Source organism: Marmota monax, unplaced genomic scaffold, assembly GCF_021218885.2.
Source record: "Marmota monax isolate L192 unplaced genomic scaffold, Marmota_monax_Labrador192_F-V1.1 WCK01_AAM20220418_F8-fsc00044, whole genome shotgun sequence".
Lineage (NCBI taxonomy): Eukaryota > Metazoa > Chordata > Mammalia > Rodentia > Sciuridae > Marmota > Marmota monax.
In genome coordinates this window covers 12,554,766-12,843,123 of record NW_026695198.1, presented here as the reverse complement: position 1 = coordinate 12,843,123, position 288,358 = coordinate 12,554,766, and the positions used below count along the sequence as shown (strand labels likewise).

The 288,358-nt window shown below is 40.9% G+C and overlaps 1 protein-coding gene across 1 annotated transcript; it reads left to right on the top strand.

The window, feature by feature from the left end:
* The first annotated feature begins 44,987 nt into the window (after positions 1–44,987).
* Sulf1 (sulfatase 1) lies at positions 44,988–222,573 on the top strand. The gene is given in 25 exon segments (XM_058573980.1): positions 44,988–45,323; positions 84,281–84,383; positions 145,689–145,761; positions 146,079–146,310; positions 159,161–159,400; positions 170,171–170,322; positions 172,755–172,924; positions 184,291–184,441; positions 185,587–185,762; positions 187,437–187,565; positions 187,846–187,902; positions 188,650–188,779; positions 199,689–199,905; positions 202,349–202,601; positions 203,953–204,049; positions 204,947–205,041; positions 205,356–205,421; positions 206,555–206,727; positions 212,325–212,467; positions 212,561–212,684; positions 220,225–220,389; positions 220,392–220,576; positions 220,578–220,733; positions 220,735–220,888; positions 220,891–222,573. Coding segments are annotated over 22 exon segments (3,354 nt in total). The 5' UTR covers positions 44,988–45,323; positions 84,281–84,383; positions 145,689–145,761; positions 146,079–146,138; the 3' UTR covers positions 221,040–222,573.
* The last annotated feature ends 65,785 nt before the right edge of the window (positions 222,574–288,358 follow it).

The window sequence follows — 288,358 nt, the reverse complement described above, 5'->3', positions numbered from 1 at the left end:
AAATAAAAATGATATATACTCAACACAACAAAAATTTTAAAAATGACGTATATAAACAGTATAGTTTATGAACAGGCGCTTACAAAGAGCATGCTCATATATTAATCTTTTTTGAAAGTTGTTTTAACTTTATAAAAATTGTAAAATTAAAACTTTTATAAACATTTATAATTCAAGATTTTTAAGTGTGTACAAATAAATCAATTGACCTTTTGAAGTGTATCATAGGAATATCAAATATTTCATAAGAACAGTTTTTATCTTTTCTTATGCTTAAATATATCAATTATATATCAAATATATATCAAATGGAGGACAAATCATTCTTTGTCCTCCATATTTAAATCAATTAGCATGAGTTATTTGATAAATAGGAAGCATTTGAAATTTACTTTTATCTTTTGAATTATTCCACAAAATGGTGGCAGATAACAAAATTTCATAAAGGAGGTCTGTGTATTATGTATTCACTGTGAAAGGAATTCATGAATCAAAAAAGTTGGGAAACTATTCCAATCTATTTTAATTCTTTCCCCCGAAAGTTTAATCCACACAGTGAATATAACATTGAAAGAACACCACACCTGCTGGGAATCTAATTCTTCTTGTTTCTTATCAAAATTTGTTTTGATCTTCTATAATATTTATAATTACATGCACACACACCTGTTCTTGGATAATCAGTGAAAATGAAGTGTATTATAGGTCTCCCCAACAAAATGCATCTGCACCTGAATAAATAAAAATTAACCTCCTAGAATTTTTTTTAAGCAAAAGGGAATCCAGAAAATCTTTTAAAACTTGAAACAATAGCCATAAAATTAATTTATGCTCCAGGTTTTAAGCCTATGAGGTCAAAGTCATCCTTCACTGGCAGTTGGAATTTCATGTATTCCACAATGTGGATAATTTCAATTAAGTCCTAAATCACTTTATATTAAAGTATGCAAAGAAAATTATTTTCTTCCTGGAGAATAGCAGGGTCTTAGCTTAGCTCCCTGAGGTCTATACAAATCACCTAATCCCTTTCCTCAGATTCTGGTTGGAAATCACATCCCTACCAGATAGAGACAGCATGGCAAAGACTCTCACATCTATAACATGCTTTGAAGTTTAGTAACGTAGACGTACTGGTCGGGAAGCAGCACAGCTCTTCATTGTGTTCCTTACTTTCCTGACCCCAGGTTTGCTCTGATCAAAACCCACAACAAAGCGTTCACAGTATGTGTGTGTGTTTCCAACTGCCACATTAGTGACTGTGTGCACACAAAGCATCCATTTATCCATTGATAAATCCGTATGGGCTATTATTATTTGATAGCTTTAAACTCTTGCATTCATTTAACTTTCCTTTGGAGTTACCAGGATTATTTCATTAATATAGGTAAGAAGTGCCCTGAAAGTAAGCACCCTGTGTTGGATTACAACAATTATTCCACCAACATAATTTTAAACCCCCCCCAAAATGGGGTTTTATGGCTACCAGATAAGTAACTCATCAAGATAGGCTGATATTTAAAATATATATATATATATATATATATATATATATATATATATATATATATATACACACAGTAAGGACAAAGATTGCCAAGTCAATGTGACTTCCTGAAATTCTAATAAAAAACAAGATCAGAAAGACTGTTTCATTGACATCCATTAGAATTACCTTGATAAAATAAGATATTTTTTTTTTCTCTTCTCTTTTCTTTGTCAATTTCTGTTATAGAGGGATGTAAAGGTTTATGCTCTGAACTGGAGCCAGGTCATACTTCTTTATTACTGTTGAGATTTAGAGAATTTTGTTCAGTCTTTAGCAGGCGACATAGAGTTCTTATCTGTAAAAAATAAGATATTGGGACTGGGGAATGTAGCTCAGTGGTGGGGTACCTTGCCTAACAAATGTGAAGCCCTGTGTTTAATCCACAACAAAGAAAAAAAGAAGATATTAATTTCAAAGAAATTAATTTGTCACACATATCAGGATTTATTTTTAAATATTTATCTACTTTAAATGATACTTTTTATTCTGAAAAATTTTAACTAAGAACTGAAATTTGGTTGATTTTAAAATTTAAACTTTACACTAAATTTAGTTAAAATGACATCCATTTGTAAAAATATGATAATAAAATACTATGAATGATATTGAATGCATTTTATACATCACATGAATCTAGTCTCATCAAAGTAATCTGATTACGAAGCTGCACATGTATTCAAATGGTCCATTTTGAAGTAGTTTTGTAGCTATTTCTTTACGCATATTAGGAGTTTCTTACTTTCTAAATGCTAAAACATGAATAAATTAATAACTGAATAAATACATGAATGGATTGCCTTCAGAGAGCATGTAATATTTTTTAATATTAAAAACTGAGATAACTACCGATTCTTTAAGAGCAGTTTCTGAAAAGAAACAGAAACTCACACTGGTGAATAATAAAGTTAATCAGAGTTTGGTGAACAGTAGAAAAAAGAAGTACCTATTATGTACCTATAACACAGTAAAACTGCTGGCTTCTAACCATTTTTCTCTGCCTAAAACTTTCAATTTTGTTTTTCTCCCTTTCCTCTACTAAATAAAGCCAAGTCAACACCATTCCTAGGTCCCAGAGGAGATTCCTATGAACCTAAGGCAGTTGATGCACATGCAATTATCCTGGAAACTATTATTTGGTGAAAAGCAGGCGTGTATCATTTTGGTCCAATTAGACTAACAAGAATTCCTATCCTCTGATCAGTTAAGTTTTTTTTTTTTCTTCCTCCTTTTGACTGTGAAGAAAAATAAAGCTTGTTTTTGTCCTTGCTCCCAATATGACTTCAAGGAGGTCAAAGTAATAAAGCACCTCATGGTGGAGCCAAGAGAGTATCAGAGGCAGAGATGCAGCCCTGACCTACCAAGATGACTGCCAAGCTAGGGATGGAACCCAGGGTGTCACATGTGCTAGGCAAGCACTCTGCAACTGAGCTACCTCCCGAACCCACCTCTGGACCTGTAGAGGGGAAGATAATATATTCCCTATTCGTGAACCAGTTTGAACAGGATATTTCTTTCCCTTGAAGCAAAAAAGCATCCTAACTGGGAGGTCCAAGATGGCGGGCCAGAGGGAGGCAGCATTCTGTATCACACTGCTCCATGACCTGGAACACAAGTAGTGAGAATATTGCTTCTCTGAGAGTGATACTGCAGCTCCCACACAGGAAGCACAGCCACCATGCCCATCCAGGGCTCCAGGCCACAGCATCAGAGTAGGTCTCCCAACTACTCACCCAGGCAGGACTACTGTGTACCAGAGTGGGCACCACACACCCACGCAGAACTTTCGGCCACCCACCTGAGCAGAAATCACCAATGCTACTCCCACATGGAACACCTGGCAGCTTCTCATATGCTGGAACTCTGGCTGCCACTCCTATGTGGACTCCTATTTACCAACATGGGGCTCCCCCTTCGCTACCATCTTGGGACTCAGCAGCAGGGGAGATAGTCCCCTACGAGCTTTGGCCTGCCTACATCCAGGAACCTCACACAGGCTCTGAAATCAGCCAATAGCCACACACTGCACACCACAGAGTTCATCTCTGAACTCATCATCTAATGCCATTGCTCTGCTCTCCCCACCCTACCCGATAGCCCATGGCTAAAAGCAGGTGCCTCCATCTTGGGTCACTTTCCTCACCATCTTCAGTGGGGGCAACTCCTAGTGTGGAACTCTGGCTGGCCAGGTACCCAGTTTCTAACTCCACCCTCTCCCCAGCAGCCACTAGCCCAGCACAGTGACACCCTGGTTACCTTCACCATCCTGAGGGATGCACACAACAGATGACCCCACCTGTTGGATGAGAAGGAAAGCAGGAAAGATACTGGTCTCCAACCAAAACAATCCTGCTTCTTCCTTCAAGATTTTTTTCCCCCTCCCTCTCTATTCTTCTGCCTTCACATCCCCAATATATATGAATGAAACCAAGTACTTTGCAGGAATTAGGATTTTGAGGACTGGGATGTCTGAATAGTATATTACAATTGTATTGTATATTCTTTTTTTTCCCTTTTATCCCACCAATTTCTACTATTTTAACATTTTTATTTTTTTCTGAATATATATGTGAGTTTGTTTTATGTGCTCTACTATCTTCCTGCTTACTTGTCTACCCAAAATTACTTCCTCTCCCTTCTCCTGTTACCAATCTTCCTCTTTATTTGTTTATACTTCCTAAGATATAACAACTCTATATCCTCACCTCCTACCTCTCCTCAGCATATCATCCTACCTCCACCCCCAGTTCTTTGTCCACCATCAGAAACTGTAAACCCTTTTACAAACCTATTGAGTATATTGTAGATAATAATTGAATTCACCATTTCTGTACATTGTGACCAAACTATAAATGTCTTGCTAGCAAACATTTGTTCTTAGGGTGTATACTGTTTATATTGAGATCTGATAACATTATCCTTCACCTCAAAAAAGAGATATTGGATTCCTACAAGGGCACTATAAAGATAAAAATGATAATGCCTCAGATCCACAATGCTAGAAGAGAAGACACACAAGCAATATAAAAAGACAAGGGAAGAAAATACCACATTATTAGAACCCATGACCAGCATAGCAGAAGAAATGAAACACAAGGAGTTTAGGATGTGCATGATTAAAATGTTCTGCGAATTAAAGGATGATATAAGTGAGCAAATACAGGCAGCAAAAGATCATTTCAACACAGAGCTACATAAGCAAATACAGGAAGCAAAAGACTACTTCAATAGGGAGATAGAGGTTCTAAAGAAAAACCAAACAGAAATCCTTCAAATGAAAGAAACAATAAACCAAATTAAAATGAATATTGAAATTGAAAGCATCACCAACAGATAGACCACTTGGAAGACAGGACCTCAGACAATGAAGACAAAATGTATAATCTTGAAAAGAATGTAGACCACACAGTGAAAATGGAAAGAAACCATGAGCAGAACATTCAAGAAATATGGGATAGCATAAAAAGACCAAATTTAAGAGTTATTGGGTTAGAGGAAGAAATAGAGTCCCATATCAAAGGAATAAGTAATCTAGTCAATGAAAGAATATCAGAAAATTTTCCAAATATGAAGAACAAATTGGAAAACCCAATTCAAGAGGCTTACACAATGCCAAATGTACAAAATTACAACAGATCCACACCAACTCACATTATAATGAAAATAACTAACACAGAGAATAAGGAGAAATATTAAAAGCCATGAGAGAAAGAAATCAGATTACATGTAGGAGAAATTAGATTATGTACAGATTTTTCAACCTAGACCCTGAAAGCTAGAAAATCCTGGAAAAACATATATCAAGCTCTAAAAGAAAATGGATGACAACCAAGAATTTTGTATCCAGCAAAATTAAGCTTTAGAGTTGATGATGAAATAAAAACCTTCCATAATAAACAAAAGTTAAAAGAATTTACAACTAGAAAGCCTGCACTACAGAACATCCTCAGCAAAATATTCAATGAAGAGGAATTGAAAAATAACAATGAAATTCAGCAATTTTTTACCACTTGCACATCAGATAGAGCACTAATATCTAGGGTATATAAAGAACTCAACAAGCTAAACACCAAAAAAACAAAAAAAAAAACCCAATCAATAAATGGGCCAAGGAACTGAACAGATACTTCTCAGAAGGTGATATACAATCAATCAGAAAATATATGAAAGAATGTTCATCATTGCTAGTAATTAGAGAAATGCAAATCAAAACTACTCTAAGATTTCATCTCACTCCAGTCAGAATGGCAGCTATTAAGAATACAAACAACAATAATGTTGGTAAGGATATGGGGGAAAAGGCACACTCATACATTGCTGGTGGGTCTTCAAAATGGTGCAGCCAATATGGAAACCAGCATTGGATACCTTGGAAAAGTGGGAATGGAACTATCTTTTGACCCAGTTATCCCACTCCTTAGTTTATACCCAATTGACTTAAAAACAGCATACTACAGAGACACAGCCACCTTAATGTTTATAGCAGCACAATTCACAATAATGAAATTAAATGTGGAACTAAACTATGGAACTAAACTGTGGAACCAACCTAGATGCCCTTCAGTAGATGAATGGATAAAGAAAATGTGGCATATATACACAATGGACTATTTATCAGCAATAAAAGAGAATAAAATCATGGCATTAGCAGGTAAATGGATGGAGTTGGAGAATATAGAGCTAAATGAAGTTAGCCAATCCCAAATAACCAAATGCTGAATGTTTTCTTTGATATAGAAGGCTGATTCATAGTGGGGTTGGGAGGGGGAGCATGGGAAGATTAGACAAACTCTTGATAAGGCAGAGGGGAGGAAGGGGAAGGTGGGAGGCAAGGGGGTAAAAAAGATGGAATGAGATGGACATCATTACCCTAAGTACATGTATGAAGACATGAATGGTGTGATATACTTTGTATACAACCAGAGATGTGAAAAACTGTGCTCTATATGTGTAATAAGAATTGTAATGCATTCTGCTGTCATATATAACAAATTAGAATAAAAAATTTAAAAATTAAAAAAAGCATTCTTACCAGCCAGGTGCAATGGTGCACAGCTGTAATCCCAGCAACTTGGCAGGCTATGGCAGAAGGATCACAAGCTTAAGATCAGCCTCACCAACTTAGTGAGACCCTGTCTCAAAATAAATAAAGTGGACTGGAGATAAGTTGAATGAGTTACTTTTTTCACTCTATGGGGAAATGAATTGTTGTCTAAGAAAAAATACACTAAAGCTGAATATTAAAAATAAATCCTTCAAATCTCTACTCATTTCCACTTTGATGTAGTTACACTATTCCACCTCACTATCTGTTTGTTCTACTTACCAAATAAACAACCTCATATCAATACATACAAAATAAACAGGAATGATAAAGAAAACACATGTCCATATGAGTGTGTATGCATGTGTGGATGGATGCCAAACCAACAAAGAAAAGGTATTAATGCACCTTCCTAGACTACCTCACCTCCTAGGTTCATTGTGTGAATTACAATCAGGTATACAAAATACATTGTAAAAGTTAAAATACTGCTTTCCACAATCTGGAGCTGCCACTCAGTTAGCTGAAGTGCTAAAATAAAATCAATATTTTATGTCATTATATCTCATTGATAGTTTAATTTTCATTTCCCTGATAACATATAATGTTGAGCATCTTTTTTAAGTGTCACCTTTGTATTTTCTTTGTTGAGATGTCTGTTCAAATTTTTTGTCCATTTCTAATCAGGTTCTTGATTTTCTTATTGCTGAGTTTCAAGAGCTCTTTGTATATTTTGGATGCAAATCCTTTATCATACATGTGTTATGCAAATACAAGTGTAACATTTATAATCCAAAAGTCTCAGATCCAAAGTTCTTCAAAATCTAAAACTTGAAAAGTTTTCAGAGCATTTTGAAGTTCAGATTTTTAAATTAAGGATTTCTTAAATGGTGAAACCTTTACAAATATTCCAAAATCCAAAAACTCAGAAATCTGAGCACATCTGTTCCTAAACTTTCCAATAAGGGATTCTCCACCTGTACTTTCTCTCCATCTGTGACTTATCTTTTCATTCTATTAAGTGTGCTTATTTTTAAAGCAACTATTCTGAATCAGACTCTGTATTAGACTCCAGTTACTACCATAATAAACAAGACACAGCATGTGCTTTCAGGGAATCCATAATCAAGATGGGGAGGAAATATTACTAATTTGATATCTGTTATTAGTTTGGATCACGAAATCTCTCCCAAAGGCTTATGTGTTTGAGGTGTTGTCCTCAGCTAGTGGCACTATTACGAGGTGGGGGAACCCTTGAGAGGTGGGGCCCACTTAGAATAGCTGAGCTCTGGGGACATACCTTTGAAAGGTGTATTTTGTCCCAGTGTTAACTGACGTGCCCTGCCCCCATTCTCAGCTGCCATGAATTGAGAAGTCCCACTCCACCATCCACTCTCCACCATTGATGTTCTGCCAGTGATCTGAAGCAATGAGGCCAAGTGAAAATTAACTGAATCCTCTGAAAACATGGGCCAAAGTAAATCTATTCTACTTGAGGTTGTTTTTCTCAGGTATTTTGTCACAATAACAGGAAGCTGACTAATGTAATTTCATCACAATTGCAATGACCTAGCATTCTGAAAATGTGTATGCAAAGTATTTTGGAGTGGAAAACAAATGACCATTTGATAATTTTTTACAGAGTAAGTAAAATATAGAGTGAGGTTTAAATAATGAGTCAAAATACATTAAGCAGAGAAGGAAAAATAGTGATTCGCCAAGGAAAAGACTATGTTCTAAGGTACTGAAACATGAAAGAGAATGGTATGTTCAGAGTTGTAAATCCTAGAAGGTTAGGATAAACCCTATCATGAAGGTCTTGGGAGGATTAAGAAAGATTTCATACTTATTTTGTAGGGGACCAAGGGTCATGGAAACATGTTATAGAGGAGGAGAAACATGGTTAGAGTTACAGTCGCCAGGACAATAGGACACTCACAGTTGAATTACCAGAAGTGCCATTTAGACATTACAAACAGAGAAGGGGAGTCTGTTTTCTAAATCATTGAGATAAAATGGACCCTATTTGATAGCAAATAGAATGTGACAGAAAAGGAGAATGAACATTTGAGGATGTTGTCAGAGTTTGAAGCTTGAATAACTAATGGATAGTAGTTCACCCAATGAAGGGGGAAAAAACTCTAGGAATGAACTGAGATTATAAACTCAATTTTTCAAACACTAAATTTGGTATGTCTTTGATATCCAGGGCAGGATTACCCATATTGCATAAGAAATTTTAGGGACCAAACACGAAAATATACAAGTCTTTAAAAAAAAAAAGGAAAAAGTTCTTGAATGAACTTTAAGCAACAAATAGCAAAATCATGTTGTTGAAACATGAAAGAGAATGGTATGTTCAGAGTTGCAAATTGATGTTCTGCCAGTGATCTGAAGCAGTGGGGCCAAGTGAACATGAACCGAAGCCTCTGAAAACACGAGCCAAAGTAAATCTATTTTCATTCTATTAAGTGTGCACCTTCCTAGACTCCCTCACCTCCTAGGTTCATTGTGTGAATGACAAATCAGGTATACAAAATGCATTGTAAAAGATAAAATACTGCTTTCCACAATCTGGAGCTGCCAGAATTAAAGGAAATGAATGAAAGAGAGTGATGCACCCCAAGTCTAGTAATCAGAGGTAAGCCTCCACTACTGCCAGACTTGAAGGGATGGAGAGGAAGCAGTGAAGGAGTGACCAGCCCAGGCGGTCATGATACAGGAACACAACCACTAGCAGTCCACTGGCCTGGAGGAAGAAGCCAAGGAATGAATGTCTCACCTCTCTTTCTCCATCACCATAATCCCTTGCCATTGCTTTTTATTGACCAAGCATAAACGAAAGCCAGAGGGCAAGGGAGCCTGCAGGTGTGTTAATAAAGGCAGGCCTCCTGGGGCCCACAGCAAGTTAGGAGAGGGACAAGGGAGATCTGGTGAGCCAGCGATCCAGAGAAAAATCTTCCAGATATATTCTAGAATATTCTAAAATATCTTAGAGGAAGATGGAGTATAGAGAGTTGGTTGAGGATTTATTACCATGTTGATTGTAACTAAATCATTGAAACAGAGTTGAGATTCATTCAGCATACTAGAAAACAGGTTTTCATGACAATTCCAAACCTTAAACTATACTACAGAGCCTTAGTAACAAAAATGGCAGGGTATTGGTCCCCAGACATGGAGACCAATGGCGCAGAATAGAAGACACAAGAGAAACCCACATAAGTACAGTTATCTCATAGTAGACAGAAGCACTATAACCACACATTGGAGAAAAGATAGCCTTTTCAACAAATGATGCTGGGAAAACTGGAAATCCATATGTGGTGAAATGAAATGAAACCCCTATCTCTCAACTCAAAGTGGATCAAAGACTTAGGCACTAGAATAAAGACCCTGTGCCTAATAGAATGAAAAGCAGGCCCAAGTTTTCACCATGTCAGCTTAGGATCTGACTTCCTTAACGAGACTCCTAAAGCACAAGAAGTAAAATCAAGAGTCAATAAATGAAATGGGTTCAAACTAAAAAGCTTATTCTCAGCAAAGGAAACAATCATGTGAAGATTGAGCCTACAGAATGGAAGAAAATCTTCACCACACACATTTCAGATAGAGCATTACTCTCCAGGATATAAAAAACACAAAAAACTTAACACCAAAAATACAAATAACCCAATCAATAAATGGGCCAAGGAACTGAATGGAGACTTCTCAGAAGGTGATATACAGTCAATCAACAAATATATGAAAAAATGTTTAACATCTCTAGCAATTAGAGAAATGCAAATCAAAACTACTCTAAGATTTTATCTCACTCCAATCAGAATGGCAGCTATTATAAAGACAAATAACAATAAGTGTTGGCAAGGATGTGGGGGAAAAGGTACACTAATACATTGCTGGTGGGACTGCAAATTGGTGCAACCATTATGGAAAGCAATATGGAGATTCCTCAGAAAACTTGAAATAGAACCACTGTTTGACCCAGCTATCCCACTCCTTTAAGTCCCAAAGGACTTAAAATCAGCATATTACAGTGGCCCAGATACATCATTGTTCATAGCAGCTCAATTCACAATAGCAAAACTATGAAACCAAACTAGGTGCCCTTCAACAAATGAATGGATAAAGAAAATGAATATTACTCAGCCTTAAAGAAGAATAAACTTATGGTATTCGCTGGTACACCAATGAAACTGGAGAATATCATGCTAAGCAAAGTAAGCCAATCCCAAAGAACCAAAAGCTGAATGTTTTCTCTAATATGTGAATGCTAATTCACAATAAGTGGGTAGTAAAGGAAGAACAGAGTTACTTTTGGTTAGATAGAGGGAAGTGAAGAGGAGGAGGAGATCTGGAGGTAGGAATGGTAGTAGAATGAATCAGACATCATTACCCTATGTGCATATATGAGTACATGGCCAGTGTAACTCTACATCATGTACAACCAGAAGAATGAGAAGTTATATTCCATTTATGTATGATGTGTCATGCTTTCTACTGTAGTGTGTAGCTAATTAAAACAAAAAGAAAGAAAGAAAACAGGTTTTAAAAGTTATTTGCCACCCAGGAGAAGTAGCACACAACTGTAATGTCAGCAACTCAGAAGGCTGAGGCAGGAGGATCAGAAGTTCAAGGCCACCCTGAGAAACTATTAAGATCCTGTCTCAAAATAAAAAAAAATAAATAAAATAAAACTTTCTGGGGATGTAACTACTCAGTAAAATGCATTCCTGGGTTCAATCCCCAACACCTAAAAGAAAAAAAATGCTATTTGTCTAAAGATTACTAGCTAATAAATAAAGATTCTGTATATTTTGTTTGTTTTTTTGTCATTATTTTTGTTTTTTAAACTAGTAATCTTGATGAATCATAACTTATAGTGACTATCAAATTCATTGATGCCATCTTTTTCATAATCATTAAATTATTTTTAAATTTATTTTCTCTCTATTCTGTCTTTATCTTTATGGATCAGGTGAGAGCCAAACCTACATCCCAGCTTCAGAGATAGCAAGAATTGGGCAGTTAAAATTTTGCATTCTTCTAAACCAGTCACAGTAGCACATGCCTGTAATCCCAGTGACTTGAAAGGCTGAGGCAGGAAGCAGGATCACAAGTTCAAAACCAACCTCAAGAACTTAATGAGGCCCTAAACAACTTATCGAGATCCTATCTTAAAATAAAAAATAAAAAGAGTTGGGGATGTGGCTCAGTGGTTAAGAGCCCCTGGGTTCAATCCCTGGAAGAAGGAGGAGGAGGAGGAGAAGGAGGAAAAGGAGGAGGAGGAGGAGGAGGAGAAGAAGAAGGAGGAGATGGAGGAGGAGGAGGAGGAGGAGGGGAAAGAGAAGGAGAGGAGAAAGAGGAGAAAGGGAAGAGAAGAAATAATTTTTTATACGTCTAGAAGAATTATCTGATTCAGGAATGGTTATATGTCCCAAACCAAGTCAATCACAATAAATTGCTGGAAATATTAGCAATCAGCCTTTCTCCTGAGTTTGCTACAATTGGAAGAAATGAACCCAGAATTTTTGTACCACTGTTGGGCACAGTCTGTGTTAAGATTAAAACTAATACATATATAAAAAAGGTTTTTAAAAAAAAAGGTTGGGATATAGCTCAGTGGCAGAGCACTCATACATGATGCCCTAGGTTCAAACCCATTGTGCAAAAGAAAAAAAAAAAAAGAAGAAGAAGAAAAGCAGTATGTGAAGTCAGTTGAATTTCCAGACTTCCTAGTTATGAGAAGAAAAAAGAAATGTCTTTCTAACACTAATGTCAGTTTGAGTTTGTCACCTTCAAAGGAAAGAATTCTGGCAAATATATTTATGTTGACTTTCATTAATATATAAAATTGATTTCAAAATTTCATTTGAACTTGACCATTGAAGAACTTCAGTCCATTCAAGGATATGTAGCTTGTTCTTTCTTTTAAAACTGCCATTTATCAGCAAACCTTTTATTTATCACGCACAAAGAGAACTACACAAAAATCTGAGTCTAAGTAATATCATAACCTTCTGGGTATTTTATTCAGGCAAACTTAGTAACCAAAAAGAAGACAGAAAAAAAAATATGGCTTTATAAGATAGTTACATTTAAAATATTTGGAAAAATCTCTCCATTTTAATTTCACAGTTTTGCTGTTTTGGTAAATTATAACAACGAACCTCAACACCTAAAACCCATTAAGCAAAAAAAAAAATGGTCATGAAAATTTCATAACATTACCTATAGAATATTTAAAAACTCAAACTAAGGGCTCTCAGTTTTTCATTTGTTTTTATGTTTACTAAAATGCCCATGGAAGTAAGTTCTTGATATTTCTTTTTTGTATTAATTAATCTAAAGAAATAATTAGTGATAGTCCAAACTGAAATATAATCACAGTGCTCACATCAGCAAAATCACTCCAGGTTACAAAAATGTCTTCAATTTACAATGCCAGGTCCTTCCAACATTATAAAAATAGAATTGAGTTGAGTTTGGGTATTATTATTTTCAACATATGTATGCGATGAATTCAAGATTTAGGGGTTGGGGGAAGGCACTAAAACAAATGTTTTCTTCAAAGATGTTTTCCTTCCAGGCTTAGCAGTGACAACATTAAACCTGCCCTCTGCTCATTGTGCCACCTGGTCCTCACCAGAAACGACCCCTTCCTATGTGGCTTTCATTGGTTCAAGGTAGGGCTGCCTTTCTCCCCTTCACGCTGATTTTCTGGTTGGAGCACACGCTCTCAGGCGTATAAACGTCTTTAGTCCCCTTATTGAGATGTTGACATAAATATCCCTGCAGTAGTAAAGAAAGCCTTCAAAACTGCTCTTGGGGTTTAATACTCTTGTCATGTTCTTTTCTTTCTTCTTTTCTTTTTTCATTTTCTTTTCTTTTTTAAATAAAGACTATAAACAGCAGGGGATATAGAGACCTTGAAGTCACCAGAAAATGAAATGTTTCCGCAGCACTGAGATGCATTTAGTGCTAAGACAGAAATTTAGGTTCTTCTACTCACCTTTTGTAAGGAGGAGGCTTTTTGAAACAAACAAACAAAAAAAAAAAAGTGAAATATAAATAGTTTCAGAGTGATGGGACAGCCCAGTCCTTCAGGACCCGGGACTCTCTTATCACTTTCAGGCTGTTTGGTGATGAAAGAAAAGGAAGAAAAAGGGAGAATTTCCTTATCAGACTTCCATCAACTGAGTGGCTAAACAAGAGAAAATGGTCACTTTCGTGTTCCTGAAAATTACTTTTCAAAGAAGAGTGATTTCAGAATCAGTGACATTAAGTGCTTATTGCTAAATTCAGGATTGACTATTACTTGAAATTTGGGGGGTGTTTTTGTTTTGTTTTCTTCTGTGCTGTAGCCACATTATCTCACATATATGAATATGTATACAGGTATACATATGTATATGTACATGTATACACATATCTATTACATACACATATGTGTGAGATAATGTGTATATACATTTATACGTATATTTACAGATTATATCACGTATATATGTATATATATATACACACATCTCTTACAACTATAATAATATAAGTATGTATTACATAATTACACAATTATAATTAATTATTATAGAATCATTGTGTTTTTTCTATAGATATCTATTGTTATGGTTTGTATGTGAGACACCCATCACCCCAAAAGCTCACGTGTGAGACAATGCAAGAGGGTTCAGAGGAAAAATGATTGGGTTGTGAGTCTTAACCCAATCTGTGATTTAATCCCCTGGTAGGGATTAACTGAGTGATAACTGAAGTGGTGGGATGTGGCTGGAGGAGGTGGGAATTAGGGTGTGGCTTTGGCATATATATTTGTATCTGGAAAGTAGAGTTCTCTTTATGTGCCTCCTGGTCATCATGATGTGAGCTACTTTCCTCTGCCACCATCTACCACCATCATGTTCAGCCTCACCGGGAGCCTGAAGAATGGAGCCGGCCTTGTATGGACTAAGACCTCTGAAACCATGAGCCTGCAAATAAATTTTCCTCTTCTACAGTTGTGCTGGTCAGGTCCTTTAGTCACAGCAGTGAAAAAGCTGACTAATACATCTATAAATGTATGTATATAGATTTCTATATACTCTTTCTATATATCTCTATATAGTTGAATTCTCTATATATTGTATTCAACTATATAGAGATATGTAGTATCTCTATGTAGTATTCAACTATATATATTTGGTATATAGATATCTATATAGATATCTCTATATAATATTCAACTACATAGATATATAGAGATAGATATAAGTTTATCTACATATATTTTCAATATGTAGATATACATAGATATATAGATAGATAGAGATTCAACTATATATGTAGTTGGCTCTTAAATTTACTCTCAAAATTCAAAATTCAGTTTGCTGATGTTTCATTGTTCTGAGAAATTATATTCAAAAGAAAGTAACATTTTTCTTTGTAATTCAAACATGTAATAAGTAGTTCAATAAATTCATACTTTTTAATTTTTTTTTTTTGGTTTTTTTTAGTTGTTGATAGACCTTTATTTTATATATATATGAAGTGCTGAGAATCAGACCCAATGCCTGACACAAGCCAGGCAAGCCCCAGCCCCTACCTTTTTTATTTAAAAATAAAAAGAGCTCATGCAAAATACATGTATATTTTTTATTCTTAGAAAGTTCTTTATTTGAGCCAGGCATGGTGGCACACACCTGCAATCTCAACATCTGAGAAGCTGAGGCAGAAGGATTGCAAGTTCAAGGCCAGCCTCACCAACTTAGTGAGATCCTGTCTCTAAATAAAAAATAAAAAGGGCTGGGGATACATCTCAGCCCCTAGGTTCAATCCCAAATGCAGAAAAACAAAAAATCTTTGATATTTTTCAGATGACAATATTCTATTTGACTGTTGTAAATAATTAAAATAACATAAAGGGACAGAAATGCAAAAATAGTAATCTCTTACTCACTTTCCACCCTACCCCATCTATCTACCACATCTTACCCCACTGACTTAACTAGTGTGGATGTCCTTGGGTATATCATTTTGTGCTGCCATGTTCATATATCCTATATGGGCACCTGTTCTGAGATCTGGGAGTGATTGTTTTCAGTGAAAAGTAATCACATTTTATTGCAAGTTGATCTTTTTGTTTTGAAAATATGTCATAGAAATTCATGTAAGATTTTAGTTATAATTTTTAGGGTATTTGTGTGTGTGTGTGTGTGTGTGTGTTGCAAACACTTTATCACTGAGTTGTATCTCCAGTCCTTTTATTTTATTTTGACACAAGTTTAGAACACATTGCAGAGACTGACTTTGAACTTGTGATCCTCCTGCCTCAGCCTCCAAGTAAGTGGAATTACAGGCGTGAGCCACCATGCCCAGCAATATTATAATTTTTATTATAGATAATTTCAAAAATATACAACATAGAGACTTATAAAATGCACCTTTGTATATCCATGAATCAGCTTTAAAAATAATCAATTAAAAGCATTTTTTTTATATCTTCTGGGTATTTTTCCCCAAAAAAACTTAAATCCAGGATCTTGAAAAGATACTTGTATTCCCATGCTCATTGTAGCATAGCCAAGACATGGAAACAACATAAATTTCCATTGATGGACAGTGGATAAGGAAAATATGGTATGTACATATGATAAAATACCATTCTATCTTTAAAAAGAAGGAAATCCTGCTATTTGTGACATTGTAATAAATCCTAGAGGACATCACGCTAAATGAAATAAGCCAGGCACAAGAAGACAGAACTGTACAATCTCATTTATATCTGGAATCTACAATGGTCAAATTCATAGGAATGAAGAGTGGGATAGTGCTTACCCAGGAGGGAGGAAATAGAGAAATGGGGAGGTAATGGCCAAAGGGATCAAGTTGTAGTTATACAAGGAAATTTCTGGAAATCTGCTCCCATTTCTCGCATGCTGGAGATGTTATTGTCAACAACACTAAACTATTTTCTCATTTGCTTTATGTTTCATTTGATAATTATGTAGAGTATCTGTCATGACTCTGAAATAAAACCAGGTACAGTCAGAGAATGCTCACGTCAGGTTTTTCTGAGATAGTTTACATCTAACATTAATTATAAACTACTAATAGTAGGTCTCCACTCTTTGAGAAATCTTTACTTATTGTGGTAGCAGACATTGTTTGTCTGCTCAACAACCAAGCTCTCTTCCATGCCAAATGGCTCCTGATTTGGTTTAGATGTCTACTTCTACCCCATGGGGCTCACAATCAAATCCCTCATTTTCTTCATTTAAAAATTGGGAAAAATAATAGCACTTCACAGAGTTTTGTGAGGATTACATAAATTAACAAGTGTAGAATGCTTATAAGAGTATTAGTAGTCTGGGCACAGTGGACACATTTCTGTGATCGAAGATACTTGGGAGGCTGAAGCAGGAGGATCACAAGTTCCAGGCCAGCCTCAACAATGTAATAGACCCTCAGCAACTTAGAGAGACCCTGTTTCAAAATAAAAAGTAAAAAGGACTGAGGCTGTAACTCACTGGTGAGTCACCCCGGGGTCTAATCCTAAATACAAAAAAAAATCAGTGGTACATAAGAAACATTAAGTGTGTTAACTAGTATTATTAACTTAAATGTGCCCTTGATGCATTCTTATTATTGTGCTTTTCCTCCAGCATTAGAATTCTTAACTCTGCCAGTTTTTATTTTCAATCACATCTACCTCAATACTTTGTAGCCAACCTTGCATTTATACATATTGGTGCAAGAATTTTTCTTATAGAATTGTATTGGGAACTTTATAGAATATACAACAACCACATCATAGGAAAAAAAAAAAAAAGGAGTTGAACATTTGTGTCTACCTTAATCCCTCCTGAAACATCTCTTAAATAAGAATAAAGAAGTTGTCTTTAATACCCAAACCAACAAAACTATAGCGAATAGGAAAGAAAATAAGAATAATGAAATGTCGGAAGCTGTAAATAGATGAGTGAGTAGCAAAAGGTTTCTCGGACCCAAACAGTTGAATCCCGAGCCAATAGAGGGGAAAGCAGAAGAGAAACCTCTTTTACACAACCCCCCCCCCAAAAAAAAAAAAGTTCAGGAACTGGTGACACTGGGGACCTGTGAAAGTGGATGGATGGAAAAAGAGATATAGCAAAGGACAGTTGAAGGTCTGGAAAGAAATGCATCCCCAGATCCAGTCCCTACATCACACAATAGAACTTGATCAAGTGGGGAATGGGATCTGGAGCCTGGGAACAGTCATCTTTTACTCATCTCAGTCCCAAACACAGCAGAAGATGGAAATTTATCTCTTGATTTCCGAGTAGGATAAGAGTAAAGACCTAGAGCTATCCACCAAGATTGCAGCTATCCACCAAGGAAAGGGTCTGGCAAGACCACCCCAGAATAAACACCACACTTTATAAAGGAAAATCAAAACCACTTTTGTGAAATTAGGATTACCAAACTCCATTTTAAAAAATCTGAATTTCCCAAATGAGATTTTAAAAGTCACTTCTTCAAAGTTTACTTCCATAAGAAATGCAGGAGTGTGAATGGAATAGTTGTTCCAGATAAGAATCTGGAGTTGGGGAAATCCAGCTCAGGTAGTGGGATCTGCTTCCATTGACTTCCAACAGCCAAACACAGGCTTGATCTATTTACTTGTCATTCCTTCATTCATTCAGCTGACATTTATTGAGTACCTACTGTGTTGGTCAGGTTTGTGTCACTGTGACCAAAATACCTGACAAGGAATAGCATGAGGAGAAAAAGTTTATTTTGGCTCAGGGTTCAGAGGTTTAGTCCATGTGGGCCAACCCCATAGCTCTGGGTGCCGCAGTCTGGCTGGGCACAAATCACGAGCCACTCAAGCAGGAACAAACTTTATTTCCAAACTCCACCAGCACACTCCACACACGCTCCCCGGGAACCTCTCTCTCATGTCACCCACGCGGCTCCTCTAGGAACACACCACACACCAACCGGAACTCCCACCACTGGAACTTCACCAACCAACGCGAACTCTTCAGGAATCCCCACGAGAGCTCAACCGAACTCAATGGGAACTCCTAGAGAACTCAAAAGTCATCATCTTAATGGCTTGCTGGCGTCACCTCTCAACCACTACTTCTGGCAAAAATGCCATGCGTCATCTCGACTGGCTGTGGCCCTCAACATCTGGGCCCAAGGTGAGGGAAGACATCATGGTGGAGGTTTGGTGGAGGAGTGAGGCTCCATTCATGGAGGTCAGGAAGCAGAGAGAGCAAGGGGAAAGGAACTACAGGGAAGATGAACCCTTCCAGGACATGCCTCCTGTGACCCACCTTCTCTAGCCTTGCCCCACCTGCCTATAGTTACCACTCAGTCCATTCAAACAAGGATGGACTGATTAGGTCACAGCTCTGCTAATCTGATCATTTTGCCTCCAAAAAATTCTGATAATTTCACCTCCAAACACTTCTGCTGTGAGGAGGAGCTTTGAGGGGACCCCTCATATCCAAACCATAGGACCTACTATAGATCACACATTGGGCTATGCACCAAGTATTCAAAGTGCACTTGAACTGAGAAAACAGAAGAGATCATGAAGCAAGTTCAAAGGAAGCAGTAGAGACTGGCCAGGTTGGTAGAGGAGTGGATGCAGTGGGGCTGACAGGAAGAGAGGACAGGAGACGTGGCAAGGGCGGAGGACTCATGCAGTCCAGAAGGTAGAGTGATAGCTCTACCTTTCCTTCCTTCCTTCCTTCCTTCCTTCCTTCCTTCCTTCCTTCCTTCCTTCCTCCTTCCCCCAATACTGGGGATTGAAACTACAGGTGCTCTACAGCCTCAACCCTTTTTATTTTTATTTTTTCTTTAATTCTTAGACAAGTCTCACTATGTTGCCTAGGCTGACCTTAAAATTGACATCCTCCTACCTCAGTCGTCCAAGTACCTGGGATTGCAAACATGTTCCATCATGCCCAGCCGATAGCTCTACTCCTTGTGATTTTAATTATCCCCATGTCCTCTATCTTAAATTACTGCCTGATTTTAGGAAACTTTAAGGCATTTTGAGAAAAGGGTTCAAATCCTTAAATCTATGAAGAAGCAGAGTTGCTTCTCTCAATTTTACAATTCCAATATCTGTCACTCTGAATGATGTGAAACTATCTCATTGGCATCGAAGAATAGAGAAGAAAACTTTCCCAATGACCAGGCCTGAGAACCCTTGTGTGGTATTCACTGTTCCCTACTGATGACTTCACTCTTCCTAAGAACAGAAATGGAATAGTTCAATGTTTCAAGTTTCTTGGTGTTACAGCATGTGTCCACATTTCACTTTTTATGACACAGTAATATTCTATTGCACAGTGCCACATTTGAACATATATATGTATATATATTTTATATATAGTTTGTATATATATATATATATATATATATATATATATATATATATATATAAAATTTTATTTATACATCCACAGCCCTGGTCTGTACAATTTATTTGTTGGTGGACATTTGGGTTGATACTGTTTTTTGGCTATTGTGAATAATGCTACTATAAACATTCAGATACAAGTTACCTTACAGAAAGAAAAACTAGTGGTTGCCAACAGACTGGAAGTAGTCAGCAGGGAGTAACTACTTATTAAGTTCAAGATCTCCTGGGATGATGAAAATTTTCTGAACCTGGACAATGGGATTATGCAACCCAGTATGAAAGAAAGAGAGGAAGGAAGGAAGGAAGGAAGGAAGGAAGGAAGGAAGGAAGGAAGGAAGACAGTTAAAGTAGAAAATGTCACGTTTCATGTATTTTGCCATAATAAAAAGAAGGAAGGAGCTCCTTCTAGCTTTTTCATCTGTCAGAAGTCTCATTTCCCTCGCCCCCCACCCCACCCCAGTCTCTCTCTTACCCAGGCAACTTCTTGCTCTGGGCAGCACTGGGTTTCAGCTTGAAACAGTGGGGATGAAGTTCCCCATACAGCTGACTCTACAGCAGAGCTGGATACTTACCTGAGCTGATACTTAGCACACAACACCTGGAGAACAACCGTCCAATTCCCATGCCCACCTCTGTTCTTGTTCTCCAACTTAACTGCTGAAATCTTTCACAGTTTCTATTAAAATTACTCGTGAAATACAAACACCCGAAATCTCATTCAAATTCATCCCCTAATCTTGGTTTCTGCTTCCTTTACACACACACACACACACACACCTCTTTGCTCTCTTTTATCTTGCTTTTGGAAGAAGAAGTGACCCACAGGTGCTGTGCTGCATGACGTGCTAGTTGGTCTCCCTCAGGATGTGCTATTAGGCTGAAATGGAACAGAAATGGAATAGGCAGCAGTCCTCAGGATGAGTGGTTTCTTCTATGTCACCTGCAGAAGGGGAAGAAAGAGATCCAGCTTCCTTAGATCAATAAAAGTTGATTAGCCAGAGGTAGTAGTGCATGCCTGTAATCCCAACAACTTGGGAGACTGAGGCAGGAGGATTGCAAGTTTGAGGCCAGCCTCAGAGATTTAGGGAGATCCTGTCTCAAAATTAAAAAAAAAAAAAACATAATAAAATAAAAAGGGTTGGGGATGTAGCTCAGGGGCAAACTACCCTTGGGTTCAAACCCTAGTACTCCCAAAAAAAAGAGCTGACATACAGGCATGGAATTCCTCCCCACTCCACCTCCACCTTAGTTCTTCTTCTTGTTGTTGTTTTTCTTTGTTTGTTTAGAAAATTGACAATAAAGCTCAGCTGTTACCTTCACATTTCTCTGTTTGCCTTTGACCTCTGATTTGGTGGAACTTCCATTTCTGAGAAGGTTCTGGATGGTGTTTTTTCTCACCCACTGAGGGTAAGCCTTTACCTCACTGTGCCTAATAAGTAGAACAAAGTTAGTGTTAAGAATTGCAGAAGGCTCTTTAGGAACTTAAGGAAGAGGAAGATGTTTCTTAACCACCTGCTAGACCCACATAGATAACAATTACCTTGCAGGGCTGCAAGCCAAAATAAATTCTAAAATGGATGCCTGTGGTACCAGCCTTTGGTGCTCACAGGTATCTGCAAGAGAGGAAGAAGGTCACCAGCCACCACCTCACAAGTTCACAGGCTGTTAAAGTTAGCCTTGATAGTGGAGAATTTTATTTTTAGGATTTATAATAAAAGGTTTTGAAGAATTAAATTTAGTGACAGGCAAATGTAAAAGGTCCTAAAATCAAAGCACGTTGATTTTCATCTATCCCTAGGAAAAGTCTAAGAATACTTGATATAGATTTGCTTGCTATTTTACCTTAATTTTTACCCTAAAAGTTTTGATTTATCACCTATCCTATCATAAAATTCAGGGCTGGAGGACTGGGAGTGTAGCTCAGTGGTAGAGCACAAGCCTAGAGTGTATGAAGCACTGTGTTCAATCACCAACACAACACACACACACATACACATACACACACACATAATCTATTATAGCCAAGCATGGTGGTGCATACCTGTAATGCCAGTGGCTAAGGAGGTTAAGGCAGGAGGATCACAAGTTCAAAGCCAGCCTCAGCAAATGCAACTCAGTGAGACCGTCTCTAAATACAATACAAAATAGGTCTGGGGATGTGGCTCAGTGGTCGAGTGCCCCTGAGTTGAATCCCTGGCACCCCCCCCAAAAAAAAAGTCTATTACAAAATTCAGTTGCTTATACTCTTTTGTTTCCATTCCCCTGAAATAATTCTTTTGCCCTTAACAGAACATGCCGAAGACACATTCCCTGACTCAGGGCTGACTTATAGACATTTTTAGATGAGCTTGTTTTGCATGACAAATTCTTTAGAGACTCACCTAGAAGCAGAGTAAGCCACATTTTGTTCTCTGCATCTCTCAAAATAGAATTATTTTACATAACAGCTATATTGACATATATCCCACATGCCATACAATTTGCCTACACTTTAATAGCATTTAGTATATTCACAGAGTTGTGCAACCATTATTACAATTAATTTTAGGAGATTTTCATCAATCCCCAAAGAAACCCCATACCCATTAGCAGTAATTCCCCCCCCCCAGTTCCTGGCAACTACTACTAATCTACTTTTTGTCTGATGGATTTGCTTATTCGGATATTTTATATAAATGGAATCATACAATATTCATGTTTTTGTGTCTGGTTTCTTTCATTTAGCATAGTGTCTCCAAGTTCATCCATGTCATAACATGTCTTGGTACTCCATTCCTTTTAGTGACCTATTAATATTGCATTGTGTAGATACACCACATTTTATGTACCCATTCATCAGTTAATGGACATTTGGGTCATTTTCATCTTTTTGATATTGTGTTAGTCAGCTTTCCATTACTGTGACATAATACCTGAGATAAATAATTTATAAGGATGTTTTGCCCTGGCTCATAGTTTCAGAGGTTTAGTCTGTTGGCTCCATTGTTTTGGGTTTTTGGTAAGTTTATACATCATGGTGGAAGCATCCCTTTCAAAGCCACGCCCCCAGTGACCTAATCTCCACTAGCTCCACTACCAGCTCTTAAAAGCTCCACCCCCTCCCAATAGTGCCATGCTGGGGATCAAGACTTTAACACATGGGCCTTTGGGAACATTCCAGATGATCTAAATCATAGGAGCAATAAAGTTGTTATGAACACTTGTGTACAAGGTTTTGCAGGAACATGTTTTAATTTTAGGGGGGTTCACCTATAAATTTCAACTTAATACAGATCAGATTTTAATCTGAATGTCTTGGGCAGACACAGAGCATGTGAGTGGGTGGGTGTGCAAATACCTGGAAAGGGAATCAAAGGAGGGCATAAAACAGTATGGGGATGGAACTTACTTCACTGATTTTTCAGTTTCTAAATCCCTCTGGTATAACACTGCCTCATATGAGAACATCTTAGTATCACAGCTATATATGTGAGCAACTGAGAATCCAGAAAAGTTAAGTAAGTTGCTCAACAATTCGCTGAAAACCAGGAAGATCTTAGAGCCCAGGCTTTCTCGTTCTTCGTCTACTTTCTGTACCATCTGCACATTCTGTGATACTTAGGTGGTGTCTAATTAGAAAAGTTAAAGTTGCTAAGAACCTATTTTTTTTTTAAGTTTAGAATTGACTAAGATTTTTTTTTTATTTTTATTTTACCAGGAACCCAAATAAATCTCTCTATTGATCAAAACTAACACCCATGGCGATCACACCACATATTAAGCAGCGTTTTGCCTAGGCGATCATGTTTAATTTTGAAAAAGTAAAACACATTTGACAAAATGAAAGAATTAAGGATTTAAAAAAAGAAGAAGTTATATAGCTTAATACATGATGAAGAAGGAAGTCGAAGCCAGAAATATCTCACTCTACACAATTTGGTTCCTAAGTGTTTTGCTCTGCTGATGGAAATAGTTGAAATGCATTCTGCCTACTTTTCCTTGTCCTCCTACTCCCAACTGTTGTTTTCATAGGTTATGAGTTTTAAGCAACCTACAAATGCAATATTTGTAAACTGGGAATGTCTTGTGTATAAATTTGTAATTCCACTAAGCAAAAAATATGAAATCATTCCATTTCTAAATAAAATTGCATATATCCTTCTCCAAAGTTATCAACAGAAATGAAATGTTCTTCATCTAAAACCAGATGGCAGATGCTTTTGAACTCAACACCAGTCAGTCATTGGTAGCTCCTGGAGCCTTGTGTTGAGAAGGATTCCAAAGCCTGAACCAGGCTCAGAAGATTGCAGACTTCTGTTTGTGAACTTCATTAGTGTGGGGATAGGGGCACATGAGATTTGCATTTGTCTTCTCTGAGTGTTGGTTTTTTTTTTTTTTTTTTTTTAATTCTCACATTAAGTTGAGGGCAATACAATTTAGATATGCATGCTTTCCTTCTTCTTATTTTTTTCTATACATATGATCACTGTGGACTTTTTTTTTTTAAATAAGACTTGGAAGCCAGGCACTAACTATAGTGCAGGCCTTTAAAACCCAGCTATTTAGGAGGCTAAGGCAGGAGGACCACAAGTTTAAGGCCAGCATGGGCAATTTAGCGAGGTCCCTATATTCAAACAGAGTTTTTAAAAGGGGGCTGGAAATGTTGCTCAGTGGTGGATCACTTGCCTAGCATGCACTAAGTCCTGGATTCAATCACTAGTACAGCAAAAATTAAAATAAAATTTGGGGCTGGGGTTTAGCTCAGTGGCTAAGCACGTTTGCCATACCCAAGGCCATAGTTTTAATCCTTAGTACTACAAGAAAATGAAATATTAAAAATAAGATTCTATATGTTTCACTGGGGACATATTGCAGTTAAATAAGGAGAAACAACAGAAAATCAAGGGTTAGAAATTTTAAATACTATATTAGATAAGAATGACTTCAATAGAACAGTTGAGTAACTTCAATGGAATTTAAAATAACAAACATAGGAGATTTTGTTGGGCATCGCTGTCTACCAAAGAAAATTCATGAACTAACTCAGTGACCATATTTTCCAAACTAAAATTAGAACGTATAATCCCACAGTAATTTTTTAAATCAGTGACTAAATATATTGGTAGATATTTTGCAAAGACATTTAAATTAAACAGCACTCAAGGAATTCCTTAATAAATCACCTTTATAAAGAAGACATACGACTATATTATATTTGGGAATGATCCCAGAAAATGCAGGCCAGTTGATTTAAATAGCAGAAAAAGAATTTTGGAGTTGCTACTCTCTGATTTCTCCAAAGTCCCAATAACTTTGTCAGATCCATAACCTCCCTAGAATTCAGTCACTTCCTTTATCTTCTAGCTGAAATGCATAGACAGAACTGTTGTCGCCAGCAAGATACTCATTCGGCTCCAGAATGAGCTAACAGCCAACTGTCAATCAAGTTCTAAGATCTCAGTTTCCAGAGGTATAAGGAAGTGACTTCCTGTATTAGCTGTGATTTCAAAGTCATTCACAAGGAGATTGGAGGTTCTCACCCATTCATTCTCCTGAAATAGCTCCTTCTCATCATTTGCTTCCTCTCCAGTGGCAGCTTAGTTTTATTTTTAGTAGTATTCTCTGGTGAGTAGAAATCTGCTATTTTCAGGAGTAGAGTATGAACTTCTTGAAATTCCAGGTCTGTTGTCCTTGCTTATGAACTTCAGCCCCAGTTTAAGACTTTATCATAGTCTTACTCATTTAGTTTAAGTACCCTCAAGCCAAACCCTAGGATACACTCTTAATAATCTCTTCATTTTACTTTTTTTTTTTTTTTTGCTTCTTCCTATCCTGTTCGATATCTCTATTGAAAGTTTAAATGAAGCATCTCTACCTCTCAACATTTTCCTCCTGTTCTTTTGATCCTACATGGAAATCATAATGCTGGGTTTGTGACGTCACTCTCAATTGTTCCCAGATGGGTTTCTCAGATTGATCAAAAAGAAGGTGAAGCCGATATATGTTAGTAAAAAATGTCCATCTTCAAAAAGGGAGATGGTCCAGCAAACATGGAAAAAAAATAAAATAAAGTAAGAGAGAGTACAAACAATCATGTTGAGAACACCAAACAACTATAGGTAAAGTAAATTGCCTTTTCTGTCTTAAAATAAAGTCTTTGATCAATTGTGCCAATGTATGAAAATTCGAACTCTAAAGAAGCCAGGCAGCTTTCTAAACCCAAACATCAAAAGCTCTGCTTCCATTAGAAAAAAAAAAAATTTAAACCCATGATACTTTGAATGGATTTAAAATTCTCTCAAATGAGCTCTAATAATAACCTTCGAAAACAGAAAGGAAAAAGAACAGTAGGTTACGTGGCTTCGTGCTACCATTTTCTCTGGTACATTAGTTTTCCAAAGATGGCATTTTGGCTTGTACCAAATAAAAGGGCAAAGGTTACCAAATGCAAGCCTGGGGAAGCCAGAAGACAGAACAGCTACTACAATGGAGGGGAAAATCCAAGCTGTCAGCTCTGAATGGAGAGAAATTGCATGTGTGAAATTGACAACCAGCAGCAGCCGAGGCACCTTCAGGGGGGCCAGGAAATTAACTCTACCGGGTTCCTATTTACTGTATTAGAGCTGCAGTTCTGTAGAGGTTCATTCAAGATTCACAGAAATCTCCAGGTGTTTGATAACTTGGGCCATGTTCAGTTTTTGTCTGGAAAGCAATCCAAATAAATAAAATATCAGAGTAAAAATGGAAAGGAAATGATACAAAGCAAAGCCCTTGGCTTAGGTTCTAATACCACCAACCCACAACTAAAAAAAAAAAAAAAAAAAAAAAGATAGTGGAAATGAAGACAAAAATCACCCGTCATTCCACCTCTTAAGTTCAATGTAGCAAATGAGTGCATTCGTCTAATACATATTGTTTTGCAAAATTGAAACCAATTTGCATATACAATGTTGATTTCTGATATTTTATATTTAGCATTATGTCAAAAACACTGTTTCATGCCAGGAAAATGTCTTTGAAGTCATTATTGTTAATTTCTTGTAGAACCTTCCATCATATGAATATGCAGGCTTTAATTTACTGAACCATGATTAATCCCACCACTCACTCTTTTCCTCCTTTTTTTTTTTTTTTAACCTGTTTCAATATATTTTCCACTGAACAACTACAGGGATCTTTTTAAAACTCAAAGTCAATCTCATCACTCTGATTTTGAAGCCAGTTAATTACTTTTTTTGCTCTTAGAAGACATCACTATCCTTAGCAGGCTCTTTTGCGGCCTGATGGTTTGGTTGTATTGCTATCCCCTGGAAATTTTTCAGAAATGCAGACTCTCAGCCCCTTTCCAGATCTACTAAGTAAGAATTTGCATTTTTACAAGATCTCGGTGAATCCTTTCCAACACCTGGGATGGAAAAGTGTTGGTCTTCATCCTCTGGTTCCTGTGCTGCCTCCCCACCCCCAGCCTCCCCAGAACTGGCCCCCTCTGTGATCCCTGGGATCCAGCAGCAGGGATCTGGCCTCAGGGCCTCATTCATCTTGTCTGTTTTCCCCACAGAGCCTTCCCAGGTGTGTCTGCTCAGATGCAATGTTGAAGTCTTAACCCTTATTGTGAAGGTATTTGGTGATGGGCCTTTGAGAGGGAATTAGGTTTAGATGTGGGTGGGGCCCTCATGATGGGGATTAGTGTTCCTTGCTAGCCCCTCCCCCATTTGGGGATACAGGGAGTGAGCAGTTCTCCACTAACGGGGAAGACAGCCCTCATCAGAACCCACCCATGGCACTCCCCCTGATGCTGGACTCCAAGACTGTTACAAAATCAATTTCTATCACCCAGTCTATAGTAGTTTATTATGGCAACCTAAAAAAAAAAAAAACTCTAGAGCATTTATACACTGTGTTCTCTGCCTAGAAATGTCTTCTCAAGGGCTCTTCACCAGGTTCACTTCCACTTTTCCTTCACAGCCCAATAAAAGGAGCTGCGAAGCATCTAGTATCCACAATGCCCAGAATAAGTCAATCCATACAGACAGTAACACCTAGCATCCACACTGTGTAAAGAATTCTTAGGAGCTGGGGATGTGGCTCAAGTGGTAGCGCGCTTGCCTGGCATGTGCGAGGCACTGGGTTCGATCCTCAGCACCACATACAAATAAAGATATTGTGTCCACCTAAAACTAAAATATATATATATATATATATATATATATATATATATATATATAAGAATTCTTACAACTTGGCAACAACTGTGCAAAGGAAATGGATAGACATTTCTCCAAAACTGTACAAATTGCCAACAAGCACTTGAAAAGATGTTCAATGTCATTAGCTATTAAGCAAATGAAAATCAATTCTAACATGATATACCCCATCACAGCCATTAGGATGGCTAGAATTTTAAAACTGATATCAACCTCCAGCCCTGCAAATAATAATAAAAATGGGTAATGATGTGGAAAAACTAAAACCCTCCTATTTTGCTGATGGAAATGTTAGAGGGTTCAGCACGTATAGAAAACAGTTTGAAGAGTCTTCAATAAGGATAAAATGACCCTATGGCCCAACAATTCTCTTCTAGGTATATAGGAATGAAAATAAATATCCACACAAAACCTTTTACACAAATCTTTATAGTAACATTATTTCTTATAGTCAAAAGGTGGGAAAAGTCCAAATGAGCATAACAGATGGATAAACAAAATGTGGTATGTACATACAATGAAATATTATTCAACCATAAACCATGATGTACCACTACTTGCTGCAGTGTGGGTGGACTTTGAAACTCTATGCCAAGTGAAGGAAGTTGAGCACAAAAGGCCACAATTTTTTGTAATTTTGTTTATTAAAAATGTCCAGAATAAGTCAATCCGTACAGACAATAAGTAGATTTGAGTTTGTCAGGGGCCATGGGGAGCAAGAATTGGAGAGTGGAATGGCTTTTATGAGTGTAGGGTTATCCCTATCTGGGTGAGGTTACCTTTTGAGTTGATGAAAATGACCTGGAACTAGATGGTGATCATAGTTACACAGCATTGTGAATATACTAAATGGCACTCAATAGTACAATTACATATGGTAAGTTTTGTTTGCTATAGTTTATATTTGGAATGTCCCCCAAAGGCCTCCATGCTAAAGTCACTTGATGTCCCTGTGTTAGAGGCACTAGAGTACTTGCCTAGATGCACGAAGCCCTGGGTTTGAGTCCCAGTTCCCCAAAATAAAAAGTGGGAGTCAGGAACACTGGTCCTTTCCATGTCTTCTCTTTTGCTTCCTGACTATGAAGGGAGAAATTTGGCTTCAGCCATGATGTGCTGCCTTGCCACAGCCCAAAGCAATGGGACCAACCAGTCACAAACTGGAACTTCCAAAACTAATCCAAAATGAACCTTTACTCTTTATAAACTGATTATTTCAGGTTTTTTGTTATAGTAACAGAAAGCTGACTAGCACACGATTATATTACAATAAGAAGGAAGAGATTAAGAGAAGCAGAAGTAAAAGGAAAGAGGCAAAGATACAAACAGAGCCAAATAGATAATGACAAGGAGACCAAGATAAATGCTAAGAAAATTACTAATTTACTGTTAAACTCAACTCTCTGCATTTTTAAAATAACTCCTAATATTTGATTCAACTGGCAATCAGGTCTTCTAAAATTTTCCTGGATTCTCCCATGCCAAAAAGAAGTGCTTTTTTCCAGACTCAGTCCTCAGGCACAGTTCTGCTGTTTATATCCCCAAACCACTTTCCACATGCAATCTCCCAACGTGTATTTTTAGCCTGCACTTTGTTCCTGGGTTCATAGACGGGCATTTCTAACTCTCCCATATGATTCTACTTAATTGTCTCACCTTCGTCTCTTAAAGTATTCACAGTTCTCCCTGAAAACAGCCCCCATCCACTGCGTTTCTCTTGTACTCTTCTGATCAGTCATCTTAATTTACCAAATCTGAAATCCAGGGTGTATGAGTGCATTTTCAAAGCCACGTAGCTGGGTAGTAGCAGTTCCAACTCTGAAAGGTCACAGTCGTCTTTCATTCATTCCTTTCCTTCATCCAGGATCTCCTGCTAGTCACTAAATTGTGTTGATCTTTCCTTCAAATGGTCTTTGTGTCCATCTGCACCCTTCCATTCCCACTGCCAACCCCCCGATTCAGGTTTTCAACACCTCGAGCCTCAATGCCAGTGTCAGCCTCCCTGGCAGGTCTCTCGAAATCCATTCTGCACACTGTGGCCTCAGTAGCTTGCCTGAAACCACAGTATGAGTATGTTTGCATACGAAGGATTTGGGAGATCATGGAATCTGTTGCACTAAACAGAGAGGCTGTGAGAGCCAACACAAGCCTCTCTCCCTGCTCCCTAGATTCATGCCAACTCTCTAGCTATCAAGAGATGGGTAGAAAGGGAAGAATTTGAAGATAATCTTGACTCCCCATAGCAGGGCCAGTCTCATGCCTTAAAGGCCAAAAAGTAATACAGTTCCATACAACCACACAACAGGAAGCTCAAATATAACTCAGAGTTGCAGAATTTTGTTTTGTTCTGATTTGGGAGTAGAAGGGGCTCTGAACCCAGGAGTGCTTTATTACTGAGCCACATCCCCAGACCTTTTTTTTTTTTTTTTTTGAGACAGGGTCTTACCAAGTTGTTCAGGACCTTACCAAATTGCTCAGGGCCTCAATAAGTTGCTAAGGCTGGCCTCAAACTTGCCATCCTCTTGTCTCGGCCTCTCAAATTGCTGAGATTATGGGCATGTGCCACCACGCCCCACCAGAGTTGGAGTTTTTAAGAGCTCCACAATCCAGGCATTGTCTGCCCTCCTTTCACACTCAATCTGAGACATCGGAACAAGGGGAACATGAGATTTGCCCCCAAAGTGAAGGCTCCCAGGGATTATTTCCGGGAAATCTGGAAGCCCCGTTTTGATAGTGTGTAACTGCCTAGTGGAGGTTCCCTGAGAGCCACGGGAGTAAGCGCAGAGTTTTAAATGGGTTTTGAAGCATCCTAACATCTTCAACCTATAGATGGGAAACCGAACCCCAGACCTGCTCAGTGACTCATCCAGGATCAAACAGCTGAGAGCAGAACAGAACTAGAACCAAGATGAACCTCTTCCTGAATGAGTGCTCTTTCCCCTTCCTCTTACGCCTCCCATCAATCTCTTATAAATAGAGTAGTTCTTCTAATAGAGTAATAATTGAAAAATACCCAAACAGTAATATTCTATGCAACCTTTTGCCTTTCTTCAAACTCCATTCTTGCCAACTCCAGGGGGTGGAGACCTATCAGGCACTGCCAAGCCTCTGACTTCATGATCCTCAGAGAATCCCTGGAGGTGGATATCATGGATAAGCATTGCTGTATACACCGAGGAACCCCAAAGTGTAAGCTCCACCCTGGCCCTCAGCAACTCGCTCTGTCAGTAGACAGCGGTATCCACAGATGATGAGAATTCTGCCTCATTAAGGACAAGGATGGATAAAATAGGTAAGTAGTCAATAGAAAGGCATCATTGTCTAAAGGGTGGGAATCGTTCTCAGAGGTGACAGCTGAGCAGGATTTCCCAGGATAAAGCAGCAGCTCTACTGGTACAATAGGCAACAGGCAAGCATTTGTGTCTGGATATGGACCACCACTCCAACACTGGACCTCACTCCCAGATTCTGTAATGGTGCTTCCTAGAGAAGAGCACTTGTTGCTCTCAACACAAGCTCCTGCCCCAGAGCATGGCTTCTTTCCCTCTGTACAAGAGTTCCTGGTCTTCTTGGTCCTAATTGCTATTTACAGGAAAGTGTTTCGAATAAGGGCAGAGAAAAGAAAGCACCCGGCTTGACAACTGTCTTACGTTAGTCAGTGAACACATGTACCTCTCGCGGATGCTGCAGCGGTTTTGTTATCCTGACATAAAATTATTTTTCTCTCCAATAATCATGAACCCCCAAATCTAATCCAAGTCTGTGTACCAAGATTACTTCGTTGACTGTCTAGATCATGATAATACCTCACCTCTTGCCAGTCCTCTTGAAATCTGAGCTTTATTCAGTTGATGGGACCTCAAACTCTCTTTTCCTCCTTCTCTCCGTTTCCCCTGCCTACTTCTACCTCATGAACTTAATCCCAAAGATTCCTGCATATGACCTCGTTGTCCATCAGACCCAGGCTTTACATTCACAAAGAGACCCAAATTCGAACTTTTTAAAATTAATTTTATTTATTTTTTGTAGATGTAGGTGGACAGCTTGCCTTTATTTTATTTGTTCATTTTCTGTATGCGGTACTAATGATTGAACGCTGTGCCTCACACATGCTAGGCAAGTGCTCTGCCACTGAGCCACAGCCCCAGTCCCCCAAATTAGAACTTTGCCTAGTAGAATAGTCCCTCCATATCCAGGAGTTCCACCTCAGTAGACTCAAATAACCACAGATTGCTAACATTACAAAGAAAAATCTTTACCCAAAGGACTTAAAAATCAGCATACGATAGTGACACAGCCACATCAATGTTCATAGCAGCTCAATTCACAATAGCTAAGCTATGGAACCAACCTAGGTGTCTTTCAACAGATGAATGGACAAAGAAAATTTAGTACATTTACACAATGAACTATTACTCAGCCATAAAAAAGAATGATCCTATGACTTTTGCCAGTAAATGGATGGATCTGTAGACTATCATGCTAAGTGAAAAAGTGTTAGGGTAAAAAAGGTCAATCCCCCCTAAAAAAAGGTTTGAATGCCCCCTGGTATGCAGATACCAACACACAATAATGGGGAGGGACAGGGAGGGAAGAAGTTTGGTGGATTAGACAAAGTGGGGGAGAAGCAAAGAGGGGATGGGAATAAGAAAGACAGTGGAATGAACGTGACATAACTTTCCTATGTTCATATATGAATACACAACCAGTGAAACCCCACATCATGTTCCACCACAAGAATGGGATCCTAATTAGAATAAGCTATACTCCGCATAGGTATGATATGTCAAAATACACTCTACTGTCATGTATATCTATAAAGAACAAATAAAAGAATTTTAAAAAAGAAAAAAGTTGCATCTTTACCAAATATGTAGACTTTTTTATCATTATTCCCTAAACAATATATTAAAAGTATTTACATAGCAGTCACTATGTATTAGGCATTATAAGTAATCTAGAGATGATTTAAAGTACTCATGAGGATGTGTGCTGGCTGTATACAAATTCTGTGTCATTTTCTCTATGGGACTTCAGCATCCACAGATTTTGGTCCACACAAATCCAGGGACGAATTCCGTGCAGATACTCAGTGACCACTGTATCTCCAATGTCTATGCATTTACTGACCTGCATTTACTCCAGAAGAATTGAATAAAGATATTCATTCAACTTAAGCACATGTCTTATTTCTAGCCCATGGTCTGTATTGTGCACCAGGAATTTCTGTTTTTGAAAAGTCTTATAATTCTAGTGTAAGAAGCACAATTACATAGCATTATATATGTATGGGTTGTAAGCCTAAATTTTCAAATATAAACACAACATATATGACAAGGATGTAGTCAGTTATGGCAATCTATCTTTTTTATTTTTAATATGCCAGAGACTTTCCTCCAACTCTGCTTTCTTCCCACAGTATTATCAGTGGCAGTGGTCGCCAGAATTTGGTCCCCAAGGGCTGGGGCGGTGGCTCAAGCAGTAGCGCGCTTGCCTAGCATGCGCGGCGCGCTGGGTTTGATCCTCAGCACCACATAAAATAAAATAAAGATGTTGTGTCCACCAAAAACTAAAAAATAAATATTGAAAAAAACTCTCTCTCTCTCTTAAAAAAAAAAAAGACATCAGGACAGCTGAATTTTTACAAATTAAAGGTATTGCTAATATTAGCTTTAAGTTCATTTAAAACTTTTCTATAAATAATATAGAAAACACACTGGGCCCAATTTGCTACAATTCTCTTTGGATTGCTGGTGCCTGGGAACTAAGAAAACATTTTTCCAATGGTACTATGTTTTAAATGTGATTATCTTTGAGACAAGTGTCAGAAGGTTAATTGATCTATGCAATAACTAGATTATGCAGTACTAAATAGGTTGCAAGAAATCTCAGAGGTTGTTCCCTTCCTTGGTGATAAGGTCAATTCTAGCTTTGAAACAACTAAAAAATTTATCAATGTCTTCCCACTCCTCTTTCACTTTCCCTGTCCTTCTCACCCCACCTCACCATGGCACCCCTCCCAAGCAAATGCCTCTGTCCTTGGCATGAATTAGTAAATGTCTTCCCTGAGGTAAAAAAGGGCAGGCATTTTGTTTTGTTTAGTTTTTAAAACTCTACCTATAAATCCAGATAAATTTCCATCAGAGTAATTTCAATAATATGTGAGAAGATCGACAGGGTTAAGACTTCTGTTAGAATTAGTTCCCCTAAATTTCCACCTTAAAACTCTCAGATTATATATGATTTCAAGGTTTTCTCAAAGATGTTCAAATTAGAAGACTTGTACAAATAAGGGGAAGCCTCAGATCAGTTTGAGATACCAAATATTCCTAAGTTAAAGGCCCTCTAAGCAACATTCTTCCCTTCCCATATATATATATATATATATATATATTTTTTTTTTTTTTTTTTTTCTTTTTCCTTGCAGTTCTTAGGATTCAACCTAGGGCCTTGCCATGCTAAGCAAACACTCTACGCCAGTCTCTGAACTTCTATTTTGATTTTGATATTGTATTGAATTCATTTTAATGAGGTTCAAACAGCATAGATAGAGCCTGATAATTTTGTTCTACTTAATTATATATATACACATATATTTTTTTTTTTCCTCTCTCTAGATTACCTGCCTGGCAGCCATGGTTAACCAGGAGAAAAGTACCTTATTATTTAGGCTAAGTATCTGAAAACCTATAATTATAAAATACTATAAATATCAGCTAACAGTGGCATTTGATCCAATATTAAAATACCTTAAATTGTCCCTTTAAAAGATTTTGCTTTCCAGAATAACAAGATACAAATGCTTGATTTCTATCATAAAAGATGGGGCTGGAATGTGGTTCAGTGTTAGAACATTTGCCAAACATCACCAGAAAAAATATCAACCCTTTATTTCAAAGTAGTCGACTTTAAGTTACTTTCTACCAAAAAATATCCTAAATTTATCCAAGTGACTCTTTCCAAGTCATTACTGTCTTATTAATTACTTCATGGACCTCATGATCAAATGCTAATATACACTTTCCTACCCATTGAGATACTTTGAAAATCCTATCCCAGGAATATTTTGCCTTGGGGAAAAAATTTAAATTTAGTTAATAAAGGAGTCTGTGATAAATGAAGTATTTTCCTTTGGAGATCATTATAAGCACTAAGTAAGTTTAATCCGTTTCCTAGGCAACTTAGACAGCAGAGTAATAAAAGTAGTAGATACAGCACAGTATCAAATTTTATTTAACTTATTTTGGCAAACCATTTTTAAAATATTTCTGGAAAAAAATAAACCATAGACAGTTTTTTTTTTTCACCTAAACACAAAAATCCTTTAAATTCACCCTTTGGCTTCTTTTAAATCTAATTTCTAATTGCATAATTAAGTTCACAGTGGTTTGAACTGTTATCAGACGTCTTTTGGGTATTAAAATTCACTTCTGCTTCAAATGAAGCATCACAGAATCATGTATGGCATTGTCCTGAGAAAGTAAGGAATGCCAATTTAAATTCCCTGAGTCTAATGAAAGGAGTTGGAAATAATTGATTAAGAATGGTATTCAATGACTGCCATAGGGATATTTACCTTATTTTAAAAAAATCGAACACATGTGGCTATTAGGTCCTTTTAAAAGCATATAACCTAAGAGAAATGAAAGGCAAGCCAAGCCTCCATGTTGAGAACTTAGGTATAAAATAGGTGAATGCACCTGCTTCATTGCTAAAACCCTTTTGCACTACTATTCCAGATGTGAAACACCTACAAAAGCCAACTGAGGCCAGGTGTGTTGACAGTCACCTATAATCCCAGTGACTCAGGAGACAGGAGGATCACAAGTTTGAGGCCACCCCAGGGAACTTAGAGAGACACTGTCTTAAAATAAAAAAAATAAATAAAAAGGGCTGGGGGTGTAGCTCTGAGAAAAAAAAAAACTAAAATTGAGCAATAAACATATTACTTCTGTTAACTCTGAAATAATTATTATGTTTTTAGAAGTCTAGTCTTTTGAGAAAAGAAATAGGTGAATGAATAATCACAGTGTTTGAAATATGTGCCAGTATGTTTCTATATGTATATGAAAATAGATAAAGGATATTTAGGCTTTAGATTATGCTTTCTATCTTATTCGAATGCACCCGTGTCAAATTAAGGAATCACAGAATCAGAAACTTGGGATTTAATGGGTTTTAATGTTCCCTGAGTGGCAGCTGCGGCCAAGTACTGGAGTGACAAGGTTGGTTTGGTGAGAGAATGAGATCCCTCCCGTGAATGCTGGAATCCAAGAGACACTATGTTGTAGGACAGTATCTCTCTCTCCAATGCATAAATGGGAAGTTATTTCTAAATTTACAGAAAACTTTCATATATACTTGAGGGCGGTTAAGCCATAGGAAAGTAACAAGAGACTTCAATGATGAATGATCGTCGTGCCACCTTAAAATTCTCATAAAAAAGTTGAAAGACAAATTCATTAGTGATAAAACCTCTGACAGTAAGAGTTCACATTCAGACTCTGCTTCTTACAGAGTGTTTGACCTTGACTAAAGCACATTTTATGTCTGTAAATGTCAACTCTCTTGTCTGTAAACTAGGCATAAAATTAGGACCTTCCTGCCAGGCTTGGTGGCACCTTTCTATGATCCCAGCAATTTGGGAGGCTGAGGTAGGAGGATCAAAAATTCAAGGACAGGGCTGGGTATATAGCTCAGTTGGTAGAGTGCGTGCCTCACATGTACAAGGCCCTGGGTTCAATTCCCAGCACCACAAAAAACTAACTAATTACTTACTTACTTAATTAATTCAAGGCCAGCCTCAGCAACTTAAGAAGACCCTATCTGAAAATAAAAAATAAAAAGGACTGGGGGTTTTAGCTCAGTGACAAAGTGTCCCTGGGTTCAGATTGGAGAGTGGGAATTAGGACCTCCCACTTATTTTGAAATTAATTAGTTGTTTTTAAATTAACCTGGATAAATACATTGAAAGGCCTTAAATGGATTGAGGATCCCCCTCAGTGGTAAAATGCTTTTCCAGATATGTGACAAAAAAATAAAAATTAAAAATAAAGCCTAGCTCATAGTGAGAGTTCCACTATTATTATCTATTATCTTTTTCGCTGTGGTAAGAAATTGGAAAAAGAAACAGTCCCTTTTCTGGGATACAGCAGTGGGAAAAATGGCCAAGATGAAAGAACAATATCTTTATAGACCAATAAAAGATGTCAATATTTGCGAGGTTTTTCTTTAGCAGGAGGAAATTAACAAATTTTTAAAAATAAAGCCCCAAAGAGTACTTTCAAGAAAATAGATTCTTTTCATTAATTCTGTTTGTTTTCAAAATAAATAAGAACCATGGTAATGAACCACGAAAGTGTATTGTCTTACAGCTTCTGACTTTAATATTGTAATTGATGACATTGGAGGCAATTAAAACAGTAATTAGAAATCTCCATTGATGCAAAGCAGAGAGGAAATAAACTACTTCAATTTTAGCTTCTGACATATATACACTTGAAATCAAAGCTTTTGTTAAGTTAAACCAGAAGGAGCTATTTAGCATAAGAAAGAGTTAACACTGGCTTAGGGGGTGTCTGGTTTTTTCTTTCTTTCTTTCTTTTTTTAAAGAGGTTTGTTGGAAAATACTTAACAAATCTGTCTTTAAGAGCACATGCAAAAATATTGTGACTGCCCTTTCTACAGTTTTCCTAGGAAATTCAGCCCTTGGGAAAGAAATCATGGTTGTCAAAATAATAAGCAAACTACATTTTATAACTATCAAGAGAAAAAGAACCAGGTTTTTTTTTTTTAATTTTATAGAGTTGGGTTTTTGCATATTCTAGTTGTGATGACTAAGAATGACCAGCGTATGGATAGGTTAATAATGTTCATCTATAGGCTATCTTTCCAAAAGAATCTAACAAAATCCAAGCTTTTATGTAGTTTGCAGAAGTTACATGGGCCTATGTAAGAAACCAAACATTGCTTTTCATTTAAAGAGCACTATAAAGAAGGGGGGTAAGAAAAGAATAAATAAAGAACAACTAAATATTCATGGACATGAACTTTTTTTAAACATCTGTAAGCTCTAGTTTCTTGGTAAAGACTGTAATAGTAATAAGTTTGAGTGGGCAGCTGTTTTCCATCTGTTACTCAGAAACTTACACAAATACTTAACTTCCCAATAGTGCTAAGTGTCTACTACAGGCATGTTACCTTTCTTAAAATGAAAATGTATTTCAAGGAACCTTATTCTGCTTTTGCATAGCTATGTACACAGCAGGTCGGTTACTCAGAAGTGAGGGCCTACAGCAAACTGATATCAAAAACTACTTTATCTTTCTCAGACAAGATGAGATGTGTCGTTCCAGACACGGCATGAGCAAATTCTGTGAAGACAAGCAAGGCACGAATATCAGAAGCTTTATTGAAGCCCTATTATGTAAATGCACTGTGCTGCACTTGGAAAGAAGCATGCAAAATGGAAAAAGCACAGTATCTGCTCCCAAAGACTTGATGATTTTGAAATGAATTGGGGTTGGGGGGTCTACCTCAGTAGTAGAGTATGTGCTCAGCCTGCACAAGGCTTGGGTTAAGTCTCCAGTATGGAAGGAAGGCAGGAAGGAAGGGAGGGAGGGAATGAGGAAAAAGGATTGTTTGGGGGCCCACGAGAAGGAAATTCAACCTCTCCACATATTTAATTTTTTCACTTGCAGTATTTTTTACATATTACTTTTGCCCTGTATATCCATTTCTCTATTAATCTGTTGTGTAGTATTAATGATGATTGTTTTGCCACTTTGTTTTTTTAATTCATTTGAGGCTCAGTTTTACACTTTACATTTTTTAAATAAATGTCAGGCGCCATTTAAACATTTTTAAAATAAATGTCAGACGCCGTAAACCTGTAGACGCCACTTTTCAAAAACTCGATCCTGGATGAGGAGTCATACATCTTTGTTAATTTCTTAGACATTAATTAAGTAACTGGGATATATTCCTGCCCTATATTCTAATCGTCTATGGCCCTAATAAGGAAAAATTGCAGCTCAGGATTGATGTCCATTTTTTTCCCAAAATCTCCATAGCGGTTATCTCATCAAGATATCCTCAAATCTCTAATCTACATATTGAAAAAAAATATATATGAAAGTAAGACACAGAGGTGAGGTGTATCCCTTGGGACCTATCCCACTTTTTACAATGAAGCATGGCCATAATAAAAAAAAAAAATCACTTTATCCAAGAATTAATAAGCAGAGCTCTGTTACATTTTTACAATTATATCAAACTAACAATTCTCATGGTTTTTCATCACTCTGATGGCTTAAAAAATATTTGCCTAACTAAAAGTACTTTGTGCCTCTAAAATCACACTGGCTTCTCAAATTATGTAATGTGTCACCAGTAAAACATAATTACTCCCATTTAACAGAATGTTTGCAATTCTGATTTCTGTTTCTAAAAAAAAAAAAAAGTGCATGTTGTTACTGAGAGACAAATATGTGCACTATCAGATTAAATCTTGGAGTGTATTCCCAGATTCACCGATGACTCAGATGTTACCTTTATACCTTCCTGGGCCTTGCTTTTTCTCTTTTCTAAAATAAGGAGAGTACATTTTGTCTATTATTCTTTTCAAAAGAAAAATTCTGCTGTATTCTCTGGACTTGAGAGATGCCCATCACGGCACCCAGTTTTCTAGTTTCATTTAACTACTCACCTTAATTAGATAATGTATCTATTACAAAGGAAAGACAATTACTTAATTTAATAGATTTAGGATGTGCTCCATCTCAAAATATCCCCAACCTTACCTCTACACAGATTTAACAAAACCTCAAGTTCCTATTGCTGAAATTCACAATTTTCTATTACTTGCTCTTCATACGTTGTTATTATGTCTCAGAAATTTAATTATCTGCTCAAAGGAAGACTAAAGCCCAATGCTCCCAACACTGATTTCCACAAATATGGATTTAGAATTGATTTCTAAAACTTTCGCTCTCGTATTTCCATAATTCTGTCAAATGCAGTTTATTTTATTAGATTATCCCACGTGTGGGATAATAATAAGAATCCCAAGTCATTCACCACCCTATCTTGTCCTCCCAAAATTACTTAAAGTGCAGCTCTGTGTGTTTTCAGCATTCTTCAGGCTTGTGCTTGCTGGGGGGAACCTTACTGCAGTTGATAAAACCACTCTTTGGCCCGAAGGTACCCACGGGCTCCAGTACCAGGCTCCAAAAAGCTACATAGTCATGGCAAACATGAACCAGTCTAGCGCTCGCTGCCTCGCATGTGAGTTCATTTAACAGGCAATATTTTTTCCCCTCTTTCTGAGAGTGACTCAGTTCAATGTAAATGAAGTCAGTAATGTTTAGCTGAAGGAGAATTAAGAGAATGTTCGAAGCTGTGTGGCCTTGGGTAATTGAGATGTGCAGGATGCTCCAAGTTACAAGATTTATTGGATATCTACAGACACTTTATGATATGAATGGCAATGGGCTAATCATTATGCATGTTTCTAGCCATGGTATGGTAGATGACATTTGTCATTTGCATAAAAGAAAAAAAATCTAAGGAATGTTACCGTCAAAGAAAAAAAATGAATCCATATAAAAAGATTCACAGATTCCCATATCCTAGAAGATGTAACATTAGAGATTGAAAAAAAAAATTTTTGTAGTTGTAGAGGAACAGTATGTCTTTATTTTATTCATTTATTTTTATGTGGTGCTGAGGATTGAATCCAGTGCCTCATATTCGTAAGGTAAGTGCTCTGCCACTGAGCCCCAGCCCAGCCCCCCAATTTTTCTATTTCTAATAGACTATGAGGGGTGGGGTGCAGAGAAAGGAGGATTGCAAGTTTGAAGCCACTCTGAGAAACATAGCAAGACTCAAAATAAAAAGTAAAAAGGGCTGATAGATGGAGCTCAGTGCTGAAGCACCCCTGGGTTGGATTCCAAGATGCCCCCCCCACCATACACTCCTCAGAAAAAGAATAAAGTATTCCATCAGAATTAGGGAAATATTACCCACTGTGATCATGTCAATACTGGTGTCCGAAAAATGGCAGCAATGATATTACAAAAAAGGAGAAATGTACCACCATTTGACATTTTATCCAAAAGACTGACTTCTAAGGTGTTGGCATCTCCTCATCTCCCCTTATAATGAAGGGGATAGTTTACCTCAGATTAATACTGAGTTATAATTTTGTTGTTGTTGTTGTTTCTGTAGGGTGTTTTTTGCAAGTGCTGAGGGTAGAATCCAAGGTCTCATGCTTGCTAGGCAAGCTCTCTACCACTGAGCTACATCCCCAGCACTCCAAAACAAGTTGTGTCCCAAGAAGTAAAGCCAACACAGGTTAGGAAACTGGTGGCTTACTTCCCCGAGTTCTTGATATTTCAGATATTTGCAGAAGTCCTATCCCTACTGCGTGTCTGATTCTTCCCTGGTCACACTACCCAATTTCCAGAACCCCAGCAGCATCACCTGCCTGTAGCAGGACCCTGGCACAGCCCTAAGATGCTGCAGACCGTGGGACCTCCCTCTCCACCAAAGCCAGCTCTCATCTTCCCTGATCTTTGTTTACTGCGTTCAAGTTGGGGTTCTTGGCAGCACAAGGGGCAAAGAACCCCAATGTCTTAAGTGCATTAGATCTTCGTATTAGCCCCCTGGCTTGATAAACCTTGATGTTGGCTTTGTTCTCTCTCTCTCTGTCTCTCTCTCTCTCTCTCTTTTTTTTTTCCCCCAAGCATGACAAACAAGTGGTTTTTCTTTTTTTCACTTTAATGATTCTTTCAACAAAAAGGGATAGTTTAGGGCTTTCTCTGAAGCTGATAGGTGTTTCTGTTTAATGAGGTTTTTATTATACTGTATTGGCTTCCCTGAAAAGAAATTACGAGAGCGGCAAACAGCTGATAATAGAACAAGACTGGAAGAAACAATAACCAAAAGGGGGAAAAAATTAGTGTGGCAGCAGATGCACTCGCTGTAGCTGGGGGATTAAATGCCACTTCCATTCTCCCTTGGCCACCATTGTGCTAGCAAAAAAAAAAAAAAGTGAACATGGGCACTTATGTGCCAGTTATGTATGTGCAAAAGATATGGATATAGATACAGACTCGGCTCAACTACCATCTGTGGAGGGAGAAGGGTGGTGAGCTCAGTCTAGACAAAGATCAGGGAAGCTCAGAGTGCGGGGTTTATAAGGGCTGGTCGGTTACCATGGAAACTAATTGGAGCTAATAAGTAAAGGGACATTTTAACTGTAGGAACAGAATAGGAGGGGCTATTCTTCAATAACACCGTTACCTACAATTAATCTTTCATTTTAGGAGTGTCCTTACTTAATTCCTATGATGAAGCTATTCACTCTGCACACAACCTTCCCGCCCCACCCCATTCATCCTGACTTTAAAATGCTGGATATCATCTTTTAGAATGTGCTGTATTTTGGGTTTAGATTTTTTCAAGACAGAATCAATTTCACTTTTTTTTTTCTTAAAAAATAAACTGTTTGCAGATGGCAAGGAGAAAGGAAGGAAAGTAATGGAAAATTCTTAACTTCTAAACTGACACTCTGCTGAGCATGAAAGCTGGCTACAGGGAGAAAGGTGTGGGGGGGAACTTATCCTGCAGCACCAGCTTCAGGTTTGGGTTTGAGTTGATTTTTCCCTAACAAAAGCATTTCAGAACAACAACAACAACAAAAAATGTGTCTGTGGACTCATTCTACAACACTTTTGAAAGGTGGCATGTACAGCCACTGCCCAGAGCAAGCCTTGCAATCAGAGCAAATGGCCAGGATCTCTTGTAGACTTGTATTTTGTATTTTAAAGAAAGTGATTAGCAGGGTCAGTAGCTGAAGATATCAATAAAAGAGAAGTAGTAACTTAGATTTAATGAAAAGGTTTACAATGAAGACTAGGATACAATGTTGTTAAACAAATTTAAAAAGAAAAAAAAAACATTTTAAACAATAACTGTAGGTCAGTGCCAGGCCCATTTGGGAAATGTCTTTTAGAAGGTGAGTTACAAGCTCCGGGTTGATAAAACATATTGATTTAACACCTTCACAATTTCTTAGGTTTTACTTTTGTAACTCAATTTAGAGTTTAAGAGAATGCAAACTACCTTAATAATGTCTCCGGGGTCTTCAAAATCTATGCAGTTGAGGTGATCCAGGTTTCCAGACACAGGTCTGGTTGGATTAGCCACTGCCTGCCCCTGCCCCCACCCCCCAAAAAGGGGGGGGGAAGCTTTACAATAATTGGCACTATTAAAAGTTTATGGTGCCCCAGGGAAGTTTTAGCCCTGCCCTGCCACTTGCCATTGTTGAAAATGTTTGTGTTGATTATGTATCTGGATTTAGGTGATTAGGAGTAGTGGTTTAGTGAATACACTATTTATTGTGAAACAGACACCTCATAATCACTTCTGGGTAAAAACTGAGCAAAAGAATCAGGACTCCAACCTCTGATTCCCTTTTTCCCCCTCCTTTACAACGAAGTTATAAGAAAACTTTGCTATATGAAAATAATAGTTCTGTAATCCTGTGCTTCAAAAAAAATTGCACTGGGAATCATTTTTAAGTTTCTTAATATAATTTTATTCAAAAAAATCCCTGAAAAAAATCCAAGTTAATCAAGTTAATGCTCCTAGATACTGAAATAATTCTCTTTGACATACTGATACTGCAAATATTGGATACCTATTTATAGTCTAGATTTTGATGCTCTAGACAAGTTTAATGTGTTCCTTTTTTTCCCCAAGCAATCCTCCTTCCAGTTCAAAAAAATTTTTAAAGGTGTAATATTTAAAATATTGTCTTCCCACAGATATTGTCGGGGAGTTGTTCGTATTTAAAAATCTCATTTTCTCTTTAAGATTATCAAAATCCCTTAGATGTCTGATGGAATTTTTGAAACGATAAGATTTGTAAGTAATTTATTTCCAGACTTCTTCTCAAGGCACTGTAACAAAGCCATGTTCTGATTCAGACTGCTATCAAAGTAATTAGTTCTTTTAAAACAGTCCAGAGGACTTTAAAAAAAAAATGCATGTAAGAAGGAGGTATTGAAATGACTAAAAATTGAAAACATTTCAAAGCAAAATTCTTAATGAGCTGCTTGAGCTATATGGACATTATAAGTGCAATTAACTAGAAGCCAATAAAAATAATCAATGACAGAGTGCAACCCTCGGGTACCAAGTGCTTTTACAAAGAGATGTCTGTAAAGCAGCAAGTGATTAAAAAAAAAAAAAAGCCACCTTTATCTATGGGAGAGCGTGCGATTTTACATGAGCAGAAATGAAAATGATTTTCATTGACTATTTCTGAACTTGAGCCTGTAGCACACAGTGCAGAGCTGTTATGTGGCAATAGAGAAGTTTCGGCTCTCATCGGCAGCGGCGCACGCCCCCCTCCCCCTACACGCGCACCCTCCCAGGAATGCTGGAGGCAGCCACGATCTAATCAAAGGAAGGTAGGAGTTTAGATTTCAAAATGTAGATGTCACATTTCAGTGCAAACTACTCCCACATTTAACACTTTATCAGCATGTCAAGAAGAATCTTTTATCTCCGGTTGGTAGGGGAAAGTGGCTTGCTGAGAAGATTGCCCTCAATAGATTGGCTGTAAAAGATTTTTAGTGTTTCTGGGCATCCTACCGAGGGTCCCCGTTGTCCCTGGAGGAGCACAAGGAGTTGTGAAAAGTAACGCACAACTGGCCACCAGAATAATTCATTCCCTCTACCTTCCCTTTAGCACCTCCCACTCCTCCTCTTTTTATAGCAATCCTTTCTCTCCGAAAATCTCAGGTTACTTGACTGGGAGTTCTCAGACCTCCAGTTTCAGCCCTGCCCTCAGCCTCCAATCCGTAGGAGACATCCAGCCCCAGCAATTGGATTGGGCAGCCTGTCTTGACACACCACTGTGCTGAGTGCTTGAGGACGTGTTTCAACAGATGGTTGGGGTTAGTGTGTGTCATCACATTCGAGTGGGGATTAAGAGAAGGAAGGCTGCCTTGCCGGAGCTGTGTGGTCTTCTCCAAGTGAGAGTTGCAGGCAATACAACTACTTTGCTTTTGGAAGAAAGAGGAGGAATTTATTTTCAGCAGCCACAAGAAAAGCCGTTTTTTTTTTCAGGTAAAGTAAAAGATGTTGAATGCTTGTGTCTCTTTCTCTTTTGCCATAGTTTTGAATGGAATGCTAGCACAGCACACTTGTCAAAGCCAGTTGGTGCTGTCCTATCAATGCTGCTATTGTACGGCTGACAGATAACAGTGCACATAGCTTGATGCTTGGCTGTCTTTACAGAACTAACACTTCTCATGCCTTGCTCTGGAAGGTGTAGCTAAGAAAATGTCTTTTGGAGCCGTGTTTGTGCCCTTTAAGATCCCCTTTAAGATCCCCGCTCTACACTCAAAGCAGTGACTGTAAATTGCTCGTCAGGGATGATCAAGGCCAAGAGAGCATTGATCTGAGCTTTCAAAATCAGAATGCAGTTTCAAACTGTTGCATTTTACTACCCAATTCATAAAGAGTCTTGCAAAGGTCTAGTTACGGAGTTGCTGGCAGAGATGGAAATGCTTTGTTCACCGGTTGGTACAAGGTAGATCGTGTCTGATTTATGAGGGAGCAAAGTGGTTTTTAAATTTTTTTTGGAGATTGACTGTAAAGTTTGGAAACTCTTTAGGAGAAGGGGCTCCCCTCTGAGCAGCGGATAGGTCGACTTTAAAACAAAAATGCAGGGAGCTGAAAGAGAAGCAGAAGAGGAGGAAGGAGGAAAATGCTCTTTAACACAGCCCTCTTGCAGCTGCAAGGGGGAGCAGATGGAGGTAATTCATTTGCAGATCTGTTTGTGAAAGTTTTACAAGTCATGGAAAACTAAGTAGCATATCTGTAATGGATCATTAAAGTCACTAGGTTTATAGGTTTTAAACAGGCTATCTGAAGTGCTAATTAAATGTAAATAGATATTCAGACTTGGTTATAAACAAACAAAACGGGTTTAATTATAAATTAGTCATTGGAAATTAATGGTCATGGAGGGCTTGAGCCGCATAAAGTGAGTTGTCATCCTATGTGCAAGTGACCACTCTCCCAAAAACACCCACCAAGTTTAAATTGTCAGTGATATAACAAGGGGGGTTTATGTCCTATGCATAATTTGTGGTTAAAAAAAAAAGCCTTTCAGGTGGATGCTCTATTTTTGCAGTGATCAAAACATGAAATTTTCACTTTTCAAATGTTTGAGCAAATGAGGGGAGTCCATGAGGATTTGTCACCCAAACCTTGGCCTTCCATACATGTTCATAATATACCTGTGACGTGCAAGAATTCTTGTTCTTACTGGACTTGCACATTTGGTAACGAAACCCAACACCGTCCTTACTCTTTGCAGGTGAGGGAGTGTGAATCATGCTGTATATAAGCTATTCTGAAATAGGAGCTGTTTAGTAGGCTGAATAACAGGATTGAAGGCTAGTGATTTTTAGAATTGAACTGTATAAAGATACCTGAAAAATGATGTTTCAGGTTGCACTATATATATATATTTTTTTGCTTTTCTTTCTTTTCTTTTTTTTTTTTAGCCAGATAGTTGATTTTTTAAAATCCTCTTTTTAAGAAAGTTAATATTTGGGCTGGGCGTGTAGTTCTGTAGTAGAGTGCTTGCCTAACATGCACAAAGTCCTGGGTTCGATTCCAAGTTTTGTAAAAAAAATAATAATAATAAAGTAAATAAATAAATAGATAAATGTAAAAGTTAAGATTAAAACAGTATTTTAGTTTAGGGCCTAGTTATTATTCAGAATGTCCTCTGGTTAGGGTTTGAAGAATCTTCAGTGAGAAAAGATATTTATAACAGTAATTCCAGCTGAGTATTATCTGATTTCCAATATTACATAACCAAAATAGGACTTAGTTCGCAAGCTGAAGTCTTTTGGAATTCCTGTCATTCCATTTTGGCTTTACAATGGAACTGGGGTTTAAAACAATTTTTAAAAAACGGAAAGGCAGACTGATGTGGTATCAGGATCAGAACTATTTGTACAGCAGGAGGCAGGTATGGTGCTAGCTATCCAGGCCACTTTCCACCACTGCAGAGATAATTCTGGAAAAAAGTAAAGTTCCTGCACACAGGCTGGATTCACCCCCTGAGACATGAAGTGATAGCATTCTGACAAAGGCAAGGTGCCATTTAGAACAGCCCTATGTCCCTGGTGCTCTAGACTGATCACACAGCTGACCACACAGGATTGACAGTATGGGAGAACCCTTCCCCCAAAAATCAATCGTACAAAGGAAAGAAACAAGAAAGTGTGGTGAAATAATCGATTCACACCTGAAGAGGTAAAGCTGTGTTTTTGACCCCCTAACAAGGTAATATGAAGTTATCTGGTGAACTGGAGGACTTGCTTAAGATAGTGCCCACAGGGCAATCAGTTTCTAGTCAAAATCTAAATCTACTGTTCCAGATGGTGAACATTCAGAGACTTATTTATGGTGACTTCCACATACTTGGGTTTGACATTTGCTTTCTCCCTGACAGCGCTGGTGCTGGTAACACACATGAAGTTCCCATCAGTATTCTAACAGCTGTAAAAGTGTTTGAACACAGAAGATACCACCCTTCCCAGGCACAGCTGGGGGTAGGGCCATCTCAGTGTGCACTGTTGCTCTAGCCTTCTCTCTAGGTGTGTCCTAAGGTGACAAATCTTAGAGGGGTTCTGAAAAAAAAATAAAAGTTATTATAGAGGGGAGTGTTGATCTCCATTCAGCCAGGTATTGACAGAGCACCTGGTAGATTGAGTGGGGACCTTCATCGGGGAACTGAAAGGGGCTCTTTCCTTCTAAGGAAATCTATATGATGATGTCAGACAGATTGTTGTGGCCATTTCCATCGTCATTGTCAAGACAAGTGGCAAACGGGACACTTTCCATTTCCTCTCCTAATTACATAGCCACATAGGGATGAATAGGGGTTTGGTTCTTCTGTTGTTTTAGATTTAAAACACGTTTATTCATTAAATGCATAAAGCAGGATTTCTGATACTGAGCCACACATAGTATTAAGATTTTCCCAACCATTATGTGGATGAGGCCAACCAATGGGTCAGCTTGGGACATCTGGTTCTTTTTTCAGTATGCAATACTTTTGTGTGCAGAGCATGGAGTAAATTTAAGGGGATTAAGATTTTAAAAAGCTGACTCTAAATAGATTATTATTTTTAATCATCATTATTGACTTTGGGGGAAAGGGCCTGGCTCATGTATAAAATTAAGACTATGGTCATATGGTAAATTCACCTTTTCGTTAGATTAGACCCATGAAAAAAAAGTTGAAAGAAGATATTTTATGGAAAAAGTTCAACCTGAAATATGTTTCCTATTTAAAATATTTTCAATTTGATCTCAATTGGGGAGGAGGGGAATTGGCCTGTTAGCATTTATTTTTCCCCCTAATATTTCCCTCTCCTCCACAGCCAATCTGTCATCGAATTCTGAGTCCTTCTTTAAAATGCCTTCCACATCTGGCCCATAGCTACTGTCCCAGTGCAGTGATGCTCTCACACATGGGTCATTGAAACAGCCTCCTTAACTAGTTCTCTTTATTCTCTCCTCCTCCTCCTCCTCCTCCTCCTTTTCCTCCCCCTTTTTTTTTAAACTGATGATTGAACCAGAGCCTCAGGCACCCTAAATTCACACTCTACCACCGAGCTACAGTCTAATGTGCTGACCTTCTGGTACTTGACCCCAACTTTCCAACCAGATCCCCACCACAACCTGCCTACCTTCCGTCCAGCTGATGTTCCAGTCCGTGTCCTGCCCTTCCTAGTCTCTTGCGGCCCTAACTACTCCTGTTTTCTGGCTGATTGTAAAATGAGTTCATCTTCATATGCACATTCCTTGCACTCCCACCCCTACGTGGAACGTGCTCTCATGTTCATTCTCTTCTATTTATTTCTTCATCTCTCAAAATTTTTGCTTAAGTTCCAACTCTTCCTCAAGCCTCCCCTGACCAGTGATGGTCACCTTCCCTTGGTGCTGCCTATTAGTTAGTTACCTCTGGATGGTGCTTAGCATAATTGCCTTATTTTTCTTTTTATCCTGCACTATAATTTGCTTTTTTATTCCTTGACTCCTAAGATAGGGTGATAGGGAAGGGCCTGATTCACTTTTATGCCCTACAGAAGACAGTAGTAAATGTGTATTGTCTAACTCACTAGGATACTCCAACATTCTGACGAAGTACTTTATTCTATTTATCCCAGTTTGGCAACATTAACTGACTCTTGTACCTTCCTCCCCATTCATGAGAGAAAAGGAACAAATGATGAAACTCCAATAGCGTTTAACTTCAGGGGAAATGTCTCTCAGGTAGAATGTGAAATTATTGCCCAAAATTAAATCGGAGTATTATATGTGAAATCCCTGTCTATTTCATTTCTCTGAAACTAAGGTAGAAGTTACATTTTTTAACTGTTCCTCTAGCATATGAAGTTCTAAATATGACTTTGGAGCAAGATTGTACAGGCCTTGATTTCAAACAGATCTGTGTTCTAATCCAGAGACTATCTCTCACTAGCTGTGTGGTCCTAGACAAGGGAGTTAACCATTCTGAGTTTCAGCTCTTTTCTCTGTAATACAGAGATAGGACTACTTCCCTTGGGAATGTTGTGAAGAAAGCATGTGTCCAATGTTGGATGTCTAGGAAATGGGGGGGTAGAGAAGCTTGGTAGGTACATACATGGATGTAGATCTAGGGAGCAGGAATGTGTTCATCTCAGTTATGTCAATCATTAATTCTATTTATGTTGTGTCTTCCTTTGGCATTTTCTTCTGCCACTGAAGGCAGGGGACTGGAGTAGAGAAAGGGAAATTGAGGGAACTCATTTTGGTAATTAGGAATTTGGAGCAACTGAGTTAATGGATCTGTAGGGACATTGGCAACAGCAGATACATGTTGCACGGAGAATATGATCCTGGGTCCTCCATTAGTGATAATAAATAGCAAGGTTGGCCCAGGGTGCTGTGGGGGAACAAATAACCCAATCAATCAATCTCACCAGGGAGGCGGATTCATCTAGAATCATGTGCTCCTCTTCCTTCTTCCTGGGACATTATTTAGAGAAGAATAATAACTTGACAAACCACTGTGGAGAGTCAGGTCAAGCTTCCAGAAATGATTGCTAATCCAAAATACCATTTAGACAAGACATGGACCTTTGCCATCCTTCACCACAAAGCAAATTTGATAAAAATCTGAAAACAAAAAAGTTTTAGCTCTTGTCTGTTCCCAAACTCTTCATCTACTGTCAAATATTGGGACCTTTTCCCCACAAGGACAGTTGATTGAGAAAGTTTTGGAAAATATGTTCTTGGACGGTGGTCATTCGATTCCAGTTTTCAGAGACTTGGAGTAGATCAGAAGTTATTTTTTTTCAACCCCGATCATCTGATCTGCACCTGCTCTAGGCCAAGGAGAGGAAAGAAAATGGAACTGCCTAGGATGGGGCACAACACAATGTTTCTCGAAATTTCTTTCTCTCCCCAACAAACATTTCCATTGAATTTTCAAAGACCAGTATTAACATTTATGTTGCTTGACCTCATCTTTGGTTATAGCAGCCAAGCTCATCTACTTTGCCTTCAGTAAATATGATCCATGTAATCCTGAGTAGTATTCAACCTTTGCTAATTGAAAATCATAGAACTCTCCACATTTCCTTTAACATCAAGATCTTTTCTTCTACCTTTTTTTTTTCCTTTTACAACACGGGTACAAAATGGATTTCTACATTTCTGAAATGTGAGTCTTAAGACATGTCAGTGTTTAATTGTAGTTGGCATCAAACTTCTATGTTGAATAAATGAACACTATATTTCTGGATGTAAAGTCTTAATTGTCAAAGGTAGAGTCTCTCAAAATGAATTTGCAAGGTTCATGTCATACTAATCAAATTCTAGCACAAGGTTAGGAGTTGGTTGTAGGAGCAGAGTTTGAGGCCTGGCAGGAGACCAGATGGCTCTTGTTAAATGTAAAAAAAAATAAAAATAAAAATAAAAAAAAAATCTAAAGTTCATATGGACAATAAATTCATGAACAAGCCTAGACATTTTTGTAAGAGAAGTGTATCATTGTAAGATGGGGACTTGGCTTATCACATATCTAAGCATGTTTCTGTTCCTAAGATATTGATTCTGTAGATTTTTATCTACCTACATGTAATTTGTATATTTATTTTACTTCTCCTTACTTGTAATCCATTCTGTTGTCATTACCCAAATCTTGATTTGAGCTACAAATTGCCATTGTGAGATACTAGTTTTGTTGCTACAATTAACTGGACTAGTTTTATGATTTTTTTCCCCCATTGAGCTACATCGCAGCACCTTTTACTTTGTTATTGGAGACAGGGTCTCATTAAGTTGCCGAGTCTGGCTTGGAATTTGCTATCCTCCTGCCTCAGTCTCCTGAGTCACTGGGATTATAGGCACAGAGACTTTTAGTTTTGCAGTGCTGGGTACTGAATCCAGGACCTTGTGCATGCCAAGCAACCAGCTCTTTACTATTGAGCTATATCTTCAGCCATGAACTAGTTTTATTGCTTTGTTTCCTGTTTTTTGTTTTTGCTTGTTTTGCCTTCAAATAGTAGAATTTTCTACTGCATAGTTAACAAAGAGGAACTGAAACAAGATAGATTCAAGAACTCAGGAAAATATTCCCATATTCCCTGATGAAACAAATCCCAAAACTATGCAATCTAAGGGTCTTCTTTTTTTTTTTTTTTTTTTTTTTTTTTTTTGCAACAATAGCATCTACCTAATAACTGAAGTGGAACATGAATTATAGAGTTTGTCTCTTGTCCAATTTTGTTGTATAATGTTACAATTCATAGGATACACCTGCTATATTAGTTTAAAATAAAACGGAAGATTGCATTATTAATTAACAATATAAGAGTCATGGTGAAAAAAAGAGGATTAATTGCATATAGAGTGTGCATTTATTGATAATTTACTTTAGAAATGTGCACCTGTGGATGTTATCTTCAACTCCTATCACTAATATGGCTTAGTACCAAAGCTCCTTTCTATAATATAACATGTTCTTTAAATAGACTTCCTGCCCAAGTAAAGCCTCCCTCTTAACCTTCACCTGCCAATAATCAATCTTTCCCTGAATAGAACGTCCTAGTAAACAGATGTACGTTGTGGTGCATCCAGAAATTCTTGAAACCTCAGCTTTTAACTTTCATCTTACAAGAACTGCATCCCAGAAGAGAGGCCCCTACAAATCATGTTCTCCTTTTTTCCTCTTGAGCACTTCATGCTGGTAAGAGAATGGAAGATGCTTTGAAAATAGCAAATGAATCAAAGCATAGGCTATGTAATCTATTTTTTTTATTCAGCACACCTACAGGCTTCACACGTATTACCACATGCTTCTTCATCTATGATATCTGTAATGAGTAAAGGAGATGTGGGGGATGTACTCAGTGCCAAACAGCTGAAGTCTTTACTTTCCAGCAGTGGAGATGATGTCCAAAGGAACCGCCATAGTGTGCCAAATAAAATCAGACTCAAAAGATGCAGGCAACTCTTAGTGAGACCCTGTCTCAAAATAAAACATAAAAGGGGTTGAGGGTGTGGCTCAGTGATTAAGCACAGCTGAGTTCAATCCCTGGTACAAAAAACAAAAACAAAAACAAAACAGTATGAGGCATACAAAGCCCTTTCATAGTTGAGAACTCCTGTATATATATATTTCTATCTTGATGCAGAGGGGAATACAAAATAATATAGGATACCATCCTTGCCCTGAAAGCTTATAAGATAAGTTGCTGTGAGGGGAAGACATGCACACATTTCAATAGTAATGCAAAGAATTTTGTGGTTAAGAATCAGTTATTAGTACTATTTAAATAAAAGAGATGTCAACAGAGCCCCCTATTGGAGGAGCTGGAAACTGGGGTGGACAGGACTTTGTTTAAGTCCACAGGCAGATGAATAAGATCAGTGACCCATATCCATGCTGAACTGGGAGATCTACCACAATTTATTTACCCTCTCTTTTACTCATTTTCCTGCTCTATAAAATGGGGATTTGGTCAACACACAACATCTGACATAGTTAAGTGCATAAATAGCTGCGTTGTTTTTACACAAGGCAGAAAGGAACTGTTTGAGGCTCTAACTGTTTGAGACTTGGCAATGGTTTTGGGGGTTTTTGTGGGTTTTTTTTTTTTTTGTACCAGGAACTAAACCTAGGGTGCATAACCACCGAGCCACATTCCCAACTCTTTTTATTTTCAGACAAGTTCTCACAAAGTTGCTAAGGCTGGTCTGGAAATTGTGATCCTCCTGCCTCATCCTCCTAAATCGCTGGGATTACATAGGTGTGTGCCACCATTCCCTGCTCTGAGTGTCACTTTTTGAAATTTTGTTGTTGTTGTTGTTGTTGGAGGATCTGAATAAACACGATTTCAATATATAATGGAAGAACCACTTAGGCAAAAAGAAATAGGAGGAAAAAATGGGGTGGGGAAGTGTGATGAAGAGAGAAGGAAGAGAAGGAAAAGGGTCTAGGTCTTCTTGATCCCACTCTGTGTTCTTTTCTACCTTAAGCAATCTAGAGGGTCCTGACACATCACGTGGAGAGGTTGTACTTTATTTTGAGATGGCGTCTCCCTGTGTGGTTCAAGCATGTCCCAACTCCAGTGACCCTTTGCATCAGCCTCCTGGGTAACTGAAACTAAAGGCATGCACCACCAAGCCCAGCTGAGAGGTTGGGCTTTATAGATCAACAGATGTATTAGGAAACTTAAGTCATGAGATGTGGGCGGGACAAAATCGAGATAATTGGAGGCTGGGGGTGTGACTCAGTGGGAGCATGCGCAATGCCCTGGGTTCAATCCCTAATAGCACAGAAAGAAAACAACAACAATAATAATAATAATTGGAAAGGTCCCCAAATTAAAACCAAACCAAAAAAAAAAAAAAAAAGCTGTCTCTTCCCATTAATGCAATAGGATGAGGAAAGAGTGGGTATAAAAAACATTATAAAGAAATAAATAACAGTAACAGAATCTGGTCAAATGGAGGACAGAGATGACATTAAGGGAAAATGGCAGATGGAGTGGAATTTTGTTTGTCAGTCCCACAAATTTCCCAAGTGACGATGTTCATTGTGGAACAAATGTTTATTGTTTCAGATCACAGTTGGGATAATTTTATAATGCAAATGTGGGTAAATATGTGTGTATATTAGTGTTTAATAATATAAGTTAAACAGATAAAACCTTATATAATGTCTAATAATAATGATAGGCATTAGACAAAATATGTAAATGACACAAAATATGTAATTGAAATTTAAAAAAAATAAGATACATGCCTCCTTATAACAAAAACTTTTTTCAGATTAAAGGAAAAAAGTGGTCAGCCAAGTAAAAAATATAAGTTACTCTAATTTTGGTAAAGTAATGAACTTTCAAGTCAGAATAACAAACTATGTCTGCAAAACATTTGAACTAAGGAAACGTTTGTGGAGAGTGACATACAATTTAAAGTGTGTTTGGAGGCAAGAAGAGATGAACCTTAAATATGTGTAATATAAATATATATAAACATAGACTTATATTTAAGTGTGTATAAATATGAACTTAGATATACATTTATTTTGCTCATAAGTCTTCAGGTTTCACTTTGGAAAATTTGATTGACATCCTTTTACAGAATGCATGAATGACTTACTTTATAAATGATATACCCACTTACCTCTTTGCTATACAAACAAATCATTCTTTTAAAAATCATAAATTGACACAAAACAATCATACATATCATGGGGTTGAGTATGATACTTTGACAAACACATAAAATATGTGATGATCAAATTAAGATAATTAGCATATAGACAAAATCTCATGGCCTTTTATATTCTAGGCAAGTGCTTTACCACTAAGCTATACCTCTTCCCTCAATGACTCTTAATTTTAAGATTTAGGAATGCTTTCTTTAGTTTTCTGCTTTTTTTCTTGTTTGCCCTTTGACCACGTTGCAATATCCTATTATCAATTTATTTGATTTTTGTACTAGGGATTGAACCCAGGAATACTGAACCTCATCTCCAATCCTTTTTAATTGAGACAGGGTCTTGTTAAGCTGCTGAGGGCCTCAAAAAGTTGCTGAGACTAACCTTGAATTTGAGATTTTCCTGCCTCAGACTCCTGAGTTTCTGTGATTACAGTTGTGCCACCACATCTGGCTAGAATACCCATTTTTTTTTAATTCAAATATTTAGTCTAATTCAATGGGGCAGTTTTTAGGATTAGATATGGTTTTATTAGAAGTAGACAGCTCTGTTTGCCATGTCATGATCTCTTGCTGTATGTTGAGGATAGCTTGATTGAAGAATATAGACCCTGAGGCAGCAAGGTTTGAAATTTAAATATAGTTCCTTTACTGAAAATGTGTGGGAATAGCATTGACTATGGAGATTTGACAGCATTCTGGTTTCTAAAAAGCATCTTGGGCCTGGTGTGGTGGTGTACACCTATAATCCAGCAACTTGGGAGGCAGGAGGTAGGAGGCAGGAGGATTGCAAGTTCAAGGCCAGCTTCAGCTATTTAGGGAGACCTTCTTTCAAAATAAAAAAATAAATAAAAAAGACTAGGAATATTACTTAGTTGCAAAACACTCCTGGGTTCAATCCCTACTTACACACACACACAAAAAAAAAAAAAAAAAAAAAAGGATTTGGGTTCTATTCAAGTTTTTAATGAATATTCTGACCTGTTTTGTCTTACCCAACAAGTGTTCTAAACTGTGTTCCTTGGTTCCTAAGGGAGAAATGCCAGCCAAAATATCAGCACCTGTAATCTCTTTTTCAAAGTTGCCAGGCACGAGGGTTTAATTATCATGAGCCAGTTTATATTTGAAAACCATTAGTGGCTGGCAACTGAATTGTTGAGACATGGTGTGCAATGAACCAAAGGCAGAAGATAGCATGCCTAAGTGCCATAGAGCGATAAGCATCATCTGCAGCAAGCAGAGACGCTGGGATTGGATGCCCAGCTCAGCACCCCACCTCTTCATACAGCATTCACTTAATTTAAAGGGCAAAATGCCCTTGTATGGAGACGATGCAATAAAATTTAAACTGATATTCCGGACCTCCTTAATTTCAGATTTCTAAATTCAATCTTCAATTCACATTTCTACTCCTACATGCTAAGTTTCTACATCTGTCTTATAGGTACAGAGACGTCTTGAGTTGGAGAAGTGTCATCCTTGTGAGAAAAAAAAAATGATGAGAAGTGGAAATAAAGAATATCCATGTAGTCAAAGCAAGTTCTGTCATAGTCTCACTTTTTTGAGGGGAGAGGGTACCAGGGATTGAACTTAGGGGCACTCAACCTCTGAGACACATCCCAGCCCTCCTTTTTTTTTGGATTCTATTTAGAGACAGGGTCTCACTGAGTTGCTCAGCACCTCACTTTTGCTGAGACTGGCTTTGAACTCAAGATCCTCCTGCCTCAGCCTCCGGAGCCACTGGGATTACAGGCATGTGCCACTCACTATACCTAGCAGCCTCACTTTCTTCACACACACACACACACACACACACACAGGACAGAAAATAGAGAAAAAATAAATTACATCAAAAAATTTTATGTTTAATCATTGTTACTCTCATTGTCCTTTTTACTACAAAAAATAGCTACCTAGCAACTGACTATTCTGGTCCACTGCTTAACAGGCTTAGAAGTGTGGAAAGTGTAAGTGTTCCTAAAATTGCTTTTGCCATTGTCATAATCCTTCTAGAAGCTTCCAATACCCCCGGACTGCCTCTTTGACTTCAAGTAAATCATATTTTATGTTGGGCCAAGAATAAACCAAAATGTACATTTTTTTTTATTATGTCTTTGACTTTTCATGACTTAAAAAATGAAGCATGTTACCAGCAATGAAATAAAATTTGCTGAATAATGGCAGTAGTAGGCTAGGAAAAACAGCTGGGGCGATACAGTGGAAAATACATTCGAAATCTGAAATCTGGATTCTAGAATATGACTGCTACTAATAGTGTGATTTTGAGCTAATTGATTAGCTTTTTGGAACAATCTATTGTCTCTGCCTTTCCTCTGCCATTCTTTCAACCTAGATTATTTCACTTACTTGCAATTTCTGCTCTTCCCTTAAGATAAACTGAATAAATAACACATTCTTAAAACTAAAGGATGCTATGGGAAAGGGGGCAGGACTTTAATCCAGTTCTGTATCATTTTATGCTTCTAAATTGAACTCTGTACTTTATCTCCTTATCTCCAGATCATCTTGCATAGCAAAACTAATCTTCCCCTGAGCAATGTTTCCTCATGTCACTCTGCTACCCTAAAATAGCTGTCTTCCAATTTTCTAAAGCATCCAGTCTAAATAAAGCAGCAGCATTTAAGGACCTCCACACTGTTTCTACTGTGACCATACCACTTTCTCCACATGCTTTCTGCTCATTGCTAAGCTGGTCCAACATGTCCTGAATTTACATCTCTTATGGCTACTACAATGCATTTGCTCAGAGTGTGTTCTGGGTTGGGGCTGCCTCCCATCATAATTCAACTGTCCAAATCCCACCACCCATCACTTGAAAGAAAAACTCCTAACACTTCCAATCATCAACAATTTCCTTTTTCTGTGTGTTCTCTTACCACTTAAAATCTTATCATAATATTAGCTCTACATTATGTCCAATTTTGCATTTATTGCTATTCTTCACATATTATTCATACTGCTTCCTTACTCTTATTAGAAACATTAAGGCATGCTGGGCACAGTGGCGCACACCTGTATTCCCAGAGGCTCTGGAGGCTGAGGCAGAAGGATCATGAATTTAAAGCCAACCTCAGGGGGCTGGGGATGTGGCTCAAGTGGTAACGCGCTCGCCTGGCATGCGTGCAGCCCGGGTTCGATCCTCAGCACCACATACAAACAAAGACGTTGTGTCCACCGAAAACTAAAAAAAAAATAAAATATTAAAGAATTCTCACTCTCTCTCTCAATACTTTCTCTCTCTCTCACTCTCTCTTTTAAAAAAAAAAGCCAACCTCAGCAACTTAGCAAGGCTTTAAGCAATTTGGTGAAACCTGTCTTCAAATAAAATACATAAAAGGGCTAGGGATGTGGCCCAGTGATTAGGTGCCTCTGGGTTCAATCCCGGTACCAAAAAAAAAAAAAAAAAATGAAGCTGAGTTTTAAACCTGTGATTTGATTAAGCATAGCTTCAAAGAAGACTCTAGCATGTGCTGTAGTCCTTCATTGCACATTTGCAATTTGAATGGTCAAAGAACTGGTATAGAAAATTGCCTTTTAGTCATTGAGAAATTTTAGGAAACTAATCAGCAGCAAATCAACAGCTACACCATGCATTCTTTTGACAATGTGGATGTCACTATCTTGGCCACTGATTTTCTGGTACAAAATTTTTCCCCATCTTCTGCCCACATCTCTCTCCAGGGCTACAGCCAGCTGGATTCCTTCCAGAATCAGATTCAAATAGACAATAGGCCAACTAGAATTCCCATCTTCCTTGATTAGATGTGAAATTGTATAGCTGGGTGTCACTCACAAGCCGGTCACTTGAGATTCTATGTTATCAATTAATTTCTCCTGAGAGCTGAACTGAAGAGACTGTGACAATTCTGTTTTGAAGGACCTTTAAATTATAGCTAGACCAGAATTTCAGGGACAGGGCTAGATACATAGACTTGTCCAATATCTCTTGCATTGCATGAATTAAAATACCCTGTAAAAGCCATAGTGAACCATACTGGTTTGTGGATTTTTTTGCAATGGTACATAAATATATAATATACATATGTATGTATTTTTTCTTTTTTTGTCATAGTCTTTCTCTTTTCTTTTTCTTTTTCTTTTTTTGTACCATGGATCAAATCCAGAGGTGCTTAACCACTGGCCCATAACCCCTGCCCTTTTTCACTTTTTATTTTGAGACAGGGTCTTTCTGAGTTGCTTAGGACCTTGCTAATTGCTGAGGCTGGCTTTGAACTTGTGATCCTCCTGCCTCATCCTCCCAAGTAGCTGGAATTATAAGCATGTTCCATTTATTATAAAAATTCTTTGCTAGGAATGGAATTCTCCTTTGTAGGACAAGTAGCAAGTGAGATGAAAGGCTTTAAGTTAATTACTTTAAATTATCATACATTCTGTCAAATATATGGAATCTTACGTGTTGTTTGTTAAATAATAGAGAATTTGGGATTCTAGGAAAGGCACGTAAGATGCCATAGAAACACATAATCTTAGAGGTATAACTTAGAGATCATTGAAGTAAATTTTATATCTGAGGAAGCTTAGAAGCAATTTTGTAGAGACTTGCCAAAAAAAAAAAAAAATTACAACTTGTCTATTTGTTTGTTTATTTATTTAATTGTTTTGTGATTGCTGGTGGTCAAACTCAGGGCCTGGGGATACCAGGAAAATGCTCTATCACCGAGTCACGTCCACAAAAGTTCTACAACTCAGGTGTTATCAAAAAGCCCAAGTTAATAAATTTCTACTGGGACTGCAGTGAGTTCATGTGTCATTTTGCATTAGGGCCTAACAGGAACATGCAGAGGTGATCTCTGCTACCCTTTTGCCAGTGGACTCCCTTGTTGTGTGCTCTGGTGAATAGTGAGGCACTGTCAGGAATGACAGAAACTGAATCAAATGCAAGAAAAAGCATTAATTTTTCACATGTGTCTCTCGTGGAAAATCCATTCCAACAGAAATAACTAGCACTGTTGCTATGGAGGATCTGAAAGTACTCAGCTTTATTATAGAGAAACTTCTTCATAATGGCATTTTTTTAACTGAGAGGAATACTGCCCAAATGCTGATGACAGTATTAACCATTGCCCTTTAAAACATTTTCACTTGAGCTAAATCATTGGAATTTGCAATATTTGTGTACGTAAATTAGATGTGCCATTTCTGTACACCAGAAAACTGAATCTGAGAGAGAGATTGCCATTTTCAAGTAATTAGTGTTAGAACTCATGACTTTTGCTGGGAACCCAGAGCAACATGCATGCTAAGCAGGTGCTCTACTACACCTTCAGCCCCTGAACTTGTGACTTCTGCCCCCTACGTATCTGCTCCATACTCCAAGTTTTCCGGATACATCAATATTAGGGAAATCTATTGCATTGGAATAACGGAACTGCCCCTCAATAACATCACTTCACTGGGAAATAAATATTTGAAATGCTTCCTCAGGTTCTGGAATTTTTCCAAGAGAAGTATAAGAGCAAAATTCTTTGTAGCCTAATAAATTACAAGAGGGCATATACAATAATGTATCTATATAACTTAACATTTAAAATTGATTTATTTGTAAAGGAAGTTAAATTAATCATCACAGAAAAAATATATTTCATACTCATTAAGTCCCATTTTTCATTTTGTGCTATAAGGAAACACATCTTCATAACTCAAAGTAAAAAGATTAATTTAGAACACATAAAGTGTGGTTTTGACTTTTTGAAAAATGGCTTTGTTTTTCAAACATGTTCTAGATTTGCTTTTTGTTGTTTTAAGTATCTAAAGGAAGCCATTATGATTTTCAGAGCAATGAAAGAAATATGTCACAGGGAAAAGAGCATTTTTGTTCATATTTTTAGGTTATTGGTCATATTTCAATCCACTGGAAAATGTGATTGCAAATCTGGTTAGAATTATAAAAATATCAGGCTTACCAGTATTACAATTTCTGATGAAAGGGTAAATTCTTTGGGGACTGTGAAGATAATGTGGCAGAATAATAATATATTTTTCGTGCAGCTAAACCTTATTGCAGTGAGTGCAGAAAAAGCGTTCTATAAAGTTATTTCTTTGGTCCATGAGTGTACTCTGCTTGTATCATTTTTGACTAAGCCTCTACATTGAATATTTCTATTAAAAATGTATCCCTCAGGCTAGGAATATTGCTCAGTTGGTAGAGTGCTTGTCTTGCATACACAAAGCCCTGGGTTCAAACCCCAGCACCAAAAAAAAAAAAAAAAGAATCCCTATTTCCTATTTGTATCTCATTTGTTGTCTATACTGAAAACAAACATGTTATTTTCATTACTTAAAAGCAGCACCGAAAGAAATAAAGCTGAGCTCTTACTAAACTCTTTACAGCTCTTTTATTCTGCTGCTGAGCAATAACTGCCCTTTACTTTCTATAATCTTTTCTCAAATATGCTCATCATCTACACACACACACACACAAAAAAAAAACAATAAAATGACAAACTGTTAAAACAAAGTGAAAAATTGCATAAGATAAAAAAACAAACAAACAAGCAAAAAAAAAAAAACATCTGTCCTTGCAGGAGGAGACACTCAACAGTGTGACACACAGTGTGGAAGCAGTTTCCCCCCCCCCCCCACCTCCCATTGCTAAAATAAATCTGGCACTATTTATTGGCTTTATGGAAAAGGACAATGGACTTTCTTAGCTTCTGCTCCACTCCAATCTATAAGTCCTTTGAAGTTTTATGTAATTTGATTTCCCCCATAGTTGATGAAATATGCATCTTTTAATTTTATATAACATTTATACGTCATACTTTCTAAAGTGCTTTTAGACATTTTGGTTGATTTTTGACATTATACAGCATGTCACGTAATCACTTGTGCCCATTTTGAAGAATAAGAGGTAAAGTCAGTCTCAGTTACTACATGCCAAAATATTAATATTTACCAGTAAAAGATCCTGTGTGCAGATTACTCAGTTTTTTGAGAGGGGACATATTATTCATTCTCTCTCTTGCTCTTTCTATATATATATATATATATACACACACACACACACACAATACACAAATTACAATGGTTCAACTTAAGATTTTTAGTCTTTATGATGGTGTGGTACCCATACTACCATTCTGTTTTTCAATTGCAATAAATTATGTGATTGTCAACACTGTAAAAAATTGGCTTTGGGTTACATGATTTTGCCACACTGTAGACTCCCATAAGTGTTCTGAGCATATTTAAGATAGATTATTAAGCTATGATGTTCAATAGGTTAGATGTATCGAATGCATTTTCAATTTGTGATATTTTCAGTTTACAATGGACTTATCGAGATACGACCCCATCCTATGTGGCACATGAGAAAGAAACTGATTAAGCTTGGGAAAGCACTGGGAATGAAATCAACCAAACAACACTCTGTTCATGTACAACTATAACCACAATGGATCCCACTTTTACATATAATCATAATGCACTAATTTAAAAAAATAATAATAATAAAAGAAGAACAGTAGACTAGAGTAAGGGGTGGGGAGGGAGAAGGGGACAATAAGGGGAGGTACTGAGGAATGAGATTGATCAAATTATGTGCATGCAAGAATATGGCATAATGAATCCCACTATTATGTATAATTATAATGCACCAATTAAAAAACATAAAACAAGCAATTGGGGCAGATTGTTAACTATAGATGAATCTGAATAACTGATATGCAAATGTTCTTTCTTCTATTCTTGCAACTTTTCCATAAGTTTGAAGCTATTTTCAAATACAAGGTTTTTTTGTTGTTGTTGTTTTAAGAAACACAGACACAAGGGAATTGAATAATTTTCATGCACAAAAAAAAAAACTGAGTAGAGGTGAAGTGAAGAACTAGGATCCAGGTCTTTTGTGTCTCCAAACTAACTGTAAACCTGTAATCTATTTCTATTAACTATAAAGTAATTTGCACTTAAGTATTTACAACCCACAATCACACTGTTTGCCAATTGGTTATAATCAGTACCTTAGCCAAGGGAAATCACATAATCATTATTTCTTTTTTAAGTTATTTATTTATTTATTTATTTATGCATTTTCATGGGCTCACTTTACTTATCAGTTTTATTATCACTTTACTTCTACCATTAATGTTCATACCTATGAAATGGCACAGTTTAGACAGATACCCATGTCCTAAATCCCAGAACCGGTACTCTTTCAAATACAAACCAGTTTGTGTTTTTTGTTTATATGTTTGTTTTGTTTGTTTGTTTTTTGGTACTGGGGATTGAACTTTGGGGCACTCTACCACTGAGCTGCACCCCAAGCCCTTTTTATTTATTTTGAGATAAGATTTGCTAAGTTGCCTAGGCTAGCCTCAAACTTGCAACCCTCCTTCCTCAGCCTCTTGAGTAGCTGGGGGGTTACAAGTACAGGTCCTATTCCACTTTCAGCCCAACCCACCCTACCACACCACCCCCCTGCTCCAATATATTCTCTTAACATTCCAATGCCTTTTTCTATTCCTAATGACCATATCTAAAACTTTAGAGCTATGTTATGTTTGGCAATAGAAAAATACCATTCTCTCAAAGAAGAAAACAAAATGTCAGAAAGATGCCTATGTTTTACTAACAAATGTCTTCTAAAATAACAGCTAAGGTTTATTAAATATCTACTTAACCTTGTGTATCTACTTAACCATGTGCTCCACATACATTATCTAATGTTTTCAATATCTCTATAACATAGAATCCTCATGGTTACCAATAAGGAAAATAGGCTCTGGGAGCTTGACTAACTGGGTCAAAGTTACACACTTTTGGGATCAATGCAGAATGTGGACCCAGGTAATCTGACTCCTGGCCCCTGCCATTAACCATAGTCTTCATTCTATATCCCCTGATTTTGAAGGAATTTTTATTTGTTTGTTTTGTTTTATTCTGGTTTTGTTGTTGTTGATGGGAATTGAACCCAATACTTTGCGCTTAATGGACATACAGGGTACCACTAAGCTGTACTCCCAACCCTCCCCCGCCTTTTTTTTCCCTTTTAAGTTCAATTGATACTTTAACCAATTTATTTTCATTATATTTAGTTATTTTTTTTACGGCTACTGTTGAGAGAATTCTTACTAGGAATATCATTTGTAAGAAAAATATGTGTATGAAAAAGCAGGCTACCCCATCTTATCTGCATCAATAGCACCCCTGGCACACACTAAGAGTTCAATAAATGTTTGTTAAGTGAATGAATGATGTTTCAAGTTCTCTATCTAAAAGGTTTTAAGACATGATGATCTGAATACTTAAACACAAGACCTAAAAGTTAAATTGGCTCAATTCGCTACACCTCTGCTTTATAGTAAAGCTCAGTTTCAAAGCCAGGAAAGAGAAAGAAACAAACAAATTCCACTTCTTAAATGATTTTAAAAGTCAGCCCTTAGAAAGTTGAAGTACTGTGTCAATAATTTGACAGATGTGGCCTTGGACTGCCCAGATAACTCCTTTTAGACTACAATTGCTTGTCCATTTGATTCAAAAAAAAAAAAAAAAGTGATGTCCAGGCTCACTGCTGGTTGGATTTTATAATTTTTCCCTTTGCTATAATGAATTAGGCTAAAAAGAAGGGAAGGCTCTGGCCAAGACGTGGTTCCTAGGCAGGGCAGAACCACCTCCCTGGTGACAGGTAGTTTCCCAGGGTCCCAGCTGCAGGAAGGGATGGGCCAGAGGGAAGGCGTGCTCTTGAGGGAGTAGTGGGATACATCTTCCCAACTCTCTTCTTCCTCATTCATCAGTTCTTTGTGGCTTCTTCCCACTCCAAAGTTTCCCATCATGCTCATTTGGATATATTTTCCCTCAAACAGGAATGCTTATGTTACCAATGCAAGGCTGGCCCCTCTCAAAAGGCGGAGACCCTCAAGGTACAATTTTCCCTCTTGGGGTTCTTGAAGCCCATTAAGGAAACCCAATTTGAACATCAACAGCACAAGTTTCAATGCCTGAAGAATGGAACAGAGGGAGTCTAGGTCACAAATCAACTTCTTAATCTACTGGGAGTGAGGGGGTGGGATGTGGAGCCACAGATACAGGGCAGCAAAGAATGGAGGGGAAAAAATCATCAGGTTTTAGGGAAGGGGTGGAATTCTCTAGGAATCTAGGCACTGCCTGCTTTCTTTCCTTACCCTTCCTGGTGGCGACGATGGTGATTGTAAGCTGTCATTGTGCTGGTGGGTGTCATTTGGTGTGCAAATAGCAAGAAAATGGAGCTTGGGCCTCTTTAGATCTGGCTGGTTTTCAATGAAGAGGGTCATCTAGGAACCAGATGTTCTCCAAGATGAGCACAGAGGGGTGAGCCAGGCTGTGTCGATACTAACTGGGTAAAAGTCCAGCAGAGGACCACATTTACCCAGCTCTCTTCCTCCTTGGGTAATACCAGCTTTGTCCTGCTCCACATGTGTAGCACAGGGACACCTTAGGAGCACAGTCCGCCTAACTTCACAGCAATGTGAGGGAATTGCAGGGTGAAAATTGCATTCACTGGAGTCAGTCACACCTCAGGGCTCAGATTACTCAACTTGGCATAGTTGAAGTCTTGAAGTGACTCCTTTCAAGTGCTGCCCCTTATCATTCCCTTTTCTGTCCATCATGTCTGCCTCAGGCTCTGGCCTTAGACTCAGCTGCTTTTCACTAGATGCTCCTTTCACCCCAAAACATGGGTTCCTTGCAGATTGTGCAGATTGAGGCTTAGTTTGTTCTCTCTAGGTCTCAGCACATCTTTATCAGCATCTCTGAGACTGCAACCTCTGCAGTTGTTCGTGTTCGGGGTCCTGGCTTGGACACCACTGTTCTTCTCCATCCTCTCTGCCTAGTCTGAGCTCCTTGGCTTTTCCCCATTTCTGCTCTTTGGCATGCCTGGCTTTGCATTTGCAATCTGTGCCTTGAAATTGCTTGCACAAAGTCCATTCACCACATGCTCAATTTCTTGAATGATGTTCATTGTTTTTTCTTTCGCTCTCTTACTAATGCACTATTTTCTAGCATAAATAAATAAATAAAATTCTGAAGAGGGCTAGGGATATAGCTCAGTGGTTAGAACTCTTGCCTAGAAATACACAGGGCCCTGGGTTTGATCTGAAGACTTATAATTCCTACACTTTAAGCTTACCTGGTCTTGTGAATGATAGCTTGTCCCCAAGTCTAAAGGTGCAACAATAACATTCAGGTTATTATTGATGACCAATCACCATCTTTTTTAAGAAATCCTTATTATTATTATTATTATTTTTGTGTGTGTATGTGTGTGTGTGTGTAAAAATTTCTTTCTGCAGTTCTGGGGATGGATCACAGGGTCTTTCACATGTTAAGCAGGTGCTCTGCCACTTACTTATACACCCAGCCCATGCCTTTGTAATTTTGTATTTAAACAACTGTTAGGACTCCCCCTCAGCTAGTGCTCCCTTGGAAGGGAATATGTTTTTTGTTCATTGGAGCAAATAATACTGAACTCATACCCTAAAAGTTCTCAGAAAAGGGAAAAAATGAGTGATACTGAATGACTACCACAGGCAAGACACTGCCATTCATTTTCAGCCTTTGTTACTCCTGTGCTAATCTTTTCAGTTTTAAGTATAGGAACTAGACTAAAAATAACTCGGACACCTTTAAAGTTGGGATTTGTACCCAAGTCAATTTGCCTCCAAAAACTCATGCAGTCCCTCAAATGAAAGTTCCATATGAAGACTTAATAGTACAATTCAGTCATCAATTACATGGAGGTGGTTTGCATTTTCCTGCAATTTACACCTTCACCCCCGCTCCCCCAGACTAATGAAATTTCCCACTCTGGCAAAGTGCTTCTTCCCATAGTTTACTAGATTTTTTTTTGGGGGGGGGGGTGAAGAGCTAAAAGAAGTTTCACTGTGAATCTGGCGAGGAAGAGAAGACTAAGAGTCCAATAAAAACTTGTTAACTTGTGTGCAACAGCAAGCTTATGAAGAGAAGAACGGCTCTCTCTCCTGCAGAACACACAGAACAGTCTATACATTGCTTGTTAAGTGCTGGTTCAAGGACTCACCTCTTCTAGGCTTGTCCCTTGCGCTCAGGCCCAAGCCAGCCCTGAGAGGACTGGAAGAAGCCCTCATGGAAAACACAGCTAGTCATTTAGAATCAAGAGCATCACAATAAACAAACTCACAATGGTTTTGTAAGGTATTACTGCTCTTGTTCTGAATAAGCAAGACCTGCACCCGCACATTATGTGTTCCCTTGATTTACTTAAATCCATTCCGGAAATTCTTAGTAAATGCGAAAGGAATTTATCAAATAAATGTGTTGTCTCTTCCTCTGGTAGTATGTCAGATCAGTTCTTCAGCGATCCTTTCCAGATCCTTCTTTAGTTCACACTGACTTTTAACAAACTTGAATCTACATTGCCATCATTAGGAAGCCACAGTAAGTGAATTTTATTTAGTTAATTTGCATCAGTCTAAATAATTTTTCCTGACAGATTACTTCGGTACTAAGCATCAAATACTTTTTAATCCTAGGCAGGTTATTGCTAAGCATAAATGATTTCACATTTCTCATAAAGATGCCAGTCATTAAGAATATTAACACACATTCCTTCCCCTTGGATGGAAAGGAGCTGTCATTTTAGCAATGTTGCTGCATCAGCCTTTCTATTGTCAAACACAATAAATGATGAGAAAATCAATTTACTCTTTAGAATTAGTCAAGTGAGGAATCCTTTGAAGTGGGGGGGGGGGTGGGCGGGCAGGGTTATGCCTGGATTCTAGAATCACATAAAAGCAAGTACTGTATGTATGTTGGAAAAATGTTGTGAAATTTAATGAGGACTATTTGTTGCCATAAGATCTTCCAGACAGACTATCTCTGAAAAAGAATTCCCTAGTCCTAAAATAGAGGCTTGATGAGCAACAGATGTGGCTTAAATGAACCCTTGTTCAACTGAACCGAGAATATATTTTGACTTGTAGGAAGCACAATCCAGAAGAGAGGGAAAGTAACAATAGCAGGGTGCTGGTGTTGAAGGTGGTTGCGGTGTTTGAAGGTGTTTATTCATTCCATAAGCTTTGTCTCATAAGGCGGAATGCAAATGAACTTTTAACACTTCCCAATGTTTGGAGGATCTCCCATATACTGCTTAAGGAACAATCTACATTTGTGCTTTGTAGTCTAAGAATGTGTAGAGAAAAGCATTTCAATGGCTAGTCCCAACCTTGAGTGATCTATGCCCTGGCAAAGATTTACAAGTTCCACAACGCAGTTTCTCCACCCATAAAGGGAAGATTAGATCGTTGTTCAAGAATGACAAGTATTTCATATTTGGAAATGACTAAATAATGAAGTGCCTGGATTCTATAGAAATGCCAAAGGAGAAAAGAAGATTAATTTCAAACCAAAGTCTAGTACAAACATGACCTTCCTATTGTAAATCTCATGAACAGGAAAAGAAATTACCTCTAAATCTCTGTTATCTCAGACTGAGAATTTGGAAATATATTAATATTAGGATGTTTCAGATGGAAATAAAAGATCTGTTTATTATAATGTCTGTAGAAATGAGAAAAATTCTTTCTGCTACAATTTCCTGAAAGAATGCAGTTAGCAGAGATTTAAATCATAGGAATGGAAGGTCATCGTTTTATTCCTTTGCCTTTAGGCAGGACTGTAGTTAAGCCTCCTCTGGAAAGAGAAGAGCGCTATTGCTCCCCAAAATCTCTAGGTGAGAATCTCAAAAATTAAAAAGAGCAGATGGCAAAGCTCAGGGGTCTTGAAATTAATAAAGGTCAGTTCTGACTGACATAATTTCAGTGAAAATTCATTTCTATTTGCAAATAGCCTGACACTTAGCATAACTCCAAAGGATGGGCTATTTGGCGCTAGCTCTCTGTAAAAATTCCATTTAGTATTAGTATTAATGTCTGGTCATTGTTTTGTTTGACTCCTCTTCACCCAGTGGTGGAGGAGGGAGTCCCACCCGAGGGCTCTGGAGATGGAGAAACACGTGGAACTCAAAGCTGGACAGATAAGATCGATAGCAGTTTATTAGTCACATGTACTTATTGTAACCCAGAGGAGGAGGATTCAGGGCCACACAGTGACTATACTCTGGAACAGGGAACAGCGATTGTGGGAGTCATGCTACATAGTGAGAACAAGATGAGGTAACTCCTGGTTCCCAGGGGAGGATGGGATTGGCTTGTTTGAAGAATTGCATGGGCCAACAGAGAAGTTGGGTTGAGGACTGGGCAGAGTGTGGTGGGATAGGAGAGTGAGCTGATAAGGAATGAGCTAGGTGTCTTTTCTATTGGGGGGGCTCCTTATCAGGTGAAAGCAGAGGAACTCACAGTAGACCTCTGGGGACAAGTAATACCCAGAGATGTCAAGGCAGTGCATGAATTTTAGGCCTTACAAGCCCAGTTGCCCATATAATCTGTATGTGCTTCTGGGATATTCACATTCCCTCAGCCATTCCTGTTTGCAAAGAATAATCTTCCCCACACTTATTGTGTCTCCTGTGAAGGGTCACTTTGGACTGGATTGACAAATACTAGGGTTTAAGCAGTTTTTCTAGTAAGTGCACTCTATAAAATCTTGGGAGAGGCATTTAATGTCTCTGGACACAAGCTTAACTATTTAAATAACTATGTTGCCCAGACTGGCCTCGAATTCCTGAGCTCATAGATCCTCCTGCCTCAGCCTCCTGAGTGGGAATTACTATAGTTTTGTGTCACTATGCCCAGCCTGAGTTAAATGCTTTTGTAGCAGCAAAAAGCTTGTTTCAAACAAAATCTGAAGTCACTCTGTAAAACAGATGGAAATAATGTTTTCTTGTTTGAAGTGGATCCCAAGTTAACTGATCTGGCCTTCCTCTCACAGTTCCTCCCTACCCACACAGAGCCAAGTTTTCTTCTACCTCCTTGAACATCTAGTATCCTTGGAACTCCGTTTGATAACCAGAAGATGAGATGATATCTAGGATTCCAGCTTTCAGGAGAATGGGAAAACCATAGACTATGGATTGGAATAGATATACATTCAAATTATGGTTCTGTCACTCTCTAAATTCTAGCCTCTCTTACATTCCCTGCAATTTAACAAGTAGGGAGATAACAGGAGACAATGGGTAGGCAGTAGTTTAAAGTAGAAGATAGACATCTAAAGTTATAGTGTTATAGTTTGGAGTGTGTGTGTGTGTGTGTGTGTGTATGTAGTTGGGATTGAATCCAGGGCTTCATGCATGGCAGACAAGTGCTTTACCACTGAGCTACATCTGTAGTCTTTTTTTTTTTTTTGGTATTATTGTTTTATTTTTTTATTATTATTATTATTATTATTATTTTAAATCTTGAGGTAGGGTCTAGCTAAGTTATCAAGGGTGGCCTCAAACTTGCAATTCTCCTGCCTCAGCTTCCTGAGTAACTGGTATTACAGGTGCCTGCCCCATGTCCAGCACAGCTTGGATCTTAAATGTCCTCTAAAGGCCCATTTGCTAAAGGCTTGATTCCCAGCCTGTAGTACTATTTGGAGGCAATCCAACCTTCAGGGGTTGGCGCCTGATGGAGGAAAGTTAGGTCATGGTGGGGAGGTATCTTGAAAGGAACATTGGGACCCCAGCTCCTTTCCTGTCTCTCTGTTTCTTGGCCACCATGAAGTAAGAAGCTTTGCTCCACCACACACTCCCTGCTATGATGTTCTGCCTCACCAATGCCCAAAAGCAATGAAGTCCACCCACCATGGACTGAAACCTCAAACTGTGAACCATCATAAAACTTTCCTTCTTATAAGTTGTTTATCTCAGGTATTATGTAACAGAAATGGAAAGCTGACTAACACAATCATACTTGATTTCCCCATCTGTAAAGATAAAACTAGTTCTATTTTAGAATATTGCTGGGTAAAGAATGCATATAGGGTGTGGCTCAGTAGTAGAGTGCTTGCCTAGCAGACACCAAGCCCTGATTTGATCCCTAGACACACACACACACACACACACACACACAAAAAAAAAAAAATGATTGCATGAAAAACACCTAGCCTAGTGTCAGAAACCTAGTAGAGATAAATGGTAGCTCTAATAAAGGTTATGACCCTGATCTGAGCAGAATAAAATGAGGGAAGAGCCTACTTGAACTTCTAAATTGCAGTGATATCCCTGTCATTCTTGAGTCAAACCCCCAAGAACTCAAGACGGAAATTCTTTAGAACCTGAACTGGTTTTGATTGTTCCGAATTAGTGGAGGTGGGAAAATTCTTCTAATTCACTGAACATTCTGTATGCATGGGAAAGCGTGTGCTGTGTAGACACACCCCAAGTCTCTTAAATGACACCAGGGCCTATCCAACCCACACAGATGGAATTTAAAGCATGTTGCTTTTACCAAAGAAAAACAGAGAAAATGTCATCAAGAACACTTTTTACAAAGCCACAAGAAATTCAGTACCTGACAGATCCTGTTCCATATTTCACCGTATATCATAAAACAATTCGCCAGAGAGCTGTTGCTCATTTGTGGAGTGGCTGTGGTGATGGCCCACATTCTTTCGAAAGTGGAGGAGTCTCCCCATAAATGCATCCCAGAGTATGTGATTTCTGAAAATCTCACCTGGCCTTGTGCAAACTGAGTTCCACTTTATATTATAAAGGTCTTCTACTATGCAGTTGGAGAGCCTCCCTGGATGCCAGCAGTTAAACTGTCCTAAAGGAAGCCCACTTAAGTTTAGATATTCCCCTCCACATTTTATAAAAGCTTGCTTTGCATCTCTCTCTCTCTCTCACTCTCACTCTCCCCCGCTGGGGACTAAAACCGGAGCCTTATTCTAAGCAAGTGCTTTACCACTGTACCATTGAGCTATTTGTTAACTACTGAAAAGTTTCAAACATTTCCCAAAAGTAGGGGGTACCACAAAGCCTCATGAACCTACTGCACACCACCGACCACCATACGTACTTTACTATCCATGTGATGGTCGTCACCTAAGCTCACAAGGTGATGGCCCAGGTAAGACTGGATCACCTGTCAGTTAATTCAGTAAGCACTGGCTAAGCCCTGGCTTTCCCCAGCCCCCTGACCCAGGCCACCCAGAGAGAATAAGCACAGGTCCCAACCTATGAAGACAGACAACCCATGAGGAACAACAGAAAACGCAGTGTGAACAGCGAGAAGAGTGGAAGTCTGGGAACTCTTTTGCTCGCGGGGTGGGGGTGGGGGGGTGAGGGGCAGGGATTTGAACTGAGCCTGGGAGAGAATAGCAGGGAGGCCATTCCCTGCTGGGGAGGGTGGATGTGAGTAAGGCTAGGAAATGGAGGAACCCAAAGGTCATCTTTAGAAAATGATTCATATTCTAATGTGCTGGGGATAGGTGACGCTGGAGGGCGGGATGGGAAGTGGGAAATTAGTGTGGAGACAAAAATTGTGGGCTTTTAAATGCCAGGATGAGGAACTTCTTTTACATGCTGGGGAGCAGTGCCAGGGGCAGGGCAGGATAATAATAAATCTTAAGAAAATATGAGTAGCAAGTTGGGAGGGGGCGGGGTTTGGTGGCAGGGAAGCTTGGTGCTCGGAGTAAATCACAACTTCTTCAGAAGACCCAGTCTGGTGCAAAAAAACAAAAAGCCCTCGGGGTCCGGGTTATTGCTCCCACAGAGAAGCGAGCAAGAGACCTGGAGAGGATTAAAACAGAGGAGTCCGCAGGGCACTGGGATCTCCTTGCAAACCATCATTAGGAAAACAAGAGACCCGGAATAAAGAGAGGTAGGAGCACCTGGCCCGAGTCTAGGAAAAGATCAGTGTTTCCTAAGCACTTGGTATCTGGAACGCCTGGCTCCCCAACACCGCGTCTTCCTCGTGCACTCCATCCTGCCACCGGCAGCTACTGTGCAGGGCGCCCCGGGGAGCCGGAACCGCACGCCTGGAAACCTGGACTCCCTCCCGCCCCCTCCTCCCTCGCCCGCCGGCCGGCCAGCTGCAGCGCACTGTTTGTTTGCCGAGGTTTTGCATACACATATTGAGTTGCCCTTTTTTTTTCCCCCAGTCAGTTCAGCAGTGTCCCGAAATTCACCCCCAGTGTAACTTCTGCCTCTGCTCCTCCTCTTCTTGGAACTGCCTTTTGTTTGTCTGGCAGCGTTGGTTCTATGGGGGTGTGTGATGATAATAATACGCGGGCTTATATAACCCTCAGCATCTTGCAAGCACTTCGCAGACAGTCCCTAATGAATCTTGGGGCCGGTGTCAGGCCGGGCAGCTTTATCTGCAAATAGGAAACCCGAGGCACAGAGGCCAGGAGGGTGGGCAGTGAGGATCAGAGGCCAGGCCTTCTTGGCTCCCAGAGCTCATCGGAGGTCAGGACCGATAAGTAACAATGACTCGCCCCTACACGATGAGGAAGGAAGTCCTGCTGCCACCTTATCTCTGCTCCTCTGCCTCCTCCCTGTTCCCAGAGCTTTTTCTCAAGAGAAGATTCTGAAGGCGGCTTTTGTAAGTATGATGCTCTACTTTTGCTTTAAAAAGAAGACGACAAACTTTCCTTCCTGCCCTTGTGCGTTTCATGTTATTTAGATGATGGAAAATGTGTTTCTGGCCAAAGTCCTCCACCCAAGTTGGTCCCTCCTAAGGATGATAGGAGGGAAAGAGGTTTCTGTCGATAATTCATTTAAGAAAAGAACACTCAGGCGAGGGTATTAAATTGGCCACTTTCAGGGCATTCTGATCATGTCTGGCTGTACACACACACACACACACACACACACACGCACACCTCCTCTAAAGGAGACCAGGTTATTTACCTGGCCTGTTAGGCTTTGAGAAATGATGCAACAATTTTGATCTTCAGTCTCTCTCTGCCTTGAGTACTAACAATTTCTGCTAAAAACAACTGTTGAAAGTTTCTTTTCACACTATGAAATAAATCCCATCTTTCAGTGTAGGCATGAAACTTGCACTGGCTTGTGTAAACTGTACAAAACACTGTAACTATAGTGGACATGTTCACTTTATTAAATTTTTCACTGCATGGCTGAAGGGTTTAATAATAAAGGAACACTAACTTCTTAAGCACTGGCAAAACCCAAAGTCCCTTTATTACACTATGTTTATGTAAAGAATGCTACATTCACATAGAGTTCTTCTCAGGGGTGTTGCTTGTGGCTTTGAGAATTTGCCTTCCAACAAAGGTGGATTTAAAACTTTAGAAGAACACTAAGAAAGATACTACTTACATGTAGAAAGGATGAAAAAAAAAAGTCAAGTTCTACTTGTAGTAATTGTATAATTTGCATTTGTAAAACTATGGTCATAATTTGCTCTACTATGAAATATATATGTAAAAACAGGAAGTATAATTTGGTAATAACATATAAAAGGAAGTCCTATCACTCTAATGTCTTAAGTGCTGTGATTACTCCACTGAGCTTGTCCTTATCTTTAGATAAACAGATGAGAAACCCATACATAATGTGTATATACTAGTGTGTGTATATGTACATTACCTTAAATTCTTACATCTGTTGTATCCATCTAGTGCTCAGTGTTTTACATGATAATATAATAACCAAAGTAGACCAAATGGAGAAGTTTCATATAAAATTTCAGATTGCAATAGTGCTATTTTTCATTATTTACTTAAAACCATGGGAAACATTATAAAATTATGCCTGTTTTTAAGATTCTCTTTAAATAACACTTCTACTTCAAATTATCTGAAGCTACTGAGAAATTCTAATACATAATTATTAAGTTAAAAATGAGACTGGAGGGCTAGGGTTGTGGCTCAGTGGTAGATCACTTGCCTAGAATGTGTGAGGCACTGGGTTCGATCCTCAGCATCACATTAAAATAAGTAAATAAAATAAAGGTATTGTGTCCATCTACAACTAAAAATTTAAGAAAAAAAATGAGACTGGATCGTAGTTGCTTTAACCTCTAAATTTAAAAGTAATCTGTCAACACTAAAGTCTGTAGCTGATTTGATGACAAAGATCACAGGATCAAAACCTTGGCCTCAAAGCGTAGTCAATCACAGTAGAAAGAACACAAACTTTGACAAGATCCAGATTTGAGGTTTAATTTGGCCATTACCTGGTTATAAGACCAGCAGCAAGATCTTTAAGATTTTCAACCTCAGGCTTCACATTTTTGAAATAAGAGGAATGCTGCTTACCCCAAGGAGACGACTATTGGGAAGACTAATAGGATATAATATATGTGAAATATCTATCACAGAGTGTGAAATAGCAGTCCATTTCAGTGCCTTTCCATTTACTCATAACTTTTTAAGTCTTTTATTCAATTCATTCATTTTTTGAGCATCTACTCTGGATTGCATGCTGTGCTTAGCACTAATGATACAAAGGTGAATACGGTTAATGTCTTCCTGTGGGAGAGTTCACAGTTTGAAGAGACAGACCAGAACAACAGATCATTTTCATAGCAGTATAATACCTGTGAAATGAGTAGTTCCTGAAGATTGAGAGGCAACACTGGGTCTAGAGTATTTATCTGTGCCTGACACAGCCAAAGGACCCTTTCACAAAGGTATTATTGATTGTCTGAGTTTTAATGGGTAAGCAGGAGGTGAGGGAGGACATTCTAGAAGAGGCTGTACAGTGACAATAGGAGACAGGAACAAGCCTGGTTCGGATGGTACATGAGTCTAGAAGGCTGGGAGATTAAGAGGAGCTCAGCCATCAGCTGTGCTGGTATTTTATCTGAGCTGTTTGTATCTATTGACTCTAGTGAAACAAACTCATCCAAGGACCAGCCTCTGATCCCACAATAGTTTGTTTTATAGTTTCACATCCAGATAAGAAGTTTGGGCCCAAATGTCAATCTTCTACATCACTAAGACATTGTTTCACTCAGTGGAATCTTTCCTTTCATTTGTTTGGACTATTTTGTTTCTTGGTGGTGAAACTCTTCTGAATTTTGGAAACACTGTAGCTCAGGCTCCTTATGGTACATTCAGGATCACTCTTAAATCCATGTGAAGACACTCGGGGACTCTGTATGGAGCTGGGAAGGCAGAGAGTAGATGAGATTTATGTTTTAGAAAGATTTTGTTAGAGCCTGTAATCCCAGTGGCTCCGAAGACCGAGGCAGGAGGATCAAGAGTTCAAAGCCAGCCTCAGCACTGATGAGACATAAAGCAACTCAGTGAGACTCTCTCTCTAAATAAAATAGGGCTGGAGATGTGGCTCATTGACTGAGTGCCTCTGAGTTCAATCCCTGGTACCACTATTACCCACCCCACCCCACCCCACCCCAAAAAAGGTTTTGTTAGAAAGAACATAAACTTTGATACAGTCCAGGTTTGAGTGTTAGGTTAGCCATTCCCAACACTGAACCCAGGACCTTGTGTGTGCTGGGCAAATGCTTTACTACTGGGCAATACTCCCAGCCTTAAAAGATTTTATATAGACTATCCAGGAGGCCATATCAAGCTTGGGCTAGGCAAAGGCCTGAAAGCAGCAATACTGTAAATTAGGAGAACAGTTTAAAGACTATTGTTGTGTACAAATGAGAAATGTTGAGGGCCTGAGCGGTGTAGGTGGATAGCAGGGCCTAAATTCCAGGCATATTTGGAAGATAGAACATTCTTGACTTGGATTTGGATGCTGGAATGGAAGAAAAAAGAAACCTCTATAATATTAGTTTGGGGTTTGGGCCATTGAGTAGTTGTAAGGGAATACCACAGAATAAGAAAAGGTGTTGGACATTTCTGTGTTCACATATGAATACACAACTAGTGTAACTCCACATCATGTACAACCACAAGAATGGGAAGTTATACTCCACGTAGGTATAATATGTCAAAATACATTCTACGGCCATGTATAACTAAAAAGAACAAATAAAAAATAAAATAAAGAAATTGAGGCTAGCCTGGGCAATAGAGAGACTGTGTTTTTTTTTTAAATAATAATAATAAGAAGAAGTACAGGTATATAGAAGAAAATAGAGTTATCTGTGGTAAGATTAGAATAAGATATTGATAAGAGACTAGACAGGAACATTGAGTAAGAATAAAAAGTAGCTTTTAAAAAAAAGTATAAAATTGCCAGATATTTTCTCTCAGAATTTTTGAGGAGAAATATAAAGGCTGAGTTTGCTTTCTTATGTTCTAATGCTCCAAGAATGACTAGTATCTGGGCTCATTGGGTTATGGCTTTAATCTTAGCTTGCTGTCTTTAATCTTGAGTTCCTGCTGTCAGATAAGTTGTGTTCCCATTAACTTTTCAATAGGAAAGCCATGGCTAGGCAATCTTGCCAGGACAAAATTAGAGAGTAATTTTTATTTCCATTGATCCTTCAGAAATCAGCAGAGACTAGGGGGAAAAAAAATCTTTGAGCCAGTAGTATTCTATATATGTACTTTAAAAAGCACATGTTCATAAAGAACTTATATTTATTCATATAAAAATCCCTTTCCTTAGCAGGGATTTTTTTCTCTTCCCTTGAACTAGGGGACCCACTTGGAGACTAAAGCAAAGTATGTAGTTTCTTCCCTGGTCTATAGCCATCTTACCCTTCTTCAGTGTGACCAGTGGTTTTCCCCCCACACTCTGGAATAGTGTGTGGAGAAAGAAGGAGTGGGTGGTATTTGTGAATTTTTTAGAGATGACAACTGGAAGAATTTTTAACATTTGAATGAATAATAATAATAATAAAGCAGACAGGAAATAGTGGCTTTTTTTAATCTTTGAGTTCTGATTACTTGATAATCCTAGTTTTCTTATACTCTTTCATGGCTTCTACGATTCACATTTAATCTTCTAGGGCAAAGCCTCTCTCGGATTTCCTAGATTTCGGAACTCTTTGCCCACCTGAGTTCTTTGAAGCAAATGACACTTATTACAAAGAGGGGTTAGTTAGCCTTTAGGGCTCATCTTGCAAAATTGAATAGTTTTCTTTCTGGTAGGTGAGCTGTGTCAACACATTCAAAAACACATTCAAAAAACAGAGTTAAGAAGCCATTTCCACCTCTAAATATTAAAGTTTTATCACTTAATAAGAATTATCTTTTGCCTTTTTTATTTTCTTTTTTTGTGATGCTAGGGATTGAACCCATGGCCTCACAGATGCTAGGCAAGCATGCTACTGCTGAGCTACACCTTCAGCCCCACTTTGACTTTCAGATGATGAAAAATATTCCTATTTTTGCCAAAATGCTATTGCCATTTAAAAAAAAAAATGAAGAGTTCCCAAAAAGGAACTATTAACATCTCAACTATGCAAAATAAGCACCAAATATATACTTGAGAGAGAGTTCACATCATGGGAAAGTTTATTATTTAAAAAAGGAGCAAGACAATATTCGGGAATTCCCATTAGCACAATTAAAAGTCTGAGGAATATACTGGGTTTCCATATATGGTGCTGGCAATTGCACATTTAAGTTACTCAAGCCATTTAAAGTCTTGGCTTTCTAAGTAATTGCTACAGCCTTTGCAATCTTTTTTGGGTTTGTTGACATAATGATTTACTCCAGACTGGGTGCTGCCTGAGCCACTGTGTTTGCCTACATAGTGTTTGAAGAGTGGATAGGTCACAGCTGTGTAGCCCCCAGACACCTGAGGCCAAAGTATTGCTGGATTTTGCCTCATTTCTATGCTCCACAGAAAGCTGGAATCTCCCCAATTTTTTCTTGGGTTTGGCTTCCTGCTCACATGTTTTCTGGTTTCATGTCATTGTGCATGAAGTAATAGTCCCACATGCATGCACCATCCACAATGGCAAGATTTGTGTAGCTCAGTGCAAGTTTTCTAATGAGAAAACTTTGGACCTTCCACCCAACCTTTAGGAAAGAAAGCAGTCTGGAACTTGTTATTGCTTTCCAAGGTGAAGAGAGCAGAGGCAGAATGTACCTCCGCAGTAAGACGACTAAAGCCACTCTTGGACAATTACAAGAAAAATGCATAAGAAAAATAAACATTTACCTTACACATCTGTCCAAATATATGTATGTGTACAAGATAGAAAAATACATGCAATTCACAGTTTAAAAATACCAGTTACTGTTACAGCATTTCATGATGAATGGTGCTAGTGTTTTCTGCTGAGGACTATTTTAATGACATTTCTCTGCAGCAAAAATCTGATGAGTTTACGAAGTTTGAGAGCCAGGAAATGCAACTCAGTTTCTGAATAACGGGGAAAGCCAAGAGAGTTAAGTTCTGTCATCTAGTTGCTTTATAGCAGGAATTCATAAGCGCTAAGTGTAATAAGACACTTGACAGAGAAGCCATCTGAAACTTTTCAAGTACCGCTGTTGAATTATTGAGCTTGACTTCTGGACATTATCCCAGGTGAAATTCTGATACTCACACTTATTTGTGGATGCTAATTTCAAATAAATAAGCATATATACCAACACTTTATAGAATTTTGGAGCAAGAAGGTATTTTGGAGATCTTCTAATCTTGCCAATGTGTGTGTGGTACTGGGGATTAAACCTCAGGCTAGACAAGTTCTCTGCCACTGAGTTTCATACCCAGACCTTTTTATTTTATTTTGAGACAGGGTCTTTCTAAGTTGCCCAAGTTGACCTTGAACTTGATCTCCTAACTCAGCCTCATGAGTGGCTGGAATTATAGGTGTGTGCCACCACACCTGGTTTACCTTATCCTTTCAGGTTAGGAATAGGAAAACCAATGCATGGACATCTGTCTCTATGTGTGCGTGTGTGCGTGTGTGCGCGCACATGCGCGCGCGCATGTGCATGCACACACACACACAATCTGAGACTTGTCTCAAGTCATTGCTTACAGAAATATGATGTCTGACTCAGGACAAGGAAAGAAACAAATATGATGTCTGACTCAGGACAAGGAAAGCCACAGCTAGGCCACTGGTTTTCTGGTCCATTCAAGTTTGTGTGGCTATTTCAGGACTGTAGGTTGACAATTCATTCCTGTTTGAGAAACTACTGAGGGTCTCAGATTAGAAAAATTTTAAACCAAAACCTGAAAAAAACTCGGTTTCTGACTATACTTTCTAGCAATGCACAGTCACTTTTTATAGTTACTAGGGCCACTTTGGAATTGAAGTTGGAGACAAAGCCCAAGACATAACCCACTTTCAGCAAAGCTTCTTTTTTCCGGCAGTGCTGGGAAAGGGACCCAGGGTAACCCACATGCTAGGCAAGTGATCTACCACTGAGATACAGCTCCAGCCCACTCTGAGCAGTCTTAAAACCTGACTGTAGAGACAGGCATCATAGGACTCGTGGACAATAGCAAACTACATAACTAAGTGCTGCCTTATGTGGCACAGATTTAAGAGTTGCTGCAATTCTGGTGACAGAGATTAATGAAAATTGAAGTTGTCAGAAAATGGGATTTCAGCTGATCCCAGAGGAGCGCTTAGAATTTTAATATGTGGAAGAGAGAAAAAGCAGACTTTTCCAGGTCAAGGACAGCAAGAATTTTTTTTTGAAAGCATGGAGAGAAGCCCTTAGAGTGGGACCAAGGTGAAGTGCTCTCCAGCCAAGTTTCTCACCTGAGTAACGGGACCTGGAGCCCCAGTACTGGTTCACATTATTTACTGAAATGTCACCAAAATATGTGCCCCCAAACACCTAGGTATAAGTTCTTTATATTTATATGACTATAGTGTTCTCCTTTGGTTTCCTTGGGAGTTAGTTTCAGAACCTCTCCTTTGAATATCAAGATCTACAAGTTCCTTATGTAAAACAGTGTTGTACTTGTATGTAAACTACACACAACCTTCCACGTACCAAATACAATGTAAATTCTATGTAAATAATTTATGCTGTTGTTTAGGGATTAATGACAGGAAAAAAAAATTCTACTTGTTCGGTAAATGCCGCAGTCCGGCTGCAGCAAAATAACTGGGGGGTGATGAGCAACTTGTGTAGATTGATACAGCAGGAGTGGGAGCCCTTTATTGCAGGACAGGAGCAGTATTTATACATTCCACACAGCTTATCTAATTAGCATAAACTAGATACATCAGTCAACCAATAAGGAATCTCCACACTTAATGGCTCGCTTTTGTTACTTCTCAAACCACTCCCTCTGGCATTTTGCCAGGCACCATCCAGACTTGTTTATGAACTCTAACATTCCCCTGGCAAAATGCCAGGTGTTATTTTGACTTGTTTACAGACTCTAACAGGTAAAGACAACTTGCTGTTTTGTTTTAACTACTGGGCAGGATCTGGGTTCAGGGAAGAGGTGCAAGATGAAGACACAAATATAAAATTTAGCTGCATAAAGATGATTCTTTTTCCCCCTACCAGGGATTGAACTCAGAGGTGCTCTACTACATACACCACCTCCCTTTTAAAATTTTTGAGGCAGGGTCTCAAAATTGACTCAGATTGACCTTGAACTTCCAATCTTCCTGCCCCAGGCTCCCAAATTGCTGAGATTACAGGCCGGTGTCACTGTACCCAGTTTTCTAAATACTCTTTATCCTAAATCAGCTAAATGTGAAGACACAGAATCCACGGATATGGAAGGTCAACTGTAATGGCACATTAATTCAGTTATATCTATTTAATTGAAAACCCAAAATAAATCACAAGTTAAATACAAGCAAAACCATAAACCAATGATAATTTTTTTGTAGGGAAAAAATTATAGAATAGATTTGTTTTAACCAGGTATTCATTCGTGAAATTGGGGGAAAAAAGAAATATTTTAATAAAAAATTTTATTGCATATTTAGTGCTATACCTGTGTATAATGAACTGTTACAACTTTTCACACGTAAAGAAAGAACCTGGCAATACATTTGCTGAGAGCAAGATTCTTCTACTGAGAACCACACTGGTTCAGTCATCCTATCATTTTTCTCTATTCTGGTGAATAAAGAAAACTCATACAACACAACCAGAAGTGTTTGGCATTTGTATCAAGTGAGAGTAGCTGGTAACAATTATATTTTTACATTATTTAGCCATGCATTTTCATTTTAGAAATGAGAAATAAAACTCTTCATTAATCAAATTAAAAAAAAAAAAGTCTAATCTCAATCCATGAAAATGTCTTTTTGCATGAGAGGAGACACGGTGTTGGGGAACAAATGGGCCTGGTAACTGCTAGGCAGACGCTGTACCACTGAGCCACATCCCCAACTTCTAACTGCAAATACACAAGAGAGGTTGTATCTTTATCATTGTTCGTAAGAAGAAATCAACTCAAATAATAACATTTACCAATGTTTAGCGAAAACCTATTTTGTGCCAGGAACTCTGCAGTTTTCGCAAAGATGTTCTCATTATCTTCCCATCATCCCTGTGTGAAATAAATAACATTTTTAATTCCCATTTTTCAGAGGAGGATACTGAGGCATAGAGAAATTTACTCACTCACTCACTGAAGATTACATAGCCTGATTACATAGCCTGGAATTCAGGCTTCTAATTCCAGAAACTCCTGCCCCCAGAGGTATCAGAACAGTCTCAGAAAAAAGATCCGGCCCATCTGACCACAGCCAGATCTTTTGACATCACATTCAAATATAAATGGTTTTGTTTGTTTTTTATTTGTGTGCTGGGTATTGACCCAGGGCCTCACACATGCTTGTGTGCTTTACCACTAAGGTACACCCCGCCCTCCAGTTTTTACTTCAGGGAATCCTGAAGTGCATGCGCAATTATAGACATAAGCATTTATTTGTTCTCCCAGAACATATTTTTAAAAATAAGCAGATGCATGATACTTATAATAATTTATGATATTTCAGAGACTTGGAAACAGGATGTGAAAGTTCTAGAACTCACCAGCTCCCAGGATGAGAAGCACAGGGGAGTGGTCTAAAGAGATAATGGGTTGGGGTGTTGGGGCGGGCCAGATCACAGAGGGTGGCATAAAACTGGCTGGCGGTGGATGAGCTCAGCCTCTGTCCAAGTGGAAAAGAGACATGATAAGGGTGGCCTGGGAGGAGAACCAACACTGCAGCCACAGGTCTGCTCAGCGAGGCACAGCTGCAGGAAGTTCGCTGTAGGAGTCATGTTTCCAGAACAGAGAGAAGGATCTGGGATTGCCCACATTTAACCCAGACCTCCAGTGCCAGCTCAGAACAAGAGATCCCAGGTCGATGAGGGAAGTAATCTGCACCCATTACCTCTGAGGTTCCCCTCTGTGTATATCAGCATAGAATCGAGTTCACCGGTGGGGAAGGTAAGAAAGCTTCAAGTGAAATGTATGCTTACTTGCTTGCTTGTTTGTTTTCTGTCTGCCTTTTTGTTTTTTTTTTTTTTTTTGGTGATACTAGGATTTGAACCCAGGCACACTCTACCACTGAGCTATAACGCCAGCTCTTTTTATTTTTTTTTTTATTTCACTAAGTTGTCTAGGCTGGACTCGAATTTGCAATCCTCTTGCCTCATCCTCCCAAGGAACTAGGAGTAGTTGGGATTATAGGTATGCATCACTGCACCCCAGCTGAAAAGCTTTATTAAATGTTAATATTTTTATGGGCAAGAGAAATACTTTTTTAAATGCAAAGGATATTGTTTTGAATCGTTAAATGGAGTCTGTCATTTTCCTATTCTTGTATACTTCTTTCCCTGTCTTGTATATCCTGTATACACGTATAGGATGTGTAGATATTAGAATGTTATTCATAGCAGTCAGATCACTTCATGAACTACTTAATGCATGAAAATGGGTTTTCCTCTTATTCAAAAAATCTACATCTATTTTAGCCACATTTTCCAGCTGTCATAAATCCAGAGTATGAACACATTTAATCATTTGTAAATGCTTACTTTGCTACTCATCAAATAATAACTTGAAGCAAGTTTAAAAGATTTTATGATTCAGCACATTTCCTTTAAAATAGATCTCATAACCTGAAATTAGATGCCACTCAACCTTTAAACTGGGAATACTTTGTAAACTTTTTAAGTGAAATTCTTCTTTATTGCATCTATGAAATCCAACCAAAGAATAATATGAAATGAATCTAATGGACAATTTTTCCCTTGATGAAGAGGAAGTGAAAATGGAAACTTCTGCAAAAGGACTGAGTCACCCATGGTACTTCCAACAATCTAACAAGTGGTCATCAAAAAAAGCAGTTCTAGGGATGCGGATATAGCTCAGTTGGTAGAATGCTTGCTTTCCATGCCCAAGACCCTGGGTTCAATCCCCAGCACCACCAAAAAAAAAAAAAAATCAGTTCTGATAAAATTTGAAGAATATTATTCCTAATGATCTTCTTCCTTTGAGGTTATGAAAGGGCAACATCTGAGAGATGAGAAAAATTGCTAACAAAATGCAACTGATGGCACTGTGTTCCTCTCCAATACAGGTGTGACGGTCACCCAGTCACCCACCATCAGCTTGGGGACAGTGAATTCAGCAAATGATATGCAGATTCTTCAAGGCAGAATAACTGTAGAAAATCTTCAAAGGTACACATACCAAGTTTTTTTCTCTCTTAACTAATTATAAACTAAAGGCCACCTGAGCACTCTGTCATTTAAAGAGGGAGTTTTTTCCCTTTCCACATTTTTTATTGGTGCACTTTAGTTGTACATAATGATGGGATTTGTTGTTATATGTTTGTACATGCACACGTGGTGAATATCTCTCTATAATTTGGTGAATATCTCTCTTCAGCCCTCCCCTGCTCCATCCACCACCTCTCAACCCCTGGTCCCTTTCCTCTACTCTTGATTTTCATAAAATTTCCCCACCCAACCTTACTTTTTTTTTTCCTGTCTAGCTTTCACATAAGAGAGAAAGCATAAGACCCTTGACCTTCTGAATTTGGCTCATTTCGCTTAACATAATGTTCTCAAGTTCCATCCATTTTCCTGAAAATGACATGATTTCATATGCAAATGACATAATTTTATTTTTCTTTGTGGCTGAACAAAATCCCCTTGAGTATGTATACCATATTCTCTTTATCATTTCCTGGATGGAGAACAGTAAAAACTAGCCAAAATTGGGGGTCTGACTCTACACTTTACTGTAGCATTCTCAATCTTCTTGGCTGAAGGAACTAAAAAAGACTTTAAAATGTGTCAGAGCCATGTCATGACATCAGTCCTCAGGAATGTTAGGAGAACCATCTGAAAACTAGGAATCTACAAAATCCTATGACTTTATTAAAATATTACAAGCTGTTTAGGAATCTCAGGGATTAGAGAGACAAGGAATGGCAGGCCAGTTGCCCTTAGTCATCTGCAGTCTCAAGAGTGACAACTGCATGGATGTCACTTGTCCTATGTTCATAGCTGGTCTTCACAGTTTCTTGCCTAGAGTGTTGCAACTGGGGAGAGTTATGGAGACCCACCTCAGCATTTGCAAAAAATTCTGAGGAGTTTGCCTCCTTATGAGTTAACCCTCCCACGAATCTTTTCTCAAATGTCAACTCTACCCCACCCAAAACTAATGCAATGGAAACCATTGAGTTCTTCTGGTTTCAAATTGCTACTCTCAACATCACTGCATTTTCCTTGATTTCCCTTGGAAGTCTTACCTTGGCCCAGGTTGACCTGGAACCATCCTCTAATCACCAAAAAGTTCATGAACCTCACACAAAAAGACAAAACCTTCAGGTCTGGCCTGAATTTCAGGTTTGTCTTTGTGGGTTGTTTTATCCAGCTCTTCTAATGCTTATGAAATTAAACAGTTTGTCTTCCTTCAACAAAAGACACATGAAGAAGAGGAATGGCTGGAAGTGTCCAGCACCTAGGGAGTGGCCTTGACGTCACATCATAAGCATCAGCAGTTTTCCTTCTGTTCTCAGAGCTTTCTCTGCAGAAGGGCTGGAGTATTACCATGAATGGCTGATAACTACCCTGTGTCACATGTTTGTCACCCACAAGCTCAATCAGTAGTAACAGAAGACAAGTTAAAAGGAAGATCTCAGGAAATATTCCAAACAGAAACTAAAAAGGATAAACATAGATAAAGTTCATGAAGTGTGACTTCATTGAAGTTCTTTATCTTCTTGAGTCAGTTTGCCAAGCATTTCTTGGTAAACCTCTAGCCCAGGACATCATTGTTTCTGTGGAAAAGAAAGAGGTTGGCCTGTAGTATAGAAACTATAGAAGATCTAAAACACTTGAGTACTGGAGGCCACCCTTCATCCCGGGAGATCACTGAAGACCTGATTCATCAAAGCATCTATCTTGGTTTCTTTTGTGCAATGAAAAGGTCACTTTTCTGGAACTCTGTGTTGTTTGTTATGTAGCCAGTAATCTTTCACTTCACACTTTCCTCCCATTCATGGCTAAATCCACCCCTTGAAGCATTACATCCTTTTCATTTTTTTTTTTTTTTTTTTTTTTTGCGTACTCTATGGGTAAACAGAAATAAGTGTTTCTCAAATACTGGATCAGAGTCACTTGCTCAAATTTAACAGGCAGGACACTTATTTCTTAAAACTCTGCGGGTTCCCTGTGAGAGCTGGCGTTGATCTGCTTTTTCCATTTTTGGGCTGGAAATTTCAAATACAATGTCTAACTGACTGCTGGCTTTCAAGACCTCTGTCCCTCCTCATCCAACTCCGTCATTTGAGCTAGATGAGATAAGCAGCTGAGTCATTTGGTACATCTGTATTCACACATCCACAGTCCTCTCAGCCAGCATATTTTGTAGAAAGAAATCAGTCCTTTTAGTGCTTGGACAGTCAGGTTTATAAAATAAGGACCACTTTACTGGACCATATGGCTTCAGAATGCTGCCCTGCACATTTTTTTATTACCCCTCTGCTCATGTCATCTGGGTATCACGTTCTTCAATTTAATATTTTTTCTGTCCTAAGAACTGCTCATCTGTAGCTTTTTGAAATTTTTGTCACCTCCAACGTACATAACTCAAGAAATAGAACCAGGAGATATTATTATAAACAAATCTCAGACATTTCCACTCTGGGTTGGCAGAAGATTATCTCTTGTTTTAAGGAAAGGTAATATAATAAGACACCAAAAAGGCAATTAAATCTCATCAAAAATATTTACACCCGAGGAACAGATTGCAATTTTTTTTTGTGGAACCTGGTTTTCAGCTTGAAATGCACCTGCCAAAATATGAATGGCTGTTATTGTACCTTCTGGCCTCTAATATTGCGCTGTCGGACAAGGTTTGGTGCACACAGATGGGATCATTTAGAACAGTGGCTACGTTGTTTGTAAGGAAATTGCTTAGCCCTGTTAATGCCTATTTGGGATGGAAATTTTTATCACCATAACTATGCCTTAGCTGTGCCTTCCCAGCACTTTAATTTTTAATAATATTGTATTTTAAGGCAAATTTAATACATCAATTGTTTAAGTGACTTCAAAATTCTCCATCAATTACAATAATAAATTACATCTTTTTAAGGAATCAATAGTAAACGTGGACCCTAAAAACTCTAAGATCATGGTTATCTAGTAAGCATTTAAATCTTTGCAGAATTGAGTTCTGAATGTGGGGGTGCTGTATGTGAAACAGACTCTTCATCTTTGTGAGCACCCTTATTGTCTTTATACATTGCTCATTAAAGAAGGCAACAGAACTCTAACATCATTTTAAAAGCATGTTTTCATTGTAAAACAATTACTGCCTAACATGAAATTTTTTATAGAGTTAAAAAAACAATAAGCTATATGTACATCAAGCCAGTCTTTGTGGATATATTCTAGGTAGAATAACAGAAAATCGCTGCTGTTTGGCTATTCTTTTATTTACTTATTAATTTATTTATTATTTGTTTATTTATTTAGTTTTGCAGTGCTGGGTTTGGGGCCCAGATCCTCATGCATGCTAGGCAAACACTCAACCACTGAGCTATGCCCCCATCCCCAAAAGCAGCAACTTAAAATGGTATTATCTAACACTTTACATAACTTGAAACATAGAATACAGGATTGATATCTTTCTTGTCTTATCTTTATAGCAAGACAGTTTAAATTTTCTGCCTTCTCTTCATTTTTCTTTTAAATTTGTGCATCAAGGTCTATTGCATGGTGTGGGACAGAGCATTTGTTTTGCTTTTTCCCTGCAAGAGTTAACAATCCAAAAACAGAGTCAATGCCTTCTCTCAGATAGGGCCAATGGTTTGTTTTGTTTGGTACCAAGGATTGAACCTAGGGGCACTTAACTATTGAGCTATATCCCTGGCCCTTTTTATGTTTTATTTTGAGACAGGGTCTTGCTAAGTTGCTGAGGCTGGCTTTGAACTTGAGATCCTCCTGCCTCAGCCTCCTGAGCTGCTGGGATTACAGGTGTGCAACACTGTGCTAAGCTCTAATGTCAGTTTTTGTTTGTTTGTTTGTTTGTTTTTAGTAGTAGATGGACACAATACCTTTATTTCATTTATTTTTGTGTGGTGCTGAGGATCGAACTCAGTGCCTCACACATGCGAGAAGAGCATTCTACCACTGAGCCACAATCTCAGCCCCATCCAATGCCAGTTTTTAAAGTAGCATCTTTTCCTACATCAGCCTCTTATCCCTTTAAGACAAAAAGACTGTCATGTGTTTTTCAGTAGCAGTCTGAGCAATACACAAGGGTTAGAATGTAAAAACACACGCATTTGCACACATATATGTGCATAATTAAATGAGTCCATTTAGGTAGTACATCTTTAAAGCCAGTGGATTCATGGAGGCAGAGGAGGGGGTGTTTCTGTTTTTGCAGTGCTAGCAATCCAACACAGGGTCTCACACATGCAGTAGTAGCTCTAACACTGAGCTACACCCACCGCCTGGTGAGCTAGTGAAATGAGAAATATCGTGCCCCTCAGGTTACACTGTATTTAGCTGGCTTCTCTATATTCTCATCAGACAGAGACCTGTCCCAGTAGAAGACCCTCTCAGTAAGCCTTAGGTACCCACAGAATAGTGCTTTGTTTGATATGATGAAGACACAGAAGGCAGGCATGCTGGCTGACCAGAGGAAAACCCTTTGCTCTTGCCATAATAATACATTCAGGCAGGAAGTTAGGAAGAAAATAGTTTTTCTCCTGGCAGCCGGGAGCTGGGAGTGGGGGGGATAGAGCTTAATTATGAAGATGGTGGGGGCTCAGGGACATTCACAAGTGGTGGTCAAGAAAAAAGAATGGGGTGATGTCATTCTTCACTGGGACAATCACTGAAATGAAATCAGGCCACACACAACAATAGTCTTGTTCTATTCTCAGAACCACAGTTATAAGAGATTATTTTGCTGGGATGTTTCTCAGTAGGGGTGTAAGAGCCGCTACTCACATAGAACTCTGCTCCCAGACTTGGAAGATGAGATGTGCAGAAATGGCCTACTCTGGGCTAACAGCACTTGTCTAAAATCACTGTGCCACAGTTTGGAATAGAAACTGGGTCCAGATTCTTGCAACATATTCAATTTAAAGAAACAGAATGCAATTATACAACTTGGTATCAGGCCAGATGTTTTAAATTGTTGCTCTTTTTTTTTTTTTTTGTAGGATGATTTTGAATGGCACACTGAAGTTAAAAATGGAATATATTCCTCAGTAGAAAGTTTCAGGAAGCCACTTCCTGAAAAGAAACACTGCCTTTGCCATGTTAGAGCATTTATGGAGTTGATTAATTCTGCTTTCAGAAGGAGCATTTGATCTTGTGTTCCTAGTTCCTGTGGCAAATGCATTCAATTTTAGGTTTCTTCTCTCAATGGTGTCCTGATTTGACCTAATTTATCTGCTTAGATTACACAAGAGTGCATCATAATTATAAAGGAAAGTTAGACTTTCGAAGAAGCATCCCTGGACTAATTAGGTGGAAAGGTCAAATCTTGTTATTAAGATTTTGTCATTTTTAAATAGAGCTTAAAAGAAATGTTTAGGGTTTTTTTTTTTTTTAATTTGTGGGGGTGGTCAGTACTGGGGATCAAACTCAGGGCCTTGTGTATACTAGCCAGCTGCTTTACCACATAGCTACTTCCCCAGCCTAATTTTTTTTTCCCCTATATGAGTATACTAGTAAAACTGAAACATTGTATGCAACCCTTTTACAACAGTATCTGTAACTTGGAGAATTTGTAGGGAATGTTCATTTTTGGAAACCCTCTGAGCTTTAAGTATATGCATATATTCAGAGTCAGGATCTCTTTCATAGATTACATGCCAATGTAAAAAATAAGTTGGATTTTAGTGGGAATTCATATCCATCTAATGCTTTTGCTCTCAAATTCCTAGGCAACCTTCATTAGAATCTAGGTTGTAAAGGAACTTGTGGTGTATATGGGACAAAGCTGTTTGAAAACTGCTTTGGATATGGCTATCAAAATAAAAAGAGGCATATTTTTTTTCTGTTTGTTTTTTTGCAAATTCTAAACTTCAGTGATTTCTGCTACCCTTATTTTAAAATGAAAGGTAATTTGGTTATAGAGTATTTGAGATATACTAATTATTTAGAAATTAAAAATAGCTAAAATTGATAGGTGTGATGGTACACATCTTTAATCCCAGCTACTCAAGAGGCTGAGGTATGAAGGTCTAAAGTTCAAGGCCAGCCTGGGTAATTGATGAACTACTCTGTTTCAAAAAGACTAAGGATATAACTCAGTAGTAGAGCACTTACCTAGCATGCATGAGCCCTGGGTTCAATCCCCAGCACTCTGAAATTTTCAAAAGTAACCAAAAATTTTATCAACAAATTGTCAGCACTATCAGAAGCTCCCAAATTTTCAGGACTCGACTTAATTGTTTTCTCTTCTATTTATTTTTGGTAACCTCTAAAGACATCCAAGTCCATTATCTATAGTCAGTGCTCATCAGCATCAAAAATACAGGTGTTATAATAAGCAAATCTGTTGTTTACAAAGCAAGTAAGCTAGTCGTGGCTTCTATGATGGAATTCACCATAAAATTATATTTAAAATTTCTTGCAATTACATTTTTTACCTTTTTTAACCCTTTTTTTGTGATCACATATTTTTAATTTTAATTTGTTATATATGACAGCAGAATGCATTACAATTTATATTACACATATAGAGCACATGTTTTCATATCTCTGGTTGTACACAAAGTAGAGTCACACCATTTGTGTCTTCATATATGTCCTTAGGGTAATAATGTCCATCTCATTCTACCGTCTTTCCTATCCCTATGCCCCCTTCCTCCCTTTTTCCCCTTTGCCTTATCTAGAGATCATCTAATCCTCCTATGCCCACCCCCTACCACCACATTATGAATTAGCAGCCTTAAATCAGAGAAGACATTCAGCATTTGGTTTGGGGGATTGGCTAACTTCACTTAGCATTATATTCTCCAACTTCATCTATTTATAGCAAATGCCATGACTTTATTCTTTTTTAATGCCAAATAATATTCCATTGTATACAGGACTTAAAAACACCATACTACAGGGACACAGCCACATCAATGTTTATAGCAGCACAATTCACAATAGCTAAACTGTGGAACCAAACTTCAGTAGATGAATGGATAAAAAAAAATGTGGTGTATATATATACACTTTGGAATATTATTCAGCAATTACATTTTGTACCAAAAAGGGATTTGATACATTTTCTACATTAAAAATGTATTCATTTATTTATTACATAAAATATGAATATCCCAAGAGATTAACTTCATCTGTATCCATGGGAGTCCAGTCCAGTCAGGGGTACAGGTGTGATGAGCTCAGCATTGCACAGTGTCCATAGGCCACGGCCCAGCAGTATTTGGAGTAGCCAGTGTTGTGCTACAGATAGGGCTATAGAGTTTCTTTCCTGGTGATAAGTGTGCTGTAATACAAGTCACATAATTCTGCTCTCCAAAGATCACTGAAGTGAGAATCAGGATGTTGGATCTGGTTTTAGGCATTTTATTTATTCTGTAACTCTGTACAAACTTAAAATATACTTGTTCCATTTTCCCTCATTGGGATGTTGAAAGTATGAAGCACTTTAGGGGGAAGCAGATGTAGGAAGCCACTCTAACATAACCTATTGTTCTTGTTGTAATATTAAGAGGCTAAGGTAATGTGTGGTAATCTTTAGTTCCCATCATCCTGTGTTATTCCCAGCACCTTATTTCTCCCTCATTATTCTTTTAGTTTTATGTCTCTCTCTGCCAGTAAACTAACCCCAGTGTGTGTGTGTTTGTGTGTGTGTGGTGTGTGTGTGTGTGTTTTGTGTTTTGATGGTTAGCAAAAATTCAAAAATGTTTTGCAAAGTAGAAAGGCGATAGAATAGGATTATAACTACATATTCACTGCAGTAAAAACACTAAAAAGCATAAAATAAAATAGAATGGATAATCTGTACTGGCTTAAGCACTTAAAACAGAATTAAAAAAATATAAAAGTAGTATGTATTGTCATATACACTGGCACTTGTTGGAATTCAGGTCAGGGTTGACTCCAAATCATCTTTGCAATTAGAAAGACGTCTAAGACTATTTCCCGGAGATGGTAGGTGTTATTGCTTTTAATATTTTGTTGATTGGCTTCTGTCATGCACTAAAATGGTTGAGAAATTGCTATCATCTGGATCCCCAGACAGAGGCCAGAGATAAAACATGACAACCCTCTGCTCACTGTCAGTGCCTGTCACAAGAGTGCCTTTCTCTCAGGGAAATATTCAATTTTCTTGTTGCCTTTTACACCCCCAAACATTGATTTATAGAGGAACTTCTTTCAAACATGTCGTAGACACTACCAGCTTAGTGGTTTATAAGGGCTGAACTGTCCCTTCTGGGTGAAAAGAGAGGAATGTAGTTTACATTTTTTGTTTAGAAGCCCTGCTAGTTTAAAGAGCTTTCTCTCTGGTTGTGGAAATATTACGACAGAGTTTGTATGGCAGGACTTGTGTATACATGTATGAATAACTATCTAGTGACAGCTTACCCCTAAAGGTGACAGACAATAATTCTGACTCTCAAAACTTTGGTTTTTTTTCTCTCCCCGACTCATGTGGGCAATAAGACCAGGCACTACCTCATCATAACTAGGTTGAACTATTGGCTTCTGCAGATGTCTGCAAATATAGAAAATGATATATGTTAGAGTGACGTAAGAAAGAGCTTTTCCTACTTCAGGGAGCCTTTGGGAAGAGCGCAAGAGCTATCACCTGGAAAGGAAATCTGATCTTTTAAAAATGGAAACCTCTTCCCCCCCCCCCACCCCAACTTGTAGTGACCCTGAAAGAAGTGTGCTATAGAGGCTAGAATCACAGATTCCGGAGCCAGATTACCTGGGTTTGAATCCCTGCTGTGCCATCTGCTAACTGTGACTTCATTTCTGTGTGCCTCAGTGTCCTTATCTGAGAAGTGGTGGACAGTAATAATCAACTTCATTCATCCGTGTTGAATGAAGGTTAGATGATTTCAAATGTTAGTAAGGGCTCAGAAAACGTCTAACATGTAATAAGGTGCTTTGTCCTTACAAGAGGAAATTTAAAATTCCAGTGATGAAGTAGACAATAATGCCACAAATGGGGAGGAGCCATTCTTGGCTCACAGCCCTTGTCCTGTGGAAACTGGTGTTAGAAAAGAGTAGGACATATGCATTTGCCTCCCAAACAATCAATGAAAATACCTTGCCTTTACACACTTAAAATACTCACACATCCACCCTCAACAGTTGTTGAGGAATTCAAATGATGCATGAATATGAAAGAACTTTGGGAATATTATCATCATTTTGATATGTACACATGGAGCACATGGAGAAACTTTAAAAAAAAATTTTTTTTAGATGTTGGTGGACCTTTATTTTATTCATTTATTTATATGTGGTGCTGAGAATCAAACCTGGTGCTTCACACATGCTAGGCAAATGCTCTAACACTGAGCCACATCCCAGCCCTGGAGAACCTTTTTGAAACCATTTTTTAGCTTTCTAATTTCTGACTTTCCTTTACATTTATGTAGTCTTTCATTCAACTTTTTCCCCCCATCCAACGACGATTTGACAAATATTGGCAAATAAACACTGAGAGTCACTTAAATCCTTTAAGAAGAATTTCCTGATGGGTTCTCAGGATGCTGGACCCAGATTCTGATCTCCAAACAGACTGGACACATATACCCGAGTCCACTCTCTCCCTTAGTGTAGCCTCACAGAGTTGGATGCTAAAGGCCACAAAGGAATAAAATGGGTCCGATTCATCAAACATTTTTTTAAGACTTATTTTTTTTTTAAAAAAAAAGCAGCTGTAGGTTCACAGCAAAACTGAGAGGAAGGTCCAGAGATATCCCCATGTCCTCACTCCACCCCGTCATATGCACAGCCTCCCCCATTGTCCCCACCGCCCCCAGAGGGTCTACCTGTTATATCTGTTATTTGAGGGGATTTAAGAACCTACATTGTCACACCATTGTCACCCAGAGTTCATGTTTTATATCAGGGCTCATTCTCAGTATTATTCTATGGGTTTGGATAGATGTTTAATGACATGTGTCATCAAAACAGTTTTTAATAGTTTATTTGCAAATTATGTATGTTTGTTAATTTTTTAGAGCTATATTACGGTGCTATTTAAATGATGTGATACTAAAGCTCCAGGTTGACAACTGTACAGCCTCCTCCTCTTCAATTTGTGCTATTATTCAGATTCTTTTGTTGAAAATAGGGGAAAATATCTTTAGAAAATTATGAAAGGAGCCGGGTGTGGTGGTGCATACCTGTAGTCCCAGCGGCTTGGAGCCTGATGCAGGAGGATCACAAGTTTGAGGCCAGACTCCGTGATTTACTCAGGCCCTAAGCAACTTAGTGAAGCCCTGTCTCAAAATAAAAATAAAAAATAAAAAGATCTGGGGATGTGGCTCAGTGGTTAGGCACCCTGGGTTCAATCCCTAGTACCAAAAGAGAAAGAATATTGAGAAAGGAAATCTCATGAAGAAAAGTTTAAGTATTTTGGATTTTTTTTTCACCAAGTGGAGGGTACTAACTCTCCTTGTATTTTATACTTTTGAAAAAGATATTTTATCTTATTTTATTTTACTTTTTGGTACCAGAGATCAAACCCAGGGGTGCTCTTCCTCTGAACTACAGGGTCTCACCAAGTTTGCTAAGGCTGGTCTCAAACTTGCGTATCTCCCTGCCTCAACCTCTCAAGTTGCTGAGATTACAGGCATATGCCCTTGCAATTGACATAGAAAAAGGCATTTTTATATATAGAATTCAAAATTCTTTTTAAAAAACATTTATTTTTTTAATTGTAGCTGCACATAATACCTTTATTTTATTTATTTTTATGTGATGCTGAGGATCGAATCCAGGGCCTCACACATGCTAGGTGAGCGCTCTACCACTGAGCCACAACCACAGCCCTAGAATTCAAAATTCTGATTACATAGCATATGTTGTTCAAAGTTCTTAAAATAACCAATTTTGGATGTTTTAGTTTTTCACTTCTTTTTCATACATAGGCATGCCAAGAGCTGGCAAGACACCGAAGAAAGAGTAGAAAGATGAAGGAACCAGAGAGCAAGGGTTTTAAGGAGATGAAAGGACTCAAAGTAGGGAAAGGAGAATGGAGTTTGCCATGGATCCCTGAAGAGTCAGGTGGAAGGACAGCCAAAAGGAGAGCCAGAACCTTGGTGCAAAAGTAGTTCGTTGAGGTGGAGGAGTTGTGTCAAGTAGGAGCAAGTTAATTATGAGGCATGGATGAAGCAGATGAGAGGAGAGGCATCCAGATACTAAGCCAATGGCAACGAAGCAGGACTAGATGAGAGTCTCTCTGTATAGTCATTCTATGTCTCTACTGCCTACCTCTGCCTCTCCCTTCTCTTGACCATAGATCTCAGTCGTCCTGACACTGCTAGAGAAGAGCGGAAACTTCAGTGCATACTCCAGATGGTGTGCAGAAGGAAGAAGAAAAACAAAAGCACAAATACTGGCTAATAATTCAAAATGTTTGGGACTATAAGTGTTTTAGATCTTAGATTTTAAAAAATTTTTGGAATATATATATTATATAATATATATATATATATATTATATATATATATGCACACACGAATATATAATGTACATAAAATAAAATACCTTGGGGATGGGAACTAAAATCTAAATATAAAATTGTTATGTTTCTTTTTTTTTCTTTTGAATATTTTTTTAGTTGTAGATGGACATAATGTCTTTATTTATTTATTTTTTTAATTTTTATGTGGTGCTGGGGATCGAACCCAGTGCCTCACGCCTGCTAGGCACGCGCTCTACCACTGAGCCACAACCCCAGCCCCTCAGCTATGTTTCTTATAAGCCTTGACCGGAAGGTAATTTAATACAATATTTTTAATAATTTTGTGCATGAAACAGAGATTCATGGTGTATAATTTCCATTTGCAGCACCATGCCAATGATCAAAAATTTCCACATTTTGGAGCATTTCAGATTGGGAGTTTTCAGATTAGAGATACTCAATCTGTGTTTTACATGTATCATAAGCATATGGGTTATATACTTTTGTTATGGTATTCATTGTGTTGATTATTGTGTTTGTAGTTAGTTGAACTTTTCAGATGTGTAGAATTTATATTTGTTAACATGACTGCAAGTTTTTCAGTAATGATTGCTTAGAATTCTTTTTCCACTGCCGCCGCCCCTTCCCAGTACTCCAAACACACCCATGTTAGACTAGTTGATATTGCTCATGCTCCTCAAGTCAGTGAGACAGAATTAACTTTTGCTGAAAGCCCTTCATTTCAGGCATTGCACTTTTCAGCTCCAGAAATTCTATTTGGTCCTTTTGACTCGCATCCTCTTATCTCTTCATTGTTAGCCACATTTTCCTTAAAGTCTTTGAGCATAGCTATTTTAGAGGCTTAATTTGGTGGGTCCATCTTCTCTGTCATTTCCATGTCTCTACTAACAAGGTCACATTTTTCTGGCTTTTTCATCTAGCAATACTCCACTGACCGCTGGATATTGTAAGTAGTCTAAATTTTGTTGTCTTCTCTTAAAAAATATTTAGTTGTGTTCAGAAGGCAGTTAATTTAGTTGAGTATCAGCTGGTTCTTTTAAAGCTTGTTTTTAAGATCTAGAATGATCTATCCTCCAGAGCTCATAAGGCTTGGCCTTTCTGAGGTCTCCACTTGTGTTTCTCATGAATGCCTCATCTACACCCAGCTCTTCCCACTAAGGCTTGTCAGAACTTGAATGTCTCCCAGCCATGCCAAATGTAGTTGTTCAACTGGCAGCCCCCTGGGAATCACCAGCTGCTCAACATTGGAGTCTCACTCTACACATCTGTAGCTCAGTATTCAACGATTTGAGGCAACCCCATACAGATTCTGGAATGCTCTATGTGGATCTCTCTTCTCCTACTCTATCCTACAAATTCCACTTCAATTCCCCAAATAGCACTCTCTCCTCTCTGTCCAGGTTTCTCTCTCTGGGCCAGTGTCCAGCAAGCATCTCCAGGAGAACCCATCTCACCTGTCTCCTTCCCCTCAGGGATTGCAGCCTGCCCAATGTCCGAGACATTGGGTTGCTTAGGGCCTCGCTAAGCAGGCTGATGCTGGCTTTGAACTTCACCTGTACTTGGACCAGTCTGATACCAGTGACTCCATCATGACTGGAAGTTCAAGTTCCATCACAGTTTTTCTATTTTTTTTTCCTTTCCCACTAATCAGTCATACCCTCCTTGGTAGTAACTGGGCCTCATTTATCTCTATTTGCAATGCCTAATAGGAAGTTTAGCACATAGCAGTTATAATAAATATTGACTGAGTGATTGTTAAAGCAAGCCACAATATTTAGGGTGTCTATGAAACTTGGCCAAGCTTTTAGGTGAACCTGCTCTGAGTGTTGATTTTATATCAGACCCCATACTTGAGACATTGATATAAATACCAAAGTACTTCTGTAACATGCCCTTTTAAGCAACAGAGAAATCTAATACACAATCGAAGGCACATAAGCTAGTGATCAGTGCTAAGGTTGGACAAATTCTATGCTTAACATTCTTTACAACTCTTAAGATTGTATCTGGAAGCCAAGATCACATGTTTTCAGGCAGTATAGGACAGTAATGACAACTTGTTATAGAAGTAAAGTAGTAGAAACTATTTTTAGCATTCAGCCCATGAAATTGGCAAATACAACTATCAACCTGCAGGGATTTCTCTAAGCATATAGCAGGATTATAAACTTCCATATTTTAGTGTCATTTAATCTTCCAAAGACTATGATAGCTTTTCATGTAAATTGAGTTGGCCTATCCAGCTATCTTTCTATGATCAAAAAGTCAACTTACAAAATAAGAATCATAGTCCGATAGCTCTGAACTGTAGAAATTGGGAAGGAAGTTCTGCATGTTTGCATTAAAGATTTCCCTCTAAAGTCTTTTTTTTTTTTTTTTTTTTTTTGGTACCAGAGATTGAACTCAGAGGCACTTAACCACTGAACCACATCCCCAGCCCTTTTTGCATTTTATTTAGAGACAGGATCTCACTGAGTTGCTTAGGGCCTCGCTAAGTGGCTGATGCTGGCTTTGAACTCATGATCCTCCTGTCTCAGCCTCCCAGGGCACAGTGTAGAACACCTGTGCCCAAGGTTTCACAAAAGAAGTAACTGAATCTGGAAGAATGTAAGGCCTAGGGAAGTCTCTTTAAAAAATCATAACGCTTAAAATCTCTGGGAGAGATAGATACATCTCTTATAGTGAGGGTATCTTTACTTCATTATTTAAAATTCCCTAAAATTCAGAAGTATTCTATTCACACACACCCCACATTACCTACTATGTAGGTCAGTCCAGGTTCACACAGTATTGTTATTATCGGTACCACAGTCTGGTAATACTCAATCTCATTTGATGCACAGGATTCTTAAAATTCTTTTTTGTTCCTTTTGGACTATATTTCTGGCTCCTTTCAATGAAAAGCAGCAGTATTTCAGGCTAAGGAAGTTCCCCGTGAACGAGGTGTCATCTCTGTCGGTTCATTCTTCTCAGTTACCTGCAGCAAGTCGGCTTTTCATCCTTGTTCTTTGATTACACAACCTGCCAGGTGGAAATAATCATTTAATCTCCACATGTGCATTAAGGACCCCTGAAATTCTGATGCATTATTGAAGGAGATTTTTTTTCAAAATAATGATCGTACTCGTTTCGAGTCTGAGTGAAATGGCATTTAAAGGGCACTGATTTAAATCCGTGGCTCCAAAATTGTTTAAAACTAAGGGTTTTGTTTCACTTTGTTTTTTTTCCCCAGCATTCCCCTCCTTGGTTTACATTCCGCAGTTAAGAATTTAAAGTGAACCTTTGCCAAAGCCTCAGGTTCCACCTGGTTTAGGGTTAAAACCACATGAAGCCACTGAATTTTGCATAGTTTCCATTTGAAATGATCTATCCACTTGGGTTCTCTTTCAGGGCAAGCCAGGCACATATGAAACTTGGCTAAGCTTTTAGGTGAACCTGCTCTGAGTTTTGATTTTACATCAGACCCCATAACGAGGCCACTCACCTAGTTCCATCCTTCAAAAAGCACTTTGTGTAAGGTCCCCACAGTGTGCATAATCATGACTAGAGGCTGAGGCACAGGAACACCTTACTTCAGTATGATGTGAGGGAAAATGTCTCAGTCCACTTGGAACTCATTCTAATTGAGAAACCAGACAGGCTCAATCATAGAGGTTCTAGTATATGGCAAAGCACTTTGGGGAAAGAATTTCTTTTGAAGTCTCAAGAAAAGGGTTCTCAAGTAAACAGCTCAGAGAGACCAACTTAATTCATTGTTCCCAGTTTTTTCCTTTGCTAATGCATTCATGGCTTCAGCCAATATTCAGTGAATATTGTTACATGCCTTGTGTGTTAGTTTTCCATCATTGTGATAAAATACCTGAGAAAAATCAGCTTAATAAAGGAAAAGGTGTTTTGGTTTGTGGTTTCAATTACTTGACCTTGCTTTGGGCTTTTTGTTGTTGTTCTTGTTTTGCTTTTGTTTTTGTTTTAGTTTTGAGAGGAATATGTGGCTGCTCATTTCATGGTAGCAAGGAAGTGTCTCTTCATGGGCATATCCCATATAACTAACTTCCTCTCATTAGGTTCTCACCTCCTAGAGTTCTCACCACCTCCCAATAGTCCCACAGCCTGGTAACAAATCTTTCAACACTTGGTCTTTGGGGGACATTTAAGAACCAAACTACAACACATGCCAAGCCCTGTTCTGAGGAATTTAAGATACTCATTGAGCAAAATACTTAGAGATCCAGAATTCTGTGGATCTTACATTCTAGTAGCAAGATCCGAATACATAAATCAAATACATAGAATCTATATGAGAAAGTGGTAAGTACTATGGAATAAAAGTAGAAGCAAAATTTGAGATTAGGGTAGGTTGCAGTGTTGAAAAGGACTCATAGGGAGATGCTCATACCAATGGCTAAGAGTTGAACAGAAACCCGAAGGAAGTGGGGAAGCAACAGCAAGGTCTAAGGAAGAGGAGCATGTCAGGCAGAGCAGAGCAGAGGCCCAGGTGGGCATCTACCTACATAAGGAACCACAAGGAGACCATCATGACAGAGGGGAGGGAGTCCACAGGGGAGTGGTAGGAAATGAGATAGCTCAAGTCACACCAGTTCTGCATATGACCAATGGGCCATAGAAATGAAAGGATTTTGGGGCCATTTCTCTGGATAACAAGCAAGCCAGTGCAGGATTTTCAAAGGAATTGTGATCTTGGTTTAAATATCAAAGAACTTTCTCAGTCCTGTTAAGATGATAGTTGAACAAAGGTGAAAAGATTATGAGATTGTTGAAAAAGATAATTGTTTAGAGTTGGTAATAGCACCTGAAGTCACAAAAATAGATGCTAGCTATTTTTGATAATAGAGCCAATGTTATTTCCTGATCAGTTGGATGTGGTTATGTGGGAAAAAAAATTAAAGAAGGAGTTAGATCAGGATTTAGATCAGGAGTTCAGTAATTTTGGAAATCTAGTTCAAGATACCAGTTAGACCTCCAAATGCACTGAAACAATGAAGTATTGTTGCCTCATTTCCTAGAAGCACTAAGGACCTCCTCAGGGTTCTTGGAACTGAATATATAACCTGAGACCTTTCAGGGTAATTTTGTGGTTTTCTCCAGGCATGCAGAATTGCACAGGGGTAGCTATGGACTAGGCAGAGAGGAGTTGGAGCTGAGAGTCTTTGTATAATGACTGACTGTGGAATTCAGCCTGATAAGGAGGGGAATAGAGATCTCCAGGGAGTGACTGGTGACAGTGGTAGAGTCAAAGGACTTGGAGGGACCACAATGTCAAAAAAAAAAAAAAAGTAGAGTTGGCAACTGAGAATAATGATCAGAAAACTGGACCCATGAAATTGAGATGAGGCGGGGAGCAGTTGTAAGTGCTGACATGGGCTAGGATTGACTAGATTGGGCTAGAGAGTAGTTAGGTATTATGGTTTGAATATGAGGTGTCCCCCAAAAGCTCATGTGTGAGACCATGCAAGAAGGTTTGGAGGAGGTATGATTGGGTTATTCAATCCATGAATTAATCTCCTGCTGGGATCAAATGAGTGGTTCACTGAAGGTGGATAGGGTATGGCTGGAAGAGGAAGAGGGGGGTCCCTGAGGATGTGCCTTTAGGGTATATATTTTATATCTGGTGAGTGGAGAGTCTCTCTCTCTCTCTCTCTCTCTCTCTCTCCTTGCTGATCATCACGTGAGCTGCTTTCCTCTGCCACATTCTTCCACCATGATGTTCTTCCTCACCCAAGGAATGGAGCCTGCTCTCCATGGACCACACCTGAAACTGTGAGCCCGCAAATAAATTTTACACCCCTAAAATTGTTCTCATCAGATCTTTCAGTCACAGCAGAGAAAAATCTGACTAAAACACTGAAGTAGAGAAATGGCCCCGCAGTGATGCTTGGTGAGCTCCCCTCCATGAATGTTAGAAATCTCCATAAATTCAGACATGAAATCCTGGAGGGAAAGTGAAGGAGGAACTAAAATAACTTAGAAATGAAGGGCAACATCGCAGGGCCATTCAATAACTATGGAAGTAGTTGACTGTGTTGTCTGATAACAGATGTTAATTGTTTTTATAAGATTAGAAGTCAGACAGGAAATAGATTTAAGGAGGAGTGCCTAGGGAGAGAGAATTAAAGGAATTGAGGAAGGGAAGAAGGCAGGCAGGCTGGCAGAGATATTAAAAAAGATTTTTAGCATGATACTGAATAAATAGATACACCCAAATTTGCATTCAGTTTTCTAAAGTTACATTCTGAAAAGATTGTATGGTTACATACAAACCACGATGAATGATTGTGTGCAGAGTTTTGCCAAAATGAGAGTCTTTTCCCTTTTCTAACCAGGAGCAATCAAGATGCCCAGTAACTTACTCTTCTTGTTTTACAGTAAAATAAACAACAACAACAAATCCTTAGACAGATACTAAATAACAGCACAGAAGGAATCCGATTTAAGTATAGATGGCCCAGTCTTTTTTTTTTTAATGACAATAATAAACCAAATATCTTCCCTGGGAAAAAACTGAACTCTCTGAAGGATGGTAGATAGAGTTGCTGTATATGTATAATGGTAGCTTTACTACCCTTTTATGACTTTGAATCTTCTCCTTGCTTTGACAAAAGATCATTCAGAAGTGAACTTATTTCAATGATACCAGTGCAGATTGTATGCCCACAAAAGTAATTCATGGTATTTATCCTGGTGACAGCTCATAAGAGGTGATCAAATTTTTATATTTTCATCGTTGTAGCAGCTGTATTCCATTCTTGATGCTAGAGAAATAGTTTTTTTTTTTTCAAATTATCTGAAAATCAGGAATAGCACCTTGGGCAGGTTCGGTACCAGCCTGAGCCCATAAATACTCAGGAAGTCCTCAATGGGACGGAGTCTTGTAAGTTCAATTTCATAGTGGAAATGAATCCTATTTTCTTTTGGAGTGAAATAGAGAAAGGTGACCGGGTAGAATTTCCCTGGAGTAATTTTGCTTTTCATGTTTATGAGTTATGTCTTCGCCTGTGGTGAGCAGAGAGCCCAGGATGACAGCAGGTGGCTCGTTTTAAAAATCAGTAAACTAGAGAAAACCTTCTTTCTTGCCCTTTTCTAGGAAAGCTATTAGGAAGAAAAAAAATATTCAAATAAGACATTAAGTAGAAGATTTTAATGAATTATCATCTTGCTTTTGGACTTCACTATAAATAGCAATATTATAAAAACTGCAATAAATTTACCAGATACCTGATACTATGCAATGTAGACTGTGGACTTCACCTCACATGACAAAAATATCATTTTTTTCATTCAAACAAATATCACTGCATGCTTTACAAGTGCAAGATGTTGTTCTGACACTGAGGGGGTAATATAGGATGTGCCCCCACAGGCTCTGCTCTCAGGGAGCTTACACTCTAAGATGACCATGATACTTTACCACTGTAGGACATCAAGCTATAATGATAGGCGTGGAAGGGGTTTGTGTGATTGCTAGGAATTGTGCACCTTTGGTAGAGGATGGGCAAATTTGCACTTGGTACAGATTTCTTACAGCTCTCCAGTAGAGAGGTCAACCCTAACTCTATAGTTTGAAAGAATATAATATACTTCAAGCTGGGTTCAATGGTGTATGCCTGAATTCCCAACAATTCCAGAGACTGAAGCAGGTGGATCATAAGTTGGAGGCAAGCCTCAGAAACTTAGTGAGGCTTTAAACAATTTAGCAAGACCCTGTCTCAAAATAAAAAGTACAAAAGGCTGGGAATGTGGTTCAGTGATAAAGCATCCCTGGGTTCAATCCCCAATACAAAAAAAGAAGAACAACATAATATACTTTAAAACAGTGATTAGAAATTAATGTAAGATTTGCAAGATTTACTCCAGACCCCCAATATTTGGAAGTACAAATTGTTACATAACCAAATACAGGGCTTCTGCCTGCTCCTGCCAGCTTAGGGACACTTAGGATAGTGAAGTTTGACCCAGTAACCCTCTCACCAGTCAGTCCGTTGAGTGAAACAAAAATCCTCCTCTAAGTGGCAGTACTCAAAAGTGCAAACTGTGTCAAGGGAGAAAACTGCTCTTCAGTTCCTCCTGAAGACGAACGACTTCCTCCCAAGGCTCTTGACTACATGCAAAGGAGAATTTAAATGTATGCACTTTGAGCCAGATATGGTTGCACAGGCCTATAATTCCAGACCCTAAGGAGGCTGAGGCAGGAGGCTCGCAGAATCCAGGTCAGCTTGAACAACACAGCGAGACCTCATCTCTAAAAAATGAAGTCATAGACTTTCATTCCCCGAAGATCAACTTATCTTTTCTTAAAATTTTATTTTATTAGTCCATCTGTTTGGATGATTGACTTTTTAAAATTAGTCCATGTTTTAAAATGCTTCCATTTCAAAGTACTTGTTCTGGAAGCCCATAGAGAGGCCACTTGAATTTCATTCAAGTTACAGGATTAACTTCATGAGAAAGATACTGCCTCCTCCCTTCCCAATGCCCCATCCCCCAAAAGAAAGAGAATTTAAAAATTAATAACAGCCTCTTGTAAATGTCTGAAGGAGAAAACTAATCCAAAGTACTTCAAGCACTCGAGAAATACAAATAGTAAAATGTCAGTGTGAACAGTTCTTGTTTGTCTTGGGCTAGTAGCTTCAGACCCTTGAGAATTGCCTTCCAGTTTTCTGACTACTGACTGGATGACATTCATACCTACAGGTAGGTATAAGCACTCTTCAGAACCGCAAAGGCAAAAGTAGTTTTGTATTCCCGAGCTTCATTTGAACAGTTTACAATCACATTGTCAATCTGTAAATTGCATACAAACAGAAAAGTTGCAAAGAGAAGATAATAGGGAAAAAAAGAACTCTAGCTAGGACATTGTCCCATGGAAAGCCTTATAGTAAAACCCAAATAATACAAAAGCCATACAACAGCCATGTCATTGGGGGCAAATGAAAAGATAAGGTGAATGACCTACTGAGCCCGAGGAAAGAACCCGAGGTCAGAAAGCACAAAGGCTTTGCAGAAAGGGCGAAAACTTCATTCCAGATGCTCAAAGACACCGGCTAGCTGGTGTCAGCAGGGCATTGCTGGGCAGCTTAGGGACTAAGCAGGCACAGGGCTTTGGTTTACTTAAAATATCAGTTATGCAAAAAATCAAAATTGCAGGTGTCTCTACAGGTTCCTAAGTAACTAAAGGATAGGCAGAAGGGTAGGCAGGTAGATTAAATGAAAAATAAACAACCACTATCCACATAGATTTAAAGACTTAGAAACGAATTGAGATTTTCATTGTGTGGTTTCTACCCAGTTGTTGTGGACACCTGTCACCTGTGTGTGCATGTCACATGTGGGTGTACTGTGCTGGTGTGTGTGTGTATGTGTTGCGTGCGTCTGTTTCTTTTTCTTTAGAATTGCAGGGAAATGTATGATGAAAAATGATGCTAGAATAATAATTCTATGTGTGTCACTGGTTATAGAGGAGGATAGAGGAAATAAGAGAGGGAATTTGTTGATTTTGATTAAAAATTGTCCTCTCCCCTTCCCCAGCACAATGCATCCAACCAAAAGAAGGCTGGCTTTGAAAGAATAAAGTTTTTTTTTTTAAGTTAAATAATAAAAATGTGATACATCCAGCCAGGTTCTTGCTTTCCCAGGGGCTCTTTTATGCCCAGAGTCTTTATCTCCCTCTAATCCTTTTCAGTCTTCTTGCCCTTTGCCCCCACATGACCTTCGGCACATTGCCTCCTGACCTTAAGAATGAGGAGCTCAGAGTTTCTGGGAGATTTTGATGAAACCACCTGCTGTTCTGCTCCACCATTTCCCCCACCACGGAATCCAAACAGAGCACAGAAAGCATGAATATGCTAATATTCAGAACCACACCAAAACCCCAACTCAGCAATTCCTGTGACATGGGACAAATAGTTGTAGGGATGGTTGTGAGCTTGTAATTTCCAAATAAGACTGGGAATTGAAAAATCTTGTAGACAGATGTGAATTCGGATTTCTTCTGTCATAAGAAAAAGGTGAAAAAATTATGGCACATTCTCCAAAGATTAGTTGAGTGGATAATGAGCTTTGAGATTAAGACAACTACTATAAACCTTGGTTTTCTGTAATTCTTATAATGATGATTTATATGTATCATTTATACATATATATAAGTTTTTTGTGGGGGGATACGGACGATTAAAGTCAGGGACATTCGACCAATGAGCCACATCAGCCCTATTTTGTATTTTATTTAGAGACACGGTCTCACTGAGTTGCTTAGTGCTTCGATGTTGCTGAGGCTGGCTTTGAATTCAAGATCCTCCTTCCTCAGCCTCTCGAGCCACTGGGATTACAGGCATGCACCACTGTGCCTAATTAATATTTTTGTGGTCCTGGGAATTGAACCCAGGGGTACTCTACCACTAAGCTACATCCCCATTCTTTTTGGGTTTTTTTTTAATGTTGAGACAAGGTTTCACTATGTTGTCGTCCTTCTGCCTCAGTCTCCCCAGTCCCTGGGATTACTAGGGTGCAACATCACAGCTGTTTTCTTTAATTATATACAACTAAGCTGTGACCAAAAAAAAACTGGATCATTTGGTTATATAAAGTTTCATTCTTAAAAAAATCTAACTTTGGGGCATATATCTCTTAGAGAAGAGTCACATCCCATTCTGTGATTGGGTGGCACTTAGGTAAGAGGATGAAGTAAGACGAACACAGGCTGACCACGGAACCACCAATCCTCAGGAGACATAATCACAGCTGGTAAAACTGGGGATGAAAACAGACAGCTGAGGAGCAACAGGAACTCTCTGATAGTTCTTCCTTGTCTGTTTCAAGCTTCAAAGTCAAGTTGGAAAATCTTTGTCATGACCAGGTAAAGGGCACGAGTTCCTGGATCATAGAAAAGGAAGAAACTATGTAGTTTTTGTTGTTCACCTCTTTCATTAGGTTGATTCCCAAGTATTTTATTTTATTTTATTTTTTTGAGGCAATTGTAAATGGGGTAGTTTTCCTCGTTTCCCTTTCAGAGGATTTGTCACTGATATACAGAAATGCCTTTGATTTATAAGTATTGATTTGTATCCTGCTACTTTGCTGAATTCATTTACTAGTTCTCGAAGTTTTCTGGTGGAATTTTTTGGGTCTTGTAGGTATAGAATCATATTGTCGGCAAATAGTGCCAATTTAAGTTCTTTTTTTCCTATCTGTATCCCTTTAATTTCTTTTGTCTGTCTAGTTGCTCTGGCCAGTGTTTCAAGAACTATGTTAAGTAGAAGTGGTGAAAGAGAGAGGGCATCCCTGTCTTGTTCCAGTTTTTAGAGGGAATGCCTTCAATTTTTTTTCATTTAGAATGAGGCTAGCCTGAGGCTTAGCGTAGACAGCCTTTACGATGTTGAGATATGTTCCTGTTATCCCTAGTTTTTCTAGTGTTTTGAACATAAAGGGGTACTGTATTTTGTCAAATGCTTTTTCTTCGTCTATCGAGATGATCATAGGTTCTTATCGTTAAGTCTATTGATGTGATGAATTACATTTATTGATTTCCGTATGTTGAACCAACCTTGCCTCCCTAGGATGAACCTCACTTGATCATGGTACACGATCTTTTTGATATGTTTTTGTATTCGATTTGCCAGAATTTTATTGAGAATTTTTACCTCTATATTCATTAGAGATATTGGTATGAAGTTTTCTTTTTTTGATGTGTCTTTGCCTGGTTTTGGAATCAGGGTGATATTGGCCTCATAGAATGAGTTTGTAAGTGCTCCCTCTCTTTCTATTTCAGAAAATAGTTTGTAGAGTACGGGTATTAGTTCTTCTTCATAGGTCTTGTAGAACCCAACTGTGTATCCATTTGGTCCTGGGCTTTTCTTGGTTGGTAGGCTTCTGATGGTGTCCTTCTATTTCATCGCTTGAAATTGATCTGCTTAAATTGTGTATATCATCCTGATTCAATTTGAGCAAGTCATATGCTTCTAGAAATTTGTTGATGCCTTCAATATTTTCTATTTTATTGGAGTATAAGTTTTCAAAATAATTTCTAATTATTTTCTGTATTTCTGTAGTGTCCTTTTTCATCACATATATTAGTGATTTGAGTTTTCTGTCTCCTTTTCTTTGTTAGCATGTCTAAGGGTCTATCAATTTTATTATTTTTTTTGGAGAACCATCTTTTTGTTTTGTTGAGTTTTTTCAATTGTTTCTTTTGTTTCAATTGTAATGATTTCAGTTCTGATTTAATTATTTCCTGTTTTCTACTGCTTTTGGTGTTGATTTGTTCTTCTTTTTCTAGGGTTTTAAGATATAGTATTAGGTCATTTATTTATTGACTTTTTCTTCTTTGAAGGAATGAACTCCATGCAATGAACTTTCCTCTTAGTACTGCCTTCATAGTGTCCCAGAGATTTAGATATGTTTTATCAGTGTTCTCATTTACCTCTAAGAATTTTTTAATCTCCTCATTGATGTCTTTTGCAATCCATTCTTCATTCAATAGCATATTACTTAATCTCCAGGTGTTTGAATAGTTTTTATTTTTTATTTTATCATTGATTTCTAATTTCATTCCATTGTGATCTGATAGAATGCAGGGTAGTATCTCTACTTTTTTGTATTTTTTAAGAGTTGCTTTGTGGCATAGTATATGGTCTATTTTAGAGAAGAATCCATATAACTGAGAAGAAAGTATTTTCTCTTGCTGAAGAATGAAATATTCTATATACGTCAGTTCAGTCTAAGTTATTGATTATATTATTGAGTTCTAGAGTTTCTTTGTTCAACTTTTTTTTTGGAAGATCTATCCAGTAGTGCAAGAGGTATGTTAAAGTCACCCAGAATTATTGTATTGTGGTCAGTGTGACTCTTGAACTTGAGAAGAGTTTGATCGATGAATGTAGATGCTCCATTGTTTGGGGCATATATATTTATATTTGTTATGTCTTGTTGGTGTATGGTTCCCTTGAGCAGTATGAAATCTCTTTTTTTGTCCCTTTTGATTAACTTTAGCTTAATGTCTTCTTTATTTGATTAAGAAGATGGAAACCCCTGCTTGCTTTCATAGTCCATGTTAATAGTATATTTTTTCCCATTTTTTCACCTCCAGTCTATGTATGTCTTTTCCTATGAGATGAGTCTCTTGGAGGCAGTATATTGTTTTTTTTTTTTTTCTCTTTTTTTTCGTTCCAATCTGAGAGTCTATGTCTTTTGATTGGTGGGTTTAGACCATTCACATTCAGGGTTATCATTGAAATATAATTTTTATTCCAAGCCATTTTTGTTATTTAACTTGCCTTAGTTTTTCTTTTGATTGGCTTTTCCTTTAGTGTATTACCTCCCTTTGCTGATTTTCATTGTTGTTTTCATTTCCTCTTCATAGAGTATTTTGCCAAGGATATTCTGTAGTGCAGGTTTTCTAGTTGTAAATTCTTTTAACTTTTGTTTATCATGCAAGGTTTTTATTTCATCATCAAGTCTAAAGCTTAATTTTGCTGGATATAAGATTCTTGGTTGGCATCCATTTTCTTTTAGAGCTTGATATATATTGTTCTGGGATATTCTAGCTTTCAGGGTCTGGGTTGAAAAATCTGCACATAACCTAATTATTTTCCCCCTATATGTAGTCTGATTATTTCTCTTGTGGCTTTTAATATTCTCTCCTTATTCTGTATGTTAGGTATTTTTATTATAATGTGCCTTAGTGTGGCTCTGTTCTGATTTTGTATATTTGGTGTCCTGTAAGCCTCTTGAATTTGGTTTTCCATTCATTCTTCATGTTTGGAAAATTTTCGGAAACTATTTCATTGAATAGGTTGTTCATTCCTTGGGTTTGGAACTCTGTACCTTCCTCAATCCCAATAACTCTTATTTTATTATTTTTTTACAGAATATACATGATATTTATTTTAAAGGACTTTCTATCTTGGTGGCATATATAGAGTACACATGGGGCAAATAATGGACAATAAAAAGTGCATAATTTACTTTAAATGAGTCCTAGTATCAATAATGAAGAAAGCAACATTCACCATTTATTTTAGTAACCATTATATGCCAGGCTTTTAATGCTATGCTCAGCTATTATATCAATCCTATCAAACATTTTTGCTTTTTGCATCATTAGGGGTAGAACCCAGGGGTGCTTTGCCATTGAGCTAAATTCCCAGCTTTCTTTCTTTACTTATTAATTAATTTATTTGAGAGAGGATCTCACGAAACTGCACAGGCTGGACTGAACTTGCAGTTCTCCTGCCTTAGCCTTCTGGGTCACTGAGATTACAGGCATATACCACTGCTCCTGGAGGACCATATGAAATTTTTATTTTATTTTATTATTTTTTTAATTTTTTATTGTTGGTTGTTCAAAACATTACAAATTTCTTGACATATCATATTCCACACTTTGATTCAAGTGGGTTATGAACTCCCACCTTCACCCCATACACAGATTGCAGAATCACATCAGTTACACATCCATTGATTTTGGAAAGCAGTATGGAGATTTCTTGGAAAGCTGGGAATGGAGCCACCATTTGACCCAGCTATTCCCCTTCTCGTTCTATTCCCTAAAGACCTAAAAAGAGCATGCTACAGGGACACTGCTACATCGATGTTCATAGCAGCACAATTCACAATAGCAAGACTGTGGAACCAACCTAGATGCCCTTCAGTAGATGAATGGATAAAAAAAAATGTGGCATTTATACACAATGAAGTATTACTCTGCATTAAAAAATGACAAAATCATAGAATTTGCAGGGAAATGGATGGCATTAGAGCAGATTATGCTAAGTGAAGCTAGCCAATCCCTAAAAAACAAATGCCAAATGTCTTCTTTGATATAAGGAGAGTAACTAAGAACAGAGTAGGGACAAAGAGCATGAGAAGAAGATTAACATTTAACAGGGATGAGAGGTGGGAGGGAAAGGGAGAGAGAAGGGAAATTGCATGGAAATGGAAGGAGACCAATAACTCCTAAATTTGGTCTTTTTATGCTATTCCGTATTTCTTGACTGTTCTGCTCATGGTTTCTTACCATTTTCACTGTGTGGCGTACATTCTTTTTAAGATTATATATTTTGTCTTCATTGTCTGAGGTCCTGTCTTCTAAGTGGTCTAATCTGTTGGTGATGCTTTCAATTGAGCTTTTAATTTGGTTTATTGTTTCTTTTGGGGTTTCTGTTTGGTTTTTCTTTAGAACCTCCATCTCCCTATTGAAGTAATCTTTTGCTTCCTGTATTTACTTATGTACTTCTGGGTTGAAATGCTCTTTTGCTGCCTGTATTTGCTCTCTTATATCATCCTTTTATTGGCAGAACATTTTAATCATGTACATCCTGAACTCCTTCTCTGTCATTTTATCTGCTCTGTTATCCATGGATTCTAATCACGTGGCATCTTGATTTGTTTGGGGCACTTTCTTCCCTTGTCTTTTCATGTTGCACTTGTGTCTTCCCTTCTAGCTCTGTGGATCTGAGGCGTTACTGTTTGTACTCTATAGGCTTATGGTGCCCCTGTAGGATTTCAATACCTCCCCTGGCTATCCAGTGTTCCAAACTGGTAATTACCCCCACTAAAGATGGTGTTGGAGGTGACCCAAGATGGAGGCAGCTGCTTTCAATCCATGGGATGCCAGGTTGGGTGGGAGGACCCCGGTGATGGCATTGTGTGATGCAATCAGAGGTGAGCTCTGTGGCATGCAGTGTTATAGCTGTCAGCTTTCTTCACAGCCTGTGATGTCCCTGGGTGCAGGCAGGCTACCGCAAGTAGGGGACTATGGCAGTAGCTGCCCAAGTCCCAAGATGGAGGCAACCAGGAGAGCCCCACATTAGTAAATGGGGACCCACACAGGAGTGGAGGCTGGAGTTCCTGCGTATGAGTAGTGGCTGAGTATCCTTTGTTGGAGCCACGTCTGGGAATTCTCCACTAGTGATGATGCCAGTGGTCCTGCTAAGGCACCCCAAGACCTGTGTGGGCGAGGAGTCGGGAGTCGGGAGTCCTGTTCTAACACCGAGGTCCCAGGGCCATGTGGCACAGTGGCTGTGATTCCTGTGCAGGTGCAGCTGTGGAGGGGTCCTCTATCGTTGTCAGCACAGCAGTATTCCCACTAGTTGAGACCCCAGTCATGGATTGACACAGAATGCTGCCTCCCTCTGGCCTGCCATCTTGGATTCCCCCCAGTTAAAATCTTTAGATGTGAAAACAGCAATAAAAACAATACTGAATGAGAACTTTCTAAGTGTCAGCTATTCTCCTAAGCACTTTGCATATATTAGATGATTTGAATCTTAAATCCATGAGGCAGGTACTCTTACCCTCACTTAATGAATAAAGAAACTGAGATCCAAAAGATTTAATCTGTCCATGGTCTCACTGATGGCATGTAGCAGAGCCCACACCAGAACCCAGCTTGTCAGACCCCAAAGCCCAGGTTTATCCTAAATCACCATGCTAGGTGGTGAATGAGTGCTCCGATATGTGGAAAGACGTGAGGATCTTCTGAAAGAGTCACTAGAAAAATTCCTTTGGACGATCATCGATAAAATACTAAATTTCAGGACACCTCTGCACTGTTCTCATGAATCACCAGCGGTTCACACTGTAACTCTAACTAAAAATAAAAAGGTAATTTCAGTCATTCATAAAATTGATCTTTTCCAGAAACTTAATGTATCCATTATCTATTGTTTCATTTAAAATGAACTCAGCTATAAAAAGTCACTTAAAAGAATGATAAACATTGATTAACTCACATAGTTTCTACAGGTCAAGAGTTTGGGAGCAGCTGAGCTGGATGAGCCTAGTTCAGGGTCATTGGTGAAGTGATGGTCCAAGATAGACCAGGACTGCAGTCATCTGGGGCACTGCTTGGTTGAGTAGGATGATCCTCTTCCAGATGGCTCACTGGGTTACCACTGGCTGTTGATAAGAGACCTCAGCTCCTTGTGGTGTATGTGAAGTTCTTCACAGATTGAGTGTTCTCACGATATGACAGCTGGCTTACCCCAGAGCAGGTGATCCAAGAGAATAAGGCAGAAGGTGCAAAGTTGACTAGTGACCAAAGTCACTGTCCATCATTTCTGTAATATCCCAGTGATTACATGGGTCAGCCCGATTTGGTGTGGGAGGGAGCTACACAATGACGTAGTTGACAGAAGGCAAGAATCATTGGAGAGTTCATTGGAGACCGGATACCATGCTTTGGGTTCATTTATGGTGCTGTTTTATGGTTTGGGATGATTTTTCTGCTTCAGGGAAAAATTAACAGAGAGATGAAATAAATGCAGTAAACTCCTACAGTTGCAGTTGCAGCAGGTAACCAATCCCTGCATCTGTCCAAAGAAGGCTAGAGTTGAGGAGTCTTGCTGGATTCTTACCCTGCTGTGACAAGTGGAGAGTTTCTCACTGGGAGTCATGCTCACTAAGACACTCAATCATTAGGGACTTTGAGCAAAGAAAGAGTAGGCCTGTGTAGAAATACTCTCCATTTTAATTTAATAAATACATTTTGAATACCTGTTGATGGACAGAGCCAGGGTCCATGCAGAATCTTACACATAACGCACCACTGAGAAGGTTGGGTCTGCTGGTCATAAGGATTCCTAGCAAAATGAGTCATAAAAGAGAATTAAGTATAACCACCACCACTTGTTACAAACGAGAAAAGTTCCCAGAAAACCAAAACTTGCTTTTTATTTTATATAATCTGTTCTGCTTTAATTTCTCATTGATGAAATCACAATCAAAATAACTGCCTAAAATCGTTCTTGGAGGTTCTCAGTAGATTTCGTTGCTTTTTCCCTATGAGTAACCAGATGCGCTGTTTGAACAGATGATACCTCTTCCCAGGGATCAGTCTAGTATCGTAGGTTCATAGCCTCATAGGTTTTTCGTGGGCACATAATCTGGTTCTTCTTAGAAAGAAAATCTAATTATACCATATTGTGCTCCCCCAAAAGGTTCTTCTTAGCCTATACATTTATCTACCGTAGAGTTGTGATTACAGTAATTAATATAGAAACTGAAAAATCAACTTTATTTTGACTGAGAGAAGTCTCCAGGGAAACTCTACATCTGAACTTAATTTCAACTTCGAAGGATTTTTTTTTTTCTGGAATCATTTTTTAAATGCACCACTTGTTGTAACCACTGGCTTTTCTTTCTCTTTGCCTCTCCCTATAATCACCAACAAGACCTTTTCCTGTTGGCTTCTGTTTGTGTAGTGTCTCCACCCCTCAGTACCACCCTGGGAAAGAGAGGATTCGCCTCCTCTCTCCTGGGGACACAGCTGCCAGGTCTGGGAATCCATGTCCTTAACAGCACTGACAGCTCTTCAGCTGAAGACCAGGCTCTCTCTGCCAGCTGATGGCCTTTGATGGGACAATTTCTAGCTTTGCTGAGACTCCAGGAAGAACAAGTTAGGGAAGCCAGGAGTTGGGAACCACTTACTGCTTCTCCACTGGAGAACACTGAGAACAAACCCTTACATGGTGTTTTTCATTAGATGAGTATCATCATCTCCATGGAAATTACAAGACTGTCTCCTTTAGGTCATTCACAGAACGTCACACTTTTTATCTTTTCATTAAAAATTCTTTTTTTTTTCCCCCAAAGATCTTGTAAGGAAACAAGTCATTCTGTGTCTTAAAATAATTGCTTCTAATTGAAAGGGCTAGAGAAATCTTTAAGCTTTATTAAACCTTAAAAGAGGGGCTTGGGATGCAGCTCTGTTGGAAGAGTGCTTGCCTCACATGCACAAGGTACTGAGTTCAATTCCCAGCACCACAAAATAAATAAATTAATTAATTAAATAAAAAAGAAAAAGCTTAAAAGAAAACTCAGCCAGGGACTGTGGTCAATGACTGAAATCCTAGCTACTAGAGAGGCTGAAGCAGGAGAATCTCAAATTCAAGGCCAGCCTGAGCAACGCATTTTGTCTCATAATAAATAATAGAAAAGGCTGAGGATGTGGCTCAGGAGAGAGCCCCCTGAATTTTCAATATGATGGAGGGAGTTATCCTTCAGTTCCCCCCTTCACACCTCCCTCTCTCTCTCTCTCTCTCTCTCTCTCTCACACACACACACACACACACACACACACACACAAACACACACAGCCCTGGGAAGAAAATATGCATTCAAGGTGACATTGTAAAAAGCAAGTCACTCTTTTTCCAAAACAACAACAAATACTTTGCTGATTTTAATAAATGTTAGAAAAATGTGCTGATGGACAGAAAAGGAGTGTTTTGTTGACCTCTGAATGGAGAGAATATATGGCATGATCTTTAAATGTATTTTTAAGTGAGAAAAATTTTAAGACTGCGAGAGAAGAAATGCAAACTGTTATGTGACCTGTAGATATCCTAGCTTTATTTTTAATACAAATAATGTTGAATACAAATAAGATTTAGATGTGCAAATTGGTTCATCTGGTTGTACTAATATTAAGACAATCATGGATTAGACTGAGCTTGGCTAGGTGACTACAAACTCAATGTGGCTCTTGCTGTCTCTACAGTGCTCTTTGGCTGGCTCAGTTTTGTGCCAAAGTTATTGAAAATCCTGGTCACTGATATCTATAACCCCAACAAGGCCAGTGTCTCATTGGATGGTGGAGAGTGGTAAAATCTAGCTCTTGATGCCCTAAGCACATTTGTTCCCAAACCAAACAAGTTGGAAAGAATGTGGTTATTTATTTATTTTTTTAATCCCCAGTCTGTCTCTACTGGTAATATTAAAATCAAAGGCTTGTTGTGAATAGTCCCAAATTCCATAAACAAAGTTAAAAGGCAAACAACAGTCAGGGAGAAGATATTTGCAAGGTTCAGATGTAAAGTCAACTATTTTTCCTGGCTTAAGGGAGTTTTATTCTTAGCAGTTATGATAATAACAAATCCATGACATGGAATGGGAATGAGAAGGAAACTGTGGATGGTTTAGGAAAATCCTCACCAAAAGCTGCAGGATGGAAGCTGAGTTCAGCAGGAGGCTGAAGACTTACTCATGTGCACAGCACAGTACTGAAACCCTGATGTTTGCTGACTGGCAACTCTTGCAGGAAGTAGCTGCTAATTGAATAGGCAATCTCTAAGGACCAGCTGAAAATTGAAATATTCAGGGAGCACTTACGAATGATCTGTGTAAATGTCTTTAAGATAATAGGACATCTTTAGAGTTGAATTGTTCTTTGAGAAATTATTTAATTAAGAGTGCTAAATAGTGCATGGTCAATATTTTTCTGGGTGACCTAGTATTAACTCTGCCTTTAAGGGAATTATTTATATGCCATAAGAAACAAGAATCAAGCTGGGCACTGTGGTGCACGCCTGTGATCCCAGCAGCTCGGAAGGCTGAGGCAGGAGGATCGCTGAGTTCAAAGCCAGCCTCAGCAAAAGCGAGGTGCTAAGCAACTCAGTGAGACCCTGTCTCTAAATAAGATACAAAATAGGGATGGGGATGTGGCCCATGGTTGAGTGCCCCTGAGTTCAATCCCCAGTCCCCAAAAAATAAAAGAAACAGAATCTTAGTGCACTTGAAGATCTTTAAAGAACAGGGATGTATTTCTGGAAACATTCCTAGGCATTCAAGTTTTATAATACTTAATAACAAGTATTATTTTCAGAAAGTAAGGATATTACATTTGTTACTTCTGATGGCTTTATTACTGGTTTGAACTTCAATTTCGGTGAAGTTAGTATGATCTTCCAAATGTCACAGACAGCATTTCCTTGACAGATGAATGAATGAATGAATGACTATGTCTCACCACTCTTTTGAGATTTAAGAAATGAGACCAGACGGCAGTATCCAAAGGCAATTTGAGAGGTTGGCAAGATTACAAATTTCTCAGGCCTCTGAAATGAGTATGTTACATTGATACAATTGATGTCATACATATTTAACAAGCATTGCATTTTTAAGTAGCCCTAAACACAAAAGTTATCATTCATAATTGATACTTGAGTGAAAAAAAATTTAAATAATTTATACTGGAGTGTGTTGATTGGAAATGAAATAATATTAGACTTCATATGGATTGTTTCAATCACAAAAGGAAGATTTTTGTTTTGTTTTGTTTTTCTAATACTGGGGATTGAACCTAGGAGTGGTTTATTGCTGAGTCACATTCCCAGTGGCTTTTTTACTTTGAGAGAGTGCGTCACTAAATTGCTGACGCTGATCTCACACTCACAAACCTCCTCCCTAGTCTCTGGGATTACAGGCACGTGCTGCCAAGCCCAGCTACAAAAGAAAGTTTTTAAAACTAAAATTTTAAAATTTTATTTGATTTATGTGGTGTGTGTGTGTGTGTGTGTGTGTGTGTGTGTGTGTGTGTGATAAATATGCATCATGAAACCCTGAGGTTTGCTTACTTGTAATTCTTGCAGAAGGTAGCTACTAATTAAATAGGCAATCTCTGAAGACCAGGTGAAAATTGAAAACTTCAGGAAGCTTTTACACACACACACACACACACACACACACGCAAGTTAGAACATTTTTGCGATGAAATAAAAACTTCCAGCCAAATTGCCTTAGGTAACAAGGGAATGTTTAGACTCAAAAATAATATCTCCAGGGAATAAGGCATGCTGCCCCTGGGGCTGTTTGGAGCTCAGTTGAAGTCACCTGTTCTGTTTTCTTCTCTGTTTCTCTTGGCTCTGCCTGTAGGAAGTTTCATGTTTAAGTGTGGTTAGAACCTCATGGTTACAATGTGGTTGCTGCAGCTCCAGCTTCCCATCCTCACAACCTTAAGTCAATGAACAACAAAGCACCAGTTACCTCCACAACAAAGCCTTTGAAGTGAGTCTCACTGATACTCAGTGACATGGCTTTGGTCATTTATCAGTCTTTGAAACAGTCACTTTTGTTGGATGAAACAGAAGTAAAATGTACTCTTTGGAAATGGTGCCTCTGAAGTAGGGGAAGGAGGTGTGACTATTCTGAGAAGTGCATGGGATACCAAAGGGAGAGAAATGACTCCCTCAAAACCAAATCAGAGACAGTTAAATAATAGGATGCAGCTCAGGAACAGGAAAAAGAACAATAACCCCTCTTCAGCATTACAATATACTAAGTAAGGCTCAAGGCTTATCTCCCTATTTATATTCCTCCTAATGTTATTTTGAGAAAGGGTTTCACTAAGTTGCCCAGGCTGCTCTTGAACCTGGGCTCCTGCTGCCTCAGCCTCCCAAGTAGCTGTGCACCACCAAACTCAGCTCATTCGCTCTGAATGGCCAAGATATTTCAGATACTTGAAGCTTTGATTAATTGCATTTCATCACATTTTTTACAGTAATTATGCCTAGGTGTCTTACAATCAGTGTCTCACTAGGCTTTGTGGTACTGCTGGCTTACAGCCCCACCCAATGTCTATTAGGTACAAGGAATACAAGAAGCCATCTGTGTGTTGTCAGTAAGTGTAACTGCTCACGTGCATACACCCACCTTGCAGTGCGTACGAGGTCATCTAGTTCTTATTCAAGCAATATGTAAAACATCAAAATGGGAATATTATTCCCCTTCATTAAACATGCTACAGAAACTGTATAAACTCTGTGATTCTGTGTATTATTTACTATTTAAATTAAAAGTAGCTGATGTTCTAACATCCATACCATATACCAGAAGACATTTGGGCTGTCTTTAACCCGTTATTTGTGTTCATTGTCTGTGATTAGCAGGACGCCCTGCATTCTAGGTTGATTTGGTTAGCCACATTTCCCCAGTCTAAAGTGGGTTGTGTTTTAAGAGAATCATCTGAGAAACATAAATCACTGAGTTTGGAGCCCCAAAGCACAGATTACTGAGATTATGCCCCCTTCTAGAAGGTCTTGCTAGGTTGATTCACTGATTTCTAATCTCTTGGAGCAGTGTGGCAGATCTGTTTTTCATTGTTTTAAGAAAATGTGTTGGACTCATAAGCCACAGAAGGAAGACATAGAGTGGTCACTGCCAGGAAGTCTGGTGAGATTGTGGAAAACCACTTTCCTGCCCAGTGTGACCCTCCACCCCCGGGAGGCAGAGCAGTATCCTGTGGAGATCCCAGATGCTTGACTGTCTGAGTTCAATGCTCGTCCCCCACCTACCAGCTGCAAAACCTTAGAAAAGCCATTTAATCTCTCTGTGCCTCAGTTTCTTCTGACAAATAGGAAAATAGCCCTACCTTTTAGGTTTGGTGGGCTATTAACATACTATTCCTGGCACATACTATGTGCTCAGTAAACCTAGTCTCTTCTCATTACTATCTCAGACTCACACAATGCACATCTTTAGAAACATCTGCCCTCAAGAAAGCAAAAAAGTTGAGCTGGCGTTTCAGAGAATTCTGACTTTCTCTACTGGAGAAAAGAGATTAACTAGCAAACTAGGTGCAAATACCTGGATTTCTGGACATCCCTCACAGCATCTTTTACCAATAGGGCTCCTTAGTGGTTTGCTGAATGAATCCTAGTACCCTGTCTGAAAGCCACTTCTCATTCCCAAGGTATCAATAGCTTAAGAGTTACATTTCTTCTTAACAACATCAACATCATGCCAGGTAACATGGATTTCTGCTGGCAGAAACTAAACTATCATTAAATATACATAATTCTTTTAAAAGTGGTTTCTGGTCTCCAAGAATATACCCTATTAAATAGAGATAAAAATTCTTAGCTCTACTCAGCACAGGTGTGGGCATCTTAAGGGCACCCAAGGATGTGAATCATTTAAGAAGCCTAAGCCATTCCCTGATATTCAAGTTCACGGGCTTCTTATTTGTACCACAAAGGGTGAAGCAATCTACAAAAGTGCTTAATATCCTCTGGACACCGAGGCTGCTATCTGACTGTTAGAAAGGATTTTGCGATATAAAGTGTTTTGTACAATCTAAGAGGACAGCATTGTTAACTTTCAGCTTCTCAATGACTTCACCGATTTTCAAATTTCTCCAAGGCTGTGTCCTCTCAGGGTCCTTTTAACTGCATCTGGAAATGAAATATCATACAACCTGAAAAATGGCTTTTCTTTTTTTTCTTTTTGCATTGAGGTCTTTTGCAGGACGGTGCTTCTCACTCCTGTCCTCCTACACAGTGTCAAGGAAGCCATGTCCCTTTGCCTGCAGTCTGGGGTCTGAGCTGTCTAGGTTAAGAGTACTAATGCACTAAGGTCAGGACTCCTTTGTGGAGATGTCACCTTCAGGGGTCTGTCCCAGGTGGACAGGGGGTTGAGTGACCTCTGAAGGTACCGATCTAGAGGGTGAGGGAGGGGTGCCTAGGAATGGTTTCTGTGCAGAGGGGTTTGGAAACGAGGTCCAGAGCAAAACTGAGACAATGAAAGTCAGCTGGAAATCCTGTCATGTCAAAACCTTCTCAACACCTTGGTCTTCTTTCTCTTTGCAAGCTTCCATTTATTTCCAAAACAAAGTGAAATAAGCCGGACTGAGCCTTGGCATTTGGATACCCGCGAGTGTCCAGGCTCTCTGAAAGGACAGCTCAGGTCCATCTGTCAGTGGATTCTTCCCTCTGCTCACCACCTCACCTCTCTGTCATCCAACTTGCTGGAAGGCTGAGGGGGCTGCTTCCGGGCTGAAATACCTTAGCCTTTGTTCTTGGAAAGGACAAACTGAAAGCTAAGAGATGGCTTTCAGGGTGATTGGGAATAAAGTCAGACTTTTTCACTCTTTTATTTTTCTTCTTTTTTGTCTACTCAATGAAAATGGTCTTCTAGAAAAAAATCCAGTCTCCGTGAAAAAGGAAGGCGCTTTTTTAAAGATGAAAGATTGCATGCTATTTGAAAAATTAAAAAAAGGCATTCAGATGTCCTAATTTTCTCTCATTATGCTCTGATATGCGAAATATGAAAAGACCTTGTCCTCAGTTGTTAACTACGTCTTTAAATATGACTGAAAATATCAAAGGATGGTGTAGCCAATTCATTTCTTAAGATATTTTCCATTTAGTCTGAGGAAATTCCCATAAAACATGACTTTTTTTTTTTTTTGTCACTGGGACCAAAAAACCTGGCAAGAATGACTTAGAGAGGAAAAAGGTTACTTTGGCTCATGCTCAGAGTTTCCATCCATGGTGGGCTGACTCCATGGGTGTGGGTCCAAGGTGAGACAAAACACTATGGTGGAAGGACAGGGAGGAGGGAGGAAGCCCAGGACATGAAAGTCAGGAAGGGGAGAGAGCTCCACTCACCACCGACAAAATATGAAACCCAAAGGCACGATTCCAGTGACCTTCCTCTTCCAGCCACACCCTGCCTTACAGGTGCCACCTGGTTTAATTCATATCAATGGATTAAGCCACCGGTCGATCAGGTTGCAACTCTCCGAATCTCACATTTCACCTCTGAGCATTCTTGTGTTATCTCACACAGGAACTTTTCAGAGACACCTTATATCTGAACCAAACATTTTTTTTTCTTCCAAAAGCATTTACTAAGCCCCTATGGGTACCCTGGAGGGAAAGCAATGATCCCAAGGTTGAGATAGGCACAAAGTATCCTAGAGTCAGGGGGAGCACACACAGGATTGCTGGGAAGAGAAGCAGGTGTTTGAGTGACAGTAAGAAGTCAAGGAAGGTCCTGTCTTAGGAAGTCAAAAGGGATCAACCATTCTGGTGGAAGTGGAATTGGTTGGGCAGAGATCAGTAGGGTCTGGAGCTTAGAAAGCATTTTAATACTAGAGTATTAAAATGGGAAGATACTAGAGTATTAAAATGGTTGGGAAGGCCTTGAACAGGGAGATGATACACTTAGGCTACGATCGCCCTGGTGTGTGAAGGAGTTTCAGATGGTTTTTGCTATTTTTGCTTTGGTTTGGTTTGGTTTGGAGGCTAGGGATTGAACCAAGGGCCTTCCTTATGCTAAACACATGCCCTCCCACGGACCTCCACCTCCAGCCCTTCTGAGAATTTAAAGGGAATCAGACAGAAGGCACAAAGACCCTTAAAAGCTACGACAATGATTTGAAAAGTAGCTGATGAGAGCCTGAACTAGGATACTGAAGAAATGAATAGAGAAAAGGCCACGGAGTTGAGAAACATTCTAAGGATAAAATCAGCAGGTGAGAGGATCGATCCGATCTGATGAGTCAGGAAGGTGCTGAAGTAAGTGCAGAGAAGGACTATGAATATCCTACGGGCTTATCTCATGGATAACAGAATGACAGTCACGCCACCACGTGAGACAGACACCCTCAAGAAGACTTGAGTCACTTCTCCTCCTAACTCAAGACGGGGATTGTTTTCTGCAAGCACAGACCAAAATACTAGAATGCTTGATATTTATGTGGCATTTTCATGTTCATCAAGTGTTCCACTAATTTTCAGTTGTTTGGTAATAATCACCTCCCAGGAAGACAGGCAGAGCTACTATATTTTAGAGACAGAAGGTAGTAACTAGCAACAGAGCAGAAACTCCAATTCAGAACATCCCTCTACAGTCAGATCTCCTCCTCTACAGCAGGAGGCTCTGACCCCATGACCAGCACAGGGGCACAAGCCGTTTCTGCCTTGGTGATGGTGTTTCCTGACTTCTTACCTTTTAGTTCACTTATTTTTTTAAAATCTTGAGACAGGATCTCTCTAAGTTGCCGAGGCTGGCCTCAAATTTGTGATCCTCCTGCTTCAGCCGCCGCGGTGGTTGGGATTACAGATATGCAACACTGCATCTGGATTATCAGTGTCTTTACTCAGAAAAATGGAAGCCATGGAAGTAAAGGAAATATGTTTTCACTTTCATCCCGCTTGTTTACACTAACAAGCCATTTGAAACCTCCTTATGTTTTTACTTTCACAAGGAAGGGGAGAAATAGACTTGGCCCTAAGGAGGGAACCTAGGACATTTTTTTCAATCAGGTATAAGGAATATGTCAAAGGAGAAAAGGAAGAAAGGAAGAGGAGAAAGGAAAGATAATCACTTTTAACACATTTTTAAAACAAGCGCAGTGATTCCTAAACATGGACCTGAAAACACAGCTTTCTTGTTTACACAGGGAATCCCACAGCACCAAAGTCCTCAGAGAAAGAATGCATTTGCTGTGCATTATTTCTTAGAGAGAGCAAGCCATCAGTGTGTGGGAATTCTGAGCATATGCATGTAGGGATAAGTAATCAAGTTTGTGTTCCAGAGCAGAGAATATGAGACAAAATTAAATAAAAAGAAAAAGAGCCGAGAGCCAGGCACTGTGGTGCATGCTTGAAATCTCAGTTGCTTGGGAGGCTGAGGCAGGAGGATCGTGAGTTCAAAGCCAGCCTCAGCAAAAGCAAGGTGCCAAGCAACTCAGTGAGACCCTGTCTCTAAATAAAATACAAATTGGGCTGGGAATGTGACTCAGTGGTCAAGTGCCCTTGTGTATAATCCCTGGTACCCACCCCCCAAAAAAAAGAAGAAGAAGAGGGAGACATATTTAAAGCTAGGACGGGGGAATCCACCAATTTGTAGATCACTAAAAACATTGATTTTTCCAGTCTTAATCCTTCTGGGTTGAGAAAGTCATCAATGGGAACTAGATGGGGAGGGAATGAAGCAGAGTTAGGAAGGAGTGTCTTTCCTTAAACGTGGGACTGAAAGACCTAGGATTGGGCACCATCCCTCTGTGAAGTCCTTCATTCTGTGGGCGAGAGGACAGGCAGGTCCCTGACACCTTCCTCCGGGATAGCTGAGGTCACAAGGTCGTGTCTGTGCCTTTCTCCTCTGCCTTCTTCATCAGCATGACCTCTCCTGGGAGTTACGACCTTCACAACATTGGGAGCCCTGCATACTTCCAGGAATGTTGAAGAGGTTTCCCAGATTTGGGGCATGTGGGTGCAGTGGGGGCGGCGACATCTCTCCACAGCACAAGTACACAGCGCGTTCACTGGAGCCATTCTCTTAAGTGCAGACAGAACGGGCTTCAGTGAAAACATTCATGGGAGGAAATGGCATCGCATCAAGTAGAATGCATGTCCCCCGTGTGCTCCTGGTGGACAGTCTGGGATGTAGTGGGAGAGCACAAGACGTGGGGCTGGGCACAGCTTATTGGTGGAGCCTGAGCTTAGCACACACAAGCTCTGGGTTGTATCCTCGTCACCCCAAAAATGAAAAGGCTAACGCGGAATTCTTGCTCTGCTTTGAAGAGCAGGGATTTGGGGTCAGGCATTTAGCATCTCTCTAATCTGATTCAACCTCTGAAAAATGTGGATATCGACAGCACTGCCAAGGGTTACTGGAAGACTCAAATTAGAACTCAGATTAGAAGTATGTGAAATCTTTGTGCCGTGTAAGCTGAATACCGATGGTATTAATGGATTACTCGGTCTCAGTCTCCTTGGTTTCAAAATGAGTCGATTAAGATGATTTCATATTTACTCATTTGTTTGGAAGTTCTGGGAATTGAACCCAGAGGCACTCTACTACTTTGCTACATCGCAGCCTTTTTATTTTTTTATTTTGTGATAAGGTTTTTCTAAATTGCTGAGGGCCTAGCTAAGTGGCTGAGGCTGGCCTCAAACTTGGGATCCTCCTGTCTCAGCCTCCAGAGTCACTGGGATTGCAAGTATGCACTACCATGTGTGGCTTTGAGGAAAATGATTCCTAAAGTCCATTTTTTAAAATTTGTTCTAATTAGTATACATGACAGTAGAATGTATTTTGACACATTGTATACAAATGGAGCACAACTTCTCATTCCTTGGGCTGTACATGGTGCAGAGTCACACCAGTAGTGTAGTCATACACGTACATAGGGTAATAGTATCTGTCTCATTCCACCATTCTTCTGCCCCCCCCCTTCTCCTCAAAATTCCATCATTTTTTCCTCCCACCCCCATTATGGATAAGCATCTGCTTTTCAGAGAACACATTGGGCCTTTGGTTTTTTGGGTTTGGCTTATTTTGCTTAGCATGATATTCTCTAACTCCATCCATTTACCTGCAAATGCCATAATTTCATTCTTCTTTAAGGCTGAGTAATATTCCATTGTGTATATATACCACATTTTCTTTATCCATTTATCTGTTGCAGAACGTCTATGTTGGTTCCATATTGTGAATTGAGCTGCTATAAACATCGATGTGGCTGTGTCACTATAGTATTCTGATTTTAAGTCCTTTGGGTATAAACCAAGGAGTGGGATAGCTGAGTCAAGTGGTGGTTCCATTCCTAGTTTTCTGAGGTATCTCCATACTGCTTCCCATAGTGGTTGCACCAATTTACATTCCCATCAGCAATGTATGAGTGTGCCTTTCCCCCCACATCCTCACAAACATTTATTGTTGCTTATATTCTTGACAATTGCCATTCTGACTGGAGTGAGATGAAATCTTAGAGTAGTTTTGATTTGCATTTCTCTAATGGCTAGAGATGATGAACATTTTTTTTATATATTTGTTGATCGATTGTATTTCTTCCTCTGTGAGGTGTCTGTTTAGTTCCTTTGCCCATTTATTGACTGATATATATAATTTGGTGTTAAGTATTTTGCTTTTCTTATATTTCCTGGAGATTAATGCTCTATCTGAGGTGCATGTGATAAAGATTTTCTCCCATTCTTTAGGCTCTGTCTTCACGTTATTGATTGTTTGCTTTGCTGAGAAGAAACTTTTTAGTTTGAATCTATCCCATTTATTGATTCTTAATTTGACTTCTTGTGCTTTAGGAGTCTTGTGAAGGAAGTCAGGTCCTAAGCTGACATGATGTAGCTTTGGGCCTACTTTTTCCTTCTATTAGGCACAGGGTCTCTGTTCTAGTGTCTATGTCTTTGATCCCTAAAGTCCATTCTTGATTCCAACTTCCATGAGTCTGTAACTCTATAAGATAGAGATTCAAGTGATCACCCAGTTGTTTCTTCTTATTAGCTCAATCAGACAATTTTGTTTTTCTAGTTACTCCAAAATAACACCACTGTAATACATACAGTAGTACAAATATAGAAAATCAGGTCCCTGTTTTTGTTTAAATCTCCTAATACCTTTACATAATATTTGTAAACAATATGTAATAGCAGCATTAGAAATCCTCATAACCCAATATGACAGTCTGGACATCAGTACCCTAGCAGTCACTATGATGGCAGTGGGCACAAGTAGAACACAGGTGTGTCAGGCATCCACCTCTGCAGCTCAGGATGGCTGGGCAGGGCGAGGGTAGCCACCATTCCCGTGGGCCCTGTGAGTGGCCTTGTGGGCTTGCTCCGGTGTGCCGGGCATTATCCATATTATTTTCATTGTGTGCCATGACATAAAGTTTGAGAATCATGACCTAGACTAATCAAAGTCACCAAGTGACTTCCATGTCATGGTGGTTAAATATAAATCAAATTGACTCAAGTATTTTAGTGTATGAATTCATGTTTTTCCTTCTAAACTTCGCCAGTTTTTTAATGATAACTGGATTTTAATAATTACGGTGGAATCAGTTTCACAAGCCTGAGAATAGTTTCATTGTCATTTGAGTTTATAAAAACCTCAATTCAAGATCTAAGGGAGGCATATATACAAAACAAATATTTCTTTAACTTCTAGGAAGTATAGAAACCTTGTTTTAGGACCTCAAACATCTTTTTAAAGTCCTCACAATTCAAAGGTAGAATTCCTATTTTCAACTGAAAATAAAAGTCAGATTTGCAAAAAAATGAGGAAGGAAAAAGAAAATGTCTTCAGGTGAAGAAAAATAATAAAGTTTTTCAAGCTTAGCCAACATTCTTTTGCAGGAGTTCTTTTTGTATTCCACATCACAATTTTGAAATTAGGTAAGAAAACATTAGAATATCCCCAGCACTATTTTCGGGAAATACTGAAATTGCTCTTGGGATGTGAAATCCATTGTTAGATGGTTTCCACTTAACCTCTTTCAAAACAACTCAGGTAAGCTACTGGTATATTACCTCCTAAAAGTCCCCAGGCCTTAATTTTTGTTTTTGCTGTTGTATTGAGAAGCCAAAGAGCAGTTTATACCATCATAAAATCCACTTGAATCTTGGGAAATTATAAAGAGGAATCCATTTCTGTTTTTCATCTGATGGCTAATGAGAGATTCCTAACATTCTTTAATTGACCCAGAAACCTTAAGATTCCTTAAATATTGGTTAAATATAGTTTGGAGCTTAATGCCTGCTGAGAGAATTCCATGTGCCCACTTGCCCCTATGGATTTCACTGAATTTACCCTAAGTTGTAATTATATATTTATTTGTGTAGTTCTTTATTTTTTCGGATCTTTCATTAACCACAGTTGTTGTTTTTCCTATTCCAAATATAAACTATCCTTTTCTGGTTTGCTAAAAAAGGCCATATTTTTCTAACATATTAAATCTAGGATGGTTGTGGAATAGGGGAAAGAAAAACAAAAGTTTTAATTAGGAGATATAATTTGGAATTTGACGACACATAAGAGAAATCAAAATAGTGCCTATTGACATGTTTTTGTCCTCAAGCATAAAGGAAATCAAGTGTCAGGCTGTCAGAACTGGACTATTAGTTACTAGGGGGTCAAGCTTCTTTTCTATCTCTGCTTCATCATGGAACATTTCATCTATGAGAGTGCCTCATGTTCCAAGATGGCTGCTGAAGCTCCAGCCATGATATATGACAAGTGGCCACCCGCAGTACCACCCAAGCTTTTTATTACGTCTCCTTGCAAAGAATTCAGTCATGTGGGCACATAGCTGCCAGGGAAGCTAAGAAATGTCGCCTCAAGCTGGGCATGTTGCCACTGCAAACAAAATTGGGATCTTTCTATGAATAAAGGTAATGAAAGATGAGGTAAGCAATTAGCAGTCCAGAGTGTATAATTTAGAGCTATTTTCATTGTCAAACATAAAAATGTATTTTCCTTTCAAGAAATGGTAACATAAATAAGATAAGCTCAGAAGTTGGAGAAAAATAAGTATCACCATCAGACTAAATGAAGAAAAGTGGTAGCTGATCATCGTTAAATCAGATAGTATTTTGTCTTCTATATTCATCCCCAGGGTCAGGCAAAGCAATGATTTAAAATCAGGTGAATTTCCAAGCACAACTGGCAGTTGCCACTTCCCTTTCCCCTGTGATTCCTACCTAGAAAATTACATTTTCTAGCTGCTATTCATGGAGAAGGGACTACCCTCCCACAAAGCAAACCTTTCCTATTTAAAATTTTGAGTATCACATCAAAAAAAAAATGCATATTCAGCAGTGTAATCATTCTAACTTTCTAATCTGTTTTTGTAAAAAGACTTTAAAAGTGTTAAAAATAAACATTTATTATTATTATTATTATTATTATTATTATTATTATTATTATTATTAATCATTATCATTATTTTGCAGAACTGGGAATTGTATCCAGGGCCTAGCCATGTGTTCTACCAGTGAACTACATCCCCAGCCCTCTTCCAGTTAATAATCTTCAAGTTATTTGATCTCAATTACAGGCATATTTTCCCCATTTACCAGTTGTTTTTTATATACTTTTTTTTCAAGCATGAAATTCTATTAAGCATACTGTGATCAACAATAGTATCACTAAACTTATGAGGAAGCGGCCTCACACTCACTATGCTCCCATTTCAAAGGAACCTACTGGCTCCTTGTATTTTCACCAGCTGATAGGGTTACACAGAAAGAATAAGTAAACCTAAGACCATTATTTATTTGCTTCAGTTGTAGTGAAAAGTGGCAACGAAAAAGTTTAGAACTAAGGTAAAATAGCTTTTTTTTTTGCTTACATATGCATTAAATTAGACATTTTTAACATCTGTATTCATGGATGAGCAATTTAGCAATTTACAAAATAACAAGGTGAAATGAAAGGAACTGATTTCTTAGGGAAACAGCTACCAGCTTCAGAGTCAGAAACCCTGAGTGTGGATTTCAGCTTTGTCTAATGTCCCTCCTAGGGTGGACGGGAATGAGAGTAGGAATGGAATAATCAGCTCTTCCTATATAAGTTATTACAAAGAGCAAATTTGATGATTGCTACTGAAGAACTGTGATGCCTTGGAACGTAGATGCTATTTCATTCACAAAAGAACAAGTACATCTTCTGAAATTCAAGGTATAAGGAACCATACGGGCCTATGACAAATTGTTCGCCATTCAGTTGTTATTGATATGAGCTTAGGTAAACAAATGTCTATTACAGAAAAAGTGCCAGTTAGGAAATAGCTGTCCAATACCCAGGTGGGAAATATTTGACTTTCATCCACCTTTGCTGTTTATTTTCATTTCAAGGAAAAAAAAAAGGGACATCAGACTACTGTGGTGTTCAGGGTATTGCTAACCCCAAATGAATCTCCTGCACATTCTCAGGAGCCCTGAGGCCTCCCAGTATGCTGTCTGTCCTTCCTTCACCAAGAGGGCCGTTGCTAGCCCCATTTGGAGCTGTGGATGCAATACCCAGAGTTGTCTCTAAGTACCCATTCCCAAGCAGGGCTCTTTTCTCCTTCACCTATTATCTCACTAGTGCCTACCAAAGTGCTTTATGCAGGTGCTCAACAAAGGGCTGCTCAATTAAAAGGTTTAGTGTTATTAGAATAAATGGAACTAAACAAGGCAGGCAGGTAGCTTTAATGACTAGTCAGATATCTAGGGGAGCCAGGAACCGTGGCGCACTCCTGTAATCCCAGCGGTTCCGGAGGCTGAGGCAGGAGGATCAAGAGTTCAAAGCCAGCCTCAGCAAAAGCGAAGCTCGAAGTAACTCAATGAGACCCTGTCTCTAAATAAAATTCAAAATAGGACTAGGGATGTGGCTCAGTGGTGGAGTGGCTCTGGGTTCAATCCCTGGTACCCTCAAAAAAAAAATCTAGGGGAAAAAATTTCTGTTGCATATGGGAAATGGCAAAGCAGGAATGCTTCCTTGAAACTTAATCCCAAACCCAGTCTTCCCTAACTGCATTTATCTAACTCTCTCAGCCAGCCAGTAAAAGCAAGCAAATACAAGCAAAACCAGGAAGGAATCTCAAGCCTATGAAGTACCCACACCCAAACATTTATCACAACGTGCCACCGACATGTCACCCTGGACACCTGCATGTCTTCACACCTGATTTAAATAGAGATCCCACAAGCTCCAACACAGGACCTTTCTGGTACCTCCCTTGCCCATTAGAAGAGGGAAGGAGGGGTGAGAGGTGAGCACATCCATAAATAAGTAGAAGTGGCCACTAATAGCAAAGGAGGTAAAAAAAAAAAAAAAAAAACAATACCACAAAGAAAAAAAGGAATTTCAAACAGTCTGGTATCAATTACGTACTGGGCAAACAGCTTTCTATTTCCCAGTATCCCATGGGGAAAGTCTGAGTTACAGCCAAGGGCAATATTCATGTTAACAAGGATGACCCTGAGTTACTAATCAGTGACATCATCTGCAGTATTCTGTGAAGACCAGGAAATATGTCATTAATTGGAAAGTGTGTATGGGAGATTATATCACAGCCTTCAATTACTGCGGCCTCTCCCCTACCAGAGAAGTGAACCGAGTTCATCAGGGTCACCCGGGAAGCAGAATGTATCCCCACCCGACCTGGGCTCGACCAAGTGACTCGCTTGACCAATGGCAGGTAAGCAGGTGTGCCAGAGGCGTGTCCCTGCAGACGTTTTGAGTGGCATTCTGAGTTCCCAACTGCAGGGCTGCTACCTCGACCTGAGTCCTGGAGTGAGGAGCTGGCTGCAGCCCAGAGCAGGGCAGAGCCACTGCCCCCCGAAGCCCCCTATGGAACACACCTAATTTCGGTCTGCCTTAAAATAGTTCCTCTTTGTTTGCTCAAGTTGGAGCCTTTAAGTAGTTATTTGGAAACCCTCCTTCCCCCTACTGCGATAGATAATTGAGGTATTTCTGTGAATAGCATGAGTTAAAATCACACAAGAGGAAATGGTGGAAAGACAACCACCATCAGCCAAGTGCAATATATTAACCAGATTGTGCCTCCTCTACCCAGCAAGCCAGGAAGCAGGGCCTCCAGGAGGCTCCTGTGGGTGTCCCTCCGTGGGCTGCAGCAGGGGACAGGTCCTGCTGGGGAAGGAGAAGAGGGAGAGATCTCAGTGGATGAAATTTCCATGGACTAGAGATACTGAGGATGATGTCATTAGGGTGTGGGTTAAGGACAGCTGGCAGCCACCTGCCCTTCTTTTAGACAATTTTCAGGGATGGGGGACGGATCTCTGGGATCACAGGCACAAAAGGAAAAGTCAAGTCCAGTTTTCTCTCTGTCTCTGGAAAACGAAGCCCTCCAGTTCTAACTGGGAGCCTGAGAATGACCGACTTCGTGACTGTGCACAAATTATTTCACCTTCTGCCTCAGTACCAAGGATTAATTAATCATTGCAAGTTGTCTCGCGACTCCACAATGCTAAATACAAATAGAGGAGACCCTCGAATTCATGGAGCTGTGACTCATGGTCTTGAATATTCATGTTTAACCACGCCAGGCCACTCTCTCACCCAGCAACTCTGCTTTGTTTTAGCGAGCTCTGAGGGGTCCCCTTCTGTTCCTAAGGTGAAAGGGGTGGGGCCACACGTGGTGTGTGGCTGCAATACTGATGCCCTGGATTGTTCTGGGGAGATACTGAAAGGCACAGCGCAGATGCCCGGCTTCACATTTCTACCCATTAGTTCTGCTAGTTTGAAATTTTTTAGACCTACAGGATCTTTACAGTGAAAATGCACTTCAACAGAAAACACAAAAACGGAACCGTTATGAACAAAGACTCGAGTGTGGGATCTTCTCTCTCTTTTTTTTTTTTACTTTTTATTATTGGTTGTTCAAAACATTACAAAGCTCTTGACATATCATATTTCATACATTTGATTCAAGTGGGTTATGAACTCCCATTTTTACCCCGTATACAGATTGCAGAATCACATCGGTTCCACATCCACTTTTTGCTACGTAAGTTTGGACAGACCCCTTAGCTTCTCTGCCTCTCTGTTTTCTCATTAAAAAATAGTAATACTAGTATTACCTATTTTAAAGCTATGTGGTTGGAACAGAGGAAATCTAATGATCATGAAAGGGTTAATCAGAGGGTGTGCTCTACACATATTAACAATAACTGTTTCTTCTTGCTAAAGGGTAACGTTTCACCCACCTTTTGGAAATTGTGGAGCTTGGAGACCCAGGAGAACAAAGGAGGTGGTGAGGGACTTTCAGAAGTCAAGGAGGCAGATTAGGGCAGTGGTACCTGAAGAATGAACAAGGAGAGGCAGGTGGTAAAATAAGGAGTGAGGGGACAAGGACCAGAAGGAGGGGAGGCAAAGAAGACAGGACGTGCCCCTTCTTGGTGGTGCTCAGGCCCTGGCAGTAGCTGCTGGAAGTTATTTCTTGCAGTCAGGCCACAGAAAAATCCAGCCTCCAAATTCTCTCCCCTTCTCTACTGGATGTCAGATCTTGTGTCCCAGTTTGGGCTTCTGAGAATGTGCTGTTACAGGAATCAAGATGGACATAGTATCTTGGGCCAGATGTGGTGGCTCACTCCTGTAATCCCAGCAGCTTGGGAGGCTGGCTGAGGCAGGAGGATCAAGAGAAGAATGAGAAATTATACTCCATCTATCTATGAAGTATCAAAGTGTATGCTACTGTCACGTATAATGAATTAGAACAAATAAAAATATTAGTTTAAAAAATATATATATATTTAATATAATATATAGAAGCCTCAGGAACAATGAGGTCCTAAGCAACTCAGTGAGACCCCGTCTCAAAATAAAATACTTAAAAGGATTGGGGAATTGGCTCAGTGGTTGAGTACCCCTGAGTCCGATCCCCAGTACACACACACACACACACACAGATAGACATGGTATGTTGGAAGATTGCAAAGTTGACTCTGCCTGTGTTTCAGTCACTGTACCTAGTCCTTGTTCTGCTCCTCCTGCATGGCCTCGCGACTTTGCTTACTCTTCCACAGGGTAAGAAGGAGAGTTAGCTCAGAGTTCCAGAGAGTACCTAATGGTGTCTTGCTTGTCACAGTGGGTTGATATATATTTTTTAAACCTCAAGTTTTCATTTGTTGTGATTCGTTGTACATGACAGTAGAATGCACTTTGATGCTTCATAGATCGATGGAGTAGAATTTCTCATTCTTCCGGTTGTACACGATGTAGAATCCCACAGGGTTGATTTATTTTCGGATCATATTATTTAACGGATTCAGAGTTGTTTCCTACTGTAACTATATTCATCTGTGTGCTAGTTACCTTTCTGTCACTGTTGCTAAAATACCTGACAAATACAACTTAGAGAAGCAAAGATTTATTTTGGCTCATGGTTTCAGAGGATTCAGTCCACGATCTGCCCACTCCATCACTCTGGACCTGACGTGAGGCAGGCCACCATGGCACAATGGCATAGCAGAGAAAAGCTGCACAGCTCATGGCAGCCAGGATGCAGAAGGGAACTGTGCAAGGGACCAAAGAAAAGATGAACTCTTACAGGGCACCCCCGACCCCCAATGACCTACTTTCTCCAAGTAGATCCCACCTCCCAGTTGTGCATTCAGCAATCCATGGATCAGTCCCTTGTGAGGTCATAATCTAATCATTGCCTAAAAGCCCCACCGCTGAACAATGAGACTTTGGGGACATTCCAGATCAAAGCCATAAAACTATGCCAGCCTCTTAAATAGGAGATGGTAGATGGGGGTGAAGGGCCCCGAGCAGGGGATTGTCAGAGACCTGGTGAGTGAATTTGAAAACTGAGGAGGAGCTCCATTCAAACAAAAACCAAGTCACTCACTCTGCCTCTTCCTCTCTAGCAATAATTCACCTTAGGTTATAAAATAAAATTTGATGGTGATAAACATATCTTTGTGATTAACAGTTGTTTAATAACTGTAATAAATTTCAACATGGCTCTGGGCGACTATCACATTCCATTAGTTCATGTGTCTCAAGGATTTGAGGAACGGTGTTTTTTTAAACATGGAAGGAAAATAGAATATGTAGGAAGGAATATTAGGTGCTCGTATGAAAGCTGCTCCAAAGATCACTTAGAAATATTTGCTGAAGCAAGTTTAAGGCTCTTGGATGGTTAACTTCTTCAGTTGTTGATGCTAGTGAAGACTGAGTATGCTGGAATGTGTTTGCTTTCTCAGCAACTCTGCAAAAGAATGGCCTTCCAAAATAGTCCTGCAAGCTAGGAAATAATTGGTAATATCCATAGTGTCTCTCTTAAGAATGCTCAGGTGCTTTAACCAGTGCAAAGTTCTGAGAAAACAACCCTCATAGCGATTTGAGCCCCTGTTTGGCTGGTCCTTCACTTTTCCTTCTGTAGTGCTCCTGGGTTTATTGCTATGCTCTGAACCAGTGCCATCAGTGTCAACATTTCCAGGGGACTTGGGAAACATGCAGTCTCCTGGGCCCCACTCCCAAATCTAGAACACTAGAGTAATTAAGAAAACCTCCAGGTGATTCTCATATAAGTTCCTGCTTTAAGAATTATACCAACTTGATCTGAAGGCTAAGACAGGAGGATCCCAAGTTCAGAGCCAACCTCAGCAAAAGCAAGGTGTTGAGAGTGAGACTCTGTCTCTAAATAAAATACAAAATAGGGCTGGGGATATGGCTCAGTGGTCAAGGGCCCCTGAGTTCAATCCCCAAGACCCACTCCCCCCAAAAAAAGAATTACAGACTTTGAGATTGGGGCTCTGGTTTAATGATAGAATGGTTCCATCTTCTCTGGCAGAGGTCTTTTAAAGGATCCAATATGCTGAACTCAGGAACCAAGTGTGCTAAAGATGTTTCTTCTTGGAAGAATAGGAATGATTCCTCGAAATCTAACGGTTGGAGGGGAATCAACGACTAAGTTGCCAGGGAATTGGAAAAAAAAAAAAAGAAAAATGGTACTTGGATTATGACCATAGTCAGAATCTTCATCTTTCATATGTGTCTTTACTTTCCAATAAAATTAACCAGAAATTTATGCAAATTTTGGAAGATTTCTGAGTTGGATTAAATTCCAACACAAAATTAGTGATACAGAAGGAAACTTTTCAGTGAATTTGGAAACCATTGATTTATTGTAGTCTGGTGTGAAGACAAGAAACCTATCCAATCTGAGCTTTTATATTTTCACCCATGATTAAAATGAAATACCAAGAGGAAACTAGGGGGGAGAGGGGGGAAAGAACAAAACTTCTGGAGATCTACAAGAACTGGAAGTGTTGGTGAATATTGGGGGTCTTGGTAACCTTCTTAGGCAGCCAGACTTGGTAGCTTTAAGACTTCTACTAATGATGACAACCAAGTTCTGAAGTTGTCACATATTGTTATTCGACACATGTTAGCAATGTTTCATTATTGTGGGCCAAGATAAATGATACACTTGAAATTCACAACTTTACAAAGAATTTTCTATAAAACCCAAGCTTCTCACTATTTATAGTTATAAAATTGTTCCTGTGTTTTGCTAATCTATCCGTCAGTGAAGACAGTTTTAGTTTCCTGTTATTTTTATATGAAAATTGTGTATATAAACCCAATCCAGTTAACAAGGAATCATTCTTTTTGTTTTTCTTAAAATAGTAAACAAACATTATCTATCTTTGTAGTTTGCAAACTTTACAAATATTATTGCAAGCATTCCTTTTTGAAAAGTTAGATAAGAAGCTCAGCCCAACCCCACTGCATTATAATGTCTAATATCACATCAGGTTTTAATAAACCTTCCTTTCACAGCACACATGTGCTTAAGACTTCATGGAAACCAAATCAGCAGAAAGAAGGGATTACTTTAGATGCCTTGGAAATATGCATTGTTTGGAATGGCCTCTGGTGGCCAGCTCTCATGAATGGCTGATTTTACTTGTGGGGCACATCATCTGGTTTAATTATATCAGCTCCTTTGTGTGACAAGTGCTTTTCTGCTGTGTGCTGAGAAATGAAGCTTTAAAACAAAAGTAGTTAGTGAGAAAGTGAATTCTGGAAGTGGAACACCATTAGGTTACACTAAGAATAGTCTAGAAGTCTAGACAATTCTAAGGATTGGTCCACCTATCATTAAACATACATTTGTCCAAAACATCCATGGATGTAGGTATAATTGGAAGAGAGAGAGAGAGAGAGAGAGAGAGAGAGAGAGAGAGAGAGAGAGAGAGAAGCTCAGGAAGATTTATTTTAAAATCAGAAAAGTGGCAAGTTAAGGTCCTAATATGATGTTTTTCTTCCTATAAATTCTTCAATAGCTTAAATTTCACTAAGTTTGCTTTTTTGTAACAATAAACATTTTTTCATTAGCTACAAAGCTTCCCAACTTCTTCACAGACAGTAAATGAAGTCAATGTCATATTTTAATTTTCAAGTCACTACAGGTCTTTGATGCAAGCAGCATCATGTGAATCCATAAATGTTGGTGAATTTATGGTTTTAGAAAATTCATCTCCTCGGGTGCTAATCCATTCATATCTATGTCCAGATAGTGATTTGAAATAAATCAGTCAATTGGATTGGACAAGAATGTTATTAATCATACAAATGTCAATAAAAATAGTTAGACAACTTCATGTATTTTGCTTTCTAGCTAAGATTAATGAATTAATTCACCTAGAGATGCCTGCTAGTTACTCAATTTGCCCCACTGCTTTGGTATTTTCCATAATTGCAGGCCTGAATTTCACCATAAACTTAAGCAGAGTTACTTTTGGTGCTTGATAAATGTAAAGCTGTGCTTTTTAGTCATTTGGAGGTAACAGTACAGCTAAACGAGACTTAATAAACTGAAGATAGCACAAGGATTTAGGTACATGTTGAAGGTGATTTTTGTCCTGAAAAGACTGAGAATTATATATTTAGCCAATAGTAGATAAACTTTCAAAATAATATTTCCCAGTACAACTTGTGAAGGAGAATTTTTTGAAATATCAATATATGAATTAACCTGAACTTTAAGGTTTACTTGAAAAGGCTTCTGAGAAAAGGTGTTGACTTTAGCATGGGTGTTGGAATTTTTAAAAAATTTCTCCTATAAGTAATAACTTTGCACAAGGGGAGGACTAATCTCCACAAATTTTTCTTGAGCTAACTAGAATTCTCTTGAGCTGGGACCTAGAAGTCTGTTTCCCTGCCTTTTGAAATGTGTATTCATCCTTCACACTCTGGTTCTCAGAGCTCCATTTCTTGATCCTCACCTTGTGTGGGGCCAGCAGGATCTCCAGAACGAGGATCTGCTGTGTTTAAGCCTTTACAAAATGTAAAAAGAGCATTACATTGTTGGTGAGCCCGAGAGCCTAGAAAGTAGGCCAGTGTGATTCTCTTTGACTGTGGTTTAATTTATATGGTCAGATCAGGTATTCCTCTTTCCTTCATAGAGTTTGACTCTAAGTGGAGAAGAAGTTTTATCGAAGTATAGATATACTATCTAACTGTCTTTAAAATTTTTTCTTTAACTTAAGTGTATCACAAGAATTGTGAAACTTTAAAATATGTGTGCATTATGCTGGATTATGTACATAAAAAAGAAAAAGACCAAAATGAAACATGCCTAAAAGATCCCCAAATCTGTTAAAATCATGTGTATCTGTGTGTATGTGTGTGTGTGTGTGTGTGTGTGTGTTGCTGAGGATCTGATCCAGGGCTTTGAACATGCTGTGTATGTACTTTACCATCCAGCTGCATGCTCTGCCCTTAAAAGAAGGGTTGAACTTTAAGCTGTGAAAATTGTTTCTTCATTACTTGAGCTATTATGTGTTTTGGTGCTGATACATTTGTGCATGTCTCTTAAGTATGCATGTTTGTGTGTGTATGTGACAAATGATAGAAAGATAAATGCATACGGTACTGTTGAAACTTTATGATTGTGGCATTGACGGTAGTGCTTAGCAAATACTTCATCAACTCTACCAAATTTCTCGGCCCTCTCAAATTGAAATAGAGCCATATGATCACTTGCAACCAATAAAATGTTAGAAGTAAACTAGTTGAAGGGTCAAGTCAGTAGGATTGCAAATTAGAGGCCAGTCTCAGCACCTTAGCAAGACCCTGTCTCAAAATAAAAATAAAAGGAACTGGAGATGTAGCTCAGTAGTGAATCACCTCTGAGCTCAATCCATAGGACAGAAGTTGGGGGTCAGGGGTCAGGGCGTGGAGTGGCTCACTTCCAGGTTGAAGCCATGAAAAGATCCCTGCAAAATTTTTTTTTTTTCTTCCTTTGCTTCTTAAGAAGTCCTATTACTGCAGCAACAAGACAACAAAACTGCCCCCATCAGTGTGCATTCATGCGTGGCTGGGCATAGAACTCTCTGCACCCTGAGTATGACCCATAGTTTGAGTGACAAATATAGTTTATTGTATTAAGGTATTGATATATGGAGTTTATCACTGCAAAAAATAAAAATAAAAAATATTCTGGCTAGCATAAAGTCTCACAGTACTACAATACAAATATTCTATATCTAATCAAAGGCAAACTTAATGGATTAAACCATATACTTTAGGACCCAGCTGAGATTACTTATTACTGTATTCAATAGTTCTTTTTATCAAGATTACTGTCTTGTCATTAACAAAAGTTTCCAAAGCCTCTTCTATTTTATTTTATTTTTTCTTTGAAATCCAAAAGTCTGTGCTTTCTTTCATTCTCTTGGATCTCACTGCCACCCTTGGAACTTGTGACTCATATGAGTCCCTTAGACAATTTGTAGCATCTGCCTTAGGAGTATCTGGCTCTTTTCATAATATTTAGATCACTTTGTTTTCCTAATTTCTATTTGAAAAAAAATAGACAAATAGTCTCAGTCTTGGACATTTTGCATTTTCTAAAATGCCTTTGGTAAACTCCTTTTTGTTTTTTATTTGTTTGTTTGTTTGTTTGTGTTGTTGTTTCAAAATCCTGGGGAATCCAACTTAGTGACTTGCATGTATGAGGCAAGTACTCTACCACCAAGCTAACTCCCCCGTCCCCAATAAACTTGTTTTTTTTTTTAAATGGGGTTTTAATTCCTGCCTTTCTAAAGCTAAGTCTCAAAAGTACATTTCTTTATTATTTTTTTTCATTCTTTCTTTTCCCCCTAGTGTTGGGTCTTGTGTACACCAAAACTCTACTACTGAGCTACACCACTAGCCCTCAAAGGTATTTTTTTTTTCTGTAACCTCATATTTTCAACCATTACCTTTGTCTTCCTCCATGGGAAAACAGAAAGAAATTCTAGAATACTCTAATTTATGTATTTCTATTTTTGCAGTGCAACAGATCACTTGAAAAATTATATATGAATGAATTAAAAATTAGTGTCTGCTCCTCTCTTGCCAAACCCAAGGGTAACTAACTACCCAATGCTAACCAGTCTTGAGAACAGTGACTTTTCAAGGTTCCTTCCAATTTCAGAATCCACAAGTGTTGAGGGGAGGAAGGGTGGAGAGGGAAGAAAGCAAACATTGCTGAAGGAGGGTCTCATTATTTAGCCAAGTATTTCCCCAAAGGTGCTCCAGGTCAGAAGCCCACGCTTTTCGGGCTGTCATTGTTCCTTGGAAGAGGATTTATGACTGGAGGGGGATAAAATGTGAGTGCTCCAGAAGAAGATTGCTGCCTATCTTCTTTGCTCTGAGCTGTGATAAATTAGATCGGGAAACAGGCTTTCTGGGGATTAACAATAGATGAACTTTGCCAGCTGCGGGGTTGTTAAGAGGCGAAATTAGCTCCTTCATGGTTTCACTTGGATCGTAAAGAGTTGGTGCATCCCAAAGGCTTCCTCTAAAGAAAGCAGCATGTACATGAGACTTGAAAGCCAACATCAGGGGGAAAGGGCCTTGGAAACTGACCCAAGAAGGGCATGTCAATTGGCCGTGGGGGAGGGGAGGCTGGGGTGCAGATCCCAGGGATCCCAGTTAAGAGTCCTGGTTCTCTTCACTCTGACAACATCTCAGTGTTCTGCCCTGAGTAATTGTGTAATCTCTCCTGCTGTTTCACTTGGTTACAGTGTCCCCCTTCCTACTAGGAGTGGCATTGTTTTGTACTAAAAGCAGTTCTTCTGCCACATCTCAGACAAGGTTTATTTCTGTGGGGTTGTTCTGACCCTGTACCTCGCATACTTTAGATAAGTGAGCATTCATTTGTGAAATTTTGTTACTCTGAGTTAGAAAACACGCATGCACACAAACACACATACACACACACCCCACAGACACAAACGGACCACACATAGAGATAAATACATACCACGCACACACACACAGAGACACACACCTCGCACCACATACACATATGTACACACACGCAACGTCTCCACTGAACAACAACTCCTATGTGAGATAAGGAATTTAGGACTGAGGACGGTTCCAAGCATTAAGGAAAAAAAAAAAAATGAAAAGTTTGTGAATAGGACCAGATTTAAAGGCTAGAAGTAAAAGTCTTAATGGTAGAACCAGGTAGACTGTAGGTCAGCAATTCTCCAGTCTTTGGGATTAGGATCCCCTTATATTATTAAAGTTTATTGAGGCTTCCTTCCTGCAAGAACTTTCCCTTATGAGGATGCTAGCTAAAATTTAGAAAATTCAAACTGAGAAAGCTAAAATATATTTATTTTCTAAAAAAAATAACAATAATACATTATGTTAAATGATGTGTTTCTTTTTAAAAAAACTTTTTTTAAAGAGAGATGATTTTTAAATATTTATTTTTCAGTTTTCAGTGGACACAACATCCTTATTTCATTTTTATGTGGTGCTGAGGATCGAACCCAGCGCCCCGCACATGCCAGGCGAGCACGTTACCGCTTGAGCCACATCCCCAGCCCTAAATGATGTGTTCATTAAAAAAAAATTCCAAACCAAAAAGCATTGGTGAATAAAGTGGCATTAGTTTTACATATTTGCAAATCTCTTTAGTGTTTATCTGAAGAGAGTTGGAATCATATACAGTATCTGTTTCTGCATTTAGTCTGTTGAAATATCAAGCTGTTGGAAAGTAGAAGTATTTTAATAGCTTTTTCAGATACTTGTAGGTATTTGTTGATGTTACAACAAACCTTGACAAGCAGTAATTTCTTAAAGGTTAGTTGTAGTAAGAAATCTGAAACCACATCAATAAAGTCTACATAATTTTCCCTTAAAACCCAGTGGTCATCTTAAACTTGGAATGAATCTATTTTTTAACTCATGTCTGATTTTTTTTTGCATTGCAGACATTTGGGAAATATCAGTTCACTGAATTATGTAGGCATTGTAAGTGTTGACAATATCAAAAACTAACATTTGTTGTTATCACCACCAGTGCCATCAGAAGTTTTACATTTGGGGTGCTAAGTTCACAGTGGTAGATATGCATTTTCTAAACGTCTAATTTCACCTTGAAAGCTAGAAGCTAGATTTCTGTCATCGATAAAACTGATAGGCTCATTTCATTCAGTTTAGTTTGAGGTACTATTAGACAAACCTGTGTGAACTAAACTTTCCAATTGACTGAGAGTCTTTCTAGTATTTTTTTTTTCATTTCATTCATTATATGAGAAAATGTCTGCCAAATAGCAAGTCTAATCGACTCTTTTAAATAAGAAATGGCATCCCATAAAGAAATGTATGGCTAGTTGAGTTTGTAGCTCAGGAACCCATAAGCTCTTCCTCAAGACAACCATCTACTTCCAAAAACAACAAGTGTCTTCACGTGTAGCCCCCATCTCATCAGACAGAACATTAAGAAGAAAAGGTTGTGTACTCAAGGTCAAGGTTTAATAACATGGATCCTTTTATAGCTTCACCTGAAGAGAAGCTGGCGTTTTATTTTAAATGATGTGTGAAACCTCCAAGACCAAGAGCCGTTTTCTCATTGTTCTTAGATCATCAGTGAAAATTTCAACAAAGTGAAAAAAACTAATCACATGTCAGTATTCACATACTGAAAACAGCCGCTATGGAGAAAAGCAGGGTTCTGTGACTATACTGGCCACCATTTCCTTTATTTTAACTTATTTAATTACCCATCATTGTTTTAAAATTTATTTATTTTGCTGTGCTGGGGATAGAGGTCAGAGCTTTGTGCATGCTCTACCACTGAGCTACGCCCCAGTGTAGCCATCATCCCCTTTCTTTTCTTTTTTTTTTTTTTTTAATTGGTTGTTCAAAACATTACAAAGATCTCAGCACCAACTGCCACTCAAAGGGGGCTTGATGAAGCCAGAGTCACCTTCCACCAGTGGGAAGACGAAGGCTTCAGTTCAGTTTGGGGTACTGCTAGACAAACCTATATGAACTAAACTTTTCAATTGACTTGAAATCTTGCAAGTCCCCCCCCACACTTCTTTTATTTATGACGTAAAACATATAATGTCACATGTATAACCAGGGTTAGCTGCCCTCAACAAAATCCTGTGAACTCTCCACACCAATGACCATAACTATAATTGGGATTTTCATTTTCTAGCCTACAGAAAAGGCAATTTATATTCTGGTCCTAATTGGTGAATACGACATCATTCTTCAAACTCACTTTCCATGTGTGAGAAAGCCTCTTTTTTTTTTCCCCCATTTCTCTCATTTCCTACTATTTCTCAAGACAAATTGTTAGTCTCTAAGGACATTTGTTGTCCACCACAAAGTATCCAATTCAAACATCGCAACCTTGTCTCCTCTGTCAAGTCCTGCGTTTTGTCTGTCAGGGGTTTTTTTTTGTTTTGTTTTGTTTTCTGTCTTTATTTCTTTTCCTTCTGGAGCTGGAAACCAAGCAGTGAGAGGATGACAGTTTCTAAAAGGTCATTTTTGAATAAAGAATTGTCTGTGTGTAGGGTTTTTATTCCCCACCCCCACCCCCCAACCGGGCTGGGGATTGAACCCAGGGCCTTGCACATGCTAGGCAAACACTCTGCCCACTGTGCTACATCTCAGCCCTGTGTGCAGTGTGTTTAGGATGGTGTGTTTGCTGTGTTTTAGGCAAAGGAGATGGAACAAAGAATCAACCAGACACGTCCAAATGTTCAGTTTTTCTACCACTCAATCTACATGGTTTTACATATGAATTCCATGAATTGGTAGTCTACTGTGGATGGAGGCAAAGGGTGCAAAGTTCTGATCAGACAGAAGGAATAAATTTTCAAGATCTATTGCATAGCAAGGAGACCACAGTTATTAAGAATGTATTGAAGTTTTCAAAATGACTAAGAGAATATTCTTACTATGAAAACATAAATATGTGAGCTGTGGGGTATGTTCATTTGCTTGATGCAATCATTCCATAATGCAAATACATCAAAACAGCACATCATGGTGCCCCATAAAATGAACAGTTTTTATTAGTTGATTAAAACACAGATTTTTAAGTTAAAAAAAAAGATGCTGAAGCAGAAAAAAAAAAAAAAATATATATATATATATATATATATATATATATATATATATATATATATATATATATATCTCCTGCACGTTTTAGTTCATCAGGATGAAAGGTCCTAAACAGGGAAAAGTTACATCTAGTTTGTTTTCCTTTCTCTATTGAGAAATGATTTCTGATGTAGTTTATGCAAGGTGCCCTTAAAGCTAATTTTCTTTTTCCTAAAGGAAGAAGTAAAGGAAATAAGATAAAGAATGACTAGTGGTGTTGATTGGGTGCCAGGGAATGTTATCAGGATCTTAATTGTCAAGAACTTTCCGTTTCATGTGTGGCTGATGGCTTAGTGCCACCATTTCCTCTGGTGTGGTGAAAACCTGTCCTTTCCATGTGGGCACAGTGGTGTTGATACTCTAGGTGATGCTTCACACACACCCTTTCAGGCTTTGAGAGGTGGGCAACGATGTGGGGCTTGAAGGACCAATCCTCTAAGAAATGTCTTCATTTAACCATTAGGCCTGATCACACTTTGTGGAAAACAAGCCATTGTTTGACAAATTATTTCTTTTATTTTCCTGTCTTTGGTGCTTGTATCAGTTTTCTCATGACTGAAAACAAATGCACGGAAACCAGTCAGTGCAGAATAATTGCAGGCTCTCAGTGTTCAGCACACACACCAATCACTGGAATAACCTGAGTTTTTAAGGAAAAAGACCCAGAATCAGGGTTGGGGATATAGCTCAGTTGGTAGAGTGCTTGCCTCCCATGCACAAGACCCTGGGTTCAATCCCCAGCATCACAAAACAAAAAACAAACAAACAGAAAAAATGATGCCAGGTATGGTAGCACATGCCTGTAATTCTAATGGCTCAGGAGGCTGAGGCAGGAAGATCATAAGTTTAAAAGTTTAAGGCCAGCCTCAGCAATTTAGAGAGGTCGGAAGCAGCTTAGAGACGCTATCTCAAAAAAAAAAAAAAAATATGGCTGGGGATGTGGCTCAGTGGTTAAGGACCCCTGGGTTTAATCCCCAGTACCAAAACAAAAAACAAAACCAGAATCCCCCTACTCCCTAGAACTACAAGATCAGTTGGAATTGTCTTCTTTGTTACTCTGAAGATAATGTAGCTAGCCAGGACACTAGATTTTTATTTAAAGGATATTTCTTGTTGAATGTTGGGTCCCTCTCTCTCTCTCTCTCTCTCTCTCTCACACACACACACACACACACACACACACACACAGTGTAATTACAGGCTGCAAAGTGAAAAGCATTAAAACTGTTTACAAAACAGCTCATAAAGTTTTAAAATAATAGGGGTATGTGTGCGTCTTTGTATAATGTGCATGGCAAGGGTAAACAGTACACATTCTTTGTTCTTTCTTCTTTCTCTCCCACATCACCCTCCAGAATTTAGAGCACGGAGATGAATGAATGATGGAGCCCCTTTTCTCCTGCTCTGTGCTGCTTATGCCTGATTAGTTATGCGTATTTATCTGATGCCAGTTTATTGTTGCAGATCAAAATAAAGATCCTCAGGTGTGTGGGGACAGAGTGGCTGATGAAGCAGACTGCTATCTAATTAATTTTACAGCAACCTAAATTCCCCATAAAGAGGTTCCCTCCTGACATACCAGAGAAGATGGGGTGGGTTTTTTGTTTGTTTGTTTCTTTTTGTTTTTAATGACCCCTTTGCTATCTTTCAAAAGTCCAACATAAGAGCTTTCTGCAGATTGGAGTTCCAAAGTGAGAGGGGCATTTTTTCAACCCTTTCAAAACTCTCCTTTATTGCACTCCCTCTCTGGATTTCATTTATTTACTTCCTAATGTGGAAGTAACCTCCAGCCTCACAGCCAATCAGTCTTCTTGCTTTGCAGGTTTAGATCTGCTGCAGCAAAGCCAAACCCCTGTGCTAGCCGTGCCAAACCTGGTCTTGACAACAGTAAGGCTAGTGACTGACACTCAAAAGGGGGCTCAGTCCACTTGGGCGCCAGCTCGAGAGCCGAGGAACCGGGCTGGACAAAGCGACTAGCCTTGCCGGGAGGAAGCACCTTTTTCTCCTGGTGATTGATGGGAGACAGTTAGGAGCTTTTCGGAGGCTGGAATAGGCGGTTCTCCCACGCACCCACTATGAAGTCTTTGTCAGCAGAAAGGACTCTCCTGGGTAATGAGTGACATAATACAGATGACAAATGACAGCTTTGTGGTTCATTCTGCTTGATAGTTACTCAGTATCGTGTGCAGGTGAGTTAATGCTCCCCCTACCTGCCCCCCCACGCCAGCCCTTCCCATATGCAGACACACACCTATGCACTGTGGTTTCTCAGGCACGATGAGTCTTCCTCATCAATCATGAGTTTTGTTGGGGATGTTTAAAGTACTGCTACAGGGTGAGCAGGGATGATATGCTTACCACATTTTATGGAGCTGATTAGGAAACGGAGATATTATCTGAGTCATTTATTAGCAGTTTTGCATGTTTCCTCCTGTTCCTTTGGAGAACAGAAGAAAAAAAAAACCTGTACAGTATATACACATATCTTGTACTGTTTCAAGAGACAACTTCAAATCAAAAATCTGTTTAAAAACCCTTGATTGATGTTTCCTTTGTATTTTTTTCCCTCCCCCTTCTAGGACTCCATCTGCAGATATTCTGAATACCTCTGAGTCTAGAAATTGATTATTCAACCAGGATACCTAATTCAAGGTATTAGCTCTTGTCAGAAAGCTTTTACGTTTGAGCTCTGTGCTGGAAATTACACTTTGGCAACGAATTGAAATAGGAAAAGTTGGACCAAGAATAAAAGACAAAAGTGAATTTGCAAAATAATCAAGTGCTTAAAAAAAAAAAACAAAAAAACGATCCAACGCTTGTGAGGTTTGCTACTTCTGACTCATGAGCAGCTCACTGCCAGTTTATGTGCCAGGTCTGACTTATTTGTAGCCCTTTTTTTCTGTAACTGTGTTTGGGGTTTGGATTTCATTTTAGCCTCTCCCTCTCTCTTTTTTCTCTTCGCTACCCAGACTGCCAGAACTCAGGAGAGTGAGACATTTTGTCAGTTTTGAGACATTGGACCAAATACAATGAAGTATTCTTGCTGTGCTCTGGTGCTGGCTGTCCTGGGCACAGAATTGCTGGGAACCCTATGTTCAACTGTCAGATCCCCGAGGTTCAGAGGACGGATACAGCAGGAACGAAAAAACATTCGACCCAACATTATCCTTGTGCTTACTGATGATCAGGACGTGGAGCTGGGTGAGATGCTGGATTCTTCACTTGTTAAGTCTCTTGTTCAAATGATTTCAGAGCCCCAGGCTTGCCAGGGACACTCAGCCAGCATTCTGGACGTTTGCACTTATATACGGTACCTCCACCAACAGTCTAGTTTATACAGTGAACTCATAGATTCCAAACAGCATTTGGTTCGTATTTCAACCTTACTTGTCTGGTGTTAAGCTTTTGAAACAGCCAGGGGAGGGGCCTTACAAAACAGAAGGATGGATGAGGAGAATTAGCCTTGATGATCTGGAAGTCAAGGATTTGACTGTGCACCTTGGAAACTCTAGGTCTAGAAATTTATAAAATATCTGGGCAAAGTTGTTTGAAAGAGAATGCGAGTTCTGGCAATAGCTTCAATGTCTATGAAAATAGATTGATCCTAAAGGAACTTTCAATGGTTATTGTTTTGAGAGTGGAATTACTTATTCACAGCTTGTTACAGTAATTATTAAGTAATTGAAATGTACCATGTTCTACATATCCTTGAAGTAATTCACTTATTACTGCTTTACGGATAGTTCTTTTAGAATTAGCCCACCTGGGAAAGTGTGCCAAAATCTAGCAATTTAAAATTATCTTCTGATTGATTTTCTTGTCTTCTTGCCTTATTTATTTATTTAATTGGTATTGAATTTAGCCTGGGGACACTTTACCATTAAGCAACATCCCCAGTCCATTTTGCTATTTATTTTGAGACTTTTTATTTTAGTGTCTTACTAAGTTGCTTAAGGCCTTGCTAAGTTGACAAGGCTGGCCTCGAACTTGCAATCCTCCTGCCTCAGCCTCCCAAGGGGCTGGGATTACAGGTGTGTACCACCATGCTTGGGTTTTAGGCCTCCTTTAATGGTCTAGCCCTAAGGTCTTGTCCATAGTTCTATGACTAAGATCGTCCAGGGTATCTTAAGATAGATAATAAGCTGCTCCTCAGCTTGTCACCAGAACTTCTCATTTCCATTCCTAGACCAACCCTAGATGCTTACTGTGGGGCATCACTCAGCTGTGCTTACCCATCACATTCAACCTGACCATGGGTAACATCTTTCAGATGTGGTATCAGCAGAGGACTTTGGACCCGGGTTCTTAAGGATACTTTCATGCTAGAACTTGATCTGCATGGGTGGAGACTTTGATTTCCAATTTGAAACCAACCCATGAAATCTCAACAAAGTTAACTCCCGAGATTCAACTGGAAGCAGATGCACTAAAAGCCAGCAGGGGACAAAATTGTTGAAAATTGTCAGTTTGCTGTCTGCTCTCTCAGTTTTTTTTTTTAATAATTAATAATAATAGAGTTTTTGATTTTTCAGGTGACATACCAAAATGAAAAGGTCTTGTACATCCAACTTTAGAATGTATGTAGCTGTTGGCTTTGACGTTCTCCTTCACTTATGGAGCGAGGAAATGCACGACAGTCATCTGGTTTCTGCTTCCTTAATATCTCCCCCATCCATTCCTTTCACTGCAGCTGAGATTAGTGGAGGCTCCCCTTGGCCCCAGTTTTGCCCTTGTGGCTGATGACCTGGCCTCTGTCCTCCCCAGTCTTGGCCCAGTCTTCACCCCGTTGAGAGTATCTGATCAAGTCTCCTTTCTGGTTCTGCTTTGCCAAGGGAAGTCAGTCTCTCTCTCTTCTGCAGGCCAATGAGTTCTAGGCTATATCCATCCCCTGCTGTTTCTAAGGGTCTCCCCCTACCATTTCATTCTGTGCTTCATGGAGCAACTTTCACTTCCCTGAAGATGTCTGGTGGCTTCATTTCTCACCTCTGTCCCTGGTGCACCTTGCCCCTGCTGCCTTTTCAGGTGGAGAAACTCTGTTCTTCATGACACAGTTCAGGTGCCTCCGTTTCTGGTATAGTGTCCGTGCATCAAAACCACCCTCCCCTTTAGCAGGACCCTGCTAAAGGGGAGGGTGGTTTTGATGCCCCTTGGACATGCCTCCGGCATGGTCCTTCTTCATCATCTTCCATGTCTGTCCCTTCCATTTGGCTTAGAGTCACTAGAGGGCAGGTGCCGGGGTTTCTGTTTTTGAGACGAAAAGGCTCAGGGGTCACTCCAGTTGAACTGGGCTGACTGGGCTGCACAAAATAACCACACAAGAGACATAAATACCTTTTTCTTTGGGGTTGCTGTGACGGCTCCTCTGACCTTAAGGGTCCGCAGAAAGAGAGAGAGTGAGAGCACGTGCTGATCCCTTTTATTGAGGAGAAGCTATTCAAATGAGGCAAGGGGTCAGGTTTCAGGGGGCTGAGTCTATCTTCATGATGTCCACTGTCAGCAGGTTGACTGACACCTGGGTAGGCCACACCCAAGGGCACAGTAAGAGAAGGGGACACACACAAGGCACTTCCATGGAAGATTCTATCCTAAACAGGGCAAGGGGTTATATTACAAAGGGACAGGTGAGCATAGCTTCACCCTGGGGCTGTAGCAAGACACACCCATGCACAAGACACCGACCCTCGAACCCAAGAAGGGTGGGGAAAGCTCTGCCACATTTCTGTGACTGAGCGCCTCAGCACCCAGCTGGGGAGTGTGACTCAGTCAAGTGCAAGGTTGGTCTCCCACAGGCAGGGTTTTTTTGTTGTTGTTGTTGCAGTCTCCATGTAAGACTATACTAGGAACATGTAAGTGCTAAAGAAACTTGGCACAGATTCACAGGGGCCTGAAAAAGCTAACACAATTTTCAGGAATGAAGAAGGTATCCATCACTCTTTACCTCTTCAACACACAGCACTGTCTTTAAAATAAACCAAGGAGCTATTTGATAAATTTATTTTAAAATACAATTCAGGTTTTTAGCCTTGTCTTATAGATCACATTTATTCAGTAAATATTTACTGAGTAGATACTAAGTAGTGGCTTCTGTTGGTACATGTGGATACAATGGTAAAAGGTTGTAAACCTGCTTCAGTCAACTGGGGTGTTTCCTACACACTTGACTTTACCTCCTTCCTTGATTTTCTAGCCAGATAGCACACTATGCATTAGCTCATTTAATCTTTTCTAATTTCTCTATGAAGTAGTTACTCTTTCCTCAATTTATACATGAGCCTCGGAGAAGTCAAGTAGCTTGTGAAGAGCTAGTAAATAGTGAATCCAGGTCCTATATGAGGTCCAAGTCGTCATGGCTATGTATTTGGCTGCTTTCCTTTACATCAACTAGTCCATCAACAAGCATTCAGTGAGCCCTTCCTAAAAACAACCTGTAAATATATAATAATGCTCTAGGCTGTGGGAGAGAGATAACAGAATGTCAGATGGGCCTTATTTCCTCACTGGCATAAGAAGATGTAACATAGAAAACCATGGGTGCAAAGTTCAGGAAAGACTTCTCAGGGTCTGGCATGGTGGTGCACACCTGTTCCCCAACAGCTCAAGAGGCAGAAACAGGAGGATCACAAGTTCAAAGCCAGCCTCAGCAACTTAGTGACTCAGTCTAAGCAACTCAGTGAGACTCTGACTCTAAGTAAAAAAATACAAAAAAAAAAAAAAGGTCTGGGGATGTGACTCTGTGGTTAAGTGTTACAAGTTTAATTTCTAGTACAAAAGAAAAAAAAGATTTTTCAGCACAAAAAATCATGCTTTTGGTAGTAGATAGCACTTGATGGAGACCTTTGCCCATCTTTTTTTAATATGCCCATAATCCTTTTTGCATCCATTGCTTTGCATTTTGGTTGTTTTTAATTTTTGTCATTTTTACCATTTTCTAAGTGTAGCATTCTGTACTGTTAAGAGCAGCCAGTAGTGTTACTATGCAGCCAATCTCCAGAACTCTTTTCATCATCAAAGCTGAAACTCTACATCCATTAAACAAGACCTCCCTTTTGTCCCCACCCTAGGCCCCAATAATCACCATTCTACTTTGTGGCTCGGTGAATTTTAGTACTCTAAGTATCTTACATAAGTGAGAGCATCCGATATTTGTCTTTTTGTAACTATCTTATCCCACACAGTATAACGTCTAGACCCATTCATGTTGTGATGTGTCAGAATTCCCTTCCTTCCTAAGACCAAAGTGTTTCTTTGTGTGTGTACAACATGTACTATATTTTGCTCACATATCATTTAGTTGGAAACTTGAGTTGCTTCCTCCTTTTGGCCATTGAGAATAATGCTGCTATGAACACAGGTGTACAAACACCTTCAAGAGCTTGCTTTCAGTTCTCTTTTGCAAAGGAAAGGTCTACCCAGAAGTGGAATTGCTGAGTCACATATTAATTTCATTTTTTTTTAATTTTTAGTTATAGATGGACACAATACCTCTATTTTATTTATTTACTTTTATGTGCTGACGAGGATCCAACCCAGGCAGGCACTCTATCACTGAGCCACAGCCCTTGAGTAATTTTATTTTTAATTTTTTGAGAGACCATTTTACTTTTATCGATAGCAACAGCACCATTTTACATTCCCTCCAGCCATGCACAAATGTTAATGTTTCTCCACATCTCCATCAACACTTGTTATTTTGATTTTTGGTTGTTTTATAGCAGCCATCCTGATATGTGTAGGGTGGTTTCTCAGTGTGGCTTTTTATATGCTTGGGTTTGGTTTTGTTTTTCTCTTCCAAGTAACTTGACTTGCCAAGTGCTTTCGTCAGCCTTTGCTTATGCGAGACTTTTTGCACCTGTAACGCTGCAGGCGATTTTGACTTCTGTGACTCCAAAAAGCTATAACGGACTGAGGAAAGACATAGAAGAACAATTATGAAAATTTTAACTGAACACTTTTCTTACTGGGAAAGAATGAAGCAATTCTGTCTTTTGATCTGGAAAGACAAAGGCCAAGCAAGGCTGTAAACCAAACTAAACCAAACTTATGAAATGGAGCTGGGGAGAGAAGAATTGTCCAGCACGACTGGCGGCCACTCCCTCCACTTGGAGTACAAATAAAATAAACTGGTACTTTGTAAAGGGAGTAAGACACCTAGGAATTCATTTTAGTGAACATGCTAGAACGTGGCTTGTGGATGACACTCCATCATTTTCCCAAGAATACTCATTTACAGTGTAGGGAATGAATATGGTCATCCCACCCAAGTTGGGTGATCGGGACAGAAATCATCACTCAGGAGGAAACCATATGTGGACAGGTCACATGACTTAACCAGTGGTACTTTTACTTCTGAGCTCACTTTTTCCAAAACTTAACAAGTTCTTCAGCTTGTATCCTTTCCTGTAAGTGGTTTGGGTTTTTTAAGCTAATACAATGGGTGGAAGATTTAAAAGAAACATTTTAAATCAGGAAAACACATGATGGAAATGATCAACATGAGGTTAAGGATAATGGTTATTCCTGGGGAAGGAGCAGTTACCAAGAGCATCGATGGCGTCCATGTTTTATTTACACACACAGACACACACACATACACACACACAGAGGTATATATACATGTATATATGTATATATGTGAAGGAACTATAATGATGTTACACTTTGATAAAATTGGGAGTTACTCATTCTGTTATTTCCTATGCTTTAAATATTTTGTACATCAAAAGAAAACCCTTAAAATGTTTGAGGAATTCTTTTTTTTTTTAACTTTCTGAGACTGGTGTCAATGAGGTAGATATTAGGCTCTAAATCTTTCGCATTTTTTCTTCTTTTCTTCCCATTTTTTTTCCTTTTCCCTTGGTCCCATCCCAAGAAGCAAAATATTGCATCAGTTGGGCCACAGATCTGACTCGATATGACATTTCTCCCGATTCTTAAGACATTGGACTGATGTAACCACCGAAGTAATCCTGACCCAGTGTTTCTCTTAGATCATAAGTGGAATTAAGCCATAATCACATGGAGATGCTTTTGTTTCTTTAAAGCAGAGGTCAAAAAACAGGGTCTTCAGGCTGGACCAACCCACAGATGTGTGTTTGACCAGTGTATTTTTAAAAAACTGAGACAACATTTTAAAAAATGCAGTGGTTTTGTAATTCTTAAAAAATTCTGATTTCTCTTAAATTCAGAAGAATGACAGCTTGCATTCCCATGAGATGGCCATCAGTGAGAGGTCTGAAGGGGAGTGACGGTGGCCCCACTTTGGGTGGGGCACTCCCTCCCCAGGACATGTGGATCCAAACTGCTCTCTGTTGCTTTCTAGCATGCGCACCAGGAGCGGTTGCCATTTCTCAAAATGCCCACACTGTTGCTTTTCTTCAAGTCAACCAAGTTCCATAAATGCTCATCTCTCCTAAATGTAAAAGTATAAAAGACAAAAGCCCTGGGATTTTTCTTATACCTGGCTGCCTTCACTTGCCTGTCTTGACTGTAACCCTTTAGGGCATGTTAACTTCCGTTCTGTAAGTAACTGGGTCTCAGCTTTTAATGGCATTTTGCTCTTTTTGGTGGGGGAAAGGAATAATGAGTCTTAGTGACCTGGAAACATTCCAGACAGATTTATTATCTTTTCTTGTTCTCTCTTCCCCCAACTTATTTTTTTTCCTTTTAGTTTTAGCTGGAAACATCTGTGAATTTTTTTTCCCCTAGCCAACTCTATAATTTTGGAAGAAAAAGAGACATAGTTTTATCATGTTTTTATTTTCTTGTGCTTTTAGGATGAAAACATTCAATAGACCAATAAAGCCATTTTTAATATAAGAGATATCACTGTTCAGTGTCCCATGCTTTACTATAGAAGTAACTTTGGGCATACGAAATAGCAGAGGTGCATTTACTACAGACCACTTCAATATTTAGCATGAGCCTTAGCTTCTCGTAAACAGTGACATCCACAAACAACCCTCAATTAATGGTCATCATTCACCAAACAAGGACCCATGGCAATCCACATGGAGATGGATCCAGGGACTTTCAGAAGTGATTATGATGACAATATTGATTACTGAATTTCTGGTTCTGTGAGGTTATTTGGATATGATAAACAGGCTTAAAGAAAATTCTAATGTTATCATTGTATCCAGTGCTAAGATGTTGACCCAGGTAAAGCTTTGTTTTGAAGTTTAACCTGTCAGTGGAGTAATTCAGGCTCTCCGTAGATTGTTTTAGTAGTTCAGATCAGTGGGATGTCTTCTCCCTCCTGCCCTTTTCCACACAGATGATTTGGGAATGGAGCCCTTGGAGTGTGTAGAATGATTTGCATTCAAACTGCTTTGGAGTCATGATTTTTTTTTTTAACTCCACCAACACTGCAAACATGGTGGCTCTTTCATGATTCCTGAAAGTGATGCTCTTCTATTCCCATTCACTGCTGACCTTCAGCATATTGGTCCACAGCTGGTTGCTGTCACAGCAGCCACCATCCTGCAGGAGCAATGGCAGATGTCCCCAATCCCCACCTGGAACTCTGGCTCTGAGACAGCATATTTTTTGGCAGTCCTGGGGCTCAGCTGTGGCCTGGACCTTCCCTGTCACCAAGCCAGCTCAGTGAGCAGTGTCCCCATGCCAGCTACTCACATCTAACTCCCATGCTTCATGGCGTCTCTGTCAGCCTCCCTCCTCACAGGACAATTGCAAACACTAATGAAGTTGGGATATTTGCTTGGGTCCTCAGGGGCAAGTGTATGTGAAGAGTGAGAAGAATTGGTATTTTTAATTATGAGCCAACATTAACATTTTAAATCTCAAAACAGAAAACATAACTCCTCTTATGCCAGCTTTTAAAATTCACCTGTAGATTTCAAAGACGGAATGGAAAAAATAGAAGGAAACTGACTGTGGTAGAGTTGAGGTGAGCACAGAATGAATTTATAGTTGTCCTTTGGTAGGGACAGGAGGTAGGTGCCAAGACCCCAGAGATTACAAAACATGGAGCTCTAGTTTCTTATATAAAATGGCATAATATTTGCATATAACATATATGTATCTCTGTATACTCAAATCATCTCTAGATTACTTATAATACCCAATACAATATAAATGCTATGTAAATAGTAGTTACACTGTATTATATTGTTTAGGGAATCATGACAAGAAAAAAACCTGTGTGTGTTCAGTTCAGGTACAATTTTTTTCCCAAATGTTTTCAATCTGCAGTTGGTTGAAACCATGGTAGAAAACCACAGATCTGACAGGGGCAATTATACAGCCACATCTGCAACACACCTCACCTGGGGTCCCTGAACAGCATCAAGTTACCTCAACAACCCTGGGCACTAGTCAGAAGAGCTGTCTTAGCTCCATTTTACAGATGAATGCAAGCAAAAGAGGTTGAATGACTTGCTCAAGCTAGTCTGTGGCAAAATCTGGACATTTCCCCACAAGGTTAAGTTCAGGGCTGTTTTACTTCTCAGTCTTATCCTCCTGAGCCCTGCCCTGTAAATCTTGCTTATGCTTCATATTGTTCCCATGAAATAATTGTTCAAATAATAAAGAATCTTCCTGTCTTACAAATGAAGAAAACGAGGTGCCCAGGGTGAATCATGTACTTAGGATCAGGACTCCACTGAGCTTCAGCAGCAGAACCCAGATCCAAATGCAGGTCTGCCCTAAAACCACACTGTTAAACTCCATCCAGGCTGAGTACTGGTTTTGACACCAATGTTTTCAAGAAAGAGAAACACACAAAAGATATCTGCTCACCATCAATCAAGAACAGCATTTTATGGCTGGGCGAGGTGGTGCACACCTGTAAATCTCAGTGCTTTTGGAGGCTGAGACAGGAGAATCTCAAGTTCAAAGCCAGCCTCAGGTGCTGAGCAACTCAGTGACACTCTGCCTCTAATAAAACACAAAATTGGGCTGGGGATGTGGCTCAGTGGTTGAGTGCCTCTGTGTTCAATCCTTAGTACCAAAAAAAAAGAAATATATATATATATATATATATATATATATATATATATATATATAGAGAGAGAGAGAGAGAGAGAGAGAGAGAGCGCTCAGTGGTAGAGGGCTTGCCTAGCATGCATGAGGCCCTGAATTTGATCCCCAGTACTGCAAAGAAAAATAGCATTTAAGACTTGAAACCCAGGGAAATACAGAGCTACAGCACAAAGCTGTTCCTCCTACTGTTCTCAACACTTGTGAATACCTAACAATGTGTTATGTTATAGAATAGTCCTGGGTAAAGCTTGCCAATGAAAAAACCAAGGTGCAGAGGTGCAGTCACAGTGGTAGTAGATGCAAGACAGGGGTATTGCCAGCATCAATCAGTGTGCAACCATAGAAGGGACAAGGTGCTTGTGTTTTCTTTGCTGGAGCACACCACCTCAGCAAAGTGAAGCAGTCTGGATTCCATGGTCCATCATCTACCTGCACCCTGAGTGCATCAAGATGAGATGCAGCAATTCGTGCCAGTACGTGAAGGCCCTGCTGAAGACAGACCATCTGCAGCCCTCTCTCCTTCACCTGGGCCTGAATACTAAGATCATTAAAGCCCTGAAGGAGACAAGACACAGGCATTCGTGTCTGTTGGCATCCCCCCCTAAGAAGCCAGATGAAGCAAAGATGAAACGGCAGAAAGTAAGACCCTTCCTGACAGCAAACAGACATCATTTCTTTTTCTCAATCTTGAAAACATCAATGTCATGGCCAATATTCAGCCTAGAAGGAGCTTAAGAGTGCAGCCTCGGGGGCAGACTGCTCGCAGTTGCATCTGGACTCTGGTGGTGAGGCTCTGTGTGGCCCTAAGCATGGAATTAACCCGGTGCACCTCAGTTTCACCATCTGGAATATAGGAACCATCACTAACAGCCCGCACCACCAAGGGTCATTGTCAGGATTAAGTGAATCAATGCATGTGAAACATAAAGAAGAGACCCTTGCCTAGATGAAGTCCTGTCTGTGGTGTATCTTATGGAAGTGGTCTCAGCACTTGCCAGTTCTGGGTTTCCCTGACTCGCTGTCCAACCTCTCATTCCTCTTCCAAGTGTGGTCCACCAAGAATCAGCTTATGTACCACTAGGGAGCTTGTTAGAAATGCAAACACCCAGACCCCGTCCCCGATTTACTAAACCAAGGTGGGCTCAGGTTCTACTTTTCAGGTGAATTTTAAAAATTGAGCAAGCATTATCTTAGTATTTTTTTCTTAACTGAGAAATTAAGCCAGATGCCCACTTCCAAGAACCCCATCGGCTGAGCTGCACTGTAAACAGTGCCTGTGGGGATCAAATGTCTTCATCATTCCCTTTGACAGGTGGACTGGTTAGAAGCAGGGCATTTGGTGGAGGGGTGTTGAGGTCCTCTACACAATCAGCTGAGTTAATCAGGAGGAAGATGATATGGGGAGAGATTGAGAGGAGAGTCAGATTTCTACCACTATATCATATTAGTAGTCCCAATGAGTCCGAATCCTGGAGGTTGGAGCGTTGTATTCAAGACCTTGGTGATGGCCTCCAGCTGCACCTATTATTTATTTATTTATTTATTTATTTATAGTATTCAGTTAAGGTCCATAAAGGAAACTCTGAGAGCTCATTTTTTTTTTGAAATAGACTGTTAGGCAATGAAAATGCATCAACAATGTTTGCTGTTTTCTCAAAATTCAAGCACTTCAGTGAGAAGCCCTGCAGATATAGAAAGAGGGGAAAGAGGGCTGGGGATGTGGCTCAAGCGGTAGCGCACTTGCCTGGCACGCGTGCGGCCCGGGTTCGATCCTCAGCACCACATACAAACAAAGATGTTGTGTCTGCCGAAAACTAAAAAATAAATATGAAAAAAAAAAAAAGAGGGGAAAGTAGGGGCTGAATGAACATCTTCGGTAGCATTTCCTATTCTTTTCCTCTTGCACATCTCTGTTCATCGGTATATCTCCAGGGTGTTCCTCCATGTGATCAACCGACACAAATAGAAAACACACTACTTCTATGGTGCATATTCCTTTCTAGTTACTTCCTCTCCACCAGTGAAACAATCACTTGTCCAGCTTTCTTCCTAGGCTGAAAACTTGGAGGTGTTAGTCAGCTCACAGCCTCTGATGCATTACGACATCTCTTGGATCTGCTTCTTAGAATCTCTATGTCAGACGGGTACATTGTGGTCCAAGTTCTCTCCTCAGGGCTGGCCGGCTTCAGCAAGCTCTTGGCTGTATGTACCCTTGGTGGAGCCTCCTGGTCCCACATGCCATCGCTGCCACAGCAACACCTCTCAAAGACTTTTGGATCATGTTCATGCCTTTAGCAAAGAACCCACTTTGCCTTCACTTTGTCTCTTGTGTCAAATCCGGATGTCTCTGCCCAGCATCCAAGCTATTTGCTAACTCTGGCTTCCCACATTTCATCAAGAGAATTCTCCATATTCCTTTCCATGCCAGGAAACCAATGTGCCATTCACGAGGCTCCACTTGCTACTTCCCACCTCCAGAGCATCACCTGTTGTGCCTTCTTCCCCACATCCCCAACCTCGCACTTCACCCATTCAACATTTTCTTTCTTCTTTCCTTCCATTTGTCCTCATTTCTCCTTTCAGAGCTCTTATTAAGCATTCATTCAAGACCCTCTAGCCTTACTGTACTGCTACTGCTATATCCACATTCTTCCATGTGTGTTGCCTTGCAAACATCCCGGGCAATTTCTGTATGTAGGTTCTCATCTGGAGACTTTACTACTGAACAATAGAGGCAGAGAATTTTCCATTTCTTTTGGTAATGCTATACTTTGGAGCTGGGTGGTAGAGGGGGGACAGTCCAGAGTACTAAGTTAAAGTGTCCAGAATAAAGTGGGGGCTCACTGCCTCTTATTGACTGACTTACAAAAAGGCTACTCAATTCCCTAAAGACGACCAGGAGAAAAAGAGCAGTTTGGAGTCCCCCCTTTGCTGCAGCATATTCAGAGAGTCCTAATGAGACCAAATAGGAACCTTCTTCCTATTCTCATATGCATCGTGTGAACAGAAAAAGTTAATACATGAAGAAATCAGGCTAATTGTAGCCTTTTGGACCACTTCGTGCTTCTCTTCTGCTCTGAATGCTTGCCTGGTTTGCATTATGATTTCTTTCCTTGCTGGAAAACAGACTTTCTCCCTTTCTTTGGAAGGAGTGGGACCTGTTGGGAATCTGTGGCTCCAGGATTCAAATGCAATGGGCTTGGCTGGAGCGCTCTGCAGTGCATTTCTTGACAAGGCCTGAAAAGCCTATTGAATTCTGGCCAGTGCTTTTCTGCAGCGTTTGGATGTGTTTCAGCTGCACTGTTTGACTGGGTAATCGAAATAGATTTTTTTTTCCGCTTCCTTAGCAATCTTATGTTACCATTCCATCCTCAGAGTTAAAATGAAATATTTTACAATCATGCAGGTACTTTTTCGAGTATAATAGAATCCTACTTCTTTCACAAGCAAATGAACTATTTTTTTTTCAAATTACACGTAAACTGGTCAAAATATGAACTGGTGGTCCTGTCCTGATAGAAACATTGGCAGTCAGTTAATTAGCTTGCTAGAGGATAGCAAGTTTCTTTGAAGATTTTTTTTTTTTGTAATTAGACATAAGCATTTTGGGGGGACTTTTCTAATAGTGATTTTTAACCCCCATCATATGTTTGAGGTACTGTGTGTGATAATCTCTGCAGTGTTGCTAGCATTTTCATGTGTGGCGGGCGGGAGGTTTTGATACTCCGTGTAATAGGTTATTTGTTCTTAATCTTCAAAGGGCTGCTGACCTTTGAATGTGCTCCATATCTAAAATTCTAGCTTTAATTATCAGATTAACTTGCATTTTTTTTCCCTTTTGTGATTAAAGAGGGGAAAAGCTGAAATGTGTTTATTATCCCAGAATCAACTTGAGATGGTAGGATCCCAAATGTTTCGTTTGTTTTGGAAATGAGCAGTGATCAAATTATAGACTCCTTCAAGTCAGGGAAGGAAATTGATAAGTCAGGGGAACAGAGACATTGAGTGACATGTGCACTTTGCTGAACAACACTGGAATTGTGCCTTTCAGGGTCCCTGCAAGTCATGAATAAGACAAGGAAGATTATGGAGCATGGGGGTGCCACCTTCACCAATGCCTTTGTGACCACGCCTATGTGCTGCCCGTCCCGGTCATCCTTGCTCACCGGGAAGTATGTGCACAACCATAATGTCTACACCAACAATGAGAACTGCTCTTCACCCTCCTGGCAGGCCATGCACGAACCTCGGACCTTTGCTGTATATCTTAACAACACTGGCTACAGAACAGGTAAAGGATGACATTTCTAGCCCATGAACCTCTGGTACTATGTCTTTGTAGACACAGGAAAATGCATTGTGTAGTGTAATAGATGTGAAGTTCCCATAAGCCTCTAAACTAGTCTAGTTTCTCTCTTCTCTGACAGAATCTTCCCCATCCCTTACTGTCTTCATCCATGTGCTGTTGCTATAACCAAATACCTGAGACATGGTAATTTATAACAGAAAGAAATTTATTCATCTCAAGGTTCTGGAGCCTGAGTAGTCCAGGAGCATGGGGGCAGCTTTGGTAAGGGCTTTGTACTGTGTCATAGTATGGCAAAAACATGTAAGAGCACATGCAGAAGAGACAGAACACAAAGGGCAGCCTTGCTTTATAGCAACCTGCTCTCAAGGGGATGAATCCACTCCCGGGATCACCTCTTAAAGACCCAACTTCCCAAAACCACCATAATGAAAATCAAACGTAAATATGAGTTTCAGAGTAGACAAACCATATTCAGACGGTTAACCCTGACTTTTTTACTCTGAAGAATGTACCAGAAAGATCCCTTAGAGAAAGATCAGAAGGGTGCTCAATGGACATGATCGGAAAGTGTCATACCCTCCTGGGCATCCAGTGGCTAAAATGTCCTAGAATAATAATCTGCAACAAAGAGTGTGTGTCCCATTTACCTCCTCACTCCAACTTGCCAATCTCAAGGAGCCATGGTACAACTTGCAGCTTTCCTTAGCTGTTCACAAATTCCTACTTATTATTTCAGGGAGAAATTAGCAAGTATCTTCGGGCTGCTTAGGGTCTGGGACATGGCAGATGGTCAAAATTACTTATTGAATGAATGAATAATGGAGTGAACAAGCCAGTGTGTACTATATTTATTTATTCACACAGTTAATAGGACTTGGTTGCTTTAGTTTAAGTTGTGGTTCTTTTTATATCTCAAGTGTTCACCTCCATCTTGCTATTCCTGCTAGCATTGTTTAACATTCACAGGGCAAGAGGAAGTCCTTAGTTGGTGTTTTGAAAACTGGGAAACTCTTTCAAGAGGTGTTATAAATATCATGGCAAACTTAATGAGAAAGAAGCAAGACTCCCTCTGAGGATGTTACCCTCAAAGTCCTTATTCCCCCAGCACTGGACGCTAACCTTGGCTTTTAGATTATTTCGTCATGGAACAAGATGAAGACAGGTGGGTGGGGGGTGGGGGGGCATACAAAAATAGGAGTTGGGTGTGGTTGTTGTTGTTGTTTCCTACAGAACCATCTAGATTTATTCATAAGAATTAAAAATGTTACCATGAAAGTTTATTGGAAATGATTCTCAGGGTGACAGTTTTTCTCTGCTGAAGGTTTAAAAGTAAAGGATTTCAGATAAATATTCTCTTAAACCTCCTTTAAAAATGAAATTAATCTTTCCCACGGGACTCAGGAAATATGTGGCCATTTGCTTTTTTTTTTGCAGAGTACCCCGTGGGCACTTACTACTTGTTATTTATGGATGAAAATATTGATTGTGCATATGATAGTATCCTCATTCAGAGGCTGCTTAAGATCTTTCCTCGCAGAAGCAGCTTCTCCTGTGATCTCAAGGGTGTTTGCTTCTGCTACAGAGAGAAACTAGGTTACAGGGAGGTTGTAGAGAGTGCCTTATCCAAGTGTGTTTTCTCACATTAGTGATTTAAATTTATAGCACCTTTCATCTGAGGACTCTAAAGCAATTTGAAAATCCATCAAACATCCCTGTGGGTTTCCCCGACGGCAAACGTACTTGGCTATGTTTTATAACGGAGGTGAGGTTTTCAAATGTTGTGTAACCAGCTCAGAGGCAGAAGCAGAAATGGTCCCCCAAAGCCTGGTTCCTGATTTTAAACACCAAATTGTGTTTTGCTCCTGGGAAGTATTGTATGAAATCAATGCCTTTCAACTCCCAGGCTCCCTATAATTTCACCCTTAGCAGCAGACCTGGAGCTGGGAGGGCTGGGGCGCTCACCCTATCCAGAGTACACGGATGGTGATTGCCGTGAGGAATAGAGACGTAAGGTGAATCACAGGCCAGTCAGGACCTAGAACAGTCAAAAAGGGTGTGCTAATTTGTTTCAGGGCTAACTCAGGGAAAAGAAGAAAGAAGGAGTTAGCTTTTGTTGCTTACCTACTCTGTGCTGGTCACTTTAGCGACCTCACATAGTATTTACAGCAATCTTGGAAAGGGAGATTTCACCCTTGTGACCAATGGGTTGCAGGCCAGCCAGTGGTGGAAGGAACTCAGCACATCTGACTCCAAACTCCTTTCTCTTTTTATCATCTTATTTCTTTACATGTTATTCATCCTGCCTTCTTCCAAAATGCCTTACAGAGACACATAGAACCCAATAGAATTCGGAGTAATAAGAACTTGGCACGTATCCAGGCACGGTGGCGCACACCTATAATCCCTGCACCTCGGGGGGCTGAAGCAGGAGGATCTCGAGTTCAAAGCCAGTCTTAGCAACTTAGGGAGGCTCTAAGCAATTCAGTGAACCCTGTCTCTAAATAAAATATTAAAAGGGCTGGGGATATGGCTCATATACTGGGTTCAATCCCCAGTATCCAAAAAAAAAAAAAAAAAAAAAACTTGGCAAACAGAAAAAAAAAGTAAATTAGTTAAAGTCAAGGCAAAGGTTGGTATACAAACTACATGGAGTTATAGGGAAAGGGTGTTTATTTAAAAATAAGTTTCCAGACGGCAAAAGCAAAAATGGAATCACTATTCATTGCAAAGTTCACTGGGTCACTAGTGAAAAACAAATCAGTTGTTTCTAAGAAGTGTAGTATATTATGGAACTTATTTCAATTATACTAGGCTGTGATTACCCAGTGATGGATTTTAAGGGTTTGAATAAAACCCAGAGATTGTTTAGTTTAATCCCCTTATTTTCAGAGAAGCAAATTTAGACCCAATGATTGAAGAGACTTGCTAAAGCTATGTTGATGTTATAATGAGAAGAGCAGGCACCTGTGTTCAGGGTTCTGTCCAGTGTGCTACCCTGATCTGAAGGGTTGTGCCTAGGATGCTACCGTGGGTGCACCCTGAGGCTCTCCCTCTGCTGCCCAGCAAGACTGCTCCAGCCTAGGTCTTTCTCCAGGGAGAACAGATTTGCCCCTGGAAACTAAGTCTGATTTGAAAGCCACCCTTCTTCCCAAGGGTTGATGTGCTTGGGTAATGAGGGAATTTATAGTGCTCACTCCTACAAAATACAGAGAATTCTTTAAGGGGAACAAGGACATTTCCAAATACTTTGGAGTAGGAACAGGATAATATGCACTTAAGAAAATAACTGTTGATTTACTTATTAGTAAATCAGAGAGATTAAAAATTGATGGCAGTGATAGAGATTGATATAATTTAAATTTATCTCTGAGAAAATATTGAAACATCTCAGACTATTAGGAAACAAAGATGTTTCTGTGACAATAATTATTGATCTAGCCATGATTGTGACCCATTTGAAATTGCACAAATAAGCACATAAGAATGACAGACGTGTTAAGGAATTATGAGTGTTGGTGAGTAGATATTAAACTGACATAATTATTTATGAGACACTAACCTAGAGGGGGAAATAACTGACGTATAAAGGTTTCATTACCTCCCTGATAATGAATTTATTGTTTGGACTATTTAGCTGCAAACCAAGAAAAATAATAAAGGAAACTGAAATATATATTATACATAAATATCCATCTAGAGAAAACACAAAGCAGCCATAAATTTTATGAAGAACAAACAGCTCCAAGAAGACAAATTACTAAGAGGCTTGTTTTGGGAGGCATCCAGAATACATGGATTTAAATGAATTGAATTGATCCAATATTATATTTACCATCTTATGAGTTGATTTTTCTTTTTCAGAATTTAGGCATATTTTTGGACCGGTTTTAGCCTAAATTCTTCTAACTTTACTCATGGAAAACATGAGTCTTTAAGAGCTTAAATGTTCAAGGAGGGAAAAAATGCAGTAATGTGTCTTTTGTATTTTGCTCTAAAAAGTGAAGTAGGAATGACAGTGTATCATCTATTATAAAAATGAATATGCTGCCTGAAATCTGCTTTTTTTAAAAAAAAAGTTTTAAATTTCTTAGCAGGGCACAGATGTTAATATAAAATTTAGCACATCCAGTTTTAAGGTTAAAATAATCAGCCACAGTTGAGAGGTACTGTCTCATGCAAAAGGAAAGTCCTGAAGTAAGATGGAAGGATGTAGAGTCCCATCCTTTGCTATCCTTAATTTGTTTTGAGGACTCAGTCCAGTTTTCCAACCCATATAATGCAAATATTACTAAACTTCCTTTTCTGTTCAAAATTATATTGTAACTTTATTTTATCTATTCTAATTATTATATTGATTCTTTTTAAAAAATATAGTATTCAAATTATAAGACAATATAATAAAATCACACAAGAGTTAATTTTAATTTAATTCTACTAATTCTACTTCATGTCACAAGTGGAAGGAGGTATATTTAATAAAGATCTACAATAAAAAATTTTTCTTTTTTTGACAAGGGGTCTAACTATGTTGACCAGACTGATCTCCTGAACTCAAGTGATCCTCCTGCCTCAGTCTCCTGAGTACCTGGGATTACATATCCTTATCATCAAGCCTGGCTTTACAATAAGCCTTTTTGTAAAGAATCCTTTTGTAATGAATCAATTTAGACAAATTAATCTATTTTCTAATTTTATGTCTTTTTACATTGCAAAATTTATTTATGTTATTTATAGCAAGTGTATTTATTCTGTAGTATGAGATTTATTTAAATGTAGACTTCACTTAAAGTAAGACCTAATATTCTTATTTTTATGGATTATGGTACTACAGATTTTTGATAGGTACATGAACATGAAACATAGCATACATTTATTCAACTACAGTATGTTTGAAATACTTTAGACACTGGGCTATGGAGAGCTAAATTATAAGTTTCCTGTGTTCACCAGACTTAAAATCTAGTTGAGGAAACCAGACTCATGTATACAAACTGACATATATCAAAATTTCAGCTTGGTTCAAAATTATGCATATTCATCATGAAATCCTGACACCCTTTATCTATAAACATGGAGTAGAATTACAATTTATCTATCGTTTCATATACTTAAAAAAATTGACTTCTGCAGCACCAGATCTGTTGTATGGCTATTCTCATTTAAAAATAGATGCTTTTGCTTCAAATAGATTAAGGAAACTTTTCTAAGGATTATGTAACAGATTTAGACAGAAGTAGCACAGGCCACAGCCAACAATAATTATGATCAGGTCTTTCTTGACTTTCTCCCTGTTGCCCCATCTCCTACCACTTTCTGAAACAGCTGTGAAGGGAAGTGTTTAATGGCATTCAAAAGAAAAAAAATGATCTAGAAGGTCCCGTACATGTCGTGTACGCATGTATTCAGATAGTAGCAGTTGGGTTGAATTGCCGCTGCCAAAGGATAGAAACACTTTGGACTATCCATAACCTCTACATGGGCAGAAAGGCAATATGGGCAAGAAGACAAAATTCACCTTAGGGAGGGAGGATAAGATTTAATACATCTGGAGAAAAATAATTAGAAGCCCAGATAATCAATTGCAGTGTGCTGCCAAGAAATGCAATGTCCAAAGAGGCCAGGGGTGATTACAAATGAGTCTCAATGTCATGAGCCAACAAAAAAAGGCCAGAGTGACTTGAGGCTGACGGTACTGAATGTCGCATCCTGACACGGGAAGGCCTGGTCTTGCTTGGAACAAGTGTGATGGGTGAGGGCACATCTGGAATCCTAAATACATTTTTCACACTCCATTAACACAAAGACTCCAAAAACCTGGAGGGAGTTCTGAAGCCAATAACAAGGACTATTAAGAGACTTAAAGGAGTAATTTACAAGGGAAGGATTAAGGCAAAGGGTGATAGCCATGGCAATGGGTAGAAAACACTACAAAATAACCTAAAACATTAAACAATGAGGGAGGGCAGGACTGACTTGGCATGGCTGCCTTGAGAAGGAGGAAGGAAAAAAATAAAAACAAAAACAAACTCTAAAAGTAGCAGGAAAAAAATTTAAAACTAATTAAACAGGAAGATGTAAGCCAAATGGGGGAGAATTTATTTCCAAAATCTAAGTCTTATCAGGTGGTTAAAAAAAAAAGTATATAATCTCTCAGGAGATGCTTTCAAATGCATGATGCAGAGCACAGGGTAAAGCAAGATTTCCTTGCACTGCCGAGTGGTAAAGTATTTAAAATCGGAAGATGGGGTGGTACAAGGATAATGATGATGGCGATGATGATAATAAGACTAAGAGTAGCAGCACTGAATGAGCCAAGGTATGTGAGAGATACATTCCATGTGGATTAACTCATTTAGTCCTCACAACCATCCTGCCACAATTATTACTCTCATTATCCTTGAGCTTTACAAAGGGGATAGGAGTAGGGAAAGGTGAGGGATCTGGCCTGTGGATAAATGGCTGGCCCAGGCAGAGCTAAGATTTCAACCCAGGCAGGCTGGCTGTAGGGTTTATATTTCTAACCCACTGTGCTTTTTCCTCTTGGAAATAAAAGAAGAGAAAAGTTGGAGGTGGGGGACCTGAGGAGGAAAAAGAGGAGGAGGAGGAAGAGGAGGAGGAGGGAGAGGAGGAAGAGGAGGACGAGGAGGAGGAAGAGGAGGAGTAGAAGGAGGAGGAAGAGGAGGAAGCCAAAGAAGAGAGCCAAGCCTGAGGTTCTTAAATACCAGGCTCTTGGAAACTGTCTTCTTCTGAACTAACTATTGCTGGGGTGTGACCCTAGTCTGCTGCCTGTGACTCTAAGTCATGATGCATTTGGTCAGAAAGGAAAATCATTTTGTGGTTCTATGTGAAAAGGTCGAGCGTCTCTAAAGGTGAGAGAAATTCTTCATGCACACAGTCAGCTCAAAGGGAAATCCTGAGCCATTTGACTCCAGACCCTCTGACACTTTGTCCCTCACCCAGGCAGGATTCTCGAGAGGAAGTACTTGGCTGATTTCTTGATTGGTTCACTCACTCACAGATTGAACAAATAAATGAACATAGCCAGGGTTCTCAGATTTTTTTCCCCAAAGAAAATGAAAGAAATATCAACTTCAGGAACTCGGAAGCTCTATTTTATGAAAATATTTCAGAAAATCAAATCAGTTTTAAAAACTTGTAATTCAAGTGAAAACACACAAAAAAAAAAATTCGGTAACTTGCAGAATCCCCAGAACTTCACAATGTGTTCCATGAACCCCAGCTCAAGGAACAAAAAAAGATGGAAACCGTGATGTGTTCAAGGATGGAGATGAGGCCAAGGCAGTATCTCCTCTCAAAAAGCCTCTGCCAAAGAGGGATTCCCTACAGAGATGACTAACCACAGCTGAGAAAGGGAAGATGACATTAGAGCCACAGGACACCCTGCTGCGGGATCAGACAAGGGTGTGAATGAGATGGAGGATCCATCAAAAGGCAGAGGGAGACAACAGTACAAGCAACAGTAGAGGGTGTCACCTCCTCCCCACGTCCTTGCCAACACTTCTTGTTACTTGTATTCTTGATCATGGCCATTCTGACTCCAGTGAGATGGAATCTCAGTGTAATTTTTAACTTGCATTTCTCTAATTTCTAGTGACATTGAACATTTTTTATATACTTGTTGATAGTTCAGATTTCTTCTTTTGAAGTCCCTGTCCAGTTCCTTTGTCCATATATTGATTGAGTTATTTGTGGGATTTATTTATTTATTTATTGAGATGTTAAGCTCTTTGAGTTCTTTGTATATTCTGGAAGTTCATGCCCGTACCTGAGGTACAGGTGGCAAAGATTTTCTCCCATTCTGTAGGTTCTCTTTTCATGCTCTTGATGGTTTCTTTTGCTGTAAAGAAGCTGTGTATTCTGATGCCTTCTCATTTATTGATTTTTTGATTATATTTCTTGAGCTGTCCAAGTCTTGTTCAGGAAGTCAGTTTCTGTACCAATAAGCTGAAGTGTTGGGCCTACCTTTGCTTCTAGTAGGAGCAGGGTTTCTGGCCTAATTCCTAGTTCTTCCATCCACTTGAGTTGAGTTTTGTGCAGGGTGATAAAAGTGGATTAACTTTCATTCTGTTACAAATGGATCTCCAGTTTTCCCAGCACCTGCAAATTGGTACAACCCCTCTGGAGAGCAGTGTGGAGAGTCCTCAAAAAACTAGAAATGGAACCACCAATTGATGGAGTTATCCCACTCCTTCTTCGCAGATGTCCAAAGGATTTAAAATCTGCATACTACAGTAACACTGCCACATCAGTGTTTATAGCAGCACATTTCACAATAGCTAAGCTATGGAATCAACCTAGATGCCCACCAACAGATAAATGGATAATGACATTGTGGTATATATATATACATAATGAAATATTACTCAGCCATAAAGAAAAATGACTCTATGACATTTGCCAGTGAATAGATAGATCTGGAGAATATCATGCTAAGCAAAATAAGCCAATCTCTAAGAACCAAAGTTTAAATATTTTTGCTGATGTGTGAAAGCTAAACTACAATAAGGGGGAGGGGGAGAAGAGAAGTTCAGTAGATTAGACAAAGGAGAACAAAAGGAAGGGAGGAGGATACAAATAGGAAAGAAAATAGAATAAATAATTTTCATATGAATACATATTAAAATTCCTAAGTGAACCGCACCATCGTGCCTACCCACAAGAATGGGGTCCTAATTAGAATAAGATATATCCAATGCTTGTATAATTTTATCAAAATGGATTATATGTATAACTAAGAAGAATTCTAAGAGGGATAGAAACCAGAGCTCAACCCAAGGGAGCACACTGTCTGGAGGGAGGGACAGGGACAACTAGCGGAGAAATGAAACATGAGCTGGAAAAATCGGGATTTTATCTAGATCCAGGATGGGCAAGGTAGACTCTGCAGGCAACAGAGGTCATCCAGGATTATGATAAGAGGGTGACATGACCACATCTGGTCCTTGGGAAGATTAAGTGGTGACACTGAGGGTGGAAAGACCCTGCAGCTGGCTCAGAGAGCCGGCAGTGACACTGTGAGCATCCATGGGATGTCAAGTCACCTAGGAAGAAGGGACAGATTTGAGTCCTGTCACTGAGGTGGAATCGCAGGAGGCGGCCACTACTCAGCAAGGGGAGGATGGGGTAGGTGAAATCAGAGGAGGTCCTGGATGGTAAAATCTAACAAGAGGGTGATTATGCCACTTGGAGGATTCAAAGATAGCTGAGGAGTAAAGTTGATTTGAAAGGGAAAATAGTTCATTGCATTTTGGATGAGCGCATAGCACCTTCAGATGGAGATGTTTTACAGGCAAATGTATATTAATGATGAAAGCAAGCTAAGTGGCTGTCCCACAGAGACCCAGATGTGAAGTTCATGGCATAAGTTTAAGATTCAGAAATGTGCACTTTAATACCCCTGTCTTACGGTACCTTAATTTTAGGATTCCCACACACACATCTTCTTTTCCTTCTTCTTTTTTTAAAATCATTCCAAGCCAGTCTTCCGAGAACTTAACCTTTTGCCAGATATGTAAACGAAGGGACCTATAAAACGTGCTCAGTGAAGCCAGGAAGTAGTTTCAATGTAGGTATCTAGCTGGCCACAAAACATGGTCTCTCCCAAAACAAAATGTTGCAGATTTCTAAGAATCAGAAAAGTAAAACTTGCATAAATGTGGGTATGTAAGTGTGTTGTGTCTATACACACCCATGCATCGACATGTATGCATACATACATATAGAAAATAAAAGTTTTCTCCACTCCCTCATACTCAAAGTGACCAACCAGTAACAGTTTTCCTAGTGTAATCAGAATTACAAATAGCACCTCTTCTCAGTTAAGTGCTCTGATAATACATTAATTGCCACCCTTCTGACAGTTATAAGTTATTTGACTTTAATACATAACCATTTGGTTCCTGTGATATTCCAACTCCCCCGTCCTTATCATCTTTATCATCTTTAGAAGAGGAGCAAAACTGCAGTCTTCCTCTTGGAAAAAAGATCAATCGGGCCTTCTGCATAGTGACTTAGATTTGAAATGCCAAAGTTACAGTTGCAAAGTCCTTCCAGGGGCCTTTTTAATTGTGTAACATGTACTTCTACTTCACTGTCATTCTATGAACATTAGTGAGCTGTGTAGAAGTTTTGTGTTCCCAGAATTTTTTTGTTATCAATAATAGATGTCCACGTAATACACATAACAAACACCCATGTGCCATGAAAACCTTGTCCGTATCCATAAAGATGGAGTTTCCCACAGTTCCCTGGCTTGGAAAAATCTGTGCTCTCTACATATATGAAAACCACGATGAGCTTGTCAGCATCGTCTTTATAATTCATAACTCTCAAACAGAAAGTTAGAAAACTTTGTTACAGAGTCTGAACTTTCCAATACTTGCTCTATGATTAGCAGCCCAAACTCACACTGGCTACTTCTCTTTTCATTTCATCAACTTATCAAAAGAATATATTCTGGTTGTATTCCAGGAGGACCATAAGAAATAAGAGTGCAATAATCATTATGGTGGTTTTATTAAACCATAATCCACATACCTTGGTGCTACTTACATTTGTTCAATGTATAACACTAGCCCTGTATTACATTAATGTTGTTTTGGCATTAATGTTACCTAGATTAACTTTCATTTCACCATCTTTTTTTTCAAGTCTTAATTTCATATGTAGGCATTTACTTATGATTAATCATTTCACATGAGAAAATAATCCTCTTTTTTCCCCCCACTGCAGCCTTTTTTGGAAAATACCTCAATGAATATAATGGCAGCTACATCCCTCCTGGGTGGCGAGAATGGCTTGGATTAATCAAGAATTCTCGTTTCTATAATTACACTGTTTGTCGAAATGGCATCAAAGAAAAGCATGGATTTGATTATGCAAAGGTAATTTTCAGACACTTTTACACTGCATCAATTTACTTTGTGCATAATGGGGGAAAGCCATTTTCAGTGAGTTAAACTATCCACAAGATTGGCTTTCTATGTTCTCACAATGTTAAAATGAGGAATTTTAAGGTAATTTTCAACTGCAGGCAAGAAAAAGACTCACAAGGAACACAGCCTTTGTGTAGTAATTTTTCTCCCTCATTAGGATGGCCGTAATCAGTGCTTGATGAAAGTATCATTAAAAAAAAAATCATACATCCTCAGCCCTCGCTCGTGATAATTTTTGTTTTTCCCTTTCTCTGAAGGACTTGTCAACATAATCAAATGTTCATCTTATACTGTTTTGCTTTTCAGTGGGGTGAAAGAATATTGTGTCTGTGGCTTCAGACGTAGGTGTAAAAACAAGAGCAGACAAGTGTAATAATTAAAGGTTGGGAAACTGCATTCCTTGTTTGTACTCCTGTCTGACCAAGCTTAGTATATGTGACAAGGACACCTGCCCCATGGCAGCCATAGTCCACATGAGTCTCAAGGGCTATCAATCAGGATTTTTAAATCCGTTCATAGAAACCAAAATTGGTGTGTTCCAGGGTTCTCTAACCAGTGGAGACTGGATTTGCCTTAGAAATTCACAAAGGTGTTGTGACTGCTTACTTAAAAATTTTTTTCAGATCATAAGAGTAAAAGGGACAATATTTTTGAATGTAGCCTGAAAGGCTCCCTTCCCTTCCAGCCATACCCATGGCATCCTCTCTCGTCCAACAACCCTCCCACTAGGCGCTTGGTAGAAACAGAAAAAGGGAACTTGACTTAATGTGGTTGGCACATGGCTGTCTTTGTGCTTGGCCTGATTTGAGCACAGGGGACTTGGAAGGAGATAAGGTACAAGTTCTGATCGTACCCTTCAGAACACAATGAATGCAAATTAATTCACAAACATTGTTAATAGGCTTCTAGACTCATCAAAGTTGAGAGCTGGCAGGGACCTTGGAGGCAAATTTGAGCAATGTCCTCATTTTACAAGATGAAGAATAAAGCAGCCCAGAGTGGTTCCACCAGTCTCACAACCCAGGTCACTTCCCCGGGTTGTGGCTACACTCATTGCATGCAAAGGATGTGTGCCACATGCACTAATTGTCACTGCTATGGCTTTCTATCTGTGGGGATGCTTTTCATGCTCCTTGTTCAAGCTATTAACCTTTCATTCCCTGTTGTCCTAAGGAGAGCAAAGTAATCAAGATTCTTTCCAAATACTAAATCAGCCTAACTTGCTCATTATCACAGCAGATTAAGTGTCAAAGACAACTGTGTCCAGAAAAAAAATAAATAAATAAAAGATATATCTTTTTTTTTTTTGTAGTGAGGAAAGAAATAAAAACAGACACCCTCATGGAGGAAGGGGACAAGCCTGCGGACTTGTCCTCACAATGACATGTGACACAGATTTTGTCCCCTGAGCACTGCTTTTGCAGCTGTTCTGGTCCTTAAATCCACAACATGTGACTAGCCATGCCTGGAAGTCTTTGACGTTGTGAACATGGCCTGGGACTTTCTGAATAAAGTTTAGACTGAAACTTCCAGCCCAGTGATACACACTTAGAGGAAGCAGGTGGTTTGATTTAAGTCTTCATCCTTTCTTTATTTTTCCCTCCCACCCCCTCACAGACTTGCATCAGCCCCCCTGACAGTGGGTTAAGTCATTTTATTAGCAACAGGCTCTAATCCCAGCAGCTGTATTACTTTAGTTGTGCAATTAACACAGTATAATCTGCAGGAAATCAGCCGCTCCCCATATTTAAGTGTTTCACATAAACTAATTGATAAAATGTTGCAGCTTTCCCCTGTGCTCCCAGATTTTGGCCATGGCTTTGATTAGTGATTATTATGTTATTCCCACAGGTGAATTTTTAATGTGAAGAAAAGATCCTTTCTTGTGTTTGTGCCTTTGTGTGTACATGAGTGTGTGTGTGTGAGTGTGCGTGTGTGTTCTGCCACTGTGAATTTGAGGTGGGCGTGGGTGTTTCCTGCCCTTGAAGTAATTAAAACTTTTGCCAACGAATTACAACAACAAAACCTGAGAATGAAATATATATCCGGTGCTTCGTGTGTGCTAGCGCGTGTATTGCCAGGTCTGATCGTTATCTTGGGCCAACACAACTTGTCTTTTTTCTTCCCTAATTGCTAAATTGTGCATTACTTAAAATACAATTTTTTTTTTGCATGTTACTAAGCCAGCAACCCTCAAAATTAACTAGCAACTGATTTTTGTCTTTTCTTGAAGATGTTTTGCTGCCTCAGAAGCTACCATCTTCTTTCATGTTTTAAACCTTTACCTCTTCGTTCAGGCTTCTGAGAAAAGCAGTATTCAAATGTGTTCTGATGAATGTCACCTTTTGTAATTTTTGTTTTGTGTCAAATGTATGTTTCAGGACTACTTCACAGACTTAATCACTAACGAGAGCATTAATTACTTCAAAATGTCTAAGAGAATGTATCCCCATAGGCCCATTATGATGGTGATCAGCCACGCTGCGCCCCACGGCCCCGAGGACTCGGCCCCACAGTTTTCAAAACTGTACCCCAATGCCTCCCAACACATGTGAGTAAAACCTCAAAGCTGTGCCTGACAAATATGGCTTTTCCTTTGCTCCCCACTCGATCCTCACCTTTACCCCATTTCCTTCCACACTGTGTGTCCCCAAGGCAGAAATGCCAGAGTCCATTGTGACAAACTGATAAGTGCCAATCACTGAACAGGACAGAGCCACCAGGCCTGACATCTCTGCCTTGTCTAGATGGTTTTGGAATCACATTTACCAGCAGCTCAAAAAAGAGTCTCATCAGGTGAATGGGGGCAGTTTTTACCTAAAGTTCCCATTCATTGTCTTAAAAAATATTCATGTGTACGATCTAATAATATTAATAATAATAATAATCAAACAGTATGCTTTTCATAGCAGCAGAATGGCCACCCAGGTCTGGTTAAGGAAACAGGGGTTTGTTTTCTGGGCAAATACTATAGCAGCTTTGCTGCAGATGTGCAATTAGGATCTGCAGAAGGCAGCTGGAGTGGCTCACCCAGGAGGCCTTCTCAGGTCACGGCTTTAAAATAACCTGCTGTTTCTTTTTGAGAGGCAGGAGTCTCCTCAGAGAAAAGGGAGTGAGGAGTGCAGGGGGGAGGGGGAGAGCGAGCAGAGAGCTGTAACACTCCAAGGATGGAGAAGCCTGGGTGCTTTGGCAGCAAAGAACATGATTTTGTTGACTCTGTCAACACAGTTTCTTCCCAATCATTGCAATCAATATTCAGTCTTCCACGCAGTGCAGCTGGCGCTGGGTCTGCTGAAAGCTTGCCCATTAGAAAGGCAGGGAACAGGAAATTGATATCTATTTCCTTATCACCAAACCTCCAAAATCGGTTTTTAATCTATTTGTGCTTAAATACCATTTGTTTCCATCCAGACAGAAAGAAAGCTCATGAAAATAGATAAGTAACTTCTGGAAGGTATGGTTGCTGGTCATTATATATCCCTGGAGAATTTTTCTTTTTCTTTTATATCTCATTATAACTAATTGACTAATGATTCCTAATCAGGGAAACATAGATTGTCTTTATTATATCAAGTAATTGAGATTAGAAAAAACGAGTCCTGAGTTGACTTAGGAATTAACAGTAAATATATGAAGCCAGAGTGGGAGACCTACTGAGCATGGCCAGAAAGTTGGAGGCTAGAAGTGTTTATATATATATATATATATATATATATATATATATATATATATATATATATATATATAAAGAAGGCTGTCACAGCAACTGGAGACTCTGAGCCATTGTATTGGAGATTCAACCCCATGAGCAGATACACAAGCCTCTGAAGGCCTTACCCACATATAACTCTGCAACTAAATTCATGAAAGAAGCCACTTGGCAAGAGACTCTCTGTTTCAATGCACACACAAATTAACTAACCAGCTGAGTCAGTGAAGGGAAAAAGTCTTGTAGGTTTCTCCCCTACTCTGAAACCCACTTTTTCCTTTTTTTTTTTTTTTTTTTTGAAATCAGAAAATACTTTGTATAGTTTCCTTTGTTGCATGAGCAGAATCCCAGCCTAAGGTGACTTTCTTTTACCATAAACCTTACAGGTGTTTCCCTGAATTTGAAGAGAGGGGGTTGATAAAATATGGTGTTTTTATGGTTCCTTAGAAGTTAGCCTGCCTTTGAAGCTTCAAGACAAGGTCCTGAGCCTACAGGAAAATCAGCCCCAGGTCAAAAGGTTCTGACAGCTCCGTTGCATGTCCAGACAGTAACTGCATGTGGAGAGGAGTCTGTAGAGTTCTCAGGGCCTCAACAATAGCTTTGCACAAAAGCATCTCTGATTCCAACAGTTAAAAATTCTACTTAGCCTACGAAAGTTTATGAGTGATGCCCATTTTACCACACAGCATGATGCAAAAAAATAGGCGTGAGGAAGATTCTATGACTCTCACTGAGAAACCCATAAACTAGGGCAGAGATTGGCACATAGGCACCCACAGTCCAATCCAGCTTGCCACCAGCTTTTTGTTAATAAAGTTTTATTGAAACACAAACATTCGAGTTCGTTTACATGTCCTCTACAGCTGCTTTTGAGATACAACAGTCAAGTGGAATAGTTAGATACCAAATGATCTGCAAAGCATAAAATATTTGTCCTTTGCTCCTTCACAAAATAAGTGTGCCCTGACCCCTGCTTTAGAGGCAAGATGAGTTAAGTGTCCATATAGTCATATCAATAGTAGTACTCCAAGTGGCAAGTCCAGAGCAGGCATTCGTGGGTCTAGGGAAGGTTAGAGCAAAAGCATTTACATTTCTGGGGGAGGGGAGCCAAGAAAATCTCATGGACCAAGAGGCCTTCAAAGTGGGCCTCAAAGGATGGAAAAAATTTTTCGCAGATGATTCAACTAACATTAAGTAGATGATTTCAGGAAGAGAATAAAGCACAGAGAGTTTCACCATGTAAGTGGCGCAAAAATTGGAGAACAGAGTACAAACAAATAGCACAGGATAAATCTCCAAAAGAAAACAGTTGCAAAATATTGGAAATTTCAGTGATTTTGTATATAACCACAGCACTAACAAAATATGAGTGACTTGGATGTTTTCTCATGCCATTTCACAAGAATAGCTTCAGGTATTCCTTTTTAGTTTAAATGAACCAACTGTGTCCTTACCATTGATTCTATTAAGTAAAATCTACACATATTCAGGCCTTAGAGGTAAGCAAGCCTGGTATCCTGCCTTACCTGCCTTCACTAAGCCTGTGAGAAGCTTCCTTAGCCTTTCAGAACCTCCGCAGTGTCATCTGTAAAATGCACATAATAATAATACCAGCACCTTGATGTGATGTCATGAACAAAAAGTTAGAGGGATGACATAAGTAAATCCCCTCCTAGGGCCTGGAACATAGGAAGCCAATTCAAAACTGTTAATTCTTGTTGATCCTTGCTCTTAAGATGAATTATATACAACTGGGCAATATATGACCTATGCACTCTCCATGATAGCACATGCCTGTACTCCCAGCTACTTAGGAGGCTGAAACAAGAGGATCACAAGTTCAAGGACAGCCTTAATGTCTTAGTGAGGCCCCGTCTCAAAATGAAAAATAAAATAAAAAAGGGCTGAAATGGGACTCAGTAGCAGAGTATCATGGGTTCAATCCTCAGAATCCAAAAAAAAAAAAGCACAATTTCATATCATTCAACTTATAGTTTAGGAGGAAGCAGCTTGAGAAATAACAAGTCAAACACTTGTCCATGGTGACCTGGCAAATATCTTGACAAGCTAAGACTACATTGTGATGAGTCTCTCACATCTGGCCATTCTAAAAAACTCAGACAGGATAAGTACCAATCTGGGCTGTATTATTTTCTCCAGGTGCACGGTGGGCAATCACCCTCAGCCACAGAAAATGAACATTCATGTGGTTGGCTGGGTGTCTCAGCTTCTCTTGGCCACTAAGGCCTGAAGCTTTGTTCACCTAGAATGTGGAGATCCACATCTCCAGATGCCCTAGGAGTTGAATTCCTAGAATCTTTGCTGTAAAGTTCTCTTTGGCAGCTGCTGGAGGAAGAAGCTGGAGGGCATGAGTGTACATCCCACATCCTAGGGAGTGGAGTGCACAGGTTCAGAGTTCAGTCCTCAGACAGCAGAAGTGAGACAAATTGAAGACAAGCTGCCAATTGTGGTGCAGGGAGCTACTGAATGGCCAGCTTCCTCAGCAAAAACACCAGCAACATACTCAAGCAATGGGATGCAAGAAGTTAAGTATTTTGCAGAAATATTTGGCAGGCCCTGCACAAACAGCAAGGAGCTATATAGACTGTCCCCTGTTGTGGAGCAGCCAGCAATGTGAACATTTTGCTTTAGGTCTTCTTCCTAGGTGGTCAAGCATCGTCCAGATCCCTTTTATCAAGTCTTGGGTTATAGCTCTCTGACCCTCTCAGACCGGAGCAAATGGATCATGTTTCCACAGTGTTTGCAAAAAGAGGAAGCCAGTTCAAGATTGGCACGTTGGCTTTACAAACCGAGGGGAGAGGTTATGTCCTACCAACTGAGACCAAGAGCGAATTATGACCCACTTGTTGCACGGGGAACTGTTAATCAGACAGTAGCTCAGCCAATTGTGGCCTCCCAGGAATCTGAGAAAGCCTCTGTCACAAAAATAGTCATACAGGGGCAGAGGATGTAGTTCAGTGGCCCTAACGTGTAAGGCTCGTTACAAGGCCCGTTGGTTCAATCCCCAACTCAGCAAAAAGAAAAAATATATTTATACACATAATAATGTTTATCATAAAGTTCTTCCCTATGTTTAAGACTGCCACACTATTCAGTGAGTTTTCTCCACAGTTGTGATAATAGGCACATAGCTCTGGGGAGCTGGAATCCTTACCACCTGCCAGTGAGCTATGCCCCCAGCAACTTTGAAAAAAAATTTTGTTGTTATTCCAGTTCAAAAGTTGTTACTCGGAAACACACACACATAGAAAGAAAGAGAGAGAGCTTTAAGTGAACCTAAAATCTCAGAAGAATCTCCACTAATTGGCAAAACTGTTGTGAAAATAGAGCTTTTGGATAAACAAAGTATGTCAGAGGAAAACACCTCTGTGTAAGCCATAGAGCAACATTTTTCAAACACCTTTGTTATCTAAAGCTGCAAAGAAATATGTTACCTTAAAAAAAAAGTACATCCTTAACTTTTTTCTCCCAAAAATACATAAAAGGAGGTGTTTTCAGATAAGAAAATTTAAAGTTCTCTATACAAATTTCTGGTTTGGGCAGAACTAATTGCTCCCTTTCTATATTCCTACCCTAACTGTCTCTTATACCTGACTACATATCTGTGTTAACCCAGATCCCCAAGGTTTTACTGTACAACTCCAGGGGTCAGAATTCAAATAAAATGTCATGAATGGTGCCCTGGACTTATACAATTCCCAGGGCAGGGACCTAAGCCTTACATCTGTTTACCTCCCGGGTCCTGGTGGGCATGGATCCTGACATACTTAGCAGTTGCAAAAGTTATTGTTGTTTACCAAATGAATAATGTTAACCTCATCAGTTGGCTGCCATTAAGACATTTTAAGTAACAGCAAACCATTTAAATAATGGGTTTTGTGAATTAAAAATACCCTAGAGATATTCTAATTCCAATTTCTAATTTTTTAAGTGAAAGCCCAAATGACTTTTCCCAGGTCACATGAGTAGTTAGGGACGAAACTGGACCCAGTCGATCTCCCTTCTACACCAGGTTTGCTCAGTTCACAATACACACACTATTAATATTCTAATTCTCAGCATCATTAAGAGACTTTCAAAATTATTTCCATTATATAACTATAATTGAAATCTTTTGGTATTATTCTGCTTGTTTTCAAACATTACCTATCTAAAGACATTTGCAGTCAGGTGAGGGATAGCTCCACAAAGCCATTAAATAAGTTTGCTTTTAGTGAAAACCAAGATGGTATGTATGGCTTTGAGAGATTCAGTATAGAATTTTCAATTTAACGCTTTGCATGTGTGCTTTAAATTCGTATAACTGGCTTATTCTGAGAAATGAGAACTATTTCATTTTTCAGTGAATTATGTTCCTGCTACCAGTGTCCTTTAAGAGTTCCCTTATTAGGGTTTTTGTTGTTGTTTGAGACTAGCTAACAAATGAAGACTACACATGTTCAAATACAAGACATGAGAAAAACATCTATTTTCACTGGAATGACAGCAAAGGCCATCGGCAGTAAAAATGAATTGCTAAGTTCTTTGTAAGTCCCCAATATGGGTTTAATATACAACATGTGCATTTCTTGAAACTTTTTGCCAGTAAGCATTATTCTCCTAAAAAATCCACCATCAAAAAGAAAAGTGACATTATTGATTTTCAGAATTCTTATTCCTGCTCTGTCAATAAGCAATGCTGGAAAGAAAAATCAAACCCCAAAGAGAATTGGCATGATGGTGAAGGTCAAATTTACAAGTGAAGGGGGTCAGGAGTGTATGACCCAGTGTGCTGAGCAGTGCATCCCAACAAGCAATGACAAGAGAGAGAGGCAATATGCAGGAAGCCTCTGGGGAAAGTTAAAACTTTTAAATACAGTAGTCATCTTGGAGGATTAGAGGTATATGTGTTTAAGAGCTAGAGTGCACAAGTCTGGGTAAAACCCTAATCTAACAGACAAAGTCTTACCAGGCTGGGCATGGGAGACTGAATCTTGAAATAGTTTTTTTTTTAAAGAAAGCAACAGAAAGTCAAATAGGACTCTCTGGTCCTTTGTCCTCTTAATTTTAAAGCAACAGCTAGTGTTATCTACCTTTCTGCAGATGCATTTGGTGTGCCCTGGAGGGCCAGACATTATTCTGTGTTTGCAACAAAAGTTGACATTGAGCAACTGGTGGGAAGCACCTGAATGAGAAGCAGAAGCTGCTAATATTTTAAATTGGGACAAAGAGTCAGGTTTGGAGGATTTTGATAGGAAAAAAAAGTGTACATCAGTCCTCATTTTAATGGCTGGGCTTTAAAAAACAACAACAACAAAAAAAAAAAACAAAAAACAAGGATTGAATCCAGGGGCAGTTAACCACTGAGCTAAATCCCCAGTCCCTTTTCATATTTTATTTAGAGACAGGACCTTGCTAAGTTGCTGAGAGGCTGGGGTTAGAGGCATGTGCCATTGCACTCAGCTTAATGGCTGGGATTTTTACATGCTTTGTGATGGTATGGTTGGTGGGGAGGGGGTGGGGACATGTCCATGTGACATCATAGAGCACTCACCAAAAGCTGCCACATCTGAGTACTTCCTCATTTGTAAATGGAAACAAGAAGCCTTAATGAGTAATTAAGTGATAAGTCATTTCCCAGTTACCTACAAGTACAAGGTGATCCCAAAATTTGCTCTATCGAGTCACAGAAATCTTTTAACTTTCACAAGAATTCTTCAAAGTATGTTATTCCTATTATAAAGAGGAGGAAACGGAGGCTTAGATCATAAAGGGAAAAAAAAAAATTGTCCAGAATCCCATACCAGTAAGTAACAGAGTTGAGAGGAAAATTTGAATCTGAGCCCAAAACATTTTGGAAGAGCCGAATGTACCGTTTTTCCACTTTAACCTAAAACAGTTCCCCACTTCTTTCAGTGGCTGGTGTTCCAGATGACAGCTCCAGGCCCTGTTTGAATAATTTTAAGTCAATCCTTAGTTAGGAAAGCAAGACTTAATTATCACTGGAGGACAGAAGGCTGCATCTTCAAGGAATTTGGCAGATCTCAGCAGGAGGCAACCACAGGTCTTTGGCAAAAGATCACTTTTCAACAACATTGTCAATTCCAGCAACCCTCGACCTTCCACCTGCAGGTCCCGGAACAGCTGCTGTTCTGGGGGGGGGAGAAGCAGAGGCTGTCTGTCTTCCTTTAAAAGGCAAATGCCTCCCACTCCCCACCGCCCATTGCGCTGCCCCACAGGGATCCCCCCCTCCATATCATCCCAGAACTGGAGGTCATCTCCCATAACTAGAAATTAAGAACAATAAAGGAGTGGGGGGGTGGACAGCTTTGACAGCAGACCCTGAACTCTCCCTTTTAATATAAGCCAGATTTAACATATGTCATTCTGTAAATCCAAGAGTCCAATTTGAGGCTTGTAATTTGCTGCAACCGTCCCTCTTCCTCGAAGGGAGATGGGACGAGGCCAAGCACATCAAGGTAACTGGTGGAAGATATAATTTGCCCACAGTGAGCCTGTGTGTCAGTTTCCTATTGTAATTTCTATTTGCATTGAGGTTTTGTGGTTTTAAGAAAGTCAACTAGATTTATTTTTAAATTAAGCCAACCCCAACATCAAAGGCAAGAAGAGGGGGATGTTTATGATAAAGAAACCCTGGATAATCTTTTATAGCTGTGTTCTCTTTCAGGGCACGTATCAGTAAATAGTTAGGAGACCTTTCACGACCAAGTTGCTTTATTTCTCTAACCTCAAACAACCCCCAGGGATGAAAAGCCCTTTTCGAGGTGATCTGGAAGTCCCTCTCTCCTGCTCCTCAATCTCTTGGTCTAACCCTGTCTGTAGCAGGACAGGCTGCATCAGGGATGAGGAGTACAGCCCCAGTCCTCACCTTCTTCTCTTCCCACCATGCCTTAGTTCTGGATATGAGGAGCCTCTGCAGGCCCCAAAATAGGAACCTATGGTAGGCAAGAAGAAATTTTATATTAAAAGTTTCTCTTTAAAAGAATGACAGATGCTACCTGAAGAGTTTTCATTTATTTATTTATTTTTATTTTATTTATTTTTACTGTGGACCTGAAGCATTTTACTACGATAGGATTTTTTCAACCCAAAGACTTACATGAAGTATATTTGTTATTGGTTCATGAAGGAAGCTTATGGACCTCATCTAGGCCTGCTCAAATAATATATATGTGGAGCTGGGGATGTGGCTCAAATGGTAGCGTGCTCACCTGGCATGCATGAGGCACTGGGTTCGATCCTCAGCACCACATAAAAATAAAATAAAGATATGTGTCCACCTTAATAATAATAATAAGTATATGTAGTTGTTTCACCAAACAGCCTTTTTATTTTATTTTATTTTTTGGTGGTATTGGAGATTGAACCCAAGGATGTTCTACATTTGAGCTCCACCCCCAGCCCTTTATAATTTTTGTTGTTGTTATCATTATTATTATTATTTTGAATTTTGAGACAGGATCTTGCCAAGTTGTCCAGGCTGGCCTTGAACTTGAGATCAAAACAGCTTTTTAAGAAAGGGGTAATGAAGCCCTTTTTACAATGAGCATGTCTAGCCACATGCTCTTGCCCACTCTGGAACACGTCCCTGTAGATGGAAGTTGGCTTACACTTCTAAGCATAATTTATACACTTTAAGATACAATGTCTCTGGGTTTAACTGGTGTTTATGCTGTTGCCCTTCTGCTCAGGTAACCAGTGTCCATACTGATCATCAGAGTAACTATGGAACAGGAAGTCAATAATTCCTACGAGCATTTTCTCCTGTGGAAAGGGAGGTTTTGCAAATCCCCTAGCAGAAGAAAATGTGCATTTCTATGGCTCGGTGTACACAGGATTGTGCCAGTGTACAACCATGTGTCTCAGAAGCTCCATGTTTTTTTCCCAGAGGAAATTCACAGCACCACAGAATTAAGAGAGTACTCTGCCAGTCTCCTGAAGTCACTGGGAACACAGTGACTGATTGTTTCTCTAGTTTTATAATATGAATAGTGGCCCAGGGTCCCCTTTAGTAATTCTTATCAACAATCTTTCACTGATAGACATTTCTCCAGAACAAAGAGGGCTAATCAGATTTTTCCATCAACATAGACTGCTGCTTACCCATTGAGACTAGCTATTTGTAAAGTCCTGGTTTGGAATCAACCCTCACTCGACTTTTTTTTTTTTAAAGCAAGTGAGCTTTGGAATCCAGTTCTGATTTGACCCCTGATGAACTGTTAATCTGGAGAAGTCCTTTAACTTTGCTAAGTCTTGGTTTCCTCATCTGTTCAATGGATATAATAAACCTATTTCCCAGGACATCTGAGATAACTGAATGAGTTAATGGCATATAAAATGCTTTGCACAATATCAAACACGTGGTCAATACTCACAACCCCTATATACCCAATAATGTTTAAAGAGAAGGTTCCAGTGGGTTATGGTCTAGCAAAGAATTCAAGTGTAAATAAATAATTCTGAGTTTAAGAACTGCTATAATGTGAGTCTGCATTTCAGGAACACAAGGTGGTAGTATCTAATGGTTGAGGGACTTGGACTTCAACAGGAACGTGAGATATTTTTTGGGTCCCCAGTGAAATACATTCGACAACACTTGGGTCTCTGGGTTAGACTAAATATAGATTTGAACTAACCTATCCTAGACCACTAGGACCTACTTACCTGTGGTTAATAAAAATCATGCCCTGTATCCCTTCTGATTTGTCTATGAAATTAATAGCTTTCATGGTAAACACGTATGTTGAAGACATCGTCTTGGCTATAATTCCAGTAAGTGTAATTAATGGTGTTAATACACAAGATCAGGAATGAGAAAAACTCATAGAGATATATAAGTAATCAATAAAATGCTCTTAAGAAATTCAAGAGAAAAATGCACTGAGGCTGTGATTCATCTTCATTTCACATAACATTTGCGACTATATTTAATAGCCTAATTAGCAATAAAGTTTTTATGAGTTAACATCACCCTGAGAACATTCCCTTCTGTATTACTGAGTTTTATCTGTAGCTTTGTAACATAATCATAATCGTGTTGTTGGGTTTCTTACACATTTTATTGGATGAACCCCAAAACTTGCACTAATAACCTGTTCAGCCGCCAATCTTGGTTTCATCTGTTTTAATTTATATACCCTCATACCCTCAGAGAGTAAATTCTTGGAGGGGGGTTGTGAGGATTCAGATCTTCTTATAAACACAAAGAGGTAAACACTCCAACTGTGTCTAGATTGTCTTTCTTTTTTTTTAAAATTTTTTATTGTTGGCTGTTCAAAACATTACAAAGTTCTTGATATATCATATTTCACACTTTGATTCAAGTGGGTTATGAGCTCCCATTTTTACCCCATATACAGATTGCAGAATCACATCAGTTACACATCCATTGATTTACATATTGCCATACTAGTGTCTGTTGTTTTCTGCTGCCTTTCCTATCCTCTACTGTCCCCCCTCCCCTCCCCTCCCCTCCCCTCCCCTCCCCTCTTCTCTCTCTGCCCCCTCTACTGACATTCATTTGTCCCCCTTGTATTATTTTTCCCTTTCCCCTCACTTCCTCTTGTATGTACTTTTGTATAACTCTGAGGGTCTCCTTCCATTTCCATGCAATTTCCCTTCTCTCTCCCTTTCCCTCCCACCTCTCATCCCTGTTTAATGTTAATCTTCTTCTCATGCTCTTCGTCCCTACTCTGTTCTTAGTTACTCTCCTTATATCAAAGAAGACATTTGGCATTTGTTTTTTAGGGATAGGCTAGCTTCACTTAGCATAATCTGCTCTAATGCCATCCATTTCCCTGCAAATTCTATGATTTTGTCATTTTTTAATGCAGAGTAATACTCCATTGTGTATAAATGCCACATTTTTTTTATCCATTCGTCTATTGAAGGGCATCTAGGTTGGTTCCACCATCTTGCTATTGTGAATTGTGCTGCTATGAACATCGATGTAGCAGTGTCCCCGTAGCATGCTCTTTTTAGGTCTTTAGGGAATAGACCGAGAAGGGGAATAGCTGGGTCAAATGGTGGCTCCATTCCCAGCTTTCCAAGAAATCTCCATACTGCTTTCCAAATTGGCTGCACTTGTCTTTCTTAAATATGATTATTTCACAACCTTTAACTGAAGATATCTCCATAAATGACTAAGTAAAAAATGTATGATAAGTTTTCTCTCTGGATGTTTTCAGAACTCCTAGTTATAACTATGCACCAAATATGGATAAACACTGGATTATGCAATACACGGGACCAATGCTGCCCATCCACATGGAATTTACAAATGTTCTACAGCGCAAAAGACTTCAGACTTTGATGTCAGTAGATGATTCTGTGGAAAGGGTAAGTACAGGGATGAGTTTCTGTTTAACTTCCTTTGGGTACATCCATTCTTGCCAATTCCGTTCATTCCTTTCTGATTCTGGCCTCATATTAAAAGAGAGAGTGTTGGATGACTTATTCATGTCTCCTTTATCTTGTCCCTGTTCTGTTTTTCTAGTTTGGTTCTTAAGGAGCTGGTGACCAAGGAGAAAAAAATCAAAGCATCATAAATCAGGCCATACCCTCAGAAATTAAGCTAATAACGTAAATGACTGTCGCAGTTCCAGAACTAGGCAATAGGGATGGATGAGAAGTGTGGCGAGGTTAGGATTAAGTGCCCTATAGAAAGCAAGCAGCAATGCATAGCCCCAACTAATTTTTACCATTTAGAAATGAACACCAACTATCAAGTTTTCTAACTTTTAAAAAGAAGCCAGAAATACAAAAATTTTCATTTGAAATTTCCTGAATTTTAAAATCAAATAAGACACACCTAAGGCTGGATCTACCTAGATCAGGCTGACAGGCAGTCTATTTTTAACCCTTGGTTGTTAGATTTAAAAAAAGTAATGAAATTAAGATTTGCCTTAGCAGGGGATTTTCAAAGTAAAATTTATAAAGTTTGGCGGTAGAGATTGTTTTGTGCCTTGTTACGTTTATGTTTTATCATCATTACTGCTGTTTTACTAAACAGATGAACAAAACCTGTTAGTAGAACGTCCTGCCTTCAGAAAAGTGACACTTGAACTGTATCGTTGGGTCCTTCCCTTCCAGGATTGTAAGCAGTTAGAAAACGTGGTTCATGTTCACGTCTGTCAGTCTTATTGTAGAATTCTTGTTTTTTAAAAAATAATGGAAAGCTGGGTACAGTGGCACTTGCCTGTAATCCAGAGACGCGGGAGGCTGAGGAAGGAGGATCACAAGTTCAAAGTGAGCCTCAGCAAGTGTGAGGCTGCTAAGCAACTCAGTGAGACCCTGTCTCTAAATAAAATACAAAATAGGTCTGGGGATGCGGCACAGTGGTTGAGTGCCCTTGAATTCAATCCCTGGTACCAAAGGAAAAAAATATATATATGAAAAAGATTCAGAGTAAATTGTGGCAACACCATATCATGTCATCTTGTGACTCAACGATGGGTTCTGACACATCCTGTGCTGTGTTGCAGCTGTATGACATGCTCGTGGAGACGGGGGAGCTGGATAACACTTATGTCATTTACACCGCTGACCATGGCTACCATATTGGGCAGTTTGGACTAGTCAAGGGGAAATCCATGCCATATGACTTCGATATCCGCGTGCCTTTCTTTATTCGTGGTCCAAGCATAGAACCGGGATCAACGTATGTATTTCTCTGTCTGCAATGTCCGGCTGCCTCAGCTCATGCACATCTGAGATAATCCAATTACTAATCTCAGTGTCTGGTTTCCTTTCATTCAAAACAAAAAAAGGTTATATGTAGGTTGGTAATTTAGAAGATGAAAACCTTTACCCACTGCCATGTGTTAAATTAACTAACATGTACTGTTTAAACAGAAAAGAAAAATAACTATCGATGATTAATTCTCTCAAATTGATCAGAATCCATATCTTTTTGGCCTGTGTACACGGACAGAATATGATTTGGGGAAACAGATGTCATCTTTACCTTCTCTGAATCAGAGAGAGATACACTGCTTTTTTTTTTTTAAACAACCAATACCATTCTCTCAGTTTTTAATTTTTTTTTTTTTAATTAGAAGAGGGCGGGGGATGTGGTTCAGTGTTGGCATGCTGCCTAGCATGTGCAAGGCACTGAGTTCAATCCTCAGTACCAAAAAAACAAAATCTCTGCCAGGTGTGGTGGCACACGCCTATAATCCCTGCAGCTGGGGAGGTTGAGGCAGAAGGATCACAAGTTCAAAGCCAGCCTCAGCAACTTATCGAGGACCTAAGCAACTCAGTGAGACTCTGTATCTAAATAAAATATAAAAATGGGCTGGGGATGTGGCTTACTGGTTAAGTACCCTTGGATTCATTCCCTAGTACCAAGAATCATCATCATCATCATCATCATCATCATCTAAATTTTTTTTTAATTACTGAATTTTTTAAAAATTAAATGTTATAAAGCAAGATTTACTTTTTAAAGGAAAGATTTAAGTGGCTAGTGTTCTATTTCTGTCACCTTGTCACCACTCGCTGGTCACTGCATCCCTTTTCATCTCTATTTTCCCATGATAAAATGGGTTCCACATGTCTTATACCATGTTTTGTATAACATGAGATCTTGTGCATAAAAGAATTACATGAGGGTTAAAAGAAAAGCATGGAAATATATTTCAAAATGCCTGTCATCTAGCCTGGACCCTGATATACCATTGGATAAGCTAGACAGGCATGTACATCCTGTCCCTGGTTCTGCTGGAGGTGGCGACAGGATACATAAACCAGATTTTCTAAATCTCACCCAAGTGTCTCCTGTGTGCGTCACAGTGCACACTGAGGAGAGGGTGATGGGAGTAAGAAGGATTTCTCTGAAGAATGTTATTATGTCTCTCATGATCATTAGCAACACCCTGGGAATTGTCACATCTATAGTTAGAAAGCTGTATGTTGGAAAGCCTTGGTAGCCTTGGTTAGATTCAACTCCGAAAGTCGTATGTTCTTTCTGAGAATGTGGATTTTTAAAGCCCTGGTTCAACAGAGGAGTTCTGGACCTGTCAGGTTTTAGAAGAAAGTATACAACCCACAAAAAGATAAAATCAGGCCACATCTTGTCTGGCAGTGTGGCTGGAGCCCAAGGGTATGGGCACTCTCTCCAGCCCAGCCTCCTCCCCACCAAGAGTCCATTAATCTTGTTGTGTGCCATTGCTGCTTACTCTCCCTGGAGAGATCCCACCACTTATCCCTGGGAAACCAAAGGTGAGGGGCTAGAAGAGTTGAAGACCAGTGAGTCACTGCTGTGGAAAGAGCAGCCTTAGATGCCACCCTCCACTGGCTTTGGGGCTGAGCCTAACCATCTGTGTCTTTGCAGAGTCCCACAGATTGTCCTCAACATCGACCTGGCCCCTACCATCCTGGATATTGCTGGGCTCGACACGCCTCCTGATGTGGACGGCAAATCTGTCCTCAAACTTCTAGACCCAGAAAAGCCAGGAAACAGGTGCGTCAGAATTCCTTCTCTCAGCCATCCCCAAGCACCCGGGACTCTGGCTGGCTCTCAGAGGCAGGCAACAGCTGAGAAAAGCCAAGATAAAATACGCTTTACCCATGCAGATGGCCCCGAGCTGGGCCTTTCTCTGCTGTATGTGAATAGCACATGGATGGAGATGCAGTCATGGTCTACAGGAAGTGAGGGGTGTTTCTTTAAATAAACTGTTAGCACAGATCCATTTGGAAAAACATCCAGATGCCAGCAGTAAATATTATTATTTTGCTTTCAGGTTTCGAACAAACAAGAAGGCCAAAATTTGGCGAGATACATTCCTAGTGGAAAGAGGGTAATTATTGGTTCCTGGGGTGCTTCTGGGAACCAGTCCTAGTGGGCAGCTCTCCCTGATGGATATTTTCTTTCTTCCTTTTATTTTTTTTTCTCCCTCCTATTTTGGTTTACATGTGGATTTTGCAAGCCTAGTTGCAAGATTGAATGGTTTTGCTGCTTATTCTCTCCTGGCCAGGGGAGTAATTATTCCTGCATCACAATTGTAAAGAATAAATTATCGTGAGATGGGGCCAAAGCCTTTGCATCAGTACTGATTTACTGTTGCATTTCTCAGCCTTGGTTTCTAACCAGACCAATCAACTTTCTCAACCAGCCTTCCCAAGTCCTTCTCTAATAGCCTCCAAAGCATGTCTGGTCCCCTACCTTCTATTTCTTTTCCTTATATTCCTGTCATCACTTTAAACATATAAATTTAAGCCATTATAATTATTTCCATAGTCACTTTGGGTTCCCCTTTTGATTGGTTATGCTTATTGCCTTGTTTTTCTTTGTACATAAATTGGGAGAGAGAAAAGCATTTATGTCATTATTTATTAGCAAGAAGAACTTGAGAATGCCCAATGTGTCGAAATTAAGGCAAGGGCTCAGAAAATGTTGAAATCCTATAGACAGAGCTTTAACATTTACATCTTGCTATTTGAAGCATGTAGAGTCATGCAACAGGGGGAAACAAATAAAATAAAAGAATGGGCAGGACTCAGGAAGGTAATGCTGATCACTTCTCACTTTTCCCTTTCTGTCAAAGCAAATTTCTACGAAAGAAGGAAGAATCTGGCAAAAATATCCAACAATCAAATCACTTGCCTAAATATGAGCGAGTCAAGGAACTGTGCCAACAGGCCAGGTACCAGACAGCCTGTGAGCAGCCTGGGCAGGTGAGTGACACCATTCTTCTTCATCATCATTTATGCTCCTCTCCATTACTGACTCAAAAGATTTTCAACTTACAAATAATGTACATTTGTGTAAATGTAAATTTCCTTATGGTCATGAGGGCAAGTTCATTGTCACACCTCTCCACTGACAGGCATGTGTTACTGGTTCACACTGGCCCTCCTCATCACTACTTGAGCTCCCTCCAGTTAAAAAATATGGTGCTCTCAGAGATTTCTATGCCTAAAGACAATGCTTCCACCAAGAAAAAAGTTCCTGGGGTTCCTGTTAACGAGTCATCAAACAGTGATCACAAGGTCAAGACATGGGTAGATGCTGAGACTCTGACAGTGTAGCACCCTAAGAGACATGATGGGGTGTTCCCTCCCTGAATTAATGTTAGATGTCATGAACACAGAGCAGAGGATAGAATTTATGACCAAGGTCAAGAAAGGAAAAACAAAACCACATTTCTGTATGTGCATTGTTTCCACCTTTACTCACAAACTTTTTGACATCAAATATTTCATTGTGATAAATCTTCATTAACAGAAATATTAGTGAAGTTAGTACCTATTATAAGAAAAAAAGAAATATTACACAATGAATTAATACCACTTCTAAAGAAAGTGAAGATATACAAACCTTAGCAATTTTAAAAACTCTTGATTGAAATCTGTGCTAACTAAAAGGAAAACTATACAAGCTAAAAGAAAATACTGTGTCATGTTGACAGAGTGAATTTCTGCTAAAATCAGAGCAACTTAGAATAAAATCAGAGGAAAGGGAAAATAACTTTTTTATTTTTTATTTTATTTTTAAAATTTTTGTTTATCTTATGAAAAGCACAATACACCAGATTTTATATCTGTATTCACTCAATTTAATCCTGATCTCTTTGAGTGAGGTTAGGTCATTTCATCCCCATCTCACAAATGGGCAGATGGTAAGTGGCAAAGCTGAGATCCAAAGAGGAGTTACTGATTCAAAAACTCAAGCCACTTGCTGCCCTCCAAGGTAAGCTACATTAAATAGATAAAGAGAAGTTCAAATCCTAGATGAGATTTTAAAGTTTCTCTGACCGCTAGGTATTCACAAAATTCGCCGATGCCAGTTCAAGATAGCAGAATGGGCAGCCCGACTATTATCAAAATGCCCTCATTCATTATGGTATTATTATATGGTAGCCAGCATATTAGGTAGATGATCAAAATAAACAACTTGATCCTACCTCTGTATTTCCTTATGCTTTTTTTGTACACAGGATCCCTTTGAAATATAAGAAGGTGTGTGTGTGTGGGGGAGATCTGTTGAAGGAAGGAATAAAATCAGGCCTTCAAGTTCTTCTAGGAAGTCTTTATTTCAAGTGTTTAGTGGAGGAGCTTAGACCTATTCATTATATTCTAATTTGAAGTCTTCAAATCTTTCTCATGGCAGCTCTAAGTATTATTATGAATAAAGCTTCAGAATTGTTTTGTAGCTCTATGATTCTTATGAGCCAACCTCAATAGACTATTTTACTTTTATTCAGGAGTTGAAAATGTTCAGTGTTAAATATATCTCATGCAAATTGGTGATCTTATTCCTCTTTGAGTCCTCTAAATGGGAGTACGATAGCCATTTGGGAATAAGGTACACTGCCTCCCTACCTTTCAGGATACAATTTTGCAAATCTCTCCATATGGCTTGTACTGAAATTTTAATATATGTCCTAAAAGGACAAATGTAGCGTTAACTGGATGATGGTACTTGAGCATAAGCTCAGCACTCATGTGCTAAATGCTAACTGTATTAAAATTTTAATTTTACTTTTTCATATTTGTCTCAACTTGTTTTGCTCCCATGAAATTCTTTGATATCTGGCTCCCTGGAAATTTCCTATGCTGTTTTATTTCTATGTGAATTAGTCTGAACATAGATTCCATCACATGAATAGGAGGAACGTTTACAAGCATCTCTTTCTTTAAAAGTACCTGAATTAGTGGAATGAAGAATTAAGCTTTGCCCTGAAGGTAATTCCTTTCTACAGGATTTTTCAATTTGGGCAGAAATAAAGACCTAGCAAGATTATTAGGTTGCCTCAATCTTCAGTGAATAGTTGTTCTAATCTTGTAGTTGCTAGTGTCTGTCCCCAGGCCAGTGAGATCAGCACCCCCTGGGAGCATCTCAGAAATGCAAGTTCCCTGGCACCCCACACCACTGAATCTGAGTCCCCAGTGGTGCTTTAAGAAGTATTCAGGTGACTCTGAAGCACATTTCTGGCCTCCTGGTGGTGCCTAAATCACAGCTCAGGAATCTGAGAACTGGACTGGGGTTGTGGCTCAGTGGTACAATGCTTGTCTAGCACATGTGAAGCACTGGGTTCGATCCTCAGCACCACACAAAAATAAATAAATAAAATAAAGGTATTGTATCTGTCTACTAATAGAAATAAAACAATTTAAAAAAGGAATCTGAGAGCCTTGAAAATATTGAGCCTCTTCAAAGCAGTTACCAAATCTATGGATCGAACCGCATAATTTATTGAGTTCTATAGAATTTTATCTCCTGGCCCTTTGCTCTGACTACTTTCCGAAATGATCTTTTTGGTGACCATGTCAGTGACTTAAAAGGAAATAACAAAACAGAGTCCAGAACAATGAGATTCTGTTGTCCAGGATCAAGGTGACAACTAAGGCTAAGCCACTTTGCTTGGAATCCACTGTCTTGATGTGGGGGGGTCACACCTGGCCTGTGCCCTGCTTTCTTCCTCTTATCCAGGTAATTGCCTACACGCTAAGGCAGCACAGTTTTAGGTTTGACCCTCTATGGGGTGTAGCAGAAAAAATCAGCACCATTAGCCCCCTTTACTCCTAATCCCCAGGGAGAGCGTATGGCTCCCTCCCATTACACCCCTGTGCCTGGTCACCTAACCAGAGCCAAGAGGGTGTGTGTGTGTGTATAAAGCAGAGTAAATAAATAAAGGAAGAAAGAATAGGAGGTTAAAAGGTTTGGGTTGGAAAACAGTTACCTCCACTTTCTAACAGTATCTTCTTGAACAAGTCTTTCAATTTCTCCTGAGTTGCAGGTCTTCTATCTCTAAAATAGAGAAAATTAACCTCGCTCTTATGAGGATTAAGTAATACCATACATGTAAAGGACTAGGTGAGACTGAGATCTGTTTTCTCCACTGTGTGAAGGCCGGGTATTGCTATTGTTCCAGGCCGACCTACCTGTTGTTTTCATTTCTATGAAACCAGCAGGGAATTAAAATGGGCCGGAACCCCAAGCGCTTGGCATCAGTCCTTGACAATGTGCACAGAGCAACCAGCAGAGACTAATTAAGACAACATGGACATATGTATTTACACTACTTCCATGTTTCTGAATTAATCCAAGACAAAGTGTGAATTCCCACCATTCTCTCAGCTAGGCATTACACCACCCCCCAAGCACATTTCTGTACACACACGTGTACATGTTCATGTGCAATTCTCAACTTTTGTCTTAAAAGACTTCTGTTTACCAGAGAATGGATCCATGATGCTCAATTCTGGCTACACATGGGAATCACCTGAGTGAGCTTTTGAAAACCAGTAATGCACCACCTCATCCCAAACCAATCAGATTTTAAATGTCTTAATGCAAGACCAAGGCATCTGTATTTTTTTTTTTAAACAATGTTAAAAACCCCAGGCCTAGAATCAGAGAATGTCAAAGTTAGAAGGAGTCTTAGCAATCTTCCAGTTGAATGTTATCATTTTCCTGATAAGGAAGTTTTGGTCCAGAAAACTTAAGCTAACCTGCATCTTTTCACCTCAAATTGAATAGTTTCTAACCTGTGACATACAATCTCTTTGACAGGTTAAGATGGTAGATTTTTTCCCTTCAAAACTGCAAATGGCATTTGCTATTAATGGTAACAGCTACTCACAGCACCTAGGGTGTGTTTCTCAGCTCTGACTGCACAGCAGAATCTTTAGAAATGATGCAATGGATCACTCCTGTAATCCCAGCACTTGGGAGGCTGAAGCAAGAGAGTCAATCACAAGTTCAAAGCCCACCTCAGTGATTTAGCAAGGCTGTAATTAATTTAGGGAAACCCTGTCTCAAAATAAAATATTAAAAAGGGGTAGGGATGTGACCCAATGGTTAAATGCCCCTGGGTTCAATCCCTGGTGCCAAAAAAAAAAAAAAAAATGCTGATGTTCAAGTCCACCTCAGGTAGATTATGTCAGAACCTTGCGAGTAGGGATGCAGGTATCAGCTCTATTTCAAGTCCCTCTATTTCAAGTCCTTGGGGATTATTTCTCTGAACAGCCCAGGTTAAGAACCATAAATGCCAAATGAGTATTATTGGGTGGTATTTTTTTTCTTTTTTCTTCCTCTAGGTATAGACATCATCTCCTTAAATAAGAGTTGCATAAAAGAGAAATTCCCTGGGCATTCAATTGGGAAGGACTTTTTTTTAATGTATTCTCTGCCATTTCATGGGAAAAAGAGAACCTTGATTTGTCTTTCATAGAGCAAATGTCCTTTGTTGAGTTGTTAAATTCCAGCATCTTGACAGTTTAGTTTGCCTTTCTACTATTATGTCGATGACAAATCAGAGATGATATCAAGCAAGCTGGTAGAATTGTAAAGGAAACTAGGATGTCGTTTGTTGAGTAGAAACCAGTTTAGCTCCAGGATCTATGTTCCTCGGAATGAATGAAAAAAAAATATATAAATATATATTACACACACACTCCATATGCCTCTGGCCCTTTATGACCCCCTGCAGAGCATGAATTAAAATATTTATTTATATTTATTAGTAAGTAAATATATATTACTAGTAATATATATTTACTAGTAAGATCTGGCTAGAATTGTTAATTTACCAGAAATTGACAGCCTGTTTCCAAAAACTCCCTGAACCCTGGTTAAAAAGCACAGCATGGCTCCAGGCATCCCCTACACCCCTGGATTCTGGGGGCACACCCCAAAGGACTGAGCTCCTGCTGCCATCCTCCGACTGAATTCCCACCTGTACTCAGGCTGTGCAGACCACTCAGCCTTCTAGCCTCAACCTCCACTAAAGCACACCTCTGAAAAGTTGTGCATCTCCTTATATCTTTTGCTTTTGTGCATTTGGTTCCGGACAAGTCAGAAACAAATGTAAGTACAGGCACTTGACACAAAAACTACACCGTGTGGCCCCAAACTCTTTACACCCTGTCTTCTTTTCCACCACTTCCCAACAGCCTGCTCTGGTCAGGTGCTCATCCCAGTTTCTGATCTGCATGTGAATTGCTACTTCTGCCTTCCCAAAATGCTCTCCCCTCACTGACTCCCATCTGAAGACCCACCCCCTCCCCCAAATCATTCTGCTTTTGAAGGCACCATTCAAGGGGCCTTGGGATTACACCCTGGGTCCACCACTTTCTTAGTATGTGACCATGGTGAGTTACTTAACTTCATCTGCCTCACTTTGTTCAGCTGTAAAATGGACATAATAATACCTACCACAGAGCATTGCTGTAAGAATAGTTTAAATTCATGTCCATATTCAGGGAACTATTTTTCATGATGTTGATACTGGTCTATAGGATGATAATCAAATTGTCAAAATCAGATTGTCAAAATTACTGTATCATTATTACATTTCAGATTACCGTGATTTGACCTGCATTATGCCCAAATCCATATAATAAGATACCTAATAACAGAGAACCAGTATGTGTATATGTGCATGTGTGTGCATCACATTAAGCTTCCATTGCAGTTTACATTTTTTGTCTCTTATTTATTTATTTGTTCATTGCAGTTTACATTTGAAAAAGCTATAGTCAAATTTTTTGTTTCTTATTCATGAAAACAGGCATAAGTGGATCCAAATATGAATATTAAAAAATCCTTAACCAACCTGGAATCTATGAAATTCAAAGTGTAGAAACTGCAATGATTGCCTAGTTGTTACTTCAGGTAGAAGAAGTAAACAGAGATGTACCATCATCTAACATTCTGCTGAGCACCGTGCCTGGAAAACTGTTCTATATGACAGATATTGTGGCCATTTGAGGCTAAAACTCGGGAAAATAGACCCTAGAAGAGTGACAAATGTTAGTTCATGTGTGTATGTGACAAAGTCACAGCCTTTTTTGGCCATAGAGGGATGCACCTATAGTCCCAGCTTTTGGGAGACTAAGGTGAAAGTTTTGTATGAGCCCAAGAGTTTGGTATCAGCCTAAGAATTATAGCAAGACCCCTCTCAAATAAAATAAAATAAAAGCTACAACCTCCCCCTCTAAATAGTTACAAGGTACAGTTTACCATCAGGAAATACTGATCTGTTCAGGAATTAGGTAAACATTTCTAAAGGTCTGGTCCAGTTTCCTGGAGTGAATCTTCTCCTCAGAACTCCAAAGCACTTAACAATTGCATCTCATGACTTACCCTCCAGGCCAGGAGAAGCAAGTATTGTTTTGCCAGGTGTGGAATCTGGAAGAACAGAAAGAGTCTGCAGTGTGCTCAAAGCCATGAGTTAGCAGCAAAAGACAGTTCAACTTGAGGTCTTCAGATGCCCAACCCAGTACTTATCTCTATTGAAAAATGGCTCCCTCTCATCAAGTTTACATTAGCTGTAATTGTTTGAGTAATAAATACAGTAGTGTGAGGGAATGGATCACAGTAATAGCAGCTGTGTTCCAGAGCACCTGCCATGTGCTGGCTTCCTCCTGTGGATAGTCTGTGATGCTCAGGGCTCTGCCCAGGCTTCTCACAGCTGCCTTGCAGAGGGCCACAGAGCTGTGTGATAGAGGGGGCTCTATTTAAATCCAGGCTTTCTAGTTTGAAAGTGTAGAATTTTTCTTCAAGCCACTCCAAATGGGTATTAAATACCCTTCCCAAGACCAAGACAGGATACAGGTGACATTCACTGTCCCAATAAATGACTTAAGGTAGTTGTGTAAGTAGAATGAATAAACTCATATAAAGTGCTCCAGACCAGACCCTGGCATCAAGTAAGAGTTTGATGGTTCTGATGATAAATATGATGATGAACAAAACTGTTTGAAAGGTGTTTGATCTATTTTGATATATTTCTCATCAAACTCTCTATGCATGTACCCTTGTACCAAAATAACCATTCCTCCTGATTTATATATAGGCAGATACAATGAATCAAAAACACTAATACAAAATTACCTAACAGAAGAATTCCGTTTTGATCTGACTTCCAGGAATCATTCAGAATTAAGGAGACATGTTCCTTGCTCTTTATTCTGGGTTCCAGTGAAGTTGGAAAGACTCAGATAAAATAACAACTGAAGAAATCAATTAAATTATTTTATTCAGCACCATGCCCACACTAGATGTGCATAATATTTGTGGAATTGGTGTGTACTAAATTACTGGAACAAACTGATAAATTAGAGAGGTAGGAGAAGAACTGAAATGATGTACTCCCAGGAAGCAGAAAAGGAATGTGCAGAGTGAGGGTAAAAATAGAGACAATCAGATCTGGCAATTAACTGATTTACTGATAAACTTCAAGAGAGTAGATAAAAAGCAAGTCCGTGTGACAGCTAAATTTCTGCAAAGGCCCTTGTTGAGCAGAGCTCATTTCTGGGGCTGATTGCGTGTTCCATTAACAGGTGCCTCCCCTGGGCTCAGATTTTCATCTGAAGGCAAAATCTTCTCTTCTCCTTGTTTTGACTGTTTAAATGGCTTGCAGCATTGGTTTTGAAGTAATTCTTTACAAAAATTTCCTTTCTCTGCCTCCATCTATAAACTCTCCCAGCAAAATCACCATTTTTAGTGGCAGCTATTTCAAGGTTTTATTGCACGGTCATAAAAAGTGTCATGATATGGAACACTAAAATGACTGTGGTAAATGTGTGGTAATTATATTTCATTGAAATTCCTAGTATGCTTGCCACTAAGAAGATTTTCAAAGCCTCTAGCTAATTACTTCATCTAATAGGGTCTGTAACTCTTTCAGAGGGTCCATGGTAGAGAAAGTAATTGACACTTGTCAGTGACTCTTGCTTTACCCCAGGTAGGTGTGTAAAAATATGTATATACCTAGAGTGTATATGGATGTACATGTGTGTGCATGTGTGCACAAATACACACATATATGTGTACTTGGTTTTGTGTGATACCTCATCCACACCAGAGACACTGCCAGACAACTAGTGTGGTTAAATTCCTCTTCAGAAAAAAAAAAAAAGAAAAAAAAAAAAAAGAAAACTCTCTTTCCCTTGATCTCTATCCTCACAGGAAATCAACCAGGAATTTGGCTAATGGGAAAATGTAAGTTAGATTCCAAATACACTAATATAGCTATTTTTTAGTGTAGTTGTCTCTCAGTTTCTGAAAACTTTTTGAGAATTTCACAGCATCTTCTGGAGCTAATTGGACATAACTGTGAGGGTCACTCTCCCAGGCCTGGAAATCCAGGGTCTCCAGCAGAACCTGGCAACAGGTCACATGTAGTTTTCCACCAAGTGTAAGTCACCTGTCAATAACCGTGGAGAGAGAAAGGGGAAAACTGGTTATTCTTAAGTAGAGCACTTGTCCTGAAGGATTGATGCGCTGGTTGTATTTAATAATCCAACTGGAGTCATTTTCTGACCCTATTACATCAGTACATTTCTAGACACACCTTTCTTTGCAGGAGCCGCACCCGTAGATACCTACATCCTCCTCAAAGACTCATGCATCTGAGCTGTTCTGAAATATATCCCTCCTTCCTTCCCAATGGACTCCAGATGCAAAGAGGACCCAATTGCTAATGTATAGCAGGGGCTCTTAACCCCAACTGCACATAATAATCACCTGGAGAGCTTCTGAAAATTCCAAGGTCCAGCCAAGTTTGAGAACTCCACATGTGACCTACCTCCCTTGGGCCTGATCAAGTTAACTTCACATTATTTTTAGTTAAGTCTTCTCTAAATCCTTAGACTATTCTTGTTTGTTTCCTTTTCATGAGTTGATTAATAGGTTGCCTTGATTCTCTCACAGAAGATGCTAAACATTCAAGACATTCTAGCCAAGGCTGGATGTGGTGATGCATGCCTGTAATCCCAGATACTAGGGACGCTGAGGCAAGAGGATTTCAAGTTCAAAGCCAGCCTCAGCAACTTAGTGAGGCCCTAGGTAACTTAGCAAGACCCTGTCTGAAAATAAAAAATAAAAAGGTCTGCACCCCTGGGTTTAATCCATGGTAGTAAAACAAATAAATTAAAAAAAAAATACATTCTAGCCAACCCACAAATAAAAGTATACTTTAAAATGGTTTGAAACAAACAAATTAAATAACAGCAAGAGTATAAAGGGCTAAAACAAAATCATAGAATGAGCTATATCTATCTGGTGTCTGGGAAGTGTCCAGTAGAAGTATCAAAGCAGCCCGGAGTTGCATTTCTTCAATGCAAATTCCCTTAACAGAAAATGAAGAGTGACTCTAGATCTCTAGTTCATCATGATACTTCTGTGTACAGGTTTCATTCACCTGCTTCCAAAGCCTTCTGGGACCCTTGGCCAATCTCAACTTGGCATTAGTATATTTTTTGCAACTAAGATATTACTCCCAATGTGATATGGACACAATGAGGGGATAGATAGGAGATCATTTTAAATGGTGCATGAAAGAAATCTTTTAAAAAATATTTATTATTTTAACAGGTTTGGAAAGATATAAGTGGCACAACACATAATTTTGCAGATATTATTGTGTTGGCCACAATTTAGAAATATGTGCATTTCAAGTTATCAATACATAGAGGCACATAGGTGATATTCATAAATAGAAAGGGGGAAAAAGATAAAAAGTTTGATAATGCTCCATTTGTCAGTACTTTCACCAACTTTGGTCATCTTCTAGTTGAGGTTGTATTCTTCCTGACTCCCAAGTTAATACATGAGGGAGGAGAAGAGGTGGGGGTACAAGTAGAAAGAAGTTATTAAGTCCTTTCCCCCGCCACCGGGATTGAACTCAGAGGTGCTTAACCACTAAGCCACATCTGTTTTTATATTTTATTTGGGGACAGGTCTTGGTGAGTTGTATAGGGCCTCCCCAAGTTGTTGAGGCTGGATTTGAACTTGTGATCCTTCTGCCTCAGCCTCCTAAACCACTGGGATTACAGGCGTGCCCACCAGGCCCAGTTTAAGTCTTTAAATGTAGAGAATCCCATGAAATGACCTCCCCCACTCCGAGGGTGAAGGGCTATTTTTTCAACCAGTTACTCAGGAAGTGTTGGGGACACTGAGCCCTGAAGCAGTGTCATACTTATTTAGAAATGAACCTATAGCATCTGCAGCAGGCTTGATAAGTAGCTCCAAGTAGAAACCAAGGGCAAGTTCCCATGTGTACCCACTTCTCCTAGCAGCGTCTCACAGGGTGTGCAGGATTTGTAGTAAGATAAGATGAAAGGCAACCTGGCCAGTTTGCCAGCACCTGGGATGTTCTCTGATTAAACCCATTTCTGTCTTCCTCATGTGCCACCTTTCCCTGTCTGGTGTTAGAAATTCAGGGCCAGAGAACAAAGCAGCCAGGTTTGTTTTTCCAGAGCAAGAGGGGTCTGGCGAAAAACAGCCCTGACAGCTGTGCCTGGGTCTTGGTGAAGGAAGGGCTTTCACGTGTTTCTTCCAAGACTGTTTAGTCTGCATGCTGAGGATTCATATATCAGTTTTTGGCTCTCGTGTCATTGGGGTAGTTCTGATTTGCATTGATTTCGTCGTCATCTGTATTTGCCTATAATGAAAGAAGTGTAGCTTAGAACGGAGTTATTGCAGGGTCACTTTAAATTTGGCGTTCTTCGTTCATTCTCACAGCATTGACAGTGCTTCTTTAAAAGGGTGGGTGGGCGCACTCCTAAGGCTGCAGTCCTTAATAAATAACACCTGGATCTGAATCCTCAACTCCTCTCCCGTTGGCTTTTGCAGAAATGGCAGTGCATTGAGGACACATCTGGGAAGCTTCGAATTCACAAGTGTAAAGGGCCCAGTGACCTGCTCACCGTCCGGCAGAGCACGCGGAACCTCTACTCTCGAGGCTTCCATGATAAGGACAAAGAGTGCAGTTGCAGGGAATCTGGTTACCGCGCCAGCAGAAGCCAGAGGAAGAGTCAGAGGCAGTTCCTGAGAAACCAGGGGACTCCAAGTAAGACAAACGTTTGTGACCACCGCAATGGCGGACCACGGCCTTAGATAAAAGTTCCCCTTTCCACATTTCAGGTATTATCAATGCACAGTTCTCAGACCAAAAGAAAATCATTGTTCTGTTTCAAATAAGAAAGCTAATATTAAATTGAAATTTCACTCTCTAAATATTCCCACGTAAGCATAGAATGAAAATAGGTTTAGTAAAAACACCAAAAGCAAGACTTACGTACAAATAAAAACTATAAAATGGTTATTCCAAAGGGTAAAGTATAAGGTTTAGTTAGGTCCATTTTATTTTAATTCCATGCTAATGTCCTGATTTGTCTGCCTTAAGTTGCTTTAAACAATAATCCAAGGCATCAATGCATATGCATTTCAGAGGAAAAGCATAAACACCTTTTTTTTTAGGGCATATATTTCAATCTGTTATGGGACAAAATATATATTTTTTTTAGATTTTGTCAACTTATTGGATATTGTTAACTGACAGGGTCAAACTAGTTGAATTTGGTGTGAAATGTATGACCTAGAATTCTATTTATAAAAATTATCAGGCCACTTTGAGATACCTATCATTATTATAAATATGAAAACCAGCCGGCCCACACTTTCAGTAGAAGAATGAGAGTCTGGCGCCATCTAGTGGAATAATATGAAAAGTGGCTCACTTCTGTGGTGTTTTCTATACTCCTTTGGAAATAAGAAACATGAATTCTGTGGCCAAGATCTGGAAATCCAGTCACTCATAAGAAAAATATATGCCCTTAAAATGATGTTTTTATCTTGGACTAGAGGTTTTAGGGTTATGAACCCTAGATCATTCATCCAAAATCATGGGTGTATTCTTTATATATGTGCATATTTTTCTCAAAGTCGATTAACTTTCAACAAATTCTTAAAAGAATACATAACCCAAAAAGCTAAGAAGATTTTTCTTCTTCCTGAGGGAATATTCCAGTCTCAAATCATTCGCATAATGCTATCAAATTCAAAATCAGAATTGGAGGTGTAGCTTAGTGGTTTGCCTGATGGATAGAAAGCCCTCTTCCAATCCCCAGCACCAAAAAAAAAAAAAAAAAAAGAAAGAAATTAAAAACCAACAAGGGACAAGGTCTCCTGACACTCTCCTTGGGGAACAAAACTGAATCACAAAAGTTTATCTTAGAAGCAGAGTCATTCCTTCTCTTTAGAAAGTTAGAGATCACACATATTTTTCCACGTCAGGCACAAGCTGTTTCAATTGCATGGAATATCGTGTGTTTGAGAGCAGAAGTGAGTTTTTTTCTTTTTTCTACAATAGCAGAACTTGTGGGCATGCCCACTATCATGAAGGCCCACCACTCAACTGAACAGGGCAAAGTCCTACAAGAGCTGTCTTAGAGCATAGAGATTCTGATTCCTCGTCCGATCTGCCCCCTTCTTTTTATTTTAGCAACAGGTTGGAGAGATAAGGCCAGAGGAGTGTACCCACAGAGTCTAAGTGCATCTGGTAAACAGGGGACAATGTTTGCACATTAAAGTTCTTAGCTGGGTAGGACCCAATGAGCAATTAGTAACATTCCATGGTCACCAGAAAACATGCTGGCCTCTGCCTTGCCTTACCCTCCATTTGCTAGATATGGAAAGTCACTTGGCTGACACAAGCAAAATTTAATTATTTTTTAAACATATCTTTCCCTATTTGTGCAAATACAAGATATCTAGAACATTCAGCTTTTTTAAAAAAGCAGCCCGAAGTAATAGTAAAACCATAGCCTGAGAGGTTCTAGTCCTAACTCCCACTGCCTTGCAGAATCTATGTGATGGTCAAAGCTTCGGTTCTCTCATTCATAAAATAAGGATGGTAACACCAACTCCACGAGCTTGTTTTGACAATCTTAATAAGGATTATAGATTCAAGATAAATAAAAGGTCTACAAAACATAGCAAAAGCTCAGTACATATTTGGGGTGAGGGTAACTGGGGATTGAACCCAGGGGGACTTTACCACTAGCTACAGCACTATTCCTTTTTATTTTTTATGTTGAGTCAGGGTCTCTCTAAGTTGCTGAGTCAGCCCTGAACTTCCAATCCTCTGCCTCAGCCTCCTGAGTCTCAGATTACAGGTGTGCGCCACCACACCCAGCTAAGGATTATGAATACCGTAATTGGAAATATAGTTTTATCCAAACGTCTTAGTGGTTCATGTTGAGAACTAAGTGTAAAAGTGCACAACCTGCCATCAGTGGAAAGAACCTTGGAGATCACCTAGGTTCGTCCCCTCAGTTGAGACTCCCATGAGATGACCATGAGGTGGCATTGCCAGAGCCCCGCGATGCCCCAGAGCAGAGCAGCCTGAACTCCTTGTCCCTCTCCAAGGCCCTCACAGTGCCGGTGATCATTTTCTTCCTTCCTAAACTGCATCAGATCATCCATATTAACCTCACTTCCCTCATTTGCAGAGTACAAGCCCCGATTTGTCCATACCCGGCAGACACGCTCCTTGTCTGTTGAATTTGAAGGAGAAATATATGACATAAATCTGGAAGAGGAAGAATTGCAAGTGTTGCAGCCAAGGAGCGTTGCCAAGCGTCACGATGAAGGCCACAGGGGGTTGGGAGGTCGCCAGGCTGCCGGCGGTGGCAACGGGGATGAACTGCTGGCAGACAGCAGCAATGCCGTGGGCCTACCAACCACCGTCCATGTGACACACAAGTAAGAAGGTTTTGGTGTTCTCTAGGTTTCAGATCAAAGTGGCCCCCTGCCCCAGATCATCACCGCTCGCACTTTGTAAAAGGTAGTATCAACTTGGCTTTGGAGAGGCAGGCCAAGGCCTGGCCTCCAGGACACCTGGGGGGTTAAGGAAGCCACAAGGGGTGTGCTTTGTGTTCAATTTCTCATTAACCCTAATCAACTGGGAATCCAGCCAGGGTGATTCTGCACATCTTGACTTAGCAGGCCTGGGGTTCCTGCCCCTAAGCACTTACCCTTTAGTAGGCAGCAAGAAGCAGATGGAAATGGTTATAGGAGCTGGTACAGGCTCTTCCACATACATGGTCACTGTCCCTTAGAGCATTGTAAAGTCACAGCCTCAGAAACAAAACACAGGGATCACAAAGAAGCTCTAGAAAACTGGTGTCGTTTGGGGATGGGTATAAGTTGCAGAAAACGCCTGACCTGACTCAGATCATAAAAGCAGAGAAATCCTCGAAGTCTAGCAGACAGGCAAGCGAAATGACTCCCCTGTGGCTTTCAAGGACTCACGTGGCCTTTGGTTCCTCCCCAGATCAACTTACTCTCTTGATAAAGAAATGTTTTCTTTCTGACATTATTAGCAAGACATTTGTTTTTTTTCTAATGTCATCACTTTGGGAACATGGGGTACTGTGAGTTCTGCCACGGTTTTTATCTCTGGGACTGGTCTCCAGGCACTTGTAGTTGTTAGAATTACACGCTAAGAGATTTAGGCCAGGGTTTGTTTCTCTGACAGCAGAGATTGACCCGTATCCCACCTACTTTCTCTCTCTCCCTAACACTTTTTCTTTGCTTCAAAGTTAATGGAGGAACAAGGAGTCCCTAGTACTAGGGCGGGTGGGGGGGGGCGAGAAAACTTGACAGAGTACTTAAGACAAGCTCTTTTTAGACAAATGAATGAAACAGAATGATTATTCCCATTTTAATTCTGCATTTCTTCAAATAAGCCATCTGCATTATGGTTGTGGATACCTCCTTTACTTTTCTATGTGCATTTGCTCAGGCTTTCAAAGCTTGGATTTAGGGTGGAAACAATTCATGGGTTCATAATGCAAGCTGCCTCCCCAGGTGATCTCAAGGATGATCTTAGTCACAGAGAGGTGACACTCTCCTTTGCCGGAACAGTAGCCGGGGACACATTCTCATTTACCCTTGTCTAGGGATCAGCTCCAATCTCGCTGCTTCTACCTACTAGTAAAGGGTTTTGAGGATAATAAGTTCTCTTTGCTATCTATCCCTTGTGTTTTTTAATATTAGAATATAAACTTATTTCTCATGTTTTTATTTTTGTTGTTGTTATCGGTTTTTGCAGGTGTTTTATTCTTCCAAATGATACAATCCATTGTGAGAGAGAACTGTATCAGTCAGCCAGAGCCTGGAAGGATCATAAGGCATACATTGATAAAGAGGTCAGCATGATGTCCTTGTAAGGTTATTCCAAGTCCAGATCATGCATGGTGGTGCACGCCTATAATCTTAGAGGCTGAGGCAGGAATATTGCCAGGTCAAGGCTAGCCTGGGCAATGTAAAGAGACTATCTCAAAATGTAAAAATTTAAAAGAAGATCTGGAGATATAGCTCAGTGGTCAAGGACCCCTGAGTTCCATCCCCTTACCAGAAAAGTAAATAAAATATAGACAGATTCAGTTTGCCAGAATCTGGCAGGATGGGACATAACCACTGTATGCATCACCTTTTTTTATAATTCCATGAAAAATAGAAAACTGGTCAAAGTATTTATAATTCTCCTGTGGGTTTAGTGATAGTCCTGCTGAAAACAAAACAGGGTGTGAGAAGAGAATGTGGATTGACTCAATGATATTTTGACCATCTGTTCAACAAAAGGATTCAGTAATAAAAGCAGCACCTGTTAATGTTTATCCATTACACTTCAGCTGGAATACAGAGATAGATGTATTCTGTGCCTTGTTTGTTTTTAAATTAATTGCCATCTTGAATAGTTATAACTAGGGAACACAGTAAACAGGATGAAAAGAAAAAGTATTTTGGAAAGAAAATCCTGAGGTTGCCAGGAACGGTTGCACACATCTGCAATCCCAGCAGCCCAAGAGGCTAGGGTGGGAAGATAATAAGTTCAAAGCCAGCCTCAGCAACTTAGGGAGATCCTGTCTCTAAACAAAAAATAAAAAGGGCAGGGGGGTGTGGCTCAGTGGTTAAGCACCCCTGAGTTCAAACCCTGGTACAAAAAAAAAAAAAAAAAAGAGAGAGAGAGAGAGAAAGGGTGGGGGCAGAAAAAAAGAAAGATCCTGATGTTAAAATGTAATGATTTGAATACATTTTTCCAGATTGAAGTTCTGCAAGATAAAATTAAGAATTTGAGAGAAGTGAGGGGACACCTAAAGAGAAGAAAGCCTGAGGAATGTAGCTGCAGTAAGCAGAGGTGAGCATGTGCCCATCCCTTGGTCTGCTTTCTACACCCATTTTTACACAGCTAGAGTGGTGAGCAGGAGGCTCATTTCTCTTTTCCCAACACCAAGCTTCGTATGAATGCATTAACATAAAGTATTATGACCTCACCTATTTAAGTCAAGTATGCCATGAATTTTAAGCAAAAGATTTTTTTTAAAGTCCTAACAAACCACAATAGTGACAAGAGAGTAATTGCCTGCCGTCTATGTTGCTTTAAAAAAAAAATAAATTCTTTGATCAAATGCAAGGTTATGAAGACTCATTTTGTAACCCTCTGGCCTGCAGCTATTACAATAAAGAAAAAGGTGTAAAAAGACAAGAGAAATTGAAGAGCCATCTTCACCCCTTCAAGTAAGTGACTCCTTTTTCCGTGTTTGCTGGGAGTTGAGAACCGACCACTGGTCCCTTGAAAAGTAGCAAGGGATCCTGAGGTTTCAAATGGTGCTGTTTTGGCAGAGATAGATCCACATAGGTCCTTGACACATAGTTCAAGCCTCACCAAGGGACCACGCAAGGCTTCTGTAATCCTTTGACGGACAGCCATGCGGAGCTTCCTCTGTAACCCTGCCTGCACACTCTGCTACTCGTAGGAGACCAGGAATGGGTTTTTCTGCATACACTGCCATCTGTGGAAAGTGGCTAAGAGTTACAGACCCTCTTAATTAGGTCAGTGTGTTCTAAAGAGCAGCCTGTTATAGCATTGAATTCTGAAACTGCAAAGAAATACATGGATATTTTAAAATAATCCAGAATTTGCATATAAAAAGAGATTTAGCATTTGAACTGCAATGAAGTTTAATCCTTGTATGGGAAAAGCAATAAATAGCTGGGCATGGTGGTGGTGTACACTTGTAATCCAGTGGCTCAGGAGGCTGAGGCAGGAGATTCGCAAGTTCAACTTAGTGAGACCCTGTCTCTAGGGAAAAAGAAAGAAGAAGAAGAAGAAGAAGAAGAAGAAGAGGAGGAGGAGGAGGAGGAGGAGGAAGGCTGGGATGTGGTTCAGTGGTTAAGCACCCCTGGGTTCAATCCTGGTACAAAAAAAAAAAAAAGCAAGATAATAAAGATTTTTTTTTAATCAGCTTTCCAGACCTATTTTTAAAACTGTCCAATGCAAGCCATCTGGTTCAATTAACCATTGACTCTATTGGTACTGAGCTACCAGAAATTTAAGCCCCTTGTCCAAAGGGTGTGGCTAGCAGGATCCATTGATTTAACTTGACATTTATCTCAATTGATGCTTACATGTAAATAAGAAAAAAGGTGTTGATGGTATTAAGGTTTAATAAGTTCTGAGTTGGTTCTCACTTATTGAGTTTGCCCTCACTATTGCTGATTATATTTTGAAGTTCTCTGTAAAAAGTAAAGTTCATCTATTATTGTATGTATCTAAATGTTGGTGCAAGACTCACAACAATGATCTTATTTTTCATCAAGAAAGTACCTTCTCATCATTTAAAAAAAAAAAATCCCTTCTATTGGAACAGGGAGGCTGCTCAAGAAGTTGACAGCAAACTGCAACTTTTCAAGGAGAACCGTCGGAGGAAGAAGGAGAGGAAGGAGAAGAAACGCCAGAGGAAGGGGGAGGAGTGCAGCCTACCTGGTCTCACCTGTTTCACCCATGACAACAACCACTGGCAGACGGCCCCATTCTGGAACTGTAAGTTGCTCCTTCTGAATGCCGCTTCCTGCCACCCTGCAGAGAAATGGTATGACCCATACCATAGTTACTTAGTGTAGGGATTCAGCAGCACATTTCCAAGAATCCAGGGAGATTCAAGAGGAAAGCATCACGTTATATTTTATACTTGAATTATTTTTTCCAAAAAAACCCAGATTTTTTTCTTTAGAAAAATTTTTGACATTTTGACCTGGTGCACTACAGTTTCACATAGGGGTGGGATTTGTTTTACATATTCATACATCCCCCAGTGGTATTTTTTTTAATATCAAGCTTCTCTCAGGGTTTTCTTCCTGATGATGATTCACAGAGTAGCCAGCACCTGGCAGAGTTACCCGATAAGACTGCTCTATAAGTAAATAACAATGAATGCAGGGACAATTTCACCCCCCAAAATTTTGTTTCTACTTTATTTCACATGCATACTGCAAGTGGAATATAGGAAAATAAAAGAAAGGTGAGGGTGCCTTAAACTCTGAGCCAATACCCACTTCATCTCATCCTACTTCAGTGTCAGCATCCTTCTTGTAGAATAGTAAAGACTCCATAAAATTATTTGGCTTTGCATTGATTCCTTAGGATACAGAATTATCATGCACTTTTTAAATTAAAGTTTTTATTTTCTTTAATGATCTATGTACAATATTTACCTAGGACATGTAGAAATGATACCTTAAGAATTTTGTGGTATGTTCTCCCAATTGAAGACTTGCCAGCCCATGGAGTAGATAAAAGCTCCCATCTTCCAATTGAGATGATCTCTGGAGACCAGTGGGGCCTGTTTCTCAAACTGGGATTTGGAAATCCCAAGGAATCCACAGACCATCCTTGAGAAGGTTGAAGTCCTAGGCAGCAGGATTTTTGTTTTATCATTTTGTTTTGATGTTTCTCGATTTACATTTACATGTTTGCATTTACATTCACATTCACATCAAGACCAGATGACTCTGAAAGTTATTGCATTTATCTTAGATAGAATTCCTAAAATGGAGCTGGGGACTCTCTGAGGGGTATTCAGATTGCTGAGGGTCTGTTCTCTGCCCGGCTCTGAGCTACATATCAACAATACAATAACGAACAGGACACCTTGTTCTGTACCTTCTTAATACATTCTAATGGGGGAGAGGGTGAGCAAAGAAAGTAAATGAAATAAGTAAACTAATTACAAGTTGTAATCATGTGATATGGGGAACTGATCAAAAATCTTAAGGGGACTCAGGGTGGGGATGATGGGTATGTTAGTCAGCTTTTCATTGCTGTAACAAAATTCCTGAAATAATCAACTTTTAAAAAGGAAAGGTTTATTTTGAATCACACTTTGGGAGGTTTCAGTCCTTAGCTGGCCTCTGTGGTTTCAGGCCTATGGAAAGACAAGTCGTCATAGTGGGAGCACATCGTGGAAGAAGCTGCTTGCCTTACTGCAGCCAGGAAGCAAAGAGAAAAAGGAAAGGGCCAGGGTCCCAATCCTCTGCAAGGGTTTCAATGTCCCCAATGACAAAAGACCTCCCAGCTGTCCCCACTCGTAAAGTTTCACCACCTCCCAATAACACCCATCTGGAGAAGGATCTTTTAATCCTTGAGCCTTTGGGAAACATCCCAGATCCAAGCTGCAGCAGTGGGGTGACACTGGAGCTGAAACCTAAAGAGTGGAGAAAAGTCACCCAAATGGAAGGGAGCCACATCCCACAGAGGGAACACAGGAGCAGGGGTTCTGAGGAAGTGACAAATTTGGTGCATTCCAGGTTGGAAAGCCCCTCAAAAGAGGGGACATTCAAAACAGGAAGCTTGAGTTGGCTCCTGCGGGAGCAGGTCCTTGTACCTCTCTGTGCTTTCTTGCCTGAGCTGAGGCATCCTGCCCAAACCTCTATTTTCTCACCTGCACCCCTGCCAGGCCTCCTATTTGATCTCCCAGACTCCTCTTGCTCTCACCAATCCATTCCGCACAGAGTCAGAATGATCTCCTAATAACATCCTCTTTTTTCTTAGACTAAAAAGCAAAATCCTTAACATATCCCATGAAGCCTTGCATGCTCCAGTTTAGTCCTACTCTGAAACCATTTTCTCCCTCCCACCCTGGCCTACTTCTCTCTTCCTCAGGCATCCAGAGCCCTCTCCCACCACAGAGCCTCTGCACATATTCTCTCTTCCTAGAACACTCTTGTCCTGATGCCCACCCAAAGTTCTATGCCTGTCAAACATCGACTCATCCTTTGAGACCTTAATTGCAAAGTCTCTTCTCATAGACATCGTCCCTGTGCCTCAGACCAGGTTAATCCCCTATCACACACCTAGCCCCCCTTATCCATGGGTTCTGCACCCACAGATTCAACTAACCACACTTGGAATATATTCAGAAAAAAATGCTATCTGTATAAACGTGTACAGACCTGTTTATTTTATTTTTTTCATTATTTTATGAACAATAGAGTATGACAACTATGTACACAGTTGTATTAAGTATTCCAAGAAATCTAGTGATTTAAAGTATACAGCAGGATGTGCACTGTGTGTATGCAAATACTCAGACATTTTCTGTAAGGGATTTGAGCATCTGAAGATTTTGGTATCCTTGGAGGATTCTGGAATCAATCCCATAGGGATGCTGAAAAACAGCTGCACACTCTGGAGTGAGCTTTACTGTGTCTCATTGGACTTATCATATTTGCAATTATACATTATCATTGTCGTTTTTAGATTTTGTTTTCACATAACATTTGTCTTCCCATTGGACTTCCAGTTTCTCAGATAAGATACCGTGTCTATGCAACAATGTCTCCCCTGACATAGAGGAAATGCAGAACCAATGTTAGGTAAATAAATAAGCATACAAGCAGACCTCATCCAAGATCAACTCAGTCCATGTCAATTTAACTAAGCTTTGAGTGCCTGCCGCTGGGTGTCACCGCTAGTGATGTGAGGAACGTAAAAGGGAGTAAGATAGTCTCCTGTCACTTGGCTTTCAGGAACAAAGTGGAGAATAGGCCTCATTTAAACCAAACTTGTGTTTTTTCCAGTGGAAAACATTCTTAGTATTGATCTTCTGGAACAGCTAGAATTTTTTTTCCACAACAAACCACAGTTTAAAAAAATATATTTTATATTAGAATCCTGTGTACACATATGAAAACACATATGTGTATCTATGTGTATGTGTTACGTAAATGGTATATATGTGATGTACATAGTGAAATTTAAAATTTGAAGAGTAACATATGTTATATGCTTTGATATATTTTATCTCCTATTTCATATTTTAATGTTCTTATTCCCCTATTCCTTCTATTAGCAGTGCCAACTTGAATCCTTTGCATTGTATTAGGTACTCAACAGTAACAGCAAAAAAAAAAAAATATATATATATATATATATATATATATATATATATAGAGAGAGAGAGAGAGAGAGAGAGGGGATCATGGTCTCTAAACATTTTTGACTATGCACCACTATCAGTTTTTAAAATGAACACACAGTCTATAATTTTACCATACTAACTTGTCCTGTACACTATGAGAATTCACAAAATAAAAATTTTAAAAGAGACAAAAGTAAAGAATCTTTAAAAATTGTTTTCATTTGATCTTTTAAGGGTCCCAAAATATGTGGCTTACACTTATTAAGTACGCTTTTGTTCTTTTTTCAATCTCGATGTCATTCTTTACAATGCAGTGAGCCAAAAGATCATTTTGGAAATGTGGTCTTAGTGACTGCCTTAATTTGAAAAATAACTTGAAAAGATATGCTGACTCAATAGATGTGTATGCTTAGCATGCTGAGTCAATTGGGGTATTTGTTTTTTAAAGTACTACTGTTAACTAAACAGTCTTTTTATTTTATTTCATTTCATTTTATTTGTATGTGTGTGTGTGTGTGTGTGTGATGTTGGGGATTGAACCCAGGGCATTATGCGTGCGAGGCAAACATTCTATTAATTTTGAGCTATAACCTCAACCCTTAAACAGTCGTTTTTATTGAAATTTCACTTATAAATTCTCATCACTCCTGAGGTTCATCAATTATTCTTTCAAAGCAATCAGAAGGTATTATATTAGTATATTTTATAAAACAAGCTCAAACCCTATTTAAAATATTGATTTGGATGATTTATACACAGATTAGAAAGTTCTGGTTCCATGGTGTTTAACTTATTTAGATGTAAGCTAAATGCTTAACTAAAAATAATACAAATTATGAATAACATAGCACCTGCTTTCAATGAAAAAAAATCATATAACAATGAAATCATTCTCAATCATCCATTTCTAAGATGTAAAAACATGACAGGATTGAGTGAGGAGAGCATAGAACACAGGATTTTTAGGTCAATGACACTACTGTGTATGAAAATATAATGGCAGATGATTGCCATTATATATGGTCCAAACCCGTAGAATGTACAATCACAATAGTGCTGATATGTCAAAGTAGGTTCATCATTTCTAACAAATGAGCCTGTTGTGGGATGTCAGTACTGGGGGAGGTTGTACATCCATGGGGATATATGAGAACACTCTGACATTCCTCTCAAATTTTCTGTGAACCTGCTACACCAAAAAATAAAATCTATTGATTTTTTTTTTTAGAACAATCAGTTTTCACTTATTGTTTAAAATATCCCTTTTCACTTAAATGGACAGATTTAGTGCATCTTATACTACAAAGGACAATAGAGTCTAGCAGTTAAGAATAAGCCTGTAGTCAGACCCCCACATTGCCAATTGTCAACTATTCAACCTGGACAAATTACTTAACTTCTCTGTGCCTTGGTTTTCTCATGGGCAAAATGAGGATGATAATAATAAACTGTCCCCAAAGGTTAATTTGCGAATTCAGTGAGCTAATACATGTAAAACGTATAATGTACAAGGAATATTTGCCTATCCTAATAAGTATGTCTATTCTAATTGTTTTGAAAATATTTGCTAGGCACTATGTTCCTGAAACTCAATTACCATTGACAGGAAGGTCAGCAAAGTTGTACTCTTTGCCTTTTTGGAAATAAGAGTGGATGATTTGTTTTTAAATTTGATAATCTCTTTTCAATACTTTGTACCAGGCAATTTCTGCATGGTACAAAAGATGTTCGGATCAAAGCCAATCACATATTAAAATGAGTCTACAATGATTTCAAATGACATCATCCCAGAATCCACCAACCTGGGTTCAAGCCTTCTCCAAAACCTTGCACATTGCAGAACCCTGTCTTTCCATTGACCATTTTTCCCACTGGCCACGTAACCTAGAGAACAGGCAATAGCACCAGTTCCATTTCTTTCCTTTTTCAAAAAAGGTAAAAAACAACCATCAGGAGATGTTCTGATAATTTTTTCCCAATCTGCCTTCACCCCAGTTTGGAGACTTCTAACAGAACTAAGGGGAGAATCAGGCTGAAACTCCACTTGACCTTCACCCTCTACAAACCCACCATCTTGTTTTCCACTTTCATGGAGTTTCACAGCAAATTTGCATAGAATGGGAGGAAGTATAAGAAAGAACACTTGATGCTTCCAGTGTAGAGAACGGAGGTGACTGGTTTTTCATTCTTTTTTGTGTTGTTTTTTTTTCCTATCCAACAGTGGGATCTTTCTGCGCTTGTACCAGTTCTAACAATAACACCTACTGGTGTTTACGGACAGTGAATGAGACACATAATTTTCTTTTCTGTGAGTTCGCCACTGGCTTTCTGGAGTACTTCGATATGAATACAGATCCTTATCAGGTACGATAATATGTTTTCACTTTAGAAAGATTGTTGGAAAGAGAACAACCAGGACATGAACTTCAATCTGTCCTTCTACCTCTTCCTCCCCAGCTCACAAACACCGTGCACACAGTAGAACGGGGCATTTTGAACCAGCTACATGTACAGCTAATGGAGCTCCGCAGCTGTCAAGGGTATAAACAGTGCAACCCAAGACCGAAGGGCCTGGAAATTGGTAAGGACAAGAATCTTGTGTTTTTCTGTATTGCCTAGAAATCTCTTTGTGTGACCAAGTTTTCTGTCTATGAAATATCTACATGCATAAAAACATATAGCTCTGGATATGTAGGGAAATTTCTAGGCAATTCCAAACATAATTTGGTCTCTAAGTTTAGCTCTGGGTGAATAGTCAAAAAACTAGCCATCAAAAGATTTGGTGAAGGTGGGCACGGTTGCACATGCCTATAATCCCAGCAGCTTGGGAGGCTGCAGGGGGATCATGAGTTCAAAGCCAGCCTCAGCAACAGTGAAGCCCTAAGCATCTCAGTGAGACCCTGTCTCTAAATAAAATAAAAAATAGGGCTTGGGATGTGGCTCAGTGGTTGAGTGCCCCTGAGTTCAATCCCTGGGACACCCCCTCGCACACACACAAAAAAAGTTTGGGTGATTTGGTGAGTATTTTCTTCCAATCTCTCCCTCAAGTCTATGTGATTAGTAAACTCCAATTCCTGATAAAGCATCTATTAGAAGACAAGACAAAACTGAGGATTTCTTTGCTATTGCTGTCAGCAGTCATAAAATACTCTCTTAAGAAAATCAGAAGATCCTCTTTTGTTAAGGGAACTTGGATGGAAACACATAACGCCCTATTTCTGTTTGTCACAGTTTGGGTCCCTCCCCCAGTTGAACCCTTGTCTGTAATACAATGAATTAGATTCCTTTTTGCCAATAGTTCCCATCTGAAAATAGAGATATCTGAGCAGTGTATTCCCTTGGGATCTGAAAGTATAAGAGGGTCTGTATGGAATCAGCCAAGTGTTCCGTCCCTGCTCTGCAAGTGTTGAACGGACTTCTCCTCTGGCTCATGGAGATGCAGTTCTCTTTCAAAATCAGCCCCAGCTTTTTACCAGTTAATGAGAATACGCACTGCTTCTCAATATTTATGTAAAAATTTAAAGATCAGCTATCCAGAGAAGGAGAGAGAAAGAAGTGAAGCTAGTAAGGACATTGATATAGAAGAGTCTGACAACCCCCAAATAGTCAAGAACTGGACTCACAGGCATTTGGGAGCAGTTTGCAGGAGCCCTTTTTATGCAGCTGAGTTTTAAACTGTGTCTGTGGGTCCCATGCAGAGCCAGCATCCTCAGAATAAAAGTGGACAGCTCTCTGGGCCGTAGGACTTGAAGGGAGAAAGGGGACCCCCTCCCATCCTTCCTGCCTGTAATGTCCACCACTGTGGGATCCTAAAGTTTTCTGAGCTGTGAGCGTCCTATAAGAAAATATAAATCCTGTGAGAGAGATCACATCTCAGTTCTCAATCAGCACTTCTCAGTTAACACTTAGTGAAAATTAGTCACTAAGCCAAGAGAGGGTGGGGCTTGCAGAATAGGTCCCTTGGTCACTGACCCCTCTCAGCTCAAATCTTTTCAAATATCCTGCTTATCTCACGACCTTTTCCTGAAATCTTACAAAAAGAAGAAAGGAAAGAAAGAAACAGCCCACAAAGGCCTGGAATCTAAGCCAACCCTTAGAGGCACTAGAAATATTACACCCAGATATCTCTCCCCAAAAGAACATGACACTCTAACTCACTGGTGATGACAGTACAGCTCTACTTGGTGACATCTGATAAAGTCCTTAATGATGAATGACGTGCCAGGTGGAGTCCGTTATTGCTGCTCCACTTCAAGTCATCCACCTTCTAGACTATTCCTAAGGGAGATCATTATGGGTCCATTTTTCAAGTGTTTTGTCTGAAAAAGAGCCCAAATTTAACTTCTACTGAGAATTATGTGAACTTCCGGAAGTACTTATTTCACTGCTTTTAAATGAAATAAGTACTATTTTTTCATGGGAACTGTGACTTTTTTATTTTTTAACTTTAAACCTTTTTATTTGTAGCTTTCAGTCCTCATTTTGAACCCCTCTAATAGAAAATCTCTGGATTTTAGCACTCCGTATTTAACCCAATATGTTTCTTTCTAGGGTTTAGATGTTGTGCATGAAAAACTACATAGTGAATGGTTTTATAAGTTCTCAAGCTAACATAAATCACTCTTGTATTTTTCTATATCAGGAAATAAAGATGGAGGAAGCTATGACCCACACAGGTATTCACATTTATTTTTTTATTCTTGGAAACTTCTTTTCAATAATTGCATGTTTTCACCATTCAAACTAATTTCTGCTTCTTACCATGTCTTGGAACATAGCTTGGAGTGCATGCTTGTTCTAACTGTGTTCTTCATCACATTTGGTCCCTGGTTATAGATCTTTCGCTTTGCTTTTAAATCAGTTCAGTGACCCAGCAAGCTGCATCTCCAAGCATTTACTCACCCCCCATGCTTGTGTGCTTGTTAGGTGATGCTTTGGAGCATGGAATGATGTGAAAGGGGAGAAACACAGACTGGCCTTTCAGAGCCATGGGAGAGGGTGGGAGATCTCTTCTCTGTAGTGCCAATTAGTTTGGTGGGAGGTTTCATGGAAACCATTAAAGATTTTTATTAATATAACATCGGTAACACAAAAGGACTAATGAGAAATTTAAGGACATTCTAAAGCTGAACTTGGAGTAAACCAAAGGAATTTCCTCATTAATGGTCATTCAATGACAAAAGCAGCTGTAATTAGGAGAACGTGGAAGGTTCTGCAGGATGGTGGTGAATTCAGAGAAGGTGCCAGAGGTAAGGGCAGGATATCTAGAGTCAAGACTCAGTCAAGTCTCGACATAGCACCGAGACACATAAACATCATAAGCATCCAGCCTTCACATCTTCTCCTCCTTCAGCCACATCTATCCCTTTCTACCTCACTGTTCTCTGGAGGGGGGAACCCACACATGGAATGTGTGCCTTGGTCACCAGGAATATCAGCAATTGCTGATATTCAGACCTCAGGAGGGTCTATTAAAGGCATGCCATGTAAGAAGATGGGGACTGTCCTTGCCATCTCTTCTGAGAGGACACTGAGGCATGGATGTGCCAGAATCTTTATTAATGAATCCTCTTAGGAGAAAAATTTCTGCCAAAGAAACATGGACTCAATCAGTGCCATGCAGATGGATATCTCCTCAGAAAAATAAAAGAATATTGCCATTTCAGGGGACCCTGTTCATCCTGCCACCTCTCCCTCCATCCTTCTGAGCTAGGGTCTCAGCTTCCTCCTTTTAGAAGCAACTGGTTTGTCTAACAAGAAACTAAATGACAATAGGAAGGTTTTGAAGAAGATGGAAACAAACCAAAGAAACTGAGGATATTTGGTAGCCATTATGCATCTCTTCTATTTTCTCTCCCATTTTTCTTCTTTCCTTTACTCCATCTTCCCCACGTCGACCCTGAGTCACTTCCCCCCTCCAAGTACATTTAAAAGATTCATACACCAGGACTATTTTCCCTGCTCCCTGCAGTCACATTAAGACATTTCTGAAGTGTAACCTTATAAAAGAACCTAATACTAAATATTGACTTCACAGTTATGTTTTGATGCACTCTGTTTTACAGCTGAGGGATTTTCAGTCTAGCATCCTCTCACTTCTGACATGAAAGAGGTGAAAGAGTATTATTAGCAGGTAACTTAGGACACACACCTAGTCAGAGCTGAGTCAGTTATCTCCATGAAGTCCTTCCTGGACAACTGAAATGAAGGATGTTTAACTGTACTTGGGGTGCAGTTAAGTGACAGGCATCTGGGACAGGATGCTCCCCTTTCCTGATCCCTGCCACCACCACCCAAGGAGCTAAATAATCAATTGCTTCTGCGGTCACTCTGACACAGCTTTGGCAACTTCAGCTTTGGGAAGCACGTGAACAAGGGTGACAGGATGTTACTTGTTACTTTTCTTTTTCTTTTGAAGCTCCTTACCAAGGGGCAACTCTAAAGATACTCTACAATTCAAAATAACTGGAATTTCCAGACTCTACCTTTTCATAATCCATAAGGTGAACCATCTTACAGCAGATGGTTATTGCAGACACATCTTAACAGGGGGGGTTGCTAAGAGAACATTTGCCTTGTCAATCAAACCTGGGGACTCACTGGACCCTACATGCATGTGGCCTTGCCTATTCATTGTGTCTTGTTGGAACAGATGCAAAACAAGCCACTGTATATGTGGAGCCAGCAGAAAAACCTGTATGTCTGGGTGGCATTTACCAGTACAGAGGCCTCCATCCATGGCACACCACTTAAGCCCACTCAAAAGCCTTAGTTCCTTAAGACTTTGTTAGCTTAAAAAAAAAAAAAAAAAAAACCTAATCAAAATGTATCTTAATCTTAAATTATTGAGAAAAATGATAACTATCAGATCTGAAATTTGGAATTGAAAAGCTCAACAGAGTATTGTAGAAAATTTATCATGTACAATGTGGATTATGAGTGTTTTAAAACTATCTTCTTTTTATAGATTTTCAAAATTTAACCTTCCAGTTTATTTAGAGGGTCTTCAAAAAGCTGTTCCCTCTTTTTGTTTTTGTTTGTTGACTTGTTTTCATAGTTACAAAGTTACAGAGGCAAAGGGAGTTTAAATGCTTTTCTTATGCAGTCTTTTTCCAGTAAGAAAAAAATAATGGCACCCACAGCTTAGGAAATATTTTTTAGCTTGATTTGAAAGCAATAACTTCTGTCTTGCAAAATAGAGTAGGATCAACAGGTTGATAGGGTATTTGTTTTTTCCTTTTGCATTTGAAAGTCACCATTTCTGCTCTTTGATGTCTTAAAAAAGTTCCTGGCAGTCATGGCTGTGGGCCTACTAGCTGTAAGGGGAAGTTTCTCTCTCTCTCTCTATCCCCCCATCCCCCCCCCCTCCAGGATGAACCACCAGTTGTCCTTTTCCAAAAAGCTGAGGCCCACTAGTTGTCCTGTCCTGAGCTGATCAGTGTATGACTATGAGGTCTAGAAGGCCTCTTCTCCTCTTCTCTCTTCCTCTCTCCCTGGGTGGTCAATCAGTAGTAGTCCTTTTCCAAAATCTGAGGTTGACCAGTTGTCCTGTCCTGAACTGGTCAGTGTGGGACTATGGTGAGTAGTTTTGGGCAGCCTGGCTCTGGCAAGACTGCTTCCAGAGCCTTTGCACCAGGTCCTCCAGGCCAGGTGACCACACGGAGCTCCACCTCAACAACCAGACAGTCCACCTTGCTTTGGTTTGTATTGATTCATCTCTCTGTAGAACAACATTTGGTTCTGATGATGGATGTGGGTGACATGGCTATACTGCACTGTGGGTATGAACACAGGTGTTGGAGACAGTCAGCCTTGGGTTCAAGTCCCAGCCTTGCTGGTGAGCATGCTGAGAGCAGCACGTCACGCAGCAAGCCCCAGGAAGTGACGGCTGTTATTAGGAAAGTAGAATACAGAGCATTTCCACAAAAGAAACAGTGTCCTGAAGAGGGTAGATACACTAGCTCATAGGACATTACCATATTTTGTGTCATTAAGGAAGAACTACCACTCAGTTTGAGAACCAGGTGTGTTCTTGAATCTTTCTTAATGTTTTCACAACCTTTCTGTTTCGAGGGTTGGGGGACAATTACCACAACTTGAAATCATCTAGATTTAGCCTAGAGATGCTCTCTCCAGAACAACCCTACTCAGACCTTTGCTCTCTGAATAAAGAACCTCAGAATGGCCCAAGACAAAGGCTTCCTTTTGTGAGCTGGAAGAACCCAGGACAGGGACATGGGCGTTTTAGGTCTTAAACATGCTATTTTGATTTTTCAACATGCTATTTTGATTTAACTTTACATTTACAGAAAGCTTGCAAGAATAGTTCCAAGAAATTTTACCTTACTTACTTCATCATTTCCCCTTGTTCTCTCTGCCCCTCCCCCATATTATACACTTTTCTTTTTCTAAATCAGTTTCGAGTAATTTGCAGACATCATACCTCTTTTTATAAAAATGCTTTAATATATATTTCCTCAGAGCATCTTTTTACATAACTGCCGTAAATTTATTGAAATCAGATAATTCAGTGTTGACAGGTATCATCCAATCTACATTCTATATTTAAATGTCTCCAATTGTCCCAATAATGTCATAATTATAGTTTTTTGGCTTTTCTTTGTCTGATCTGGAATCCAATCCAGAACCATACATTGCGGTAAATTGTCACCTCTTTTCAGTATCACTTCTTCTGAAACAGTTTCTCAACATTTTGTCATTGGTCATGACATTTTGAAGAGTACAGGCCAGTTGTTTTGCAGAGTGTCCTTCAGTTTGAGGTTTGTCTGATGTTCCCTCATCATGGGACTGTTAGGTTTTGCATTTGAGGCAGGAATACATCTAAACCAACATTGTACCCTCAGGATATCTCATCAGAAGCTGCATGTCATCTGTTTGGTGATGCAACCTTTGATAACTTGGCTAAAGTGTGGATTGTTAGATTAATCCTCTGTATAATTGCTATTCTTCCTTTTCAATTAATAAGTAATTCACCTACTAGCTTTTGCAGACAGTCTTGATTCTTCCTTGTTAACATGATGACTGCAATTGTTGATTCTTCCATTACAGTTGTTCCTCCTTTTTTTTTTTTTTTTTTTGTACTAGGGACTGAACCCAGAGGCACTTAACTACTGAGCTACATCCCCAGCCTTATTTTGCATTTTATTATGAGACAGGCTCTCACTAAGTTGCTCAGGTCCTTGCTAGGTTATGGAGGCTGGCTCTGAACTAGCAATCCTCCTTCCTGCCTCAGCCTCCCAAGATGCTGGGTGTCCCTTCCATTTCTTAGGTAGTGTTCCATGATAAAGAAGTGATGTCCCTTCTTACTTCTCTATTTATATCCATATGGAATGATAAACCTTCCTTTTATTCTATGGATGTTCTTTTGCTATCATTATGTCTTTTAAGGATCCAAGTGTTCCAAGTTCAGCCACTGGTGTCCTTCCAGTGGCTTCAGCGTGCTGCTGGCTCATCCCCATCATTCTTGAGCACTGCATTGCTTTCTAGCCCAGCAGCGTGTTCCAGGTTCATCTTGTGCTTTTGCCCCCCAACATCTGGAATCAGTTGTGTCTCCAAAGTCTCCAGTTCCTCTTAGAGAGGAGTGGCACTTGACCGAGACTCACACAGTCTCACATGCTCTCCTGGGGACAGAGTGACAGTAAAACTCAAGTCTTCTGATGGGTAGGACGGTGCCAATTCCAACACCAACCATGTCTACATGGAAAAGCTTTTATTTGTTTGATCTTTATTCTTTCCCTTTTTTCCTCTCTTTTTCTGTACTGAGAATCGAACCCAGGGATGCTTTACTAAATCTCGCAGCCCCTTTTATTCTGTGAGACAGGGTCTTGCTAGTTGCCCAAGCTACCCTCAAGCTTATGATCCTCGCACCTGGGCCTCCTTAGTTGCTGGGATTGCAGGCGTTCACCACCACACCTGGCTTTTTTTTTTTTTTCAATGTTTAGTTGTCACACAATTACCTTTGTAATTAAGGCCACTCCTTGATTAGGAAAAAATACCTTTTCGTGTTCTATTTTGAGTTGATTTGCAGGGTGAGTTGCTTGTCCAGTTAAGTAGGAAACATATTTTGCACTAATGAGACACCTTTACCTCTCTCTCCACAGAGGACAGTTATGGGACGGATGGGAAGGTTAATCTGCCCAGTCTCATGGCAGCCATGAGCTGGCAAGGCCCGGAGGAACTATACAGTGTGAACGAAAACGTCTATAGGTACAGACTCAACTATAGACGTAGTCTGGTTGACTGGACTAATGACTTGAAGGGTATAGATGAGTATTTGCACTGCTGAACAGTCACTCTGAGCAGAATAAAACAAGTCAGACGAAAACTGCTCAAGGTGATGGGTTCCTGATTGTCTCTGCTGAGCTCTCTATGCCAGTGGATTCGGCCTCTGCAGAGTCAGATGAAGGCCCAAGTCGCACAGTTAGGGAAGAACCTCGTTTGACCTTGCCAGCCAAACCTTCAGACCCTGCATTTGAACCAACCAACATTAAGTCTAGAGAGTAAACTTGAACGGAATAATGACATTCCAGAAGTGAATTGTTTAAATTCTGAACACTGGAGAAATGGTAAAACTGAAAAATGGATGGGGCATGAAGAGGTCACTCCTTTCTGAAAGTGATTTCAGTAGCAATGGTGTGACAGAGTTGGTGCACCAGCCCTACCCCCAGGCTGCAGCCCATATCAGCAGGCATCAGAAAGAACTTCCCCAGGATGCTGGTCCAGGAGAAGAAGTTTTTGAAGATCAGTTTTATCTTCCTGTGCATTCTGTGGAGCCTCTGTTCATCAGACCTTCAACATGTCCATCATGGACCAGTCTATTCATTCCAGCAGAGCAGAGAGGATGGAGAAGAATGACACAAAGGAGAGCTTACAATCTAGAAGGCAGTGCCTGCTTTCCACTCTCCTGATTAGATGAAACTATTACCTTATCCTAAATGCAGTATTTTTTTTAACTTTTTATTAGTAAACTAATAAGGGCAATCATAGCTACCAACATTCCAAGCAGCCCTGGGTACCTTTGTGCAGGAAGAGTTAGTGTGCAAGTGTTGTGCACACAGGGACTCATCAGAATTCATTATTTGCCAAGAATAGAAAGAAAGGTTGGGTTTTTTTTCTGTTTGGTTTTCGTTTTGGTACTAAGCCAGTATTATCTTTTGAGCATTATAGGGACATGCATATGTAAATGTTACCCAGTCAAAATGGCTAAAACTGTGCCTTTCCAAGCTTCTAAAACCAACACCCTTGGCGACATTGTGTTGCCAGCATAAGGAAGTTTTGATTCATTTTGAGCCACTGGAATTTTTCAGTGCCATCATTGTGGATTCAATTATCTTGCACTTTGAGATTGGAATGCCATGTGTATTTGGTGCATTTAATTTGTTTTACAGATGTATCACAGACACCCTGTTTGCTCTCAGTGTGACACAGTCAAATAGATCCCCCAGGATGACACACAGTATGGATCACATATTGTTTAACATGCTTTTGCCAGAAAATATTGCATGTGTTTTACCTCGACTTGCTAAAATTGATTAGCAGAAAGACGTGGCTAATAATGTTGGTGGTAAAAATAAACAAATAAATAAATAAAAAACCAAGATTGCCTGCTCTGTCTGCATCTGGCTCAAGCTGTCCACTGTATACTTAATAAGGTTGCTAAATTGTGGTTATTTTCTTGACAGGAAAAAAAAGGACTAAAGACCTTTTATTTCCATCTGCATTTTGTTTTCTTGGCCTGGTTAATAAGCTTAAGCATTTGAAAAATTATGTGTAGTTTTGAACTTATGTAACGAATTTTCTCCAATAAACAAAAATCATCAATGTCTCATAATTTAAACAGACCATAAGGGAGGTTAACTTTATAACATTGTGTTATATAACTTTTTAAGACCATCGCCAAGTTCTGGTTTTGTTTAAGGATATAGTTCAAAATTGCTTCTGAAGAACTCTGTATTCTTGCAAATATTCTTGTTTCGTATTAGATTTTTAAATTCCAGCAAAAGGATTACCTCATCGGAGTCATCAGAGCCCATTCAACTTCCCAAGAAGGTTTTGTTTGTTTGTTTAGCTTAACAGTGATTTTCTTTTTATTTTTAGATAATTCAAGCATTTAGGTAAATTATGTTTCTTTTAAGTGTTCAAGGTAAACTCTTTAAAAAATTTAACATGTTATAGTTGAATCTTTGGTAACTTCAAGTCTTAATCATAGACTCTGTATATATGTTAAAATTAACTAGCTGTTTATCAGATGTGTGTCATTGGCCGAATGACAGAATAAACATATTTATGGTCATGAATGATGTGCTTTGTAAAAAAGATTCCAAGATATTAGGAAGTATACTGTGTTTTTTTAAATCCTCTATAATACTCTGTGATACTTTTATAGAACAATTCTGGCTTCAGGAAAGTCTAGAAGCAATATTCTTGAAATAAAAGGTGTTTGAACTTTATCTGTTTCAGAGAAATGAACTTAACCAAGTTTTCGTGGTATACCTGTTCCCTGCAAGTTAACTTGAGTCCTATCTCAACTTACATGAAGGAACATTAACCATAATTGTGAAGCCCCGCCTGCCCCCATTAAGTCCACACATTCTAGAACATTATCAGATCAAAGATTGTGACTTGGATTTACCTCACTGCCACCAAGAAGGATGTGGTGGCAGAGGCAGCACCAGGTGGTTTCCTGTTACACAATCTGGGAAGTTGCAAAGGGCCTGTGCTTGCTTTAATGTTCTGTCCTTACATCTTGAAGGATTCAGCAATGTTTGAACAAAGGGCCCCACATTGACATTTTCCATTGGTCCCTGCGAATTATATAGCTGATCCTGGGCAGCACAAATGGAGTTTTCCAAAAGCAAGAAGACACACCTAACAAAAGCCGTTTGTGTTCTTTGGGGATCATGAAGCTTTATGGAAACCTAACCCCTCTTCAAGACCTCACGTTTTCTGACTGACAAGCCCTGTCTACTTTCTATTCCAATTCCCCTTGAGCAGATTTAGCATTTAGGTAGACAGGCTAAGGATCTGTGAAATGTCCAGAGATCAGAAGGTTAAAAATGAAGGACAAAAAATAAAAGCAAAGAATTCAAGGACTTGCCAATCAAACTTAGGATGGATTGAGGAAACCTTAGTATCATCAGAAGAGTTTACGATAACAATATTGTCTAAAGATGCATCTTAGTACCTTCTTGTTTTTAATCAACACACTATTGTACATATTAATGGGATTCGGTGTAATATTTCCATATGTGCATGCAGCACACACTGATCATGTCCACCCACCCTTCCACCATCACCCCTCCCCAGCCCCGGCACCCTTCCCAATGTCCGTAATCAGTCTTCTACCTTCAGGTCAATGTTTGTTTTCATTTCCACATATAAGAGAGAGTATGCAATATGTGCTTGGCTTCTTGTTCCTTTCCTGTAAAAAGTAACTAAGCCAAGTTTTTGTTATCCCAGAGAACCTGTTTCAGTACAATTCCATATTTATGTTGTACTTGTCACGTGTAAAAGGCAAGAGAAGACTGGGCCTCTCAGGCAGGGCCGTGTTTCAGACTGTACTTCAGAAACTGCAGGGCCCTTCAAGGTTGACTGACCAAGGGGCCTGGTTCAATCCATGACAAATAATACCTGGAAGGACTGAGCTAACTTCCCAACTGTGCATCACCCTGTCCCCACAAAGTGAGTCTCTGTGCCTCTCCTTTCTCCATTTAAACACGCATGCGCACGTGCACGTACACATACACAAGGTCAATGAAAAGAAAAGCCTCAGAGGGGCACCAGTTGATAATGAGACCCCATTCAGCAAGGAAGGAACAATGAGCATGACATTCAAACTCTTAATTTTTACTATTTGAGCTTAAGTCACATAAACCTCTGTTAAAACAACTCTAGAATTTATATTAAAAAAAAATAATAAGTTATAAAAGAAGTTTGGATCAAGGATGGCAAGTACATAACAATTTGTACTTTCTTGTCCTAAAAATGTGCCAGGGATACATGAGGACACATTCTCATGAAGCTAGAGCAGCCGTGCCCTTAGAGTCCTTCTCAACAGAGCCAGATACTTCTCCAGCCAGCTGTGACCATGGCTGAACTGGTAGATGACTTTGCCAGCAAGATACCTTCAGAGATCCCACTGTAAGGAGGAAGTAAAGTGTCAAAAATCAGATCATTCCTCAGCCATAAAGAATGACTTTATGACATTCACCGCTAAATGGATGGCTCTGGAGACTATCCTGCCTGGGGAAATAAGCCAATCTCAAAAAATCCAAAGCTCTAAAGTTTTCTCTGCTATGTGGATGTAACTCACAACAATGGGGATGAGAGAATAGAAGTTCAGTGGATTAGACAAAGGGGGATGAAGGGAAGGGAGGGCAGGATAGGAATAGGAATGCTAGTGGAATGAACCTGACCTAACTTTCCTATGTACACGAGTGCACATACTACAGTGAATCTCAGCATCGTGAATATCCACAAGACCTAATTGGAATAAGACATAGTCCAAGCTTGTATAAATATATCAAAATCGATCCTACTCTCATGTGTAACTAAAAAGAATAAATAAATAAATATCAGCTTATTCCTATTGGGATCAGGGAGAACCCCTGGCCCCTTACTTTTGGCAACATGTGGGAGGCATTGGAAGCCTTGCATGTCGGAGTCTTCTGTGCTGAGCACTGCCTCGTTCTTCAGCAGGTGAACAGAAGCATCCAGCAGAGGTGTTGCCTTCAGTCTGAATTTTCTAGCCCCCACACCAGGGTCTTCTATGACTCTGGGATCCAGAATCTGTATTATCCCTACCTTCCTTGCTTCCCCCACATCCCATACTTCCCAAGTCCAACAGGGCAGGTGACTCAGAGATTGAGGCAAACCAATTCAACCTCCAGTAGGTTTCAGTGGAATAAGAGAAGTCGTGGACGTTGCCACTCACAATGAGTTACCCCAGTAACCCCTTTCTCTCAAGGCAGGAACAAGATCCATTAGCAGAGCATGTGTTTTCCATAAGGACCACTAGGTGACACTCTAGCGCAACTAAAGACATCTTTGCTTGGAGGTGGGGCAAAGCCACCACTTAGCAGGATTTCTGAAGGGGCATCTCTCCTCTCAGTATTACCATTTGACAGGAAGACATCTAGAACAATTTGATCCATGCCAAGTTTACTCTTTCTTCAGTGCTTAGGACCTTAGCCATCACAACAAACCAAAGAACAGTTTCAGATTTCTACTGATTTATGTTGGTATTATGAGTTGGAACCGCATCAGATTTTGACATTTAAATTCAAAAATGAGCATTGAATATCGATCTCCTTGCTTTCCAGTGACTTGGTGCAATTAAAAATGTTTCTTGGCTCTCATGGGCTGAAGCCACAAACACTCTCTCTGCCCAACTTGCAATTTTAAAAATTAGAAAGGAACTAGATGCTTTTTAACAGCTCTTAAAAACCCTGAGGTTATACTAAGTCTGGGGCTAAAGCAAGAAACAGAACTGACCACATTATGTAACCTTCCCTCACTGATCATTTCTTAAAGTGAAACATTTTCTGATGTGTCTGTTTCAAAAAACCTAATATCAAAATGTCTCTGCTTATATCCCAAAGATGTAGCAAATTTGAGAAATTAGAAAGAATCCTTTTACCTAAATTATGCACACATAATTGAAGAGACTATGGCAGTTTTGATCATGGGTTACTATTTGCTCTTTGAATGGTGAAGATTTCCCTTGAATGTACAAAGCTAGGGGAGAAATTAGAGTTTACTAGTGAACACATGTACATACTACCTCCACCCCCCAAAACCCATGCACCTTGGACCACTCTAACCCTTCATCTTCAGTGTGCACAGGAGAAAAGGAGTGAGAAGTAGAAATCAATTGCCCTGTTTTCCACCTACAGAGTGCTCAGGACAGGGTCTAAATTTAACCACTTTGCACTTCAACCCATGAGTCCTGCTGTTATTTCCATGTCTCTTTTACCTCCTTCCGCCTCTCACCCGAAAGTTTTAGGTGCCAGCTTATTTAGAAAACCGTGTCGTTAGTCATAAGAGACCACCAAATCCAATGCTTGGATGGAACTGGAGGACACTGTGTTAAATAAATCAGGCACAAAAAGACAAATAGTGCATGTACTCACTTATATGTGTAGCTGAAAAGAAATGGTCTCATAGACTTAGAGTCAAACAGTGGTTATCAGAACTTCGGAAGGAGAGAAGGAGAGGAAAGGAGAGGAGAGAGTGATAGGTAATAGCTTGAGTGGTGGGAACATGAGGTTAAGGGAATAATTCTAAAAACTGGGCCCAGTGTGTGATCCCACATGCTTTCTTTCAAAAAGCAATTTACTAGCAGCCTGGCCCTGCTTAAGTCAATAGGATTTATGTTACCTTCCTCAGCAACCAATCTGTTGTCTGCAGGAGAAATCCAGACCAGAAATGCCCATAGGGAGAACATAAGTTACCCTGACGGGGAGGGGGGACTTTTATGACCCTAGAATTCAGGGAGATAATTCCCACTAATCACAAAATCTGTAAGAACAGGTTCCAATTAGAACTGGTTGGCATGGGCCAAAGTGAACTAGAGTTGTCCTAAACCTTTACCAAGCATAGTGGGGACTTGAAAATCTGATGTCATTCTTCTGTCAGTCAAAAGCCAAGAGGTGGACAGGCAGAACTCTCTGGAAATGTCCCTGGAACTCCCAATCAAACTGGAGGGCAGGAAAGGCAAAACGTTCCTCTCCTCTGTGAGGACCCACTCTCTCCCTTTAGAGTATCCCCTTTCCTATCACGTCTAATAAACGCATGCCTGCTACTCTGAGTGACATGTCTGAAATGTTTCTGGAATAATCACAAGAATGGGTGAGAGAGGACTGCTGTGGCTGCCTCAGCTCCAAGGCAGGCGTTTGCCTGGTAACAAGAGGATGGTGAACAGGCACAGGGTTGCAGTTGTGTAGAAAAAAAATAATTTCTGTTTGTTTTATTTTCCACCAAGTGATGGGGATTCAATCCAGGGTCTCACACATTGCTAAGCAGAAGGAATAACTCTAATGTTCTACAGCACAATAGGGCGACTATTGTTGACATTGAGTTGTGTATTTCAAAATAGATAGTACAGAGGAGTTTGAAGAAATGATAAATGTTTATTTGTAATATATATATATATATATATATATATATATATATATTTGTGTGTGTGTGTGTGTGTGTACACAAATCCAGTGCTTTTCTCTCCCCGGGTGGAGTTTGAACACCAGTCCTTGTTCCAGTCCCACAGCACTGACTTCTGGGCCATTTCAGCAAACAATGATTAATCTGTCATTTGGTAGAGGTAGGACGAAGGGGGCTTCTGACTGCTTTGTTGATCAAGTTTTGATAGTCCCTCCTTTGAAATCATTCTTTTTTTTACACTCGAGACTTTCTCTTTATATACCAATTTTTTGCTTATTTTTAAAAAATTTACTATTTGATTGTTTTTGTAATACTAGGGATTGAACTCAGGACCTTGCACATGCTAGTCAAGTGCTGTACCCCTAAGTGACGTCCCCAGCCCTGTGTGCCAACGTTTAGAATAATGAATTGGGCTCCTTTGAAGATTTTTTTTTTCACATCTGATAGTCAAGTGTGCAGCAAAAAATAGTACCCTCCAAAATGCTCATCATTCGCCCTTTCTTTTAGGGACCCCAGGCAGTTAGGAAAAAGCATGAAACTAGTTCAGGTCAGAAAATGGGAACAGAAATACTGTGTGTTATTTCCAAGCAGAGAAAAAGAAAAGCCCACTGGCTGTTTTCTGGGATCTTACTTTTCTTGCTCCAGTAACCAAGACCAACCCTGGAAGTTCCAGATGGCACAGCGACAAGATGGTGGAGCCTCTGCCCCTGGGCTTCTGAGGGACTACAGAGAACAGACCCATAATGGACATACAGTGTGAGTGAGAAATAGACCTGTGTGCTGTGAAGCCACTGAGATTTGGGGGTTAGCATGTTATTTAAGCATAGCCTGACAAACCACACTAATATGCACATAGTTCATAATGCACAGAGTTCTACAGTCCAAAAATCTGTTGTGAATTTAAATAAGTGATAAATAACATAAAAGGATTCTCTTTGGTGACTCAGTGGAAAACATGCTTCAACAGGCTCTTAAAACTGTAATCCTAATAGTTTACATATAAAACATTCTGCTTCAATATAAAGTTATCAGTTGGGTAAGAAGTTGATTTTTTGGAAGAGGTGGGAGATCACACTGGCATTCTGGCTACATCTCTCAAAAAAAATTCAGAGACAAACTAATTTCAATCCAACACACTTTATTCTTTTCTTTTTTAAAAATATTTTCCCTTAATTTTCAATGATCAAGTATTCAAGATGTTGTAAACCAAGGTTTATTAGTACATTGACAATCAGTTTCATCGAGCACAAGAAAATCAAACATCTTTAAAATTACCCTAACAGGTCTCCAAATAAATATTAATCCTAAAAATCACAAAATCAAACTTAACAAACTAAAAACAGCCATTCATCACAAGCACACCTCTACACAGAAAAATCACTCACACAGATCACACGCTCCACTGAGATCCTAACGCCAGTTTATTCAACACGGTATTTATTGGACACGGTATTACATTTCCTTAAACTAAAGTGTTAGAGGCTGATCTTCCCACTTCATGCTTCTAAATTAACAGTTGGTGTTTTGGGTAGAGGTATATAAAGGTATATTAAGTAAAATGCCCACTATCAAGTTTTACCAATGATTCTTATTTTTAATTTCTAGACACAAACTTGAAGCTTCTTTCATTCACCACTTTGGTTTAATATGTCCTTACAATTACTTTAGCCTTCAATAACCGTTTCTCCTTCAATTTTGACATGTAGAATAGACTACCAGGAAAAGACGACACCCTCAAAACCCCACTGCTAAAAACACCTCACAGGGCTGTAAGGTTTTTGGAGGAGAACTAAGAAAAGATCATGGGAAATAGTTAAATAGTTTTCTTTTTACCTTTCTCTGAAATTATTTTTAGCATCTGATTATTCTGGCTGGCTAAACTAAATATCAAAAGCACTGAGTTTTCCATAGAAAAGTATCCCCTCCTATACTCTTCATTTTTGCAGCGTAGAGTTCATAGGTTAATTGTAGAAATGAGAGTAATGGGCGCTTATTTTCTGGGAATTTTTCCAGACTTCCAAATGCAAAGTGCATGCAGCCCTTTATCAGTGAAATACTGTGAATTCAGTAGTGAACATGCATCCTTAAATGCTTTTTAGCACCAAGGCATTTTCCCCCCAATATTGCAGAAGCAAGCAGCTAAGGAAGGTTTTGGTCACGTTAGAACCCTCCCTTAGGGCTGAGTTAAAATGAAGTACTTAAAGTGAAACCTCTTTAAACATACACACATCTGATTCTAACACAACAAGAAGTCTGAGACAGATGTAGTCAGCAGCAATCCTGGAAGATGAAGGAGAGAAGACAGAAAAGATAAAGTGCACAAGGAAACTAGTCTCGCCTGCCAGCCACACATTCCCTTTATTATGGAAGAGGAAACACACTGTTGTGTAAAGGTTACTTACTAGTCTGTCAAACAGAGCATTTGCAAGCTGTCCTCTAGGCAATTCTGGGGTTACACAGTATTTTGATATCTGCTACTTAGAATACTCAGTATGCACTTATTTATCAATGGTTAAGAGTCTTGTTCTCTATCATCTATGATATTTTAAGCACACACACACAGGCCACCACCCCAGGGCTGGACTAACCTCCTGTTCCCTGGTACAATACAGAATTCCCACAAAGACTTCAGGTCCATCCAAACTGTGAAGCTTCTCCCTGGTGCACAAAGGGTTTCTACAAAACAAGCTCAAAAAAAAAGAGAAAGAAAAGAAAAGAGAAAAAAAATATTCTGGCTCCAAGTCCACCAAAGAATGCAAACTGGGATTGTGGACTGAAGAAACATTTTCTCAGTGGTTAGTGAACATATAGGATAGCCATATATACACAAGCCCTACGTGGCGGGGGAAGGGAGGAGGAGCTCAGAATCTGAAGCCTGATACTTCCAAGTCATGTGTGTGAGAAATAAAAAGTCTGGCGGTCCATTTTCAAAATATAGTATTCAGCCTTAATTGAATCCAATTGTAGCCATTCTAACTGTAGCCCTTCCCCTTTGCCTGCCCCAGTTTTAAAATTAACCAATCAGGTAGGTTGTACCCCTGAGTTCTCCAATCAGGGCAAAGGGCAGCACTAAGACTTAGGAATAGGAGGACTGACTGCGGGGTAAGCCTGCAGGCCAGGTTCTGGTAGCACGGGGTTCTGGCAGAAGTAAAGTTTTGACTTGCCCAGCCACTTTGGAGCACGAGTTTGACTTCTGGTGGCACCTCCTTGTTTCTAACATGTGCTGCAGTGCACTGTCACAGCCACTAAAGGTAACAGTCTGTGTCAGTGGTTTGGTTTGTATTTTGTACATGTTCATTTTTAAGCCTTTATTAGGAATCTTAAAACTCATGTTTGCCAATAGTAGTAATAGAAAGGTTGATATTCTGAAGGAAGAAAAAAAAAAAAAAAACCATACATGTGACATCCCAAAGCTCCAATTCAAAAAAATCTGAATTACCATGTTTCATAGTGCATCTCTTCAGAAGTTCTGCTGAAACTAGATATTAACACCACAATTGGATTTGTTCTATTAAATATGAACTATAAAAATATTTGAGGTATTGTTTTGACAAGTGATTTTTAATATTACATTTGGCTAAACAAATGAAATTTACCTTGAGAAATCTAGTTAAACATCAAATGCTGATGGTTCCTACAGATGTTTTCTACTATCTACACAAAGAAATAATAATGTCTCTATTCTTCAGAAACAGTAATACATAATATAGTGAAATAACTTCACGATTTTACAATCATATCTTGCTTTGTTAACCGAAAGCTATTTTCTGCATTAGGTAGCATAAAAAGTGAACAACGGAGTGAAAGAAACCTATATCTGAACCCTGACTTTGCCTCTCTGTACAATCCTAAATAAGTTACTTTACCTTTCACATTCACATCTATTTTTAAAAATTAACAAAAACAGGGATGGGGATGTAGCTCAGTGGTGGAGTCTGTGCTTAGCACATGTGAAGCCCTGAGTTCAATCCCAGCACCACCAAGAAACAACAAAAACAATAAACTCCTTGCAAGTTATTAAAAGGATGAAGATGAATGATGTACATTTAAGTGTTTGACAAAATAGCACTAAAATAGTCAACACTCCACAAATGATCATTTATGTCCTCTCTGCTCTTCCTTTCCCCTCACTCCCAAAACCATGATTCTGAGTGACTGTTAACTGTTTTCAAGAAATAAATCTACCCACCAGGAATAAGGATTTTATACCAATGAACATAACCAAAAATGTGTTCCACCAACTCTTTGCGTGTTTCTAAATTAATGGACTCAAGGATTATTATTTGCATATTAAAGGCAAATAATACAGTAATTTACAGTTGATAAAGGAACAAGATGAACTTTTGCCAGAACAAGTAATTTGAAGCCTATGTGCATGAAGAGTGACAATTAAAACTTCTAATAGGAGTGTGACTATAAAGTAACATGACCAATTTATTAACAAACACATAAGACCTTATACACTTGGTTAGAAGGTATCATCTACAAAATAGTCGCTCAGTTGGCTATGTCACATTCCAATTATGCTACCAGAGCTTAATACATTTGGGGAACAATTCTGAATTGTTACATATTCCAAAATAATCACTCCTTCAAGACTTATACTACTTATTCTACATTTACCAACAACACAGCAATGATACACCTAATATATATATATATATATATATATATATATATATATATATATATATATCAGGAAGTACAATATTAACATGTGGTACACATTTCTGGTCAATTTCTTTGTGTTCTGGCCCAATCACTCAAAAGATTTTGTGGATTTCAGAGGCTAATTGGTTAATAGTACCTGACAAGTAGCTGGTGCCCAGTCCATGACTGCTGAACTGGTGACCTTTTGAGGAAGAGCAGTAATTACCCATGATGAGCCCAACAATCTTAATACCAAAAAACAGTGCCAATTCCATCAGAAGTCTCTTAGTGTGATATCTTAATAATCAGAGAAAAATTAAGAAACCACCACTCCTCCCCATTCTACACATCTACAGCTCCAACACTAAAGGAGATTTTCCATTCTAAAAAGAATCCAGGTCTTCCACAGAGGTAAAGAGGAACCCTGAGTCCCCAGAGAAGACACTGGGTTAATCAGCAATGTGTTCCAAACCGTTGGTGTACACCACATTGACCAAAGTTTGACAGATACCAGTGGAACTACAATCTTAGCCCAGCAAGAGAGCCAAGCCCAGGGGACAAAGGGAAGTCTCTATCACCTGAGACACTTAGACTTTGCTTAATTTAACAGTGATTACTCTCTCTGCAAATTGCTTGCAACCAAGAGAACCATTTGAACAATGTCATTCCTGGATTTCACATGATTTCACCTGTGAAGCCACACAAGGATGAAGGCCAAAAAGCCTGAATCATGGGACAGTCTGCCAGTCACCTCTGTTGTAAGGAAGAGGGCCAACCAGACAAGAACACGTTTCCCAAGTTAGCTCTATATCTGCCTAAGCTTATGTAAAAAGAGTACACAATTCTATTTGTGTTTGGACCTTTCAGTCTCTCACAGTTAAAGCTCATGAGTAACTTTCTGTCAGTCCATTAGTGCTGTCAGGAGGCCCCTATCTTAAGAAGCACATAAAAAGCATCCTATGTGGTGCCTAAGTCTAAATGATATGCTGAAAGGTTCTGGAAAGAATGATGGATAAGGAACCCAAAGTGTATTTAAAAACAGAAAACTCCTCTCTCAAAATCACAGCAGGCATTCCACTAGAAGGAAGGAAAAGTACTAACTCTGATAAAGTAGAATTCATGTTATAAACTGGCGTAGTTTAAATCATTTTCTCTACTTAGTATCATATTTCGGGTCCAGCTCACAGATCTCCCTCCTGTATTCAAAGTGACTTTCATATCCCAGGTTTAGCTTTTCTGATTTAATTACTGATTTCCAACAGCAGCCACAGCAATTTTCTGTACAGAAAGAAAGAAAACAATACAGATTTCTCCAGTGCTTTAAGCATATAACTAAAATGCTCGGGTAGGACTCATCTTACCTCTGGAGTTTCTTCTTCACCTATTTTGAATGTCAAGGTTGCAATTCTTAACTAATCTTATGTCAGTCCTTACGAGCTAAAGGAATTTCTGCATCAATTTCCTTGGATGAGAAAGCCATTAGCCATTTCTTTCTTCATGATGCATCTCAAATCAATTTCTAGCCATGTTATGTAGCACACTAGTTTTAAAGCCCCTTATAAAGAATACTGGAGTTTGTATTCAAGCCTTCAGATTTATGATTCAGCAGCCTCTAACTACCTTTTGAAGGGGTAGACAAACTGAAAGAGAATGTGTCCTATGAAACAACATAGCTGTTCCTCTCACTGTGCTCTGCATGTGGTTCCTTTGAAGCATCTGAAAAATTCTACCTGATTGACAACTTAAAATGCTATTAACAGTACTTTAAGGAACCTCAGCTTCTTCCTCTTTTCAAAATCATATCTGCTTTATTCTCTATAAGCAAAAGTAACATGCTGTACTGAACATTTTTCCAATTAAATTGCATAGTTGAGGCAGATTCATTTGTGCTTTGTAGCAGAACTCCCAGTAGCTGTTCATGTCTAAAAGCTTGGATTTGCAAGTGCAAGGTCATGGTCAGGCTGACCTTTGTTGGGAGTGTATGCTAATGATATGCAGGGCCATTGCCTTTTTGTTAACATGGGACCTCAGCCTTATGCCATATTGGAGCATGAGCATTAAATTAAATTAACATAGCTAAAGTGGTAACAAATGTATCTAAACTCCTCCTTGGAGAAAAGAGGGGAAAGGCTCTCAGTCTTGTTGAGGTATCCAGCCCTCAATGGACAGTGGCTGTGTATACTGAGTTTTGTTGGTTTGAGGATTGTATATGTTGAGGTTAAAAAAAGAAAGAAGGCACAGGTGTTTCTCAAGCCACCATATTCAACTCAACCAACAAAACAAGTCTTCCATGTTCAAGCTTTGGGTGTGAGGCTACATGGCAGCAGGGCTCTCTTCCAGCCCTGGGTCTGGAGAACTTATTGCTTCTGGGAAGGGCCCTGTGTAGGTCTGTGCTGTATATGGGATCCCTTTTTGTAGAGCAGATTCTTCGTGGAATTCTCCCTGGGTGCTGAAAGCTGGACATGATCTAGTCCAGGCATACTTCTCCGCTTTGTCAGGCTGCCCCATGAGCGAGCTCATGGTGCTCAGAGGGAATTCTCTGCACCTCTGCCTCTGCAGTTCATCCTCTTTGTATTTTATGGAGTACCAGGCCAGAAAAATAAAAATAAAGCCAACAAATTTGAGGCCAAACCAAAGTTGACAAACGAAATGATGTCACGTTGTACTCCAAGCAAGAGTACTGCACTCCACATTCCTGTTGCCAGAGCATGCAGGTGGTGTCAATAACTGCTCCAAAGTAAATCGGAGTAGGAATGTATGCTAAGGTTGTGGAGAGAAAGAAAACCATAAAGATTCAGTACATCTTATCCGACTTGTAAATTAGCAAGGTACTTGTTTGCTCAAAAACCGGCTAAAGGAAGTGAATCTCTTGTGTCACTTGATTTTTTAAAAGATATATCATCTAATCACAATTTATTTTAAAAATGTTCATTACATGGTGAACACTTAAAATCTTCCATGTTGCAATTCAGAATGTGTTACTGGTTTTTAGGATTATTAAAAAGTGTCTATTGTGTGTGTGTATGTGTACACACACACACACACACACACACACACACATATATATATATATATATATATATAAAATCATCTCATTGTACACTTCAGATACATTTTTTACTTGTAAGTTATAATTCAATAAAGCTGGAAAATGTCCATTGTTAAGAATGCAGCTACAGAATCCTTTTAAACTTCTAAAAAATGGATTTTGTCATTAAATACTTAAGAGGGTAGAACACTTCATTGCCCACCAAAATTCGGAACATTCAATTCTGGTGGGTTGAGTCCTCATTCTTGGATGTAGAAAGAGGAGGAGGCAAGTCTTGTCCCTCTTAAGTCAGACACCACATCAGATGGCAATTTTAGTGTAAGGGCGCTGACGGTATGAAAATAATTATGGCATAAAATTCATTTTTGAAGCTTATAAAACATCCAGATGAGTAGCAGCTTTGTTATTTGGGACACCGTAGAGATATTGATTTGATCCCATCAGAAAAAGCCCACCCACTAGATGTCCTTCATCACATGCTTTGTCAAATGTGCCCTGACCCCTTACTGGTTCATCTGACAAATATCAACCACTCCTTTAAATTCCAGACTCAGAAGCCACTCTGTGCCCATTGCAATTTGTTTATTAACTATCACATACTATTTTATTAAATCAGTGGTCAGTTTGTCACCCGTCAACTCCTTGATGGCACAGCCACACCTTTCATGCCTTCCTGTCAAAGGATCTATCAGGACAGCCAGAGAGCCTCAGCAAGAGGGCACAGAGGAGGCACTAGCTTAACTTTACCTCCAAATCCATCCCAAATAACCCCAACTCCATGGCATCAGAGAGGAGCAGAGCAAAAAGAAGGAACTTTTTTTTTCTTTTTCTATTCAGCCACCCCTTTGGTTAATAAAGTTCCATTTTGAAAATAATACTTTCTAGTTTTCAATGCAAAGTATAAGACAAACTTCTTAACTGTATGTACACATGTCCAAATTTCCTCTAACCAGCATTCTTTTAAAATCAGCACCTTCAAACTCACCAGTAACAAAAATCAAGCCACTCATTAAATGCAACTAGAAGCATTTGCCTTATTGGAAAGTGCCCATTAATGGAGTATGCCATGAACCCCAACATACACAAAGTGAGAATTCCAGAGAGGATTAAGGCTTCAAATGGGGAAGACGATGCCATTTTGAAGTGTTTTATTCTTCAAAACCGAAATTTGAATCAAAAACCCTTCCCCCCACTCCTGTGGAAAATAATAATGATTACTAGGGGAAAAACAGCAGCTGAAGAAAATGATAGGTTGACACTAAAGAAGGAAAAGATAAGCTTGATGAGGAAGTCAGTTAGCAACACACGGAGGCAACAGGCTTCTCTTCATAGGTCATTTCCCATTCGCTGTCCCAAGACTTCACAGGGGGGCGTCGCCTTTGAAAACAAATGTTTACTCAGTCAATTAACCTTCCTTGCTTATTATGTTGCATTTTACTAAATGAAAATCAGTGAACTGGTCCGTGTGGTGAACACTTGGAGCAACAGTAAGAACGGGGGTAAAGGTGGGTGCTGTTTGACCACCTTTGTGCAAAGGACCTCCAGTCTTCTTAAAAGACAGAGAGGAACCAGAGGAAGAGCTTAGCCACTGAGAGCGACAGATCTCACCCTCCCTCTCAGCACAGTCACACACTGAAGCTCACCAATTACATACTGGAACCAGCAACAGGATCCTCAACTTATCACTCTAGTTCCAAACTCGGAAATAAAAAAAAAATGTCATCTTCAAAACATCCAGTCAATGGTTTAATCCCTATCACCTGCGCAGAACAAGCAAATGCATTTTAACCTTTCAATTAAGCAGTTCCCTCCGATCTGTTCTTATGTAAAGAATCAAACCAGGCTCCATAAAGAATGGAGTAGAATCCACAAAACTTCTCCCACAGTATTACAGCCTATTTATAACTCACAGAGGAGGGGATTCTCAAAATAGCCTATTCTTGAACAGATAGAAATATCTTTACTATGAAAGTTAAAAAAAAAAAAAAGTCTGAACCAACCAGTGGAACTCCATATCACATACAGTAACAAAACTGGGAAGTTATACTCCATGTATGTACAACGTGTCAAAATACATTCTATCCTCATGTATAACTAAAAAGAACAAGTGAAAAACTCTTTAAAAAGAGTCTGAACCAAACTGATAGTTTGTGAAAAATTGCCATTGCCCATCTTCCCAGAATCAGGGGAGGTGCTTTCCTGTCTCTTCCACCAGCACAAACTGTGGTCTTCTTGACCTTCACATCCATTACAGGGGCCCTGCAGAAAACAAAGAAGGCCAAGAGCCCAATCTTATCAAGTTTTACTGAGTTGACATGGAATGTAAAGTAGAGAGGGCTGACATGGAACCAAATCTCTAAATTTAAACACTCCCATCGTCACCAGCAAAACCATCCTCCCCAGCCCATTTTATTTTTTATTTTGAGACAGTGTCTCACTAAGTTGCTTAGGGCCTCACTAAGTTACTAAGGCTGGCTTTGAACTTGCAATCCTCCTGCCTTGGCCTCTGAGCCCCTGAGATTACAGGTGTGCACCACTGTGCCCAACTTTATTTCACTTTTAATTAACATATAAGAATTGTAGGGCTGGGGATGTGGCTCAAGCGGTAGCGCACTCAACTGGCATGCGCGGAGCGCTGGGTTCGATCCTCAGCACCACATAAAAATAAAATAAAGATGTCGTGTCCACCGAAAACTAAAAAATAAATATTAAAAATTCTCTCTCTCTCTCTTTAAAAAAAAATAAAAGAATTGTACAAATTTACAGAGAGGAATGCATAACTCCCTTTCCACAAGATGTTTATCCAAAGTACTTTGTAGGTTATTTGGAGCCTCTTGAAAAAGAAGACTAAAGTTATCATGGTTGCATATGAATTCTATCATGTCCTTGTCACAGGACGTTCGATTAACAACAAAAGAGGAATTTATGAAATATACTCACTCTAATGCTAAGATAACCACAATACTAAAATTACCACTAAGATTACCAGCCAGACAGGGGTTAAAGTATGTAATTCCATCTAATCCACACACTGGCTCATATTCATGTATCTTACAACCACAATTAACATTGCAGCTTCCTGTCAGGTTCCTGTGAGGCATTGTCAGAGAAGGTCTGAGAGAAAGGAAACAAGCCAGGAGCAGAATTAAAATGAAAGCAAGAGGAAACAACTTGATATTTAGTGATTTGTCCACATTAGCAAAGATGTTCCCATTCACCAAAGCTACAGCATCATGAAACAGCTGCCCTCCATCATTACAGGAATTTACAACACAACACAAAAAGTTTCAGCTTTCTAGTATTGTGGATTCAGTAGTTTTTTTAGATCAAATTATCTGTCCCGACTCAATTTTATCCTTCACCTTCATGCTACAGAACTGGTCCTATGTGTAGGCCCAATAATTTGAATTTTTATATAACTCCTCACTTACTGTAAACACTTGGCTCTATGTTTTAACATATTTGGGCTGAAACTCCTTTTTAAAAATTTTAATTTATTATTGTTATTGTTATTATTATTACTATTATTATTAGTGTGCTGGGGATTGAGTCCAAGCCTTATGCATGCTAAGCAAACATTCTACCATTCAGTCCTAGTGTTTTGTTTTGTTTGGTACCAGGGATTGAACCCAGGGGTGCTTAACTACTGAGCCACATCCCAGCCCATTTTATTTTTTACTTTGAGACAACTCACTAAGTTGCTTAGGGCCTCACTAAGTTACTGAGGCTGGCTTTGAACTTGCAATCCTCCTGCCTCAGCCTCTGAGCCCCTGGGATTACAGATGTGCACACTGTGCCCAACTTTATTTCACTTTTAATTAACATAGAAGAATTGTACAAATTTACAGAGTACAAAATGATGTTTCAATACATGTATACATTTTGTGATGATCAAATCAGGGTAAATTAGCTTATCCTTCATCTCAAACATTTATCAATTTCTTAAACTGTAAAATAGAGAAAATACTTTTCAGTATTGAACAACAATATCATTGTGAGCACATAAATACATAAATCAGAGTTATCAATATTGGTTCCTTTAAACAAAAACTTTAATGGTTCTTGAAAAACTTCTCAAAGAAAGAGATGGAGCCTGGGAAATCAAAAGGAAGGATTTGCAAAGATGATTGGTTAGAAACCCCGTCACCAGTTGGATTCAAACAAGAATGATTAAATAGTTCTTTACTCAGGAATACCCAAATGAAGATGCACAATCAAATGTGGTGGGAATATTTTTTCCATAATATCATGGAGTCTGATAGAAAGAAATGGTTCACTGTGAAAGCTCTCAGAAAATCAATTCTGGCAATCAGTATAAAGGGAGGGGGGAGAACCAGTGGAATACAGGGCAGGGGAGAGAAGTGCACAACATCAGTGAGGAGCAGAGGCAGGCTGGTCCCCAGAGGAGACCACAGAGGAATGGAAGCAACCACAGTGCTCATAATCATGACTCTGTGCTTCTGTCATCACGCCACCCTCCATGAATCACCGATGAAATATTAGTCCTAAGGCTAAGTGACTTAGCAAAAGCATATCCTTCACTCATCCATCCATCACACATCCATTCAAAAAATATTTTGGAATGTCTGTTATGTGCCACAGCCTATCTTTAATGACTATGTTAGTGCTATTTATCCAATTGCATAGTCCATCCCAATCCTTATAGTAACCTATAAATTTAAAGTGTTGTTTGTTCCAAGGCTTTTCCCCTCCGTGGCCTTTCACTGATAACTGAGTTCTCAGATGTCAGTGGGAGAAACAAATTCAAAGAAATATTAAAGTTCTGTCAAGAAAGCCTTCTAACATGAAAGTGATATCAATCCTGTTCTTCATTCATGTCATTCCACAGAAAACAATTTATCACAAGACTTTGGTTATCATTATGTTCATTACTCTTCGTATCCAAACATTTTAAAGTTTGAATATAGCTAAACAAAATAACTCTAGACCAGTGGTTCTCGACTGGGTCAATTTTGCCTCTCCCCACACCCCGCCATGAGAACATTGGGCAATGACGATTTTGGTTGTCACAACCACGGGGATGCTATTGGTAACTAGTAAGTAAAGGCCAGGGATGCTGCCGAACATCACGCAATGCACAGCACATCCCCCTACCTCTCACAATAAAGAACAATCTGGACCAAATGTCAGTAATGCTAAGAATAAGACCTCAGACCAATGACCATATGCCAGGCCAACTACCTATCCCATCCTACCAAGGATGAAATGGCTTAGGACGCCAAGACGTTCACCCTAAAGCTGAGTAGTGCAAGTTAACTGCTATTATATGAAAAGTATTCAGTGGGCACTAATATTCTCTTTACCAGCTCTTCAAGAACTAAAATGCAAGCCAGGACCACATAAAATGGCTTTTACATGCCTGCATGCTTAGTCACAAAAAATGGCAGGCTTCAATATTGTACCAAGGGTTACTAGTGTTGCTATTTACTTGGTATTTCCTATTAACAAAGTGCTTTTACTACATATATGGCCACAGAGTTCAAAAACCTTGTCCTTTAAGAATATGTCCCTCCAAGAGGAAGGAACCTGAAGAAAACATCAACATGCTGGAGACACACTGACCACAGGAAGACAAAAACCTCCATGAGGTTAGGAGACAGAGGCACAGTCTCAGGTCACCCTGGGTATGTTTGCTTTTCTCAGGGATCATGGGATACAAAAAAATGGTACCATATGAAAAGCTCTAAGAAAATCAAATTAGGCGACAACAAAATTTAAGTACCAGTGAAAGGAAGTGGGCCTTCGTGAAAAGTCACTAGGCTTGCATTTTAGTTCTTGAAGAGCTGGTAAAGAGAATATTAGTGCCCACTGAATACTTTTCATATGATAGCAGTTAACTTGCACTCCTCAGCTTTAGGGTGAATGTCTTGGTGTCCTAAGCCATTTCATTGTGGAACAAAAGCGAAAGCTGCTGACGTGGTTCACCCTTTACACTATGCTGATTAAAATAGAAACTTTCTTCAGAAGAATGTCTTCTTTGATTTTAATTCACTCTCCAGAAAACAGCCTAGATTCTAAAAATAGTGCAAGCATTTAAACCTGAATAACAATATTTCACTAACAAGAAATGAACCAGGGATGGGAGCAGAAATGCACAAAGGGTACTTACTGTGCACAGCACTCATCCTTGGGCACAGGGTCCATGCGCCACCTTTCCAAACAAATGAAAGCATGTCTGGCAATACAGTTGCTTTCCAAATGAAATATTCATTTTAACTCATAAATCAATGTAAGTTTTGATTTCAAATAAGGCAAAGGGCCTTGCTAGCAAATGCCCCATAATTGCATGTTCCAAACTGCTAGCTCGAGAGTCACACATCTATGTTACTATAAAAATCATGGAATTATAGAGACAGGGAGATGGAAGGGGTCTCTGAGACTAGCTAGTATGTTTGCTAATTTTAAGGAATAAGGAATTCTAAGAGATGAAGTGATGTGCCTCAAGAAAACCTAAGGAGACAAAAAAGAGGTGGAGAGAGTTAGAAGGAAAATATAACAGCAATATTGCCCCACTTTTATCAAATCAATGTTTATTTAAAGTGATATATAGAAATAAAACAAATTTTAATATAACTAAAAGAAAAAAAATTTCTGCCATATGGCCATTACACCTGGGTATGTAAGAACACAGTTGCCCTAAACACACACACACACACACACACACACACACACACCAGAAGCTGTGTCCCATCAGCCTACCCTAAGACCTAAAAACCACTTGAACTTCCACAGCTAACACACTTCTTCTGGTGTCTATAATTCAACAAGGAGATTCCTCACCTTTTTTGTCCTCATTTCTCCCTATTAAAAGATATGACAATTAGGAACCTGTGCAAACTGTGCTCAAGTCTCATGGAGGAAAGGAGTATGATCCACACACTGAAATACACTAATCAGTTAGGGGGGGAGATGTACCCTTCTCATAATTTCTTAATCTATCAATTGATCTCAGCCCTCAAGAAAACTTCAATTCGAATGTCTCAACTCCTCTTACATTTTTGGCTTTGTATTAAAATTCTTCCTTGACTATATAAAGCTTTGCAACTTCAGGTTTATAGTTATTATTATCCTGGTACTCATCATTATCACTTAAAACTCACATTAGCAGAGCCCTATTTTGCTGCTATACAGTGTGCCCTGAAATCTCTACACATAAGTTAGCTCATTCATTCCTCATAAGAATTACAATTACTAATGCTGATCAAGCAAAGAAATTGGATTTAGGAGGGCAGGTACTGCCCAAAGTCACATATTTATCTAGAATGAGTCAGAAATGGATTTAAATCCAGCTTTATCTACCTCCATAGTGTGTCCTCTCAAGTCTCTATGCTAGCAGGGCAGTTTTATGTAACTGTCCATAGTTTTGCTTTCTCTAACACAAGCTCTTCTGGTTGGCTTATCCTGCTTCCTTCTTCCTGGAGAAGGTTCTAATGTTGCTTTCGTGACACAGCTTTCAGTCGTCCTGAGTACTAGGCTTGGAAAGACCTGGGTGCAATTCCATCTCCACAATTCACAAAGGTGATGAACTTTGGATTTTACATTTGTAAAATAGATATCCAACTGTCTCTATTACACAGTTGTGAAAGGGATTTGATGAATAAACATATGTCCAGTGTCTAACAATGTGCCTCATACATACAGGCCCTAAGGTATTGGTATTCTCTCCATTAACATGTAGCAGAAGCATTAATGGATAAAAGTTACACAATCACAAACATGAACTGTACTAAAGCCCTCCATTATGTTTTTCTTTTTAAAAAACAAAAAGTATTTTTCTAGTTTGCTCCTACAGAGAATAATGGGAAAAGAACTAGCTTGGACTCTAAGTTTCAGGCCTGCCATTTGGTATCTGCAGGACCTTGGGTCAGATCTTTTCACCTGTGCTGTCATGGACCCTTTCTGCCTACACAGAAAGCAAGGATAATCAGTGAAGTGGCGTATACAATAACAGCACAGGTTCACTAGAGGGATGTGGTTGTAGAAGTTGTGATCACTGCATCCAGTTGTTATTTCTATTGTTAAAGCTTTCTTCCGCTTTTTAGCCAGCAAATTAAAACCAGGTATAACATGACATCTACATATAATAACTCATAATTTATACAAACCATCTCTGCAAATACAGAATTAGTATTAATAAAATGATGTCCCTTGTGTAGTGTTTCAAAAGACCTTTTCTATTAAAATATTATTTATTTAATATAGAAATTAGGAAAATACAAAAGAATTTAAAAAATTAAACTTATCCATAATAGTACTATTCAGAGATATCTACGTCATGGTTTTTCTTATTCTTTCAGTGTGCAGCTAGATTAACATTAACATACCATTATCAAGATCATATATAGAATTCTAAATTCTATTTTATTTCATGCTCACATTACATAGTGAACATTTTTCTATCAATTATGTTAATATAAGGCTATGGACTGGTAAATTTGGTCCTGAATATAATAGTCATGAATGTTTTTGCTACAAAAAGCCTTATTATGTTTTATAGAGATATTATGTATTCTTACAGACTTCATTGTTGATTTGTTTAGATCCTAATTACAAAATTTAAAACAAAGTGGAAAGAATATTTGCTCATACTTCTTATCCTCTCCCTACTCCTAAAATGAAGTAAAAGCAAATTTTATTTCTATCTCTAAACAGAGCTCAAAAATAGATGGTATCAGATACTTCCAGGTAGAAATATAACTTATTAAGCTAAGCCTATTAATAAAATGGCTAGAATAATCCAAAAATACATATACCTAAGATCATTTAAGTAAACTTTCTTCCCTCTAATTTTCAGTAATTTCCTTTAAAATTAGTAAATTTATAATAAAGAAATTAGTAATGATTATAATAAATAAAAGATTTTTAACCATGCAAAATATTTATTTATTTTTTGTTTTGTTTTTTTTTTATTTCTGAAATACCTTTTATTTGCCATTATGAATGAAGCCAGCTGCCTTCCATGCAAAATATTTAAACAGGAAAATCTTCATAGATGAGGCAGTCCATGAGACATAGATGAGTAGATGAATGGTGTAATTAGAGAATTTAGGAGTGACCTAGCCAGAAATGCCAGATAACCAGGAAGGCTGGTACATTAAAGCATGCTGTATTGACTATCGAAAGAACAGGTGTGGTGGGAAGGAAGATGAGAGGCCCCCATGGGAAGCTGAGACAAAGGGATGGATTAGTAGACTATTTAATTTCTGTGATCTGAATACTACAGGGGCAAGCCAATTCTCAGAGAAGAAACTCACAACCTTTGAGATTTGGGAACTGAGTGGGACGGGGTGCACCACCCTTTCCAATAACCACTGCCCAGACAGAAAGTTTTCATTTCCCCATCAGGTGGCAGCTCAAGCAGTCACCCCTGAGAAAGTTTGGGCCCTGTAGCTGAAGTCACATAACCAGAAGATGATACAATAGATTCTAAGTTCAAAGAGATGACATTTGACAAATGAAAGATAATAATGCTAGAACTATTAAATGATTTATCAAGACATAGAACTGGTTAGAAATTTTGTACCTCAGATTTAACTCGATTTTTAGAAATTACTTGACAAAAAAGATGGAGAGAGGAGCGATAGCTCACAGTCCACAATGTATATGGATAAAGTCTTACTTCAGCCACAGCTATCATAGTAAATGCCAGCTCTTTGGGCCACAGGATCATTAGGACATACCCGTGTGAAACACAATTCAGACACAGAGAGGAAAGTCAAACACATGTTCTAAATAAAACCTCAGGGAAATTATGGGTGCTGGGAATGGAACTACTTGAGTTGGAGATGAGCCAGAAGATTAGCTACAGTTCCTGGGATCTTTCAAAATGAAAACTCAATTGGATTCTCAAATCTAAAGTTTCTTCTTTTAAAATTATTCATTTTATTATGTTTAAAACACTTAATGAGAGATTACCCACTTAACAGTTTTTTTTTTTTTTCCTTTTCGTGTTGGGGGGAACCCAGGCCCTTACACATGCTAAGCATGCACTCCGGCTGTGCTGCACCCAGGCCCACCACTGCACAGTTCTGTGTGTGCAGAACACTACTTCTCTAGAAGTTATTCATCTCTTAACTTAAACTTTAAGCTTCTTGATTAGTAACTTCCCATTGCCCCTCCCCAGCACCTGACAACCAGCATTCCACTCACTGAGTCAATGAATTTTTCTGTTTTTTCTTTTTTGTACAGAAGGAATTTTATTTATTTATTTATTTATTTTTAAATTTTTATTGTTGGTTGTTCAAAACATTACATAGTTCTTGATATATCATATTTCACACTTTGATTCAAGTGGGTTATGAACTCCCATTTTTACCCCGTATACAGATTGCAGAATCACCTCAGTTACACATCCATTGATTTACATATTGCCATACTAGTGACTGTTGTATTCTGCTGCCTTTCCTATCCTCTACTATCCCCCCCTCCCCTCCCCTCCCCTCTTCTCTCTCTACCCCCTCTACTGTCATTCATTTCTCCCCCTTGTATTATTTTTCCCTTTCCCCTCACTTACTCTTGTATGTAATTTTGTATAACCATGAGGGTCTCCTTCCATTTCCATGCTATTTCCCTTCTCTCTCCCTTTCCCTCCCACCTCTCATCCCTGTTTAATGTTAATTTTCTTCTCATGCTCTTCGCCCCTACTCTGTTCTTAGTTACTCTCCTTATATCAAAGAAGACATTTGGCATTTGTTTTTTAGGGATTGGCTAGCTTCACTTAGCATAATCTGCTCTAATGCCATCCATTTCCCTGCAAATTCTATGATTTTGTCATTTTTTAATGCAGAGTAATACTCCATTGTGTATAAATGCCACATTTTTTTATCCATTCATCTATTGAAGGACATCTAGGTTGGTTCCACAGTCTTACTATTGTGAATTGTGCTGCTATGAACATCGATGTAGCAGTGTCCCTGTAGCAAGCTCTTTTTAGGACTTTAGGGAATAGACCGAGAAGGGGAATAGCTGGGTCAAATGGTGGTTCCATTCCCAGCTTTCCAAGAAATCTCCATACTGCTTTCCAAATTGGCTGCACCAATTTGCAGTCCCACCAGCAATGTACAAGTGTACCCTTTTCCCCACATCCTCGCCAGCACTTGTTGTTGTTTGACTTCATAATGGCTGCCAATCTTACTGGAGTGAGATGGTATCTTAGGGTGGTTTTGATTTGCATTTCTCTGACTGCTAGAGATGGTGAGCATTTTTTCAAGTACTTATGGATTGATTGTATGTCCTCCTCTGAGAAGTGTCTGTTCAGGTCCTTGGGCCATTTGTTGATTGGGTTATTTGTTATCTTATTGTCTAATTTTTTGAGTTCTTTGTATACTCTGGATATTAGGGCTCTATCTGAAGTGTGAGGAGTAAAGATTTGTTCCCAGGATGTAGGCTCCCTATTTACCTCTCTTATTGTTTCTTTGGCTGAGAAAAAACTTTTTAGTTTGAGTAAGTCCCATTTGTTGATTCTAATTATTAACTCTTGTGCTATGGGTGTCCTATTGAGGAATTTGGAGCCCAACCCCACAGTATGTAGATCATAGCCAAGTTTTTCTTCTATCAGACGCCCTGTCTCTAATTTGATATCAAGCTCCTTGATCCATTTTGAGTTAACTTTTGTGCATGGTGAGAGAAAGGGATTCAGTTTCATTTTGTTGCATATGGATTTCCAGTTTTCCCAGCACCATTTGTTGAAGATGCTATCCTTCCTCCATTGCATGCTTTTAGCCCCTTTATCAAATATAAGATAGTTGTAGTTTTGTGGATTGGTTTCTATGTCCTCTATTCTGTACCATTGGTCCACCCGCCTGTTCTGGTACCAGTACCATGCTCTTTTTGTTACTATTGCTCTGTAGTATAGTTTGAAGTCTGGTATCGCTATACCGCCTGATTCACACTTCCTGCTTAGCATTGTTTTTGCTATTCTGGGTCTTTTATTTTTCCATATGAATTTCATGATTGCTACAAGAAATTTCTACAAGAAATGCCGTTGGGATTTTGATTGGCATTGCATTAAACCTATAGAGAACTTTTGGTAATATCACCATTTTGATGATGTTAGTTCTGCCTATCCATGAACAGGGTATATTTTTCCATCTTCTAAGATCTTCTTCTATTTCTCTCTTTAGGGTGCTGTAGTTTTCATTGTATAAGTCTTTCACCTCTTTTGTTAAGTTGATTCCCAAGTATTTTATTTTTTTTGAGGATATTGTGAATGGAGTGGTTGTCCTCATTTCCATTTCAGAGGATTTGTCACTGATATACAGGAATGCCTTTGATTTATGCGTGTTGATTTTATATCCTGCCACTTTGCTGAATTCATTTATTAGCTCTAATGGTTTCTTTGTAGACCCTTTTGGGTCTGCTAGGTATAGAATCATGTCAGCTGCAAATAGTGATAATTTAAGTTCTTCTTTTCCTATTTTTATGCCTTTAATTTCTTTCGTCTGTCTAATTGCTCTGGCCAGTGTTTCGAGAACTATGTTGAACAGAAGTGGTGAGAGAGGGCATCCCTGTCTTGTTCCAGATTTTAGAGGGAATGCCTTCAATTGTTCTCCATTCAGAGTGATGCTAGCATGAGGCTTAGCATAGATTGCTTTTACAATATTGAGGTATGTTCCTGTTATCCCTAGTTTTTCTAGAGTTTTGAACATAAAGGGATGCTGTACTTTGTCGAATGCTTTTCCCGCATCTATCGAGATGATCGTGTGGTTCTTATTTTTAAGTCTATTGATGTGGTGAATAACATTTATTGATTTCCGTATATTGAACCAGCCTTGCATCCCAGGGATGAATCCTACTTGATCATGGTGCACAATTTTTTTGATATGTTTTTGTATCCGATTCGCCAGAATTTTATTGAGGAATTTTGCATCTAGGTTCATTAGAGATATTGGTCTGTAGTTTTCTTTCTTTGAAGTGTCTTTGTCTGGTTTAGGAATCAGGGTGATGTTGGCCCCGTAGAATGAATTTGGAAGTTCTCCCTCTTTTTCTATTTCCTGAAATAGCTTGAAAAGTATTGGTATTAGTTCCTCTTTAAAGGTTTTGTAAAACTCTGCTGTATACCCATCCGGTCCTGGGCTTTTCTTAGTTGGTAGTATTTTGATGGTTTCTTCTATTTCCTCTATTGATATTGGTCTGTTTAGGTTTTCTATATCCTCCTGAGTCAATCTGGGCAGATCATATGACTTAAGAAATTTATCGATACCTTCACTATCTTCTATTTTATTGGAGTATAAGTATTCAAAGTAATTTCTGATTATCTTCTGTATTTCTGAAGTGTCTGTTGTGATATTGCCTTTTTCATCCCGTATGCTAGTAATTTGAGTTCTCGCTCTTCTTCTCTTCGTTAGCATGGCTAAGGGTCTGTCAATTTTATTTATTTTTTCAAAGAACCAACTTTTAGTTTTGTCAATTTTTTCAATTGTTTCTTTTGTTTCGATTTCATTAATTTCAGCTCTGATTTTAATTATTTCTTGCCTTCTACTTCTTTTGCTGTTGTTTTGCTCTTCTTTTTCTAGGATTTTGAGATGAAGTATGAGATCATTTATTTGTTGTTTTTTTTTTTTTTCTTTTTTTAAGGAATGAACTCCAAGCAATGAATTTTCCTCTTAGAACTGCTTTCAATGTGTCCCATAGATTCCGATATGTTGTGTCTGTGTTTTCATTTATCTCTAAGAATTTTTTAATTTCCTCCTTGATGTCTTCTATAACCCATTGATCATTCAGTAACCTATTGTTCATTCTCCAAGTGATGCATGATTTTTCCTTCCTTCTTTTATCGTTGATTTTCAGTTTCATTCCATTATGATCAGATAAGATGCATGGTATTATCTCTACTCCTTTATATTGTCTAAGAGTTGCCCTGTGACATAATATATGATCTATTTTTGAGAAGGATCCATGTGCTGCTGAGAAAAATTGTAACTGCTTGATGTTGGGTGGTATATTCTATATATGTCAATTAAGTCTAGGTTATTAATTGTGTTATTGAGTTCTATAGTTTCCTTATTCAACTTTTGTTTGGAAGATCTGTCCAGTGGTGAGAGAGGTGTGTTGAAGTCTCCCATGATTATTGTATGGTGGTCTATTAGACCCTTGAACTTGAGAAGAGTTCCTTTGATGAACAGAGCTGCACCATTGTTTGGGGCATATATATTTATGATTGTTATGTCTTGTTGGTGTATGGTTCCCTTGAGCAGTTTGTAGTGTCCCTCTTTATCCCTTTTGATTAACTTTGGCTTGAAATCTATTTTATTTGATATGAGTTTGGACACTCCTGCTTGTTTCCGAAGTCCATATGAGTGATATGATTTTTCCCAACCTTTCATCTTCAGCCTATGTATGTCTTTTCCTATCAAATGCGTCTCCTGTAGGCAGCAAATTGTTGGGTCTTGTTTTGTGATCCATTCTACTAGCCTGTGTCTCTTAATTGGTGAGTTTAAGCCATTAACATTTAGGGTCATTATTGAGATATGGGTTGTTCTTCCAGCCATATTTGTTTATTTATGTTACTAAACATGGTTCGTTTTCCTCTTTGATTATTTCCCCCCGCTTTACTGTCCTACCTCCCACTGTTGGTTTTCATTGTTATTTTCCATTTCATCTTCCTGTAATGTTTTGCCAAGGATGTTTTGAAGAGATGTTTTTCTAGCTGCAAATTCTTTTAACTTTTGTTTATCGTGGAAGGTTTTAATTTCATCTTCCATCCTGAAGCATAATTTCGCTGGAAACACAATTCTTGGTTGGAACCCATTTTCTTTCAGTGTTTGAAATATGTTATTCCAGGATCTTCTAGCTTTCAGAGTCTGTGTTGAAAAATCAGCTGTTATCCTGATTGGCTTACCCCTAAGTGTAATCTGCTTCCTTTCTCTTGTAGCTTTTAAAATTCTCTCCTTATTCTGTATGTTGGGCATCTTCATTATAATGTGTCTAGGTGTGGATCTCTTATGATTTTGCACATTCGGCGTCCTGTAGGCTTCTAGGATTTGGGATTCTGTCTCATTCTTCAAGTCTGGGAAGTTTTCTCATATTATTTCATTGAATAGATTACTCATTCCTTTGGTTTGGAGCTCTATACCTTCCTGTATCCCAATGACTCTTAAGTTTGGTCTCTTTATGTTATCCCATATTTCTTGGATGTTCTGCTCATCGTTTCTTAACAGTCTTGCTGAGCTGTCTATGTTCTTTTCAAGTTGAAATACTTTGTCTTCATTGTCTGATGTTCTATCTTCTAAGTGTTCTACTCTGCTGGTAGTATTCTCAATTGAGTTTTTAAGTTGGTTTATTGCTTCCTGCATTTCTAGGATTTCTGTTTGTTTGTTTTTTATAACCTCTATCTCCCTGTATAGTTGATCTTTTGCTTCCTGGATTTGTTTATATAATTCCTTGTCGAAGTGATCTTTCATTGTCTGATTTTGCTGTCTAATGTCTTCCTTGAGACTCCAGATCATCTGAAGCATGCATGTCCTGAATTCTTTATCTGACATTCCATCTGCTGCAGCTATTACCTCTTCTAAACTTGAGTTGACCTGCATTGCTTGTGGTTCTTTCTTTCCTTTTCTTTTCATACTGCTCGCGTTTCTTTCTGCTTGGTGAAAGTGTTGTGTTTTTGAAATTTTCCCCCTATATATTTATATTGCTCTTGTATAGTTGAAAAGTCTCCCTTGCAAGGGTGGGCGGCAGCTGTGCTCCTCCTCCAATTGGGGTGATCTGTTGACAGGCCGCTGGGTCTGTTCTGCAGGTTGGTCGCAGGTCTGCCTACTTTGCAGGCGTGGGCAGCGGCTCTGCTCTGCCCCTACTCCAATTGGGGTGACGTGACTACCACGCCGGCGGGCTGCTGGGCCTGTTCCGGGTGAGGGCGGCAGCTCTGCTCTGCCCCTATTCCAATTGGGGTGATGTGTCTACCATGCCGGCAGGCTGCTGGGCCTGTTCCACCGGTCGGTCGCAGGTTTGCATACCTTGCGGGCGTGGGTGGCGGCTCTGCTCTGCCCCTACTCCAATTGGGGTGTCGTGACTACCACGCTGGCAGGTCACTGGGCCTGTTCCGGGCACGGGCGGCAGCTCTGCTCTGCCCCTACTCCAATTGGGGTGACGTGTGTACCACGCCGGCAGGCCGCTGGGCCTGATCCGCCGGTCGGTCGCAGGTCTGCCTACCTTGCAGGCGCTGGCGGCGGCTCTGCTCTGCCCCTCCTACCACGCCCGTGGACTGCTGGGCCTGTTCTTCCGGTCGGTCGCAGGTTGCCTACCTTGCGGGCTCGGGTGGCGGCTCTGCTCTGCCCCTACTCCAATTGGGGTTACGTGACTACCACGCCAGCGGGCCGCTGGGCCTGTTCCGGGCGCGGGCGGCGGCTCTGCTCTGTCCCTCTGGCTTGATGACAAAGTGAGAGAGACTCGGGTGTTTGTGACTCACTTTCTTTACCAGGAGACCAACTGTTTCTGTCACCGCTGGTATTGATGAAGTTCTCTCCTCCGCCGCTTTCTGATGACATCAGATCTCTGCCATGTTGGTATCCCATGCGAATGGCAGCATTTCGTTCCCTTTGCCGGGTGACCAAAGCAACAGGTGAGTCCTGACCGGCCCTCACAAGCCCCGTCTGAATCCTGTTGCCACTGCCTATGAAGGCTCGGTTGGTATTTACCTCCACAGTATTCACCAGGACTTGGACCGAGAAGCAGTTTCCGCGGGTTCTTTAGCCCTGGGCCAGAGCAGTTCCGGGAGCCGGAATTCGGCTGCTCCGGGCTCTGTGTATGTTCTGATAGGAGCAGGCTCCAAGAAGCAGTCTCCGCAGGTTCTTTAGTACTGAGCCTGAGTAATTTGTCTGCGAGCCGCAGGCGAATGGCAGCCTGAAATTACCTGTTCTATGGCTGAATGAGCTGCGATCAGTCGAAAACAGGGATGGTGACGTCAGCTCTCCAAGATGGTGGCCGCTGGCTTCCTCTGTGGTCTGACCGGTGTGGAGAACCGAATAGGACTGCTTCCTTCCCCTGTCTCAAACCCAGAATTCAGCCCTGAGCATGGTGATTGCACAGCTGGCATAAGCCGGCAGAATCCGCAGCGCTGTATCTTTGCGTTGCTATCTTGTCGTTTCCCAGCGCGCACCGCAGACTCTAGCCGTGGGGCGATTTGCTGAATCAAATTTTTCTGTTTTAGATACCTCATGTGCATGGAGTCATGCAGTATTTGTCTATGACTGACTTATTTCATTTAGCTTAATGCACTCTAGGTCCATTCATTTTGTAGCACATAACAGGATTTCCTTTTATAAGGCTGAGTAGTTTTCTATTTTGTGTATATATATATATACACATGTGACATACATGTATTTATTATATATAAGATGTAGTTCCTATATCATATATAATATGTATTTCACCTATTCTTTATTCACTCATGTATCGTGGACATTTAGGTCATTTCCACATCTTTGATATCAAATCTGAATTATATGAGGGAACCATTAATAACACCTTGGGTTCATTCTACAAAGAGACTGAATCCCTTTTTTGTCCCCAGGAAAAGATCATTCTCCTAAAACTCCCCAAGCCTGTCCCAGACAGTTAGGTGGCTCAAGAGTACTTGATGCTAACACAAAGGAGGGTCAGTTATTAAGTCCTATAAGGTAAGAAAACATCATGAGAAACTGTGAGAAATGAAGTTAGCTTATATATTGTGCTCTCTTCTTTAGGCTTTTCTCCTTCTTTCAGAAAAGCTTAATAATCAGAAACACTGCATTCAATATCAGTGAACTCTGTATGACTGCAAGCATATTTCTCTTCATATTAAAAATGAGAAAAATATCATTAAATAGTTATTAGTTGCTGACTATTTATGTGTCTTATCCCATTCTAGCTTTTCTATGATTGTGAGGGAGAGGTTCTGTTACCAAGTTCAGCTTACTGCTGAAGAAACTGAGGTATAGTCAGGTGAGGTGGTGCAGCCTCAGGAGGCTGAGGCAGGAGGATCACAAGTTCAACCAACCTCAGCCACTTAGCAAGGCCCTGAGCAACTCGGCAAGACCCTGTCTCTAAATAAAATATAGAAAGGGCCAGGGACGCGGTTCACTGGTTAAGTGCCCCTGAGTTCAATCCTCGGTACCAAAAAAAAAAAAAAAAAAAAGAGAAAGAAAGAAATTAAGGCACAGAAGCTGCGGATGTAGCTCAGCGGTGGAGCACTTGCCCATGTGAGGCCTTGAGTTTGATCCCCAGTGTGAAAAGGAAAGGGAAGGAATCAAGCAAAGAAAGGTTAAGGAATTCACCAAGTACCTATTCAGCCCTCACATCAATTCAACAAGCTAAATACTATCTGTTTCCTCACCTTAAAAAGATAGACACCAAGCACAGAGAAGTCCAATAATTCTCCTGTGCCCATGCAGCTAGTGTGGAGCAAGGCCAAGCTAAAAACCTCTACCGCATGACTTCAGAGCTGGAGGGCAGGTGCAGCAGACAAGCAGAGCTACAGCACTGCACATGTGCCTCAGCTGCCCTGGAATACCAGGGAGCAGTGCAGAAGGAGGAAGGTGCAGGCCAGCTCTACCACCCAATCAGTGAGAAGGTGGCATGGACACACAGGTGTGCGCCTGTGTGAAATAGGTTATGTCCACAGCACCTCTGTGTGGTGTTCAGAAAGAACACAAGCTCTGAAATAGGTCATCAGGGTGTGATTTTGTTCCTCTCCTTATTAACTGATGCCCTTGAGTAAATCACTTAATCTCTAAGCCTCGGTTTCTTTCATTGAAATGTGGATAATAATATATACGTTAGAGCAATGCTGTAAGTGCTGTAAGCATTATACATAAAAGACATAGGTAAGTGCCAATCACTGTTCCTGAGCCAAACAGCTGCCTAACAAAGATTCTGCTCTTCAGTGCCATTTTTCTCTTTATTGACTTCATAGGAGGGAAAAGAATACCAAAGTACAAGCCTTAAAATCATTCAGAGCACAATATGGTTTTTACCAGGCTGGCAGTCACATACCATAGAGCAGGTTGGACACTGCAGAAGAGAACCCAGGCAAGGGGGTGAAGCTGAACTGTAGCTCACACCTACATAAAGAACAGATCCACCCCCCACACACCTTTTTCCACATTCTAAAAGTGGCATGCCTCTACTGCCGTACCACTCAAAATTGGTTTTTCTTATTCATTCTCAGACTATCTTCCTAAAAGTAGTTAGGAAGCCAGAGAAATTCTCCATGGAAATAAGGTTTTTCCTTTGTTAATTCGTAAACTTCACTGGAGTCAGGCTGCAAAGACCAGAACAATTAGTTTCTGCACTCCTCAGGAGGTTGCTTTCCCTTGGATGACCTCAATCAACAGAGAACAGGTGTGCCCTTAATCATGAATTTACATAACTAAGATGGATATTTGCATTGAGTTCTTGCCAAATTCAGCAACACTATATGCCTAACATCCCTGAGCAGAGGTAGAGGTCTGACATTCATTCACGTTTTAAAGAAGAAGAAAAAAATAGCTGAGTTCTATTGCATGAACACAAGGGAAATGAATAAAGATGAGAAAATAATTTTTCAGCACATTCTAAACTCTGGATTCTTTGTTAGTAAATATAAGAACCTTCCCTTAAATAATCCTTCAAATCAAAAACATAAGTATTGTTTAAAATATCTGAATGATTTAAGCTGGATGTTGAAGATAAGGAAAGAAGACACTGGCTTCTTATTTTTTAACCTTCGGCATTATTTTAATTTTTTCAACAATATGTATTTTATTTTAATTATGCTGGGAGAGATAGACATGATTACCAATTCTCCATATGAGGAAACAGAATACATCAATATTAGGTAACTTTTTTGGGCTAGAAAACGATGGAGTCATCACTTTAAAAAGCAGTATGGAGATTCCTTGGAAAACTGGGAATGGAACCACCATTTGACCCAGCTATACCTCTTCTCAGACTATGCTCAAAAGACCTAAAAACAGCATACTACAGGGACACAGCCACATCAATGTTTATAGCAGCACCTATCCACCTATCCACCCCACACATCCATGCAACAAATGCCACTCATTGTTTTAGATGGCAGAGAGGCAACCATTATGCAGACAGATATAGTAACTTGCCTCAAAGAGCTCATATTTTAGAGCCAGAGACAAGAACAAAGAAAATAATTAAACAAGATAATTTCAGATAATGTTAAGTGCTACTGCAAAGAGGGAACTAAAAGGAGGGGCAGGAAGATCAAGAATGAAGAGTGACTGTGGAGCCAACCTAGATGTCCTTCAATGGATGAATGGATAAAAAAAATGTGGCATTTATACACAATGGAATATTACTCAACACTAAAAAATAACAAGATCATGGCATTTGCAGGGAAATGGATGGCATTAGAGCAGATTATGCTAAGTGAAGTTAGCCAATCCCCAAAAAACAAAGGCCAAATGTCTTCTCTGATATAAGGGAGATGACTCAAAATGGGGTAGGGAGGAAGAGCATGGGAAGAAAATTACCTCTAGATAGGGAAGAGGGGTGGGAGGGAAAGGGAGGGAGAAAGGGAATTGCATGGAAGAGAGAAGGAGACCCCCCTTCATTATACAGAATACAGGTATGACGATGTGAGGGAAAAAAAAAAGAGTGGGTCACATTAGATTGGGTAGAGAGAAGTGATGGGAGGGGAGGGGAGGGGAAGGGGGGATGGGAAGGGCAGCAGAATAAAATAGACATTATTATTGCTGTGGGTATATACGTGACTGCATTACCAATGTGATTCTGCAACTTGTACACTCAGAAAAATGAGAAATTATATCCCATCTGATGCAAATGTATGATATGTCAAGGTTATTGTACTGTCCTGTGTAACTAATTAAAACAAATAAAAATAATAATAATATGTCTTACACCAAAGAGTTTGAGGGACATTCAGAGTTCATTCTTGGGAACTCTGTTTTCTCACTAATGTGGAATTGGTTAGCCACTAAGAAAAATAAAACTAGGCCAAGATGAAGGACTTGAGGAAGGGATTTTAAAAAAGAAAGAAATAAAAAGGATCATTATGGTGGGCTTGGGGCAGGAAGCTGACTGGGGCTAAGCAAATGGATGGCTCAGCACAGAGGAGGGCCTGCTAAGACTGGAACTTATAAATCTGTAATGGAGCCAATCAGCCCAATTACATAATTTTTTCCCAGTGGACCTGGGAGAGTCCAGAAGTGGTTGATTCAGGATTGGCAGGATATACATGGTGTTAAGCAAGGGCTTTAGAAGTCTTGAAGGGACCTGTAGTTTCAAAGCAGGTAAGATACTGAGCCTGTTTTCCATACCTTCTGAGAACAAACTTAAAAGTAGAGTAAGATTAAAAGGAAATGAAAAGACAGACACCAGACCTCGTGAAAACAGGGAGCAGATCCCGCAAGGGTTTATGTGCAAAGGGCAGGTGCCACTTTAGAGGGAGAGTAGCAAACCTAACCAAAGGAACCTCCACAAGGTTGAGCTCAAAGGCAGCAGAAGCAACAGCAGGCAAACATGAGATGTGGAAAGGAATCCAGAGGAACTCCCCAGGCATCTGAGGGAGAGACCCCAGATCAGTGGGCCCTGCCATTGGCATCCGTACACCCACCCCAAGGTCCAATTCAGGAACCAGAGATTCATCAGAAAGCTCTTTTTTAAAGAAACTGCAAGACATTCAAAAAGCTAAGCCTCTACACTAGACGTTGACCCCCCATTGCACCCTCTCATTCTTGTATTTGGAATGGAGGAGGAGAAGAGCAAGAGATGCTAGACTGAGTGCTGTCACACTGCAAAGTCCAGAAAAAAAAAAAACAAATAGAAAAATTGTCCCTTAAAACAAAATGATAAAATGGAAGGAACAGAAGCAGAGTTGAAAGATTCTAATTATATGCCCAGAGGGACCTGAGAAGGTAAGACTGTCTTAAGACAACTTCAGGATGCTACGAAAAAGGGATATTCAGAATTCAACAAAGTAAAATATATATTAGAAATATATAGAAATATATAATATATATATTAGAAAATAAAGTTTGGAAAAAACACCCATAGCAGAAGACAACAACATAAGAAATATGAGAGAATAAGTTCAATAAACAGGCAACCAGTCCATAAGTTGCAACATCTGATTAACAGGAATCCTGCAGAACACAAGGAAAATAAAGAGGCAAGAATGAGAAAAACTATAGTATAAGAAAATTTCCCCAAGGTGAAAAAAAAAAAAAACACAGACATATGTATTAATTATAAAGGGCTTTGAAAGGACTACGTACAATGAATGAACAAAGTCCAATGGAGACATCCATCCTCCATCCACCTATCCACCCCACACATCCATGCAACAAATGCCACTCATTGTTTTAGATGGCAGAGAGGCAACCATTATGCAGACAGATGTAGTAACTGGCCTCAAAGAGCTCATATTTTAGAGCCAGAGACAAGAACAAAGAAAATAATTAAACAAGATAATTTCAGATAATGTTAAGTGCTACTGCAAAGAGGGAACTAAAAGGAGGGGCAAGAAGATCAAGAATGAAGAGTGAGCTCCTTGGACTGTGGAGAGCAAGAGAGTCTCTGAGAAGGAGCACTGCTATATGTTTAACCAATGACCCATGTGGTCTGAACCTCAGTTTTGTCACCTGTAAAATCAGGATGATAACAGCACCAACCTAATAGGGTTGTTGTGAGGATGCACAAGTTAATATGTGTAAAGCACTTAGAAGAATGATGCACCAAAGGGTTAGTATAAGGGTTGCTTACGCTTCGCGTGCTTATATTACAGTAGAACAAAGCTCAGAGGAGTGTGTGTAGAATGCCGTATGTGGCATATAAAACAAGGAAAATTGAAAAGACATATTTATACTTTCTTGCATAAAAAAGCTCAGGAAGGATATTTAAAAAATGAATAAAAGTGGTTACCTGGTTTATCTTTGGATGGAGAAATGGGGAGAAGTAGGAGATGGAGGCATAGATAAAAGCATGATTTTTCAGTGTACATTGTATTTTCATTGAATTTGAGGCTTTTAAGCTAGGTGAATATATTACCCATTCAAAACATTATGTTAGCTGGGTGTGGTGGTGCATGCCTGTCATCCCAGCAGCTCAGGAGGCTGAGGCAGGAAGATCACGAGTTCAAAGTCAGCCTCAGCAAAGGCAAGGTGCTAAACAACTCAGTGAGATGCTGTCTCTAAATAAAATACAGAAAAGGGCTGGGGTGTGGCTCAGTGGTTAAGTGCCCCTGAGTTCAATCCCTGGTGCCAGAAACAAAACAAAAATAAATAAATAAACATTATGTTAAAAACAACAGTGTTCATTAATCCAACTAGCACTTTCCTCATCTTCTGTCACCAAAATGGTATGGAGGACACTCTGAGGATTAAAAAGGTCAGGGACAAAGGCAAGGTCCTGGCCTCTGCCTGCCAGAAGCCTGGGCTCCACCTGGAGAGACAGAGCATGCACAGGAGGGACAGCCAGGAGGAAAGGCATCCTACCCGAGTACATAAAACACTATGGGCTCCCACTTTGTCATGCTGACAGGGGATGGCTCTTCAGAGGTACTTACCCTGTTGTATAAGGGATGTTGATGCCCCCTAGATTGATGATTTCACAGCCAACAATAAATAGGGTTGAAAAACACAGTAAAGACACACCGCTGCAGATCATCGCAAATTTTGCAGATTCTTTTGCACCAAGTTTCAATTTTTTTTATAATGTAGCCTCCGAGGACAATACCAACACCAGCACTGGGGACAATAATAACACCTGGGAAGAAGAGAAGGGGAGGGTTAATTTGAACTAACATACATGGTTGTTCGTCTTTTCCAATTATTCTGTTTCTGTTTGCTCATTAGTACTAGAGTAAAGAATTTTAAAATTGTTGTCATCAATAAATCAGAGGGTGTGTGATTCTGTAGTATAATATCACTTTCAACACCTAATGATCAACAAAGGACTCACATCCTGATGTTATAAAGAACTTTAACAAAGCAATAAGATAAACAACCCCTTAGAAAAGTAGGCAAAACTTGAATCCAACCTTCACCAAAGAGAAAATACAGATGACCAGTGAGCACATGAAAGGCGCCCACTTCATTGCTAAAATACAGATGACCAGTGAGCACATGAAAGGCACCCACTTCATTGCTAAAATACAGATGACCAGTGAGCACATGAAAGGCACCCACTTCATTGCTAAAATACAGATGACCAGTGAGCACATGAAAGCACCCACCTCATTACTAAGAGGGAAATACAGATTAAAACCACAGTGAAACACCACTATGCACCAATGGTAAAAATTTAAGTCACAATACCACATGTTGGGAACTCTCCACCTTGGTGGATGTTAATACTGACACTACTTTGAAATATAAATTTGCTAAGAGCCACAGCCAAGTAATATGATGCATGGAATTTTTGGTTGAAAGGTGACGCCAGCAAGCCATTGAGATGATATGATTATGTTAAGATCTGCATTCATATGGATATTGGACTCCTGCTGTCCACCTCGGCATGCTACGGGACTCCTGGAGAGTTCCCATTGGTTGGGGAAGTGCAGTAGGAGAGAATTCCAGAGGAGGGACTTCCTGTTGGGGTCCAGGAGAACGCCGCGTGGGTCGGTCGGCAATCTGGCCAGGAGCATACGGGGCATTGGCAGCAGTTTCAAAAATAAAGTTTGTTCCTGTTTGAGTGGCTCATGATTTGTGCCCAGCCAGACTGCGGCAATTGGTGGCTAGTACGGGGGACGCCTGAAGCTTGGAGGTGAGTAAAATTGCTTGCCCCTGAGGGAAGGCGAGACAATGGGTGACCATTTCAAAAAACAATGTGTTCTTGTTTTGATTTATTTTGTTTTTGTTTCAAGCTGCCTATCATTAGAAATTTCTCAGGCAAACTGGGAAAAATGGTTGGCTCAAGGTTTGAAGTTGTTCAGCCCTGAGAAAGAGAAAATTGATACATCGATTTTTTGTTCCGTTTTTGTTTCAATCTGTTTCGGTTTTGTTTTATGTTATCTTATTGGGTTGCGTTACCTTTATAGTAGATTAGAAATTAGTAAAAAACAAACCGAAAGACTGTTAAGTAAATTGTTAGAGGTCCAGACTATGGTAGAAAACATGTTAGGTCAAACAAAAGAGAAGGTCTCTCAAGCTAGTCAGACAGAGGAAAATTTAAAGGAAGAAAGCTTGAAGGACAAACAACCATCAGGGGGGGAGCTACTAACTCCATTATATCACCAGAGGGCATAATTCAACCAACAGCTCCATCTACAGCTGAGTGGCCCTCAACTCCCATAGTTGATGGACAGAATCCTGAGGCAGGACCCCAAAGATTAGCATGCCCTGTACTTGAGCAGGCAGGAGGGCAACAAATTCACCGTGCATTAGATTTCAAAACAGTGAAGCAATTAAAGGAGGCTGTAACAACCTATGGTCCGCAAGCACCCTTCACTGTGAGCATGGTCAAATCCGTTACCAAAATGGACATGATGCCAGCAGATTGGGCTAACATGTGTCGATCTGTGCTAAATGGAGGACAATATTTGTTATGGAAGGTTGCCAATGAGGAATTTTGCACGGAGACTGCTAGATGAAATGCAGCAGCCGGTTACCCTCAAAGAAATCTAGATATGTTGTTAGGAAAGGACCTTATGAGGGTCAAAGGCAAAAAAATTGAATATGATCCTGGTGTATACGCACAAATTGCTGTAGATGCGGTTAGGGCATGGAAAACTTTACAGGGACATGGAGATTTATTATCTAAGGTAATACAAGGAACTAATGAACCTTACACTGAATTTGTAGACAGGCTTATTCAAACTGCTTCCAGAATTTTGGGGGATACAAAACAAGCAATGCCATTTATAAAACACCTGGCTTATGACCAAGCAAATCGTTGCCGCAGAGAGGTCATTAGACCATGGAGACATGAAGATTTAAACACATATATTAAATTATATAGAGACATTAATGAACAAGGGCAAGTCTTGGCAGCAGTACAACAGGCTTTAGATGCTAGGCCAAAAACATGCTACAATTGTGAACAAACAGGACATTTTAAAAGGAGTTGCCCCATAGGAGGAGGATTTAACAAAGCTAGGTATCAAAGGAATAGAATACCGGGTATTTGCCCACGATGCCATAGAGGGAGACATTGGGCTAATGAATGCCGTTCTCAAACCACCATAGTGGGTACTCCGTTATCAAAAAATGGACAAGGACCAAGTGTTTACCCACGATATCGTGGAGAAGGCATCAGGCTCCATTGCCAAAAAAAGGACTGGGGGGCCCAATGCTCCGGGGCCCACAACCACAAATATATAGGGCAATGGAGGAACCCAGCAACACCATAAGGGTAGTGCCCAGGACACATTATCCATTAAATCCCTCATCAGACAAACTAGAGGGAGCACAGGGTTGGACATCTGCGCCTCTGCCAGAGCAGTACTGACTCCAGAGATGGGAGTTCAAATCATTCCCACAGGAGTAAAAGGACCTCTTCCCAAAGGAACAGTAGGCTTATTATTGGGATGCAGTTATTCTACACTAAAAGGACTTATGATAAGTCCTGGGGTAATTGATCCCGATTATGAAGATGAAATAAAAATTATAGCTAGTTCTCCAAGAGGTATACCAGTAATTTCACCAGGAGATAGAATAGCACAGTTATTAATAATACCCAGCCTGCATGATAAATTTTCCAGTCATTTTGTAGAAAGAGGTTCCAGGGGATTAGGCTCCACAGGTATGGATTGGGCTATGCTGTCCTTAAATTTAGATTCTTGCCCAATGCTAAAACTAAATATTCAAGGACATGAATTTAATGGGCTACTGGACACAGGTGCTGACCTTAGCATCATATCTCGTCAAGAATGGCCAAAACATTGGCCATTACAACAAGCCACTCAAACACTTCGAGGCCTAGGAGTGGCAACTAATCCCCATAGAAGTGCAATGGTATTAGATTGGAAGGATCCTGAAGGATGTGAAGGAACTATACAGCCCTATGTATTGGATCATCTTCCTATAAATTTATAGGGTCGAGATGTCCTAGATCAATTAGGTTTGACATTAACAAATAACATCAATCCTAACGCACCCACTACTAGGGCTAGACAAGGCTTTAGGAAAGAAAAAAGATTAAGAGAACAAGAACAAGGTATGATAGCACCAATTCAAATAGATCAAGGAATAGATAGACATGGATTGGGTTTTCAGAAAGAGCCACTGAGACAATCAAAATTACTTGGAAATCAGAAAGACCAGTGTGGGTTCCTCAGTGGCCCCTGACTAAAGAAAAGATACAAGTAGCCCATGACCTGGTCAAATAACAATTAGCGGAGGGACATATACAACCTTCCGTATCTCCCCACAATACTCCCATTTTTTGTCATTAAAAAGAAATCTGGTAAATGGAGATTATTGCAAGATTTAAGAGCCATTAATAATGAGATGGTTATTATGGGACCTGCTCAATCAGGGATTCCCCAATTGTCTGCTTTACCAAAAACCTGGTATGTTTTAGCTATAGATATTAAAGATTGTTTTTTTTTTTTCAATTCCAATTCATCCTGAGGATAGTCCACGTTTTGCATTTACTATCCCTGCACCGAATCATGAAGGTCCTGATCAGAGATATGAATGGAAAGTACTCCCTCAAGGGATGGCTAATAGTCCAACTATGTGTCAAATTTATGTTAATAAAGCAATCCAGCCACTTAGAAATCAAAATCCTGAACTACAAATATTTACTATATGGATGATGTGTTATTGGCACATAAAGATAAAAGCACATTGCTAGAATGTTATGCCACACTTACAAATTTATTAAAAAATTATAATCTAGAGATAACAATAGATAAAGTACAATTAAATCTTCCAATTAATTATTTAGGAGTTCTATTATCCTCAACCATGGTCCGTCCACCAAAAATTCAAATACGAGTAGATCAACTCAAATCACTTAACAACTTTCAAAAGTTATTAGGAGACATAAATTGGATAAGGCCTTATCTAGGCATACCAACAGGAGAGCTAGGACCTTTATTTGATATCCTAAAATGTCCATCAGATCCAAATTCACCCCGCATGTTAACGCCTGAAGCAAGAAAGGCATTAAAAATCATTGAAACATATATGGAAAATATGCATTTGGATAGAATTGATATAAGTTTGCCTTTATTATTTATTGTACTACCAACAAAAAATATTCCTACAGGAGTATTTTGGCAATAAGGTCCGTTATTGTGGATACATTTATCTTATTCTCCTAACACTATTCTTACTAGGTATCCTGAGGCTGTAGGACAATTAATACTCAAAGGAATAAGAGCAGCAAAGGGAGTGTTTGGGATTTCTCCCAATAAAATTATTACTCCATATACTATGGATCAAATTGATGAGTTAGCTAATGAGTTAAATACTTGAGCAATAATCATGTGTAAATCTAATGTTTCATTTGATAATCACTTACCATCTAATCCTTTGTTGATTTTTTGGTCAAAGCATCCTGTAGTTTTTCCAAAAGTGACAAGAAGAACTCCTATCATGAATGCTCCAAATGTATTCACTGATGGGTCAAATAATGGTACAGTAGCAGTAGTTACCCCTGATCAAACTTTTACATTTTTAGTACCCAAACAATCAGCTCAAAAGGTAGAGCTTAATGCAGTATTACAAGCTTTTGTGATGTTTAAAGATTCTGTATTTAATTTATTTTCCGATAGTCAGTATATAGTTAATGCTATAGTATCCCTTGAAGATGCTGGTAGGATTTCCCCTTCCTCTACTGTTTTCTCTTTGCTTTCCACTATACAAAGTCTAATCTGGGACAGAAAAGATCCATTCTTTATAGGACATATCAGGGCACATACAGGATTGCCTGGAGCCCTTAGTTTGGGCAATGATTTAGCAGATAAATCTACACATGACATACATATTTTCTCCACAATAGAAGTTATAAATTTTCATAAAAGGTTCCATGTCAATGCTAATACTTTACAAAAGCACTTTAAAATAACTAAGGAACAAGCCAGACATATAATAAAACAATGTCAAAATTGTGTGACCTTTTTACCACAAGTTAATCTTGGAGTCAATCCTAGAGGATTGATACCTAACCATATTTGGCAAATGGACGTCACACACTTGCCAGAATTTGGAAAATTAAAATATTTGCATGTTACAGTTGATACTTCTTCCAGATTTTTGATGGGCTCCCTTCATGCCAGAGAAAAAACTAAAGATATTATAGCTCAATGCTTACAAAATTTTGCCACTGTGGGCGTTCCAAAACACTTAAAAACAGATAATGGTCCTGGCTATACCTCTAACTCTTTTAAACAATTTTGCTCATCATTTGGCATTACTCACATAACAGGAATTCCATACAATTCTCAGGGACAAGGCATAGTTGAAAGAGCTCATCAAACTATTAAAATGTACTTATTAAAGCAAGAAGAGGGAATTGGAAAGGGGTATATATCCCCCAAAGACAAACTTTTTACTAATAAAATAACATTTACTAATAAAAATAACACTTTTTACTCTAAACTTTTTAAATTTGGATTCATCAGGACTTAGTGCTGCAGAAAGACATGTGTATACAAAAAATGTACATAAGCCTAAGGTACTTTGGAAGGATATTCTAACAGGACAATGGAAAGGTCCTGACCCAGTGATTGTCTGGAGTCGGGGTTCTGTTTGTGTGTTTCCACAGGGAGAACAGCAGCTGATTTGGATTCCAGGGAGACTAACCAAAGTGATTTCTACAGACCAAAAAGAAGATGATTTGACTCAAATCCATAACAGCTGATATCCAGAGCTCCAGCTTGGCTATTCTTACATCTTCGACAGCGATTAACCAGGATGCTTTTTTCAATATCTATTTTATTATTGCCTTTTCCCACATCATAAAGTTCTATTTTATTTTTTGAGTTCATACAGACCTAGGTTAATATTTTTCTGATCAGTTTTATTTTTTGACTGTGGAGTTTTTAAACATTGCAATGGAGATTTCACCTATGTAAAGCTACAAGGCCTTTACTATTGTCTTATGTGTTGTACTTTTGTGTGCACACTTCTGTTTTGTGTTGTATGTCTGTATGTGCGTATGTCCATATATCATATATGAGGAGCGCTCATGAAAAAATGGATCCAAATTTGTTTTATTCACATGATTTAAATGGTTTAATTTAAATTGGGTAAACAGCTGTTCAGGATTGTTTTAATATGTGAACAAATAAGGAGGTTAACAGATCTGTTTGTTTACTTTCACCTTTCCTTTTCATTATATTTAATAATTCTGTTCAGGATAATGTAAATTGTTCAGAAAATTGTTTTCTTAGTACCTTTAGAATGTTACATAAATTTTTTTCAGCATCATTGCCAGAATTCCTACCTTCATCCCAGTGCCGGTGAAGACAAAGATAAAACCAAACTACAGCTTCTTCCATAGTTATCACAACAAACTGTATAAACTGATGCATCAATGAATAATAACTCAACAAGTAATGCTCAATCAAGGAGTCGATTTACTTTGGGAGGAAATGGACATATTGATAGATTCCTCCGCTTTGAACTACTTGCAGAACTTGCCTGGACTATGTATCACTTGTATGCATTGTGAACTGTCTGTTGATACAGCGAATTGTGGTAGTGCTGGCGTATCTTTGCTGATGGTGTCACCAGTGATACAATTTTTCCAAAGGAGCCGTCAATTGGCTTGGTGTCGTGGCATTTCTGTATCCTCCTCCCTTCTGCTACTGATGGTCTAAAATTTGGGGGCCAACAGAAGTGAGGCAAAGAACCTCACCCCCCCCACTGGCACCAAGGCCAAATTTGGGGGCCAACAGAGGTGAGGCAATGAACCTCACCCCCCCACTGGTGCATAGGCCTATCCACAAGTATGGCTGTATGCTGGACAGGTAGTCAGTGACGAGTATGATCCAATTGCAGTGGTACCAACCTAAGACAGGAGGCTGACGCCTAGAGGTCAGATCATCCCATGACGGGTAAGGACCATATGTTGAATTGGACAACCTAACAGGCAGGGTCCCTAAGCCACATTGCTTATTGCTTAATTAAACAGAAGGGGGGAGATGCTAAGAGCCATAGCTAAGTAGTAATGATGCATGGCATTTTTGGTTGAAAGGTGACGCCAGCAAGCCATTGAGATGATATGATTATGTTAAGATCTGCATTCAAATGGATATTAGACCCCTGCTGTCCACCTCAGCCTGCACCGGGATTCCTGGAGAGTTCCCATTGGTTGGGGAAGTGGGGTAGGAGGGAATTCCCGAGGAGGGATTTCCTGTTGGTGTGTGTGTGTGTGTGTGTGTGTGTTGGCCGGAGTGTGTGGGTCCATATATTTCCCAGGAGCATACAGGGCATTGGTGGGAGTTTCAGAAATAAAGTTTGTTCCTGTGTGAGTGGCTCCTGATTTTGTGCCCAGCCAGACTGCGGCAAGGTACTTTCCAGTCCAGGTGGGAGACCCCTCCCACCAGGTTGTCAGGGGGAGCTCCTAAAAAGCAGCAGCCAGGGTAGAGGAGACTCACATCTCCATGCTGGAGACCCTTCACACCTGGGTGTCTGGGGGAACTCGTGTACTTCCGCAGCCAAGGTAATACCCCTCCCACCTTGGTGTTTGGGGGAGCTCCTATACTGTCCCAGCCAGGGTAGAGAGGACATGCTCTTCTAGGCGAGAGACCCCGCCAAACTTGGTGTAGGGGCGAGCTTGTATTCCTCCTTAGCCAGGGTAGAGGTGACTCGCTCCTACAGGCGGGAGACCCCTCCCACCTTGGTGGAGGTGGGCTCATATACAGTTGCAGCCAGGGTAGCAGGAACTCGCCACTCCAGGCTGGAGACCCCCTTTCACCTGGGTGTAAGGGGGAGCTCATATCCTGTGGCATCCAGGGTAGAAAGACTCACCTCTCCAGGCAAGAGACCCCTCCCACCTGGATGTGTGTGTATTTGGGAGGCTCCTATACAGCTACAGCCAGGGTAGCAGGGACTCACTCCTATAGGCGAGAGACTCCCCCACCTCAGTGTTGGGGGGAGTTCATATACCCCCACAGCCAGGGTAGAGGGGATTCGCCCCTCCAGTCGGGAGACCACTATAACCAGGGTGTCAGAGTGAGCTCATATACCGCAGCAGCCTGGATAAATGGGATTCGCTCCTCCAGGCGGGAGACCACCTCCAATCAGAGTGTCGTGGGGGGACTCGCCAAATGGGTGTTGGGGGGAGTTCATATACCGCCGCAGCCAGGGTAGCGTGGACTGGCCCCTCCAGCTGGGAGACCACTATAACCTGGGTGTCAGGGGGAGCTCCGATACCACCTCAGCCAGGGGAGAGGGGACTCGCCTCTCCTGGCAGAAGACCGCTCCCATCTGGTTGTCAGGGGAGATCATATAACTCCACAGCCAGGGTAGAGGGGACTCGCCCCTCCAGGCGGGAGACCCCTGCATCCTGGGTTTCACGGGGAGCTCTTATACCACCTCATCCAGGTAGAGGGCCTCACCCCTCCAGGCGGAAGACCCCTTTCACCTGGGTGTCAGAGGGGGCTCTTATACTCTCGCAGCCGGGGTAGAGGGGACCCGCCCCTCCAGGCGGGAGACACCTCCCACCTGGGTGTGGGAGGGGAGCTCAGATAACGCTGCAGCATGGGTACTGGGGACTCGTCCCTGCCTGGAGGGGCGAGTCCCCTCTTCTTTGGCTGGTGCCATATAAGAGCTCCCGGGAAAACAACCCTCCAGGGGACTGGAGAGGTATAGGAGAGGTGACTCTCCCTCCAGTCGGGAGACCCCACCCACCTGGGTGTCCAGGAAATCTCCTATACCTCCAAAGCCAGGGTAGAGGGGACTTGCTCCTCTGGTGGGGAAACCCCTCTCACCTGGAACACAACCCTCCAGGCGGGAGACCCCTCTGACCAGGGTATGGGGGGGGGCTCCATTACCGCCGCAGCCAGGGTAGCAGACACTCGCCCCTCCCATCTGGGGGTCGCGGGAAGCTCGTATACCACCTTAGCCAGGGTAGAGGGGACTCGCCCCCCCTAGTCTGGAGACCCCTCACACCCGGGGGTGGGGGAGAGTTCCAATACCGCAGCAATGAGGGTAGAGGGGACTCGCCCCTAGTGGTAGGAGACCCTCCCACCTGGGTGTGGGGAGGGAGCTCATATACTGCCACGGCCAAGGTAGATTTGTTTGCCCCTGCAGTCGGGAGACAGCTCCCATCTGGGTATCCCAGGAGCTCTTACAGGGCACCAGTAAAAGTAGAGGGGACTCGCCTCTGCCGGTGGGAGACACTTCCAAACTGGGTGTCGGGGATTTTTTTTTTTTTTTTTTTTTTTTTTGAGAGAGAGAGAGAGAGAGAGAGAGAGAGAGAGAGAGAATGAATGAATGAGAATGAATATCTTTTTTGTAGATGGACACAACACAATGCATATTTATTTTTTTTTTTTTTATGTGGTGCTGAGAATCGAACGAGTCCCGCAAGAGCTAGGTGAGTGCTCTACCGCTGAGCCACAATCCCAGCCCCAGGGGTAACTTTTATACCGCTGCAGCCAGAATCGTCCCTCCAGGCAGTAGACCTCTTCCACCTGGGTGTAGCGGGGAGCTCTTATACCACCATAGCCAGGTAGAGCGGACTTGCCCCTTCAGCCGGAAGACCCCTCCCACCTGAGTGGGATCTGGTATACTCCGCAGCCATGGTAGAGGGGACTCGCCTCTCAAGTCGGGAGACTACTATAACCTGGGTGTCCAGGGGAGCTTCTTACCGCTGCAGCCAGGGGAGAGGGTTCTCTCCCCTTTAGGCGGAAGACCCCTCCCACCTGGTTGTCAGGGGAGCTCATATACCACCACAGACAGGATAGATCTCCACACCAGGCTGGAGATCCTTTCACCTGGATGTAGGGGGGAGCTCGTATATCACTGCAGCCAGTGTAGAGGGGACTTGCCCCTCCAGGCGGGAGACACCTCCCAACTGGGTTGGGGGTGCGGATCTAGAAACAGCCACAGACAGGATAGAGGGGACTTGCCCCTCCAAGCGTGAGACCCTCCCACCTGGGTTTCAAGGAGAGCTCTTAAACCGCCACAGCCAATGTAGAATGGACTCGTGCCTGCAGGAGAGAGACCCTTCCCACCTGAGTGTCATGGGGAGCTTGTATACCACTGTCGCCAGGCTAGAGGGTACTCGACCCCACCAGCGGGAGACCACTACTAGCGGGAGACCACTCCCAACTGTATGTCAAGGGGAGCTCATGTACCGTCGCAGCCCGGATACAGGAGACTCGTCCCTCCAGGCGGGATACACCTCCCACCTGTAGGTCGGAGGGGGCCCCAGAGTCAGGCTTGGGGGACTCGCCCTCAGGCTGGAGACCTTTCCCACCTAGGTTTCAGAAGGGGCTTCTATACCTCTGGAGCCAGGGTAGAGGAGACTAACCCCTCCAAGGCGAAGACCCCTCCCACCTGGGTGTCGGGGGCGGGGAGCTCATATACAGCTGAAACCAGAGTAGTGGGTATTCGCCCCTCCAGGCAAGAGCCCCCTCCCACCTGGGTGTCGTGGGGAGCTTGTATACCAACTTAGCCAGGGTAGAGGGACTCGCCCCTGGGAGACCCCTCGTATCTGCGTGTGGGGGTAACTTATATACATCTGCAGGGTACTTGCCAGTCCAGGCGATAGATCCCTCGCACGAGGTTGTCAGCTGGAGCTTCTATACCACAGCAGCCAGTGTAGAGGACACTCACCACTCCATGTGGGAGACCCCTCTCACCTGAGTTCTGGGGGAGCTTGTATACCGCTGCAGCCAGGATAGAGGGGACTCGCCTCTCCAGGTAGGAGACACCTCCCACCTGGGTGTCATGGATAGCTAGTATACCATCACAGCCAGGATAGAGGGGACACTCCTGTTCTGGCAGGAGACCCCTCCCATCTGGGTATGGGGGAGGAGCTCGTATACTGTCTCAGACAGAATAGAGAGGACTTGCCCCTCCTGGCGGGAGATCCCTCCAACCTAGGTTCTGGGGGAACTCCTATACCTCTGCAGCCAGGGTAGAGGGGATGCGCTCCTCCAGAGGAAAGACCCCTCCCACCTGGTTGTCACGGCGAGCTCTTATACTACCACAGCCAAGGTAGAGGAGACTTGCCCCTCCCACCTTGGTGTAGGGGCTAGCTGGTATTCTGCCTTAGCCAGGGTAGAGGGGACTCGCCCCTCCAGACGGGAGACCCCTCCCACCTAGGTGTTGGGTGGGGAGCCTCTTATATCGCCTTAGCCACGGTAGAATAGACTTGCCCCTCCAGGCAGGAGACCCCTCCTACTTGGGTGTTGGAGGAGCTCCTATACCCCGGCAGCCGGGAGAGAGGGCACACGCCCATCCAGGTGGGTGACCCCTCCCACCTGGGTTCCTGTGGAGGTGTTATATCGCCACTGCTAGTGTAGAGGGGACTCACCCCTTCAGGCGGGAGACACCTTCCACTTGGGAGTCAGGGGTGGGGAGCTCCTATATGCCGCAGCAAGGGTATAGGGGAATCGACCCTCCAGGCAGAAGACCAATTCCACCTGAGTGTCCTGGGGAGATCCTATACTGCTGGTGGCAGGGTAGAGGGGACTCTACTCTCCAGGCGGAGACTCCTCCCAGCTGGGTATTATACTGCAGCTGCCAGGGTAGAGGAAACTCGCCCCTCCAGGAGTGAGACCCCTCCCACCTGAGTATCAGGGGGAACTCATACCACCACAGCCAGGGTAGTGGGTACTTGCCCCACCAAGCAGAAGACCCCACCCACCTGGGTTTCACGGGAGCTTGTATACCACCTTAGCCAATGTGCAGGGGATCAGCACCTCCAGGAGTGAGACCCCTCCTACCTGGGTGTCAGGGATAGCTCATATACCACCGCAAGCAGGGTAGAGGGTACTTGACCTTCCAGGCGGGAGACCCCTCCAATTTGGGTATGGGGGGTAGCTCGTATACCGCTGCAGCCAGGATAGAGGGAACTCGCCCCTCTAGGCAGGGAACTCCTCCCATCTGGGTGTTGGAGGATGCTCCTATACCGTTACAGCCAGTGTAGAGGAGCTTTGATCCTCCAGGCGGAAGATCTCACACACCTGGGTGCTGGGGGGAGATCTTATACTGCTGCAGCCATGGTAGAGGAAACTCTCTCCTCAAGGCAAAACACCCCTCCCACCTTGGTGTTGGGGCGAGCTTCTATTCCGCCTTAGCCAGGGTAGAGGGGGCTTGCCACTCCATGCGGGGGACCCTTCCTACATGGGTGCCTGCAGGAGCTCCTTTATTGCAGCTGCCAGGCTAGAGGTGACTCGCCCATCTAGGCGGGGGACCCCTCCCATCTGGGTATTGGGGAAAGCTCCTTTACCACTGCAGCCAGTGTAGAGGGGACTCTCCCCTCCAGGTGGGAGACTCCTCCCACCTGGGTGTCAGGGAATGCTAGTATACCACTGCAGCGAGGGTAGAGTGGACTGGCTCCTTAAGGCAGGAGATACCTCCCATCTGGGTATGGCGGGGGGGGGGGGGGGGGAGAGCTCTTATACCGCAGCAGGCAGGGTAGATGGGACTCGCCCCTCCATGAGGGACACCCTCCCACCTGGGTGTTGGGGGAGCTCCTATACCTTGGCAGCAAGGGTAGAGGGGACTCGCCCTTCCAGGCGGGAGACCCCTCCTACCTGGGTATGGGGGGGGGGGGGTTATACTACTGCAGCCAGGGTAGAAGTGACTCGCCCCTCCAGGCGGGAGACCCTTTCCTCCTGCGTGTCCAAAGGAGCTTGTATATCACCTTAGCCAGGGTGGGAGACCCCTCCCATCTGGCTATGGGGGGATTGAGTTCCAATACCGCTGCAGCCAGGATAGAGGGGACTCGCCCCACTAGGCGGGAGAACCCTAACACCTGGTTGTTGGGGGTGGGAGTTCTTATACCGTCTTATACCTGGGTGTCGCAAGGAGTTTGTATAACACCTTAGCCAGGGTAGAGGGACTCGCCCCTCGAGGCGGGTGTCCTTTCATACCTGGTTGTCGGGCATAGCTCACATAGCACCGCAGCTAGTGTAGAAAGTACTTGTCCATCCAAGCGGGAGAACACTCCCATCTGGCCATAAAAGGGGGGAGCTGGTGTACCGCTGCAGCCAGGTAGAGGGGACTGGACTCTCCAGTCGGGAGACCCCTTTCACCTGGGTGTCAGGGGAAGCTCACATCCTGCGTCAGCCAGGGTAGAAGGGACTCGTCTCTCCAGGCAAGAGACCCCTCCCACTGGGTGTTGTGGGGAGCTCCTATACCTCCGCAGCCTGGGTAGAGGGGACTCCCCTGACGAGGGATAAGACCCCTCGCTCCTGGTGTCCAAGGGAACTTGTATACCGCCTTAGCCAGGGTAGAGGGGACTCACTCCTCCAGGCGTGAGACTCCTCCCACCTGGGTGTCCGGGAGAGCTCTTATACCACATCAGCCAGGATAGAGGGGACTTGCCCTTCAGGCGCCAGACCCCTCCCATCTGTGCACGGGGTGTGTGTGTGTGTTGGGGGGTAGAGCTCGTATACTGCAGCAGCCAGGGTATAGAGGACTCGCCCCTCCATGCGGAAGACCCCTCCCACCTGGGTGTCTGGGGGAGCTTCTTTATGGCCAAAGCCAGTGTAGTGAGGATTCGCCCTTCCATGAGGGAGACCGCTCCCACCTGGGTGTCAGGGAAAACTAGTACACCACTACAGCCAGGGTAGAGGGGACTCGCGCGGAGACTTCTTTCACCTGAGTGTCTCGGGGAGCTGGTACACCTCTGAAGCCAGGGTAAAGGGTACTCGCCCCTCCAGGCGGAAGACCCCTCCCTCCTGGGTGTCCAGGGGAGCTTGAATACCGCCTTAGCCAGGGTGGAGGGGACTTGCCACTCCAGGCGAGAGATCCTCCCATCTGGCTATGGGAGGGGGGAGCTCCTATACCGCCACAGCCAAGATATAGGGGACTCGCCCCACTAGGCGGGAGAACCCTCACACCTGTTTGTCAGGGGAGCTCATACACCACAGCAGGCAGGATAGTCGGGACTCGCCCCTCCCGGCAGGAGACCCCTCCCATCTGGGTGTCCTGGGGAGGTGGTATACCGCCATAGCTAGTATAGAGAGGGCTCGCCCCTCCAGGCAGGAGACACCATCCACCTGGGTGTCCTGGGGAGCTTTTATACTGCCAAAGCCAAGCTAGTGGTGACTTGCTCTCCAGGCTGGAGGCCCCTCCCACGTGGGTGTTGGGTAAACTCCTAAACCGCTGCAGCCAGGGTAGAGCGGACTCGCCCCTCCAGGCGGAAGATCCCTCCCACCTGGGTGTTGGGGGGAGCGCCTGTACTTCACAGCCAGGGTAGAGGAGACTTGCTACTCTAGGCGAGAAACCCCTCCAACCTTGGTGTCTGGGACAGCTTGAATTCCGCCTTAGCCAGGGTAGAAGGGAGTTGCCCCTCCAGGAGGGAAACCCCTTTCACCTAGGTGTGTGTGTGTGTGGGGGGGGGGGGGGGTGGAGGCGGAGATCCTATCCTGCTCAGCCAGGATAAAGGGAACTCGCCCTTCCAGGCAAGAGACGCTTCCACCTGGGTTTTAGGGGAGCTCATATACCTCTGCAGCCAGGATAGAGGGGACTCGACCCTCCAGGCCGGAGACCCTTCCCACCTGGGTGTGGGGGAAACTCATTACCTCCGGAGGCAGGGTAGAGGGGACTCGCCACTCCAGGCTGGAGACCCCTCCCAACTGGGTGTCGGGGGAACACCTTTAGCACTGCAGCCAGGGTAGAGGGGACTCGCTCTTCCAGGAAAAACACCCATCACACGTGGGTGTCAGGGGGAGCTCGAATACCAGAGTAGAGGGGACTCGCACCTTCTGGCGGGAGACCCCTTCCACATGGGTGTCCTGGGGAGCTCCTATACCGCTGCAGGCAGGGTAGAGGAAAAACTCCTCTCCAGGCAGGAGACTCCTCCCACCTGGGTGTCAGGGGAGCTCCTATACTGCAGAACCCATGGTAGAGGGGACTCGTCCCTCCAGTCGGGAGAGCCCTTCGAACTGGGTGTTGGGGCGAGCTAGTATACTGCCCCAGCCAGGGTAAAAGGGACTGGCGCTTCCAGGCGGGAGACCCCTCTCACTTGGGTATCTGAGGAACTCCTATACTTCTGCAGCCAGGAGATAGGGGACTCGCCCCTCCAGGAGGGAGACCCTTCCCTACTGGGTGTTGGGGGGACCTTGTACAACACAGCAGCCAGGGTAGAGGGAACTCGCCCCTCCAGCGAGAGACCCCTCCAACCTGGATGTCTGGGGAAACTCATAGACCTCCGCAGCCAGGGATTGGGGACTTGCTCTTCCAGGCTAAAGACCCCTTTCACCTGGGTGTCAGCATGAGCTCATATCCTGAGTCAGTCAGGGTAGAGGGGACACGCCCCTCCAGGCAAGAGACCCCTCCCACTTGGGTTGTTGGGGGAGCTCCTATACCTCCGCAGCCAGTGTGGAGGTGACTCGCCCCTCCATGCGGAACACCCCTCCCACCTTGGTGTCTGGGGGAAATCCTACACCTCAATAGCCAGGGTAGAGGGAACTCACCCCTCCAGGCAGGAGACCTCTCCCAACTGGATGTAGGGGAGATTTACTTTTCCACCTCATCCAGGGTAGAGGAGACTCGTCCCTCCTGGTGGTAGACCCCTCCCAGTTATATGTCCCATGGGGGGGGGGGGGGCTCCTATACCGCCCTACCAAGGTAGAGGGAACTGGCCCTCCAGGCCAGAGACACCTGCTACCTGGGTGTCTGAGGAGCTCCTTTACCTCTGCATCCAGGAGATATGGGACTCGCCCCTCCAGGCAGAAGACCCCTTCCAACTGAGTTTTGGGGAGAACTCGTATACCATAACAGCCAGGGTAGAGGGTCTCGACCCTCAAGCGGGAGACCCCTCACCCCTGGGTGTCTGGGGGAACTCCTATACCATGGCAGCCAGGGTAGGAGGATTCGCCCCTCCAGGCAGGAGACCCCTCACAAATGGGTGTTAAGAGGAGCTCCTTTACCCCAGCAGCCAGGGTAGAGGGGACTCGCTCCTTCAGGCCGGACACTCCGCCCATCTTGGTATAAGGAGGGGAGCTCCTATACCGCTGCAGCCAGGGTAGAGGGAACTCTCCCCTCCATGTGGGAGACCCCTCCCACTTGGGTGTCTGAGGGGCTTCCTATACCGCTGCAGCCAAGGTAGCAGGGACTCGCTGCCCCTCCAGGCAAGAGACCCCTTCCACATGGGTTTCAGGGGAGCTCTTATACTGCCACAGCGGGGGTATAGGTGTTCCTCCCTGCAGGCGGGAGACCCCTCCAATTGGGTGTCCCGGGAGCTCTTATTGTAGAGGGCACTCCACACTCTAGGTGAAAGACCCCTCCTACCTGGGTGTTGGGGAAAGCTTGTATACCGCTGCAGCCAGGCTAGAGGGGACTCGCCCCTCCACGTGGGAGACGCCTCCCATCTGTGTGTCAGGGGGAACTTGTATACCGACTTAGCCAGGGTTCAGGGGACTCGCCCTTTCTATCAGGAGACCCCTACCACCTGGGTGTCTAGGGGAACTTGTACACCACCGCAGTGAGGGTAAAGCAGACTCGCCTCTCCAGGCGGGAGAACCCTCCCACCTGGGAGTGTGCGAGGGGAGCTTATATACCTCCGCAGCCAGGGAAGAGGGGACTCGCCTCTCCAGACAAGAGACCTCTCCCACCTGGGTATGGGGTGGGGAGAGATCTTATACCACCGCAGCCAGAGGTGACTCGCTCCTGCAGAGAAAAGACCCCTCCTACCTGGGTGTCCAGAAGGAGTTCCTGTACCGCTGAAGCCAGGGTGGTGGGGACTCGCCTCTCCAGGAGGGAGACACCTCCCACTGGGTGTCAGGGAGAGTTCTTATATCGCCAAAGCCAGGGTAGAGGGGACTCGCCCCTCCAGGCAGGAGAACCCTCTCACCTGGGTGTCAGGAAAAGCTAGTATATCACAGCAGCCGGGGTAGAGGAAACTCGCCCCTTCAGGAGGAAGACCTCTCCAATCTGGGTGTCGGGGGGGGGGGGGGGGGCTAACACCCAGGCATCCAGGGTAGAGGGGACTTGCCCCTCAAGCCAAGAGACCCCTCCCACCTGGGTGTGGGAGGCAGCTCTTATACTGCTGCAACCAGGGTAGAGGTGACTATACCCTCTAGGCGGGAGACCCCTCCCTACTGGGTGTCTAGGGAAGCTTGTATACTGCCTTCGCCAGGGTGGAGGGGACTCGCCCCTCCAGCCGGGAGACTCCTCCCATCTGGCTGTGTGTGTGTGTGTGGGGGGGAGCTCATATATCGCCGCAAACAGGATAAAGGGGACTCACCCGACTAGGCGGGAGACCCCTCACACCTGGTTATCAGTGGAGCTCATAAATAGCGGCAGGCAGAGTAGAGGGCACTTGCCACTCCAGGCGGGACACCCCGCCAACCTGGGTGTAGGGGCCAGGGTGGAGGGTATTCGCACATTCAAGTGGAGGGTATTAGCACATTCAAGGGGGAGACCTCTCCAACCTGGGTGTCAGGGGGACTTCCTATACAGCTGCAGTCAGGAGAGTGGACTTGCCCTTCCTGGCGAGAGACCCCTCCCACCTGGGTGTCTGGGGGAGCTCCTATACCACTGCAGCCAGGGTAGAGGGGACTCACCCCTCCAGGGGGAGACCCCTCCCACTTGGGTGTCAGGGGGAGCTCCTATACCCAGGCAGCCAGTGGAGAGGGGACTCACACCTCTAGGCGGGAGAACACTCCCACCTGGGTGTCCAGGGGAGTTCGAAACAGCCACAGCCAGGGTAGAGGGGACTTCCCTTTCCAGCTGGAGACCCATCCCGCCTAGATGTCTGGGAAAGTTCTTATAGTGATGCAGCTAGGGTAGAGGGGACTCGCCCCTCCTGGCGGGAGACCTCTTCCACCTGGGTGTCCTGGGGAGCTCCTCTACCGCCTCAGGCTGGGTACAGGGGACTCTACCCTCCAGGCGGGAGACTCCTCCCACCTGGGAATCTGGGGGGAAGCGCCTATACCCCCGCAGCCTGGGTCTAGGAGACTTGCCCGTCCAGGTGGAAGGACCCTCCCACCTGTGTGGGGGGGGGGGGAGGAGGGGCTCGCATTCCGCCAAATCCAGGATAGAAGGGATTAGCCCTTCCAGGCGGGAGACCTCTCCCACCTGGGATTCATGGGGAGCTCTTATACCACCTCAGCCAGGGTAGAGGGGACTCGCCCTTCAGGCGGGAGACCCCTCCCATCTGGGTAGGGGGGAAGCTCATATACCCCCACAGCCAGGGTAGAGAGGACTTGTCCCTCCATTCGGGACACCCCTTCCACCTGGCTATCTGGGGGAGCTTGTTTATGGTCATAACCAGTGTAGAGGGGACTCCCCTCTCCATGTGGGAGACCCCTCCCACCTGGGTGTCAGGGAAATCTGCAGCCAGGGTAGAGGAGGGACGCCCCTCCATGCGGGAGACTTCTTTCATCTAGGTGTCTGGAGGAGCTCCAACCCCTCTGAAGCCAGGGTAGAGGGGACTCGCCTCTCTAGGTGGAAAATCCCTCCCACCTGGGTGTCAGGGGAAGCTCCTGCAGCGCTGCAGCCAGGGTACAGCGGACTTGCCCCTTCAGGCTAAAGACCCCTTTCACTTGGGTGTTGTGGGTGGCGGGCACGGGCACGTATACAGCTGCAGCCAGGTAAGCAGGCACTCGCACCTCCAGGCGGAAAATCACTTTCACTTGGGTGTTGGGTGTTCTACCCTGCTGCAGCCAGGGTAGAAGGGGCTCGCCCCTCCTGGCAAGAGACCTCTCCCACCTGAGTGGTGGGGGATCTCATATATCTCCGCAGCCAGGGTAGAGGGGAGTTGCCCCTTCAGGCGTGAGACCCCTCCCACCTGGGTGTCAGGGGGAGCTCCTTTACCGCTGCAGCCAGGGTAGAGGGGACTCGCCCCTTCATGCGGGAGACCTCTCCCACCTGGGTGTAGGTGGGAAGATTCTATAAGGCTTCAGCCAGAGTATAAGGGACTTGCCCCTTCGGACTGGAGATCCATCCCACCTGGGTGTTAGGGGGAGGTCTTATACCACCCCAGCTAGGGTAGAGAAGACTCTCCCCTCTAGGTGAGAGTCCACCTCCCACCTGGATTTCAGGGGAGTTTCTATACCATCTCAGCTAAGGGGGAGGGGATTCGCCCCTTTAGGCAAGAGAGCTTGAATACACCCACAGCCAGGGTAGAGGGGACTCGGCCCTCCTGGCGGGAGACACCTTCCACCTGGGTGTCTGGGAAAGCTTGTATACAGCCGCAGCCTGGTAGAGGGGCGCCCCTTTAGGCGGGAGTCCCCTCCCACCTGGGTGTCAGCGGAGCACATAAACCGCCACAGCCAGGGTAGAGGTGACTTGCCCCTCCAGGTGGGAGACACTTCCACCTGAGTGTCTGGGGGAGCTTGTATGCCGCCGCAGCCATGGTAGAGGGTACTCACACCTCCAGGAAAGAGACCCCCTCCCACCTGGGTGTCGGGGGAGCTCCTATACCTCCTCAGCCAGGGTAATGGGGACTAGCCTGTCTAGGCGGGACCCCCCCACACACACCTGGGTTTCATTGGGAGCTAATACACAGGAGCAGCCAAGGTAGAGGGGACTCGCCCCTCCATGCGGGAGACCCCTCACATCTGGGTGTCCATGGGGAGCTCCTATACCTCTGCAGCAAGGGGAGAGGGGACATGCCCCTCCAGGAGGGAGACCCCTCCCATCTGGGTGTAGAGGGGAGCTCCTATACCGCCACAGCCAGGGTAGAGGGTACCCGCTGATCCAAGATGGAGACCCCTCCACTATGGGTGTCAGAGGAAGCTCAAATACAGCCACAGCCAGGAGAGATTGGACTCGCCCTTCAAGGCGGAAGACCCCTCCCACCTGAGTGTCATGGGGATCTCCTATACACTACAGCCAGGGTAGAGGAGACTCACCCCTCCATGCGGGAGACCCCTCTCACCTTGGTGTCTGGGGAGCTTGTACACCACCACAGCCAGGGTTGTGGGGACTCGTCCCTCTAGGAGGGAGACCCCTCACACCTATTGGTTCGCGGGGAGCTTGTATCCTGCTTTAGTCAGTACTCCTTCAGATGGGAGACCCCTCCCACGTGGGTGACTCGGGGAGCTCCTATACCGCTGCAGCCAGGGTAGAGGGGATTCGCCCCTCCATGTAGGAGACCCCTCTCACTTTGGTGTTGGGTGGAGCTTGTATACCACCACAGCCAAAATAGAGGGGACTCGTCTCTCCAGGAGGGAGACCCCTCACACCTGTTGGTGGTGGGGGGGAGCTTGTATCCTGCCTTAGTCAGGGTCAAGGGGATTTGCTTCTTCAGACTAGAGACACCTCTCACCTGGGTGTCTGATGGAGATCCTATACCGCTGTAGCCATGGTAGAGGGGAGTTGCCCTCCAGGTGGGAGACCCCTACGAACTGGGTGTCGGGCGGGGGGGGGCACTCATATACCGCTGCAGCCAGGGTAGTGGGGACTCGCCAGTCCAGGCAGGAGACCCATCCCACCTGGGTGTAGGATGGAACTCCTATAACGCTGAAGCCAGGGTAGTACGGACTTGCCCCTCCAAGTGGGAACCCCTCCCACCTGGGTGTCAGGATGAGTTCTTATATCACCACAGCCAGGGTAGAGAAAACTCGCCCCTCCAGGCAGGAGACCCCTCCCACCTGGGTGTCTGGGAAAGCTAGTATACCACTGTAGTCAGAGTAGAGGGACTCGCCCCTCTATGCAGGAGACCCCTTCCACCTGAGTGTCAGGGGGAACTCATATACTGCTGCAGCCAATGTAGAGGGAACTCGCCCTTCCAGGCGGGGGACTCCTCCCACCTGGGTGTCAGGATGAGTTCTTATATCACCACAGCCAGGGTAGAGAAAACTCGCCCCTCCAGGCAGGAGACCCCTCCCACCTGGGTGTCTGGGAAAGCTAGTATACCACTGTAGTCAGAGTAGAGGGACTCGCCCCTCTATGCAGGAGACCCCTTCCACCTGAGTGTCAGGGGGAACTCATATACTGCTGCAGCCAATGTAGAGGGAACTCGCCCTTCCAGGCGGGGGACTCCTCCCACCTGGGTGTCATGCCGAGATTACATACTCCAGCTGACGGGGTAGAGGGGACTCATCCCTCCAGGAGGGAGGCCCCTCCCACCTGTGGGTTGGGGGGAGCTTGTATACCGCCTTAGCCAGGGTCGAGAGGACTTGCCCCTTCAGGCGGGAGTTTCCCCTCTAGGCGGGAGACTCCTTCCACCTGGGTGTCCGGGAAAGCTAGTATGCCACCGCAGCCAGGGTAGAGGAAACTTGCACCTCCAGGTGGGAGAAACCGCCCATCTGGGTACGGTGGTGGTGGGGGACCTCCTACACCGCTGCAGCCGGGGTAGAGAGGACTCGCCCCTACAGGCGGGAAACCCCTCCCACCTGGGTGTGTGTGTGTGGGGGGGGGGAGCTCAATTACCGCTGAAGCCAGCTTAAAGGGGACTCGTCCCTCCAGTCGGGAGACCTCTCCCACCTGAGGATCAGGGGGGAGCTCGATTACTGCCACAGCCTGGGTAGAGGGGATTTGCCTATACAGGCGGGAGACCCCTCCCACCTGGATGTCCCTGGAGCTCTTACATGGCACCAGTCAAATTAGAGGGGCTCACCCCTCCAGGCGGAAGACCCCTGCCAACTGGGTATCACAAACAGCTCTTATACCACCTCAGCCAGGGGAGAGGGGACTCGCCCCTCCAGGCGGGTGACCCCCCCACCTGGGTGTCAGGGAGAGGTCTTATACCCAAGTAGACACGGTAGACGGGACTTGCCCCTCCAGGAGGGAGAATCTTCCCACCTGGGTGTCGAGAGGGGGGAGCTCATATACCTCCTTTACCAGTTTAGTGGGGACTCACACCTCCAGGCGGGAGACCCCTTCCACTTGGGTGTTGGAGGGGTCTCGTATACCCCCTCAGCCAGGGTAGAGGAAACTCGCCCCTCCAGGAGGGAGACCCCTCCTATCTGGGTGTCAAGGTTGGGATGCTCCTATACCTCTGCAGCCAGGGTAGTGGGGAGTCTCCCCTCCAGGCAGGAGACCCCTCCCACTTGGGTGTCTCAGGAGATTGTATACCACCTTAGCCAGGGTAGGAGACCCTTTCTAACTGGGTGTTGGGGAAGCTCATATACCACTCCAGCCAGGGTAGAGGGTACTTACTTGCCTATTAAGGCGGAAGACCCCTCCCATCTGGGTATTGGGGGGGGGGAGCTCGTATACCACCGCAGTCAGGGTAGAGGGGACTGCTGGTCTAGGCAGGAGACTCCTCCCACCTGTCGCGGGGAGCTCCTATACCGCCGCAGCCAGGGCAGAGTGGACTTGCATCTCCAGGCGGAAGACCCCCTCCCACCTGGGTGTCCAGGGTAGCTCTTATACTGCTGCAGCCAGGGTAGAGGGAACTCGCCCCTCCAGGCCTGAGACCTCTCCCACCTGGGTGTGTGTGTGGGGGGGGGGGGAGCTCATGTACCGCCGCAGCCAGTGTAGAGGGGATTCACCCCTCCAAGCGGGAGACTCCTCCCGCCTGGGTGTCACGGGGAGCTTATATACCAACTTAGCCATGGTTTAGGTGACTCACCCCTCCAGGCGAGACACCCCTCCTACCTGCTTGTTGGGGATAGCTCATATACCATGGCAGCCAGTGTAGAAGGTACTTGCCCGTCCAAGCGGGAGACCCCTCCAATCTGGGTATGGAGGGGAGAACCTATACTATCTCAGGCAGAGTAGAGGGGACTCATCCCTCAAGTCAGGAGACCACTAAAACCTGGGTGTGTGTGTGGGGGGGGGAGTTCCTATACCACCGCAGCCAGGGGAGAGGGGACTTGTCCCTCCAGATGGAAGACCCCTCCCACCTGGTTGTCAATAGGGCTTATAAACCTCACAGCCAGGGTAGAGGGGTCTCCAGGCAGGAGATCCCTCCCACCTGGGTGTCAGAGGGAGCTCCCATACCGCTGCAGCCAGGATAGAGCAGATTTTCCCCATCCAGGCGGAAAACTCCTCCCATCTGGGTGTGTGTGTGTGGGGGGGGGGGAGCTCCTTTACTGATGCAGGTAGGGTTAGGGGACTCGCCCCTCCTACTTAGGTGCAGGTTGGGGGGTGGGGGCTCCTATATCGCCCTAGCCAGGGTAGAGGGGACTCGCCTTTCCAGACGGGAGACCTCTCCCACCTGGGTGTCAGAGGGAGCTCCTCATGGCTACAGCCAGGGTAGAGGGCATTTGCACCTCCAGGTGAGAGACCCCTTCCACCTGGGTTTCAGGATGGGGAGCTCCTATACCGCTGCAGCCAGGGTAGTGGGGACTGGCCCCTCCAGGCAGGAGACCCCTTTCATCTGGGTGTCCCGGGGAGCTTGTATACCACCTTAGCCAAGGTAGAGGGAACTCGCCTCTCCAGGCGGGAGACCCTTCCCATCTGGATATGGGGGGGGGGAGCTCCTATACCACCGCAGACAGGGTAGAGATGACTCACCCTTCCATGCGGAAGATCCCTCCCACCTGGGTGTCTGGGGGAGCTCTTATACCACCCCAGCAAGATTAGAGCCTATTTGCCCCTTCAGGATTGAGAACCCTGCCAACTGAGTGTCACAGGGGTTTGATTACCACTGCAGCCAGTGTGGAGGGGACTTGCCCCTCCAGGTGGGAGACCGTTCCCACCTAGGTGTCCTGGAGGGGGTACGTATACCCCAGCAGACAGGGTAGCAGGGACGCCCCTCCAGGCGAGACCCCTCCCACCTGGGTGTCAGGGGGAGCTAGTATACTGCCAAAGCCAGGGTAGAGGGGACTCCCCTCTCCAGGCAGGAGACCTCTCCCACCTGTGTGTCAGGGAAAACTGGTATACCACTGCAGCCAGGGAATAGGGGACTCACCCCTTCCTGCTGGAGACCCATCCCACCTGGGTGTCAGAGGGAGCTCCTCACTGCCACAGCCAGGGTAGAGGGGACTCGCCCCTCCATTCGGGAGACCCCTCACACCTGGGTGTCGGGGGAGCTCCTATACCTCCACAGCCAAGGTAGAAGGGACTCACCCCTCCAGGCGAGAGACCCCTCCCACCTGGGAGGGTGTGGGGAGACACGTATACCGCCCTAGCTAGAGTAGAGGGGACTCGCCCTTCCAGGCAAGAGACCCCTCCCACCTAGGTGTCTGGGCTACTCATATACCTCCGAAGCCCCTTCAAGCGGGAGAACCCTCTCACCTAGGTGTCGGGTGTGTGTGCGGGGGCTCGTATACCACCCTAGAGAGGGAAGAGGGGACTTGTCATTCTAGGCGGGAGACCCCTCCCACATAGGTGTGTGGGGCGGAGCTCCTGTACTACAGCAGCCAAGGTAGAGGGGACTCGCCCCTCCAGGCGGGAGACCCCTTCCCACCTGGGTGTCCGGGGAGCTTGATTACCGCAGCAGCCAGGGTAGAAGGGACTCCCCACTCCAGGCAAGAGACCACCTGTGTATGGAGGGGGGAGCTCTTATACCTCCGCAGCTGGGTAGAGGGGACTTGCCCCTCCAGGCAGGAGACCCCTCCCACCTGGGTATCAGCGAAAGTTAATATACCACTGCAGCCAGGGTAGAGGGGACTTGCCCCTTCAGGAGGGAGACCCCCCATCTGGGTATGGGTGGTTAGCTCCTATACCGCAGCAGCCAGGGTAGAGTGGACTCACCCCTCCATGCATGAGACACGTCCCTCCTGGGTGTCTGGGGGGAGCTGCTACACCGTCAAAGCCAGAGTACAGGTGACTCGCCCCTCTAGGCGAAAGAACCCTCCCACCTGGGTGTCATAGGGAGGTCATATACTGCTGCAGCCATGGTAGAGCAGACTCGCCCCTCCAGAAGAGATCCTTCCTACCTGGGTGTCAGGGGAAGCTCATATACTGCAGTAGGCAGGGTGAGTTGACTCGCCTCTCCAGGCAAGAGACCCCTCTCACCTGTGTATGGGGGCACTAGCTCTTATACCACCGCAGCCTGAGTAGTGGTGACTCGCCCCTCCAGGCGGGAGACCCCTCCTCCTGGGTTTCCGTGGGAGCTTGTATACCTCCTTAGCCAGGGAGGAGGGGACTCGCCCCTTTAGGGGGGGAAGACCCCTCCCATCAAGCTATGGGAGGGGAGGCTGGTATACCTCCACAGCCAGGATAGAGGGGACTTGCCCCTCCAGGAGGGAAACCCCTCCCACCTGTGGGTCAAGGGGAGCATCTATACCGCAGTAGCCAGAGTAGAGGAGACCTGACCCTTCAGGCGGGAGACCCCTCACACCTGGGTGTCTGTGGGAGCTCCTATACCGCCGCAGCCAGGGGAGAGGGCACTCCCCTCTCCAGTCGGGAGATCCTTCCCACCTGGGTGTTGTGGGGAACTCACATACCCCAGCAGCCAGGGTAGAGGGAACTCGCCCCTCCAGTCAGGAGACCCCTCCCTCCTGTGTGTCCAGGTGAACTGGTATACCGCCTTAGCCAGGGTGGAGGGGACTCGCCCCTCTAGGCGGGAGACCCCCCCCCCCAACCTGGGTGTTTGGGGGGTAGCTCTTATAACGCTGCAGCCAGGGTTGAGCGGACTCGCCCCACCAGGCAGGAGACCCCTCTCACCTGTTTGTCGGGGAAATTCCTATTCTGCTGCAGCCAGGATAGAGGAGATTCGCCCCTCCAGGCAAGACACCCCTCCCACCAGGGTATTGCGGAGGAGCACTTATACATTTGAGCAAGGGTAGAGGTGACTTGCCTCTCCAGGAGGGAGATCCCTCCAGTCTGGGTGTCCAGTCGGGAGCCCCCTATAACCCGAGTATCAGGGGAGCTCCTATACCATCGCAGACAGGGGAGAGGGGACAAGCCCTTCTAGGCGGAAGACCCTCCTGCTTGATTGTCAGGGGAGCTCATATACCGCCATAGGAAGTGTATAGGGGACTTGCCAGTCCAGGCGGGAGACCAGTCCCCTCTGTTGTAGGGGGGAGCTCTTATACCGCCGCAGCCAGGGAAGAGGGTACTTGCCCCTCAAAGCGGGAGACCCCTCCACCTGGGTGTCGCTGGGAGCTCATATACCCCCTCAGCCAGGGTAGAGGGGACTGGCCCCTCCAGGCTGGGAGACCCATCCCACCTGGGTGTCAGGGAGATCTCTCATACCTCTGCAGCCAGAGTAGAGGGGACTTGCCCCTCCAGGCCTAAGACCCATCCCTCCCGGTTGTTGGGGGGAGATCATATACCGCTGCAGACAATGGAGAGGGTACTCGCCCCTCATAGAGGGAGACCCCTTTCACCTGGGTGTCAGGGGGAGCGCATATACGGATACAGACAGGGTAGAGGGGACTCTACCATCCAGGTGACAGACTCCTCCCACCTGGGTGTTAGGGAAGCTCCTATACCGCAGCATCCAAGGTAGAGGGGACTCGTCCATCCTTGCAGGAGACCCATCCCACCCGGATGTTGGAGGGGGGAGCTAGTACACTGCTCCAGCAAGGGTAGAGGTGACTCGCCCATCCAGGCGGGAGACCCATCCTACCTGGGTGTCAAGGGGAGCTATTATACCGCCCAAGTCAGGGGAGAGGGGAATCGCTGCTCAAAGTGGAAGACCCCTCCCACCTGGATATCTGGGGGGAGCTCCTAAACCTCCAGAGCCAGGGTAAAGCGGACTCGCCCCTCCAGGCGGGAGACCCCTTTCACCTGTGTGTCCTGGGGAGCTCCTGTACCACTGCAGGCAGGGTAGAGGGGACTCTTCCCTCCTGGCGGGAGATTCCTCCCATCTGGATGTCAGGGGAGCTCCTATACCTTAGCAGCCAGGGTAGAGGGGACTCTCGCCTCCAGGCGGGATACCCCTCCCACCTAGGTGTTGGGAGGAGCTAGTATACCTCCAGAGCAAAGATAGAGGGGACTCGCCCCTCCAGGCTGGAGACCTCTCCCACCTGGGTGTCTTGGGGAGCTTGTATACCACCGCAGCCAGGCTAGAGGGGACTAGCACCTCAAGGCCGGAGGCCCCTCCCACCAGGGTGTGTGGTGTGGGGGAGCTCATATACTGCCTCAGCAAGGATAGAGGGGACTCGCCCCACTAGGCAGGAGAGGAGACCCCTCACACCTGGTTGTCAGGGGAGCTCATATACAGCCACAGGCAGAGTAGAGGGGACTCGCCCCTCCAGGAGGGAGACCCATCCCACTGGGTGTCAGAAGGAGCTCTTATACCGCCCCAGCCAGCATAGAGGGAACTCGCCCCTTCAGGCAGGACCCCTTCCAACTGGGTGTCCTGGGGAGCTCCTATACCCTAGCAGCCAGGGTAGAGAGGTCTTGCCCCTCCAGGTGGAAACCTCTCCCACCTCGGTGTCAGGGGGAGCTCTTATACCACTGCAGCCAGGGTAGAGGGGATTCACCCTTCCAGGCGGGAGACCCCTCCCACCTGGGTGTGTGTGGGAGAGCTAGTTTACCGCCCCAGCCAGGGTAGAGGGGACTCCCCACTCCAGGCGAGAGACTCCTTGCACCTGGATTTCGGGGCAGTTCCTATAATGCCACAGCAAGGGTAGAGGGGTTCATCCCTGCAGGCGGGAGACCTCTCCCAATTTGGTGTCCTGGGAGCTCTTATAGGGCACCAGCCAAAGTAGAGGGGACTCGCCACTCTAGGCGAAACACCCCTTTCACCAGGGTGTTGGGGGAAGCTTGTATACCGCTGCAGCCAGGGTAGAGGGGACTCGCCCCTCCACGGGGGAGACGCCTCCCACCTGTGTGTCAGGGGGAACTTGTATACCACCTTAGCCAGGGTAGAGGGAACTTGCCCCTCCAGGAGTGAGACCTCTCCCAACTGGGTGTCTGGGCGAGCTTGTACACCACCGAAGCCTGGGTACAGGGGAATCGTCCCTCCAAGCGGAGGAGCCCTTCCACATGGGTATCAGGGAAAGCTCTTATACCACCGCAGCCAGGGTAGAGGGGACTCGCGCCTCCATGCGGGAGCCCCCTCCCACTTGGGTGTGTGGGGTAGCTGTACACAGCTGCAGCCAGGGTAGAGGTGTCTTGCCCCTCTAAGCGGGAGACTCCTCCCACCAGGGTTTCAGGGGGGCGATCATGTACCCCAGCAGCCAGGGTAGAGGTGCTTGCACCTCCAGGCAGGAGACCCCTCCCACCTGGGAGTCGGGGAACTCATATACCACCGCAGCCAGGGCAGAGGGGACTTGCCCCTCCAAGCGAAAGACCGCTCCCACCTGGGTGCAGGGGGAGCTCATATACAGCTGAAGACAGGAGAGTAGGGACTCGCCCTTCCGGAGGGAGACCCCTCCCATTTGGGTGTTGGGGGGGATCTTGTATACCCCGGTAGTTAGGGGAGAGGGGATTTGCCCCTCCAGGCGGAAGACTCCTCCCACGTTGCAGCCTGTGGAAAGGGGACTTGCCCCTCCAGGCGGGAGACCCCTCCCACCTGAGTGTGGGGGAGCTCATACCACCATAGCCAGAGAAGAGGGAACTTGACCCTCCAGGCGGGAGACTCCTCCCACCAGGGTGTGTGTGTGGGGGGGGAGCTCCTATACCACCATAGCCAGGGTAGAGGGGACTTGCCCCTCCGAGAGGGAGACCCCTTCCACCTGGGTGTCCTGAGGAGTTCCTATATGACTGTGGCAGATTAGAGGAGACTGTCCCCTCCAGGCTGGAGACTACTCCCATCTGGGTGTCAGGGGAGCTCCTATATGGCAGCTGCCAATGTAGAGGGGACACGCCCCTCCAGGAGGGAGTCGCCTTTCACCTGGGTGTCGGAGGGGGCTCATATACTTCCGAAGGCATGGTAGAGGGGACTCTCCCCTCGAGGTGGGAGACCCCTCCCACCTGAGTGTGGGAAGGGGAGCTCGTATACCGCTGCAATCAGGGTAGTGGGGACTCGACCTTCCAGACAGGAGACCCTTCCCACCTTTGTGTCGCAGGTAGCTTGTATTCCACCTTAGCCAAAGTAGAGAGGAATCTCTCCTCCAGGCGGGAGATCCCTCCCACCTGGGTGTCAGGGGAGCTCATATACACTGCAGCCAAGGTAGAGGGGACACACCTCTCCAGGCAGGAGACCCCTTCCACCTGGGTGTCAGAGAAAGTAGTATACCACCACAGCCAGAGTAGAGGTTACTTACCCCTTCAGGAGGAAGACCCCTCCCATCTGTGTATAGGGGGGGCTCATATACGCGGCAGCCAGGGTAGAGGGGACTCACTCCTCCAGGCGGGAGACCTCTCTCACCTGGGTGTCTGGGGGAGCTAGATTACTGCCAGGGTAGTAGATTACTGCAGGGGGTTTCAGGGGGAGCAGGAATACCGCTGCAGCCAGTGTAGACAGGATTTGCCCCTTAAGGCGGAAGACACCTCCCACCTGAGTGTCAGGGTGAGATCATATACCCCAACAGCCAGGGTAGAGGCGACTGGCCCCTCTAGGCGGGAGACCCCTGCCACATGGGAATCAGGGGG